Raw genomic sequence first — 286,010 nt, forward strand, 5'->3', positions numbered from 1 at the left:
TTTCCAACTACGTACACTCTTTGCTGAAACTTTCTGGAGCTGGTTGCTACCCAAACATAATGTGTTGGTTTAGTGTGACTAATAATGTTTTCATGTTTGGAAGAATAATTTCCTCCATCTTATGTATGAAATGTATACATGACTATCTTTCTTTGGAATAGGCCCACAGCTGAGACAAGAAAGAAGGAAAACACTACTTCTTTTGGAGAAATATTTTTGCATGTTCTGTGGGAAGTTGTTCTGGGCTCGGATGAGTTAGGGGATTCTGGAGGATCTGTGCATTTTTCTTGTGTTGAGTGTAGGAATGCCTTTGGAGGAGAGAGGAGAAAACAGATCTCTGAAAGACAGACTCCAGCCCTTACACAGAAGAGAGCTTTCATCTTGAATCCAGCCCCCAAATTCCAGTTTATCAATTTAGTCATCTGTTTTCATTTACAAATGTAAAGAGAGCCAAAAACGTTGCATTGACAGCAAATTAATAGAGTCTTACTTAGTAGTGCTTACAGTTGTAATGGCAAACAGCAATGAGAGGGCAAATAACCTTATAATAACCTTATGAATTTTCTATGCATCTTCTTGGCTCTCTCTTACAGTGTATGCTACCTGGGTCATGAGGTAAATTAACGCTGTCCAGAAGTCCACAGACTTTGAGCCCCAAGTACCTTGCAGTGGGGCTATAGCTGAGGAATCCTTGGAAGCACCTGTTAGTGTACCTGTTCAGCAAACCACTTAACCTGGACTCCCTAGGGGTGTCTAAGAGTGCCTGCCCAGGTACTCTGTTTTTAAGTTGAACTGAATAACACCGCTTATTACTTTGCTTATTGCATCTTTATGGGCTGCTCTTTGGAATTTCCTTACACCAGCATGCCTGATATGAGGGAAAGGTTTTGAGCACTGTAGGGAGATCTAAATAAAACTGCTATGAAAAGATGCCTTCCCAGGCAAGCCATCTCAGTAAAGGAGCTGTGTGTGTTGCACCGCTAGTTGCCGATTTGCTGTTTGCTAAAGATAAATAATAGACCTAACAAAAAGCATATTACAGTGTAGAATTACGTACATTCAAGCACACATAGTTCATGCCAGGTTTTCTGATGGAAGCAACAGCCATAGATTTTATAAGGTTAAAAAAAATGTTGGAAGGGAGATTCCCGAGGTGGTTATTCCCAACATTTCTATAGCTAGAACAGAAGTCAAAACTGTATTTAATGTATAGTTATTTGAAATGATAAGCTAACTTACAAGTCTGGAAGAGAAAGAAAACAAAGCCATTTACAATAGCATGTTGTATCAATTAAGGGTATTATTCATAAACCAGTTTCTCCATAAAGCCTCTGAGTTGTCACCGCCCACCCCTTCTCCTCCCCCATCCTCTCCAGTTGCTTTTCCACTCAATTATGATGATACAAAGCCTGCCTCTCGGAAGGCCACATTTCAGTAAAGCCATCCTGTCCTTCCTAGTCTTTCTCAGCCACTACTAATGCTTACTTTTGACAGGTATCTTGGCAGCTGCAAAAGTGACTGGCTAACTCTGAACTGGTGTTATTTTCTTGTGTGACCATTTTTTAAGCCTTTCCTGCAATGCACGTTCATGTTGGCACAGGTAATGTTGCACGTACTTCACTAACAGCGCCAAGTCCAGATTTCAGAGTGTTCAGTTTGCAGCCTGAATGTTTTGTTATGACACAATTTTTTCCATGTGGTATTAAACTTAAAACTGATGATGCCAAGTCATCAGCTGTGTTGCAGCAGAGTCTGGCATTGCAGTGTGAGATTTTGAACCAATGAATCCTAGTGCTAGTTGAAGGGAGTCAGGGTGTGCTTATCCTTAAATATGAGGAGTGTTACAAAACCTATCACATCATATGTTATGGCACCGTAGGTGTCATTTTAAGTCTTGTGGAACATGCTTGGAGGGATTGGAGGGAAAACGAGATGGAATTGGCCCAGCCTGATGGCAGGCTCAGCTCTACCAGGGTAAGGCTTCCTGCCCTTGCCAGTCTCCTGCTTGCTTTGTGTGCAGGCTCAGTTATATAAAATGTCCTTTCCCCGTGAGAATAATTAATCCTCTCACGAGTGAGCCAGCTTGACATCCTGGGAAGGCGGAGTCGGGAAGAAGCTCTTTCAAACTGTCTGTTCTTGCCAAGCCCGGAGCACACACGGTGCCTGGGAGCAGAGGGACAGGCGTGCGGCTGCGTGGATACAGACTGCCACCTGCTGAGCAGGGGCAGGGCAGAGCCTCTGCAGCCCTTGCTGCCTGCCTTCTGCAGTGAAGCAGACACCCTCTGTGATTGTTACTTCCCTTGACCTCCAAACCCAGCCACCACTACCACCCAGGATGGCTGTTTAAAGGAATTTAAGTCTGAAGAGATTTGACTGAGAGGTTAACAAAGTACTGAATTATGTAGTCACCACCATGCTTGGATAAACGAAAGGGCACTGCCTGGCATATAGAGGCTCAGTGGAAAAGGATCTGGAGGTGCTTGTGGATGACTGGCTGAACATGAGCCAGCAGTGTGCCCAGGTGACCAAGAAGGACAACAGCAAGATGGCCTGTGTCAAAACCAGTGTGTCCAGCAGGAGTAGGGAAGTGACTGAGCCCCTGTCTTTGGCTCTGGTGAAGACACAACTTGAGTACTGTGCTCAGTTCTGGATCGTGAGAAAGACACTGAGGTTGTGGAGCATATCCAAAGAAGAGCACTGAGGCTGGTGAGGGGTTTGATGGGCACGGCATTACATGGAGTGGCTGAGAGAGCTGGGGTTGTTCAGTCTGGAGAAAAGAAGGATGAGGCGAGATCTTACAGCTGCTCTCTACAGCTACCTGAAAGGAGGTCGTAGTAAAGATGGTGTTGGTCTCCTCTCCCAAGTAATTAGTGACAGGATAAGAGGAAACGGGCTTAAGTTGTGCCAGGAGAGGTTTAGAGTCGATATTAGGAAAAAAAAAAATCTTAACTGGGGTGTTGGAACAAACTACCCAGGGAGGTGGTGGAGCCATCATCCCTGGAGGTGTTCAAGAAGCATATAGACATATAGTTTAGTGGTCATGGTAGTGGTTTACATTTGGACTCTATGATCTTACAGGCTTTTTCAAACCTTAATGAGTCTATGATTTAACTGCTCCCCTGCTCCCCAAAGTACAGAAATGGGTGTTGTCCTCATGTCTTTGAGGTAGACCTTGAATCTTGATCCAATGAGCTCAGCCAAGATCATGGCCATCCTTCCATGTGAACTGCTGTGACAACTGTGGTCTCCACCCAAACGAGCAGGGTGCCAGGGCAAAGTCAACCTCAGCAGTGACAATGGTTGGCTCACTAGAGGTCTGACTATGAATCAGAGCAATTCAAGGAATGTTGTAAAATGTTTCCTGCAAGTTCAGCTATCCCAGAGATATGTCTGGGGAGGGATCTTCATATAATATGAAGGAAGGACCAGGAAAAAAGCAGGAAAGAGAGAATAGATCTTGGAAAATGTATCACTCCCATTAGTGACTGTAGGATAAACATGCAGGAAAATATACTGGCTATTTTTGCCTCATCATTCCTCGTTCATATTCCAGTGACACACATATGAATATACTTATCCCCTCCTGTCGACAGCCAGTTACATGGCTGCCACTGCAGGAAGATGTATGTGAGATGGGATCTGCAACCTCTGTGAGCTGTATTCCCCTGCAGTATGGGACACCAAGTGCTATTCTTCTAAGGACTGCACCTTTGAGTCTGTCCTGCCATTGCTTTCTATCACCGACTCCTCCCTTGTGTTTGTTCAGGTTCCTCTTTCCAGCATCCCTACGATCACAGACATTTTTTGCTGATTCCTCACTGGGTTGCCTCCTGTGAAAATAGCACTTTGTCACATTGTGCTAGTTTGAAGCAGGCTAAAATGTTTTGGTGAGAAGAACTAGAGTACAGGCTTTGAAAGGAAAACAGTGGTGATGTCTATTTCCCTCATAGGCTTGCTGAGATGTATAAGAACAAAAGCAAAGCATAGATAGCCTACTCTCATTTCTGCTGCTGGTGAGCTCCGGGCTGCATCTTACTCTCTAACCTCACCCTCCATTTTTTGACTAATCCACTTTGCTTCCTAACCCCCTGGCCAAACTAGTTGAGAGCCCCTCCTGGGGACTCAGGTTCCTGGGAGCATTGTTATGTTTCTGTATTACCTTTTACTTTGTATATTTCTGTATATAACTGTATATACTGTAAATATCTGCTAGTATATTGTGCTAAGGTGTATATGATAAGCTTCATTCAATTTCCAGAGCTGGCTGAGTCTAGTCTGGGTGATTTCCAAAGTAGGGGGAGGGTGTTAACACCCAAACCATCACACACAGTTGCTAGCTTTTTTTGGGGAGAGAGACCTCTATATAAAGCTACAAGACAGGGTCCTCTAGCACTCTATCTTCCTTGTGAGTCTTGTTTTCAGTTTGGAAAGGAACTTGAACTAAAACCACAAAAAAAAAAAAAATCCAGAAAACACTGACTATGTTAAATTTTATGACTGTTCCCACATCCCTCATCATTTTCAACCACAGCACCATATTAGAGGCCAGTTACACATTGTGGGCATTTCTCTTGTTGGCAATCGGATAGCAGGAATTTGAGCTTCCCTTTCAAGTCCAGAATCAAAGTATTGATAAACAGTAAAAAAGGAATGTGTGTTTTGAAGCAGCATCTTCCTTCACAACAAGAAAACTGTGTAACTCCAAGGATTTTCCCAATATAATCCTGTTATTCCTCTCACAAATTTGTATTAGTTTTCCTTTCTCTCCTCCACACAGGAAATAAGCCCACAGGTCTCTCACACTTTAACATGCTTGTCATGCGATCTGCACAGAAACATTTCATACTCCCTGGACTCAGCACTTCATTTCTCAGCCATGTTTTCTCCAGTACTGGCAGCCTGTAGGGTGACTTGAAAAATAATTTCATTCATAATGCAGTAATTCTGTGTGCTTGATCTGCCTTGAACCTCTCCCGCTTTCTTCTGGCACCGCCCTGTAACAGTGATCTTGTTCCAGCCTTCTCACAGGTGTTTGGTTTGCTCAGGGGACAGCAGGATTTATTCTATAGTTTGCAGCTGAATGTACACATCAGAACAACCTGTGGAATTTCTAAACTGACCCCTTGCTTCTGTGGTCACTTCTGATATGCAAGGGAATGAAGTAAGATCATCCTTCTGGCCTCTTATTTCCCTGTTCCTGTTCTTCTAGTGTTGGTTTTGGTTTGTTTTTGTTTTCATATAGTGATTGTTCGGTTTTACTATTCCAACAACAAATGTGAGTGTTTTGCAAAGTTTTGGCTTCTTGAAGAGGGAGCTTCCCCTTTGTAAACTGCTTTTCAAAATGTGGCAAGTGATTCCGTGAGCCAGTTTCTATTTCAGTTTCTACTTGCATCTCTGATCCTTTGTTTCTATGAAGCAGTGTACAGTTTCAGTTTTCAAAGTAATTTTGTTGCTTTCGTTTCTTATTTTCCCCTACCAAGAGCTGAGGAAAGAGTTGTTTTATACTGCCTATGACCCAGCTTTATGATTTGTGAGAAAGAGACTGGTCATGGCAAAAGTGCAGTGTGCAGTGCATACCGGAACTGTATTTTGGTGAGTAGCTAAGGTAGTGGCAGTTGCCTTATCAGCATGAAACTGTGTGTGGAGTTTCCTTCTGACGGTGAAAAGTGAGAGCGAAGGGTGAAACAGTGCTTCTATAATCAGCCCGGTACTAGTTCCCTGGGCAGCCTTAGTTTGAAAATGAGACCAGAACCCAGAGGCAATGGAAACCTGTGTTACTGTGGGCTGGCAGAACTAAATTACTTTTGGTCCCTGGTCCAAGTACTTTAAGCTTGATCAGACAGCTCTGTGCTGCGCTGCTGATTGCAGTGTAGACACAGACACATCTTTGGAGAACCAACTGCACAGTAGAATCAGTCCTCCAATTTGATGTACAGTGTTCCAGTTAAGAAAAAAAATATCACTTATGTTAACCACTGCAGTTACTGGCAGTTTGGGTTCAGGTTTGCAGACATCTCCTAAGGAGAATATGACTCATTGCTCAGGGACTTTTCTTTTTTAACCATCTTCATTATACTGAGGTCGGGGAATTCCAGTATGATAAAAGAAAAATATTCTCATCATATTTCAGTGCCACAAATTTATGTGGTTTGGTACTTCTACATAGTTCAGATGAGTTATAATAACTGACCCAAAGAAGCCCTTAAAGGTGGACAACCTTAGTTTATGGTAGCCAGATGCCTCACTCAAATAGATAATGCCAGAAACCAAGAAATGCCAAATTTCAAGCCAAGTACCTGCCAACATACCTTTAAACCACCTTTATGTCCTCCTGGGTGGAATGTGGTACAAGGATGGGTGGAATGTGGTACAAGGAACAGCCTGTCCATGAGAACTTGTAAGAGCATGGAGCTTTCCTTCTTGTCTTGCCTCCACTTCTACATAACTACAGCCTAGGAGAGATGGCACAACCTACATCACTGTTGTGCTGCTTTGCTGAAAGCGGGACACTTCACTCTCCTATATATGCAGAGCCTGCCGAAAGCATGGCTATGAGCAGCACTCTGTTGCAGTATGCCAGATCTGTACACAGGCAGCAGATGCATCTCATTTGTACAATGCCATGCCATAATCATTCTGTAGGTGCACAAGTCTGGTGCAGGGCTACTAAACCATGTAGCTACAGCAGCTCGGGGGTTTTCCTTTGAAAGGAGGCAAAGTGTCGGGATTTTGGCAGTAGTAGTGGCAAGCTGATTGATTAGACACAGGAAATTGCAGAAGGGTTAGTGGTTTTTCTGAGTGTTTAGCATGTATTTAGTGTTTGAGAGCTTGGGAAGAGCTGTACAACCCAAATCAGGTCTCAGCCTTGCAACAAAACAAATTATCTGTCCTTCAGACCTCTGACAGGTCAAGCCTATGAAAGGTGTAAAGTATTTGAAGCTAATCCAAGTCCTGCCTTTCCTTTCAAACTTGTGTGTCATGCACAGATTTATGTCTGATTTCAAGGGCCACACATTACCATCCCAGGAACCTCACTTTTAGCAATGTGACCTTTTGGAGGAACCCCACACAAGTGTGGGCACCTGGCATTGCCCAGGGTTTAATTTGCAGTGCCTAGCACCCTGCTGCCAGGCCTTTCCTGCCCTGTTCACAGCCCTGGGGCCAGGTGGCAGCAATTAGGCCCTACTCCACATAGTATTCCCTGGCTAGCAGGTGGGAGCAAGTCCAGGCAAGTCCTCACTTGTTTTGGCTGAACCTTGACAGTGCCTGGAGGATCTCTCCAAGGAACTGATGGCAGAGTCAAAGAAAAAAGTGATGCTTGCTGCATAACCAGGAAAGATCAAACCTCTCCCTCCAGCTTCTCCCCTTCTGCTGAAATATGTTGCCTGGTAAGAAGACAGAAGCCATGTGCTATGTGGATTGTTATTTAATTACAATGGTGTTTTGATTGTATCAGTTTCTGCATTTGAAAAGCCAGTGTAATCAGTGTTGCATACATGCAGCTTCTGTAGGCTGCTTCCAACTATCATGGTTCTGGTGTGCTGCTTCAGCTCCTGCTTCTTTGAAGGGTTTTAGCATTAAAAAAAGCTTGCAATCGTTTCAGAGAAGAAAGGAAATAATTTTTACTTAACAGTGGGAACTTCTGCAAAGAAAACTTGCACATATACACACACACACAAATATATACACATATACAAAATACATTTACAAGAGGGGAGAACTTAATTACACAGCAACATCTGTATTCAAATTTATCAGGTGTATATTATACAATTATTCAAGTATTCTTCTTGGTATACTTTCTAGACTGCACTCCAGAGTTTTCACTTCCAAAAAGCAATATCCCACAATTTGAATGTAAGCAAAACATGATATTAAGTCAATAAGGATCATATACATCGAGATTAACCCTTTTCTTCAAATGACTGCTACTTCTTTTTGTAATGAATCCTACAGCTGGACTTTTATATTTAACCTTTAAGTAAATAATCTATAAAACTTGACTCAAACAATCTAAAGCATTTTTGAGGATGTTGTTATAAAACATGTAATTATTCCTTGTTTATAGAACTGATAATGAAAATGGTGTTTAAAACCTTTATTTGTATTACTATACAAATATTAATTCAGTCAGAAATATTTTGCAGATGACTGTGCTATGTCTGTTACAAACTACTAGAACAGGTTTTGATAAGGTTAGCACTATCAGTGAAAGAGCTTCTATTTTCCTGAGTGCAGGTTTTGCTTTGCTCAATATTGTCATTAGAAGACTGTCTCCTCTCTTGACAGCTAGAAGCAGCTGCCCTCAGCTTTTGCTCAATTTTGTCAGCTGCAGTACACATTTTCAACTTTCTCAAGCTGCTTATTAGGGTTCCACAGGCTCCTTTTAACCCATGTCTTTGATACCAGGCTTGAAATAGCTTAATTTTCTGCTCAGATGTATCATTACAATAATCCTGAATAGTTTGATCGATGACAGGTTCTGGTACTTTGTGATAACGAACAAATTTTTTGACATCTTGGAGTGTCATCTCCTCCACAATACCAGCAATATGACTGCTCAGGTCAGTATCTAGAAGCATAAAAAGAAATTAATGGTCTTGGCACTTTCACTGTTTGTTTTTTTTTAATCACTTGCACTCAGAGTTGATATTTTTCCTATCCAGTACAGATTAAGTTTCAGGTATTCAAGACCCAGGATGTTCTATATGTGATTTTTTCATAAGATATTGCAGTTCTGTTCCTACTAAATGCTAGGCAAGTCAGATGTTTAGGATTGTGTCCACGTTGCTTTCTACTGCTTGGAATAGAATGTCAGTTCCCTCTGTAACTTAGCCTTCCTCTATCATTAAAATCCCCTCATGTATCTGTTTTGCTCAGAATATTACTGGGAAAGGTCCCGGAAGAAGTTAGGTCTTTTGTTATGATATGTTTCTGGAGGTTATGTTGTTTTCCAACGGTGTATTACCAGTGTAGATTTGCCCTTGAACATAAATTAGGTTTGTGTTTCCATGATCCCACTGCTGGGTGCGGGACCACAGCACTGTCATCGTTATGTGTGATGCTAGAAATCTAGATGCTGCCTCCTAGTGTCTGCACCACAAGCAGAACAGAAATTCACTGGCTGTCAAGTAGTAATTGCTTCCTGTACAACAGAAATTCCTCCTTAGGCAAAACTTTAATGATACCAGTAAAGGCCTTAACAAGCACAATACAAACTGGCACTCCTTTAAAAAGTGTTCACGGTGTGCTAGAATGACAGCTCCAGGCAGTGGCAAAGTCGACAGAAAAGTATCCTTTCCTTAGCATAGGATTGACATGTCTGCCTGTTTGGGTTTTTGCCTTTTAATCAACTTTGAGAAATAACTTGTCTCTTACCTGCGCACATGAGGGCTATGCTCTCCTGAAAAAAAAGAAGCAAGAGAGAAATTAGTAGAAACAAGTTTTGCAAAGCAACCACCTTGTGTAAGAGGATAAACGGATTCCATGACACTTGGGTAATTCTCATTTAGCTTTCTCCACCATTCCCCTGATCAGATGGAAAGGCCTCTTTTGACTTGAGTGAGCTTGAGGAATCACATCACTATGGCAGTTGCTTAAAAGTATACATGGACACAAGTGCCCTGTGGTCAGTGGAGGCCTCATGACTGTCATAGTAGGCCTGAATAGGCCAAAAGAGGCTTATACATGTCCTAACTTACCCAGACATGTTTTTCTGCTCTCCCTCCTTCTGTTTTGGGGAGAAGAAACCACTGGAAAGAGGACAAAGAACCTGAAGCCACTGAGTTTAAGGACTCTGGCTTGCTCAGATTTGTTTTGCTCCTCTTCACATCCTGTGGTAAACAAGGTACATACACTTGGCTTGTGCCTGCCTCGTGCAGTTTTTCCCAAATTTGGATAAAGCAAGCTGATGGCTTAGCCTAATAAGGTCAAGCTTGGCAAACTGCCATTGTGATTGGCTATTCTGTCTCCAAAGGCCCATTAGTCTCAGGTTGTATTGATAAAAGAGATTAGCAGGTAACACAATGTGCTCAGCCATTGTATTCGTGCTTGCTACTGTCATTGCTCTCTGCTTCTGGCAGTGACTCTGCTATTGCCTTCTGCAGCATTATGTTTTGCTAAGCTATGTTAGCTCTGTTGAATAATAGTCCCTGTACTCTGGACTAGTTTCTCTGGAAACTGATTGCTTCAAGTTTACCAGGAACAGGCTTTAAATGCCGCAATGTAATAGATCTGCATAGCCACATCTGTGCCAGAAATGCACATTGCGAGGCAGCCTGCCTACACACAGATTGTCCAGACAAACCAGGATAAGGTCAGAGATTGTCTGCCTCCTTTCCCCAGCACCCTGTGAAGTCTGGGAAGAATCAGAAGCCTCAGAGGCTAACAAGACATCAACAGAATTCCCTGAAAGCATTTGGGTGCTGTCTGAAGCTGTAGCTAGCCCCATGAGTTGGGAGATAATTTTTGTGAGTAAATACTTAAAGCCTCTTGTAATTCACCAATTGCCTTCTGCCATAAGCAGAAAGGAGCAACCTGAGTCCATCTAGTGGGCAAGTGGTATATTGACGACAAGAACTTCTTCCAGTTCAATTATGTTTACATTTTTGCTAGTTATTTCTTAAACGTTCTAGGTCCTATATTATTTTTCTGCATAATTTTTCCATGAGCATGCAAAGAACCAATTATTACTAAAATTAGTGGCTGTGGAGGCAAGATTCCTGAATATCAAAATTAATAACCAATATTAATTTTGGAAAATTATCATCTCACATTAATTAATTACCCTACCATCACAATGACTTGAGAAGTTTTGATCTCGGACATGTAACTTAGGAAGAATGTCCACAAATCCTGAGGAAATAATGCAGACTTTCCCTTACTTTTCCCAAAAGAGTCATCAGAGTGAAATTTACTTCACTGATGTCATAGGAGAGAGGTAAGCACATACTTGGGAGTTTTAGCATAATTTAAATGGAACAAAGTTCCTTGCAAGAAGCTGAAGATTTTGTGACCTATACTCACATAAGAAACCTCTTGTTTGAGGACTCCATCTATGTTCTCTTTGCTGGTACAACACTTCTGTTTTCTCTTGTCTGAAACAGAAAAATATAGGATAGAGTATATTTCTCCTCTGAACTCCAAGAATTCAAAATTACTTATGACTAAGCAACAGAAGATCCTAGTCACAATATCACAGGAATAAGGAACTACTTACACAAGAATATTGCTCCAGCCACTGCAAGTAGCAATAACACAATTATCAAAGCAGTGCCCCACCATGGCACTCCTGTTTCTGTTGAAACATTGGAAATGTTACACAGAAGTCAATAAACACAGTGCAGCAGCACATTCTAAATTTTAAACAAGACTGCATTAGATTATAAAAGCCTTTCTGTGATTTCATGATGTCAAAAGCCTCATCTTTGTTGAAGTCTTACCAATCATGAGTGTCACTTCTAAGAAGGAGTCATAGCTCCAACATCTGCACAGTGATGGTGGTGGGAGGGGAAGCAATCATGCTCTGCAGGTCAGTGCAGAGCCCAGCAGACAAGCTGTCCTTAACTCCCAGGAATCACTATGGGCCATTGAGTAGAACACTACAATTTCAATAGCCTCTCAAAATACAGTGGATGCTGGACCATGCCGAGTCTTAAAATGGTACCTTTCATTTTGCACACAGTGTCTGAAGTTGAAGTACATTCTTGTTCAATTGTACCACTTTCACATCTGCAGAAAACATGAACAAAAATTGTCACGGAATTTGCTGTTCTCTCTATAAACTCTGTTAAGAAATCAAATCCAAATCTTATCATCATCTTATTAGCTAAATACTTCATACATGAGTAGGTTAGAGTTTGAAATTTGATAATTATGGGAAGGCACAGGAGAGAAAAAAGGCATGGAAACAGTATTCTAGATGTAACAGCAGATCACACAAACAGGAAAGATCAAAAACTTCATTACATCTTTTTGAAAAGCAGATAGGGACTTAGTGGACGTGTACCAACTTTTCTACGTGCCTTTACAAAGGCTGCATGGATGCTCAATCAACTGCCTGAGCTAAGTCAGATCAACAAGCTGTGTGCAAAGGAAGACTAGTAGTATGTTTTCCTCCAGGTTATACATTACTTTAGCTTTTTGTCTTGAAACTGGCTGGAAAAATGTGTTAACTTTGAATTTTAACCATTTCACATTTAACAATGAAGGCACAAACTTACATGGTACATGGATCACAATGGCTAGTACATGGTGCAGAACTACAAAAATGGTTCTTTGCGCAGGTGCATTCTGTGTTTTGTGTTTGGGTACAGTTCCTTGCAACCACCAAACCTACAACAAATACCTTGAAGTTTGTTAGTTTGAAAAAGTAAGCCTTAAGGCCAGGCCTCTGCTCACAAGCTCTTGTCCTCAAATAAGTGCTTTTCTACTGCTGGCACTGGTGAGGCTTAGCTATGAGAACATTTGTTTTATAAGGAGCCCTGCTGCTGGAAATATGGCAATGGCAAAGACACTTCTGCTGGTCAAGAGCTCAAAAAAATGAGCACACAATAAACTACTCACTAAAAGAAGATTCATTTGCTCAGCACTGCCAAAGGTTGTCAGCTTCTTTTTCCCATTCAGAAGTGTAAAGCCAAAAGGAAACCTGGAATATCCTACAGCCATCTCCCAACCTGTTTGCTGTCAGGGGGAGTAAAGAACTTCCCTCAACAACACATTTTATCTTGAGTATCTCCGATGGTGAGGAATTCCACTCTTTTCAGCAAACACACATATTGCCTGTTTTAAGAATCAAATCAAGTGAATTAATTTTCTTCTCTCCTTAGTGTATATGATGAAGCTATCTCTATGTGTGAAAAAATAATTTCTGCATTAAAAACTACTGCAAGTATCTATGTACTATGAAAGCTATTTTCATAAGCATGTAAGAATGTAAGTGATTTTTTTACTTATTACATTCAGCTCCCTGCTGTAATGGGAGGCCATGTTATCATTCAAAATCTGATGAGGCTCTGCTCTGAAACCAGTGCTGAAGCCATTCATGGAAATACAAAACATAAATAGTCCTAAGAATGGTTCTCATGGAACTTCAGTGCTAGCTTTCTAATGTTTTCAATGGAATTCTCCTCAACTACATTATTGCTCACAAGATAATGTGACTGGTCATGCCCCAGGGAAGTGATTGAGTCACCATCCCTGGAGGTGCTCAAGAAAAGACTGGATGAGGCACTTAGTGCCATGATCTAGTTGACTGGATAGGGCTGGGGGATAGGTTTGACTGGATGATCTTGGAGGTTCTCTTCCAACCTGGCTGATTCTATGATTGATCACACTTTTCCCTTCAGTTTAATAGTTTCCTTTCTAGCACTACAAAAAATACAGAATTGTTTTGCTGTACTCAACTTTACCAAGCCAAAAGTGCTTCCTAATGACAGGATACTTTTCTAAGCATATGGAGGTGATACAGAAAAGTGAAAGCACTGAATCATAGACCACATTGGAGTTAAGAGCTGTCTCTCCCCTTGCTAAACTTGATTTTGGATATGAGTAATGTAGAACTATCATTCCATAAGTTCAAGTACCTTAAAACTACAGGACACCTGGTGGAACTGATAGTAATTCAGTTTAATGAATGTAAAAAAACCCCTATTATGAGTATTTATGCAACAGATATTTAATTTCTAGAACCCAGTGTTTCCCAGCTTGCTCACACACAAAGGACTCATAAACAGACACTAAAATGGTTAGGTAGGGACAGACTTCCAACCATCCCTTTCCACAGCTGAGGATGCTGGTAGGCTTCATAGGGAAAAGACCACAGAAAGTAAACAGGTTTGTTTGTTTTCTCTGAGCAGCAGTGCTTGCCTCCATTGCCAACTACAGAATAGCAGGGTAGGTGGACCACTGGTCTGACCCAGTAGGGAATGCTGTCATAATTTGACCCTACATTGGCACAGCATCTTGAATGTATAACAGACATCACTCCATCACCCCCAGCAATTTAATATTATTAATGACATGAAACAGTATGAAAGAAACCACTGGGAACTCTACCATCTCTGCTTCTCACAACATCTCTCTTCCTTTAAATAGAGGGCAAAAGAGAGAGCTTTTCTTCCTAAGAGTTTCTATAGGGTCTGCTTTGCCAAGACTGCTTTGGTGGATGATGTTAGATATAAGGAGAAATGATTGACCAGTTAGCCTGTTCTTCTTTCAGTTTTGTGCTTGACAAAAGGGAACTGCATGTGCTACAGCTAAAACATTTCAATCTGCTCGTTACCCACCATTCAGGGCTGGCTGAGACTTTTTAGTCAACTCCTGTAACAAAGTAAAAGAATTGCTGGAGTTGTTATTTCTATAGACATACCGAATATGCTGTCACATAAGGAGCATCTCAAACACTTGTCCACATTATTGGCATGATCCATGTACTCCATTCCATTTTTACAGGGAACACAGTGTTTGCTAATATCTTTTGGGCAGTCAATATTTTTAACAAAACCTGTGAAGACACAAAAACAAGAATTATGATTTACAATACCATTGGGCAGCAGCCATCATCTTTAAAACTTGGATCAGACTTTTCTTTTTAATCCCTAATTCTTTCATATTTACAAATATAGACAGAAGCTCATTTCTTTAGGTTTACATATGTGTGTTTTTCAGGGAAGTTGCACATATGGAAGATCTGATTATCCCCCCACCCCCATCTTCCTCCAGTTTAGAACTGAGCAAACAAAAGAGACCATGTGAAACTGGGAAGCAAAATAAATATATTGTGTCTTGCAGGACAAAATTGTGTGCTTGCATTTTTTAACCTCTTTCTAGGGTGTGTAGGTAATTTCTGGTAATTCTTGACAAGCACATTATGTAAGAACTACTACTGTCTGTAGTGAAAAGATATTGGTACACCGAGCGCAAGAAATACTTCTGAGTGTCCAACATTCTGTAACAGAGAAAGATACAGATAAAATGAAGCATTCCATCCACAAAACCAAAGCATGCCTCTTGGATATCTCACCAGAAAGCAACTGCCCAAGTTGTAGTTTCCACTCTTACTGAATTCATGTCATGACACTCACCGGGATTACATTTTCTGCAACACCCGGCGTTAGAATTGTATTCATCCTGGTTACAAGTAACTTCTCTCTCAACAATAATCCTCCTGATAGTTGAGTTTTTGTATACTCTGGGTATTAGAGCATCAGTATTATTTTTGCATTCTATTCCAGTAATTATGACAACCACCTAGGATAGAAAAATAGAAAGGTTTTATATATACATAAAATCTGTCAAGGACTGAAGGTTACTGAGGCTGTGTTTTACTACTACCACAGAATTATGTCAGTACGGTTTCACTATTGCTAAACATATTGATGTCCACCCCTTCATTAAAAGTCATCCATTACTTCAGAACTAATGGACAATGACTGCACAGATTCAATGCTACCAAGCCTATCACCACAGGTACTGGTCATTTGAACATTGTGTTGTAACAGCTGTCTACATATGTCTAATTATAGTGCAAAGCAAAGGAAATTCCGGTATTTCTTGGAATCAGCCTGGCAACCAGCAATAGAACAAGGGGACACAGTCTCAAGTTGTGCTGGGGAATGTATAGGCTGAATGTTTGGAGGAAATTCTTCACAGAGAGAGTGATTGGCATTGGAATGGGCTGCCCAGGGAGGTGGTGGAGGCACCATCCCTGGAGGTCTTCAAGAAGAGACTGGATGGGGCACTTGGTGCCATGGTCTAGTGGACTGGATAGGGCTAGGTGCTAGGTTGGACTGGATGATCTTGGAGGTCTCTTCCAACCTGGTTGATTCTATGATTCTATGATTGCCTCAGTTCACTGTGCATTTCTTAATAATAATTAATCTTCCACAGAGAACATCCTTAATTCAAATGATATCTTTCTTAATTTCTTGCCAGCCTACTGTTGCTTGTAAATGAAATAGTTTTACTGTATCTTTGAAAAGAGAAAAAAAATGATTTTTTAATTGCAGCCCAAAATACCTGATCTTATTCTCACATTGGTTTCCAATTATTTTCCTGTTTAATAGATGATGCCTACATATTCCTCAAAGAAGTATCACTCTTCTTTCAGTTTTGCACTCTGATCAATCTGTTTGAATGCTCTGTTAAATTACATATTGCTTTATTTATTTTCCTGTTATTAATCAGTATTAACTTTATTACTTGTCACTGTCCTGCCTCTTCTCATCATAATAAAGAAAACCCACATTTTTTTTTTTTGGGGGGGGGGGAAGGAAGGGGGACTATTTGGGAGTAAGGTAGGAAAGTGAGAAGAACAGATCTGTTATAATTTGGCAATAGCTCATAAGGAATTCTGTACATGCTTTGCATACTTTAAGTATGAGATGTCTATAAAATGGCATTATGCAATGCTTGCTTCCTGGGTAGCTGAAATTCTTCCTAGAGATGTTCTGTAGGACAGCCTGCCTTTACTTAACCCAGTCTCTGCTAATAATTTGGAGTGATTTGAACATTTTCATAATTTATTTTTAGTTGTTGCGTGTTGCTAACTATCTGTGTGGAGCTGTAACAGAAAAAAATGAAGACAATTCTTGTTTTCAAGAGTTTGAAGCCTTAATATTTAATGTGAACTCTGCATTCACTGTTCTTGCTCCTCTTAAAAAACATACCAGTTTGCATTTTATGGAAGATTTGGGAATACAGTGTGAAGGATGCTGAGGATGGGGGAAATGGTGCCTGGGAAGAACTAGAGCAATGCTGTTGTCCTTTGCAAAACGAAAGAACTAGCCAAGTTGTGAAGGAGAGGAGGGCTGGCAGGGTGCCTTTTTTGGACAGGAGATTAGTGGGGAATGAGGTACAAGACAACACAACTACCAAATCTTCGTATTGATGGCACACCGCATGCAGTCCTACCAATCACAGAATCAGTCACATTTTAAATCAGCATGCAAGACACCTTGACTACAATGATTTCTTTTTGTCTTGGATACTTTAAAGGCACTAATTCTGAATGGCTGGCCATCTTTGAACACTTTTGAATGGCAGCTTAATATAAATTTGACTGTATCTGTTAATGCTAACAACAAGGCACACAGATATTTAAGGTATTGGTATAATATAAGGATTGGTTATTTTTATTATATTTTACTGTCTTGCCAGAGGATGATAATTAATGGCTGATTTAATTAATTCTCCTCGTGTGAAATCACTTGGATTCTTAAATATTAATTTACTGAAAAATGGGACTGCCTCTAAAGTGAAGGAAGTACTATCTGTGGCTAGTTAATTCAAGTAATGGATGTGACCACTGTTTGCTGAATTCTACAAGTAGCCACTTCTTTTGATTCTCTAGTCTATTCAGAGATGAGAAAATGCAATGCATTTTCTTTCCTTAGCAGCCATCTGCTTTAAAATTTATGTAATATTAGTTGCTACATTGAAATTAAGAAGGCTTTTCTTTGCAACCAAAGGAGAAGCTTCAGCTGCTAAAAAAAACCAAACAGTTTAGCACTTAAGAAACCGTGGGTATCAATGCTCAGCCCATCACTTCCTCTGTTCAAGTGCTCTGACTCTTCCTTTGCTGCCAAAGCTTGAAGAGTGCTCTTCTCCAAACCTCAGTATAATGATATTAAAAGGCTAGAGTTAACACAAGGCTTTAACAGAAACTGTTCAATGCATGTACCAAATTAGAGTTACTTGTTTTCCTTTTGGCTCGGAGAATTGTCTTACTAAATACTGGCACCTGGTTGAAAAATCATGACATCTGAGTCAAAAATAATTACTCAAATGTAGTCAGGGACATAGATACTCAGCCTGGTTTGGCTTTCCCCAAAGGAGAGTGAAACCTTGCCACTTCCACTGCTTGCTCCTCTGCCACACCTCAGACTAGGCCAAGGGAGAGGATGGTCCCAAGGTAACACTGGAGGGGACACGCACTGCCTGGATGAAACCAAAGAGCGCTGGGAAAGCACAGAGCACATGCGAAAAAACAAAATGCCCATGCAAAAAAATGGGATCTAATGAAGGAGGGAAGCATCTTTCTAAATGACTAGTACCAGTGAAACTTGGCTGATTTTTTTTTTACAATGCATGCGTTTACTGAACACCTAAAATTAGTGTCTGCACAGACACAGCTTTCCCTCAAACAAACAAACCAACCTCTTGGAGCCCTGTTTAATGCTTTTATACGGATGAGCTATGCTGACACTGTGAGGGAGAGATAGAAATATTAACAGGTTTTGACGAAAGCCCTCTGCTGCCATTTGCAGAGAAGAACTTCCTGGTAAACTTAACAAGAAGTGGGGATCGCTTCTCAGAACTTGATGTTTAAGCAGCCCCGAACACCTACATCAGCTCTGCTCGCAGAGACAATGTGCACTGCTTTACTGTACCAGGGACAATGGGAAAACTCCAGACTTTTCATAGCAATGCCCTAAGCTTTTCAACCTTTTTTTTCTTGACTTGGATTTGGATCTTGTTAAAACCAATCCATTTGTCATATAAAGATTTTGGTGTCTTATAGTCAAAAAGAAGTCAGTAGTCATTTAGCTTCCTACACATACCTTAACTGCTTTCCTTGTTGTCACAGAGCAACAAGTGCTAGTAATGGAAAGGAAGCACTTTTGGGGCTTTTACATAGCCAGGGGTGATAGGTACTTTTTTATGATGTGTGCATTCAAACAACTGCTGTATGTTTTCAGCCTAAAATGACTCACTGAGGGAAGCGCTCTTCTACTTTTGTCATCTTAACCTACAAAACAGCTGTCATATCTAAAGACTTAGATTGAACTAAGCAGTCAGTGGAGAAAAAAAATTATTTGAAACCATTAATAGGAGCAGAACTAATCCAAATTATCACATGAGCTCAAATTGTTTAATTTCTCTCCTTAAATGCACAGGCATTTAAGAGAACTTTCTACCTCCTCCCTCTCTTTCACTCCTAAAGAGTCCTTCAAAATGCTTTCACCAACAGGCATCTGCTAAGGAGACTTCTAAAACATATTTTCCCTCTGTATTCCCAGAGCAGAGTGACAGGAATTTTACTTTCTTTAAAAACGTGTGTCATTTTGGGGATTCTTAGGTCTCTGATCCTTCCTGTATTAGAGTATTTATAATACTATGTTTTGTTTTGCTTGTTTGTAGAAGGTAGAAGTTGATAGTTAACACCAAGATAATTCCTGAAAATAGCATTTCATGTTCTAAAATATCTTATGAGAAGGTTGAAAAGAACCAGTTCCAATTTCTGAAGTCCAGCAATAGGAGTTGGTATTTCCCTACAAGAAGAAGCACTCCGAGCTTCTTAAATTTCAAGTGAGATGCATTTAAAGTGAGATGCATTTCAAGTGAGATTCAACTCTCAATACCTGTGACAGTTAGAAGCCTCAGTTACTGCCCCGTGTCTTAAAACAATCCCTGTCCAAATTCAACCTGTTACTATTTCACATCTCAGCCAACTCATGTGAAATACAGCAACATGATGGGGGGTGGGTGCGGGTGCATCACTGTGTTTGCATTTTTTTAAGCATACAGTACTAGTGAATGCCTCTTAAGTATTACACAATTTTGGAGAATTGGAACAGTATTAACAGATCCCACCTCACTTTTGGTGTTGTAGCTAAGACTGAGCAAGAGCTTGATGGCACAGAAATTTAGCAGCTCTTCCCCATTTTCCTTTTGTGACACAGTCCAGTTTTCTCGTTGACACTTTGTTCGGTAAGTTGCTTCAAAGATAAGAGCAGATACTTGGAAAGGTGAGTAGACAAACGTTTCCAGAATTCGGCCCTTACACTTTTCACTTGCATTTTGGGTCATCACACGACTTTGGGACTGTTGCATATACATTTAAATGCATGGACAATAAGAAGGCTCAGCACAGCAACGCAGGAGTCCTTTTGCAAAAGACCTATCACTGAAATTTTCAGACAACTGTCTGCTTTGTAGTCACATCAGGTCATTACAAAGCATTTAGGTAGTATTTCATTCTCTTCAGATGCCCTATTCCTTTAGAGTGTGTCTGTGAGCAGTACGTGGTCTTGCAGCTTGTTTTACAGGGTAAAGATAAATCTTTTCTAAGTAAGGCCATCGCTGTTTTGCATGGCTATGCCTGCAGCTGCTTCTACTTCAGCGCAACATGGAACTCCTTGCAAAATTGAGGTCACATTCAACAAACAACTTTCATGTTCTGGTTTAAACACATTACCATGTCAAATAGTCCTCAGGTTTACTGATTTATAAGCAGTGGAACGACATGCTAATAAAAAAACCCCCAATATCATTAAAAAAAAAAGAATGTGGGGGTGCTGCAGTCATCCTAAGGGGTACTGAAATTTGGAAACGAAGCAAATAAGAAGAGAAATTATATTTATTCTCAGCAAGGTGTGATAATGAAGTATTTATTAATGTATATTGTGAAAAAAAAATTAGATTTATATTCTGTATAGTTCCAAGATACGTAGCTAGACAGACACTTCTGCCAGCTGTTTGCTGCTCCTGCCTAGGACTAAGTTGATACACTCTTCCGTCAGCAGGTGAAAATCCTTCTTTGCTCTGGTGCTTTGTGCAGAAGCATGGATATAATCCTCTGCATCAATTTAAAGATTCTCCTTCCTGTTATACAGTGAATCAAATCAGAACCCGAGACACTTTTAACACTTGATTTTTAACCTGCCAGCCCCCAAGAGCAAACTGCATTCGTTAGCAATGTAACCGCACAGTAAAGATTTTGAATGTGAACTTCAGTGAGTTCCCGCTCAAACAGGTGAGAATTTAGGTTGGGGAAGCAATGTGTACTGCATCCACACTTCCAGGCATGTCTCAGCCCTGCTGTGCAGTGGGGCTAGCTGCCACCTGCATGAGGCCTGCTATCCCACCTCTGGGCTCTCTGAGCAGAGCTGCTCGGGTTCAGACATCTGCACTTGCCTGTTTCTAGATTTCCTGCCCAGAAGCCTGCTGCCACAACAGCCATTTGGCCTAAAGCACTTTTCCACCAGTGGAGATCCCTGCATTGCCAGCACTGCTGAGCTGACAGTTTGACTGCTGTCCTTGTTGACAGTAGCCCTTCCAAATGAGTGTTTGCAAACGTATCTGTTGACAGACAGACATGTGACATAACCTCTGAAGCTGTATGGACTCATGCTCTGTGATGGTGTGCTAGTTTGAGACCAATTGGAATATTTCAATAAGAAAAATTAGATTACAGGCTGTGAAAAGGACACAAACATAAATAAGATAGCGTCTCTCTATCTGTCAGAGTTGGTGTCTGTGTTTTCCTCCCAGGGCTTTTGCTGCTCTGCCTGGATCTTTATAACCCAACTAATCATTCTGCTTCTATCCTCCCTTGCCGATCCTTCCAGCTCACCTTGCATGTAAGGCAGACTCTGGGATAAGGTAAAGGGTTGGAAAGAAGGTGGAAGGGTGATTTGGAGCCTCTCCCAGAGACTCTGATTTCTGGGAGGGGTGTTGTGTTTCTGTATTAAACTTGTTATTTCTATATATAGCTATATATATTTGTAATATATTGTAAATATCTGCTTGTATATTGTGCTATGCTGTAAATACAGCTTCCAGCCGACTGAGTCTAGTCTGGGTGAATTGTGTGTGTGTGTGGGTAACTCCCAAACCAGGACAGCTGAGATGTCCTATCACTTCCAGTAAATGCTACACCTCAGCCCAGTGGGCTGGGCCTGTTCCACTAACTTTTCCTGCAACTCTGCCAGCCAGCAGTGGTTCAAAACTCCTCTGCCAAAGGTCTTCACTTTTATGTTGCTTTACCAGATCACTTGGTCACAGATCCTGGAGGTGTGGCGCAAGTCAGCTTTCACTATCGTGGTCTTTGCCCAGGCAGCTGCTCAGCCCACTCCAAGGGTGCTCTGCACGAATGCGCCACCCGCCTGGCTAGCGTCCCCGGCTAGCCCTGGATTGTTGCGGGCTGATGCCACTGGGTACCCTACAGCTACGGCACACGAGCCAGTGTGTCTGACAGCCACCTGTATCCATGCCCTTTTTCTTTCTTTCCCTCTGCTCTTCAGTACCGTCCCTTTCCTTTCACCGGGCATTCTAAGAAGTGACTGTAAAATCATAAAGCGTCTGAACTTAAAGGTGTTGGTTTTTGTAAAGAGGTGAAAACCCAAGATTCGCCTAAATTAATTAACTGAAATCTTGAAGAAAAGTTAGCTGCGGCCAAAGGCGACCACAAGCTAACCAGCGCTTCCCGACCGCCTGCCGCGCCACCCCGCGCCCCGCACGGCCGGGGCTGGCCCCACCGCCCACCCCGCCCGGCTCTCGGCAGTCTGTCCCGCTCACCCGCTCGGGCAGACACTTACGAGGAGCAGAGAGAGGAGTCCCCAGGCCATGCCGCCGGCCCTCAGCAGAGTCCCGCATCGCCGCCAAGCCGGAAGCGGGGCGGCGTGGACGGCTCCTCCCATGTTAGCAAACACGGCGGGGGCCCGCCCCAAGCCGGCCCGGAGCGCATCTGCGGGGTGGTGAGGGGTCAGCGGCAGGTAGCGAGGGGGACTGCTGTACCTCTCCCGCAGGTGCCTGCAGCGTCGGGAGCCAGCTCCGGGCAGAGACTTCTGCCCCCGCACGACTCCGCAGGTGCGGGACGGACACTTCTGCCCGCGGGCAGCCTCTGCTTCCCGCATGCATTGAGCTCCCTTTTGTAGGATGGAGGCAAGGGGACGCTGTCTCCTTTCGGGTGTCAGCGGCACCACGCTCTTCACGGGGATCTTAAGTGTTCGGGCTGTGCGGGGTCGGGTGTACCCACCTGGCAGCCGGCGAGTACCAGGCATGGCCCTGACGTCATGAAGCAAACAGGCTTTGGGCTGGGCATGGCACGAGGCATTTACTTGATGTTTTTTGACTGCTGGACTGAGCAATCGCCTCCCAACCGGGGCAAATTCTCCAGTTGTTTAGTACTGCTAAGAACAGGCTTGAGGCAGGGAGTCCTGAGTCTGTAGGAGTGGAGCAGTCGTTAAGAACCGGCGATTTTCGCTGCACCAGGAGGAGATGCTGCCCCTTGCCATTCTCTCAGAAGGATTGCTCAAGCCTGTGACTTCTCTTTTGTAGCTATTTCCAGTCAGTCCTTCAGTTTTCCCTGCATGCTTTTTGTGGTTTTGAAATGCTACTATGTCTGGCCTCCTTCATAGGTAATGTGATGGTGTCAGTTACTGGTATGCATTCTGATGATCACGTTTTGACTTGATGTTGCTGCTTTGTGAAGACCATGGTTGTAGCTAGCATCTACATTTTAAACACCGTTTTTTCAGTGGTTTATGACTCAGATTTGCAGAAACCTACAGGTTTGCTGCTGGTCTGACTTTTAGCTGCCATACAGATAAGCTAAGTTCATATCACCATTCAAAACACAAAAAGCTGCTGGTTTAAATACTTCAGGTGCTTTAAGCACTTCCGGACAGAATGGAGTGTACTGTTGACACGTTTTTAGAGATGCTGTCTCTGGACTATCTTTTAACAATCATCTTTTTGCTTTTTGGTTGCAAGTACAGAGTATGAGGAGTGAGGCACCACTCTTAGGTGCAGTGGCTGTGTTACACGTCTGTAGTTCCTACTGGCCAAACTCAAACCAAGGCTGCTAATTTTAGCGGAAATTTGCGTGTGGGTAGGTGTGTAGCAGGGACTGTGAGCAACGTTGTCTGGATCTGGATGGCTGCTGCAGCACACAGCTCAGTAGAATTGTTTCCAAATTCATCACCGTGAGGACTGTGGTTTGTCCTAAACCCAAAATCTAGCCATGACCAGGCACTCAGCAGGCATCACTTAGCATTCAGTAACGCCTTGTGCTGCCTCTTACCCTAATTATCTGGTATCTTCTGTTGATGCAGCTAACACCTATTATTGCATGTGTGGTTTACGCTCCTCCCTGCACCCCCACCGGAGGTGTGGTGACTGCATGTATACATCTATTTTGCGGTGGAGTATTTTTGTGTTGGTGGGGAGGTTTGAAAACATTTGAGAGGACACCAGATTGTTATCTAAACGATAGTGTCTGTATTTGACTTGGAGTCATACCTCATGTAGTTAGTAACTGTAGCTGTTTGGGTTTTGCACTGTTCCTTTGGATTACAGCAGCTCTTTCAGGCCGGTGAAAGTGACTTAATCTAAAACTTAATTTGGGTGTCAACTGCTGAGTTCTGATCAGGACTACAAGGCGTAGCACCGTTTTTCTTGCCAGCAGATGGCCTTGCACATTTCCTAACATGCAAAGAGGGTCTGACGGTGGTGGGATCAAACTCCAGGAACATGTAACAAACAGAGAGTCTGGCTGTTTTTTAGTTCTTCTGCAGTTCCACCCTTAAAAATGTAAGATTTTGTAATTACAGTGAAGTTTTTTTAAAATTTATTTATTGTGCTGTTTTGATCTGTTTGCTTGCTTGCTGGTTTTGTTACAGTTGTTCTGTATGCACTGTATCCATTAGTCATAGGAAGTTCTGTTCTAGATAGCTGCAAAAACACACAAGGAATAATTCTGGACACACATGCGTGTTCTGGCTCTGAGTGTTGTTGAGTTGGAATCTGTATTCATGCCTTAACTGGCATCGAATTTTTTCTTCTCTTTGCAGAAGCCTACTTACAGCTGGAGAAACTGACTCCATAAGGATAGCATAAGTTTATGAATTGCTAAGATTTTAAGAAGGCTAACTAATCTCTCTAGGTGAAGAAAAAAAATTGTTGAGGTGAAATAAAGCATGATTGAGAGCCCAGAGGCTTGTACATTGTGTTGGGCTCATCTCACAATACTGAATTCATATTTGTATTCCAGAGGAAAAAATTACAGGAAAGGTAAAAGCATAAGCTCTGACTTGCTTCCCACCACTTTTTTTCATTGTTAAAGTGATAGAGGTGTTTGTTTTTTTTTTTTTTAATTATCAATATACTCAAAATACCTGGTTTAGATTTGTTTTGGCATACTGGAGTTCTTTTGTACTAACATTGGGCAATTAGATTAATGCAGTGTAACTTAGCCAAAGCAGTTTCATCTCCTTTGGCTTGCAATACACTTTACAAAAACAATAGCTGCATGGAAGACTTACACTGGGATACCTTAATATAACAGATATAGGAGCTGTTCATTTTGAAAAGAATTATGAACTCCTCATTACAGTTGCTTTCCCATCAACTTTGCATTGTATATGTTGACTGACTTTGTCTTTTAGTAGGTAAGTTTGCCTTAAAATGTAAATTACGGGACATAAATGTTATATTTGGACACCTTGGTTTGGCTATGAAGAGAGAGGAAAATAGCAGAGAATACAGAATATATATTTTGCAGATATTTAAATGGAAACATTTAATGTGGCTCATGTTTTGTAAATAACCTGAAGTTTGAAGGGAAGAGTGGCAAAGCTCAAACGCTTAATCTTATCAGGCCCAAAGTAGAGTAATTTTGCTTCACTTTGTCTACAGTTTGATTTAAAAACAGAAAAACCTTTTCTGTTTTTCTTCTCTCTTCCCTCAATGTTGTCATGGAGGGGTATTCTGCCTCCTATGCTGGATTTGGTGGAGGGGAGAAATCAATTGAGGCAAGATAATATTATATAAAAATATATATTTATTAAACTCAATGTTCTGGACTCTTGCCACTCCCAACTGCTGTATATTAATATTGAAGGATTCTTTACATGGTTATGAAAACATTCTAGGATAAAATATCTACAGACACTTATTAATAACTAGCAAACAGTTCAAACTATAAACAGAGAGAGGAGTTTTCCTCCATGGTAAATACCGCTTGGGGTCTATATGCTATCTGCCCAGCTGAAACTGATTCTGCTCTATGGCAGAGGCAACAGATATTTACAGAGGTATTAAAGCATTTACTCATAACTCTTATTAATCAATAATCACCCTCTGGGCTATGTCACAGCCTGTGCCAGTGTCCAATTCTTCAGGGTCTCTGCCTGTGGACTTCGAGGCTGGAATCCTCTGGTTTCAGGGGAAGTGAGTCTCTGACCTTGCTGCTGGCTCCTTCTGGATGCTCTGTCCAGGGAATTCATAGGCAGGATCTCCAGGTGCAGAGGCAGGATTCTGTGCAGTCTGAGCATGGGTCTAATGCTGGCTACTCAGGCCGACTGTGTGCAGACAAGTGGGTCTGCTCCTGGCAACCTGTGGCAATGGCACACACCAGGCAATCATATAAAGGCAGGCATAAAGCTGCAAGGAAGTACCCAGGCAGGGAGCTGCGAGTGAGTCGGAGCATGAGGGTCTGAGCCTCTGAGCATCGGAGCTGTGCAATGGAGTCCAAATGTGGGCGTCTGAGCCATGCAGGGTCTGAGCTGCAAGTGAGGCTCCGAGTGTGAGCAGTGGCATCCGAGCAGGGGTCTGAGCAGCTGATCACTGCAGTGGGGTCCAAGCTGCAAGGAAGTGAGGGTCAGAGCACTTTGTTTACCTGTGCACCCCTATTTATTGAATGTGGGCCGAGATTAATGGCTCCTTGGCCACTAGAATGACCAATCAGGTTGGCAGTCAGCCAAATCTTACCACAATAGGCAAAAGCACTTGCCTGGACTTTCCCAAATATGGGAAGCACATGGGCTTACACCAGGGAGACATGAGCTGGGTGTGTGGGGCTTACACAACCTGTTTACAACCAGGGGTCCTGGCAGAAAAACATGTCCAGACAAGGCATAAATAAGCCTCTTTTCAGGCCTACAGGCCCTCCACGACAAATGGAGGTTTGGAACAACCTAATTTTGACTTGTAGTTTTAGTATTTGACTGAATAATACACACCTCATGCAGCATTGCATCTTCTTCCTTGATTCTAACCTATTCTAGTCTGTGACTCTTGTAACAAGCATTGGATAATGCTTTTGGGGTATCAGTCCTGAAATCAGCAGCTCTTACTGAGTACAGTTTTATAGTTCAGTGCTTTGGCTTTTTTTTTTTTTTTTTTTTTTTTTTTTTTTTTTTTTTTGGTGATACTTTTGTGAACTGGCTGGATGGCTTGGCCCAGAGAGTGGTAGTGAGTGGTGCCACATCCACACTTGGCAGCCAGTCAACAGTGATCACCCAGGGATCAGTGTTGGGCCTAATGCTGTTATTATCTTGATGATCTAGATGAGGGGATTGAGTCCAGCATCAGTAAGTTTGCAGCTGACACCAAGCTAGGAGCAGGTGTTGATCTGTTGGAAGGTAGGAGAGCCCTGCAGAGGGACCTTGACAGGCTGGATGGGTGGGCACAGTCCAATGCCATGAGTTTTAACAAGTCCAAGTGCCGGATTCTGCACTTTGGCCACAACAACCCCATGCAGCACTACAGGCTGAGGACAGAGTGACTGGAGAGCAGCCAGGCAGAGAGGGACCTAGGGGCACTGGTTGACAGCCGACTGAACGTGAGCCAGCAGTGTGCCCAGGTGGCCAAGAAGATCAGTGGCATCCTGGCCTGTATCAGGAACAGTGTGGCCAGCAAGACCAGGGAGGTTGCTCTTCCACTGTACTTAGCACTGGTTAGGCCACACCTTAAGTACTGGGTCCAGTTCTGGACACCTCAATTTAAGAAAATGTTGAGGTGCTTGAATGTGCCCAGAGAAGGGCAACAAAGCTGGTGAGGGGGCTGGACCAGAAGCCTTATGAAGACCATCTGAGTGAGCTGGGGTTGTTCAGCCTGGAGAAGAGGAGACTCAGGGGATATCTTATTGCTACAACTACCTGAAAGGAGATTGTAGCAAGGTGGGGAGGTTGATCTCTTCTCCCAGGCATCCAGTGACAGAACAAGAGGACACAGTCTCAAACTGCGCCAGGGCAGGTTCAAGCTGGATGTTAGGAAGAAGTTCTTCACAGAAAGAGTGATTGTTGTTGGAATGGGATGGTGGAGTTACTATCCCTGGAGGTGTTTAAGAGGAGGCTGGATGAGGCACTTAGTGCCAGGGTTTAGTTAATTAGAAGGGTCAGATGATAGGTTGGACTCAAGGATCTTAGAAGTCTTTTCCAACCTGGTTAATTCTGTGATTCTGTGTGAAAGTGGTGACCTTGCTCCACCCACTATGGGTGGCACTCTTTGCCTTGTGTTTTAAGGACCAGAAATAGTCTTTAATCACTGTAACTAATGGCTATTTTATTGCAGTGTGATATGGCCAGATTCTGACAACTTGAGGTTAGTCTTCTTTTCTGAGATACTAATAATTGCCTCAGTGGTATAGTGAAAGCTCTTGGACAAATTATGTGGTAGCAAAATACTGTATTTGCCCAAGCACCTCCTTCTGTGAGTGGAAAAGCTGGTAGGATGGCACAGAAGTGGGAAAGCAGTGCACGACTGGAGAAGTTTATGAGCACCCCGCGGGTTGCTTTGTTTTGTTTTATTGTAAGAGTGCTGTGTGGCGTTACATCAAATCAGACAGTGGGTTCTGGCATATAGCATGTTCCCTTTGGAAGTAGTAGTGATCTTGTACACAGGCCTGTGGAGCCATAGGTGCTAGTGCTTTTCTGAAGAACCTTGCTAGTGACAAATCCGAGTGGAAACCTGACAAAACAGAGTGGAATAAAAGAGAGTGGAAACTGAAACTCATAGCAAATCATTTTGTCCCCTCTAGCAATTCTCTGGAAAAGATGCTAAAGGAGAACTGAGAATAGCTCCTGTCACTCTAAAAGAAAGCTGAAACAGATGTGTGTCCTTCCTCTTGTAATTCAACTTCTTGAACCCTGGATTTGTGATTTTGTGCAGCAGACTCAGTTTGATGACGTCAATGCATTCTTCACAGCAGGAAAAAAAGCAACCAACACAAAACGTTTTTCAAACAAACCGAGCATTTCCTTAGGCTGGAAAAGCAAATTGGCTGGATGCCTGGTGGCTCCTGCAGCCAATCACTATAACCTTACCATAAATGTAGATGTGTTTCTGTCTTAGGGTTGATTATTGACTTTATTTTAGCCATGGGACCATCCTGTCCCTGTCCTCCGTGTGTGCACTCTACTATTGATTTCTGAGATCTTGAATGCTGCATTATTTAGCAAATGTTTTGCACATCACATGACCTCATTTAAAATCTGACTTTTGGACTTGGAATATTGTAAATGAATCTCTTTTAAATGTTTTGCAGAGCTCTGTTTCCATCCAGAATTTGCAGCAGGCAGCTTAGCTTCAGAGGTTGGCTGGTGCACTTTCCCCCTTTTTTTCTAACTAATTGCTTTTAGTTGTTTCTCATTTTGTTTTAATTGTAATATTAAACTTGGACTGTCAGATGTGTAACAGTTGAACTGTAAAAGCTCTTGCAATAATGTGCAGGGGAGGCTCAGTTTTCCCCAGAGTCGAGGAAGTGTTCAAACCTTCAGGCACTGCCGGGACAGAGCATGACTGATTTAGTCTATGAGTAGTATTAGTTTTCTGCATTTATCAGTTAAATCCATGGATAAATCCTCATCCTGAAGATGAGAGAGGCAAGTTCTGTAAAAGAATGTCTGAAATTAAAAGGTAATTATGAGTAAAAGGAAGCCTTCAGTTCTGCTTTTAGCCTTTGAGCTGAAGATGGCAGTATCAGGCAGACCAGACGGCTTTATTTTTGATGTTGAGTAATACTCAGGAAAAAAAGTTTTCACCATAGTTTTGAAGTTAACTAAGACAATTTTATTGAAGGTGGTGGTGGAGAGGAGAAGCTAAAGGAAACATTTAAAAAGACCTTAGCGTACTGTAGGTGATCAGAATTTCTGACACTGTAAGAGATACTGTGTCTTTTGGGATTTAGTTCCACCAGTTTGCTTTGCTCTGCCACACTTCTCTTTCTAGTATGCCATCCAACAAGCGAGTCTGGCATGCTTAGGTAAAGCATTGCCTTCTGACTGAGATTACAAGGTCTCTTGGTGGTTTAGAATGTCACCTATGCTTTGAAATACTTGTGGGGGAAGGGCAGAGAGACAGCGATGTGAAAAGTTTTATCCCTCCCCTTAACATCTGAGATGCGGTTGGGCATCCTCTGCAACATCAAATACTCTTCAGAGCAAGGACTCTGAATGTTTGTCTCCAGAGCATTGCTGTCTTCTTTTAATTAGGGCTTTTGCTTTAGACAGAAAGTTAAGAGCTAATTCTGGTAGAGAGGGGCTGTTGTGGTAGGAGCAAGGTTTGGAGGCAGTTGGGCTTTTTCTTTCCCTGCCTCCTTCTACTCACCCACTTCTACCACGTCTGCACAAACAGACAAAACCAAGAGGCCTGTGTAGCTCATGCAGCTACAGGAGTGAGTCATACCTTCTCTGTTCAGCTGCACAGCCTGCTACATAGTCAAGCTTGTATGAGCATGAAGCAATCGAAATGAGTACAGAGTACAGAGTGATTTGTATTGCTTTCAAAGCACTGTTGATTTTTTTTTTTCTGTTGGTGACTCTCATCAGCAACTAAATGATAGGCTTAGAATGCTGTGTGCCTCCAGGGGTGGTCATAACAAGAAGGGATCCACTGATCTTTGCTGCCTGAAGCAGTCTGTGAAGTTCCCGGAGAAGATGTTAGTGATATTTTTCTGCTGAATCATTTCTCAAATACTTCTTGGAAGCCAAGGATTTCACAAGAAGCATCCTCTCCACACTGCACAGTGGCTGGCCATCCTGCTGTCAGCCAGCTCACACACAGAAATGGGAGACCAGATAGGGGACTGCAGAATGAGAATGGCAGAATATGTGTTTCTGGCTCCCTGGGATAGACAGGAGAGTCTGGTGCCAGTGCAGGCCACAGCACTATCAGTCATAGGTTTCCCATGCATTCCTCCCAGCTCTTGGAATGCTCAAAAACTCTCTGTCTGGAGGTAGCTTGCTGAGAGGAGAGCAAATTTCTCAGTTTCATGTAAGAAATGCTGAGGGGCTCACATGCCTTTGCTGTAACAGTGTAAGGAAATTGTCTCACCTTCTTGAAGAGGAGGTTTTGGACCAGTTGTTATTAAATCATTTCAGTGAGCCATGATTTTACTTGAAATGAGTGGTAGCTTAGATGTTGTCTCAAGTGAAGCTAAGATTTCATTACATGTGCATAAAACAGATGTAAAGCAATGTTGCATCAGTAACTGGGGACTTCCCTCTCTCTGGGAGGCAGGGCTGGGTGCTAGCCACTTCTTCTCCACCAGCCCCCTGGTCTGCCCTGTTATGTGGCCGAGCCTGGAGCATCTTGGCTTGGTGCAGTGAAGGGCTGTTGCTAATGGAGCTTGTTCATTGCTTTCCCAGCTACTGTTACATTATTCCTAAATGAGCTAGTAAAAAGGTCACATGTTTTCTTTTCAGGGAGCCCACCTGAAAAACATTATTTGATAGAAACAAGCCTAGAGATGAGTAACTATAAATCATGATAGTTAAGGTAATAGGGAAGGTTTAGCCCTCACGAAAACAGTAGCTTGAGTTGTACAAAAGGCAAAAAAAGAAAATAGATGTTAGCTGCTTTTTTTCCCCCCAAATGTAGTTGTCCCCTGTCTGCCCCACCCCATTTTGCTGAGAAGGCCTGGCTGTTTGCAGTGCACTGAGGTTTTGATGCTATAAAGTACTATAAGAATGAGGGTTTATTTAAATACAATTCAGAAAGGAGGACATGTTTATGAGGAAGACCTGCTGGATGCATCGTTTTATCCTTTTCTTAAACAGTGTGTTCATGCTGTGTAACACAGACTAATTATAGTGCAGATTAATGATTTATATTACACTGAAGAGGTCTGAGCATTTGACCTTGTAAATGAATTCTCAGAGACAACTAAATACAATGCAGTAACAGGCTCTAATTAGGAAGCTGAAATAGCTGCATGTGGTTCCAGAACCCTGATGTGGAAACTATCCAGGCATGTTCAAGATCCTTGGGCAAAAGTGTTTTGCAGCAGTGAAAGGAATGACTACATCGTCTATTCAAGTAGTTACTAGCAAGGAACTGAAAGAAAGGGAAACTCAGGAAGTGCTTACAGGACTGACAACGTGGTAGAAACTGTAATTCTAAGACAGAGATATTCAAACCCTTTTATTTTCATCTTTAGGATTTAGCATTTTATGCCTACAGGTGTTTAGGATATTTCTGAGGTCCTAAAAACTGCAGTGAAATCAGGCAGATGTTACCCTTCTATGGGATGGAGAGCTGTGTGCAGTGGGTTACCTCAGCAGCAGTGGCAGGCTTACCAGGCAGTGATAGGCAGCAGGCATGCAGGATGTGCGTGACTGCTGGGAGTCTGAGCTCCGTACGTAAAGGCAGGCAATGCAGGATCTGGTCCTGATAACACGGTGGCATGCAGATGTGCACAGCTGGCTGGAGACTATAGGCTTCTCAGATATATATATATATATATATATAGGCAGGCTTACATGAGCTCTGCAGGAAAGGTACGCAGGCAGGTGAGCTGCGAGTGAGGCTCTGAGTGTGAGCAACGGCGTCCGAGCCAGGGTCTGCGCGGCTGAGCTATCAGGGTAGCGTCTGAACGGCTGAGCACTTTGTTTACCTGTGCACCCCTATTTATCGACTGTGAGCCGAGATTAATGGCCCTTTGGCCACTAGAATGACCAATCAGGTTGGCAGTCAGCCAAACCTTACCATAATAGGCAAAAGCTACTTGCCTGGACTATATGGGAATCACATGAGCTTACCCCAGGGAGACCCGAGCTGGGTGTGGGGGGGCTTACACAACCTGTTTACAACCAGTGGTCCTGGCAGAAAAACATGTCCAGGCAAGGCAAGGCATAAGCAAGCCTCTTTTCAGGCCTACAGGCCCTCCACAACACTGTCTACAACTACCTGAAGGGACACTGTGGGGAGATTGGCGCTGGTCTCTTCTCACAGGTAGTCGGAGAAAGAACAGTAGGGAATGGCCTCAAGCTGAGGCTGGGTAGGTTTAGACTGGAGATTAAGAAATCCATGGAGAGAGTGGTCAGGCACTGGAATGAGCTGCCTGGGGAGGTGGTTGAGTCACCAACTCTGAATGTGTTTAAGGGTCGCTTGGATGTGGTGCTTAGGGATATGGTTTAAGATGAATCTTGTAGAGTAGGGTTATAAGTTGGACCTGGTGATCCTGAAGGGCTTTTCCAACCTGGATGTTTCTGTGAGAGCTGTATCTGTACTGGTCCCTGTGAGCATTCTGTATGTGTGTGTGCGATGCAGGACAGTCAATGTCTGCGAGCTTACTCTGGTTAAGAACTGGACCAAAAAGCAGTTGAGGTTGGAGAAAACTTCATCTGGGCTATAGATAGGTTAGACCCAAGTCCTGATAGTTTTCATCCTCTGCAATGACAGTGATACAAACATTGGTCTTGAAATGGGCTGGAATGAGTAAAAACTGTGCAGAGTTTTATGCTTCTACTTATTTTTGAAGGATAGTTACACTTGTTTCAGAAAGGTATCAACGTTTCTTTTACAATCATAAAAGTTAAAAACCAAACCAAGGCTCTTTGATCTCATAGGGAATTTGAATAAACACTTAAAGGTAGGCATGTAAAAGACATTTAATGGAAGGGGGAAAACTCTGCATTTGACCACAGAAAGCTGGTATACTTTCAGAAAACCAATTAAATTATTAAACAAAAATAGCTTGTTCTCTGTAGTTTTCTATAGTTCTTAGGACTGTGAGAAAGAGGAAGAACAGGCTGCCTTATATAACTAAGACGCATCTGCAAAGGTGAAAAACCCACCTGCTTCTATCTTCTTCTGAGGTCTGAAGATTGTTTAGGGAGAGTTTTATAAACTGAGTGTGTTAAAGCATGAGTAACAGCTGTGTGCAAGTTCTTCCTAAGTTCCTCTTCTGGAGCACCACAGGGAGGGCCTTCCAGGCCCAAGCAGCCATGCTGTGTGCAGAAAGGTGTGACAGAAGCATGCTGATGCTGTACACAGGGCAGAGAGGAGCACCGGTGGAGTCCTGTCCTTCCTGCAACCCACGGTGAGTTAGGCACTGTTTTGCCAGGCGCGCTTGTCTGCACCTTGACTTCATCAACCAAAATGACATTCAGCAACAGTGCAAAGGTTGGGGGGGTGTGAACCTTTTGCAAAGGCTGGAGATGCAGACTTTTCTCAAGGCTTCATATTATAAACAGGATTCTGCTGGGGAGGACTTTATCCTAGATCTGTAATGTAGATCGTGGCAAGTTCTAAAAGAACACACAAACTCTATCCATAAGGTTTGTCTGTAACATGTTATTGTTCAGATCGCTGATAAAGGCAGTAAGGTGCATAGAGAGCGATGGGTAGAGAAGGTCCCACAGAGTCACAGCCACACAGCAGTGATTGTCCTGCCCTTTTGTGCTGTGAGGCTTCAGCTAGCCAGTTCTCCTGCTACGGTGCATATGCATTCTGTGTTCACCTTCTTTGTAACCATTTGATGTTTTAGAAGTTAAAGGCTTTTGCAACCACGTTTGTAAAATTTCTCCAGAAGAGTTTGACAAGAGGTAATTTTTATAAAGGCTTATTTGTCGGCATTAATTATATGATCCTTTATTTTTCATGATTTGGATTCTCTATTGACTGCTGTGGTAGCTTGCTTTAGAGTGGTGTGTTCGTCTGGCAAGTTTGTAATTAGCTACTTCTTGCCATTACGTGCTTGAATTTTTTGTTAAACTGCCTTTCTGTCTCAGGAAAACCCCTTAGGCGTTTTTAAGGGCTAATGAAACACCGTGGCTGGAACACCTGGATGGATGCTGGCTATCCAAACCTGCTGCGCTGTGCGTGCCCAAATTTACTGCTGGCTCCTTTAGCACCCTTCTGCAGTAGAGGTTTTGCAGTCCTTTGCATTGACATCTGACCTTTTTTTTTCCCTGGCACAGAAAGTGCACGTGTATTAAATATGTTTGCATTTGCCACAATGCCAGTTTCTTATAGCAGTGTATGCTTCCCTATAATGGCATGCCAGTTTCCAAAGTGAGTTTCCTTTTTATCCTAAGGTTTTTTAAAAGGTTGTGTTCGCTTTAGTCACGCAGGTTGTGGATTTCTGCTTGTGTTTTTCGTGTGTTCTTCGGTTTATTGCCACCTAATGCTCCTTCGTTCACAGCGGTTCTTATGTAAATTGAAAAACGAGAGTTCAGCTGTGCTCACAGAAGTGTTTTATTGATGGGTTGTGCAGAGTGGCTGACAGGGAAGAGAAGGGAGCCGCAGCAGGGCCGTGTCCTCTTGCCCTGCGCAGCAGCGACCCCTAACTGCTCCGAGTGCACCGAGCCCAGGTGTCCGGAGAACGGGGCTGGAGACCTGGGCTGGGCAGTCTGGAGTGGCAGGTACGTGCTTGTTGGTATCTGTGGTGAGAGTAACTCCTCAGTTTGTCATCATCCAGAGCCCATGGGGCAAACAAGCTCTGTCTCACTGTTTGCTGGAGAGCCGGGCAGTTTGGCCAATGCAGACTACTTAAGCTCTTGAAGCTGTTGTGATCTGACTAGGTGTGCAGAGCCTACATGATTAATCTGTGTAAGCTGTAGCCTTATGAATCCTGCTTCCAGCAAATTTCTCTGATGGAAGTGATCTTGTGTATCATAACTTGCAGGCTTACCCTGAAATCGTTGTTTTGGTGGGATAATAACACAATAACCACTTCCACAAACGTGATGGGAACTTGGTCTCCTTGTCACTGTCAGTCTGGAAACACATTGGTCGGGGAGATAAGAAGTTATTGTGGAGGAAGGACCCCTGTGCTCTGACTTCTCCATGCTAATGCTGTGGTAGGTCTGATTTCCCTAGGAGAACAGATCTTGTTCACAGTGATGTGGTGGGAAGATTTCATTTACATGCTGACAAATTTAGGTAGGGTGATACTGGAGAGGTTGTGATAATCATCTGGGGGAATCTGTTCTCTCTTTGCTCTTAGGAGATGTGCCAATGGAACATTATTGTGAAGCCTTGTCTACAATATTATTTAGGACAGATAGGTCTGCATGAACTGTGAGTAAGCTTCTGAGGTGCTGGTTTACACGCTGTGAAACAGAGCTCAGCCTTGGCGATTGGTCTGAAGGCTTATCCAGGATTTCTGGTGGATTTGCAGACCTTAGTCAAAGGAACACTCTTTTTATACCATGATTCTGATATATTTGATGTTTTCTTTCTAACATTAGACATGTCTGCACCAGCTTGAGTGTCAGCTACGTGTGCTGTCCTGCAGATAACATGTAGAGCTTATTTCCACCAAGAATCATGGAGGGCACTCTATCTCCAAAATTACATTTAAATTAGGCAAATTTATGGAGGAAAAAAAAAATCTCTGCATCTGTTACACTTGAAGACATAGGTACAAATGCCTATCTCACTAAATCCTTATGCACATAAGGAAGCAGAAAGGATATAGGTCAAAAATTGTCACTTTAGGTGCTCCACTTCTTTCCTAAACGTCTGCTGTCAGGAAATCTCTGAGACAGGATACTGAGCTAGATGGATATCAGCCTGACCCAGCAAGGCACATTCTTAAGTTCTGTTTATTTATCTAGGATGAGGAGGGAACCATTAGTTCATTTTTACCTTAGATATGCTTCTTTAATTTTGAATGAGGGATAACTTTACCACATTACCATGGAGGAAGATACTTTGTCAGGAAGGTGAAGGAAGGCTGTGAATCAACATGCATCATTGCTCAAGAAGCTCAGGAGGCAAATGAATGCTGTATCCTCTAGCTGTTGAATAGCACTGGAAAAGCTGTTTTCCAAGCTTTGTATGTTGAAAATTGTCATGTTTGAGAATGATTAGAGCCCTTTTGTCTTACTTGTTAGAGAGAAAGACCAGTGTGAGAGCCTGACAATCACAGAGAAAGCTAGTCTATGGGTCTGACAGCTTATGGTTGATTTGACACTTTACAGATGCATTCTATGTGACAGCTGCAATGAATCAGATTATTAGAGGGACTTTCTGCTCCCTCAAAGCTTATTTATTCCTGTCTTTCTCAAAACAGGGGGTAGGGAAGTGTAAAGCCTATCAATGAGATAGAGGAGAGGGTCTGAAGCCAGACAAACCAAAACTTTTAGAGATTCTGCTAATGCTGTGAAGATGAAAGGAATCCCCAAATAAAAAGGAGCCACAGACATATTTAGCAAAGCCTCATTCCTGAAGAGCCAATTGGATGCAGACAGGAAGGTCTCCATGCACGCCTCAGAAGCTGTTTTGCCTTATAAAGTAATAGCTTGTAATGTTACGAGCAGAGGGGTTACTTTATTCCCAGTTTCCTATAGCAGTTGAGATAAGACTGCAGCTTCTGCACTCCTTTGCCAAAAAAATATGCCATCCATTAACTGCTGTGTGCCTTCTGAACTAGCATTCTTCAGGCCATCTGAAGCCCATTTTCTAAGGGTGATTGTCTTACAGCTCCTGCTGCTGTGGACTCCAAATCACATTTTGTGTCCATATCACAATCTGCACAAGTTGCTAAAAACCAAAGAATGTATGGAACATACAGATAAGAATTCCCACTGATACCCTTCTTGAAAGATGCCTGAAGTCAATAGGGAAGTTCCTAATGTGCGCAGGAGCTTTGCTAGTATCAGGGAAAGGGGTGTTAAAGAAAGAGACAAAATGATTTTTTTTCTGTTTATTTTCCTTTCTCTGATCATACTCTGGACACTCTTCTATGATGGAAACAAACAGAAGTTCTCAGGGAAGGCCAAATAAACCTCATAGATTTTGGCTAGAACCTCAAGTGTGTACACACATGAGGAAAACTGCTGTGGTGGATTCTATCCAAATGAGTGGGAGGATTACTGCAAAATAGGCAGCAGAAAGTGGTGATGGAAGTGGCCTCCAGAGAGGAAGCTAACCTACTTTCAGGAATGGTGTGGTCTTCTTTTTTCTTGTGAGGGGGTGGGGGGGTGGAGAAAGGGCTAAGATAGCCATAAAGGAGGGTTCAGAGATGTAATCCCCAGTTTTCAGGCTTGATTCTCAGAAGACATGTTCTTTTCATTTCTTTTTAGGTTCTTGTCCCTGACTCATGCCAAGTACTTTTTCCCCTTCCCACTACCCTTCTGGCAATGACCATGCTGCTGAGACTAAAGCTGTAAACTACCAATGTAATTTTTTCCCATGTGTTTTTATCTATAGTAATATCTGTGTACTGAAACCAGAACAGATAATAGGCATGGAATCACTAAAAAGAAAAGAAATACCTATATTCTGTAAGGTCACTCAAGCCAGGCTGACCTAATTTCCTTGTATAGTTCACCTGTTTGTCTGCCTTCCTTCCTGCTGCCCTAGGACCTTCCATAACGTAACACCCCAGAGACAAGCTGGCTGCTCAGCACTGGTTTTCCATTGTGTGCTGGAGGCATGATTCTGCAACATCTCTACATTTTTCCTATGCTGTTCCTGTGTATCCATCACTACTGCTCAGCCAGACTCTGGCCTTACTTCTCTTTTCTAGTCTGCATAGCCCTGTCTCTGGCATCTATCCTTCATATGCAAGGATCCTCCAAACAACTGGTGTCTCCTCTTAATCAGCATATCAACAACTGCCTGCTCTGAATGAGATTGTCAGATGTATCTTTCTCAAGAGCACCCTGAAAGCTAGGATTCCCACACCTTTGCTTGTCTCCACTCAAATAATCATTCCTTACAGCAGCCAAGGGGCTGCTGTTGTCATCAGTGCTACCACTGGTGATTGCAGTGTGCACCAGTCTAAGTTTTTAGCAATTGTGATGACACTGAACAGAGGTACAAAGGTGTCTGCATGGTCACTGCCTGCTATAATATCCATAGAGGACTCTTGTAGAAAACTGTTGCCTGTATTTCTAGCTATGCTGAGATGCAGTGTGAATCATGCACCAGTTCTACAGAAGCACTGCTTATTTGTTCAGCAATCTCATATGTAACTGCTTATAGCATCATCATCAGTAAGCCTTTTTGTGAGTATGAACCTTCTTCTGTGAAGGTGAATAGTTTGAATTATTTTGGATCTTTGTCTCAGCCTTGACATTTCCAAGGCGTAGTATTACACAAAAAACATGTTTTTAAAGTAGTATTACATAAAAACCGTTTCCTCCAGCCCAGGAGGCAACTGATGTTTGTGTCAAAATCAGACACGATACTGTAGTGAGGGGTTCTGCTGTGTGAAATATTCCTTCCCCTTGATCTGAGTTTCCTGATCTAATACCATACATTCTATAGGAGGCACATAATTTTCTTCAGCTATGAGTGTTGTTTGAAAGCAAAAATAAATAGTCTTAACTGCCCTTTGCCAGTGGGAGAAATGCAGAAAAAGAGCTCTCTTTATATCATTTATATCCCCTGTTTTGGCTTGCTGTGATGGGTTGGGTGTTCCCCGCCCCCCCCCCCCCCCCCCCCCCCCCCACACACACACACTTTAGAAATCACCCAGACTAGGCTCAGCCAGCTCTGGAAATATGAATGAAGCTATTTATTTACAGCTAGCACAATATACAAGCAGATATTTACAGTATATACAGAAATATACAAGGTAGAAAAAGTAATACAAAACCACAACTCCCCTCCCAGAAACCTGAGCCCCCAGGAGGGGCTCTCAACTACCCCTTCACCTTCCCCCTACCCCTCTCCACCTTACCCCAGTCCCAAGGAAGAATGGAGGTTGGGCCAGGGTGTTAGGAAGCAAAGTGGATTAGTTCAAAATGGAGGGTGAGGTTAGAGAGTAAGATGCAGCTCAGCCAGCAGCCCCAGTGAGAGTGGTTATCTAATGCTTTTATTTCTTGTTCCTATACATCTCAGCAAGCCTATGAGCAAAGTAGACATCACCATTGTCTTCTTTCCACAGCCTGTAATCTAGTTCTTCTCACCAAAGCATTCTAGCCTGCTTCAAACTAGCACACTTGCTTACCTTGTTGGTTTTTTTTGTTGTTGTTGTTGTTTTGGGGATTTTTGTTTGTTTATTGTTTGGGTTACATTTTCTTCAAAATATCTCTTCTCTTTTTCCCTAGTTCAGGAAGAGAACTGGATACCTTTTGCATGGCTCATGTTCCAACACTTGTTAGCTTCTGAATCTGACCCTCAAAGGCAGCTACATTCCTTAAAAGTTGAATTCTTTTTGCTCTTCAGTCCGTAATTCTGCCTATCTGCTGCCTCTGCTAGTGGCTTAATCCTTAAATCTCCACATCAGAAAAACTCCCACTGTGGTTTTATGGGAGATTTTCTTGCATTAAGGCTACTCCATTGGGCAGCAACACTCTGCAGGCAAACCTGTGATGCTCCTGCTGTTGTAACAAGACTCACAAAGCAAAAATCTCACTTGGATTCTCACATCTTTCTTGACTTGTATGCATAGAGTGTGCGAGTTTGATCACAGTATCACCAAGGTTGGAAGAGACCTCACAGATCATCAAGTCCAACCCTTTACCACAGAGTTCAAGGCTAGACCATGGCATCAAGTGCCACGTCCAATCTTCCCTTGAACAGCCCCAGGGATGGCGACTCCACCACCTCCCCGGGCAGCCCATTCCAGTGTCCAATGACTCTCTCAGGGAAGAACTTTCTCCTCACCTCCAGCCTAAATCTCCCCTGGTGTAGCCTGAGGCTGTGTCCTCTCGTTCTGGTGCTGGCCACCTGAGAGAAGAGAGCAACCTCCTCCTGGCCACAACCACCCCTCAGGTAGTTGTAGACAGCAATAAGGTCTCCCCTGAGCCTCCTCTTCTCCAGGCTAAACAATCCCAGCTCCCTCAGCCTCTCCTCGTAGGGCTTGTGCTCAAGGCCTCTCACCAGCCTCATTACCCTTCTCTGGACATGCTCAAGCATCTCAATGTCCCTCCTAAACTGGGGGGCCCAGAACTGAACACAGTACTCAAGGTGTGGTCTAACCAGTGCAGAGTACAGGGGCAGAATGACCTCCCTGCTCCTGCTGGCCACACCATTCCTGATGCAGGCCAGGATGCCATTGTCTCTCTTGGCCACCTGGGCACACTGTTGGCTAGAATGTTTTGGAGAGAAGAACTAGATTACAGGCTGTAAAAAAGGAAAACAATGGTGATGCCTACTTCGCTCACAGGCTTGCTGAGATGTATAGGAAGAAGAAATAAAAACATTAGATAACACACTGGGCACCACTCTCGCTTGGGCTGCTGGCTGGGCTGCATCTTGCATCTCTCTAACCTCACCCTCCATTTTTGGGACTAATCCACTTTGCTTCCTAACCTCCTGGCTGAACCTCTATTCTTCCTTGGGACTGGGCTAAAGTTGAGAGAGGTAGGGGGAAGGTGAAGAGGTGGTAGAGAGCCCCTCCTGGGGACTCAGGTTTCTGGGAGGGGAGTTGTGTTTCTGTATTACCTTTCACCTTGTATATTTCTGTATATAACTGTGTATATTGTAAATATCTGCTTGTATATTGTGCCAGCTTCATTCGTACTTCCAGAGCTGGCTGAGTCTAGTCTGGGTGATTTCTAAAGTGTGGGGGCACGGGGAACACCCAAACCATCACATAGAGCAGTTGTGAATTTGTAGTGGTTTGGTACCAAAGATTAGAGATGTTGATTGCTGGACTTTAGTACAAACTTTGTGACAAAGTATTGTTGCCTATGAAAGGACTGCTTTGTTACAATCAGCCTGTCTAGAGAAAAGCTGGCTGCAGCTGTAAAACTCCATTCCTGTGCTGAAAATAACTTGTACAGTGAGAACCCTTGCTTTATTGGTTAAAAATATGTTCAACGGAAAAGCTAGCTGGAGGTTATAAAATTCAGCAACTTTGTTATGAACACTGAGATGTGAGTTTATGACAATCCAGATTTGTGACCATCTCTGGTGTAGCACTAGGGTGAAGTTGGCCCATGGATCCTAGGATGTTGAAAATGAGCTGACAAGAGAAGCAGAATGGATCCTAACCCATCTCAGTCCAAAAGGGATCATGGAAATCTTTTGTCAGAACATTTTCACAGTCTTTGAAACACTTTGCTGTGAAGCCTGTACAACAGCAGGTATTTTCTAAACTATCCTTGGGCCTGTGAGCAATATTTAGCAGACAAGCAAAATGCCAAGCTTTTGAAAGAGACTTTCTAGAAAAAATCCACAGCTCTTTAGCTTGCCAGGAATATTTTCATTGTTTTGGTAAAAATCTTTAATGAAAGCAAAATGCTTCTTTAAAAATCCCTGTTATAAATCACTGCTCTTCCAATTTCTCATTCTGCCTCTTGGACGTTACTGTGGAGGCCTGGACCTGTCTTGTTTGAACACAAGCTCGTTCTGCCAGAGGGTGTCTATTGTGGGCTCACTGTCTCTCTGTATTTTAGCAACTCCTCTGATGTTTTAAAGTGTTTATCTTACACAGCTGAAAGTCTCCTCCTGTTTCATGAGCTCTACACTGGAATGCAGTGGAAGAGACCCAGGGCCTGTGGCCACCCAGATTAGAGGTTTTTGTAATAAGGTCCCTATATGGTTTTGTTAGAGGCTTCAGCTCTATCTCTGCCTGTCTCTGCTCCTTGTTTGGGAGACTAGTGGGAGGAGAAGAGCTGAAGGGGCTATATAACCCTAGAGCTTTCAGATACAGAGAGCACCATCGTAGAGCAGCTATCCCCAGCCAAGCGCTGTCAGGGTAAGTGGCACTGAACCAATATCATGATTTACAGTTTGCTGGAGGACTTCAATTAAATAATGTCAAATGGAAGCTATTCAGAAGGATGTACTGCTGTGCTGTAGTTTCCTTGAGCAACATTACTTACCTTACATTAGAATTTAATTGATTAAATCAATTCTAGTTACATTAGAATTAAATTGATAAAACATTTTCAATATCTAAACTCAGTTGTATTTATTTTATAGCATTTCTGAAAGTGTTACCTGATGATTTTGTTGATTCCGCTAGCACTCAGCTATGCTATAAAGACACAGTCTGTGTACTGCCACAGCTGGAATTACAGCTATGTGCATGTTTTAACGAACCTGTGTGACCTGGAGTGTTAGTGTTCCTGAAGGAATATGAAGTAGCATCTCTCAGCAATGTTGCTTCGGTGCTATTAACTCAGCTTTAGGTGACATGAGTGTTCTGGGGACTGTGATTGTAAGAACTGTATGTAGATTAGCAGTGCCTAAGAGGGTACAATGAGGATGCCTATTTATTCATCCTTATCTCTATGTATATGAAACCATATTTCTGTTAAATGCCAAACATTCCATTACAGAACAATATACACACAGTATTTCTTGAGAGACTCGAATCCTCTTAATAGCTTCTGAAGATTGGTGTAGGTGATTGCTTACCTTCAGATGTAAAGCAGGTAGAAGACAGAGATTAAATACTGTACTAATTACTTTGGAGAAAAAAAAAAAAATCCTTTCTTCTACAATACTGAGTGACATTTGTTGTCTTAAGATGTTGCTAATGCATGCCATGGCAGTCCTGAGCTGTAACTCGCTGGTTGGCAGCAGGGCACTCGGTCTGAAATCCTTCTGCTTTGATTTTTCAGCTTTTTGTGCTTTATTACTAAATATGGTTTTAATTTAGAGTCCACTAAGCTCAGAAATGTAGCCTTCCCTGCCCCCTTCTTTCCCCTCCCCCAAGTGATTTTTGGCATTGCATTAGCTGCACTGGTTTGAGTAAACCCCCTGACCTCGAACTCTGTTCCAAAAACAGATGGTTGAAAAGCCTATTTCCTAATTAGGAAATGGTTTGTCCAAACCCCTCTGTTCATTCACTTTAGGTAACAATTGCACTCCATTCAGCAAATGCTTGAATATAAAGAGCCTGGCTCCCCAGAGGTTTGATTAATGCAAAAATTGCAACCTGCTTTCTTCTCCCAATAATAGTGGTAAAATGTTTGGAGTGCCTCAAATTAGGATTTCCCTGTTCTTGTTGCCTCTGGAAACTATGCCCATGCAGTGTGCAGGAGCAGGCTGCAGCAGTGTCTCATGGCTGCCTGACTGGGGAGACACAGGATCTCAAACTAAGGATTTGGGAGAACTGTCCATGCTCGTTCCTTCCATCGTAGAGGCTAAATGGATGGTGGGATCCCTTGCTCGTTGGCCATGGCTCTTGCTGAAGCCATTCCTATTGTGTCCTGCACTTCCAGTATTCCAGTGGCAAAAGGTTTTGGAGGCTGGTCTGTGGGTGACAGCTGTCTCCTTTAGCTGTTCACACATTGCAATTTGTTGAACTCTGCATGAAAGCCCAGGCTCAGAGCTAGCCAAATGATTCCCTGGCACACTATAAATTGTGACCTGATTGTTCTTCTTGAGTCCTGGTATTCAGTGCTTGTTTCTGTAACTGACTTTAGTACAAATCCTTCAAAGTATTTTTATTGCCCATGTTATCTCCCTGTTGCCAGAGAAGTGTGATCGGTTAGGAACTTTCCCTCCTCCCCACTATTGAGATTTAGCAGACTAGCTCAGACAGCTTGGAAGTAAGATAAAGCTATATTTACAGCAAAGCAAAATTTACAAGCATATATACACAATATATTTACAACTGTATACAAATTAGAAGTAATACAGAAATCCAAACTCCCTCCCAGACAAAGAAAACTGCCCAGAAGGGGTTCAAAGCTACCCTCTCTTTCTCCCACTGCTTTCCCATATAGGCAAACAAAAACAACTAGCGAAGCTTATGCTGTTATTTGTTAACGGTGAGATTAGGGCAGAGTGAAGAGGAAGCAAATAGGAGCAGCATTGCAGAACAGAGTGGGACAAATTATTTACATTTTGGCTTTTTATCCCTTTCAGTGAACCAATGAATGATATAGACTTCATAAATGTTTTATTTTCACAACCCATGATCTAATTTATCTCATTAAAATATTCCAATTAGCCTCAAACCAGCACAAGGAGGAAAATAGTTGCGTTTTACTGAGACAAGGAGGCAACATAAAGTACTCCACTACTCTACAAATGCAGTTCATTAGCTGCTTTAAAATGATAATGGAGTACATGCTATAGCCTCTTTCTAAAGCAGGCATTATTATTGTTTTTCGAGTGACTAAGAGAGCGCTGCAAAATGTGGGGTTTTAATTTGTTTTCCCTTTCCTTTCTAATTTGGAACATTTCTTCTCTTTTGAAAGGTAACATGTAAACTTAATTGGCTGTCTTCACCCAGTGGGTTAATACTTGTGTCAGGAAAACCCCTGTGGTACATGTATGTGTAACGTGGTTAGTTTTTAGGAAGTCCAAGACTGAATGGGGAAGATGGAAATGCTCTTACCTTTGACAGCTTTCCACGTGTCAGGATTTTGTCAGGGTGATAGAAAAGCAGGGAAAGTTCTGCTGAAACCAATGCAAAGAGGTCTTTGCTTTTTCAGCTGTCAGTCCAGCATTCTTTTATCTCCCACCCACTCCCAGACATGAATTTCTGCGAGCAAATTTAGATAAACTTTTACTTCTCTTTCATCTGTCTGCCTCTACCACAGGACTGGAAGTCTCCTCTGGGACTCCCTGGACAACCGTGTACAGACCTCTGGCAGATGTGACTGAAACCTCTCACACTTTTTAAAAGAAGCCTGTTTCCTTCTATGGCCCTGGAGGCTTTGTGATTGCCAAACAGGTGCCATACCTCTCTTTGCTGATGCTGGTTGTTTCCATACAGCCATCTCTGTATTCAAGAGTGGGTCTGCTACCTGAGCATGTTTTTGGGTTTGTTATTTTTCTTTAAATTCTTCCCTTCTGTTTTCATAGGGTTGTTTTCTGTCTGGAGTGCATAAGGACACTGACATAGAAGAATGTGTGAGGAAGAGGACAGCACTGCCCTTGTTTGTGACAATGGGTCAGGGCTCTGCAAAGCTGGCTTTGCTGGGGATGATGCTCCAAGAGCAGTTTTCCCTTCCATTGTGGGTCGTCCCAGGCACCAGGTAATGAACTGCATTGGTTATTCCATACTGGGCTTCTGCTGCTCTGTCCCCAGCTTTCCAGCCCAGGGCCACCTTCTCCTGTGTTTGGGGCTAGCCCAGCCTTGAGCCATCTCTGTATTTTCAGGCAAAATGCACCCAGCATTGCACTCACCTGAATCAAAGCAGGTGTCTTGCCTTGTGAGAGGTCTAAAAGGTTTAACTCCCTTCTGTGCCCTCTTTTCCCTACCCCTTGATTTTGAATCACCTAGAGAACTTGGTGAGTAAAGCTAGTTTGATAAAATAAAGGAAGAAAAAAGCCCAACATACAATTATCTGGAAATTTTATCTCTCATAAAAGCTGCTGATAGGTGATGTGTGGAAAACTAAAGGAGGAAGGAGAAGTTTTCAGTCAGCTTCCAGTTAAACTTCTTGACTTTATTCATTTAGCTGTATCACAGATAGACACCTGTCCAGGGTAGAGTTTCTTTAGTATCAGGGTCTATATCTGAATGTAGGATCATAGAATCAGTCTGGGTTGGAAGGGACCACAAGGATCATCTAGTTCCAGCCCCACTGCCATGGGCAGGGACACCCTACCCTAGATCAGGCTTGCCAGAGCCTCATCTAGCCTGGGCTTTAAACACCTCCAGGGATGGGGCCTCAACCACTGTAACTTGATTCTAACAGTTTGGAAAGTACATTTACTAGCTGAGCTATTAAATAGAGAGGGTTTCTGGGACAGATTGTCATTAGCAGGAATTATAGCAGCTTGGCTAGGCCACAACAAACTAATCCACCTACTCAGCAGATCCATCCAATTGCTTCTATGCTGCCATCAAAAGCCCTGCTGAAGGGGAAAGAGGTAAACTTGTGGTAAAGTGTGGCATTTTATATCCCCAGCAAACACGTTTTAAGTTCTTCAAAGCTGGAGAAATGCCTGCCTTTCAGTGCAGCAGCAAGGGCTGGAGGTCTAATTGAGGCCTCTGGGCATTACCATAATTAAAGCAGAAGTATTCACATGTCCCTTTCTGTAGTTAGTGTGCATGGCATTAATTACTCAAAAGCAAGCCATATAGTTGCAGAGGAAACTAATACAATTCTTAGACTCTTTCTTTCCTGATGACATAGAGACTAGCATATATCCAGAGTAATTTCCACCTTAGAGTCCATGCACCATTTCACAGGCTCCATGAAAACACCTGCAAAGATTCACCAGTAGATTTAAATTGTCTGTCTCTAATGACAAGATTATAGTGTTGAAAAAGATGATTAAAAACTGTTAAAATGTAAGCCTTGGGAAAGGCAAAGTGTGTATTGCTCTGCTTTGACCCTTAGATGGCACTTTTTGCTTTTATTCCACTTACTACAGTTCAGCAGACAGTTGATCATCCCTACGTGATGATGAATGTTAAATCAGCCTTATTTTTCCACTTTATCTTGATTCATATAACTTTACACTTGTTCTGTTTATTTAAACTGCAGTGGCAGCAAGAACAGGGATTGAAGTCAACTAAGCATTTAATTTTGGTGATTGTAGGGCAATGAGTAACTCTCCATTCATTAGTATTTGTAAAACTATTCTGTAATCAGTATAACTGGCCACTGCATTTATTTCATGACTAATGTTGTGTTTACTTTGTGACACCTCTCCTCAAGAGACTAACTTCATCTGTGTTATTTTACAGGGTGTAATGGTTGGAATGGGTCAAAAAGACAGCTACGTAGGTGATGAGGCTCAAAGCAAGAGAGGAATCCTAACCTTGAAATATCCCATAGAACACGGCATCATTACGAACTGGGATGACATGGAGAAGGTATTTCAGCTTTGAAAAGTTGGTAAACAACTACTTGAACCACAGGCTTACAGAGTAATCTGAGATGAAAGCATCCTGCTGGCAAGTATGGTTTAACTGAAAGGCTTGTTAGCAGGAAAGGTTAACTTGCTTCTAAAGCTGAAGTATCACGAGGAGTACACCAAAATAGTTATTGGGAGTTCTTTTACTCCAGTCTCAGCTATAAATCTTTGCTCATTACTGGAGGTGGGAGGGTGGAAGGAAAGAAAAGTAATATCCTCAATTTGCTAGTAAGGAAAATTTAAGGTATTTCTACAGAAATACAAAACATGTGTGGAAAGTTGATGGCAAGGGCACTGTTTACACATCTACTTTTTAATGCTTGAAAGATTAGCAATGCTGCAGTGTAATGCATCCATTTTAGAGCTACATTTGGATGAAAGGCTTCCAGAATCATGGTTATAGTCATAGTCTGTATGCTTGGTATAATTTCTAGGATGGTATCTCTGTTTAGTGTTGTGCTGTGGACGCAGGGCTATTTGGAGCAGTTGGGACATTGCAACAACTGCAAGTGTGTGGAGTCACACAGAACTTACTGATTCTCAGAGCACTGTAGATCTTACTTGGAAGCAAAACATTTCAGATGCCTAATATACCAACCAGTCTCTAATCACCACCAGCTTGAAAATAAACTTAGAAATAACTTCTTGGCCTTTAGAAGGTCTCTGGTGTTTTTGCTTCTTCTTAGCATATTAACATTGTTATCCACTTGGCCTTCGATTTTCATACCTGGTAGGAACAAGTTGTGTGGAGGTGATAAATGCAAGTTGACTTTTAGCCTCATGAAGCATTTGCCTTTATTTCTTTTGATGAATCCTTGGGATGGCCTCACAAACCAAAAGATGAGGCTGTCTTCAAGAGACTCCTTATCTATTGAGTCCTTAGGTACGCTGATGTTCTACAGTTGTTCTGGAACTGTTCCACTTTCAGTCTTTGCTGAAATAGTGTTGGTGGAACCAAGTCTGTCCTGTTTGGTCTCTTCTACTATAAGATTTACTTTCATTAACTTTTGGGTCCTTAAAATAAACCATATATTACTAGGAGTAAAACCTGAGGACAGTGCTTTTCCTTCTACAGTTACTTTTGTAACTTCTGTGAAGGCAATAACTGCATGAGAAATATTACCAGCCTTTCTCAAGGCTTGTAAGCAGAGTGCTGGAGCACAGTACCTGCCTGGAAGTGATTCCGAGCTGCTAGCTGATGGTGTTTCTTTCCTCTGGATTCTTCCATTGTCCTCAGATCTGGCATCATTCTTTCTATAACGAGCTCCGTGTTGCACCTGAAGAACACCCAACTCTGCTGACTGAAGCACCGCTGAATCCCAAAGCCAACCGAGAGAAAATGACCCAGGTAAGGTCACACTGAAGCTATGGATTAATTCCAACTTTGTGAATCCAGCAGGATGTGAACTTTCATCATTTTAGTTAGTCATGCTGTCCAGTAGTCTTTCCTTCTGTGTTATGGAAGATGGAAAGTGCACAGTGACCACCTGCCAGATCTGTATATTATTACATTTACTCCATAAAATCACTGTGTTTGCTGTGACTGTGAGAACTTCAGTCTGTCCAAGCTTTTATGTCATCTTAATGTGTTTTTATGTCCAGGCCTATTATACAATTATCTCTAATATGTGACTGTGTCTGTATTCATACTTTGAAGGTATAGGCCATATGTAGGGAGATGCCTTACAGGACAAATATTCTAGGATTTAGATGTATTTTCTTTCTTTGTTATTATCAACTATCAAGAAATATGAAAACGTTGACTTCTCCTTCTTAGTAAATTGCTCAGCTAAGTGCAAACCACTAGTGTTAAGGCAATCATTTTAACTGCATTTCAGATTATGTTTGAGACCTTCAACGTGCCAGCCATGTATGTAGCTATTCAAGCTGTTCTGTCCCTCTATGCTTCTGGACGTACTACAGGTGAGCCTCAGGGGAGAATTCCTTAGACTTCTGAAATATGGGAATGTTGATGTGTACCTGGGAATGAATTGTGTGTTGTCTTCTCAAAGGGATTGTGCTTGACTCTGGGGATGGTGTCACCCACAATGTACCAATCTACGAAGGCTACGCCCTGCCGCACGCTATCATGCGTCTGGACCTGGCTGGCCGTGACCTGACAGACTACCTCATGAAAATCCTGACAGAACGTGGCTACTCCTTTGTGACCACTGGTAAGGACATGCTGCTGGCTGAGAAGGAGAGTTCTTTAATGTTCCATGTTTCTAGTGGCCTTAGAAGGATTAGCAGTGGTTTTGCAGTTGAACTGACACAAGAAGAAATCCAGCAGAAAAAGTTCCCTGCAAGACTAGTTGAGTGTGGGAATGCAGAATGCAGGAGAGCTGTGGGAACAGAGTGAAAAGAAATGACAACAGGCAGATTCTTACAATAAGAGACCTTGGTTCTCACAAGCAACTGGACACCTTATCTCAGAAGGAATAGATAATGGGGACTTCGCTAAGGAGAATAACAAGGCATGTATGTATGTAGATGTGGTGGGTTGTCCCTGACTAATTATGGTAATGTGTAGGTGTGTGCTCTACTGGCTGAGTGTATATATTCAGGCTGTTACATGAATAAAATTGGCTTCTGTGTAGTTCACATTGAATCGTCTGGAGACCCTCACGGCTAGCCCACCACCACACTGGTCTATGGGCTTGCTTACCGCGGTCCTGCAGCAAGCCGAGATAGCAGGCAGCACAGCCTGCAACAGTTGAGGATTTGTTGCAAATGTGGGGAGAGTGCTGGAGGGTGAAAAGGAATAACCTGTCGATGTGCCTGGGCCTTTCCTGAGCGCCTTTCTAAAGACTGAATCTTTTTGACAGCGGAGCGTGAGATTGTCCGTGACATCAAAGAGAAGCTGTGTTATGTGGCCCTGGACTTTGAAAATGAGATGGCCACTGCTGCCTCTTCCTCCTCTCTGGAAAAGAGCTATGAGCTTCCCGATGGTCAGGTGATCACCATTGGAAACGAACGCTTCCGCTGCCCAGAGACACTCTTCCAGCCATCTTTCATTGGTAGGATGAATGATTGTTCTGCCTTGACAAACTGCACCTAAATGCCAAACCCCTATTAACCTTTTGATTGTGTCCCACTGCCAACTCACTCAGACACAAATATGTCCTAGAACACATTATGAAATAACATTTGAGAACAGGACTAATAATGTAGTAGTAGGAATGTTATGTCAAACAATGAGGCAAAATGCTCTCCCAAAATAAGCCCTGAATGCTCATTCCTGGCCTCTGTCACTGGGCCTGTGCCATTTGGCACGTTATGCAGTTGGCTACTAGTAGAAGTGTGGCTGCAAAATTGCTGCTTTAAATAGTGTGAGGACCATAGTTTGACCAGGCTTGTAGGGGATGGAGGGGGCAGGAAGCACTACTTTTATTCTTCAAAAAGACTGATCCTGATTCTATGGTTCACCACATTTGCAGAGCAAAGTCAAGACAATGCTATGTGAATCAACATCCATGAAGGCAGACTTGCAACAAAGTCACACAGAAATCTAGTGCTGGTTCTGCTAACAGGCAGAATTTTAGCTCAGAAATAAGTAGTTGCATACTTGAAAGAATCAGGACATATTTTGATTGTTCTGCCTCTGAGCTGGTTAAAAAAAGAAAAAAAAACCCACCAAGAAAACAAGTGATTCCAAGACCATATAAGGAATTCTTAAGACATTGGAGATTGCCTGCAAAAGCCTAGTGGAAACTTTACTATTCCACACCCCCAGCACTTTTTTACGGAAGAGTTGAGTATGTAAGGGGGAGAGGAAAGCTGTACACAAAGGAACTCCTAAGCAAATACTTGACGCATCTGCAAAGTGGCCTTCCAGATTTCCACATCTCTAAAGACTGATGTCTTCCAAAGAGACACTAAAGTTCATGTTGTGAATTCTGTCTTGACATTTTCAGTCTCTGCAGGAAGTTGCTTCCTCAGTGTTTCTCTCTAACTTCCCTAGGCATGGAGTCTGCTGGCATTCATGAAACCACTTACAACAGCATCATGAAGTGTGACATAGACATTAGAAAGGATCTTTATGCCAACAATGTGCTGTCTGGTGGCACTACAATGTACCCAGGTATTGCAGACCGGATGCAGAAGGAAATAACTGCTCTGGCTCCCAGCACTATGAAGATCAAGGTATGGTGCAATCACTTCGTAGAGTGTTTGAGTTGGTATGTACTAAGTCCTCAAAAATCTAGTGAAACATAATACTTTACAAAGTGCTTTGTACATATTTTGAATCACGTCTGTACCTTCTAGCAAGTAATCACCACTTGTGGCTGGAAGAAGAGAGCCTTTTCATATCTCGTTTCCTTGTTCAGGGTGAATTCTGCTAACTACTCTAAGAAGAATAGCAAGGTCACAGCAGCATAAATTTTCATCTGAGGCTATATGTAGGCTTCTTCAGCCTTTTTGGCTGGTTGAGATGGGAGGGAAGAAATGCTGGCTTTGTCCTCAGCCTACAGATTCATAAAAGCTAGATGTCCTTCTGCTGCTTCATCTCTTTGATCCTTGCTTTACAAGCATTTTATCAACTGTGCCATAAAGAATACTCCACAGTTCACTCATGGTCCAAACCCTCATGGGCTATCATTATATGTCGCCAGAGCAATTACTTCCCCTTTTCTCATGTGCAGCTGTGAATACACAAATGCACTACTCTTACTGAGCAGAATGACTCAGGCAGAGGAACTGAGAATTTAGACTCAGACTTAAATGGCAACTTTTTAACTTCCCTGCTTGCAGCAGTGGCTAACTGTAATGCTGGGGCTGACACTAGCACATAAATACAGTGGGATTCTTAATATCAAATGTCACTGCTTTCATATTTTTGTACAACAAATGCATTTCACTCGTAAGCCAGCTGTACTTAATGCTTCTATCTCTTAAACAGATCATTGCTCCCCCTGAGCGTAAGTACTCTGTCTGGATTGGAGGCTCCATCCTTGCCTCCCTGTCTACTTTCCAGCAGATGTGGATCAGCAAACAGGAATACGATGAAGCTGGCCCATCCATTGTTCATCGCAAATGCTTTTAAATTGCTTTATCTTTATACGTCTCCTTAGTCTATTACTGTGAATGTATTCGGGAAAATACATTCTCATCATTTTGCTCCATAAACCTTTCATCACAATTTCTCTAATGAGTTGGATACTGTGTATTTTATAATAAATCTTAACTATGCTATGAAATTGCTGCTCCTATTTAAAACACCCACAAGCGGCGCTTCTGCGGAGGTACAATTACCGCTGCCTCGAAGCTCCATCTTGTGACACGGACTTGTTACTACATCATATTGGGCCTAACACGTAAAGGACTTTTTGCTCAATGATGGAAGTGTTAGAAAATGCTCAGTTAGCATGCTGCATGTTGTCACAGTTTAGCCTCAAAAGACACTTTAGTCTGCTAGCAGAACCAGTCTGGATATTTCCAAGGTTCTGGGCAGTACTAAGGGAGCATAGGATCTGCTTGAGATCAGGATGAGCACTCTACTTTGCAGCTGCACTATCGAGCAGTATCATCTATCCCTATCTCTGCATTACTTCACACCTGTCAGCTTGGAAAAGCTGATTTATGACAGCATGTGGCCTACAGGTACACAATGCCTACTAGCAAAATTCCATGCATTTCTTTAAAGAAATAAACCGTGTTCCTTTGGGAGCACATCGAAACACTGACGTCAGATTGATCACATGGGCTTCCTAGCCTGTGATCATCAGACTGTTCTTTTTGTGATCTGTGGCAAGGTCTAAAGGGTAATTAAGCTGGCTTAATACACTTTCTCTTCAGAACTGTTTCCTTTTTGGAGTGATGTAATGTAATCAAAGTAGATCATGTAGACAGTTTTCTTTTTCTGTGATTTTTCTCATTCCAGTTATAGTTCTAAATATATCAAGACTGATATTCAACTAGAAGTATATGCATAGAAGCTGAAGTCAGTAATACTGTCTTAAAAGTATATATATGAATATAGATTTTATTGAGACAGACCTGGAAAAGGTCTGTTCTAAGGAACTTGCTGCAAGCTGTATTCATTAGTGTTCAAGATAAAGGATTCTATTTATTTTTGTTACCCATTTTCTTGTCTAAACTCAATAGTTTACCTCACTGTTACTTATTATATTTCAAATGGTAAGCTTTTTGCAACAGCACCTACTATTTACCATGTCTGCCTAACCCCTGGGTTCCAGATCTTGTTCAGCTCTGACTGTTAGCACATGTTCTCAACTTTTTTGTACTAATCTTATTATTTAAGGTATTGGTCCATCTAGCTTCTTGGAACAGATACTAAATAAACTCTTGTAAGAGCAAATAATTTTGTATGGTTCTTCCTTCTAACTCTATCTAGACTTTTTTAAGCTAACTCTAGACAGCCCTCTTTTCAGGATACAAACTTGATTTCAAATAAAAGTTTCTCCTGAAGGGTTGCTGGAGAAGATACATTTTTCCAAAGGACACTGAGTCACCTCTGCTGTTTCAAGAGGGGCAGCTCTCAGGTAAAGAAACGCCTTGTATTTTTCCAAGTGTTATCTGCTTAACAATTTAGCCAAAACTTGACCTGTACAAGGATGAAATAAGGAAAAGGAGTAAAAATACTGTAGAGTATTTTGTCCAGTTTTGGGCTCCCCAGTTCAAGAGAGACAGGGACCTGCTGGAGAGAGTCCAGTGGAGAGCCATGAGGATGACTGGGGGACTTGAACACCTCCCCCACAAAGAGAAACCTGGGGCTGTTTAGTCTGGAGAAGACTAAGAGGAGATCTGATCAATGTATACAAATATCTGAGGGGTGGGTGTCAAGTGGATAGGGCTAATTTCTTTTTGTTGTCAGTAGCAATAGGACAAGGAGCAATGGCTACAATTGGAACACAGAAGGTTTCACGTCAACGTGAGGAGAAACTTCTTTACAGTGAGGGTGACAAAGCACTGGAAACAGGCTGCCTAGAGAAGTTGTGGAGTCTCCTTCTGTGGAGACTTTCAAAATCTGCCTGTGCGAACTACCTTAGGGGAACCTGCCTTGGCAGGGAGGTTGGACTCCATGATCTCTGGAGGTCCCTCCAACCTCTAAAGTTCTGTGATTCTGTGGAAAAAAAAAAATCTACTCCCTATAATGTCCATTCACTGTAGCAGTAAAGAGATGTACACTGACAGAAGTCACAAGAAGCCAATTTTCAGAAAGCAATTAACATTTTATTGTTGTGTTTTATAGGTGAGATTTGTTTATAGATTCAGAGGTTATGCCACTGAACTCCATCTTGACAGAGCATCAAAGTAACTCCAAAACAGGCTAGAGCAATAAATATCAAACCATTCAATTTAAAATGTATAAATATAAAAGTAATTTCTGAAAATGTAGTAAAACCAGGAATCCATTTTTCTGTTTTGGCTATTTGTAGAGTAACATCATCCATCCGTATCACCTCAGGTCCAGCACAATTATCTTTATGTCTCTCCCGACCACATGGGTACATGGCTGCAGAAGAAGTCAACCCATTACTCAGAGAAACCAGTTTGAGTAAAATAGCAAATGAGAGTTTCCTTTTAATTTTCTGAGCCTGTTTCATACTATGCCCATCTATACAACTTTGACTGTATTCTCTACTGTGCCTTACTCACAGGCAAACCTGACTCAGGTATATAACGCTGAATAAAGCAAGGACTACAACATCTGATCAGAAATACATTTCTAGAGAGGATATTCTTTAGTGCTTAGCCTGTGAAACAGCTCCTAGTTCTGTGATATCCTTTATGTATCACAGCATAAGACACCTGAAAAGAGAAGGGAAGGTGTTGTGTGCTGCATTAGAAGAGCTAGCTGCATGGGCAACAACAGCAAGGAAAGCATGAACTCTGTTCTCTATCTGCAGTGGCTGCAGCTGTGTCTGGCCACATGACGGATTTTTAAAACCATACTCGTGACTGTGCATACATAACAACTTGTGCTGGAGTTGGGGAAAAGCTTTTACCTGAGAATAGATGCAGATTAGGATTACTTTAGTCAAGTTTAATAAAGCTTCCTGTATTATCACCCCTGATATTTTTTTCTCCAGCAAATGAGGCTGTGATCTTAGTGGTTTTGATGGAAGATCAATGTGTTTTGGGGATTATACTTGAAAAGGTACTTGTGTTTGGTGTGTGATACCAGCAGCATATCTAATGATTATAAATGAGCTCATGGCCAGTAATGTCACTGAAAAAAAGTCTGTAAAGGACCACTGAAAAGAGTTCATCACCTGGAAAAAAAGTTTTAAGCTTCTTCACAGTTGGACTACCTTCTCATTATCCCTCTAGTCCATGACAAAAGAACAGAACAAAACAAAACAACCCCAACCTCTCCTCCTATTGAGTAATACTGACATTGAGTAACAAGTAATTTCCAATGTCTCACATCGTTACTTCTCTGCATTCAGTCATTTTACTTTGAGCTATTTGAGGCGCTCTGTACTTGAAGTGAGTGCCATTAAAAAAAAATAATTAAAAGACAAAAATCATTGTCTTAGAGACAGCAGTGACACTTCTGATAAATCTGATTCTTCAGCCACGTTATGCTATTAAAACATCAAAAGATAGGTTACTGAGAAAGGCTTATGAAAAGCCTGGGGAAAAAATATAGGCAATGAAGGAAATGAGGCCTAATCTACTCATAGCTGCACTTCTTTAGTAACTGGTGTGTTCTCTTGGAGACACTACAGTTGGGGAGATAATCCAAATTCCTTGTTTGGAAAGTGAAGAGCTCAAGTATAGCTCCCTATTAAAACAGCAGCTTTTGCTTCTACTGAAAACAGGTAACTGCCTCTGGTTAGCCACTGAACAGTAGTGTAATAGTCATGTCATGAGTACTCATGCTATTGACTGCTTAAGTAGACTGCAGGTGTCTACCTTGGTAAGCAAAATGCATTATTAAAATGGGGGGGAAATGATAAAGAAATTTAATCTGAAGCACAGATTAAGAATGATAAAGAAATCTAATCTGAAATCTAATTCTTCCAGCAGAACCATGGGCAAGAATCTGAATAAGCAAACCCATGCTGGATTATATACTTACATTAAATAACCTAGGGTCCTTTGTATGTGGATGGAATCCCTTCTTTTTACAAGCAGAAACTTCTAGCATGCCAGCACTAGTAAGTCTGAAGATGCCAGTGCTGGAAAGCAAAAAATGAAACTTCTGTTACATACTCTTCCCATAATACATGTCCAAGATTTCACACACAAATTGCTTAGCTTAACAGGACTACAGAATGGTAATCAGTGAACTCTTATGCACAGGAGACAAGGTTGAGTTGGATTCTTACAGGTATTTGAAACCAAAGGGAGTTCTATTTCTATAAAGGAAGAGATGATGAGGAAAAGGAGGTTGAAAAAAAAAATCATGGTAGTAGTGCTTTTCCCAATATGCAGGTTAGCCTATTAAGGGTAGGAGTAGGTACAACCCAGAAACTTGGGTGTTACAAATTGTATTTCACTCACTGAACTCTAGAGGGGCAACTTATGTGAACTGCCTTAAACCTAGCTGTGTACATGGTCACCGAGAGTACACATACTCCCTTTTTAGGCACTAGAGTAACAGAAATCACAAGAAAATGCACTGCTGCACATGTCTGTTCTAACACCAAGTACTGGACAAAATATTAGAAACACCACCTTTCTATAAAGAACATTAATACCTAATAAAGGACAGGGCAGCATCATCTGATTAATACATGTTACAGATAGAACTAAGAGGTTAGAGGTGGTTACAGGGTATCAGCATAAACCATGAATGCAGTTCAGAAGATCAGAGATTTGAAGGAGGTTTCTAGATGTGCTCTAGTTTACAAAGCCTACTGCTTGTGCGCTCGTCATTCATTTTGTATTTACAGTTCTGCTACCTGAAGAGTCCATAAAGGAAGCTAGGCAACCAGAATGGGATTCACAGAAGTCATCTATGTCAAGAGAGGCAGAAGGCCAGGAAGAAAGAGAGTCTAAACAATGGAGTTAGCTTCGAAATGCCCAGCACATCAAAACAGAATCACAAAATTGGTGAGAGGCTGGAAGGAAACTCTGAAGATTATCTTGTCTAACCCCTGCCCTGCTTCAGCAGAAATCACTTTGAACACATTGACTGGGACCATGGGTCAGGTTTTTAGTATCTTCAAAGATGTAGACTTCACATCTTTACTGGGCAACTTGTTCCATTATAAACCTTCACATTAATACTTAGAATCACAGAATCAACCAGGTTGGAAGAGACCTCCAAGATTATCCAGTCCAACCTAGCACCCAGCCCTACCTGGTCATCTAGACCATGGCACTAAATGCCTCAGCCAGTCTTTTCTTGAACACCTCCAGGGACGGTGCCTCCACCACCTCCCTGGGCAGCCCATTCCAATGGGAAATCACTCTCTCTGGGAAGAACTTCCTCCTAACATCCAGCCTATACTTCCTCCAGCACAACTTGAGACTGTGTCCCCTTGTTCTGTTGCTGGTTGCCTGGGAGAAGAGACCAACCCCCACCTGGCTACATCCTCCCTTCAGGTAGTTGTAGACAGCAGTGAGGTCAGCCCTGAGCCTCCTGCAGGCTAAACAACCCCAGCTCTCTCAGCCTCTCCTCATAGGGTTTGTGTTCCAGGCCCCTCACCAGCTTTGTTGCCCTTCTCTGGACATGTTCCAGCACCTCAACATCTCTCTGGAATTGAGGGGCCCAGAACTGACACAGTACTACTCAAGGTGTGGCCTGACCAGTGTTGAGTACAGGGGAAGAATAACCTCCCTCGTCCTACTGGCCACACTGTTCCTGATCCAGGCCAGGATGCCATTGGCTCTCTTGGCCACCTGGGCACACTGCTGGCTCACCTCCAGCCCACTATCTACCAGTACTCCCAGGTCCCTTTCTTCCTGGCTGTTCTCCAGCCACTCTGTCCCCAACCTGTAGTGCTGCTTGGGGTTGTTGTGGCCAAAGTGCAGAACCCTGCACGTGGCCTTATTAAATCTCATCCCATTGGCCTCTGCCCACCCATCGAGACATATTGTTTGCATTTTATGAAGTACAAACATTGGGCCTTATTATAAAAAGAAAAGTTCTATTATCCCTCCACTCCCTAAACTGCAATTTACATGTCAACCTAGAAAAATATATCAATCCCTCCATTTGCTTCATCAGCTGCAATGAAAATAGGTCTGTGGTAGAGCACTGACAACGACATCTGCAGAAGAAGAGTTCCTGTCATTACTCAACTGAACAAAGTATAAATTTGATCAAATTTAAAGTCTTGTGTAGGGAGGAAGGAGAGAGAAGCCAGAAAAAGTACCATGCACAGAGACTGGCTGGAATGCAAGTCTAAACATCTTACAGAAAATCTCACAGTACAGTATTCCCTCCTTATGTCCCAGCTGACCCGTGCTGTTTGCATATGATCAAGTTTTATGGTAAGGAGGAGGGGGAAGTATGTAAACATTATTTAGAAAAATCAGAACTCACTCATTATGCTTTGGTGAACAGACAATTGCAATGGCCTCTGGCAACATTAGCTGATAAGAACAATGAGTATGAAGATCAACACTGGATAAGAATGCGGTTTGTGTTGGATGTGTCTACAAAAAGAAAAGGAAAACTCAACATTGTGAAATATTTCTTACAAATCAAGGTTGACATACATTCAAGAAAGAACAACAATTTGTAACAAGTGAAAGTGTCAACTTCCCCAGGTTTGTTTCTTAAGTTCCTATTACGTTCTAGTTTCTACATTGTTAGGGTGGCTTTTCCGTACAACTTTTATGGATGCACATTCACAACCAGATGGTACAAGCAAGTTTTCTGATCATGAGGGTATGAAGAAGCACAAGACACAGGGAAATAACTTGATTGCCCAAAAAATCCCTATGAGCAATGAAATGTCAAGAGAATGCCTCAACTGCATTTAGAAATACTCATACGTAGAGAACCTTAGTGCACATTTACATCACCACAGTTAGAACTGAGCAAATTATTTTTGATTATTCCAGTTATTTCTTTTTCTTATTTCAAGGTTTATTTTTCACATAGTATGAAGATCTGACACAGGGAAGTCAGTAGCTACGAATCATACATACATGGATCCACCCCAAAGTGAGGAGACTATACTGATCTTGAATACCAAATAATTCTTCCACATTCTCCATGTCACAGTAGTCTGGTCCTGCAGTTTGCTTTGGCACTATTACGTGGGTAATAGTAAATTCATTATGTGTCTGCAAAACAAACATTGACTTAGAGTGGAACAAATGAACCAATGAATGAAATGTCTGCTGGTTCCAGTGTTGCTATATTGACTTACACTGAAAACATACAGATTAGTATTAGTAACAACATGAGGTTGCTGTATTCAGTGACTCTCACTGTGAAAATGATGTCCTTTAAAACCATTTAAAACATGGAAAAAGAGGTGGAGAATATTCTAATAATTTTCTGTGAAACTTGGAACAAACCTACTCTTGCAATTCTTTTCTTTATGCAATTTAAATTCACTTGAACATCATCTTAAAAAATCTTTGTATGCCAGCATCAGCCATGACATCTTTGCCTGCCCTTGAAAGGACACCGTTATCTAGATCAAAGGACAAAAAAAACCAACCATCCAAAAAAACTCAGCCTGAAAATCAGATGTTCTACAGCTCCATGCAGGGATTTTCTTCTTCTTTTTTGTTGTGCTGTCATGAATTTGATGACTCCAGTAGATTCTAGCAGTCTTTATAGTTCATTGCTCTGTAGCTAAATCTCACTCACCTTACATGAATGCCAGAGAATGTACTCGAAAAAGCCTGTGTTGTACAGCATGCTGAAAAAACTGCTACATTTAATAAAGACAGCAGTATACTTTGATCAGATGTTTCCCCAGTAAGGCAAGTCCACATTGCTGAAGTGACCACTCAGGTTTTAATAGTAAGTTAATTACATAAAAGACTTATAATTTAAATCTGCACTTGCTCTGAAATTGATACTTTACAGGAAAATGCAACAATTATCAAATTAGTCTTCTTCATACAAATGTGAGGGTTAAACTTTACCAGTTTTCCACAGAGAATTCCACATGTCTCTATTCCTCTTATAGTATTTGCCTCTGCTAGTAACAGAAATTTGCGACAGAGATCCCTGGGCAAAATGACGCCTCTGAGAGCTTCAGCCAATTGAGCTAATGGAAAAAAAACAACAAACAAACAGAAGAAGAGATAAAAAGCCATTTTCAGCTTGTACAGTGAAGTTCCCTAAAATAAGGACATATATACAGTTGCAGAAAATTATGAAGAGTGAAAGAATTATACTTACCACATCACAGATTTCAAATGAGAATAAATCTACAGCACGAGCAAGCACTGCACCCTCAACTGAGGTTGCCAGCCTGTAAAATATGCTCACTACCCTGCCCCTGTGATAACAGTGAGCTGACACCATCTCCCAGGCCATGAATTTCCAGAGTGAATGACTGCAGCTTCTGCCACTATTACCTTGAAGGCCATGGCAAGATTCAGATAGGACCACCAAGGCTCAGTCTCTAGATCCACCTATTGGTACTCAAGTGGAAAATGTGGAACTGTGCAACTAGGCTCCCCTCTTAAAATGAAGAAACTTTGTGAGGCTACCATGTAGACACAAACCTGTTCATGCTTATTTCACTGTGGACATTTACAGTGAATAAATACACATGCATATGCAATATGTGGACTGCTTAAGCAGCAAAGAGGTAGATGAAAAAAACAACAACAAAAAAGAAAATTAAAAAAAACCCTCTGCACTTACTCTGAACAGCACTTAAAGTAGCTGCTGGCTTTAAGACTCGGTTTACTGGAGATGAATGTCCAGTGCAGCCAGATGTGCCACTCCTCTCTGTTTTCTCAAGGAGTGCAGTAGATAAGGAATTGTTCTCTGGTACAGAAATACAGGATAGCATACTTCCATCTATCTGTTCAGACATAACCATGCTCTCTTTGGTTTTCTGATCTCGAGCTAGTTCTTGCTTCTTAAGCTGATCCTCAAAGAATTGAAACTGCTCTGATTCGAGCTGCTGCTGCCGCATATGTGCAATTCGTTTCTTCTCTGCCTCTATTAGCTTTTGATGCTCTAGCTTCTTCAGAAATTCAGTTTTACATTTGTTCTGAAACATATGCAAAATAGTGACATTCTCAGAACACTAAAAAAGGCAACAAAAAATGAAGGGAAAGAAGCAATCTAACTGTTCAATAAACCAAAGGAATCCTGTTAATAAAAATTATGGTTTGGAAACTATTTTCTGAACTAGCAAATACAACTATATCCCCAAAGGTAGCATAACATGGAAAGAGATACAGTAAGTAGGGAATTCCCAGCACAAAGCTTCCAATCTGCATACCCGTGATGCTTTGTGTTTTACCTTCAGCAGTGATAGCACTTGCCTCATTTATCCATTATAATAAGTTCATTAGAAAAAAGACTTCTAAGAACAGTGATGGTAAAGAGGCTAGACAGAAGTATAAGGCCTTACAATTTTCAATGCAACAAGAGACCCATAAGCACAAGATTTTTCTAGGTAGACTTCAGAATTCATGTTATATGGTTTTGCTGCTGCTGTTTTGATAGGTTGGTTGAATGTCTCCTACCTGCTTTCCTCATCTTGCCCTGGATTGTTTAACCTGGCTTTTGTGTACAGCCTCCCTAGACTCTGATGCATCAAGTGCCTCCTTCACTCTGGTCTGTGCCCTCTTGTCCCCAAGCCACCTGTTGTTTCATGAACTGCAAGGGAAGCTTTAGGTTTCAACAGCCCTTCCTACCTCCTGGTAAAGAAGAGGATTGACCATCTTCAAACAGAGCAAATTAATTTATTCTATATCATGAACAAAATAGATCAGGAAATCAAGCCTCAAATCAGTTGTTGACAGGGATATGAGGTGTGGGGAGTTTTTGTTTTTGGTGGGGGTTTTTTTTGTTGTTGTAGGTTTTGATTGTTTGTTTTCATTGTTCCTTCTGTAATTTCCAAGGTCAATTTTAAGAGGAAGAAATAAAAAGATGCTTTTCTCCCAGATGTTCTTTCCAAGGCAAGTTTTTAAAACTACAGAGCCTTTTTTTTAGTGATTTCGGCACAAGATGCAAATATTTACAGTTAATTAATGCCTCAAAGAGGATCAGTTCAGACTTGAGCACATTTGGAGCCAAGAGATTTTGTACACATATTCATGTCTCTGAACAGCATCCTCTTTATAGAACAAAATCACAGTGTACCCAAGACTATTCAGATATTCATAGACTGTTATTATGTAACTATCACAACACATTTATTTCTAAACTCACACTTGCATTGCTTATTTAAAATGCCCAACTGATTAGATTCTGAGAAAAGTCATTTTGAGCAGCCTGTGACATGGTTAAGTTCTTACAGAACTCTCAGAACTGTCATTTTACTGCTTAATTTTTAATGTTTATATGACAGAAAAAAAACCACATACTGAAGATCTAATAACATATAAAACTTACTTTGTTTTGTATGTATTCTTGATATTCTAAGTTATATTTTTTTAAAAGATCTCTCTTCAATTCGTCTGTCCTTGGAAATGCAACCTCCTTCAATTTCTTTGGGATGAGGGAAAAAGATAAGATAGGTTTATTTTTCACTTTTTAAAAGAACCACCTGGAAAACAAACTCAGCTATAACATGGACTTCAAAAATTACAAAATTAATGAAAAATAAATACTGCTTTTCTCCCAGGAAAGAAAGGAATATGCACTAAATCATCAGCTTCAGAAATTTCTATAGCACACTGATTTCAATAAAGCTATATTATGTTTTATAGGTGAAAACTGTAATGTGACTACTACTTATCTCAAGGAAAAATCTGTCCTTTTTCTAGCACTCTGCTTCCTCAGTTTTGTTTAGTATTTTTGCTGTATGTGTAATTTATTTAAAACAAACTAAGTCCAACTTTCAGTGCTTCAGGTAGGACCAGCACATTTTTCTTTGTGATGCCCTGGACAGGCACCGAATATGCACATTTCTAGGTGGGAAAAACATATTAAAGAATTTATTTGCAGATACAGCTACAGCCATGGCATTCTTGTGATAGCCCTGGCAGACAAAAATCCAAAACCAATGCCCAATGTAATCTTTTGATGCAGAAGCTACTACAAATAATTCAGAGGCTGAAGGCAAGGGATGGATAGAGACAATATGTCTAATCCTACCAAGCACAACAGGAGGGTGCATAATGTTAGATGCCCTTTGTCAACAGACATGTTTTCCTAGATTGTAGGGCACTGTCACATATTCTGCATGAAGCATTTTGGCTTTGAATATAACATTATTCAGCTTGAGCAATAAGGAAAGCATGACAATATGGCATCATGAAGCAAGAAACACTTGCTTCACTTATTTTCTAATAATTCTCACTGGGCAATAGCAGGTGATTTAAGCTCAATATAATGCTGCATTTGAAATGTTTGTTTCACAAAAAAAAAAAAAGTAAAGCTATTTTGCATACAAATGGCAGAAAAATAACTGACAAAAAATGAAGTAAATATATATTTGATAAGAAATAAAAAAAAAAAAAGCTGAGTAAATAAATACTGCAGGCCAGTAATGCCACTTCGCTCTTTGTTTGCAAGTGCCAGTTCAGACCACTATCCACTCACATGACTGGGACCTGAATCCAACTCCGAGTACTCTTAAATTACTGTATTTTTAATATGCAAGCATTCAGAAGCAGATGTACTTGAGTTCAATCTACTAATTTACTCAGCCATAGAACCATAGAATTGTCAGGACTGGAAGGGACCTCAAGGATCACCTAGTTCCAATCCCCCTGCCATGGGCAGAGACACTTCACACTAGATCAGATTGCTAGATCAGAGTCCCAATCAATCTGGCCTTAATGACCACCAGAAATGGGGCTTCCACCATCTCCCTGGGCAACCTGTTCCAGCGTCTCAACACCCTCATGATGAAGAACTTTTTCCTAACATCCAACCTGAATCTACCCACTTCTAGTTTTGCTCCATTCCCCCCAGTCCTATCACTACCTGACATGCTAGAAATTTCCTCCCCAGCTTTCTTGTAGCCCCCTTCAGATACTGGAAGGCCACAATAAGGTCTCCTCAGAGTCTTCTCTTCTCCAGACTGAGCAGCCCCAACTCTCTCAGTCTGTCTTCATAGGAGAGATGCTACAGCCTGATCACACTCATGGCCCTTCTCTGGACATGTTCAAGCATCTAGAGATCACTGTTGTTTACCTTCTAAAACAATAATTTCTACCAATGATGAAGCAATTGAGCCAAAAAAAAAACAACCCATGAATGACTTGTGGAGAAAGGTATTAGAAATTCAAGCCATAGTGGCTGCTGTGGGCTATGTGTGCACTTGGGGAAAAAAAAAATACAACTGCTGAGAAAGGATGGGCAGATTTTGAGAGAAATATTTTTTAAAGGAAACCATCCATCATCCTACCTTAATAATAACTTGCTTCTCTGGTACTGCACATTGGTGATAGTCTCGATGATTGGGCAGCTTTTCTACAAACAACCTAGAAAATTAAACATGTGTGTGTTCACCTCAGGAGCCAGACTGATAACCACAGTAGCCTTTATGTTGCAGAAAAATCAGTTTCACATAACTGTTAAACACTGAATTCCAGATGACTTGGAGCAGGTTTCTACACATTTGTTTAAACTAACACTTTAATTCTTGTATAGACTTGTACAGGACACATAGGGTAATAATATATCATTTTCTACCTCTGAATATGTTTTAGTTTTTATTAGTAGTGGGTTGGGTTAAAAAAGAAGGAGTAACTAGAAGCAGTAAATGGCTAGAGTAGCACTCTCTACCCTACCCAGTCTTAATAAAATACTTCTTCTAATATCTGTATCTGTCCATGGACAAAATGCTGAATCTGAATGCTGTCCATAATACAGAACTGACTACCATTAAAGCAGTTATTTTTACTATATCAAGCTGCAGAGCTAACTGCAGTATTATTAATGTACCCAGACATCTAAATTACAGTGGCACACAGCTGCTGCCATTCTCTCAGCAATTTGCACAATGTTCACATCCAGACCTTCTTTTTATAGAGAAACATACATTCAAAATTAAGTAAAATAAGGAAGATTTGGTCTAATTTTTAGAGTACAAGGAAAATAAGGGAAGAGGAAGGAGATCTCCTATTATAAAAATTGTAAAACATACATAATAAAAAAAAACAAACCACAAAACCAATCCTATCAGAAGTAAAAAAAACAAAACAAGACAATCAATCCTGCAGCAAAACTAGGTACTTAAAAAGTTTAAATCTGCCATTGGTATATTTTTTCAGCTGGCTCTTTTGAGAGCTGCAATGAAGGCTGCCCAGTTTGAGTGAGGGGATTAATCATACAATAAATATAGACTGTAGATTTTGCATTTACTCCTGTGAGAATCAGTAACTTACACTTACTTGCTTTGTAAAGGAAAATTACTAAGAGGCAAAAGATCAGTAGAAGCTCACAGGCACTAAATAATAAAAGGCTCAGAAATTTTATCTAAGCATTGCTTTTTAAGCCATGTGCTGTATTTAGCTAACACACAGATACAGAATAATCTGTGGAAGCAATGCTCATAGTGTAGCTTAGCAGAGAAAAAGAAACCTCTGCATAGTAAGTTAGTTCACATCTGTCAGTTAATAGATGGATAGGATTACCATATTAACAGTTGAGATGAAACTAAGAAAGCCTGTGCTTAGAACAAAGATCTCCAGAGAATCACAGAATCAACCAGGTTGGAAGAGACCTCCAAGATCATCCAGTCCAACCTATCACCCAGCCCTATCCAGTCAACTAGACCATGGCACCGAGTGCCTTATCCAGTCTTTTCTTGCTATTCTGCAAGAACACGCCATTTTTCTTCGTTTCACTGCAAGTCTTTGTCTCAGTTTACTCAGAATTATATGCTGTAATAACCACAAATGGTTTCTTACGTTATCAATTTATTATAAATCACAAAAGCATTCTCCAGGTTTCCCTCCTCCATATACACTGATGCCATTCGCTCCATTTCTATTCCAGATCTGAAGTAACGACGTGGAGTGATATCTTCATTGATTGTGATACTGCTGCCCAGTTTGCTTAAGGCACGAACTCTCTCTTCTGGGGTCACAGACATGTCTGTATGGTCAGGAATAGCTACTAGCTTTCTCTATAAAAGAACAGAGAGATTAGTAAAGAAAACCAGATATTAAGTTTCCATGTCAGTAGGTCATCTGGTTCCAGAAACTCAGTTTTTTTCCCTGAATTGCACTATTTTGCCCACTGCTAGCCCCAGCTGAACCACGTTTCCCAATTGTGAACAAACTGTGATTGCAATTACAAATAAAAGAGATCTTATGCCCTCCCCAAAACTATAAAAATCAAGATAAAGTTAGGTAAACATCTGTTGAAATGATGAAAAGAAACACAAAAATTTTAATCTGTAGAATCATCCACACATGAAATTCTATGAAGTTCTCCTTTAATTTATGGAAATAGTTTGATGGTGGGCCTGAGTACTCAGACTTCTATTACATTATGAGGTATGACTGCTGGGTGTAGTTCAACTAACAAAGAGCAATAGTACTGCTGGTCAGTCAACAGTTGACTTCAAATGTTCATTTGCAGTTTCAAACAAGGCAGCTGAAACCCAAGAATCTAGAACTGACGAAGCAGTGTAGCTGCTTGTTATAATCATTACCTTCCTGTTAAGTTGCTAAACAATTGGCTATCTCAAGTTGCTTCCTCTGATGAAAATTCTTACTCATTATCCTTATTCAAAACCTTCAACTTGTTAAAAACCTGATCACTGTAACAAGTTAAAGTCCATAAACTACATATGTAGAAATAAAATTAATTCCAACAAATTAATCAGGGAGAAGGTGAGAGGAACTGGCAGCATGCAGCAGAAGACCCTTGTAGCAGATGACCAAAACTGCTGCAGATCTTTCTTGAATTGTTCGCTATCTGAATGAGAGAGTGCTCAGCCAGTAAAACATTTCTTTCTCAGACATACCAAAGAGTTGACAGTGAATGGTTGTTCCATACTGTTGTCTGTCTGCAAACCAAGATCACTCTTTTCCTCCAAAGTCTCCATTGGACTGCACAGTGCAGTATCAATCCAGTGCTCGCTATTTGCAGGCAGGTGTCTCAGGGCTTATTAGCCCAAGGGAAACTTGAACATAGATACGTTGACTGTGGTCATGTGCTGGAAAATGTGTGACAAGTCATTCAGGTTAGAAATACATTCAAATGGGATGTAAATTCATGTGCCTGCACCCACTTATTACTTTGGTTTCTCAGTACTTATTTATTTAATCATCTAAAATTCATCAAGCATCCAGAATTTAAAATGGGTATGCATGGGGTTTGACATAACAGTTGGGGATTAGCTGACCTGTTCTAATGTTATTACAGTGAATTAGAACAGAATATAACAAATTATTTTTACTAGAACTTCAAAAACCCAAACTCAGGCACTCAAAGGTCAAAGACTAATCACAGGATCATTATTTCCTTGAGCATATGTTTTGACAAACAGATTTATAAACAGTGTGAATCTGGTATCTTTTTTCCTGCTAAGCCTGTAGTTAAAAATAAAACAGCACACAAACTCATACTACTGATTTAAAGCAGAGAAAATATTTCAAGCACCATGTGTTCCACCTGCACAACTTGCTGGTTTCTACAGCAGCCAAAATACAAGAAACTCAATGTATCAGCTGACAGTAATTGCTCCTTGCACAGCTCTGAAAAAGACCAATATTTAGACATGCTGTGCCCATCAGTGAAAAACCCCCAAACAACCCCTGAAAGGGAAATTAATTATTTAAATTGCACTGGAAGAAGCTACCAATGTGGTTTTTCACTTCTGTACATTCAATCTAAACAGATTTAATTCTGAATGTCAAAGGAATTTCATATATTGCAATAAATATGCTCTATGCTTTTGTAACAGTACAAAGAATGGGTTCAGCAAAGATTTTCTTAGCACTTTTCTCTCTAGAGGCAAGAGGACTCTGGGTCAGAGAAAAACCTCCCTAATGCGTTTTTACCTGGCTGCATTTCTCATGTACTGATTTCTGTATTTCAGTCTTCCTCATTTTTTCCTAAACCAAACACTGTTACATCTGTCTTTAATTTCAACCATTAGTGTAACTATTACAGGAACTACTAAATTAAGTGACATACTTTCTTTAAAATAATCAGAATCTTCCTATTTCACTTTTAAAAGCCCTTACTGGTATACTCATTCCAGCTTATTAAATCAATCTTGTTCCAGTACAACCTCCCAGTTTCAATAATATATTCTTGCTGGAGTTTATACCTTTGTTTTGCATTTTCAAGATTTTTATTCTAGTCATCAGGTATGCTGCAGGTCTGAGAATTCAATTTCAAGAATCTTTTTTTTTTTTTAAATGAAGTTTTTCAAAATGCTTGCAAAATTGGGGGAGAGGCAGGGGGAGTGGGAGGATGAGGGGGTAAACCCATCAGTAGTGTAGTTGCAGTGCTACTGGAAATAGTTCTCTGAACAATTTAATTTTACATACACAGGGATCAGTTTGGCAGCACAGTCTATTCACTGCTTATTTACAGACTACAGAAAGATCCCATTGAGACTACAGTTATTAAATATTTTTCCTTTAGCCTGCACTAAGAAACACACTGCCTTACAGCTAGTTCCACCCAAAACCTTTCTTCAGCTGGACCATAGTAGATGCAGTAGACTGTGAAAGGGTAGAGCTAAAAGCTTGGCCAGCAAAGAGCTCATTTTAGTCTTCTGCCCTTGCAGCTCAGATTTTAGGCTGGAAAAAACCCTCAGAGATAAAAATTAAAAAATATCTGAGAGCTAAAATGTATATATTTTTGTACCATCTATTCATTCATCTATCATTTGTGGATTTATTTATTTATTTCATTTCCCCTAGAAGCAACTGGCTGATTGATGAAGCTTGGTTTTAGTCAAAAGTATGCATCCAAGCACAACAAATCACAAAATATTCTAGTCATTCCATTCACCAAAAAAAATAAATTGTTCAAAAGTAAAGGGTGCAGAAACATCTCTGTCTGATTCTCTACTTCAATTATCAGCTTTTGAGTAAGAGAATTGCCCTTCAAGCATTTTTCCCTCACAAACTTACTTTAAAATCTAGTGAGGAAATCGACTTAAGAGAATGCTTTTGAATGCTTCCCTATGGAGGACATGGGATAGGGATCATATGCTTCTTTCAGCTATTACCGTACTGTGATTACTTTTCAGCCTAGCCGGCAGGCAAGTGAAAAATAGTAGTGCAGCTAGCTGGAAACAAAAAAAAGGCACTAATTGATATTTTGTTTGTTTTATTGAAGAGTCAGTATATGCAAAGAGGTCTCTGTTAAAGAAGTTTACGGTATGCCCAAGGCAAAATCTCTTTAGAACTGACACAAGAAGACATCAAACACTTCCGATCTTGGTTGCTTCTAAGAATATGAATGTTATAATTTTGAGTGATTAATTATTTTTTTTTAAACCTAAAGGAGCATTAAAAATAAGGAGGAGGAAAACCCCAAAGTGTAATGCTAGGTATTTTAAAGAAGAGCCATCTGGTAAGAGCAGAAACTCATACTTCCTCAAAATTGTGTCAGAGCTTTGAAAGGATAGAGAAGCTCTGCAGAGACCACAAGTCAAGCCACAGAGCAAAACCTTAGCAAAATAACTGCTGCAAATAAAAGAGGAAACTAAGGTTTTAAATTTGACTTTAGGAGCACATTAAAAACAGACACTGTAAAGACTGGGATGAATTTGTATGACTTTTATAAAAATGTCAAAAAATACTCAAATATATTGGCTACCACAGGGGGCAGTTTAATAATAATAATAATGTAGGCTGGCCTACAGCTGCACTCCAATATATTATCCTTAACATATGGACACACTGGCCAGAATTATAAATGATTAAAATACAGAAAGTTAAGCTTCACTAAAAACACCACCATAACCATGTCTGCCAGTTCTCTGGAAAGCCTCTGTGCATAATGCTCCTCATGGTTCAGCTTCACAATCACCTTCAGCTGGTTGAAGGCCATGATGCTGCCAAAGAGCTACCCTGACCATACTTCTTTGTACTTAGACTTTGTTGACACCAGTGACTTCAAGGCAAGTTAAAATCAAATGGAATTTTAAAATTAATTACTTCCTTCTCAAATTCAGAATGCAAGAGAGGAGGCAGAAACATGAAGCCAGCAAAACAGCTTTCAAGGCAGTTCTGTCCCAGATTGATGAGCTGGCTTTGAAAATGCAGCTTAAGAGCTTGTGCAGTGCCTGTAAGAATTGCTCAGTCCTAATAAGTGAGCCTTCATCTTCTGGAAATACATTCATATTTCACTCTACAAGAGCAAAGAGAAATTCCCTCTGTGTAGCTGTAACTAATTATATTCAAATATACAAAATATTTATGTAATATAGTGAACTATGCTCCAACAACCACCACAGGGGTAAGCAGCAATGCTAGCCTGGAGCTGCCTTACTTAGGCTATTAGAATGCAAATACTCTAAACTCTAAGAATAAAAAGGCATTTTTTTCTGCTTTACAATTTCAGGCACTCTAACTAGCTTAGATGGACTTTGATAACAGTTGAGTAAGGAGAAATGTCTGGACATTTAGCATGCAAATCAAGCTATTTCTAATAAATGTTTTGAAAGTAATTATCAGAATATAAGAGTTCAACAACCATTCAACAGTTAAGAAGCTATTCTTGATTAACTTGGTAATGGCATACCTCAACAAATCTCATTTCATCCTCCAAAACCACTTGTTTTCCAGTATGATCCAGCTTAATATACTACATATTAATCCTTTGTAAAATTCATCTTTATTAAATCAAAGGCTTTCAGCCACAGGAAACAGAGCAGAGTGAGAAAAATCAGCATTCCAAACGGCATTGAAACTCATTCTTTCTGTTCAGGCTAACAAGTGTGATATCAACTACCAGGGAACCAGAAAGCACAGAGAGCAATTTTAATTTAAAATTATATGCAAATAGTAGTACATGAAGACAGAGTAAGCGTATCAAGACATATCAAGCCCTCTCACTGTTTTCTGAGAGGCATAATATAACTCATTGCAAATTCGCCAATGCCCTCAAAGTGCATTTCAAACAGTTGTCAGGACAGATGAATGCAGGCAAGCAAGAGGCCCTCTGCCTGTGCTCAAAGCCTGAGGTGCATGACCCAGCTAAGTCTGCAAGCTACATAACTGTGCCTTGTGATAATGAAAGGTGGCACACATGGCTGCACAGCAAGGCTTATTAGCTCAAGTGCAGTGGGAACTATTCAAGTTGCAGTTTGTTTGCAGTACCTTGTACGGAGCCAGATCACAGTCCGGGCACAAAGAGATCATATCAGTCGTCGTGCATTCCTATGAGAGGCTCTGAAATGTCTGCGTAGTGTGATACGTCTTTCACCAATATAACCTGACTATGTGAGATAACTGTACCAGCAAAGACAAAGAAGCCAAGCAGGACCAAAATCTGCCAAATGATGTAAACAGTGATTGGCAGTACCCCAACAGCAATTTCATGCTCAAACTTTCTGGAGAGGACACAAAGAAGAGCTCACGGTACCCGTACCTCACAGAAACTAACTGACTGATTAGCATGAGGCCTGAATTTCAACTCCTTATCATCATCTTAAGGCTGCTATTTCCTCTTCAGAAGATTTTTAAATTCAATGACCTTTTTTAGTTTCACAAACAAGAAACTGCCCAACTTCAGTATTAGTTTAATCATTAATTCCCACTTTGCAACATATTTTTAAATGTCAAAGGAATTAGTCGTACCAGGCTGGCTTCACTATTGTCAACAACCTTTGTCAATATTTTGGCTACTGGTCTCACGAAAATGTTGCACTAAGGAGATCATTGGCAAAATTTTCCAAAGCATTTCTTTCATTCAAAGTTTAGGTTCTGTTATCAGTTGCAGGGAGTTGAGGCGCCAGCAGTGATTTATTCTTTGCATTTTTTAAATAGTGGATTATGTTAGAGCTAGTACTTTTTTTGTTGTTGTTTGTTTAATATTTTGGTGGAGTGTAAAGCCCAAATGTGATTCCCATCAAAATAATTCACTTCATTTCATTGGGATCAAGACTCTTACACTGTATCTAGAAAGATTTGCTAATACAGGAGCTAAAATGTGGTATAGTTCCACTTTTTGCAAAGTCCTGTGGAAAGTACTGTTCTGCACTCCTCCCACAGTATGGGGAAAAAACTTACTTTAATATTGTCATGAGAATCATAAGATTCTGTTTTACTGTATCAAGAAGTGTGACGATGGCATAATCCCAGAATAAAGATGTCTAAAACCATAAAAGGGGTCAGTTCTCATTAAAATAGCTTAATTAGCAAGTGCATAAACCACCCTTTAATTGCACATAATGGAACTAAATTATCTCAGCAAACTTGAAATAGGGTGCATCCACTGATTGACAGATGAAGATAAAGGACTGTTTCGTGCCAGCAAGTTACCCGTGATGCAGATACCTGTACTTCTGTGCTTTGAAATGGGTTTTCAAATGAGTTTAGTGAAAAATAGATGAGAGATACATGCACCTAAATCATTCCACTCTTTTTGAAACACCAGAGCACATATTGGTACAGCACATAATAATTTATACACACAGTTGGTTTTGTTATAAAATGAGATAAAAACTAGTCTAAACAGCAAACTGCCTTCTGCTGGTTCTCTCCAAAAAGAAACAGCACGTTTGTCTGTCAACATGTTTTCTGAAACAACATTCACCATTACAGCAAGTGATTCAGCTAGTATAGTAAGTAATCTCTTCTGGGAAAAACAAACAAAATTCACACTAACCAACTAAAACTTTGACACTAAACAACCAAAACAAACAAACAAAACAAACCCCAACAAACAATGGAACATTGAATGTCATTACAAGATCATTCTCTCGTGGAAAGGAAAAAATTCCATCAACCAAAACCAACAGAACGGTATTGGAATGAAAAGAAGCACTGCAAGGAGCCCCTGGCTGAGAACCCCATGTCTTTCAGTGGAGAAGCTCTTCCATTTCTCTAGAGGAGCAATGGAGGTTTGCTCTAGAAAAGCCTTTCTCAATAAAGCACTACCCCTTAGCTCCATGGCTTCATTTAAACAGTGTTGTCAAGACCTCCTGCCAAGCTTCACTAGGTCCCTGAGGCAGCTGCTGAGCTATACAATCACCTTTCCAAGAAATGGGTCAAGGTTATATCCCCTTTTTCACCAGCTGTGAAAGAACAGTTTTACCCATCTCTCATCACACTGCCTGGAGGCCTCTCAGCAGACTCTGTCAGTGTTGTAAGCACAAAACAATGGTAGGGGAAAAAATATTATAAACACATACTAACTGAGGGACAAACAAGGACTAGGTGGAGGATCCGTGCAGCAATGTTACTGGAGAGGAAAGCAGAATAGGTAGACCTATTCTTCCACTGAGTGGGCCTGAGGGCTTATTTCTTCACTGATCACCTGTGAAAACACTTAAGTGCTTATGGAGAACTGATAAGGGAACAATGGATCAACCACAGTCACACCCTCTGCATTCTATACAACAGTAGATAAGATGTATAAATATTGCCCCAGTTTTGTATCTCTAGTAGGGACGAGAATTTGGACACCAAACAGCAAGGACAGTTAGTCCATTTTGTCTCCTACAGAAGGGACGCTGTTTGGGTAAGAGCTGTGACCTCGGCGACACCCAAGTTACTTCCCAGGAGATTTTATTCCTGTAATTACAATTGTATCTTAGAGTTGTACAGCTAGTCTGCCGTTTAGTGTGCTTATCACCAGCAACCGTAAAGAATCTGCGTGCGCTGCAAGTAAATAAACTGTACTATTTGTGCACTGTACTGCTTTTCGACGCAGCCAGACCTACAGCAGACAGGCTGTCCACACATCTGGTGTTGGGCCTATAGTCATGCTATTAAATATTAAACTGGCATGTCTATAAGAGAAAGGTCCAGCTGCCTCTAGCCTCTCTAGTGTCTGAGGGCTCACTAAAATACAAGGGGATTCATCTCTTACTAAGTTTTATCCTTTGCTAAATGCAAGTCAGTTGTGTGCAAACAGTAGTATCCTCACCTGCTTCGAAGAGGGAGAAATCACATGCAGGTTCTCCTTGCACACATCTACCAAATGAAAGTTTTGCCTATGTGGTTACATCACTCAGTGCTGCATCTTACATAAAAAAGAAGAGAGCTTTCTTTTCATCTAAAGAAATATATGCAGCACAGGGTTTGTTTTCCCACAGCTAAAAAAGTTAGAACAACAATTAAAGGCTTTTAATTTTTTCCTGCAAATATTTGGATGATTGCAGGTAGCTAATGCATCTGCTTGAATATCACTGATTGGCTCTTTTCTAGGAGCAGTTTTCCTCTTGGAACAGATACAAACACTACTGAATTAAGAAACTACATCAATAACGTTAGATTGCTTCTGTGTCTGCTATGACTCTGATAAACCACCACAATATGCAGATAAATAACATCCAACATAACCCATGCAAAAAACTGCATCTTATTCCTTATGGAAAATACAAATATAAACCCTGCAGGCTTTTCCTATTGCTTCAGAGCACAGACATGCACTCTGACCTTCTCCTATTTTCTCATTCATTTTTATACAGACTATTTTAATGTCGAGATTTAGTATGCCCATACTACTACAACATAACCCTATGCATTTGAGCTATATTACATAGGTGATGTCTTGTTGACAGATTTATTATGCTCTGTCTACATAGATATTAGGCCACTTTAAAGAGCATGTGCTAAAAAACAGACTGGAAACACTGAACATTGAAACAGGCATCTGTGAACTGCTGACAATTCTTTGTCCTGTGCTATTCTGTGTCAAAACAAAACACGATCCCTCCTTCTCTCTTTTGGTGACACCATTCAGTTTCAGCAGAGAAGTATTTTTAACATAATGCATAAAGTATCACCAATGTTCGAATGTCTTGCATTAAAAGCAAAAACCTTCTTAGGCAGTCACTGAAACAGACTTATGCAAGATTGAACAACATCTTTCCAGTGACCCACTAAAAGGATGTTCTAGACATGGTGTAGGAAAACAGTGTCATTGCCTTTGTTTAGGAAACCCACAACAATCTTCCACAGAAATGTGTGTGTCAGGACACGATAGGACAGAAATAAAAGCAATACCTGTTGCTGCATGATTTGTTCTTTGATGATTCAGCTGAAATACTGAAAACAAACAAACAAACATACACCTGCTACACATAACGTCACTGATAAAACTAACTTCCAACACAAGGACGAGAAGCTGCGTTGCTAAGGGAAACGAATGAGAGGCTAAAATCAGCACAAAGCTCTGCAACATTTCATAGATTTCCAAGAAATAAAGAATGATTCCTTGCAAATCCTCAGATTTCACAGATTTTTCTGCCTGTGGCCCTATTTCTCTTAGGGGTAATGTCCCACCAGGATAGAAGGGTTAACAACCTTCCTGTTCTCCCTATAAAAGGTAAGGATTTTTCTGACATTATTTGCTACTTAATTTCGTAACACTTTCAGACTTCACAATTGCTGAGATGGACATCTGTTAACTGGGTGAATTTACTGGTTGAAAGAACCAATTTCTGTTCCCATCAAATAACAAAGTCATTTTTTGTCTTCATTTTTGTGGTTCATAATGCAGGTGACGAAAAAATGGTGAATTAAATTTAATTGACATTTCTGACATACAAATTCACAGTTCACCTGAAGTCTAAATTGCCTGCAAAGAATGAAGCTTGCTTTGTGACCTCAAATCTACAAAAAACAAATTATTAGTCCTACTATTCTGACTATTTTACTGTACACTGATGTTTAAGTAAGCAAAGTGCAAGTAAAACACAACACTGGCAGTGCCATCACTATAAATGTTTTATATATATATATAAATACTATGACAGGATGGAGTGTGGTCAATCAGAACAAATAATTACCAGTTAATCTGGCATGCTTCTGCAGTACAATGATTACATTAAGATAATACAGTTAGTTAATTTAATAATGAAGTCTTTGACCTCTTGCCCTATCCTAGATGATTCAGGATGTCTCATGCTGTGAGCAGTTGGGAAAAAAAACACAGGAATGTTTGGCTCCACAAGAAGAAACCAGCATGCCTCAGAGAAATGTATTAATGTACTTAATTTATCTTTTGTAAATGTTAAGATCCACAATGGCAAACACACGTTTTATAGCAGCACTGACTGTAATACAGTCAGCTTACCATACTTGCTGAAAGTCAGATGAATTGTCCAGAACATCAAAGCAGAGCACAGTGATTTGTGGCTAACCCTTTACAAACTTGCAGGCCAACAGGCTATTCGTTCCAGTGAAGCTATGCACAGACTACCTTTGCGCCTATTTCCAAATTATTTGCTTTTGCCTTCAGGATGAGTCCGGATCAATCTGTGCAAGCTATCCAAGCTCCTTTCCATATCAATGGAGAGAGACTGACATCTTGGAAGGCTTTCTGACAATGGTTAAGACATGCTAAACGAGGAAGAGACTTTCTACATCGATTATGTAGTGAGCTCACAGCTCCTCTAATGCTGTGTGATGGACTGCGAGTTATCTACAGCTGCCAGCAGGAAGTGGTAGGCAACAGGTTGTGTCTGAGCAGATGCCTGACTCACAGCATTACCATAAGGTATCATCATCCATGTAAGACTGAAAATGCTGTGTTTCTTTACAAGGGATGCCTATACAACAACAGTACTAAGCCACTACACAGGGATCATTCATCAGCTGCACAAGCAAGATTGTGTTTTCATGGACTGATACTTCTATTTATAGTGGAAACTATGACCAGAAAATATGTTTTCCAGCACGGCAACCTAAACATTAGCACTTTATTAAAATTACATAAAGACTTCCAACACATAGCAAACTAAATTTCGGAACACGAAAACTGAAACTGTAACCTTTGATACAGAAGTAAAATCTTAGGAGTCAGGGAAAAAAAAATCCCACTCCGCATAGAATTCCATCACACAAAGACCAAATATTTATGTTTTATACAGCATTTGCTTAATGTCTTCATGCATGTCACCTTGCCACTGTCTCAGTAGTTGCTAAATTCGTGACACCTCTCACCTTGAGCTATACTTCCTTAGCTTTGGTGATTTAACTTCCAGGAAATGCTTAAAGGCCTGACCTTGAGCATACTTCACACATGTAATGAAAACCACACCAGAAATGCCTTTTCAGTGTGCCCACAGCAGTATCAATAAAACAGAATTGACCAGGACTCTGAACTCTTTTTAAAAATACAGTGTTACAAAAAACAACTCCCACATACTTAGAACCATTTAAAATTCATTTTAAAAAGTTAACCATGAAATTTGCATCTACAGTTATACAGGATTTGGGAGGAACGTTTCCTGCACTCTCCTGTGGTCTACAAAACACTGAACATGTCAACATTGGCCCTTAGACCCTAGACACACAATATACCAAGCAGAAAGGCATTTAGCAAGTCAGAAAATATAGCTATCACGGAGCAACACAACATATTGCTGGAACGATACCCACAACAACAAACCTGGACTCCATTTTCTTAGGAATATTTCATGAAGTTTTGAGTCTGTATCCTTAGGACTTGATGGTCTATGGCAATTTATCAAATATATAGTAACTACAGCTTTGGACAGTCAACCACTACGGCCTGTAACAAGGAGAAAACCCACTTGAATTAAGATAGAAGTGTCTTTGCCTGACGAATTAACTTCCTGGGAACTACAGTCTATCCAAGACCTCATGATCTCACTGCTTTCCATTCTCAGCAGAAGGTGATTTTTTTTCCCCTTCCCACTTCTCAGAAACTTCAGAACCATGTGCATATTACACAGAAATAATTCCAAATCAAGAGGAATTCCCCCAGAGGACAGTTTTTGCCACCTTTCTGAAACAGGGCAGTGCACCCCTGTGTGAATGAAGTGAAATACGTTCCTCCATGCACTTCAAGGGGACACCTTAGATGTCAGAATGAGGTGGGTACAAAAGGTGCATGAGCAGAAAAGGCTGAAGAGAGAGTTACAGATGTCCAGTAAAGGCCATTTCTCCTTTTTTAAGGATTTTTTCTCTCTCTCCGTTACAATGATAATCTTTCATAGGATAAAATAGCGTTTGACTCCTCTCTGAAACACCGTAACGTTCTGAACTCTGCTCTCCACTATACTTTAATCACCCATTTTTGCAGACGCAGTGAAATCAGGAGCTTTACCCGGCCCAGGCTCGCTGCTCTCCGCCTCCCCGCGCACCAGTGGCAAGCCAATGCCCACGCTGCACCCACGCACCAAGAGCCGTTGCCTCTCTCCTCCTTGCACCAAGGCGCAGCCTGCCTGGGGCAGCTCATACGTCAAATTCCGCCGTGCCTGGAAGAAGGCGATTTCCGACAGGCCTCCTGGGACCGCGGCACCTGACACCGGCCCGGACCCATCGCGCTCCCGGGACACGCGCTAGGGCAACGGAGCTGATGGAGCTCGTACCGGCCGCGGCTCCAGCCGCTCCACGGCGCCAGAAGGGGCGGCGCAGCGCACAGCATAGCACAGTACGATGCGGGCCCCTCCTCCCTTTGCCCGCAGGGACCACTGGCACAAAGCAGCGGGATGGAGGCGGCGAGGCAGCGTCCCGCCAGCACCCTGCCCCACGCTCCCCGGACCGAAGGCGGCAACGGCTGCTTACCGGATTTCGCATCCGTGTGACGGGCCCAGCGGCCGGTGCTCCTGGAGTCAAAGCGAGAGACGTCCGCCCTGCCGCGGGCACGGGAGGGGCAGGAGCGATGGGGGCGGCCTGGGCCCTCTACCGCCCAGCCTCGCCCCGCCGGGATTCGGTGCCCCGGGCGCCCCGCGTAAGAGAGCGGGCGGGGCAAGAGGCAGGTGCCGGCGGCGCCGAGCCGAGCGCCTTACGCCGCCGTAGCCGGCCCAGGTTACGGTGCGGGGCGAAGGGAGGAGCCTGCGCACGCCGGGGAGAGCGGCGTGGCCGCGGCCCTGGCCCCGGCCCCAGCCCTCTCTGCGTGCGCCGTGGGGTCTGCCGCTGTGGCAGCCTAACGGCCGCGGGCGCCGCCGCGCGCTCGGGGCTGCCGCTGCAACCCGAGGGCTGCCTGGCAGCAGTTTGGGAGGGAATGGGGTGACCCCCTTCGCGAGGGTGCCGAGGGGTCTCTCTGCTCCGGCGTGTGCCCCTCCTCGTGTCCCGCCTTCCGAGCGCCAGTCCGACCATCGCTTAAGCCGTACCGGCTTGGGTAGCGTCGAGCAAACGCGCCTCCGCTGGGTGGGCTCAGCGCTGCCGCTGAGGAATGTGTCGGTGGGTAAGGAGGAAGGTTTAAATGAAGACGCGGTGGTCAGTGTGGGAGTGTGGTACCTAGGAAGAGGACCTGTTGGAAAGGAGGAGGCTTTCTTCCCTGAGACATAGGAGGGAGGGGGTTGCAGTAGGAAGAGAGGCTTCTGTTCGGCATGGCGTTCCGAGGAAGCTGTGCTGTGCAGCGCTCCGCGCTGCTGTGCGCTGGTCCACATCGCTGGGGAATGTCTAGCCAACACAACAGCTGCTCCGCTGGGAGTTTGGATGACCTTCGTGGTGGCCTGACACAAATCTAGATGTGGTCCAAGATATTGCATTTAGCTCATGCTTCACCCGAAGGCATGGAAAGGGCCATTCTCCCAGTGTGTGCCATTCAGGCAGGTTACCAACCCAGACTTGAAGTACTACTTTTGGTGCTGGTGGCAGTAATGGGGGGCAATGGGCTCCGGTCTTGGCTTTAAGATCAGGACGGACTGATATGGGCAAGTGAATAAAAAAAAAGCCTTTCTTCAAACACGTACTTTATTATCTTGGAGTTTTTGTGTTACTGAGTTTGTCTGAAAATGTTAAAGTACAGGCTCCTGTAGATGCCATGGAGGGTTTTCTCTGTGCCCAGGAAAGGGTGTAGAGTTAATCTCATCCTGAAGCAGAGGTGCAGGGAGCTCTTAACAGTGTCGCAAAGCTGATATCTGAGCAGCTAACAATTTTCCAAGGGGAAGTGAAGGGAGTGGGTATTCCTGTTGTCCAGGACTGCATTCCCAATGGATGACAATAAGAAGATAACATTTGGTTGAGGAGACTGGCAAGTGGAGAGCCTGCTTCATATTCATTTGGAAATTGTTGTCTTCCATTAGACAACTTGGCAATAATTTGTACGACTCTGTTCAGAGGCAAGCATTAGGCTGATTGAGGAATGGAAGACACTGCGCGTTGTGTACTTTTGCAAGCAGTGTTGCTCGCTAACTTAAATACTTCCCAGTCTTTTCCTAAGGTGGAAGTATTGGTTCTGCTCCCCTTCCCTTGAGACCTAGAGCTCATGTTTGTACTGAGTGTAATGTTTGATATGCCTGTTCCAGCTCTGCCTTGCTGCATTGTGGAGGTGGGCGGGATTTGTTCTGAGTTCTCCGGGGCAGTCAGGGCGCTGGTGCTTGTAACTAACGTGATGTGAGAATAGCCGCTTCACAGTCTGTGTGCCTTGGACTGCAAAGCTCTCCAGAAGTTGAGAGCAGTACCACAAGCTGCTAGAGAAGGTATGTCATCTCATTAGCATGTGTTTTCTATACCTCATGAGACAAACATATTTTCTTTATGTATTGATACCAATCTCCCACAAACAGAAACACCCACACTGCCTGAGCTACCTGTCTTGGCCTGTAATAACCCTTTAATGTGAACTTTCACCTTCTGGAATAATCTCATAGGTGAGTGAGTAGGGCACACTAGCAAAGTGGCCTGGGAAGCTAGAGAACTTGAAACAACTTCTTTACTGACAGTGCCAGGAATACTTCTAGAGATAGAAGCAGCCTGCACACAAAGGACAACAGCATCCATGTCCTCAACCCTCAGGTGCCAAGTTATCAGCATGATGACCATTGCATTCTTTGTAGTGAGGGGTTTAACAATTAGTGATATCTGTGAAATAATCAAAGGATTTCTCACTGACGTAAGTTTTCTGATGTTGGATAGATGGACATTTGGCCATTAAGGCCCAGGTCTGCTTAGATGCCAGGATATTCATACAAGTGAAGGTATTTTGGGGCTGCCTGGCTTCTGTAGGTAATGTGAGGAAAAGAGGCAAAACACTCTGTCAAGAGCATAGATTATTTAAATTAAACAAAGATCAGTAATACCTCAACAAAGAAATTAATATCTCCTATTTTGTGGTTTTCAGGAGGTAATACCTCTGTCTCAGATGGAATATATGGTAGTGATTTACGAGGGAAAAGAAAAGGCAATCTTAGTTGTAGCAAAATCAATCCTAGAAAACCTAAAATACTCCAAAAGAAGCGATCCCTGGAGTGTTCCATCTAATATATTTGCATGAGTAGCAGTCACCCGCATGTACCTTCACTTCGCCAGAGAGACTCCAGACACCAAAAGAGTATAACATTGTGGAAAGCAACATTGTAGAAGCATTTCAAATCTATTGACAATGATTTGTAGACTCCCATACCAATCTCTGTATTTGTATTCTACTGCTGAACAGAAATCTTTGGGAGTTTTACTGGGTGAATGAATCTCCTATGCAAAGATTTATGGGTGTTTTGCTATTAGTTCAACAATTTTCCTATACATTGTCTTGGCTGCATCAAGGCCCCAGACAAAATCAAGATGTCCCCATCCAGGGAAATGCTCATGGTAAATAAGATTAGAAATCCTGGGAAGTAGCTTTGCCATGTCTTTTGGGTCTGCGAGTTTGTCACGTCCAGCACTCCAAACAGCAGTTGGTATGCTTATCTTCTCTATCTTGTACTCAGGAGGAGTAGACTGTAAGAAAAGGAGAGCTGAGTGAATAGTGTTGTCTCAGAAGTAGTATTTAGAGGAAGGATTCTGTGCAGGCACTTCTGATTTCCTTCTGCACTGGCTACAGTAAAACACTAAGGATGAAAGTGACGCTCTTAGTGTCTATGTCCTTAACCCTGTTGATGAAAGGGAAGGATCCACCCTATTCCTGTGTCTTTTCATAATGCCAGCCTATGACTTGTTCTGCAAATTGGCACCTGCTCATGCCCTTTGGAGTGGGTATGTGGAATGGGAAAGCAGTGTCTGTTCTCAAGCAAGAACTGAATTTGTTCAGATGTGTCCCATTTCTGGTTTATGGAGGGTCCTCTTCATGCTTTTATGGGGCTTGGGGTGAAAGACTTTTAGTTGTATTGTTCCAGACTTCACTTGATACTCTCTCTAAATCACAGTGTTGCTACTGATGGACTAATTAGCCTATCTGCACACTTGCCTTGCCTATCATCACAGGGAAAATCCAAAGACTTGTGGAAGAGTAGAATGAGGATCTTCTAAGACCAGAGCCAAATATAAGTCATTTGGTTGGCTGGTTGGTTGTTTACAGGGTGGTAAGGGACCATGCACAAGATGCATTTAAATTAACCTCTATTATCTAAGGCTGATTCTGGTATTTCACTTGTTGACTGGTTGTTTTTTTTGGGGGGCAGTTCCCTAAACTGAAAAAAATATTGAAAATAGCACACTGCTTATTCCCAGATTTAAACTTCAGTACTTAAAAACTGTATGGGTGGGTGGAAATTGTCAGAGAAATCTATGGAATCTTTCTGCACCTGTGAGCTGGTGTGCCACACATAAACCAAATACTGTGACTCAGGAAAGCTCACTGCAAGTGAAATGATCTGATTATATGTCAAAAACATCAGGGAAGGTAACTGTGTTGCAGGAGGAGCACAGCATTTCAGAGAGTTGACTAGGCAGGAACCAAAGCTCTTAGTGACCAAGTTTTCCATTTCTTTTTTTTCTGTATGGGGTATATTAGTTCAGCACAGCAGTCTCAACTGAGCTCTACTGAATCATCCCTTCTGTTTGATTTTTCTGGTAAGCAGCTTCTCAAAACCAGTGTATCCATTTCCAGTTGTTTCCTGGTGTTTAACTGCTAGTCAGATCTTGAGAATTTTTGAGTAAATTAAGATCTCTGTGATCATTCAGTCCTAACTGTCTGCAAGGAACTGTCTATGCCTTGTCTATGAATGGAACTTAGATGTATAAATATTGGACTAATTAGTGAAACATTACCTCATGCCATTCTCCTCCTCTTTAGCACTCATATATGCTAACATCCAAATTTTTCTGTTCATAGTTTTGCCAGGACCCCAGAAGTGTTCTTTGGGAAAGCATATTGCCTCACCTGATTGTATTTCTTCATGTTCTCCTTAGAGCCGTAGTCGTAAGCTTGAAATTTTTCTGCATGTGCTAGCTATTGATATTGTAACAAGGACAGACAAAATTTAAGTGTTAAGAGACAAAGTACATTGTGGGTGTTTTGCTTATGATTGAAGCCAAGGCTTAGACAGTGGATAGGCTTCCAGGGTTACTGAAGATGGATCATAGGGTGAGTGACTGTCATCTGTCCCCTTGCTCACATTCTCTTCTGATCCTCAGCCACCACCGTTGGTATGTTTTGACATTAAAGTTTTGCTTTACTGTCTTAGCTGAAGTTGGGATCCCTCTTTGTGACATGTAGGTCTCAGAGCTATTACTAGTCTAGTTAGTGTAATGTATGACCTCACAGCTTCTCTGTGTTAGCTTTTTCTGCTTACATTAGTGACAGCATTTCCAGAGACTACATACTTCTTTCAAGAGTTTGGCTACTGGGAGAAGAGTGTGATTAGCTTAACCCTGTACTGTTATCTTTTTGAATGTGTTTTGTCTAGAATTAAAAAAATAGCAATAGAAGATTAATCTGTCATCCCAAAAATGAGTGTGTTGTTTTATACAGACTGTAACTGAGGATATACTAGATATCTGCTAGCTTGTCTCTCTGTTTTCTGGCTCTGCATACTGGTAGTCAGTATCCTGGGAATTTTAGTCACAGCTGTGTGGAGGAGCAGAAGTGGCCACAATTCCACGCACATGCAGTGATGTGTTTCTGAGAGGTGCTCTCTTGCCCTATCTGATTTGGGGCGTAGGTGAAACAAGCTTAGGTCTGACAGTGGCCTAAGATGCCAGCAAAAGAGGCATCTCCCCACTTTGCCATTGTGCCAGCAGAAGCCCTTGTGTGATTAACTGTCTCTGGGAGGTGATCCAGGCTGCAGTTAACCCTCTGGGAGAAAACCTGCATTATTTCTTTCCTGTTTCATCTCTTGGCTGCTCAGGTTTCCACTATTCTGCTCCCTGCCAAGTGCCTGGGTGCTGCTTGTGTTCCCTTTGGCAGCTTTCAAGGCAGATGTCTTAAAAAGCAAAGGCTGGAAGCCATTAGAGCTCAACACCCAGAGAGGCCTGAAGTGCCCTGGGGAAATCTCAGCGTCTGGTACCAAAGGGGCAATTCAGTTAATGGTGTGGTGAGCCAGAGGAAGCAGTGCTCTCTCAGTGGCAGGTGCTCACAGCAGCCTGGGATAAGATGTGATGGGCAGTTTCCCAGATCCCCTGCCTCTGGACTTCCCTGTAGGCCGATGGGTGCATAAAATTCAGCAGTGAATGCTGTAAATCAGTGGGCATTTGTACCTGATTCCAATGAATAAAGTTCTGTACTGACGTTCCAGCAGGTGAATGTCCTATGTATGTATCCATTCGACTCTGGGGAGAAAACAGAAGCATTATGATGGCAGTGATCCAGTGCTGTGACAGCATGAAGTTGTGAAGAACCTAAACAACATACTGCTGTGCTAAAATCCTCTTTTAATAGAACAGTATTCAAATATCAGAAAGAAAGATCAGGGATCTGCCAAAGTATCATGGGATGAAACCCTAGAGGAAAGAGGGGTTCAGGACAGCTGGTCAGTATTCAAGGATCACCTCTTCTGTGTTCAGGAACAATGTACACCAACAAAAAGCAAAGCATGGCAGAATACTAGGGGGGCTGCCTGGCTAAGCAAGTTGCTCCTGGACATGCTGTCACACAAAAAGAAACTCTACAAGGAGTGGAAGAAAGGACAGCTAGAATGGGGGTATATAAGGAAGCTGCCCAAGCAGCTAGAGATCTGGTTAGGAAAGCCAAAGCACAGTTTGAATTGAACCTAGTCAGGGGGGTTGAAGGGAACATCAAGAATGTCTACAGGTATATTAATGGTAAAAAGAAGACTAGAAAGGTGTGGCCCCCCTCAGAAAGGAAGCAGGTGAAATGGTCACAAGTGACATGGAAAAGGCTGAGGTTCTCAATGACTTCTTTACTTCAGTCTTCACTGCAAAGGCCTCCAGCCACACTCTTGGAGCCATGGAAGATAATGGCAGGGACTGGAAGGGCCCATCATAAGTGAAGATCAGGTTTGTGATCACCTGAAGAACCTGAAAGTGTTCAAGTCCATGGGACCAAATGGGATACACCCACGGGTACTGAGAGAACTGGCAGATGAGGTTGATAAACCCCTCTCTATTCTATTCCAACAGTCATGGCAGTCAGGTGAAGTCCCCATTGACTGGAAAAGGGGAAACATAATTCCCATTTTCAGAAAGAGTAGGAAGGAGGAGCCAGGGAACTACAGGCCAGTCAGTCTCACCTCTGTGCCCAATAAGATCCTCCTGGAGGCACTATTGAGACAGGAGAATAGTGAAAAGGTGATTGGGTACATTCAACATGGCTTCACCAAGGGCAAATGTTGCCTGACAAACTTGGTGGCCTTCTATGAATGGGTCACAACATTAATAGATGAGGGGCGAGCAACTGATGTCATTTACCTGGACCTGAGTAACGCCTTTGACACTGTCCCACACCACATGTCTCCAACCTGGTGAAACATGGGTTTGATGGGTGGACCACTAGAGGGATAAAGAACTGGCTTGATGGCCACACCCAAAAAATGTGGCTGTCAATGGGTCCATGTCCATGTGGAGGCCAGCAACAAGTGGAATCCCTCAGGGATCAGTCCGGAGACCAGTCTTGTTTAACATCTTTGTCAGTGACATGGACAGAGGCATTGAGTGCACCCTCAGCAAGTTTGCTGATGACACCAAGCTGTGTGGTGCAGCAGACATGCTGGAGGGAAGGGATCCATCCAGAGAGACATGGACAGGCTGGAGAGGTGGGCACAAGCCAACCTCATGAGGTTCAACATGACGAAGTGCAAGGTCCTGCATGTGAGTTGAGGAAATTCCAAGCACAAATCCAGACTGGGTGATGACTGGCTGGAGAGCAGCCCTGAGGAGCAAGACTTAGGGGTGCTGCTGGATGAGAAGCTCAACATGAGCCAGCAGTGTGCATTTGCATCCCAGAGGGCCAAACAGAGCCTGGACTGCATCAGGAGAACTGTGGCCAGCAGGGCGAGGAAGGTGATTCTCCCCCTCTACTCTGCTCTGGTGAGATCCCACCTGGAGTACTGCATCCAGTTCTGGAGCCCCCATTACAAGAAGGATGTGGGTGTGCTGGAGCAGGTCCAGAGAAGGGCCACAAGGATGATCAGAGGGCTGGAGCAGCTCTGCTATCAGGACAGATTGAAAGAGTTGGGGCTGTTCAGTCTGGAGGAGGCTCTGAGGTGATCTTCTTGTGGCCTTCCAGTATCTGAAGGGGGCCTACAAAAAAGCTGGGGAAGGACTTTTCAGGATATCAGGTAGTGACAGGACTAGGAGGAGTGGAGCAAAGCTGGAGATGGGTAGGTTCAGACTGGATGTGAGGAGGAAGTTCTTCACCATGAGAGTGGTGAGAGCCTGGACTGGGTTGCCCAGGGAGGTGGTTGAGGCCCTGTCTCTGGAGGTGTTTAAGGCCAGGCTGGATGGGGCTCTGGCCAGCCTGATCTAGGGTAGGGTGTCCCTGCCCACAGCAGGGGGTTTGGAACAAGATGTTCCTTGTGGTCTCTTCCAACCCTTACTGATTCTATGGTTCTATGATTCTAAATTGTACTTTTTCCTTCAAAATTACTTTAGCTTTACTGATATTAAGGAGTTATGGAACATGCTTACCGTGTTCAGAGTTTCTATCCTGTCCCCAGATACGATGCTGAAGATACTGGCACAAAATTTTCCCAGAGATCTGCATATCCATGTTAGGGTCCCTTTTGTCAGTTCATTCTGTTGAAGAACTCCTTTACAGCCAAACAGTAACTGAATGGAGAAAAAGTGCAAAATCTGAGGATTTTCCCTTGTTGCAAGATTATTTCATGCAGAAAAATGTCACTGTCTCTTAAGTAAGTCTTGCCTCTTAAAGTAAGATTGCTGAAACCTTTTGCCACCCCAGTACCCTTTAAAGCATGTCCTTTTAAAATGTGAATCCATTAAATGCAATTTCATTAAATCTGATTATCATTTCAACCTGCAAGTTGCCTCTCCTTTTCCTGATCTCCCTTCTTTGCCTGAGAGGAGTCATCAGGTGATAGGGCAACTGCTGTAGACCTAAACAGTGTCTAACAAAATTAATATGTGAAATACCTTTTTCGTAGTTTTCTACTACTTCTTAAGGCTAGATGTGGTAGACTATGTTAGATTCTTCTTACTCTGGTATTTGTGAACTTGACACAAATATATCTTTTAAACAAATTTCTGGTGAAAATATGCCTGTTATCTTAAAGAAGCTGCAAAGGAGATACTGCATCAAGCCTTGCAGCTTAGCTCTGTGGAATGTCCTATGTCTACCAGTGCAGTCAACAGTCTGATGCACTGAATTAATTCTTAACTCATTGCACACTTAGCATCAGTTCCAGGTTAAATGAATCCAGTCGAGACAAAGCAGAGGAACAGTGTGGCCAGTAGGACAAGGGAGGTTATTCTTCCCCTGTACTCAGCACTGGTCAGGCCACACCTTGAGTACTGTGTCCAGTTCTGGGCCCCTCAATTCCAGAGAGATGTTGAGGTGCCGGAACGTGTCCAGAGAAGGGCGACAAAGCTGGTGAAAGGCCTGGAACACAAACCCTATGAGGAGAGGCTGAGGGAGCTGGGGTTGTTTAGCCTGGAGAAGAGGAGGCTCAGGGGGGATCTCATTGCTGTCTACAACTACCTGAAGGGACATTGTAGCCAGGTGGGGGTTGGCCTCTTCTCCCAGGCAACCAGCAACAGAACAAGGGGACACAGACTCAAGTTGTGCCAGGGAAAGTATAGGCTGGATGTTAGGAGGAAGTTCTTCCCAGAGAGAGTGATTGGCATTGGAATGGGCTGCCCAGGGAGGTGGTGGAGGCACCGTCCCTGGAGGTGTTCAAGAAAAGCCTGGATGAGGCACTTAGTGCCATGGTCTAGTTGACTGGCTGGGGCTGGGTGCTAGGTTGGACTGGATGATCTTGGAGGTCTCTTCCAACCTGGTTGATTCTATGATTCTATGAAATGACGTACCCTGAACAGTGGTTGGGGAAGACGTGCAAGTGTTACCAGAGGACTGGTAGCATAAGTGATTGTGGCTACTGGTCCCAAAGCAAAGAACACTTTAACCCTTTGAGCCAGCTCTGGATAAGTAGAAAATGCGATGAAGCCTGCAAACACACAAGACACAGGTCAAATTAGTGATTTCCACAGACCAAGTAAGTAAAAATAGCAGTAAGCAGCAAAGAAGTGAGACTAGATTAGCAACCCGTTGTCTGGTGTATGCTTTTGTGCTGCAGACACAAGGAAAGTATTTGAGTCTCGAAACTTTTATTTGGAAGACAGAGTTCATTCTCAGAATAAAAGTTCATTAAAGCACATCCAAGTACTGATTTTCTCAGAAGTCACAATTTTGTGTTAAGGCCGTTTTTTGGCCATCTACTCATGGATTTTAGATGTAAATCATAAACAGTAACATTAACCGTAGTTGTAACATTACCTGCAGTTGAAGCCTCTGAGTGACCAACATAGTATACATCCTTCTGCCCAGTTTTATTCATGATGAAGTATATCTCTGCAGGAACATCGTATTTGCCTATCTCATCGAAGCTATAGGGGAGAAACACAAAACACTAGCAAAACTGGCTGTCATGATGGAAGTTACTTGCTGGCAGTTTTGTTCATTGCACCAAGCAGGGCCCATTGAAAGACAAGCTTGCACACTTTTTCTGCATTCTTGCTTGAGTCAGGCAAGTGGGTGGAGTGATGCAGCTGTACTGCCAGTCTGCTGGATGCCTTGGGCTCTGCAAAGAAGGTGCCAGTTTTGTCCATTAGCTGAGGCTCTCAAAGAAGTCATCTCAATCATTGATCTCACCAGCGTGGGCTAAAAATGTGTTTCTCTCAGTTAGTATCAGTTGTGATAGAACAAATTTCTACACTGAGCTGATCAGTTTTCACTCCTGTGTCACTTGAAATGCAGTATCTGGTGAGAGACTTCAAAGTTGCAGATGCCTTCCAGTTTTGGAAGTCTTTTACTCAGAGAAACCAGCACTGTGTATGGACAAATGTGACCTGTTTACTTTCAGTCTTGCTTCTGTATATGCTGATTTCAGAGGGGCCTCTCCAGGTCACATAGCTAAGCCTTTCTTATGACCCACCCTTGACAAGCCCAGAAATGGCTTCATTTGAGGAAGAGAGTTGGCTAGCCTCCTTAGATGTTGGATATGCCACTTGAAGTAAGCTATATGAAAACCACTAGGGCTTTCATATAGTCCAGGAGATCTTTTCATATAACCTGAAGGGAAAAGGTTCTGCAATCTGATATTAACTGCCCAATCTTGCTAGACCCCTTAAAGTTACTTTCTTCAGTAATTTTTTTCTCCACAGAGTACCTGAACTGCCAGAACTCTTTCTGGCAGGGCTTAAGGGTCTTGTGTTTTAAAGACCAGGTGTCTCCTCGGCTGTTTCCCATCCAGACGTCATAGCCAGCATCTGCGAGGATGAAGCCTAGGCTGTTGTTGGGCAGGTTAGAAATCCACTGAATAGAATCTCCTAAAACACCATGATGTAGCAAGACTGCAGGCTTTTTCCCTGAAAAAGCAGATTGTTTTCTTATGCTGCAGTAGGATGAAGCAATGTGTAGTTATAACTGGAGTGCAGAGTGTGGTTTTGAAGGAATTATTTAATCTATGTACACGATACAGGCCACATTTCTGGCTAGGTGTTCTTGCTGAGGCAAAAAGATGTGGAACATGCCATTGCATGAATAAAAGGGAAAGATAGGGGACTCATGCAGCAGATGAGTCTTAGTACTTCCTTATGTCCTATCACTATGTCACACCTGTATTTTGGCTGTTCCTTCCAGCAGGAATTCTGAAAACACCAAGAATGTATCCATCCTCTGTGATAACTCCATATTCCTCACTGGGGTATCCATGATATCTGATAATTTCACTCTGAGGGAAAGGGGAAAAGAAGAGCTTGTTAACATGTGTCTACAGTGTAGAAATGGGTGGAGAAGGTGTCTAATGGCTGCTTCTGTCCAGGAGTGTGAAACGAGCCATAGAGAAGCTGTGAAGTGTCACGGATTAAGTTTAACTTGTTACAGAAGATGGTTGTAATAACATATAAAAAAAATATCTGCTGTTCTGTCTTGTACTGGTAGTAAAGGATCTAAAAGATCCTACAGGATAACAAAACCCATGTCCTCTTTTGGGGATGATCAGATATATGCTATAACATAGCCATGGAGGTTGGAGCTTGCAAACAGTGGTGAGAACAGCTAAGCTGTGTTTGCATGAGGTAGTTTGTGTATGCTTTTTAATGCTGTATCTCTCAAATTGAAATACCAAAAGTTGCATTTGCTCAGGTTGGAAGCATCTAGTTACATTTGGAGTTTTCCTGACATACCCCACATTGCCTAAGTTTTGACTAGGTAGTAATTGCTGTAGCAGTGGTACTTAAGGGCTGCACAGGCAGGGTGACAGAGTTCACCTCTATGGTAAATTGGACCTGAGTAAATTAGACTGAGCCCTGCAGTTTGGATGTATGGGCTGGCACGTGTTAGGACTGTGCTGGAAGTAGCTTTTCTCCAAGCATCCCTGTACTCTCTATCACTTTTCCTGGACACAGCTTTATTCTTTTAGACTTTTAAAGGCTATTAAACAGATCAGATAAAGCCATCCTGAGCTGAGCAGCGTAGATGTGGGCTGTTCTGCGATTGTAGTGCAAGCCTCCTGACGACAGGGATCATGGCTGAGAATAAATATTAGAAGTCTTGTAAAAAGGTGCATCAAAGCCTTCATATCTGCTCAGATGGTAGTTATCTGGCGTTTGACCTTGTATGGTGGGGCAAAGCAGAGTCGTACTGAGTGACTAACCTTTTGGGAGATCATTTGTCATGTTTTGCAAGGCCAATAAAGATCATACCTTTCTAGAGAGTAAACATCCAGCAGTAAACATGCAATGGTGCCAGAAGATGTGGGTTTGGGGCCATAATGAACCCCTTCTTGCCAAAGTGCGGTTAGGCAAGCCAAGTAGGGTGGATCTCCTATTACAGACTCCCTCCCATCACCACCTATTACACTGTTGTGGAGAAATCTTTGATGTTTCAGAACAAGGGGTCTTGAAGTACTTTGTGTCATGATAATCTGCAGTTTGAAGAAGGGATTCATCCCCTTGCCACTGTACAGAACAAAGAGTTTGTTGCATAAGCAGAGGACTTTGTTTTCCTTGAGACTAGAAAAGAGGACTTACCTCCACTGTGGATGAAGTACTTTCTCTGGCAGCACAGACTGTTTGGATAGGAGCATCAAGTTTTCTTCTAGTTTGATGCTCTCTTTTGCTGGAGGGACCCTACTTTTAACCTCCTGACAGGAACGGTTAGTGATGATGTAGTGGGAGTGGTACTGTGAGAGACAATTTACTAAGAAAAGTAGAGAAGGTGACGCAACTTACAACGTTCATAAAGCATTCAGGGTTGCGAGTCTTCCTGCAGTGGCTTGTGTCTGAATTCAGAGTGGAGGACATAGTGAATCCTGCTGAAAAAGCAATTCCGTGGGAGCAGAGCAGCATGAGGAGGCACCACATTTTTGAGCTGTGTGAAAGAGCACATACAGGGTTGTTTGTGTTGGGAAGAGAGAGGCATGGAACTCCATAGGAAGACCCAAGTGGGGAGTAGTCTGAAGGCTGCTCAAGGTCTGCCAGAATAAGTACATGTGGGACTGCTTGCAGCTTGTGCTGTTTAGCAGGGTGCAGGAGTCAAAGGCTCCAGAAGAATGTGAAGCCAACCTGAGGGCAATATGCCTTTATGATACTGGTGCTAGTTTGCGTCCTGAGTTCTTTCCTTTCTCTCTCGTACGATGCTGCCTATTGTAAATCTGTTCTGTGGCTACCTGTGGAAAGACACCATTTTCAGTGCTTTTAGGGGCTGACTGATCATCACAGGGAAGCTTTTCTGAGTAGAAATTGTAGAGTGCAGTCTACCTAGTTAGCACTCTGTGCTTTGGCCGTAGCCACCTTTGCAATCAGGATAGAGGAAAGTGACAGGTTGTAAAAGTGGAGTGCATTATTTGACATATCATGGACAAGACTTTTAAGATTTTGAGAGCCTGGAAAAGCTAGCCAAAACATTTCTTTTTTTCCCACCTGAACTCCCTAATGAGGATGGGGGTTCTCAATTATTTTAATTTCTTAATTAAAGCTCTCATAGCTCTTGAGAGATTAGAATATTTGGATTAAACTAAAACTAGGATACCCTTAATTTTAATATTGACATCCAGACACACTGTATTCCACCCACTTTGTAGGAGAATACTTCTATTCTGCCAACAGCACAGAAATCCTCCTACCTGCGTACTCTGGAAGAGCGGCTTTGTAGTAAGTGCTCTGCTGCATTCAGCTGGTTTACTCAGTTCAAACAGAAATAAAACCTGTTCCTCTGTTTCTCCATGTGGAATGTTGTTTGGGAATGAAACAGAGAACTTCAGCCTAAGTCATAGTCTGGTTTTGTAGTAAAGGTGAAGCAATGGGGTAGCTGAATTGTCACCCTTTTTAGGGTTATCTTTTTTCTATATATTGTCACCTGGCTTAGCTGGCAAGTTTTAAGGCTGATGAATGCTTTCAGATCAGATGGAATGTGCCAGTTAACTCCGAGGCTTGGCACACACTGTCTCATTAATTTCAGTGGGAAACCTTTGACTGTAGGAAGCTTGAACAGCAAGCTACTCTTCATGTAATGAAACAATATCAAAGAGCGGCATTTGCCATGGCAAACTAGAATTAACTGAAATAATTAATTCTAAAAAATAGAGGAAGAGTCCTGAAAGATACATCCAAAAGGCCATTTCTGGAGGTTGTTGATATTTAACGAAAATAAACTTTGAACTTTCTCAAGATTCATCTTGACTGTACTCTTGAAAGAGCCACAATAATTTTTTCACCTATTCAATAAATGAAATATGAAGGCACCAGGACAGTTAATATGGCTAGTGGAAGTTGGAATCTCCTGGTTAACTAACAAGGAAAGTTTAAAATAATGAAAGCAAAATGTCCAGTTTGAGCACACACTTTCAGAACTGAGATTTTCATGCATCCAGAGAGACATCCATAGTAAAAAACCCCAGCAATGAGGACAAAATGGAACCATCAGTTAATCCTTTTCCCCATTTGTGCAGGTCAAATGCTTCTTCCTCTCATATTCAGCAAGTGTGCATTTTGCTGTATAGTGTGAGGCTTCCAGATCAGAAAGGATGCAGGCTGTCTACTCAGTCTGTGCACAAAAGCTAGGCTGCACATCTCTATGAGGACAGGCAACAGAGAAAGAGACCACGAACACATAATTTGCAGGCAACTCACCTCTGCTTTGTAACTGTCTGGCTCGTCTTCTGCTGCAGTTCTTGTCTGTTTCTACTACCAGATTGCTTCACTAGCAGAAACCTGGCCAATAAAAGGAGCAGCAGTAGAGAGCTGTGTGCTGTCTACATATATGGGAGGGTATGTTTGAGTGCTGATTTAGCAGTATTTGAGAAGTGGAGCTATTTTATGATAAATAGCACCATTGCGTGACATTCTGAAAGAATAAATTGCACCATGGGACAGGAAAGATATTGAGGTGTCTAACCTGTGGTTAGGTTATTTAGCAGGGACCTTGGGGATTTTGATCAGTACTGCTAGCTGTCTCAGGAGGAGTTCTGTGGCCACATGAAGCTTTGCCAAGTGCTTTCTACCTACGAATGTGATCTGTGCTGTGGTGGTTTGTACAGAAGCTGGCATGGTCACTGGCTCCACACCTGTCACCTGTTTTCTGAACTGCTCTTTGCAAAGTGGTTTGGGACAATTCTCTGGTAGGTAATCCTTGAATAAAATACAAGTTATTTAAAAGGCAGGTGTTTAGCATCACACACACATTCCCAAATCTGTTGTTGAGTGAACACTGCAAGAAAAGACCAATTTGCCAGTCAGCCAGCTTCTGTAGAGATTCTCATGTATTGAATTAAGTCTGAAAATATTATGTAAACTTTGACAGAGAGAGGATGCTAACAGAAGTTTCTGCTGCTTCTGAGCCATTTCCATGAACCCTGTGAAAACACAGTATGTGTGGAGACCTTTGCCTAACCACCAAATTAGTTTTAGCCAGCCTTGGTGCTCAGTCCACACTGAAAGTGGCCTGATGCCCTGGTGCAAATTCTCTGGAAAGTAGGTGTTATTCATCTGCTGTCTTGTGTGGGAAAACAGTGAAGTAAGTCTTTGCAAGTAAACAGAATCTGGTGAGAGTCACTACAAATCAATTCTGCTTTATGAAGTAGAGTGCAATCTGGAAAAGCTGAAGAAGATATTTCTCAATGAAAGACTTTATAGCTCAGCAAGTATGATATCCCTGCTTTGTGAGAGATGCAGAAGCATTTTCTCTGCTGTATTCTCAGCAAACACCATGCTGCTTTTTTTGTTTGTTTGTTTGTTTCATAGACTTGTCTGCCTGGAATGACCTGCAGCATTGTACCTAGTTTCACCTCATGCTGGCATATGGGATGTACAATATTGTTTTTGATATTATTAGTAGGAATTGAGTGAATAGCAAAAGACTGTGAAGATTTGGGTGTTACCTGCCCCACCCCTTATGAATCATCCAGACTATACTCAGCTGAGATGGATATTAAGAATGAAGCTTTATATTTACAGCTTAGCACAATACACAATCAGATATTTACAATATATGCAGCTATTTACAGAAATATTCAAGTTTTAAAAAGTAATAAAAAAACACAACACTCCCAGAAACCAGAGTCCTCAGGAGGGGCTCCAAACCACCCTTCCACCACCTTTCCACCCCTCTACCTTATCCCAGACTTCGCCTTATGTTGATGGTGAGTTTGGAGGATTGGCGAGGGGAGTTAGAAAGCAGAAGGATTAATTAGACAGCAGAAGGGACAGGGAGAAAAGTGCAGGCAGCTAGAGACACACAGCAACTGTGTTTGTGTTCTTGTTTTTATACACCTCAGCAAACGTATGAGTGAAGTAGACAACACCATTGTTTCCTTTTCATAGCCTATAATCTAATTTCTCTCACTAAAATACCTTCGCCTCAAACTAGCACACCAGCTGAACAGGGGAAAGAGACAATGAAAATAATGCTTACAGAAAAAGCACAGGAGACACAAAACTTAAAAGGTACAGAAACTTCTTAGAATGTGCTGTCCTTACATAGAGAACAATGACAGCTAAAATGGTCAATATTCTGTTTTGAAAATACTGGAGTAAAACTTAGATGCCCAAGTGGTCTGGCATGCAGCTACACGTGGCATGAGGTGCCTGAATACGTCTTGAGGCATTGAAGATCAGACTTGATGTAGCCCTGGGTAGCCTGTTCTTGTTGGAAGTGTTCCTGCTTACCACAGGAGGGTTGGACAAGATGACCTTTGAGGGTCCCTCTCAACCCAGTACGATCTGTGAATCTGCCTTAACTCCCAGTGTTTGCCATCTTTCCCTCTTAGAGGCATCCTATGCCTCTAAACATATCCCTGATGATCTGCGGGCTTGGAGGAAGGGGACAAAGGGGAATGTGTGCATTCCTTTCTCCTTTACAAGCCCTGTAAAATACAAAAGTAACATTTATTTACAGAAATGCTCTTCCTTTTGTCTTGGAGACCTATTTCTCTTCCCAGGTATTTTAGTGGTTTTCATCAATTTTCTCCCCATATATTTGCCAGATGATTACTCATTTGGGCAGGCATATATGGGAAAGAACATAGCTGTTTATCAAATGCTTCCATATGCTGATCTGTATCTATTCAATTTTACATTTAATTATTCTATACAATAGCACTGATTAGGAAAACACATACATGTGTCAGCAGATTTGTGCAGCTGTACAGCCTACTGGCTTATATAGCACTGCTGTGTTCCATCTTGTACGATACTGCCCATGAGCAGATTATGGGGAACAGAACCCTGGGAAGGCCAGGATAAGTCTGTATGAATGAGCTGCTGGAGCTTAGCCACAGGATGAGCTCTAACAGAAGTAACCCAGTAATGATCATACAAGCATTAGGAGGCAAGGGGAGGGCTGAGTAGTCCTGTGTTGTTCATATGATGTCAGCAGCTCTGGTTTGTGCCATGGAGGGGCTTCTTTGTCCTCAGTGGGACTCTTGAGTTAATCCTGTCCTGAAGCAGTGGTGTAAGGGAACCTAACAGTTTTCTGAGGGGAAGTGTAAGAGATGAGTATTCTTGTCCAGAAACTGGCAATTCCAGGAGAGTGTTTCTTAAGAATACACATTTCCGAGGACAAATCTGTGAATGCAGCTCCTGTAGGCTGGAGATTGCTTTCCACAGTAGTGTAACTCATGCCATTTGGAGCAATATCTTTTACAGTGCTTGCAATTAAAGAGACAAATTATCTTCTATGTCTTTTATTGAATGTGCTGTTCTGAAGTTTAATTGATATTTAGTTTAAAAACTGACTTGTCCTTATTGTTTTCCTCTTTTCCTTATGACAAACCATTAGTTCACTTTTAAGAACTTAGGGAAGTAAGACTTATGTTTCCTACACAGACTGAGTAGGGTGCAGTTTGCACATCCATTGAGCCCTGGCACTTTTTGGAATCAGAAGATTTATTCAACAACAACAAAGAAAATCTCAAAAAGTCCAGGATTCAAATCTTCACTAAAGAGATTTTGTGAAGCAGAATTAAATCTGTGACTAGATAAATGTGCATGAGTCTCATACTTCACCATGTGTCAGCTGCTTATCTGTTCTTGTGTTGGAGCTCTGACCAAAGTAATCATTTAAGTGATTTTTAAGAGAGCCTGAGATGTGATGCTGGATTAAAAAGTAATTTACATTGTCTTTAGAAAGGTGTTGCCTGAAGCTATTGCTGTGTTGTGGAGGAGGGTGTTTTGTTTGCTCGGTTTTGGTTTTGTTTGGTTTTGTTTGGGATTTTTGTTCGTTTTATCTTTTATATGTTACCATGCATTTGTACACTGATGTTAGGAGAGATTTATGTAAGCTACTAAACTGTTATATGTAACATAGAATTACATATGGAGTTACATTGAGTACTTTGAAATTTCAACAAGTTGTAGTTTACAATTCCAACAGCCTGGCCGGTTGATGTGGGAGGATGTTCATTCCTTAGCAGCTGGATGTGAAGAAATACCGGTAGGGAACACCTTTTTGTTTTTGAGATGTTACTCACTCTTGTCTTTAGTCCAACAGAATACTCACTGCAAGCTGAATAATCTATCTGTTGGGAGGATCCTTATGAGGGTTATCACAAGTAGGTGTAGTGTATTTTTCTATTACACTTCAACCTAATTTTCTTCTGGTAAACAACTACTGTCAGAGTTAGAGTTTGTTTTTAAATAGGCTTGAAATACAGGAAAGGTGAATTTAAACTATAAAAGGAAAGTATATTTTGGGGTGCAGTGATTTGGGTGTTACCTGCCCCCCCCTCCCTACTTTGTAAATCTCCCAGACTAGACTCAGCCGGCTCTGGAAATTGAACGAAGCTTATTATTTACAGTTTAGCACAGCACACAAGCAGATATTTACACTGTATATAGTTATATACAGAAATATACAAGGTGAAAGGTAATATAGAAACACAACAGCCCTCCCAGAAACCTGAGTCCCCAGGAGGGGATCCCAACTACTCTTCCACCTTCTCCCTACCCCCTCTACCTTACCCCAGACATTGCCTTGTGCCCCAAGGAAGAATGGAGGGTTGGCCAGGGGGAATCAGGAAGCAAGTGGATTAATTGGAGAGATGGAGGGTGAGGTTAGAGAGAAATGCAGCTCAAAGCCCAGGCAGTGCTTGAACTGCCTTATCTATGTTTATACTCTTGTTCATATAAATCTCAGCAAGCCTATGAGTGAAGTAGACATCACCCTTGTTTCTTTTTCACAGCCTGTAATCTAGTTCTTCTCACCTAAACATTCTAGCTAGCTTCAAACCAGCACATGGGGTGTCTGGAGACACTTGAGATAAGCATGCCCTAATCAAAAAAATGCTGAGTTTAGTACACAGATACTATTAGCCTCATATCCTGAGAGCCACAAACAGGCAAAAGGCATGAAGACATCACCAGTAGTTCTCTTCCCAGGAAAACTCTAATGCAATTAACATACAAAATCAGCAGGGTAAACATAAATCATATTAATTTGGGTGGGAGGGGGTGGAGGGTGAGGGCTGGGCTGGGAAGACTGCTTCCCTTTTCCTAGTAGAGTGCCTTGAGGTGTTCTTTCAGAAAGCTTGGAAAGAATTTTAGTCAGAAGTGTCTTGGTGTCAAGCTACCTACTATTCAGTTAGTTAAGTTTCCTGCCCCACCTTCCCACTTTTATGTTTTTTCCTTCTTATTCACCCTCCTTTTTTTTCTATTGTGAAACCTTCTCTCCTGTTCCCTCCTCCCCTCCTCAGCCTGTTTTGCTACTTTCCTTTTTAGGCAACCGGAGGCTGTTACGGCAGAAGTGACAAAGGAAAATGCTTCTTTGTTGTAACTTGTTCTGTCAGTCTTCCCTAACCTGCTGTTCTCACATTTGCCTTCCTGGGTTGGGTTTCCAAAGACAATTGTTTCGTGCTACCAAGTAGAAAGCGCTTAAAAGAAATGTAGCTTAAGAAAGACAGATACTTTTAAGTTAAATATTAATCAGAATCAAACAAGCTCAAGAACATTTAAAGTGAGGCTAACTTGTTGGGCTGGTGAACAAGAACGAACTCAAGCAGTGAAGAATAGGCATGGGGATACTTTATTCAGAGGTATGTGACCATTTTCTGCAGAGTAACTGAAGCTACTGAAGATAGAGATCTCACTGGGTTTGGTTTCCCATCGCAGCCTCCCATACACAGATTTGTACAGATTCATGGTGGGATTTTTTGGTGGTTTTTTGTTTGTTTGTTTCCTTTGGAATTGTGTCCTTTGGCTGTTACAATTTGATAGAAGTACTGTTTGTGGGAGCAGAGTAATGCGTGATGATGACTTCACAGCAGGAAGGTGTTCAACATTATTTTGGTAGTCTGCATTGAGATCAGAACGGTTCTGAGCATGGTACAAACAGTGGACAACTTTGCAAACTGCAGACAACTCTTTGTCTTATGCTGAATGCAGATAATACAGCTAGTGCCTAACGAAACATTGCCCCCGTGCCCACTCCCCAGTTATTTTAAGAATGTGATCTCTTACTAGCTCATAACTGTATGGATTTGTTCCCAAACCATCTTCCATTTTGCATACCCCTGGATTTTATAAGTGTTACCTGAACTTATCCATTATTTCATAACATTTCCATTTGTACACTGAGCCCTTTTTAACTGCGAATACAGCTCATTGCACTGCTGCTGCTTTCTTCCAGAGACAGCATTACATAGCTGGTCCTTTAAAATTTTACTTTTCTTTGTGCTGAAAGCCACCTTTTTGTTTTTGAAAGGGTATTCCATGAAATCAAGTATCTTCTCTGCTTTCCATATGATAGAGGGCTTGAATCTTCATAAGAGAGCTTAAGATGATGGGCCAAGTAGACTGCAGTCTTTTATTCTGAAGGGATTTGTTGCCTCTCTCCACATCTGCTACTCTGAAATGGTATTGTACAAGGAAACAGTGTCATCTAACTTAATTAAAGTGATGTTTAGAGAATGATCAAATGCTGTCCATACCTTCTGTGCTGTTTAGCTAATATTTTCACATATGTTAGCTCTCCTCCTTTAAATTTTTTGAGTGAGATATATTGGGGTTTTTTGGCAAATGTGGTTCACTTATACAGGATAGAAATCCAGAGAGGTGCAAATAAGAAAGTAAAGACTGCCTTTTCTGTGGAGAATGGCTTGGATACTGGCATGTTCCTCAGCATCACAAATATGAGTTGGACTTTCTTGTTTAGATGGTAGCATGCCTTTGGATTAATTCAGTTACACAGGAAGAGACAATGGATTGGATCAGGATACCTGGACATTATGAAATTACTCCTTTTTGACTAAACAGCTGCAAAGCACTGATGCAATTTAGGCAATACCCTGTAGTACTAGGAGGAGGAAGCAATTATAATCTGGAATTGCTCTCCCAGTTACAAGACCAGCTTTACCTTAGCCTCCTCTCTGTTGGCTGAATGCTTTGCCCTTTGTGCTGTGCCTTTAACCTTTATTTCACAAGTGGTAGAACTTGCTAAATAATTTGTGGTTTATTGCTGCTTAGGGAGGTGCAGGAAGCTCTGAAAACAAGTAGACCGAGTCAGATGTGGTATCTCTGAGGTCTTAATTTCAGTCACATGTGCCACCCCTGATTAATAAATAAATAAATAAAACCCCCAAACAGTTGTGTAGAAGCATTGTCCTTCTTTCTGACAGTGCAAGATTTTTACTTCTCTTGCACCCTTTATCAGGTAGCCTTGTACTGAGTGATCTCAGCCATGAAAACCCTTGCTTGTCCTAGGACTAATTCTCACCTTTCCTGAAGCCTCAGATGCTAAACAGTGAAATCCTCTCCTGAAGGTCTTGAAGTATTGTGGAAAGAGACATTCTAATCTAACTAGAGAGGTTTTGCTTTAAAAATGCTTAGTAAATTTTCTGTTGCACACATGAATTGCAAGATCGTCAGTCAGTCATTGGGTTATCTAGTCTTGAAACTCTCTTTCCCAGTTCCCAGAATCTGCTCTTTGCTTCTCTTAGTTGGACAGAATCGTGTACCAGGTCTGCCTTGACACATTGTGGAGATGGGCTGGATCAGCTGTAATTTCTCTGAGGCAGCCAGGACACTGGGGTTTATGAATAAAGGGCATGTAGGTGAGAGTAGCCACTCTGTGTCCTGGGTTGCCATCACCCTCAGAAATATAGGGTTGCTTCCCACTAATGCTTTCTTCAGTGTTTTCTGTTGTGGGAGCACCAGACTTTGTTTCTTACACATGCCTAAAAGAGAAACCATAGATTTGATGTCTGTACTCCAGTTGTCAGTGCATCTTTAACAAAGGAAACTGTACAGTTTCTCCTGTCTGTCCTACATTGCCAGGAGAATTTGGCACAGTTAGAAGGAATGGAAGAAACCTATTCTCATTTTGACTGGAGAACTTACAATGGTACCAGTCTGCTACACTTTCCAGTGTTCTTTTCTGCCTGTATTAGACCGTTAGAAATTTACAGTACTCCTGTGATTCTCAGCCTCTTCTTAGTCTGAGTTCTTACTGGAGAGAGAAGGACTTGCAACTTAGGTCAAGAGTGTGTGGAAATACTGAGGAGGTCTTCAGCAGCAAGCAGTTCTCAAAAGCCAAGTAGGATCTGAGCTGTATTTTTCAGGTATGCATTATTTTGGTGGCATGCACCTGCAAGTGCTGAAGGAGCTGGTGGAGGTCATTGCCAGACCACTCTCCATCATCTTTGGTAAGTCATGGTGGACAGGAGAGGTGCCTGGGGATTGGAGGAGGGCAAATGTCACTCCAATCTCCAAAAAGGGTAAGAAGGAGGACCCAGGTAACTATAGACCCATCAGCCTCACATCTGTCCCTGGAAAGATAATGGAGCAGCTTATCCTCAGCACTGTGCTTAGCCATATCAAGGACAAGAAGGTTGTTGGGAGCAGTCAGCATGGTTTTACAAAGGGGAAGTCATGTTTGACCAACCTGATAACCTTCTATGAGGATGTAACTAGGTGGATAGATGATGGAAGAGCAGTGGACATGCTTTACCTTGATTTCAGTAAAGCATTTGACTCTGTCTCCCACAGCATCCTCATAGCTAAACCGAGGAGGCGTGGTCTGGATGATCGAGTGCTGAGGTGGATTGGGAATTGATTAAAGGGAAGAAGTCAGAGAGTTGTGGTCAGTGGGACAGAGTTTAGCTGGAGGCCTGTAACTAGTGGACTCCCTCAGGGGTCAGTACTGGGACCAGTATTATTCAACGTATTCATCAGTGACCTAGATGAGGGCATGGAGTGCACGGTCAGTAAGTTTGCTAATGACACCAAGCTGGGTGGAGTGGCTGACACACCACAGAGTTGTGCTGCCATTCAGAGAGACTTAGACAGGCAGGAGATCTGGGCAGGGAGAAATTTGATGAAGTTCCACAGGGGCAAGTGTGGAGTTGTGCACCTGGAAAAGAAAAATCCCACATATCAGTATAGGCTGGGGACTGACCTGCTGGAGAGCAGTGAAGGGGAGAAGCATTTGGGAGTCCTGGTGGATGGAAGGATGGCCATGAGCTCTGGTGGCCAGGAAGGCAAATGCCATTCTGGGGTGTATTAGGAGGGGTGTGGTTTAGTAGGTTGAGAGAGGTTCTCCTTCCCCTATACTCTGCTCTGGTGAAGCCTCATCTGGAGTATCATGTCCAGTTCTGGGCCCCCCAGTTCAAGAAGGACAGGGAGCTGCTCGAGAGAGTCCAGCACAGAGCCATAAAAATGATTAAGGGAGTTGAACATCTTCCTTATGAGGAGAGACTGAGGGAGCTGAGGCATTTTAGCTTGGAGAGGAAGAGACTAAGGGATGACCTCATTAATGCTTATAAATACGTGCAGGGTGAGCGCCAGGAGGATGGAGCCAGCCTCTTCTCAGTGGTGCCCAGTGACAGGACAAGGGGCAATGGGTGGAAGCTGAGGCATAGGAAGTTCCATGTGAACCTGAGGAAGAATTTCTTCACTGTGAGGGTGACAGAGCACTGGAACAGGCTGCCCTGGGAGGTTGTGGAGTCTCTCTCTCTGGAGATATTCAAGAACCATCTGGATGCATTCCAGTGTGATCTACTTTAGGTGGCCCTGCTCTGGCACGAGGGCTGGACCGGATGACTGTTCAAGGTCTCTTCCAGCCCCTGACATTCAATGATCCTATGATTTTTCACACACGAAGTTAAACTTCAAACTCTAGAAAAGAAACGTTGTGGGGGGCTGTTTTTTTCAACTTTCTCCTAAAGTACGTTTCTGCTCTGGGAACTAATGAGGCAGATGTACTTCTTATGTATCGGTGCTCAGCCAAAGGTAAAGCCTGTTGTAAACTTAGAGAGGCGCAGGCTTGTCAGCACTTGCTGCTTAACACAGCGGCCAGCTCCTACCAGATCAGAAGCTGCTTTTGAATGGTTGCAGATGAAGCAGATTTTTTTTTCTTGGATTATAGATGCATTATCCAAAATTCACAGAAAGTTCATTCCATTATGCAAGAGCTGTGACTCAGGCTGATAGCTGCCGTTTGGCAGCTGCCAGAGTATCTCTTACCACCACCTGCTGGAAGTCACCAAGAGCTGCAACGTCTGTCAGAAGCGCTTGGTACCGTCTTTAGGTTGTGCAAGTAGTGAATCAGAATGGGAAGCACGGATGTCCTAGTGAAATATGTACTGATAAATTTTATCTTCTCCCATCAGCCCATTTGTCAGGCGGCTTATAATAACGATTTCAATGAAGTTCAGATACTTTTGGAGGGCAACAGCAACTATCTGAACATCCAGGACAGCTTTGGTGGAGACACTCCCTTGATTTGTGCATGTAAGCAGGGAAACAACAGGATAGTTAGCTATCTTCTAAAAAGAAATGCTGATGTCAACATCAGAAACAAGGTAAGTGGCCACCAACTCCTCCTTTGCAGCAACTTGTTCTTTCAGTGCGTTGGATTCTTTCAGGTTGTTGGAATGTGTGTCTAGGGACTCTGCCAAGAACAGCTAAACCTGAGGCATAAATATAACCCCCAATCACAGTTCAGAATGTGTATGTGTTTCTCTTTATCTCCCCATTTAGTTTCCTAACTTGCCATACACACAAGTTAATAAACTCTGCCAACCTGAATTTCTCTCTGTTCATGTGCCCCCTTAAGTGGTACTACATTCCATCCCTTGGCCCTCACTGGGTTCTGTCTGCTTACCAACACACCACACTGCATTCACCTTTCTCTCCAGCCTCAATCTGTCCTTTCTCTAACCTTTCTTTCGCTCTGCCTTTTTCTTCACCCTGGGTAAAAGGAAGGTCTTAAGGAGAGCCTGTCTAGCTCTAAAAATGCATCCCTGAGGACAGACTGACTCTGAAAACCTGCCTTATTTCCTCTGCAGATCTGTTTTTGTCGTGCTACAGAATACTGTCGTAGCAGTATATACACAATAGCACAGTGGGTGGCAAGAGGGGAAACTTTTCATTTGTTCTTCCTCAGTCCTCTATTTTAAAAAACCTACCTGCCTTGCACAGCAGGATGTGTTCCCTAAGGTGATGAGGAAGTGTGGTTTTGTGTTAGATTTGCATGCCTAGCTTTCTTAAACGCTTCTCTGCTTCACCTTCACAGATGGAATCATGCTTTTGAGCACAGAGCTCGACTGTGGTGCTAAGGAGTGAGAATGGGGAGCAGAGGATGTCACAGAGAGGCCTTTTTGCATATTTTGGGCTCCAGTTTAATACTGTAACCTAGATCATCAAGCTCCACTTTGACAATGCGTAGGAGGTTTAGCACAAGTGTTATTTAGCATGTAGGAGTACATCTCTGCCCTGTGATTGCGTTGGTACACTCAGCATTCAAGCATTTTTAAAAACTTTCTCCTCACTAGGACCTGCTGGCAGTGTTTCTACTCCCTATGTTTCTCACATGTACCAGAAGAGGTGCCATAAATTCTTGTATGTCTTTGCCCCATCTATAAGAAGAGCTGGGGGGGGGGGAGGGGGGGGGGCAGGGAGGGGATTCTTCCTGCTGACTTAACACACTGGGCAGCAGTAGTGGCCACATGAGACATCTGCTATGCCCTCTTGCTCTCTGCAGCCATGTCCAAGTTTGCAGGCATACACATGAAATCCTTTGAATCCCACATCCTTTATGTATGTGTAGCCCGATTCCCATGAGTCTGTATATGTTAAATGTGCTCCTACTTGAAGGAAACAAAATGTGTGTGTCTGTTTCTGCTTGAGAATCAGAGAAATATTTCTATTAGGTAAAAGAAAGCTTGTGAAATATAAAGTGGTCTCAGTAGTGTCAACATTAACCAAATGCAATCAGCTCACTGAATGTGGTACTAAGCAGAGTTTTGTGTTTAGAAGGACCGCACCTGTCTGCATTATGCTGTAAGAAAACGGTTTACTTTCCTTGACTATGTGCTCATCATAATCCTCATGCCAGTTATGCTTATTGGATATCTTCTCATGGTGAGTCTGGATGAAAGCTGGAAAGACCCTACACCTGTCTGTTTCCCCTTATCACCTTTCTCGGGGCAGTATTTCAGGCCATGAACCTGTACAGAATATGGACTGTTTTTTCTTTAGAGCAAGGAGCATTGGAGAATAACAAGGGAAACAGGGACTTCCACTGTGACTACAGCTACTGCATCAGCCTGACATTTACAGAAGCCAGGCTTCCCTTTCAGAAAACAAACAAACAAACAGTATTTAGCCAAAATCTACTTAGTACTATATGCAAATGATCTGTCTTACTGTGTTACTCTTTCCCATGCACCAAACAGGTCTCAAAGACTAAACAGAATGAAAATCTGATCAAGATGTTGCTTAGAGCCGGGGTGGATGTTAATGCTGCAGACTTTGTAAGTGGGTTTATACCAATACCAATGTGGTTTGCATGTGTGCAACTATGCCAAAACCAGACTTTGAAACCTTCTACAGGAAACATAGTTCTGCTGTCAGAGCAGGATTGAACACTGGAGTGACTGTGATATACCAGGAGGATTCAGTGTTTCCCCTTGGTGCTTAGGCAATAGTTTTGTGACTAATGGGTGGAGATACAATTCTCCACTCATCAGCTAATTGTCCCTTTCTAACTGATGCCTATTAAGAAACATCAGGCCAGCTGGGCTGGGATACTTTAATATTAAATATATGATTCTATAAAGAGTGTAGTGATGTATAATATCTGAGTTTATCATAATTTATGAGTTCTCAGAATTGAGCAGATTTGTGGGCAAAAAAGGGTACTAGACCCTGTGTCTTCTCTTGGTCTTCAGAATGTGCTGATCTGTAGAATTCTGTATCTATGCAAGGTTGCAGTTGTGCTTGCCTAAAGTCTACTAAAGAAGTAATAGAGCTAAATCTGACCTGCTTCTCATTCCCTTCAGTCTGGTAGCACAGCCCTCCACTATGCTTGTGAAATGAAAAACCAGACAATCATTCCTCTACTGCTTGAAGCTCATGCAGACTCCTCTGTAAAGAATCAGGTAAGAGGTTGAGATGGATAACTGTATTTTTTTATCATGATGGTGAACTAGAATGTTGTGTGTGCAGCAGTTAGGTGGTGTGCAGCAGTCTAGCAAAAATAAGGGTGCACAGCTTCCTGGCAGCAGTCTTGTGTGCTGTGGGGTGTAAAGCAACTTCTGCTTTGTTGTCTTTCTTGGCAAGAGCAACTTGAAAGTCCTTCAGTGCTGAATTTCTACCACAGTCCACTGCATTGATAGATCTCTTAGCTATCTGTATGGTACCTCTTCTTAGTTCATAGCTATGTTACAGTTGTTTCCAAGATGCAGCTTGCAGGGGAGCGACAAGAGCCTTCCTTGTTTTGTGCCACTGGACACCCTTCTTCTGAGAGATGCTAAGTCTGTCATCAAAAAAACTCAAGTGTCCAAATAAATACTGACTCATGAATGTCTGCATTACTGAGTTGAGATAAATGATATATGCCCAAGTTGCTCTTGAAATCATCTCATAGCTTAGGTCTGCACTGACTTTGGATCTTAGCCCTGGGAAACAATAGAATGGTTGTCACTGCTGGAGGGTAGGAATCTATTTCTGGCTTCAGTATTAGAGCAAGGCTGTGATAGTGAAACTTAGCCAGGAAAACACTGCATCCGTGTCTATCATATTGTAATATATTTCATCTGTTTATTTCAGGATGGGGAGACTCCCTTAGATATAGCAAGAAGACTGCAATTCCACAACATTGAAGACATGCTAAGGAAAAATTCCTAGTCATCAAAGACTCTTGAGCATGCAAAAAGTAACCTCATCAGACAATCCATCTTACACAGCAGCAAGAGTCCTGCAGAAGGTTGAGGACTGTGATTTGATAAACACTTGGTTTAAATCTAGCCATTCCTTGCTGCAGACTTGACTATTGTAAAGGGTTAACTCTCTTGGGGGGTGGTCTTGAACCTTACCCCAGGTCCTCCTGACTCCTGTCTGGGGGTGGGTCTGAACCTGACCCCAGGTGTAATGGTTAGCCCACTCCCATTTCCTGTCTACCCCCCTATAAAAACAGAGAAACTCTTTCTTTCTTTCTTTCTTTCTTTCTTTCTTTCTTTCTTTCTTTCTTTCTTTCTTTCTTTCTTTCTTTCTTTCTTTCTTTCTTTCTTTCTTTCTTTCTTTCCTTCTTTCCTTCTTTCCTTCTTTCCTTCTTTCCTTCTTTCCTTCTTTCCTTCTTTCCTTCTTTCCTTCTTTCCTTCTTTCCTTCTTTCCTTCTTTCCTTCTTTCCTTCTTTCCTTCTTTCCTTCTTTCCTTCTTTCCTTCTTTCCTTCTTTCCTTCTTTCCTTCTTTCCTTCTTTCCTTCTTTCCTTCTTTCCTTCTTTCCTTCTTTCCTTCTTTCTTTCTTTCTTTCTTTCTTTCTTTCTTTCTCTCTCTCTCTCTCTCCCTCTCTCTCTCTCTCTCTTTTGTCCCCTTGCCTGGTTGCACCACCTTGGTTCCTGCTGCTCCTGTCTTACCATGTGGTCATCCTTCCACATGGTGCAAAAAATCCTTCTTCATTCTACCTCCGTCCATTGCCCTCAATCTGGTTAACCTTTTACATTTATTTTATGTGAGACTCATCAGTAGCCCCAGGGCCATGAGGGCTGAAAGGAGTTTGTCTGGTTTTGCTAAGCTGTGAGTGATTATGATAGCATTCAAAGTATTGCCCTTCTCATCTGCTTCCCCAGTTTTATCGCTTGACTTGCACAAACAGTGGATTTTGAAAGTTAACTAGACTGTTTCTGGAAGTCTGAATGGTTCCTGTGATGATTGGCAGTCAATGGAAAAATAAAGTATTCTTTAGAGTGTGTGTTACTTGTTCTGTACAGGGTACATTTGACAGATGCAGAATATGCCACATTTAATTTATGCAAAGTCTGGTACTCTTCCTCTGGGTACTTCTCTTCTCTTCCTACGGTGGGAGTGACTGGGAAAATGGGTCTCAGTTTAGCATTTCCTCCTTCCATCCATGCCACAAGTTTCACACATTTCTCACTATGTGACTACAAATAAAACATTATCTTCATATAAGAAACAGCAAAAAGAGATCCCTTGAGTTACAGAATCATAGAATCACAGAATGGTTTGGGTTAGGTATCTCAAAGATCACACAGTTCCAACCCCTCGCCATGAGGAGGGACACCTCCCTCTAGAACAGGTTACTCAAGGCCTCATCCAACCTAGCCTTAAATATCTCAATACCTCTAGGGAGTTGTTAGAGATCACAAAAAAAAAAAAAAAAAAAAAACCAACAAAAAAAACAAAAACCAACAACTCCTGTGTTGCTTTAATGGATTGAGGAAAAAAAAATCTTTTGGGCAAGGTAGAAAAAAAAGTCTCTTGACTACTTTTCTAGTATAAACAGTGCAGTAAAGGAAAAAAAAAGAGTACATGAAATGCTGGTGATGAGACCCAGACGTACCCTTGCCGTGGGGCTGCACAGGGTGGCATGCTTTTCAAAGTGGTGCATGCAGCAGAGGACCCACATACCAAAGCTGAAATAAATTCATGAGTCTTCTCTTGTTTGGGCAAAGGCAGAAGAAAACCTGCAGTGGTAAGCAGTATATTAATGTGGCCTGGTGCTTTGTTATTTAATAATGCTGCAATAAAGAGTGATCTCCCTTCAAATGCTGCTGCATCTTGCTTTCCTGTTGACAGTTTTGGTTATATCATGTAAGCTAAGTTCAAAAGCTAGATACTGTGATCAGCACTGCCAATGGCTGCACAGACAGGTCACTGTTTTTCCAGAGCTGCAGAACACAGATATATTTTCCAGTGTAATTGTTCTGCTGAATGCTAATTCCAACTACAAAGGCTTTTAGATGGTCAGTGTGAGCTGAGGCTCCACACAGAAACAAAGCTGCTCTGTCTGAGCTTGTAATAAAGAATATTTTGTGTGCAACCTGTGGACAGACATTTACCTAGCATATCAGCTGGTAGGTGAGGTGTGAGGCACTTGCATGGACAATTAACCTGCTATCTCTTTGGGCTAATGGCCAGGAAGAGAAAACAGCTGACTGCTTTCCCATGCTTTAGAAATTGCATAAATGTCAAGTTTATGATTTATGATATCTCAGAGTGCTTGCAACAAGTTAATTGCCAATCTCAAGAATAATTCACAGGGTGGAATCTGTATTGCTTAGTGTGCTAGTTTGAAGCAGGCTAGAATGTTTTGGTGAGAAGAACTAGATTACAGGCTGTGAAAGGAAAACAATGGTGATGTCTACTTTGCTCTTAGGCTTGCTGAGATGTTAAAAACAAAAAGCAAAACATAGATAAGGGAGTCTCTCATTTCTGCTGCTGTTGAGCTCTGAACTGTATCTTACTCTCTAACCTCACCCTCCATTTTTTTTTTTTTTTTGACTAATCCACTTTGCTTCCTAACCCCTCTGGCCAAACCTCCATTCTTCCTTGGGACTGGGATAAGGTTGAGAGGGGCAGGGGGAAGGTGCAGGGGTGGTTGAGAGCCCCTCCTAGGGACTCAGGTTTCTGGGAGGGCTGTTGTGTTTCTGTATTACCTTTTAGCTTGTATATTTCTGTCTATAACTGTATATACTGTAACTATCTGCTTGTATATTCTGCTAAGCTGTAAATATAAGCTTCATTCATATTTCCAGAGCTGGCTGAGTCTAGTCTGGGTGATTTCCAAAAGTGGGGGGGGGGGGGGGGGGGGCAGGGAACGCCCAAACCATCACATCCTTTCATTTTGGCACTCCAACTTGGGGCAAATTGATTTTGAGTGATTGATGATTAACTCTGGGAATCAGAATAAAGCTATTTTACTTAGTGGGGGCTACTGTGTGGCCTGTCTTCTCTTTTCTTGTTTATAATTGGATCAAGGCACAAATTGGTTACCTTTTGTTTAATCTCATTTTGAAAAAGATCAAAGCTAAACTTACATCCATTTTTTTGAAGTTGAGGGGATTTCAGCCTTGGCTAGATTGGTTTTAATGTCACTGAGTCTTTTACCAGTAATATTATTCATCCTATGCTAACATCTTGGCTAGCAGGTTTTTATCAAGGAGTGATAATGGAAGGTCTTTCACTGTTGGTGAATTCACTGTTGGTGAATATCAGCTTGGGCAGATAGAGGACAGCTTGTCACATTCTGGCCTAGTCTCTGCCATAAAAACTCTAGGTGCAGAGATGAAAGACAGCATTGACAATGTCATTAACAATAGCATTAGGAATGGCATGAAAGAACTGAAAGAAGATCTCAGAAACGTTTCCAATCTGGTAAAGGATACCATTCCTGCATCATCTGAATGGGTGCATGTTTCTGCCGTCAGGAACAGACGCCCACCTCCTGCAAGGCAATTTCAGCCCAGGAGGAGACAAATTCCACCCAAACAGCAGCAATCACGTGCGTCACTGTGGATACTTCTGCGTGACACATAAGGTGAGAACATGAACAAGTGGGATGGTAAACCTACTTCAGCTCTTTCAAAGAGAGTCAGGGAACTGCAGAGTGGCAGAAACAGAGGCAACAATGCCAGGAAAGTAGCTGTCACTTCTTCAGCTCCCGAGAGCAACTGCAATTGTTCCAACAGTTGCAGTTCCTCTCACAACAACACCAATCATTGTGTACACCCTACATGCCATGTTCAGCATTAGGGGTGCCCTGCCTCCAGCCAGGAGGAGGAAAGGGATAGTGGAGAGAACTGAATCTATTGGAATGTATTCATTAGGTGGCCTGGCAGTTCAAGAGTTTGGAAATACAGGGCTTTAGTTGACACAGGTGCTCAATGTACTTTATTGCCATCCAATTGCAACGGGTCGGTGTCTTCTGCTGCTGGTGAGCTCTGAACTGCATCTTACTCACTAACCTCACCCTCCAGTTTTTTGACTAATCCACTTTGCTTCCTAACCCCCTGGCCAAACCTCTATTCTTCCCTGGGACTGGGGTAAGGTTGAGAGGAGTAGGGGGAAGGTGAAAGGGTGGTTGGGAGTCCCTCCTGGGGACTCAGGTTTCTAGGAGGGGAGTTGTGTTTCTGTATTACCTTTTACATTTCTGTATATAACTGTATATACTGTAAATATCTGCTTGTATATTGTGCTAAGCTGTAAATATAAGCTTCATTCAATTTCCAGAGCTGGCTGAGTCTAGTCTGGGTGATTTCTAAAGTGTGTGTGTGGGGGGGTGGGGGGTGGGGAGGGAGAGGTGGGGAACACCAAACCATCACACTTAGCTTGTCTGATGGATCTGCATTTCCTCATTCCTCAGCTGCCATCTACGTTCTTCGATGATGGGCATTTTAGCGTGCATCAACAAACCTCTGGGTGATGTGTAGACATGGTAGGGCAGGAGAATATTTCTATGTTTTTCTTCTGAGGTTGGATTCATTGATGTTTGGAAGTCATCTATTACCTATTCAGTTTCTTCTATCTGAAGATCTCTTGGTTGTGTTGACAGAGTTGGTAAATGAGTGAAAAAGAGAAAAAACTCAGAAGCCAAGTACTCTGTCAAGTGGATAAATGGTTTAATGTAAACAGAGGTCAGTCTTACTTCAACAGAGAAATGAGCAAATTCCACTCTTGAGTCTTCTTGTGAAGACAAATTTGGCATAGGAATGCCTCTGTGGGGTACGTGAGACAAACACGGGAACGACAGAGTTGTTACACACTTCAGATTTCTCAGGAAGACAGCAGTCACACCACAGAAAACCTTGATCTTGTGAGGAACCAAGGAACAAGTGCAGATAAGTACCTGTACTGCTATCCATTACGTGTATTTGTGTGTTTACCTCTCCCCACTTACTGCCAAACAGAAATGCTGGAAATTTTTACCAGGTGATTGAACACTTTCCATGTGGTTTCACAAGTATTTTTTCATTAGTTCAAAGATTTTGCTATACATTTTCTCTGTTGCATCAAGGCCCCAGATGAAATCAAGATGTCCCCATCCAGGAAAATGATCATGGTAAATAAGATTAGAAATCCTGGGAAGTAGCTTTGCCATGTCTTTTGGGTCTGCAAATTTGTCATCTCCACCACTCCAAACAGCAGTTGGTATGATTATCTTCTCTATCTTGTACTCAGGAGGAGTAGACTGTAAGAAAAAGAAGAGAGCTGAGTGAATGTTGCTGTCTCAGAAACTGTGTTTAGAGAAAGGGTTCTCTGCAAGCACCTCTCATTCCCCTTTGCACAGTAAAACAGTAAGGATGGAGCTCACCATTTTAGGATCTGTTTCCTTAACCCAGTTCTCTGTTGGTGGTAAAAGGGAAGGATCTGTTCTGTTCCTGTGCCTTTCTCTAATGCCATCCTAAGAGTTGTTCTGCAGTTTGGCACTTGCTTGTGCCCTTTGGAGGTTTGTATATGGAAAGAACAGTGTCTGTGCTTATCACATAAGGATTGTGGAGCTCATTAATGTGTATATTTAAGATGGAAAGATCTTTAAATGTTCTTGCAGCACAGAGTGCAATTACTGGTCTTAGTTGTTAAGGGGACTCAAGTGGTAAGAAACGACTTTGATTCTTTGTAATTTGACTCCAGAAAGTTTTTGAGACAGTGTTTGTGGGTAGAAACAAATTATTCTATCTCTGGAGCTTTGCTGTCTCCAAAGAAAAGCACAGGATGCTAACTGAAATGTGCTGGCTAAAAATGAAATGATTGTCAGCCAGTTGGAGATATCACTGTAGCTGTGAAATTTGTTTCTTCCCTTAACTGCTGGGTGGACTGTAGGGATTTTTGGGGAAGTGAAGAGCTCTATAATCATCATCCTAGAACCTTGATATGGTTCTTAGCTTTTAGGGAATGGTAGTAAACTGACATGTCTTTGGCCAAGTCCCTGTGTCAGTAAGGGAAGCAAGCCACGTTTCTGTTAGCTGTCTGCAAGGAATCTGTCTATGCCTTGTCTGTGAATGGATTTTATACATCTGAGCCTCAGACTCAGGTGAAACATCTCAGGCCACTCCCTCGCTCTAGCTCTCAAGGTGCTATGATGTATTTTTCTTCTGTTCTTAGTTTTGCCAGAACCCAAGGATGGGGAAATCATATTTACTTACCTGGTTGTATTTCTTCATGTTTTCCTTAGAGCCATAGTCATAAGCACGAAATTGGTCTGTATACGCTAGCTGTTAAAAGAACAGATAGAATGTAGGGGTTGAGAAACCAAGAAGCCCAGTGCAGATGGCTCTTTCTGGCCTGCAGTTGAAGTAAAGGTGGATTGTGAGTTACTCCTGCCTCATCCTCAGGGCTACTGAGGATGGATTATAGGGGGAGGGGTGGCTCCATCACCTTTCCTCCCACTAACTTTCTCTCCTGATCCTCAGCCACCACCCTTGGTATGTTTTACTGTTAAAATTTTGCTTGACTATCCGAGTTAGCTGAATTTGATGTTCCCTACTCGTGAGAGACAGTTGAGTTCAGTTGCCACATGGAACAATGACCTGAATGCCTATAATATCAGCTATTACTTGTCTAATGTAATACAATATCTCTTCTTACACATCATGTCTTTCGCATGTCAATTTTGTGTGGGCTGCATACAGTAGTGGTGACATTTCCAGATGCTCTCTATTTGAAAGAGTTTGGCTATAGATAAATTGTGCTCTGACAGTAGTTTTTGAGTAGAACATTAGACATAAGGCATTAACCTTCTTCAGTCTGTCGTCTAGAAGACGAGGTATATAACTTGCAGGACTGGTCAGTGAAGAGTTAATGCACATTGGGATTTTGTTATTGTTGTTGTTTGGTTAGTGTTTGGGGATTTTTGCCATTTTATTTTAGGTTTTGCACAAACCTGACAAGTGATTTCACTTGTGAGTGGTTGTATGTAATACAAAGTGTGAGAAAACTAGTGTTTGTTAGTTTGGCTGCAAGTCTTCTGCTATCTGGGAATATGCTGGACATCTGCTTGTTGTATTGCATTTGTTTTCTTCTGTCCTGCTTGTTTTGTAGCCACCTGACTGTTAGTCAAAGCCTGTCAAAACAGGCTGTAAAGCCAGTTATTGTCAATGGTTTGTTCCCATTTCCAGGCTCTGGGAAGGTACATCTGGTGGGAATGACTGCAGAGAATTACTGTCAGGGGAGTCTGCAGGGACACACCTATATTCTAGACCATATTAACTGTTTACAGAAATTGAGACTCTGCCTCTAGGATGTATGTAGATCAGCAGCTGTGCCTGGACAGTGATGTGTTTCTTGGCTGGAGCTGTCTTGCCCTGGTCTAATTCAGACCATAGGCAGAAGATCAGGTTTGCCAGTTTGCTAGTAGAAACCAACCTTCAGAGAATTGGAATCCAGGATCTGGACAGTGGCAAGAGTGACTGAAAGGGGTTTGGAAAAGAAAGGCTATTGGGGACATCCCCCTACAGCAGTGTTGCTTGGCTCATACTATAACAGTGTAAGGCAGTTCCCCACTTTGCCATTGTGCCAGCAGAAGCCCTTGTGTGATTAACTGGCTTTGGGAGGTGATCCAGGCTGCAATTAACCCTCTGGGAGAAAAGCTTTAACCTGCATCATTTCTTGCCTGTTTCATCTCTTGGCTGCTCAGGTTTCCACTATTCTACTCCCTGCCAAGTGCCTGGGTGCTGCTTGTGTTCCCTTTGGCAGCTTTCAAGGCAGATGTCTTAAAAAGCAAAGGCTGGAAGCCATTAGAGCTCAACACCCAGAGAGGCCTGAAGTGCCCTGGGGAAATCTCAGCGTCTGGTACCAAAGGGGCAATTCAGTTAATGGTGTGGTGAGCCAGAGGAAGCAGTGCTCTCTCAGTGGCAGGTGCTCACAGCAGCCTGGGATAAGATGTGATGGGCAGTTTCCCAGACCCCCTGCCTCTGGACTTCCCTGTAGGCAGATGGGTGCATAAAATTCAGCAGTAAATGCCATACATCAGTGGGCATTTGTACCTGATGCCAATGAATAACGTTTTGTACTGACGTTCCAGCAGGTGAATGTCCTACGTATGTATCTATTCGGCTCTGGAGAGAAAGCAGAAGCATTATGATGGCAGTGATCCAGTGCTGTGACAGCATGAAGTTGTGAAGAACCTAAACAACATACTGCTGTGCTAAACCCTTATTTGAATAGGATGAATACCAGACAGAAAACTGAGAAGCAAAGTTAGGAATAGCTCATTAATAGTAAACATCTGCATACTTTCTCCATGAAAGTGAGTCTGATACATGAAGATAGTACTGCTGTGGGATCCTGTGGTTCAGCAACAGTAGGAAACAACCTTCCTGTCCTTTGAAAGCAGATTCCTCACCTCCCACCAAGCTCGTAGGCATGTATATGTTTTTTGAATGTTTGTTTTTTGCTCCACTTTACTCCTGGTGCTAAAGATGCTAGCTTACAGAGCCAATGGCCTTTTCTTCTGGTTGCATTTTTGTAGTCCTTGCTTCCTGGATTTGTGCCTTGCTGTTGGTCCCATCCATCATCAGCTCTAGTCTTGTTTGGCACTGTTTGCACCACACAGTGTTCTGGCATCCCTTTGGTCTGCTGAGAACTACATCATGGTTTATGTACACTTAAAGGCATGCCATTTTCTAGGTAAGGGTAGAATGCACAAGTGTAACTGCCCAGATCCCTTTAGTTCTGCTTTGAGTCAGCATTCTTGCACAAACTTACCGTATTCAGGTTTTTTATATTGCCTCCAGCTATGTAATTGAGAATATAGCCACACAGCTTATCCAGGCTTGTACATAACTGTGTCACAGGTCCTTTCAGAAATCCAATCTGGTGAAAGGCTCCTTTGCAGCCAAGTGTTAACTGAGAGAAGAGAAAAGGGTAATATTTTTTTTTCTTGCCACAGGAGCACTATATGCAAGGAACTGTTACTAACAGCCTAGCCCCCTAACTCAGCATTCAGAGATAGCTGAAACAGCTTGCCCCCCCAACCCCTCAAAGCACCTTCCCCATAATGCATCACATACTCTTCCTTCTTATTACTGGCATCAATTCTGGAGGCAGTCATCCTTCCATTTCTATGCTTCCATTTCTAATGCAGAGACCTCAGTGCTCACTCATTTCTGACGTCTCAGAGATCGTCATGGCTGTTATCACAGCTCTGGTTTAATTCCTACTGCATGACGTCAGCAGAATGCTAGTCAACAGCAAGGCAAAACTGAGTTTCACAAGTCTCCTGCTTTACTGGGGCCTGCTGCTACAAGCCTTATATCTCCAGTATTTTCCTCATAGTGTTTGGAAGAGATTTTTCAAGAGAATTTGATTCATTTCAAGCTCTGTAGAGTTTCATTCTCTGGAGACTCTCAAGGCCTGTCTGGATGTGTTCCTCTGTGATCTGTGTTAGATAGTATTGTCCTGCTCTGGCAGGGGGGTTGGACTTGATGATTTCTTTGGGTCCCTTCCAACCCCTAATGTCCTATGATCCTGTGATATTACCTGTCAGGAAACATTTCATCTCAGATTGAGAGTACTCTACAAAATCAGAGATTGGGCTTCTTAGTGGGAAAATTGACATACCCTGATCAGTGGTTCAGGAACTTTTGCTATCTTAACCAAAGGGCTTGTAGCATGTGAGCATACCATTACTGGCCCCAGAGCAAGGAACAGTTTCACCCGTTTAGCTAACTCAGGGTACGTAGAAAATGCTATGAAGCCTGCAAACACAGAAGAGACAGCATGAGTTAGCAAGCAAATCTTCCACCAAACAAACAACCAAATAAATAAGCAGTAGGTAGCAAACAAGAAGTCAGGCTAGCTTTGCAGCCCATTGTCTGTTGTCCATGCCTGGCTGTGTGCAGCATGTTTTACCTATGGCAAATGTTGAAGATAATTTTGGAAATGAAATTTATTTGGGAGGCAAAGTTCATTCTGAGATCGTCTGGGTCTTGTCTTTATCAGAACAGTTTTAGCAGGCAATGTGTCAAAGGGGTTTTTGTGATAAAATCAATTCTCTCTAAAGATCAGAAACTTCTCATAAAAAATGAGTTTTTCAGATTATAATCTTTAAATGTCTGTGCATGTTTATGCTTCCATGAAACTGGAGAATAATAACCTGGATACTGGGAGCTTTGAGTGTTTTCATGTGATGGTTTGCATCACAGACAGCTGAAGAAAGCCTAGATGGTTAATTTGCTTTGCCATGTGGGTCTTTAAATGCTCTTTTGAGAGAAAAAGAAAGCAAAGGTCTGGAGCTGTGACAACCCAGGATTTTTGCACATCTCCTTCTCTTTTTCTTTCTTGGTTGCTTACATCAATGAGCTGGTGGTTGCTCATTTCTAATGTATGTGTATTCACGAACCTTAAACATAATCTGTAAACATCAGGAACTTCCAACTGATGCAAAAAAAAAAAAAAATCAGTTAATTGCATTTAAAGGCCATGAAATGAATTAATGCTAAATGCTAGCACTCAGAGAAAATAAATTATTCATATTTTTTTCTTTCCTGATTTTCTGTCTCTGGCAATAAGCTTTTAAATGATAATGTGGCTGTTGTAACTACTTATGGACAATGTTTTAAATCATAAGATTGCTGCTGTCACTTAGTAACATTGAAATTGTTTATCCTTCTTTTATTTGCAATTATGTATTATGTGTGCTGGTTTATCTTTTTAGGTTTTCTTGCCTGTTCATAAGGAAAATAATTGTATGTCTCAGTGCAAAAGATGAGCTTAATTAAAATTCCTGATGCTGGCACTTTAGGAAAGATAGCCAGTGCTGGTACTTGAAGTACCCAGTAACAATCACTTTCATGTTCAAGCATATCTGGATCTGCTATAAGGTTTCTTTGCTTATTAAGATAATTAAAGCTTTTTTAGAAGACTTTTCCATGTTTTTCAAATCTCTACTCAAGAGGCACTTCTAAGTTTTCTGGCTCTCCACAAGGAAGAAGAACAACTGATTCAATGAGGAGTCCCAGCTACTGACCAGGGAGGAGCATGAATGGTTGTGAACTGTGAGTGTCTTTGGCATTGTTACCTGCTGTTGTGCCTTCCGAGTGACCAATGTAGTATACATCCTTTTGTCCAGTTTTATTCATGATGAAATACAGCTCTGCTGGGATATCGTATTTACCCATTTCATCAAAGCTACAGAGGAGAAACATAAAGAGCTAGCAACAGATAATTTGGCTTTCACAATGCGAGTTACTGAATGTCAGTCTTGTTTGTCACATTAGGCAGGACCCATTGCACGCTTTGATTGCAGGACAGCATTGCTGCTTGTGTTGAGGAAGGGGGTAGAGGGACACAGCTGTACTGCCAGGCTGCCAGATGCCTTGGGCTGTCTGTGGAGGAGGTGCCGGTTTCACCTGTTAGCTGCAGCCTTTGGGAACCCGAATTTAATCAGTGCTTTCACTAGCCTGGGTTACAAAACACGTTTCTCTCTTGGTTGAGTTCAACTGTGAGAGATCATAGATTTCTCGGTGAGGCTGCTCAGCCTGTTCCAGCTGAATTTCTTGCTCTCCCTCGCACATTATTATCTCCCCTTTACTCAGCATCCCGTTTTATTCCTAGTATCTGAAATCTCTTCCCCAGCCAATGTTCCTGACTGTGAGTAGTAGTGAGGATTTTAATTTGTTTAGTTCTTTACTCCTCTTGATTGGTATAGACCTGTTATCGTAGAATCATAGAATCATAGAATCAACCAGGTTGGAAGAGACCTCCAAGATCATTATGATGCTGGTTTAGGTAAAAACCATCAGGCTGAAGCTATCTAGTCCCCTCAGAGTTTCTGTCTTGAGTAATTCTTCCCCCTACACACAGTACCTGAACTGCCAGAACTCTTTCTGGCAGGGTTTAAGGGTCTTGTGTTTTGTAGACCAAGTGTTCCCTCGGCTATTTCCGATCCAGACATCATAACCAGCATCTGCAAGGAGGAAGCCCAAGCTGTTGTTGGGCAAGTTAGAAATCCAGTGGGTAGCATCTCCAAGAAAAGCGTGCTGTAGGAAGACTACAGGCTTTTGACCTGGAAAAGATGAAAGTAGTCTTATGTTGGAGTAGTAGTTAAGGTGTATTTGAGAATGGAGTACAGAGTTAAGACTGTGACAGATATTAAATCTTTCCTTCTTCAAGAAGTTCTTAGTAGATTATATATTCTAAATATATAGAATATAAAATAGTCACTGCAGAGATTAGTCTGAGAAACCTGAAGGATTTTTTTTCCATGCAATCAGGAGCCACTTTCTGACATTTCAAAGGCTTTTCATGACAGGATTGACAAATAAAGAATTTAATGAGGAGGGCTGTCCCCACCTCCTCTTGCACTAGAAAGCCAAGCTACCGGTCCCTATACTGAAACCATCTACCCACAGCTGAAAAATGCTGAAGGCATAAATGTGCATGGAAAACAAAGCCTAATTAATCCAAATAAGCATATCTACACTTAGGTCTATTCACTAACCAACTGAATAGGGCTGAGAGGGTCATTTTCATAGAATCATAGAATCAGTCAGGGTGGAAGGGAGCACAAGGATTATCTAGTTCAAACCCCCCTGCCTTGAGCAGTCACACCCTACCCTAGATCAGGCTGGCCAGAGCCCCATCCAGCCTGGTCTCAACCACCTCCCTGGGCAACCTATTCCAGCCTCTCACCACTCTCATGCTGAAGAACTTCCTCTTCACATCCAGTCTGTATCTCCCCACCTCCAGCTTTGCTCCATTCCTCCTAGTCCTGTCACTACCTGATACCCTAGAAAGTCCCTCTCCAGCATTTTTGTAGGCCCCCTTCAGATACTGGAAGGCCACAAGAAGATCACCTCAGAGCCTCCTCTTCTCCAGACTGAACAGCCCCAACTCTTTCAGTCTATTCTCACAGAAGTGCTCCAGCCCTTTATGATTCTTCTCTGGACACGCTCCAGCATGTTCACATCCCTCTTGTAATAGGGGCTCCAGAACTGGATGCAACACTCCAGGTGAGGTCTCACCAGAGTGGTTTTGGTTAACCTTACTTTAAGAGTGCATCTGGTCTGGATGATCTCCAAAGGAGAAGATCCAAATAGGAAGAGGCATCAAAAATCAATTATTCTGTAGTTCTAACAGTGAGTAATAAAGAAGGTAACAGTATCCAAAGTACCTCAAGTTCCAGGTAGAAATTTTAACTCCATTCAGAAAATGCAATGAAACAGAAGAGGTTAATTTGCTTTTCACTGGTGACCTGATTACTTGGCACCTTTCTCAAGGATATCTTTGTCCTTCAGAAGACTGGGAATTAGTATTAACATGCCCAACTTGAGAAGCTTTGTTGTCAGGCTTCTGTTTTAAATGTGTATTACTAATGGTGTAAATGCCAACCCCCCAGATACACTCTACCAAAACCTCCCACAGACCACGTGAGGGAAAAAATCTGAGCTATGACAAAATTTTTAGGAAAGTGTGGAATAAGGACAGAGACACTGAATGTGTGGACTTTGGGTGGGTTCAGAATTCAGGCCAAAATCTTGGCCGAGTTGAAAAGGTGTGGATGTGTAAAGTGGAAAGATCAGGGAGTCATGTGTGTGGCCGTTTGAGCTGATCCTCTAGCCGTGCTCTTTGGCCCAAGATTGCATGAGATTGTTTTTAAAGTGGGTACCATTATCTGATTCAATTCTTTCTGGAGTGCCATGTCACCACAGGATTTGTCTTTCCAAGCCCAAAATGGTGTTACGTGCAGTGGCACGGGAAACTGGATAGGTTTCCAGCCATCCGGTGCTTGCTTCCACCATGGTCAGCACATATTGCTTTCCAGTCCAAGAACGAGGTAGAGAGATGTAATCGATCTGCCACGCTTCACCGTATTTGTACTTTGCCCATCGCTCACCATACCACAAGGGCTTCAGACGCTTGGCTTGTTTAATAGCAGCACAGATATCACAGTCATGTATAACTTGTGTTATAGCGTCCATGGAGATGTTGATTGCTCTGTCCCCTGCCCATTGGAAGGTAGCATCTCTGCCTTGATGTCCTGAGGAATCATGGGCTCACCAGGCTAAGAACAGCTCACCTCGGTGTTCCCAATCTAAATCCAAATCACAATTTACATCGGTTTGAAGCACCTTGGCAGCTAAATCTGCCTGATGGTTGTGCTGATGTTCCTCAGTATCTTTACTTTTGGGTATGTGAGCGTCTATGTGTCGTACTCTTACAGGGATTTTCTCTAGACGGGTAGCAATGTCCTGCCATAAGTCAGCAGCCCAAATTGGCTTTCCTTTCCGTTGCCAATTATTTCTTTTCCAGTCCTTTAGCCAACTCCATAAGGCATTAGCCACCATCCATGAATCAGTATAGAGGTAAAGCATGGGCCAGTTCTCATGTTCAGCCACGTCAAGGGCAAGTTGGATAGCTTTTACCTCTGCAAACTGGCTCAACTCACCTTCTCCCGCTGGCTTCTAAGGGAGATGGGGGAGGGGTCAAGAGGCGGCGAAGCAGCAGAAGCAGCAGTAGCCAAAACAGCAGCCGGGGAAGATAGGCGAAGCTGCAGCAGCAGAAGCCAGCGGGAGAAGGGGTAGAACAAGCTGTGCTTCTAGACATTAAGTTCTTGATGCTCCAATGAAATTATATTAATTTATCTATTGTTGCCATTTATGTGGCCTATCCCTGGAATGTTCATCTCTCCACTATGTCTGAGCTAGAGGATCAGCTCAAACGGCCACAGTGTGAGAGTTGAATCTCAGTGCTTTCTTATGCCCTATAACTGTGTCACACCTGTATTTTGGCTGTTTCTCCCAGCAGGAATTCTGAAAACAGCAAGAATGTATCCATCCTCTGTGGTAACTTCATATTCCTCACTGGGGAATCCATGATATCTGATAATTTCACTCTGTGGGAAAGGAGAAAAGGAGAGCTGGTTAACATCGAGTTGTCCTGTTCTGGAGGGAAACCAAACTAAGCAGTGTGGACATGAGCTGTTCTGTGATGGTAATGCAAAGACTCTATCCCCAGGATTTATGGCCTGGAATAAATATTACAGGTCTTGTAAAATGAAGTATCAGAAGTCTTCATACCTACTTAGGTAGTAGTTGTGTGGTATGCGACCCCATATTAAGGAAGGAAGTCAAACTTTATGGAGTGACTTTTTGGGAGATGACTTGTCATGTTTTGCAAGGGCAGCAGAGATCATGCCTTTCTACGGATTAAAATGAGCAGCATTATCTGTATAAGACCATGGGGACTGACCTGTTGGAAGGCAGCATAGGGGAAAAGGATCTGGGGGTCCTAGTTGATGGAAGGTTGACCATGAGCCAGCAGTGTGCTCTTGTGGCCAGGAGGGCTAATGCTGTTCTGGGATGTATTAATAGGGATGTGACTAACAGGTAAAGAGAGGTTCTCCTGCCCAACTACTCTGTCCTGGTGAGGCTGCTTCTGAAGTACTGTGCCCAGTTCTGGGCCCCCCAGTTCAAGAGGGACATGGAGCTGCTTGAGAGAGTCCAGCATCTCACCACAAAGATGATTAAGGGAATGGAACACCTCTTATGAGGAGGGACTGAGGGAGATGGGGCTCTTTAGCTTGGAGAAGAGGAGACTGAGAGGTGACCTCATTAATGTTTATAAATATGTGAAGTGTGAGTGCCAGGAGAATGGATCCAGACTCTGCTCAGTGGCAATGGGTGGAAGCTGAGGCATAGGAAGTTTCATGTAAACATAAGGAAGAATTTTGTCATTGTGAGGGTGACAGAGCACTGGAACAGGCTGCCCAGGGCTGGTTGTGGAGTCTCCCTCTCTGGAGATATTAAAAACCTGCCTGGACACATTCCTATGTGATCTAGTACAGGAGATCCTGCTCTGGCATGGGGGCTGGACTAGATGATCTTTCAAAGTCCCTTCCATCCCCTGACATTCTGTGATTCTGTGAAAAGCTGTGAATTTTGTGCTGTAATGAATCCTTCCTTGCCAAAGCGTTATTAGGCAAGCCAGGTAGGCAAGGCAAACAGGGGTGGGGCTCTTGTGACTGAGGAACTCAGAAGACCACCTACACCTAATTCTTCACGTATTGTGAGGAAATCCTTGGTGATTCAATCCAAGCCTTGGATTACTTTGTGTTGTAAGAATCTACATTTTGAAGAAGGTATTCGTCCTCCCTTGCTACTGCACTGAGCAAGCAGGTTTCTACAGAGGGAGAGGACTTTGCTTCTGTTGACACTAGAAGCCAGCCTGTGTCTCCACTGCAAAGGAATTCTTCCCTCTGAAGAGGAATACTCAGATTTCTTCTAGGCCTGTTCTCTCACTGTGCTGGAGTGATCTCTGCCCTCTCACCAGGTTCGGACTGTTCCCTTCTTTGTTCAGCAGCCTGAAATACCTTAGGTGAGAAAGGTGGTGCTCGCAAACATCGTCAGGAGGCATGGCTCAACCTCGTGTTCATCATTTATCTATTGGAATTTACTCTACACACAGGCAGTGAAGGGCTTTCATTCAGTTTGGTATAGACTGGAGCATGTATTCTGTGCTCTGGCCACAGTCCAGGGCTGTCTACTGTTGCTGGGGTCAAAATTCAGGAGGTTCCAAGGAGTTGTCCTGCTTTGGAGCCAAAAGTAGCAGCCGGCACTCTCCTTTGCAGTGTTAAGTGTCTGTCCTTATGCAGTGTGACTCGTGTGAGTGTTGTCTGTCCCTGACAGTCAGGGTTTGCCTTTGTTGCAGTGGTGACTCTAGTGTAAGTACTTCTGGTACAGACAAGTTGGGGAAATGCGGAATGTGGAAGGGACCTTTCTTAAGATCCTTTCTTAGTCCTGACAGGAACAGTTAGTGATGGTGTAGTGGTAGTGGTACTATGAGAGACAATTAACAAAGAAAGGTAGAGAAGGTGACGCAACTTACAACGTTCATGAAGCATTCAGGGTTGCGAGTCTTCCTGCGGTTGCTTGTGTCTGAATTCAGAGTGGAGGGTGTAGTGAATCCTGCTGAAAAAGCAATTCCTTGGGAGCACAGCAGCATGAGGAGGCACCACATCTTTGGGCTGTGTGAAGGAGCACATACAGGGTTGTTTGTGTTGGGAAGAGAGAGGCATGGAACTCCACAGGAAGACCCAGTTGGGGAGTCTTCTGAAGGCTGCCCAAGGTCTGCCTGCACGAGAAGGGGCTGTCCACAGCTCATGCTGTGTAACAGGGATGGTTGCAGAACTGGCGAGGAGAACATTTGGGGATGACCTGTGACATTATGCCTGATCACTCTGCAGATGACAAGGGAGACATGGTTGGTAGATAGGGCTAGCTCTTGGCATGAAGCAGAAACAGAAGCTTGACAAAGAAGAATGAATATTTGAGGTGACCACCCCCTAGACTGTCTGCCTTTATTTACCTCCACTCATCTGCCAGCAGGAGAGGTGAAAGGAAGAGAAAGTACAGTTTGCTTCCTGCCTCCTCAAGAATGAGGTGAGAGAAATTTGCAGCAGGCACTCTTTCCATCTGCTCTCTCCACCTTTAGGATCAAATGCCAATATTAGTGTTGTCCAGTGGTGTGTTGGGACGGGGATCAGTTGATTACGCTTGTGAAGGGTTGTGTAAGGGCTAGGAGTGATTCAAGGACTGTGGAAGAAGATGTAGTAGACTCAGGGAAACACTTGCACTAGATCAGTGCCAGTTTGTGCTTTCACCATGTCCCTCAGATGAGATTCAAGCTTGATTTGAAATTAAGTCCTCTGAGGCTATGGTGACAATGTATGGCTTCCCGAAAGTCCTATGAGTCGATTCCCAGTTAGCCTTGCCTTTCACACTGAAACCAAGTCATCTAGGTTTCCATTTAGCACCCCTTTGCCAGCCCCTTGCTGATCACTTCAAAGGACCCAGATGACTGTGAGTTTTGTACTGCTACTTCTGTGCACAAAGTTTCTGTCTCTCAAAATGCATGGCTGCCAACAGCCAAAAAAACCCCATGGGATGATTTGGGTTTAGAGCAGTAAATAATAGATCCTGAGACTGCCTTCATGTTGTCAAGGGTCTGTCTCCTTTACCTCTTAGTAATGTTTGCTCATATTGCAAATCTTGTCTTGGTCATCAGGAGGGGAGGTCTTGCCCTTTCCTGGCTTGACTGAAGGAACAGATTAGCTTTTCTGAATAGAAGCTGAAGAGTACAGTCTATGCAGCAGCAGTTTGTGTCAACTCCACCTGCAGAAGCTATACTTCTATGCTTCTATCTTTTTGTCTGTTCTTTCTAGAACCCAGTCAGTGAGTGCAGGAGCACTGCTCCCTGTGAGCTTCTCAAACCTTTCTTCCAACATGCAAATTTTCACTCATGCACTCTAGAAAAGGGAAGAGCTATTTTTGTGTAATAGAAAGTTGTTGGGTTAGGACTTTGAGTTAAGAGTGTTTATGGAGAGCAAGAGTGTGGATATGTTCAGTACTCTCTGCCTACAAGACAGCTGCAAGTAGGTAGAATAGGATTTTTCTTTCCAGTCTGAAGAACTGCACAAAAAAGGAGTCACCTGTGAAGCTCAGGACTGTGCTGGAAAAGCCTTTATCCATCTAATGCTTGTTGTGTGCTGTGCTTGTATGTGTGAGGAGAGAATATGGGCTGTGAAAAGTACCAACCACTCTGCATGTGACCATAGAGATCAGGCAAACTACCTAAATATTAAACAACAGAATCCATCTGCCAGAAGGGGCACATAATACAATGTAAGGAACCAGCTCATCAGGGTGTCTTGCAAAACAGCTTCACCAATAATGACTGGGGACATTACTGTTCCTGTAGGCTTGTTTTCTATGGGCAAGTTTCTATAACTATGGTATATTCATGTTAGTTCACCTTTCTGTTCATCCTGTAATTAACTTTTGATGTAATTAGTAAGTATTTGCCAAGTTGATCACTGAGATGCCAATCTGTAAGGTGGTGGGGTTTGGAGATGCTGCTGAGGGCTCTTTGCTGGGGAAAGGACTATTCAGTGGGGTTAGTACCTTGCTGGGGGGTGGAGGCAGGCTAGAGGTAGCTGTTGTATGTTCTGTGACCAGCTGAGTACTCAACAAGAGTGGACCAGCCAACTAGTCAGTGTCTATGCAGAATCAAAGCAGCCACAGCATGCCTGGCTGAGCATCAAGGCTTGTGAGAGAATTTCGTAGGATATCTGCCTATATTCCAGCTTGTATTAGGAAGTTTAACAGACCTGGGAAGCAAATCTTTCTGAAACCAGGCTTTGGTAGGTCCACTAGACGTGAAGAATGTAATTTTCAATGAAGAACAGAGGTTCTCATATAGCCACATGTTTTTTGTCGGAGTCCAGAGGCTGGTGAGAGGCGAGATCCAGGTACTGATGAGTCGACTCAGCAGCTTCTATGCACCAGTACAGCTTTATTAGGGTAGTGAAGCCTCTTATATAGTGCTCAGAGGAGGTGTATACAATCAGCCTGGGGCTGGCACAAGTGGACAGCACAGATTGGCCCAGAGCCACGTGCAAAGTGCAGATAGGTTGCCCTGTGCCAAAACAACCTGTGGTTCCCACCCCAGGGGGCTGGCAGGCTCAGCCCCCTGGAGCAGTGTCCGCCCCAGGGGCCGGCAGGTCCAGCCCCCTGCAGGTGTGCGTGGGTTGCTCACTGTAGCTTCCAGCTCAAGGGCATTCTCCCATCACAAGTTCTCATGTTTACAGCTCATGTCCTGCTGCAGGAGAATTCTCCCACAGTTTTTGCAGGCTGTTTCTTGTGTAAGACATCTACTATGATGAGACATTCTATTCTATGAAGTTTGTTTGGACTTGGAAATTTAGCTAGAGATCAAGAGGGAAAAAAGAGTATTCTTTGGTAAGTGATAGGGATGGCAAGCAATAGGGAAGATGAGTAGGATTTGTGGGAGTGAGGGGGAGATAGCCAAGACATTGTTGCACTCTCTAAGTATCTTTATAAGAGAAAGAGTTTTGACCTTTTCTGATCTTCTATTTAACCTTCAAATTTGACTGAAGAAATTTAAAGTCAAGCCTCATGAGTCATAAGACTGTTGGAATGAAGCAGCATTTGGAAACACCCAAAACTTCAAACTTGGCATCAAAACATTTATTCCCTTTGTGTGTCAAATACTTGTCAAAACAGGAAGCTTCACAACTACAGACTCAGTCAGCACAACACTAGTTTGTTTTTCTGTTTTCTCTTTCTGCTGTTTGACTCTATTGCAATGGGAGTAAAGTATGTTTCTCTCTCCCTGCATGGGGAATCTTATTTGTGAAGAAAAAAGTTCTGATAATGTTTGAGCTTGTTTTCAAGTTACTACCAAGACTAATTAAGGGAATGTAGAGGCTAAATTATTCCTCTTGCTAGGGCAATTTTTCTCAATGCACTCTATAATCACCTGGCTTAGCTGGCATGGCTCATGGACTTCCAGGTATTTGCCTTTTAAATCAGATACAGCAGACAAAGTACTATCAATCTTGGCGGGCTGCTGCTCCTTTAAGCTCCAGGAATACAGTTAAGAGACATGAACAGCTGTTTTTATCTAGTGAGATGAAGTCATAAGGAAATGTTGCTGTTTGTCATAAAAGGAACAGATACAAGCCCGTCATAAATCCATTCACCTACCCTTATGCTTTGAGCAGTCTAAAATTCATTTCATGCAGGTTGTAAGTCATACCCACACCAACCAGAGAAGCAGCTGTGACTAAGTGCATATGGGAATCTGCTGCCTTACTCACTAACAAAGCATATGTGTGCATTCCACCACAAGGGCAGGAGATCCAGTTTACACTGTTAACACTGGTGCAGTACTGAGACTTTCGTTCCCGTGTTCTCAGACTGAGGTAAACAAGCAGAGGAACATGAAACAGTTGCTCTTTTTCTTCCTTTTATACAAGTCTAAATTCTTCTAACCTGAGCATACAAGCACTTCTGTACGTAGGAGTAGGTTTACAGATCAGAGAGGCCAAAAGCTATCTGTTCGTACAAGCAACTGCATAAAGCCAAGCTGAGCCGTCCTTATGGAAACCAGCGACAGAGAAAGAGACCGTGAACATGTATGAGCAAGCAACTTACCTCTGCTTTGGCTGCCTCGCTGGTGTCTTCTGCCACAGCTCCTGGTCTGTCTCCACTAGCAGACTGATTCACTGGCAGAAACCTGCGCAGATAAAAGGAAGTCAAAACACCATGAGCACTTCAGGGTAGCAGCCGTGTCCGTCACGAGTTGGCAACACGTATTGTAGAGCACGTTTTAGTGCTGATCTGGCAGTCTTTCAGAAGTGAGGAAATATTTCTGATGGAAAAGATCTGGTTCAATTTACAAACCCAAAATGCACCATGAAGCAAGAGAGTTTAAGAAGTACCTGTAAAACAGTGGTTAGAATGTTTAGCTCACACCTGGGTGTTCCAGTTCCCTGAGGCTGTGGTAGACCTCGACTTGTACGGTTGCCCAACTGAGGGTCTGCTCCAAATGTAATCTTTTAGGATGAAGAGGAGAAAATGTACAGCTTCTCTCAGCTTACCCTCTTAACAGCACTGCCTCTGCTAATTCTTTTAATTTTGTTTATGTTAACATAAAGTTTAACATTACAGACAGTTCTGTTTTCCAGTGAGCAGCACAGCTCATAAAAATCACTTTGTTCTACATTAGTCACTTAGTGTTGACGTGGCTTCTGTAGGGACTTTTTGGTGCCAAAGAAGGTTTGGATACATGTGATGGTTTGGGGGTTACCCCGCCCCCCCCACACTTTTGTATTTGCCCCAGCTAACTCAGACGGACCCTGGGAATATAGATGAAGCAATTTATTTACAGCTAGCAGAATTTACAAGCAGCTATTTACAATATATACAGTTATATACAATTATATACAGAAATATACAAAGGATAAACAATACAAAAGCACAACTCCCCTCCCAGAAACCTGAGTCCCCAGGAGGGGCTCTCAAACCACCCCAACACCTCCCCCCGTCCCTCTCAACCTTACCCCAGTTCTCAGGAAGAAAAGAGGTGCAGCCAAGAGGTTAGGGAGCAGGGTTAGTAGGAGCAGGGTTAATGAGATGTGACCAGGTCTAAGGCAAAAGCAAGAGTGAGAGACAAAATGGAGAATGTTTTTTTTCTTCTTCCCAGAGTTCTCAGCGTGACTGTGAGAGAAGTAGACACAATTGTTTTTCATTTCACTGCCCGTTATCTAGTTCTTTTACCAAAACATTCCAGCTTGCTTCAAACTAGCACAATCCACCCCTTGTCTACTTCGCTCAGAGTATCGCTGAGAATTATCTAATCTAATCTAAACCAATATTTACACTAAAACAATATATACAAGTTCAGTTCACACTTCAATCAGATGTAGGTGATTCAAAAGCTCAGAACAGGGACTCCCAGGTGATGTTGGGTTCGTGCTCACGTACTGTAGATTCTATCGTAGATTCTCTCAGTGTTGGGCGCCGATGTTACCTAGAACAGAAAACTCCTAACAGCTTGAATTTAAACTCTCTCAGCTAAGGTTAGATTTCTCTGTGGAATACACTGGATTTCACCATTTTCCTGCATTACCCAGTATGTATGACCAGGACCTTCAGCAGAAACCACCCCTCGGACAGGTTTCCCTTCGCCCGAAGGAGAAAATACCCAAACAGTTTTCCCTAACAGATTTTTCTCATGTACAACAGGAACTTTATCACCGTCTACTGTTTGGACCAAATCTGATTGTGCAGGTCCTGCTCTGTTTACTGAACCTCTACTATTTACCAACCAGGTAGCTTCTGCTAAATGTTTGTCCCAGTTTTTTAGAGTTCCACCCCCCATGGCTTTTAGGGTGGTTTTCAGCAAACCATTGTAGCGTTCAATCTTCCCTGAAGCTGGTGCATAGTAGGGTATGTGATAGATCCATTCAATACCATGCTCTTTGGCCCAGTTTTTCACAAGATTGTTCTTGAAATGAGTACCATTGTCTGACTCGATTCTCTCTGGAGTTCCATGTCTCCACAAGATTTGTCTCTCCAAACCAACAATGGTGTTACGTGCAGTAGCATGCGGAACTGGATAGGTTTCCAACCATCCAGTGCTGGCTTCTACCATCGTTAGCACATACTGCTTGCCAGAACGAGATCGAGGTAAAGTGATGTAGTCAATCTGCCAAGCTTCACCATACTTGTACTTTGACCATCTATCACCATACCATAAGGGCTTGATTCGCTTAGCCTGCTTAATAGCAGCACAAATGTCACAGTCATAGATGACTTGGGTGATAGCGTCCATGGACAAGTCAATTGACCTATCACGAGCCCATCGGTATGTTCCATCTCTGCCTTGATGTCCAGATGAATCATGGGCCCACCGAGCTAAGAACAGTTCACCTCGGTGTTTCCAATCAAGGTCAATGTCAAGTGCAGAGTTGGTATCAACTTGAGCAATCTTAGCAGCTTGGTCTGCCTTCTGGTTATGTTGATGTTCTTCAGTGGCTCTGCTCTTAGGCATGTGTGCATCTACGTGCCGCACCTTCACTGGAGTTTTCTCCAGCCGTGCATCAATGTCCTGCCATAGATCAGCACACCAAATAGGCTTTCCTTTCCTCTGCCAACCATTCTTCTTCCAGTCCTTTAGCCAACCCCATAGAGCATTGGCTACCATCCACGAGTCGGTGTAGAGGTAAAGGATAGGCCAATTCTCACGTTCAGCCACATCAAGAGCAAGTTGAACAGCTTTTACCTCAGCGAACTGACTGGATTCTCCTTCTCCATCTTTCGTTTCGGTAACTCTCCTGGTTGGACTCCAAACCGCTGACTTCCATCTTCGCTTGTTCCCAACAAGACGACAGGAACCATCTGTGAACAAAGCATAGTTCTTTTCCTGATCAGAGAGATCACCATAGGGAGGAGCTTCCTCAGCACGAGTTATTTTCTCCTCTGGAGGTTTGGAACAGTCTGTGCCTTCCGGCCAGTTGGTGATCACCTCCACCAGACCAGGTCGGTCAAGATTACCCATTCGTGCTCGTTGGGTTATCAAAGCCATCCATTTAGACCAGGTTGCATCTGTGGCATGATGTGGTGATGAACCTTTGCCCTTGAACATCCAGTTCAGAACTGGCAGTCTAGGAGCTAAAAGCAATTGTGACTCAGTTCCAATCACTTCAGAAGCTGCTTTCACTCCCTCATAGGCTGCTAGAATCTCTTTCTCAGTTGCAGTGTAATTTGTCTCTGAACCTCTGTAACAACGTCCCCAGAAACCAAGTGGACGACCACGTGTCTCATTTGGAGCTCTCTGCCAAAGACTCCAAGTTGGACCATTGTCACTGGCAGCCGTGTACAGAATGTTTTTGATGTCCGGACCAGATCTCACAGGACCCAAGCCCACTGCATGGACTACTTCTCGCTTGATCTGATCAAAGGCTGCTTGTTGTTCAGGTCCCCACTCGAAATTGTTTCTCTTACGAGTCACATCATGCAGAGGTTTGACAATCTGACTGAAACCAGGAATGTGTAGTCTCCAAAATCCCACCACACCAAGAAAAGAAAGTGTGTCCTTCTTACTGGTGGGAACTGCCATGGTAGAGACTTTGTTGATCACATCCTGTGGAATGTAACGGCGACCATCCTGCCACCGCACTCCCAGAAACTGAATTTCTTTGGCAGGTCCTTTGACCTTGTCTCTTTTAATGGCAAAACCTGCTTGCAGCAGAATGTCAATGATTTTGTTACCTTTCTCGAAGACTTCCTCAGCAGTTTGGCCCCACACAATGATGTCGTCGATGTACTGGATGTGCTCTGGAGCTTTACCTTTCTCCAGTGCATTGTGGATGACTGAGTGACAGATGGTTGAGCTGTGTTTCCACCCCTGAGGCAAACGGTTGAACTGGTACTGGATTCCTCTCCAGGTGAATGCAAACTGAGGCCTGCACTCCTTTGCTATGGGAATAGAGAAGAAAGCATTAGCAATGTCTATGGTTGCATACCACTTAGCCTCCTTCGATTCCAGCTCGTACTGGAGTTCCAGCATGTCCGGCACAGCTGCACTCATGGGTGGCGTCACCTCGTTGAGGGCACGGAAGTCAACTGTCAGTCTCCAGTCGCCCGTAGGTTTGCGCACAGGCCAGATGGGACTGTTGAAAGGTGAATGAGCTTTCTCGATGACAGCCTGACTCTCCAGCTGACGAATCAGCTGATGAATGGGCAACAAAGAGTCACGGTTAGTTCTGTACTGTCTATGATGAACAGTTTGCGTTGCAATTGGCACTTCCAGGTCCTCTATGTCATGATGTCCCACAACTGCAGATTCATCAGAAAGTTCAGGTCTAATAGACAATTTCAATTTATCATCCTCAATCTCTACAGATGCTATTCCAAAAGCCCATTTATGACCTTTAGGATCTTTGAAACAACCTTGTCTCAAAAAGTCAATTCCCAGAATGCAAGGCGCATCAGGACCAGTTACAATAGTATGTGTCTTCCACTCTTTACCAGTTAAACTGATCTCAGCTTGTATCTTAGTTAACTCTTGAGATCCACCTGTGATTCCAAAGATAGAAATGGACTCTGTCCCCTTACAATTAGATGGCAATAAAGTACACTGAGCACCTGTGTCAACTAAAGCCCTGTATTTCCGAACTCTTGAACTGCCAGGCCACCTAATGAATACATTCCAATAGATTCGGTTCTCTCCACTATCCCTTTCCTCCTCCTGGCTGGAGGCAGGGCACCCCTAATGCTGAACATGGCATGTAGGGTGTACACAATGATTGGTGTTGTTGCGAGAGAAATTGCAACTGTTGGAACAATTGCAGTTGCCCTCGGGAGCTGAAGAAGTGACAGCTACTTTTCTGGCATTACTGCCTCTGTTTCTGCCACTCTGCAGATCCCTGACCCTCTTTGAAAGAGCTGAAGTAGGTTTACCATCCCATTTGTTCATGTTCTCACCGTATGTGTCACGCAGAAGTATCCACAGTGACGCACGTGATTGCTGCTGTCTGGGTGGAATTTGTCTCCTCCTGGGCTGGAATTGCCTTGCAGGAGGTGGGCGTCTGTTCCTGATTGCAGAAACATTCACCCATTCAGATGATGCAGGAACGGTATCCTTTGCCAGATTTTTGAGATCCTCCTTCAGTTCTTTCATACTCTCCTTAATGCCATCTCTAATACCATCTTTAAGCTCTGTAGTCATAGTCTTTATGGCACAGATTATACCAGAATGTGACAAGCTATCCTCAATCTGCCTGAGCTGGTCAGTGAATTCACCAACAGTGAAAGATCTTCCATTGTCACTCCTTGCTAGAAACTTACTGGCCAAGATGTTAGCATAGGATGAAGGAGCAAGCTTAATCAGCTTCTTCATGAGACCTGTTCCCAAAGGAATATCATCAGGCTCATGAGTGCCATGATCTCCATAAAGCACTTCCTTCACAGCAAACTCCTTCAGAAGCTTAATTCCCTGCTCAACGGTGTTCCACTTCTTGGCGGCCCATGGCAAATCATCTCGGGAAGGATATCTCATAGCCACAGCCAACAGAAGGCGTGTCCACAAGCTAACCCTACCAAGAGGACTTGCTAGGTGTTTGTCCACTCCACTCTCCTTAGTGAGTGGTCCCAGCTGCTTGGCAGACTTGTCTCCTACCTGCAGAGCATTAGCACCAATGCCACGGCATCTCACTAGCCAGCTTAGGATTGGCTCACCTGATTCCCTTGTGTATTCCTTCCTAACTTCCCTGACCTCTCTGAGTGGATCCTTGGAGCCTTGGATGTCATCTTCCTCCTCCTCTTCCAGTTGTTCTGGTGGTGCCGGGCCTAACACAATCTTCCTCATAGCATTCCTAAACTCATGGGAACCATCCTCTCTCTTGGCAGCTAACCTCACAGCACTCCTCTCACTTGAGTATTGTTGTCTCAGCACATCTACAAGGTCTCGCAGACTAACTGCCTCCTCCTCCTCTTGCTGCTGATCACCAGATGTCCCATCTCTTACATCCTCCTGCGAACCACTCTTTGTCTTAGCTTTTGCCTTAGCAGGTGCCAGAAAGGCCTGAGCAGCAACAGACTTGGATGTGTCTGCTGGAGGATTTGAATCTTTAGGAGTCTGACCTGGAGGGTTTGAATTATTGGAGGTCTGACTTGGAGCATTTGTATCCTTAGGGGTCTGACCTGGAGCTTGTGAGTTCAAATCTGCCTTGCTTTTAACAGGAGGATTTTGGTTCTGGTCTGCTGGCTGGGGGTTTGAATTGGCTGAGCTGGTGTCATTAGGATTTGGACTGACTGGGCTAGCGTTACCAGCACTAGTAGTATTATTAGCATTAGTGGGATTGTTTGCCTGTCCTCCTGGGATGCCTGCCAACCCTGACGTGTTTTGATTGTTGCTAGGAACATTCTGATTTTGGGTACTTGCCTGTGCTCCTGAGGCTCCTGCTAAACTCTGCGGCTTGTTTTGGTTATCCTTATCATTGTTTACGTTAGTGGCGGGAACGCTGGCTGTGTTCCCAGAACCTACAGAGGAGGGTGGAGAGGCTGGCAAGGGGGAAGCCGATAACTGTGTTCCCTTGTTTTGCTGTGAAAGAGACTGCTTCTGAGACACAGAAATTTTCCTAGCTCTTACAGAAGCTGGTTTTGAATTTTTCACCAATAATGCCAAAATTAATATGAATATTAAAATCATGAGGCAAATATTAAAAACTGTGAGAAGAAAAACAGTTTTACACGAGCATGTACCTAGGCAAACAGTTGGAATTCCTGTCTTAGGCTGAATAACTCTCATTAGAGCCATATTTAAAGCAGAATTTCCATTGATTGTCACATTATTGACCAGAGCTCCTGTAATGTCCTTGGTAATATTCTCAGAGATATTAAAACCAGCATAACCAAGAATAAAATCACCCCAGCTCCAGAACATATCTGAAACCTTAGCTTTAGCCTTATTATAAGCCAGATCAATGAAATAAGCAACAATTTGAGCTTTTAACCAACTAAATACCAAGAAAACAAAACCAGACCAGAGCAATGCACCAACCAAATACAATAGCTGCTTGATTAGCTTCATCTTAATTCCCAGAGCTAATTTCCACTCACTGAAATATCTAGCCCCACGTTGGGCGCCAATTAAAAATGTGATGGTTTGGGGGTTACCCCGCCCCCCCCACACTTTTGTATTTGCCCCAGCTAACTCAGACGGACCCTGGGAATATAGATGAAGCAATTTATTTACAGCTAGCAGAATTTACAAGCAGCTATTTACAATATATACAGTTATATACAATTATATACAGAAATATACAAAGGATAAACAATACAAAAGCACAACTCCCCTCCCAGAAACCTGAGTCCCCAGGAGGGGCTCTCAAACCACCCCAACACCTCCCCCCGTCCCTCTCAACCTTACCCCAGTTCTCAGGAAGAAAAGAGGTGCAGCCAAGAGGTTAGGGAGCAGGGTTAGTAGGAGCAGGGTTAATGAGATGTGACCAGGTCTAAGGCAAAAGCAAGAGTGAGAGACAAAATGGAGAATGTTTTTTTTCTTCTTCCCAGAGTTCTCAGCGTGACTGTGAGAGAAGTAGACACAATTGTTTTTCATTTCACTGCCCGTTATCTAGTTCTTTTACCAAAACATTCCAGCTTGCTTCAAACTAGCACAATACACCATATTTTCTTTCTCACAATGAGGGAACAAACAATGGTTCTTGTTTCTCCAAACCATTTTCATCAGCTCTGAAAACATACTGTCTTTGAAGATCTTTAACTGCTGAATTAATTATAGTCAGCCTAGAGGCTCAGTCCTCACTGAAACTGGCTTGATGACCATGAGCAGAAAGACACGTTCTGTGTCCTTGGGCAGCTGGGCTACAAGCAAAGTGAACCTTCCTACACGAGGACCAGTCTTTTCAGCCAATTAACTTGTAAGTGTCTTCAGAAGAGCTTGTGCTTCATGGCCTGATGAACATTTAGAACATCAGATGAAAGGTAAGTGATCCTGGAAACACAGTTGTAAATAAAATGCTTCCTTTGGATGGTGGGGGAAGGAAAGGATTGAAATAAGAACGGGATGCCTATGATGCTGTAACATAGCTCTATTTTACATACAAAGGGGGTTTGGTAACTTCTTAGTGAAAAGCATTGTGACTTGGAAGCTTAGATGTCTCTAAGTGACAATAACTTTCATCAAACCAAAACTGAATTACTCAAAAGAGCTTCTGCAAGATGATGTATAGTCCCTCCTCATGTCCCAGTGACATTTCCAATTCAGTTTGTTTTTACTGATTTTCCAGAAAATTCAACACCCTGCTTCCTCTATGTTCTCCTAGGTTGCAAGGCAGCTGCACAACTCAATCTGTATCTTTCAGCTATATTGTTATCTAATTTCCCATTTTAAGTATTAAAAACTCATGAAGTATGTCTCAAGTCCACACGTGAGTTCCCTGCAAATCATGGATTAGTTGACAGGCTGACTCTCTGTTTGCCCCAGGAATTCATATTGAGTGTAAGGAACATCTTTGTCTGGAGGGGAGTCATTCTTTTTCAGTCAAGCTCTACTTACATTCATGAAGCACAAGGAAAGAAGGGCAAGCTTCAGCAGTGGGGTCAGGAGGAAAAACAGGCCTGTTGTTTGTCTTGGGAGGGAAAGGGACAGAAATAGCACCAGCCATCCAGTCAAGGTTCATTTATTTGAACCATTTCACAAAGTGAGACACATATGATACCAGTGAACTGCCTCAGCTGTACCTGCCCTGGTAGTATGCCGGACTTGGCCCACAGTAATGTTTGATTCAAATTGAGAATGAAGGTGTCACACTGAAAGGAAACCCCTAAATGCACTGTGTGTCTTTCTACAGTGAGGCTAATGGCATTTCATTGTGGAGGGACAGTGACTCATAATGCAGTAACCTAAGAACCATGGAGGCTACCCTTCAATCCGGTGTCTTTGTGCAAAACTACCTATTTGAAACAAGACTGATACAGCCAGAGCTCTCTCAACAGATTACGTAGGATGATCTGGACCAGGGGATTGAGTCCAGCATCAGTAAGTTTGCAGATGACACCAAGCTAGGAGTAGATGTGGATCCGTTGGAGGGTAGGAGAGCCCTGCAGAGGGACCTGGACAGGCTGGATGGGTGGGCAGAGGCCAATGGGATGAGATTTAACAAGGCCAAGTGCAGGGTTCTGCACTTTGGCCACAACAACCCCAAGTAGTGTTACAGGCTGGGGAAAGAGTGGCTGGAGAGCAGCCAGGAAGAAAGGAACTTGGGAGTACTGGTGATGGCCGAAGATGAGGCAGCAGTGTGCCCAGGTGGCCAAGAGAGCCAATGGCATCCTAGCCTGTATCAGGAACAGTGTGGCCAGTAGGACGAGGGAGGTTATTCTTCCCCTGTACTCAGCACTGGTCAGGCCACACCTTGAGGACTGTGTCCTGTGGGATTAACAATTCAAGAGAGATGCTGAGGTGCTGGAACGTGTCCAGAGAAGGGTGATAAAGCTAGTGAGGGGCCTGGAATACAAACCCTATGAGGAGAGGCTGAGAGAGATGGGGTTGTTTACCCTGGAGAAGAGGAGGCTCAGGGGTGACCTCATTGCTGTCTACAACTACCTGAAAGGGGCCTGTTGCCAGGTGGTGACTGGCATCTTCTGCCAGGCAACCAGCAACAGAACAAGAGGACACAGTCTGAAGCTGCACCAGGGGAGGTACAGGCTGGATGTTAGGAGGAAGTTCTTCACAGAGAGGGTGATTTCCCATTGGAATGGGCTGCCCAGGGAGGTGGTGGAGTTGCTGTCCCTAGAGGTGTTCAAGAAAAGGCTGGAAGAGGCACTTAGTGCCATGGTCTAGTTGACTGGATAGGGCTGGGTGCTAGGTTGGACTGAATGATCTTGGAGGTCTCTTCCAACCTGGTTGATTCTATGATTCTATGATAGTTTCTTCAGAACTATTTTCAAAGCAACCCTTTCCACTAATGGGCAAAGTTCTCTAAATACCCATGGGCTGGAGATAATGGATTCTTTCTAGCAATGTGTGAGTACTTTTCATTTTAGTGTTTAAACCCCAAAGAGGCATCTCAGAGCCATGATAAAGGTTAGAGGAACTTTGCTCTGTGGTATCCACCAACTTTTATGTGAAATAGCAGATGTGAGATGGCTGCTGGCTTCAGAGAATGAAGAATGAGAATGAGTAACTTTGAGTCAGTGTCCCGTTGAAGTATTGTCATTGCCAAGATGAAATCAGCTCCTTTCTCCCGTCCTGAATAGTTTACATACACAGATCCCCAAAGTGCTGGCAGCAGAGATTGACTCTGCCGATATCTCTCTATCCTTGCGGGGTATGGATGGACTTGAACCCAATTTTCCCATCTTCAGATGTGTCCTTGAACCACAAGACTGGCTACGGTACTCTGCTGTGTCTACCTTCACTGTGTCCCTTGACCCTTGTCCTTTTTCCCTCACGAAAAAAAGTGAGCAGCCCCATTTCAAATGAAGATAAACCATCTGTTTTCAGGAGTGCCTTTCTTCTGTGAACTCCGATTTTATTTTCTAGTCATCTTCCCACCCAATAATAAAATGAATCAAAACCATAACTGCTAGAATTAGTTTCGGCTAACACTACCATCAGCCCAATAAACTAAGAAATAATAAGATGAATTAAAAGCATCTTGGGATCATTTGCTGTGGTCAGAGAAATTAAATGCTTGCATTACTATTAGTCTTTAAAGAAGAGCGCAGGCTGCATGAAAGCCCTATCTTCTGTTAGCCAGGTATGGTTATTTCAGAATCTGGGCTGCATCAATTGAAAAATGGTTTCTGACCCACAAGGATGCCAGAAAATGAAAGGTGCACCATCAGGATGCAAAGCACATTGCAGTGGTACATGCTGTGACAAAATGCATCAGGAGAAAGCCTTTCTCTGACTCCAGGAGCTACCATCTGATGCAAAAGAGGTTTTTGTACATATCCAGTGAAGCAAGTGTCATTGAATGAGTTGGGTGTGACTACTCATTCTGAGTTAAGGATACTTCTGCATCAGATCAATTATCTCATTGTACAGGTGCAAAGGTGCATCCAACCCCCAGATGAAATCCAAGTGTGCCCATTCAGGAATCCTCTTGTGATAGATGAGACTCTTAATTTGAGACAGTAAAATGGCTGCATCCTTGGGATCTGCAAGCAAATCTTGCCCCCCAGTCCATACTGCAGTTGGTACAGTCATCTCTTCTACGTTGTAGAGAGGAGGAGTAGCCTGCAAAACATGAAGTATTTGAGGAGTGAATGTCCAGGAAGGTACAGCAAACTTTAAACATTTGGGGCTTTCTTTTGTCACTGTTCAAAGTAGAGGTAGCTTAAGACAAACTGGAAGGAAGTGTCCCTGCTTCTTTTTCTGACTATGCTTTCAGGGATGATAGGACATGTGAAGGAAAAATGCCTCCTGAGAGGTTTTCTCAGCTAGGAATTCATAGGACAAGAATCCGTAACAAGATAGAAAATCATAGAATGCTAGTGCCAGGATGCCTCTGGATAAACTGCTGTCTTGGTCCTTTTGGAGTCCTGGTCAGCTACAGAAGACATGCATGGCTTAGAAAACATAACACATGACAAGGATGATGAGAAGCACTGAGTGGTGTTACAAATCAAAAGCACAGGAAGTAATTATCCCATTACTTCTCATAACACCAAACCTAGAAGGCATCCAGTGACTTTCCAGGGGCAAGCCAATTCAAAACAAACCCGAGGAAGCTACACTTCATGCAAGTCATCATTAAAATATGTAACTTGTAATGATAGACTATTGTGGAGATCTAAAGGGTATAAGAGTTGAGAATGGGATTAAAGTAGTGGATGGAGGACTCCCTCAGGGACTGCTTGAAGAAAAGGCCCTTTTGTCTATTTTTGCCAGAATCTAGGGGTATCTACTAATTCTCCACTTGTTCTCTTCCTAATATTATTTCCCTGAGCTCACACACATTGGTATTTGTTTCAGTCATGGTAGTAGGCAAGACACTCCTTTTGTCTTATTCTACAACTCATTTTCTATGTTTGCTGCCCTTATTTCCTCTTATTCCTATTGATAATTTATTTGAAATTTTTTTGTCTTCTCCTACTTCTTTTTCTCCTTTCTGTTAAAAATGTATTATTTCCATTAGTTCTTGCATGCTTTGTACATTTACTTCCAAACTGGAAAGTATTAACGCTTTCATCTACTTGTGTTCTGAAAATGTGTATCCAACTATATCCTTGCTCTTCTCCTGTGTGCTTGTGTATTGGTCAAAGGTGGTAAAGTTGCTTCACCAAAACATACCTGTTGGTATTTCCCCATGTTCTTCTCTGAACTGCCCCAGTCATAAGCTTGGAACTTCCCTGAGCGGGCCTCCTAAGAGGATAACAAGATAAGACTAGTTACAAAGCCATTGTGCAGCAAGTTTGTGAGGTTTTTCCCTGTTGAGCCTCTGACTCCAATCTAAAACCTCAGCAGCAGTTTTTCTAAGAATTATGAAAGAGCCAAGAGTGATTTAATTGTCTCAATCAGTGACAAAGACTCAGATGTTTTTGCCAAGACAAAAAAATAAATAAGCCACAGCTTCTACAGAAAGACTTAGGCTTGGAAATTGGTCCTAGTTTGTAATATTGCTGTGAGGAACTGCCTCCAGCAAGTTCTCCTTGGTACTGCTGCTGTATCATCTTCTGAAGGTTGTGTTACCATCACTCAGCTCTCTGAATGGCCCCTTTTTATGCTTTGCTTTCCCTCTCTGGTTTGAAGAGAGAAATCACCATTTCTAGTTCTTCCCCTGTGCTCGTTGGCTTTGTCTACAGCACAGGTTGTCACTACTATGAAAGGCAACATCAAATGGGACCTTAATATGGAAGGTAAGATGTCTGCTAACTTCTTTAATAGTAGCAACAGCAAAGCCAGTGAAGGCTTAGAAGCATTACTGACTCATGTTTGTGCCTGCCAGTCTGTGGGTAGATCCTGAATTAAAACCTGAGCCAATTTTCAGAGCTCCCCCGTTGTGCCTTTGTAATGCTTTTTCTTTAGAGGTCTATGCCATGGTTACAAAAGAACTTAAACAAGTCTAATATTTTGTGTAAATTCACAGCCAGAAGTTTAGCTTTTGAGTAAAAGTCTGTGCAGATATCACTCTAACATATCCACGTGGTTGCTGTTTTGAAAAGTGCATTAACATTTTTGCAGGCTCACTGTACTTGTAACTGCTTCCCCTCTGCTCCAGAGCCTGCAATGCATCCAGGAAGCCTGCACTACATGCAGTAGCTTCTTTGGCTGGAGCCCAGACTTACTGAATCCTGGGTGTGACCCCAGAGGCAGAATGCAGCTTCCTTCATCGCTGCTTTATATAGATCTATGGACATAGTTTGTAAAAGGTATTGGATGTACAAAGTGAAGAGTGATATGTACATCTGGACACATGTTTTCACACAAATCCAAATGTACCTCTGTCACACAGGGTATTGCTATCCCCCTGGTAAAAGAAGGATCCATGAAAAACAGTGTTTTGAATTGGGATATCAGAATTAAAACACAAATGGCACGTGTTTCCAAGAAGTTAGCCATGGCTTCACAGCAGGATATCAGTGGTACCCATGACAATATCTACTGTGTCTTCCAGGAGTTTGCTAGTACCTGACTCCAGTGGAGTATGTTCTGCACAGAAGTTCCACCGGAGGTTTGTGCAATGTACACATCGATTAGCTTCTGGAAGAAAACATTTAGTAAGTGGTCTTTTTCTCCTTTCTGTTCAGCTGTACATCAAAATGTCTGCCACAGTGGTGTCATGTATCAATGAAAACAACAGAAACTGGAATGGCACAACTGGAGTCTCACTCTAAGTTACTCTATCTGTAGTGATGTGTGAGGGTCGAAGTGGCACCAAAAGAACAACTTTCAACCAGAACATTTTCCAGGATGACTAAGAATCTAAAAGAATTTACTGGTGGAAAGGACATATTAGAAAGTCAGCAATTTATACCCCAAACCACATTGTGTTTTTTTCAGGAGCCTGTAACAGGTCCTGTGTGAGAGGAAGTGGTTGTTGGACAGAACAGCAAAAGCAACTGCAACTGCAACTGCCTGAGGAATGAATGCATGGCTGTTTGAAATAAAGTGCATCTGAGTCCTGCAGGGCTTTCTTAACTGTCTGCTGTGTGATCATTCCCCAGAGAACATACTCTGAGATATGTTTGGAGAACAGGTCTTATGAAGAGCAGCTGAGGGAAGTGGGGTTGTTTAGCCTGAAGAAAATGAGACTGAGAGGAGACTCTCTTATTCTCTACACTGCCTGAAAAGGGGTCGTGGCAAAGTGGGTGTTGGTGTCTTCTCACAAGTAACAAATGATAGGATGAGAAGAAATAACCTCTAGTTACACCAGGAGAGGGGTAAATTTGATATTGGAAGAAACTGCTTTACTGTCAAATACTGTAACTGATTTCCCAGGGAGGTGGTTGAATCACCATCCTTGGAGGTATTTAAAAGACACAGTTTAGAACCAGACTTGGTAGAGTTAGATAATGGTTGGGCTTAATGATCATAAAGGTCTTTTCTAACTGAAATGATTTTATGATTCTAAAATTTTCATACCCAGGTGTTCTGGCCTACAGCTGTACATAGCATGAACTTCCCAAATATATCTTAAATCTCAGTGTCTGATAACTCTTTCTTAGGTGCCCACTATATATCCTATGTCTTTGAGCACATCCCTGATGGTTTAAGACTTGGAGGAAGCAGACAAAGGGGAATATATATGTTCCTCTCTCCATTGCAAAGAGCTCACTAAATCACAGAATCACAAAATGGTAGGGGTTGGAAGAGATCATTAAATCCAACACCCTTGCCAAGACAAGTTCACCTAGAGAAGGTCACACAGAAAACCATCCAGGTGGATTTAACCTGTCTCCAGAGATGTAGATGTCACTATATCTCTGGGCAGCCTGTTCCAGTGCTCTATCACTTTTAAAATAAAGAAATTCTTCCTCATGTTTAGATGGAATTCCTTGTTCACTTTTGTGCCTGTTACCCCTTGTCCTGTCACTGGGCACCACTGACAAAAGACTGGTCCCATCCTCCTAACACCTACCCTTTAAGCATTTTTAAGTGTTTATGAGATCCCCCCGAGTCTTTTCTTATACAGACTAAAAAGACCCAATTGTTTCAGTCTCTCCTCATAAAAGAGATGTTCTAGTGCTCTAATCACCTTTGTAGCCCTTTTCTGTACCCTCTCCAGAAGTTTCTGTCCTTCTTGAACCAGAAAGCCCATAACGGGACACAGTGTTCCAGATGTGGCCTCACCACTGCAGAGCAGAGAGGGAGGAGAGCCTCTCTTGATCTGCTTGCCACATTCTTCTTGATGCACCCTGGGATACCAATTGCCTTGAAAACATGAAGCAGGTAGGAGTTTTATTTCTTCTTCCCTGGTGTGCTAGCACACTGAAGATCTGCAGTGAGACCAGTAGTCACAGTATGAGCCAAGAGCAGTACTGCTGGTGAGGTGTGGCAGAAAGCTGACAGCAGTTTTGAGAAGCTTTGATGAGCTGTTTATTGTAAGGCTTATGCCACATGCTGCTCTGAGGAGTGGGCAGTGTTGGGGCACCTAGCAGATATTGCTGTCCAACAGTGGGAACTGTTCCTGGTAATGTGACACTGAACAGTAGAAATTCACAGTATAGAAAGTAAACGTTGGGAGTAGAAGCTTAAACAGTAGAGCTGGCAAGAACTACATATACCTTGTCAATATTTTTCAGGTTACAGCCACCCAGACTGAAGAAGACACTTCTACACAGCTTGGCAAAAGCTCGGTGGCTACAAACAGGGGCTATGATCTTTCTTAGATGTTCAGTCTGGTGAAGGAATTCTCTTTTGCCAAGCAAACTCTGTGAAATGCAGAGGTAACATCCATTAAAAAATGCACATTTGTACATTGTGCTGTTGTTTTTCTAAAGGCGTTTGTGTCCTGTTTCTCTTCCCCAGCACTTTCAGTGGTTCTCACTTGCCTTTTTTAACCCTCATTTGCCAGATGATCCCATTTCATCAGTCTGCTCAGCCTGATGTGTTACATGACTTTTAACAAACAGATATGCTAAATATTATCTCTGATTCATATTTTATCTCTAATCTTGCACATTGCATGTGGTTTCATCTATAGGAATTCTGGAAGCTTTTGAGGATCTACATCTCTGTACCTCTCTAGATGACCTACCCCAGTGTTGCACTATTGCCCTAAGTTTTTCTTCTGAACTTCCAAAGGCTTCAATCATAAGGTAAACCTACCCACATGCAAATGAGTAGATTACATAAAGCTGTCTACTTTCTGTTTATCCCTTTCAAAAGCTGAACAAACAAGTACGTGGCTAAACAGTTGAAACCAAGATATCACATACCCACAGGATTTTTTCAGGAAGGTGGAGGAGTTTCGTTACTGGGCTGCTAGCATACTTAATAGCAGTGACAGGTGCCAATGCAAAATAGAGCTTGATTTTTTGAGCCAGCTCTGGCATTGTTGAAAATGCAACAAAAGCTGAGAAAATACAAAAGGTTTTAGAAAGCCATCACGTGTACATTAGATTGTTTTCAGTGTTTATGTTACTCTGCAGTTTCAAACCTACAAGCAATTCTGTTACTTGTTTGGAGACTATGGTTCAGCTTAGATTTGTGTGAGATCTCTCCTCTCCATGTGTTACCAGCTTGTATCTCCCTCTTAAGAAAGAAAATTCTTTCTACATTTTGTCTTTGCAGCTTTCTCCCAAACCCACTTAAACATAAAACCACACTTTTGCCATACATTCGTGCCATGCATTTCATATGCTATTGGGAGCAGCAGTTATTTTTCTTCTGCTCAACTGAATTTCTTCTGTGTGTGTGTGTGTGTGTGTGTATCCTGTCCATACTGCCCAGCATCTCTTTCTCTACTCTCAACTTCCTATTTTGTTTGTTGAGATCAACTGACCATCTGCTGTAGGGCACACCCATGCATCTTGAAAAGAAACAATTTGTGTGACCCACAATAACTTCTAGTCAATGGATTTACAGCAGCAGTGCATTTGGCTCTTTATGTTTTATTGTCTATATAATAAATTAAGATTGCCTGCATGCTGAAAACAGCTTATCCTGTATTTTTCAGACCTGAAAAGAGTTAGTGAATACCTCAGGTACATTCATTATCTCAAACAACATTTTATCCCTGTTTTCCTGAAATGTTAGTCTGTTGTCTGTAACTTACCAATGGTTGTACCCTGTGAATAACCAATGTAGTACAACTTTTCCTGTCCTGTTTTCTCCACAATGAAATTTATTGCTGCTGGAAGATCATACTTTGCCATCTCATCAAAACTGTTGACAGAAGATTGAAAGAGATGCATGCAGAAATTAAAAATTCACTTGAATTTACAATTTTGTTATAGACTTAGCAAAGAAACAACACAAACCATTTATTGAATCATTCAGATCTTCTGGCATCTGTGTCTTTCTGGTAGTGGGTATGGAGTATACTACTCAAGATATTTTGGGCTGTTTTCTCCCTTGATATCAACAGGAGGACTATAACTTCAAGAAGTATCAGATTGAATTATAATGTTCTACACAGGAGGAACAAGTGGTGATATAGGAATGGAGCTCCTTCCATGGAACCACACATTTTATACACTTAGGCTCTAAACCAAAGGCAAATTTTGAGATGTTCATTAAAATTGGTGCAAAAATGATTTATGTTTTCTCCTTTTGTGGTTTTAGTCTTACTGTAATATACAGACTAGTGCCTCTAAATAGCCTATGAAACTGCCTCCAGAGCTGAGAAGTGGCCTGTTCAGATGTGACCTGTTCACGTTCCTGTGAGTTACTTTGCTGCTATATCTCTAATTTGCAGAAACTTTTCTAGCAGTAATTAGAGGAAGTAGTTTGCTCCCCTGATAAATTTCACATGTGTGTTTAGGGGTACTGCAGCAAAACTGGATGTGAAGAATGCTTTTTAAAAGGTAGCATATGTCAATCCCAGCTACCTTAAATAAATATGTAAGGATGAGAAATGGAGCTAACCTTCAATGGTTCAATTTACCTGAAAGCCCAGAATTCATCTTGGTCAATGGAATAATTTTGATGTTTTCTGGACCAGCGATTCCCTCTGCTATTTCCCATCCAAACATCAAAGCCAGCGTCAGCTAGAAGGAAGCCCAAGCTGTTGTTGGGTAGGTTTGTGACCCAGTTACTAGCATCTCCCAATAATCCATGTTGGAGAAATACAGCAGGTCTCAGAGCTGAAAAGCAAATCAGAAACAAACAAATTTAGAACATTTCTTGATTTTCTGGTAGTTCAGAGACTTTTTTGTCCCATGTATTGTTCCTGCACCAACTTATAGGGAGACAAATAGTAACAAAACCAAAACATCCCTTTCCATAAAGAGATAACAACTTCTAAGCTCCTGTAAGGATTTGTGGAAAGATCTGTCTGAGACTAGCAGAGACCAGCTTGGCACCCTCTGATCGTTATTTGTATAGCTCTACTACTTTATCTTGAGACTCTCAACACTGATATTTAGAATGAAAGTCCGAGCTTGCACACAGAGGTTTCCTTTACTCAAAATATGAATTGCTCCCTGATACTAACCAAGTGTAAGCAAAACCAAAGCAAAATGAGAAGCTGGAACATCTTTCTCAGAAGAGGATAAGTGGGGAGTTTACAACCTTGTTGTTTTTTTTTAAATAAACCAGTTTTACTCATCTACTCTTTTTATGAGAATCACATTCTGTATGAGGCTTCAAATTATAGCAGATTTTTATTACAAATAGGCTTACTTGACACAAGTCATGTTGATCTTGCAGGCCATTTATGGCAGATGGAATTGTCTACTAACATTTTGCTCATCTATACAAGCTTTGATGGAAGTTTTACAAGCATAAAGTATCTTGTCCCAGAAAGTGCATTATCTAGACTGAGTTTATGTCATATTAAAGACGCATACCTGGGTTTTCCTGATTCTGTGTACCATAAGGGATTCTGTTAATGGTAATGATATAACCATCCTCTGTTGCCACTTCATACTCCTCACTAGGATACCCTTTGTAAGCAATGAGATCATTCTATAAGAGAAAGTGTAAAAGTGTTTGCTTGCAAAAGTGGATTTAATGTACTATATCTGTAAGTTATTCACAGTGAAGAAATTCCAGAGATCAGATAGAACTGGGTATTTAGTTTACATATATACTGAGTATCTACGTAAAGCAGTAGCAGATTGGATATGGTAACCCTAAAATGACAACAGATTTCCTTCTTTCTTTGTGTTACATCCAGCATTTGACTATTCAGTTATATTAGCATCATGGTAGAAGAAGCCCTTGCATTCTGATGGCAAAAGAATCACTGTAAGATCATAGCAGGAGCTTATGGTGCCCGTGGATGAGATGAGGAGTCTCCTGGGTGTGTGCTCCTAATCTGCTGTAATGCAGTGTGAAACCAGCTTATTTGTATCACCTTCAGAAAGATTCAGAGTTTCACAACTGCACTTCTGTGAATGGTAGCTATGCCAATGAGTAACTACAAGAAGTGACTGCATTGTGGGAAAAAAACAGGATCAGCCACTTGCATTGTCACAAGTGGCATCACTAGCAGAGTCAGTTTAAGCTCTGAGTGAAGTATTACCTTTGACCTGCAACGTTCAACTATTGTGTTGAAGAGAGTTGTTTGTTTTTTATAACTTCTACTCAGGCAATTAGTCAATATAATTGCTCACACAGGACAGAATAATCCAGATTTTAATAGGTGACTAAAACCTAAACTAGCCTGGCAAGAGGTGATTTTCCAAAAAGCTGGCTATTTCTGATCCATGCTGGCCATTCAAAAAAGGAGGGAGCAAGCCAAATATTATTTAGATTCCTCTTTGATGAAGAAATGCTAACTTTCTGGATGGTTGTTCTTCTAGACTGGGGATACTGCCAGCAATAACAAACTGGTAGCTGGCATTTAAAAGCGTATTAACGCTGGAGATTTACTAAGGAAAAGTGTTTGCCTTCATTGCTGTTAAACATAAGTTGTGCTGTTGCACATGGAAAAAAGAAGAGGAAGCAATAGTATATAGATTGATTAGAGAGGGTGAGTTAAAGACAGCTTCTCAGTTTTAACACCCAGAAGCCCCTCTTCTGTGAGACATGCACCAAGCAACTTACAATATTCATAAACGCTTCAGGGTCCACAGCTCTTTTAATTTTTCTAAGTTCTTCTGAATAAGTAATCCCCCCAAACAAACATGTCACAGCAACAAACAGCCATATCTTCTCTCTGGATAAAACAGGATAGTCATCTGTTAGTAGCTACTCTGCACTTGTAGTCCAGACATGTTCTGTGTTTTTCTAATGAGGGAAGTAGTGCCTAGTTTTGAATGGAACTAGCCTGGTGCTCCCCACTTGTTGATTAAGTGCCACAAAGCTGACTTTCAGCACCTATCTGGGAGAATCTGGAAGGAAGATGGATTTTCTGCTGAGGTCTGTGCCAAGGCATTGCTCTCAATGCAAATAAAAGTATCAGTGAATCCAAGGAAAGGGGCTAAGGGTTTGGAGACGTGGATTTTATTCATTCTTCTGAGAAGCAAGTCAGTTGCATTAGCATGCCATGCATTTGTTCTGTACATTAGTTAGGAAACATCTCTGGCTGGCTCTAGAGAATACTGCAGTTACTGAGTATGTAATAACCACGTCAGTCATTGCCACAGTGGAGTTTACAAAGCAGAGAAAAGCAATTTGTTTGGTAGTTAGCTGGAAAAACAATTGAAAGTAAACAATGCAAAATATTTATTAAGAAGATAAGAATCTAAATAAAACACTTATTTCCAGCTGCCTAGCATCATTTACACAAACCTACCTAACGGCAAAAGGTATCCACTCCATAGGACGAATAGGCAGAAAGGAGAAGAAAGCTTTGCTAAATGCAGTGCTAGGTAGGGGCTGAGTGTAGGGGCATCCAGTTCTATTCAGGAGATAAGGAATTAAACAAACAAAACCAAAACCTAAAAAAACTGAAAAGAAACTACCCTGCTTAGATGCACACACAGCAGCTTTGCAGTCTGTGGACAACTACATACTCTTACTTGAAAGAGTGTTTGAGTTATCATTCTCTGTCTACAGCACATAGACCCTTAGAGGCCATGTCTAAACCTCTGCTGCTCCAATGATGGATCTCTAAGATAGACTGAATCAGCAAAAAAAAATCCATTGCATTTATTGTTTTACCAGTCAAGACAGAGCATCAATTTGTACTTTTTCTAATACAACATTCTGATATAGTTGTATCTTTTAAATACTTGGCTCCTTTTGTATAAAAAGGAACAGATAATATAAAAACTTTATTTTACAGAGCCATCCTCCTTTCCTTTGGTTGGAAGACTCTGCTTTCTTACTGCCACACTTGCTCCTTTTGGTTGGAAGACTCTGCTTTCTTACTGCCACACTTGCTCCTTTTGGTTGGAAGACTCTGCTTTCTTACTGCCACACTTGCTCCTTTTGGTTGGAAGACTCTGCTTTCTTACTGCCACACTTGCTCCTTTCTCATGCTTCTCCAGGTATCTCAGAGTTACTTAAATTCAGGCTGAGTCATGCTATTGCTCTTTAACTAAAAGGAACTTTTCAAGAAATAGCCACCTTTTAACCTACATGACTTGCTAATAATATAACACATTGAAATGTATTTGGTCTCAAGTAATAAAGCAACTTCTCAAGCCCAGTCTTGATACCGCCTTTTACAAATCCCACAGTCTTCATTAGTTTTAGGTCACAGAAAGCTTAACTGACCTTATGCCAGAAATCATGTGTTCAGCTGAGCGACTGAGATGACAGAAGAATGGAAACTCAGTTTCTGGCTGCTTGGAAGCAGTGCAGGGTGAAGACAGCTCCAAAATAATGGTCATGCACCTCTCTTCCCCCAGTTATGCAGCACGTTGGCAATAAACATATGCTTCTTTCCCAGTAGTCATTTCTTCTATGATTACTTCAGCTTTCCTCTAGGGTAGCACCAGAGAAATGTGACTCCTTTTATTCTCAGTCCTCATGCTTGTCATGTCCTTAGGCACCGCAGTTTTAACAAGGCTCTTCTTACTATCACAGGTTGCTGGAGTTTTAAGGAGAATACCAGCCTCTGTAGAGTGGCAGAGCAGGATCAGGAATTTTGAAAACAAATATGTTCATAGATATACCTTATCATACCTAATGAAATTGTCAATAAACCTGCAACTACTTTCTCTTTTCCTAACAACCAGCTTGTTCTCATGTTATGTGTAAAGGACTCTGATACTTCTATAGAAGTTATTGCATGTATTTATTCATTTTTTTATTCTTCACAGAATTACAAGATGTTAGAGATTGGAGGGATCCTCCAGAGATCATTGAGTCCAATCCTCCCCGCTGAAAGCTTTTCATGCTTGTGTTGCTGTTCTGTAATTCTGCATTGGTGCAAGTAGCGTTTCAGATTTTCCTTTGTTCATATTTCACCCTAGAATGGCCATAGAACATTTCCTAAATGAATAGTCGTGAAAGTAGAACACTTTTCAACATTCTGTATGGACTCAGAACATTACCCCTATGGAGAGAGACTGAGAGACCTGGAGCTGTTTCGTCTGGAGAAGTCTGAGAGAGATCTCATGCATGTGTACAAATCTGAGGGGTGGGTGTCAAGTGGATGGGGCCAATCCCTTTTTGGTGGTCTGCAGTAAAAGATGAGGAGCAATGGGTACAAACTTGAACACAGAAGATTTCACTTCAACACGAGGAGAAACTTCTTTACAGTGAGAGTGATGGAACACTGGAACAGGCTGTGCATAGAGGTTGTGGGGTCTCCTTCTCTGGAGACTTTCAAAACCTTTCTGAATGCATTCTTGTGTGGCCTACCCTAGGGGACCCTGCTTCGGCATTGTAGCTGGATTTGATGATCTCTGAAGGTCCCTTCCAGCCTCTAGTGTTCTGTGGTTCTGTTATTACCGCGTGATGGTCACTTGTCTCACTGGTCTCAAGCGTTCTGCAAGTGTGTCTATACTGACCAGCAGGAGAAATGAGTCACTTTTCAGATCTTCAGGATGGTGACCATTGTGAGACTCCTTGTGTGGAGTACAATCATGATGCAGCCACGTTCCCACTCTGGTGTCCTAGCTATTACTAAGATACAAACTTCACAGAAGTGTGACATAGGTGTTTTTGCTAATGGACTTTTTGTTCTGCCTGATACAGCTTGATACTTTTAAACATTAAACTCATTATTCTTTCTTACTCACTTCCATACTCTTTTCCCCCAAAATATTCTGTCTGCCTCATAGATACTGTTCACCCAACACTTAGATAAACCTACTAAAGTTTTGAACAAGAAATAAAGATTTCTATTTATATTACATCTTGCATTCTTTTTCCTTGCCATGCTGGCTCTGGTTAGCAGCAAACTAGTGGATGAAGTCACCACTGTAGCATAGTGACAGCCTGTGTCTGAAGTGGCTCAGCTAGAGAAATGAGATGAACAAGGGTGAGTGTTAGGCTGACTTTTCTTAAACATGCACACTGTTAGAAGTTGACAGCTTTCAGGGGAAGTTACACTGTAACAGGTGGAGAATTTAGTGCAAATGCTTCAAGGTTGAAATGTTGCTGTCAGAGCTGTGGCTGCAGCTTCATGAATGTATATGAACACTAAACTGGTCAGTCTAGGTGCCCTTATATAACTAAGTGCCTTTGCATAAATTGTTGACTACCTATGTGGTTTATGAAACCTCAGATCCTTCCAGTGCTCTGTCTGGATTCAAACAAACAAACAAACAAATGAAAAACAAACCAACATCCCAAACCCCCAACCAACCAGCCCAAAAAAAGCCCAGCAACGCACAGGATGTTACCCTTAGCATTTTGGTATTTTCTGCAAGCTCTTGGCTCTCCTTATTCCCTCCTGCCTCAGGAATTAAACTTGGCTGTGAGAGCGACTTAAGAATGGAAGGTATTTGCTAGCAGCTGAATATAGCAGTTCTTCACGGATCAAATATGTCCTTCTGGCGTCTTCATCCAGCTGGTGTAATGGTTATCAGAAACATTTAGTTATTTTGAGTGCATTAAGGAGGACCTCTAAAGGAGGCTTTATTGAGAGACAGACTTGTTTTTGTGCAAATTGCCAGCCAGGAGTCTCCAAGGGAACACATGGAAGCAAAAACAGAAGGAACCTCTCCATACATTCATATGACTTAAAAACATGTCATGCCATAATGGTGAAGCAGTTGTTTCTAGACAGCGAGTCTAACACTAAGAACATAGTCTGTTCTTCACATCATCTCTGCAACAATACCTGGTTTCTGACATCTGCTCTCAACCACATCAGCCTTGGCTCTGCTGCTGTTGGTTTTCAGCACAGACACATCTGGAGTGTGTAAGCAAAGCACCCCTGTCCAGCTATGGCTCCTATACCTCCTAAAAGGGAAGGGAGGCCATCCAGTGGATTCCACACATAAAGAGACACAAGTACAAAACCAGGAAGCGCTAGTAAGAACAGATGCTGCTTGAGGGAGAGATTCTCCTCAACTCTGTCAGGCCTGAAAAAAATATTCCTGGTGCTCATCATCAGGACAAATGATATGGACTAGCCTGAATGATTCCCAGCAACTGGGCTGAGTATCACAATATTCTTACGTGTTGAGTGAGGTAGCTCTGAGCTGGCACTTACATTATTATGAGTCTTTCATGTGACAAAGGTAAAGTAGGAAGTGTCAAAAGGAAGGGCTCAGGAGAGCTGCATGCTTGTCTCTTCTGCTCACACTGCTGACACCTTGTCTGAGAATGTTCCAGGCAGTGCTGCCTTTCCCTGGCCGAGCCTCGGTCACCCAACAGCAGGGGTAGCTTGCAAACAAAATGCTCAGCACCAGCCCCTCCGTGGACTTACTCAAAAGGAAGCACAACTTCTGAAAACAAGAAGCATTTCCATTTTGACTGATGCTGAAGTTTGTGAAATGCATGCAAGCCAGGGTTTCTTCACCTCTGTTGCAATTCATGAGCTTTGCATAACCGTTAGAAATGTTTTACCTTACACTCAGTACATAATTCCTTTTACCCTTCTGCTCATTCTGTAGCAGTACAGCAGTATCTCCTCATCCCCGTATGTATCCAGTGTGATTAGAAGAAAAGAGAAAGAATTGACAGATCTGCATACACCTGTGTAGAAAGCTAAATTAAATAGGATTTATTTCTCATGCACTTTTTACTTAATTAATGGGAATGTGAGACTTGGACAGATTGGAGAGCTGGACAAAGAGGATCCAAATGATGCTTAACAAGGATAAGTGCAGAGTCCTCCACCTAGGGAGGAATGAAAAACTGCATCAGTGCAGGTTGGGAGGTGAACTGCTGGAGAGCAGCCCTATGGAGAGAGACCTGGGAGTCCTGGTGGATAACAAGTTAACCATGGGACAGCAATGTGACCTTGTGGCCAAGAAGGCCAATGGAACCCTGGGGTGTATTAAGAAGTGTGTCTAGTGGATCAAGGGAGGTTCTCCTGCCCTCTACTCTGCCCTGGTGAGACCTCATCTTGAATACTGTGTTCAGTTTTGGGCTTCTTAGTTTAAGAGGGGCAGAGATCTGCTGGAGACTGTTCAGCGGAGGGCTATCTGGATGACTGGGGGACTGGAGCACTACCTCATGAGGAGAGACTGAGTGACCTGGGGATTTTTAGCCTGGAGATAAGAAGACTGAGAGGGGATTTAATAAATGTTTATAAATATCTGAGAGCTGGGTGTCTGGACAGGAGGGACAGGCTCTGCTCACTTGCTTCCTGTGATAGGACAAGGAGCAATGGATGTAAGCTGCAGCACAAGAGGTTCCACCTCAACACAAGAGAGAACTTTACTGTAAGGGTCACAGAACACTGGAACAGGTTCCCCAGAGAGTCTGTGGAGTCTCCTTCTCTGGAAACTTTCAAGACCTGTCTGGATGTGTTCCTCTGTGACTTGAGCTAGCTTGTATGGTCCTGCTCTGGTAGGGGGGTTGGACTCAATGATCTCTTTGGGTCCTTTCCAGCCCCTGAAATCCTGTGATCCTGTGACTAGGCTGCCCAGGGTGGGTTGTGGAGTCTCCCTCTCTGGAGATATTCAAGACCTTCATGGATGCATTCCTGTGTGATCTGGTCTAGGTGATCCTGCTCTGGCAGGGAGGGTTGGACTGGATGATCTTGTAAGGTCCCTTTCAGCCCCTAACATTATGTGTAATTCAAATCTTCTGGACACTCTAGGAGTATCAAGCAGGAGTTAACAATGTGCAGCAGTGAGCACTAGCCACTGTGCCCCAGACAGTCCTTGTGAACATGTGCCATTAAGCACTAGTAAGCATAGACTAATGAATGAGACCGGGGTTGGGTGAAGCAGCTTGCTCTGGTCAGTTTTGCTTTGACATCAGCAGGAGCTACAGTTATTTTTAAGGCTGAGTCAGAGGGTTTGTGGGAGGGTGAGTTGAATTATTTTTTAAGAGCTAGGAATCAAGGTAGTGGATTTGCTCTGACACAGAAGGAAGCTTAGAGATAGCATGACAAAACGTCCATCCTTCATTCAGACTGGTGCTTTTCTGTACCAGTAGATGGGTTTGGACTAGGGTTAAGTTGGCACCTGAGACCTCTGACTCTTTTCCCATGAGCACTTTTTCATTACCTGCTTTCTATTGAAAAAAACTTTTCAAATATGAATTCCATTACTATTTAACTCAGTCTTGTCTTGTTTAATTTTTTTTTTGGGCATAGAAAGAACTTCCCACTAACTTCTGCTAGGTCAATAGCTTAGGTAATTGTAGCTCTGTCTTTCCAGATTGTAAAACACATATTTTGGTTGCTTGGTTGTTTGTTTTTTTTACTTCCTACACAGTATTTCTTTTGAAGCAGTGAAGGTCCTTTTTCTTTTTTTCTTTAAAAACCAAAGGTAGTTACTTCTACAAATTGCTGCTCTGCTCTTGGCATCAACATTAATTTTCCCACAATAAATAGTCTGTCATAAAATAATTAAAAACTAAATGTTGTGGAGGCAGGGAAATTAATGTGGCCGAGGCAGGAATTTTTATACAAAAATATAGTTATTTATTTTCCCCAAAACCCACCCCCAAATCTATATATACAAAGATTAATTTAGTTTAATTAGCAGATTCAGTTGCTTGAGAATATCTACAGGGATGCCATCGATAATCTGACTGTTTTGGAAGCCAGAAGTTGGAAAAGGCTTTAGCTATTAATTGATAGCGTTTTCTTACTAATAAAGTTGAGCCAAAATAACTCACTATCAGGCTGACTTCCTCCTGCGGTCTGTCTCTCTCTCTCCTTCCCTTTCAGCAGCTGTAGGTGGACCATTAAGGGTCGTTAGGCTTACAAAGGATGTCAATAGGTGAAGCAGTCTTTGAAGATCTCTCTGCATCCAGGCCAGGTGAGTTGGGGGGGGGAAGAACTCTCAGGCAAGCACGAAGGTTCAGGCAGGAATGAACTCCAAGCGGGAACAAACTCCAAGGAGGGGACCCCCAAAGGCGGGAAGCCCCCCAATATTTATACCCTCTCTAGACAAAGAGCAAAGTTACCACTTCCTTAGGCGCGAAAGGGCACAGCCAATCCCAGCCCGATTCCAGCGCGGGCACTGCACTGGGCACTCCTTGTGCGGGCAGGATCCCTTTGCTCATCCCCTTCACACCTGCAGGGCAGGCGAGGGGGCGGGGGGGGAACCAGGCAGCTTTCCCTCTTCCATTTCAAGCGACTGAGGGAGAGCAATTTAGGGGTATACCAGACTCCAGGACACTAAATCAAAGCTAAATTAAAATAATAATGAAATTAAGATGATTACTTGCACATAGCACTTAGAATGTTGTTTTGATCTTTTGTAACCAAAACTGAACATGATAAAAGTGTTTTAACCTTAGCTATAAAAATGCACTTTAAATAGAAAAGCTGTTTCTTAGTGTATCCTATGTTTCTCAATGAAAGCTTTCCCTTATGAAGAAAGAATTTGTCTGCTGACCCCAAAGTGATACATTCTATTTTACTCATCAACAATACTTCATTCTGTTGCTAGGTGAGGAAAGTTTACTTCTAAAATATTAGTGTGAACATGTAGTTTCACAACTCTGCATGGAAACAGGACAAATTAAATTTATGGGCCACTTCCAAGCTCTGCTCCATTTGATGTTGCACTAGACATTCAAAGGTTCCAGGAGACAAGGGAATGTTCTTTCCTTAAGACAATACCAAACAAGGTCATAGTTCTCACCATCATAAAGGGAACTTGTGTCCTTTTTTATGATCAGGATGACCACTTCAGAAGCAATTTTTGTAGTGTCTTGAGACAGGAAGATCATTTTACAGAGTAAGTTGCTGACTTGATGGGTGGACCACTTGCTGGATAAGGAATTGGCTACATGGTTGCATGCAGAGAGTGATTATGCCACTTCAGGTGGCATAATCCACCTGAAGACCAGTGACAAGTGGCATCCCTCAGGGGTCTGTACTGGGACCAGTGCTGTTTAACATGTTTGTCAGTGATATGGACAGAGGAATTGAGTACATCCTGAGCAAGTCTGGCACAGTCAACTTGCTAGAGGGCAGGGATGCCATCCAGAGGGGCAGGTTGGAGAGGTGAAAATGAAATTCATGAAATTCAACAATGCAAACTGTAAGGTCCTGCACCTGGGTCAGCACAATCCCATGCACAAATCCAGGCTGGGTGGCAAATGGGTGGAGAGTGGCCCTGGGGAAAAGGACCTGGGGGCCAGGGTTGATGAAAAGCTCAACATGAGCTGGCAGTGTGCATGTGCAGCCCAGACAGCAGCTGTGTAATGGGCTGCATGAAAAGAAGAGTGGCAAGCAGGGCAAGGGAGGTGATTCTGCCCCTTCACTCTGCTCTTGTCAGATCCCACCTGGAATACTGTGTGCAGTTCTGGAGCCCCCAATACAAGAAGGGCATTGAAGGGAGTCATGCACTTGTCATGAGTTATATGCTGGTGAGGGACACTGAGGTGTGCCATCAGGATGATCTGTGGAAGGAGCCAGCCTTTCCTTCCCTACTGTAGGATTGCCTAATTCAGCAGATTTCCCACATGATGCCTTCCCCATGCATGATGATTTTCCCATGTTCAGTGTTGTCTCCATGCTGTTTGCTGCCACTGGCGCCAGGGATGGGGAGCAGGATCAGAGGCAGGTCAGCTCTGAGATAGCTTTGGTGACCACTGGTCTGCAATTTTCTTTGGCAATTGCAGAGAATTACAGCCTTGGAGTTTATTTATTAGAAATTAAAACCAAAGGCAGACCTAGATAATTGCCTATGGTAAACCAACTTCTCTACAAGGTGGACCAGCTGTGTAGTGGGTAAAATCATAAATCGAATAGTTATGCACATGCTACGGATACTTTTTTGCTTGTATGGCAATTCACTTCAGAGGGATTTTGGGGGAAATTTTCTATGCACACTTGCAGAATTTCAATCACACACCTATCTACTCATTTCTTATCTTTGGCCACTGCTACCTCTGGGACACTGGACAAAGAAAAGGTGTGTAGTAAGGCAAGAGGCTACTCACCTTCTAGAACATCAAAAAGAAGTAACCAAGCATGAGTATTAGTATTATTTCAGGTGTCCTTGGGAATCCTGCCTGACTCTGAGATTTGTCCTAGACTTTGTACATATTAATTTTAGCTCAACCAGTTTCTTGCTGAATCATGTCTGAAGGGTGTGAGGAGTTTTACCCTTATCTGTTAAAGACTGCTTTGTTTACAGAAATATTTGTCAGTAATGCAGACTGGAATTGCAGGTATCCTTCCCTTGGTCATATGCAAAACAGCAGCCAGATTCTCAGATGTAGAAGAAGCTTACTCTGGTGACTGACACGTACAAGCTGGTTGAGCTTGTGAAACCCCTGTTGTCTGTGAAATGTTCAATATTAGTGGCTGAAGATCATTGAAAAAAATAAGGGTGAATGAAAAGTGAGAGGGCATTTATGAGGAAGAATTCTAACCAGTTTTACCCTTCGTGAGTAATGTGGACTAGGCAGCTCTCTGCATTCAAAGACATGGATGAGCTCTCCAGGACCACCAAGAGCTCCCAGGTTTCAAGATTTTTCTTTGTGACAGTAGCTGAGTGTCTGACATTCTCACACGACTCCAGAAGCAGCAGTTTTAATAGAAAAGCCAAATACCCTTTCAATAAAATCTTAGTAAATGCATTAATTCATAGCTCCATTATAATTTGAAGTGCAGCTTTTCATAGCTACTGCAATCATGGCAAATATTAGCACTTGGGGTTTGCTATTGTCCCTGGAGTTCAGAATATTTGATAGGTAATTTTGTAGGACTTTATCTAGTTCTTTGATGTCGTGAAGGTTAAAGGGCTGTGTAGGACTTCTTTTGGATTGGTTTGAGTTTGTTTTTTGTTTGTTTGTTTGATTGATTGTTGTTGTTTTTTTCTCCCATTAGAGATATATCTGGGTTTGGTATTAACTTCGGGGGTGAGGCTACTTTGCCTTTCAGGTCATTATATGTTTCATTGCACACAACAAGCCACTGTGCTTGCATAGAGCAGTACCTCACACGTAGTGAGCGTGTGTGTAACTGAAAAGTCTGTGCTGCAGAGCTTAGCTCTCTTAGCATGCTAATCCCAGAGGGTTCACTGTCTTCAAAGCATCAGATGCACCATGCATCAGTCACTTACCAGGCTCACAGGCATTTCTGTCTGGAAAAAACACAGCCAGAAATACTGTAACTGCAACTACTTGGAGAAAATCATCCTGATTTCTGCCATCAAAGTGATGTGGGCTTACCAGAGTGACCCAAAGTGAAATAGCAGGCTCTTATTATGCAATGCACATTTTTATTTGTCATAGCTAGGGAAAGTAATTTCTTCCCCTTTGCTCTGATCTTGTGAGACCTCACCTGGAATACTGTATACATTTCTGGAGCCCCTAACACAAGAAAGACATCAAACTGTTGCAGTGAGTCCAGAGGAGGGCCATGAAGGTGATCATAGGGCTGGAGCACCTCTCCTGTGAGGACAGGATATGAGAGTTCTTCAGCCTGGAGAAGAGGAGGCCTTGTAGTGTCCTTCCAGTATCTGCAGGGGGACTAGAGGAAGGCTGGGGAGGGACTATTTACAAGGTCTTGTAATGACAGGACGAGGAGTAATGGGTTTAAACTGGCAGAGGGAAGATTTAGACTAGATGTTAGGAAGAATTTCTTTAAAGTGAGGATGGTGAAACGCTGGAACATGTTGCCCAGGGAGGTTGTGGCTGCTCCCTACCTGGAGGTGTTCAAGGCCAGGTTGGATGAGGTCTTGAGTGACCTGTTCTAGTGGGAGGTGTCCCTGCCTATGGCAGGGGGTTGGAACTGGATGATCTTTGAGGTCTCTTCCAACTTAAACCATTCTATGATTCTATGATTCCAGAACGAACCTGGTTTGCTAAATGCAGTTGTAGCAGGAAGACAGGTGGTGTCTCCTGTATGAGCTGAGGAAAAGCTCTTTAGCTGCAATCATGGCGCTACAAGCACGTGAAATTTCCATATGCACCCTGATGCACCATGTCTCAGGCCCATCCACTCATCTCCATCTGCACTGTGAGGTTGTACACATTGTCCCACTGCTCCTCCCACACAACCACACAGCTATGCTGCAAGAAAAATAATATTGCACAACATGTTCAAACCATCTCACAATTAAAGTGCTGGTGGAAAAGTTGCACAGGGCAATTAATTATCATCTATCCCCATATTTGCTTATGTTTGTGATACCTTTACTTTCTTCAATCTACCTTCTGGTCTTTAAAGAAGGAACCACTCCTAATACACATGGCAATTTCATCTCCAAACTCAAGTTTGTGTTGCCACACTTCTACTTCAGATGAGTGAAATTAGTGTTTATTTACCCTCTGCTTTGTCATGAGATGAGGCCCACTCCTAACCTAGACAGTGTCCTGTCTCTAGCTTATTCTTCTGTGCTTCAGTCTTCTTTGCAGTCCTGTCAATGTTCTCTACTTCTACTGTCTCCTTGCTTGGCTCTTAGCAAATCCTGTCCCTCATGTTTGCATTTCATTTCAGTACCTTGTCCTTTTTTCTTGCCTATCTCTTATTTTTTCAGCTCTTCAGCCTTTCATAAATTCCTCATACCCCTTTTCTATTCTGCCTTTATGATCCTCATATGTATTTCTTTGCCTCTCAAGCTATTTCCTTTCCACCACTATGTACTTTTCCATCCATCAAGTGCTCAGGCATATCGATACCCCAAATGAAATCCCAGGGCTTCTTGTCATGGAATTTCTTCTACTAAACCAGCTTACTGATCTGAGGTAGCAACATTTCAGTGTTGTATCATTGATTTCTTTGTCCAGACAATACAGCAGATGGCACGGCCTTTTTAGTTTACAAAGAGGAGAAGCAGATGTGAGGAAAATGTACATTTGAGAAATCATAAAAAATTTGAAACTGAAACACAATTTACCTTTGTCCTTAAGCCCTGGGCCATCAATGAGCAGTCCTCAGCACTTCCACTTCTCTAGCAGTGGCAGCTGGAAATTATTACTACATCAGAATTACTCTTGTATTAGCTGAAGCTATTCCTTTCTTTACCTCCCCTTCCCCTTCCCCTTCCCCTTCCCCTTCCCCTTCCCCTTCCCCTTCCCCTTCCCCTTCCCCTTCCCCTTCCCCTTCCCCTTCCCCTTCCCTTCCCTCTGTATTTCTGTACTGTATCCTCAGACCCATGCATTCTCCTGAAACTCAGTGTATTCATTCTTACAGGAAAGACCATAATGCAACCTCCTATCTCAAGTCTTCATCTGAATATCAAGCATGTATAGTATTCCTGACTACTTTCTGTACACATCCGTTTGTGAGTGATTCATCTGAGGCAGAGTAAAAACTTACGGACTTGTGATCTCAGAGCTCTGTTAGAATTTCTTAAGAATATCTTTAATAAATGTTAAACATTATTAGACAGATCAAATTAAATATAAACCACAGGAAAGCAGAAATTCTATTTGACTTCAGTGCCATATTGATGTGCAACTGCTTCTTGGCAGCTGTCCTGTGCAGGTAACAAGCCATACACACACCCCTACTCAGCTGCAGAAGGAAACTTTTCAAAGATGCCAGACTTTTTCCTAAAAGGCTAGAGCAAAAGTAAAATGTTATTAATAAAAATCTCCTTCATCCTAGTAAAAAAAGTATCAAATAACATGGGGACTGCCAAAAGCAATTAGTTTTCAGAAATAGGATTTATCTTGCAATTACCAATTATTTTTACACGTAAGCCCTTCAAAACTTGATTATGAATCATCATTACTAATTTTCTGCTGGAGACTGGCTTTAATTGCATCCCCTTTGACTTGTAATTTTCACTGTGCTTGCCTGAGACTTACAATCTTTTTCATCGTGGGAAAAAAATACTGCCTGAACGGCTCATCTGAATGCCAATAGCATTGGGACTTACAGTCTTATAAAAAAAAGGTTTAAGACATTGCCTAAGCTGTTTCATTTTTTTTTTTTCTTACACTTTTAAAGTTGCTTTACTGATTTAACTGCATATGGGGAAATGACTTGAATAATTACTTATTTCCAATAAAACTACTGAGTAAGGAAACAAAGCTTTTGCATGGTAGCTCCATGCAGCCCTGGGTAGCTATGTGAATGTTTTACAGGTGTTAGTCACACCAGAGGGGAAAGAACAGAAAATGCAAGGGTGAGGAGGCAGCTGAAGCTGAACTCTGAGTATTTCTCTGCTGCCATTTTCATCTCTCTAATCACATAAAAAGAAAGGACAAAATCTGTCCAGCTGTAATCTGTGTCTTGCTTAGGCCAGTGTCAGAGATACCTGCTCTGGACACAAGGCTGGGTGTCTAGTGTGAGAAAAGAGGTTGCAGTGAGGTGGAGGTTGGTCTCTTCTCCTTAGTATCAGGTGATAGAATGAGAACAAATGGCCCAAAATCGTGCCAGGGGAGGTGGAGATTGGATATAAGGAAAAGTTTCTTTCCCACAAGAGTGGTCAGGCATTGGAACAGGCTGCCCAGGGAGGTAGTGCACTCGCCACCCCTGGAGATGTTCGAGAGATGTGTGAACACTGCAGTGTGGGACACAGTTTAATGGTTATAGTGGTGTTAAGCTGGTGGTTGGATTCAATGGATCTTAGAGGTCTCTTCTATCCAAAACACTTCTATGATTCTATGATTATTTGACATTGTTTCAGGGAAGAAGCAGCACAGTGGCTGTAATAACCTTTCCACGGAACTATAAATGTATGGTATGCTTTCTTTGCCTTATCTTACAGTTCCTATCTTGTGATGTCATGGCACCTATTATAAAAGTGCACATCTCACTCTTGATGGAGTGATTCACACATGTTTTAGGAAAGAGCAGTGCTGTAAGCAACAGCCTTGGGCCATTCTTCATCGTAGCTGCAGTACACAAACAGAAAAATATTTTTCCAGTTTGTGCCAGGTATTCCATGCTTAAAAGACTCAGGTAAGTGGGAAACAAAGACATAGGATAACAGCAGCCTTATGGATAACATCAGGAGATGAAAACCAATGATAATTCATCTTTGTAACTATTCAATAAATACATGGGAAGAGAGACTATGTTGAGCTTTCATTCTGAATTTTGATTTGGAAGGAGCTGGCTTGAAAGAAGGAATATTTGTGCCTGTGAACACCAGTTATAAGTGAAATAATCATAAAACAAGTTGGTTTGAGTTTGATAAAACAATTATAAACATAAATGTAATAGTTTAGCCTGAGAGATAAGAGCCAAGAGAAGTAATGGCAACAGCCTTCTCCATCTCCAAAATAGTTAGCAAGAATTTGCTTGCAATTTCCATGTTATGGCACTTCCACATGAAAGATATTGAATCACAGAATCAGATTCACAGAACATTAGGGGTTGGAAGAGACCTGCAGAGATCATTGAGTCCAACCTTCCTTCCAGAGCAGGATCACCTAGGATATTCTACACAGGAATGCATCCAGGTGGGTTTTGAAATTTAGAGAGAAGGAGACTCCACAATCTCGCTGGGCAACTTGTTCCAGTGCTCTGTCACCCTCTCTGTGAAGAAGTTTCAAAACAAGATTCTGTAAGTCACATGCTGAGTGAATAGCTTCCTAGAATTAGTTTCCTGAAGGTACCTTAATCTTTCACTAGGATATAACCCAAGTGTAGTAGTTTCATGAGTGTAATGCAAGCTTGACAAAGCCAGATTTCTTCTTCTGGCCTTACTGTACTGAGAAGATAAGGGAAATAACAGCTCCAAGGAATCCCAGGCAGGTTTGGGACATGGTTTCTGGCTCCTTTAACTTCCTGCACAACACAAAATATAGGAGTCTAGCCAAAACAGAATCTGCACTTCTGCCTCAGCACATAGGAGATTCTCCTGAATGGGATGGGAAAAGTTGCAAGGCGGAGAAGTGGAAGGGTTGCAGGTGTGTAAGCAAGCAGCATGTGGAATCAAGTGGAGACAGGTCCTTTCCTGCATTTCCTGTTACTCAATGCTGTATTACAAGCCACTCGTGACACTGCTGCCAACACCAGCCTTTGAACGTTGCACATCCAGATATGTGCAGGGAATTTCCAATTTCAAATACTGACACTGAAGAAACTACATTCTTTTTCCTCTCCAAATGTACTATATTTTCCTAACACTGCTGTTGTACCGGTAAAACATTCACAACCATGCTTCAAGCAGGGAGTAGTGCTTGGAGAAACTGAATGTTTGAAGTGTGACCCCTGAAATACCCATTATGAGGTGAGAGGACTGTGGTAGGGCAGGTAGTGTGACTGCCCATGAAGCTGTGCAACAGCTCTTCATACTAGTGTGCAACAGCTCCTCACACTAGCGTGCACTGGAGGTGGAGAGAAATTGTAATCAGACCCTGCACTGAAATCTGTATTCACCTTCACATAAAACTTTAAATGGAGTAATTCTTTGCAACATGCTAGCTCACTAAACTGTGATGAGGGTTGTGTTTCTCTGCACATGTGCACGGCAAATTTCTCCTCATGATGAGAAATCTTAGGAGGAAATTTTGAAGGAAATAATTTCTGCCAAGATTACCTCACAGAGTTTTATATTACATAGGTACTTTTTATGGATGACTCATCTTGTTTCCTTTCAGTATGTGAATCCATAGGAGTTTATAGCTTTATACAGTCTTACTGTATACTAAAGTATAATCATGAATTAACTGTAACCAGGAAAAAAAATTATATAGTAGCATTTGTGTAGTGCTTTGTGGGTTTACAGTTCAGGCAGCTCAAAATCAAATAGCATTGCACAATTAATATCTTTCTTTTCCTAAAATTCACCTGTATATATGAGAGTTTCTCATACACAGATACCTATAAATGCTCTCTACAGCATCTCTGGTGATTTTAATAGTCCCTTAGAGAGTCACTCACAGTTAGGTGTAGGGAGAGGAGATAACAGAGCCATGTACACTCAAGAAAATAATCTCTGAGCTCTCTGCAAAGTCATGTGACATTCCCTGAGGTTGAACATTTTCTCTGCGCTGGGGTTTTAAAGAAAGCCTGAGGCTGCAGTTCTTTAAGCATTTGAGCTGCTCTAAAAGTGCGTTGCCTCTGAAAAGGGTGCTTTTATCCTCCTCTACTGGCCTTATTTTGTGGCTGGCCCTTCCTTTCATTGATTTATTTTGCTCATTACCCAAGAAGGTAGCTGTCCACTTTCTTATTCCTAACTAGTTTTCCTCTGGGCTAACAATCTCTGTATGCTGATGGAGCTGGAAGATAGTACCAAGGGTGGGATGAGTGATGAGGAGCAGAGTGGGGGATACACAAATCTACTCCTTGGCAGAGGCAGCCACTACATCATCTCAGCCCTTGTGGTGAGATTGTACCTGTTTGGTGCTGTTCAAGGCACAGCTTAGCTGCCTTCGGAGAAGCATCTACTTCCCTCCACCAGGCTCCAGGGTGAGCCAGCCATGGACCTTAACAAACCTTGAGCAGCCTTTTTTTTTTAGCCCTCACCTTTTAAGATAGCTAACTGTGAGGCTAGAGAGGAGCCAGGCCAACACAAAGAAGTGTTCAAAAAGAGTAAGCAGGTCTAGTACTGTCTTTGGGAATGCTGAGCAATCATTTCACCTGTAGCTTCTCCTAGTCTTGCTTCTTATGAGAAACCTACAACACCCTTTCAAAAGACAGTCCTAAAAACTACAATACCTAATTCTGCAGATGGTTAACTACTGCAAACTTGGTTTATGCATTGTACAGAGCAACAAAATTTGTTCTCCAAACACTACACTGCTCAAGAGGTGCTTTCATCACATTCCTTTGCCAGCTGGTAGGGGTGTGAAACTGATTAACGGATGAAAGATGAAATCTGTTGTGAAACAGCTGTCCCCACCCATGTTAACCTAAGGCTTTGCTCAGTGTTAGAGAGGAGGCTGCAGACACGCGATCTTTCTGTCATTGGCAGGTTGCTTGATGTGTTGGAACCAGTGCCTTTCCAACAAACCTTATCTCTATGTGTGTAATTAGTTAGGCAATGTTCAAAGGAGAGCCTTAGACGATGCAGAAAGTCAATTTTGCTAATAGGAGCAGGTCTACCTGCAGAGCAGATGTGTGATAAAGCTGGGAAGCCAGCTCCAAGTGTAGCCTTTTAGGGCAGAATTGACAAGAGTGGGTACCCTGTTATGGCTGAGTCAGGACCTTTGTTGTTAAGAGTGTGCTGTTTGGTCACCAGCTGTAGAGGGAAAAGAGCTTTAGTTTTATTTATTAATGTGATGAATCCCCTAGCTCGAGGGTGGGGCTGTGGCTGGATCCTGGGCTTGCTGCTATCAGTTGTGCATTAGGCTGTAAACAAACACATTTTTTCTGGAGACAGTTTTGCAGCTGTAAAACCTCCCTAGAGGCAGATGTGTACGTGACTCTTCCCCAGCATGCAATTATGGGGTGGAGGATTAATTTGTGGAGCCAGAAAAAAGAGGTCTCTAATCTATGACTTGTGTCTAGAACCTATTGATACCAGCTATTAACTTAAGTGTTGGTGATGCAATAATAAGCTTTTTGTATATGTTTGATTGTAGGAATGACAGGTGTGTGCAACCCTTTGTAAGATGACCTTGTGGAAAGTGTTTCATTATCAAACACAGGCAATCAAATACTGTAACTCTGTATCTTGCACCTTCTTCCTCATCCATCTCCCAGATTAGGAGTCACTTAAAAACAGTTTATTAAAAAGTAGCACTAGGTTCTTATCTCAATTGCCTTCTGATTTTTTTATGTCTTGTACTTTACATTTTCACACTTCACTCCAAATTAAACTTCTTTCCTAAAGGGACATGGTGACTGTGACTCAGAGAGCTGAGATTTTAAAAAGAAGAGATAATGTATTTCCAAGAAAAACAGCCAGCCCCACTGGCTCTTACCTCATAACCAGCAGGTATCAGGGATCTTCTCTCCTTACCATCACCTCACCCTAATGCTGTGTGTCTTAGAGCAGTTAAAACCCTTCATCTCAACAGTGGTGACAGTGCAGCCTCATGTCCTGTTTCTAAGGAAACCCAGCCACCTGAGTTCTTTCCCATGTGCAGCCTGAAGTGTTGCCTAAAGCTGGGAAAAAGGGCCTTGGTGATGGTATCTGCAGGCACAGATGGTATCTGCCACCAGGAAGCAGAAAGTCTAAGACCTCGGGTAGGGAAGAGCCAAGAAAATGAGTTGAACAGGAAAGAAATGTTTGATTGTACATGAGCATTCCTCAAAGGGCAGGAAATGTGATAGGATTAAACCACAGGTGAAGGGTTCAGGGACAAAGTGGCATGGAGGGCACTAGCGGGACAGCACTGTAACTTTATTATTGCCTCTGCCCTCTGGGGGCTATAGTTAACACACCTTGGGAGCTACACACAGCCTGCTGTGCCAGCACAGTGCTGAATCTCATGGCCGAGTGGCCACATCATTCCAAAGCTCTTCTAACTCAAGAGGGCTGCCTATGCAGTGGACACTAGGAAGTCCCAAGGTCCTCTGCTTCTTTGTAGGTGTCCCCAAGGCCAGAGATGATTTCCCTGCTGGGCTCAGAGTGTGCCCTGGGCAAGTGCACTTATCACTCAATGTGTGCTAGATCTCAGCCCATCTATGAAATACTGTTTTGGATGCCTTAGGCCTGTTACAGATAATTCAAGTGCTGTGAGGGAATTTGCAGGCTAAGGTGCCCTGAAGGTGTCTCAGCCCTGAGCTCTTCAATGTACAAGGGCAGAAGGGAGACAACAGCCTCCAGCAGAGGCTGCTCTGGAGACATGGCAGTCTCACCTCCTCCTGTTTGCTGCTGCCACATGGAAGGTACACACCATGGCTGTGATGTTAGGCAGGAGCAACCATTGTGCTGTGTATGCTGTAACAGAGGGATGGCCCACACAGGAGGCCATAGGAGCAGAAACCTTAGTCTCCTAGCAGCTACCCTGGCTAAACAACAACCTGTCCCCTGGGCATGGTGCTGCAGAGGCTGGGGAACACATTTGCCCTGTCAAAAAGTGTGAGACTATGTAGTCTGGGCAGACCCTCGAAGAGGCAGTGACCCAGTTGTCACTCTGGAGGCACGGAGGGTGAGGAAGGCTCTCAGGGCCCTTTCGCTGCCAGAGTGACAGGGAGAGATGCCAGTGCTGGGGTTAGCAGGCTTGTACCATCCTCAGTTCTGCTTAGGGCTCAAAAGAGACCTGTGGAGCTGAGGGGAGTGAGGATTACAGGAGCATCAGGTGGGGTGAGGATGGGTGTTGTGTCCGATGTGGTCTCTTCAGCCTCACTCTCCACATCCTCCAAGCTCTCGCTGACAGAAGGGATGATCTGCACCACTTTTTCCTGGAAGTGCACTTGCTTGCGTGGGGCTGTTGGGGCTGCTTCTTGGACAGGAGCTACTGGGGCCAGGCTTCTGTCCTTGCTGCCCTTCAGGATGCTCTTCATATGGCCCAGCAACGAGTGATGCTGCTCCCTCTGGGACGCGTGGAAGGTGTAGGTCTGCTCAGTGTCACCAGCGATGGTTGGGGCTGCCACAGTGGCTGAAGGGTCAACATATTGGCCTGCCTGAGGATGCATCTCTTTGTGCCCTGGGCTCTTCCTCCTCTTGCTCAACAGGAAATAGGCCAGGGCAGTGAGCACCAGCATAGACCCTGGGGAGAAGGCCATGTTGGCTGAGGTTTGGGGCAAGGCGAATGTCCCACCAAGCAGTGCTTGATCTAGCTATCTCAGCACCATCTGCAACCAGCCTGGCACCCCATGGGGCCCCACCCTCTCTGGCCCGTGGAAAACCGTGCTCCTCTTCCATTTGCACTACTCCCCACCCCAGCACAGGCTCCTCACCAGGGATGGTGACATGCCAGACGAGGACAGGATGCAGGAAGCAAGCCACTGAGAGCAGCGCGTACCCCAGGAATTTCTGGAAGCTCCCTGGGCGTTTAGCTCGCTTCCAGCAGATCTGTGCCAGGGAGTCAGGGTCATATCTGGGGAGAGAAACAGAAGCCCTTGTGGAACGGGGAACCGAGCATGTGGCAAGAAGATTTGGGTCTGACTGCCACGCATCTAGACATGCAGATTCTCACTCTGGTTTTCCAGGAAACCAGTGTGTTGGTCAGGGAAGGTAAGCAAAGCCTGTGTCTCTTCCATGGGAAGAGTTGTCCAGGGGTTACCTCTGCCAGAGGTCAACATCTCAGGCCATCTCTCCTTAGTGTATTTGTCCACTTAACCACTAGTTGAGTGTCTGCTAGCTGGAGTAAGGTGCTGCCACTAAACTGGCAGAGCTTTGTGCTAGAAGACAGCAGAAGTGCTCATTCTCTGAGAAGCACATAAGGATTTTTTAGATTTTAGCTTAAATTTCTATGCTTAAATTTCAGTGATGCAGCTGCAGCTCACCCTGGGGATTCAGACCTTCCTTCAGCACTGGTTCCGTGTGGGGCTTCGCACTGTTTTAAGCAGATGCTGCAGGCCATACTGATGTCATACTGATGGTCAGCAAATTGCACCGCAAGCTTGGGTTAAAATACAGGTTCGATTGGTTAGGGACATTGCCCCACTTACCTCCCCACTGCCTGAGTGCACTTGCCAGACCTTTGGCCTGGCATTTGCAGGTTAGCTAGGTTTTGTGCTCCTTGTAAGGGGCAAGTTGCCTTAGGAACATCCCACCAAGGCCAGAGAAGACAGAATAGGGTCTACTCACGTGAAGCACATCTCCAGGAACAAAATGACAAAGAAGGAACCTTCACAGACAGCAACTGCAACCCCTGAAAAACTGAAAGGTGGAGTTGTCAGGAGGGCAGGGCTTGGCTTGAGTATGCTCTCCAGGTGGCAGAACAGGCATAGACAGACAGGATTTACTATCCAATTCAAAAGAGTCTGTGTGCTGGGGTCTGAATATCCCCTACTTTGCTGCTTTGTGGAGGAGAGCTCAAAGTCCTTCTGCCCCTAGAGGGTCAACTTGCAGCCAGTGTGACCTCTGGCCTGCCTAAGTCTACAGTGACATGAATAACCTTAGAATGCACTATGTTGGACTGGGACCTTTAACTATCTTCTAGTCCACTCCCTGCCCCCCCCAAAAAAAAAAAAAAAAAAAAAATCAAAAGAAAAAACAAAAGAAAAAGTCCAGTTTTGAGAGTTCTAAAGTTTGCAGGCAGAAATTTCTCCTGTATCTTTAGATTTCAATATTATCACTAGATTTGTGGTGACCTTGAAAATTTGAATCCACCTGTTCTGTTCGACCTGTATACACTGCTGCATTTTTGTACTTGTTATTCCAAGACTTCTAAATGCTGCCATATATTCTTCACAAATATCTGGTTTTGTTTCTGGGTTAACCAGCTTCAATGAATCTTGAAGGCAGCATGATAAAAGTACAAGGTCTTCTAGTATCAAAGGCATTACTGATGATTGTCTTCGACCAAAAATGTCTATTGGATCACCAAAGAATTTACCATGAATAGAAGTAAGTAAATGACTAAACAAAGAACTAAAATAGGTAGAAGAAAAGGATAATTTGACTATACTCTCCTAAAAACATTGGACAGCCTTTTTAAATCAAGTGTCACCACAGACCCTGTAATCATTCATGTAGTCATTGAAAATATGAAATGCTAAAGATGCAGCAGCATCACTTTTACTAACAGAAATAGCTTACTTTTCTGAAACCTGAGTGTGGAGACCTGAATTCCCCAAAGCCTTGGACACTGCTCCCTGATGCTGTTGAAGTCTAGTCTGAAGCTGTGTATGGTGGAGGGGGTGAACACGTTGCCTCCATCAGCTTTGGCTTTAAGGGCAAAAATACTCACAGCAGATAGAACGCCAGGCTTTTGAACTGTCCTCGTTGCAGAGTTTCTACGCCCACACCAATCAGCACTAGAAAAACAATGTAGGAAAGATGCGGACTGCAAGGTTGGTTGCCAACTCTCTGGTGCCCTACCAGCTCCCAGGATCAATGCTCTGGTTTCCCCAGGGGCTGGTGAAACTCTTCCTACCCTGCTGAGAAGCATACTAACACTGCCAGCAGCAGTGATTCATGCTGACACACCAACTCAGAGGGGTCAGAGCTGAATGCTTGTCTTGACATGCAGCCCAGAAACCCATCCCCGCTGTGTCCCTATCATGGCAGCCTTGCCACTGCGTGGGCTGGGGAGAGATGCTGTAGGGATACCAGCTGGCTTTGGACACCTGGGGAAGATGAGCAGCAGTGTTCTGTGCCACTTCCACCCCCTGCCGCACCACTCCATCACAACTGGTACAGGAACTCCCACTCCCACCCCCTGCCGCACCACTCCATCCACCTCTGCCCCCTCCCATTGTGGGAACCTCTCTGTCTAGGTCCCCTCCCATTGTGGGAACCTCTCTGTCTAGGTCCCCTACCCGCTCAGTGTCTGCTAGACTCACTCTCCTGCCCTCCCTGCTTGCCCAGGCCTGCTGCACCCAACATGTGGCTGCAGGTCCACAGCAGGGTGGGGAACTGTGCCAGCTGCCTTCTTAAAAAGGGCTGTAGCCATGGCATCAAGATCCTTTGCTAGCCAAACAGAAAAACATGTAATGGAAGCATGCAGATTAAAACCAGGGAATGAACGTCCCCTCAGTGCACCAGCTAGCACAGCACAGTGGGGAGTCAGTTTTAGGGGGATTAAGAGTATTAGCAAGGCTAAAATCCTCCCTGGACTGGCCACTGGGGGCCAATAGCTTCAGGGGATGGAACATTTCCTTCAGTTACCCACAAAGCTATTTCAAAAATGGAGCAGAAGCAGTGTCTGCAATCAGCAGCTGTCTGGTCACAGTGCGTTAAGTGACAGTGTGTATGGAGCTGAGAGGAGCCCAGCTCTCATGCTTAGGGTATTGCTTTAGGCAGTTATTGCACTCCTATCCATGCCTGACACGTCCATGTCACTGAGCAGTCCCTACTCATCCACTGGTGCTCAGGACGTTCATCACTACTCCTGCTCCATGCATGCTTGCAAAAGGCCTGAGGTGCAGACTGGCTTCATTACTTTGAACTGTGGGTTTGCCCAGCTGAAGAGTATCAGGCTCCCAAACAGGGATGCAAAACAGTGTCTGTCCAGCTTATGAGGTGGGGCAGTGCTAAAGTTCTGTCTGTGCCTGAGCACGCAGCTTTCCAGCTCTGGTGAGCTACGGTTTGCCAGGCTTCTGTGACATTTGTTCTCTGTGTCACCTGAGCTACTGGCTCCTGTTTGCTAGGAAAATGCCTGGCACCCTTCATGGACGCTGCCTCTGCAGCCCTCAGTAGAAGCATAGGGAAATCAGCCTTATTAAAGGGCTGTGAAGACGTGTGAGCTGTGTAATCCTATATGCAAAGTATTGTCCTTTTCTATCTCATGACTAAGAACTCTTCTTTATTATCTTCTCTACAAATGGGAAGTTCATTCATTCTCTGGAAATACATGTAGAGTTCAACAGCTCAGCTGTTACTCTCAAGTCTCTGCTCTGCTTGGGGAGGTTTCCTTGTTTTGCACAGCTTCTACTTTTTCCAGAAAGCAGTTTGTATGAAGAATCTTCAAGAAGCAAAGGGCTGCTTCTGAGGTGTTTGTTTGGATTAGTTGTAGCTTTGATTTGGATCTTTTCCAAACCATGTGGCTAAAGGCACATGATTAGGAATTAAATGTTCGAAAGCATGAGAATTAAGAAATAAGTAAGGACTCTCCTCTAAATGCAGAAATCACAAGGCCTAAAATCTCTGCACTACAGAGATGCCCCAAATACTGCAGTGTATTGCAGAGCTCTCTCTTCACTAACTCACCATGAGTCCCTGTAGTAGTGCTGTCTGATTTCTCTCACACAAGAAACTCTGTAGCCCCACCACTGCAGTCAGCCATTGCAATTCAAGGTCTTGGAGGAAGGAGAGTTTTATGTTATGTGGGTAACTTATGTTTGCAAGCAGCTTATGGAGCTGGCTGGGCTTTCTGAGAATCAATTAGTGGGGCTGATACACTCTCCTCTCTCTTTATTTTTGTTTCAAACAGCACCCTTGGGATTCTCTTCTGCATGGCTTCCATTTCATGCAAAAACCTCACACACCTCATCAGGCACTGAACACTGCATCAAGCTGTTCTCTTACTCCATTGGGACACATAGAAGTATAAAGTACAGGGACCTCCCATTCTTTGCTGGCCTCTTGGGAAAATCAGGTGGTACTGGGAACGTATCAGAGCTATGAAAAAGCACAGAGATCTGTAGTACAGCTTTAAGCAAGATACTTTATACTTTCCAGAAAACAGGCTGTGGTCTTCAGCAGAGACACAACTGCACTGCTCATTTCTGGAAGAACTACAGAAAGAGTTGTAGGTGATGCAAAATGATGAAAATAAAGCAAGCATTAAAGAGAGAGAGTGTGTATTCCACTAAAAGATTCCCAGATTATAAAATACTTCCAATTTTGCTCTTCCAACTTTAGTTTTCTATTGGCAACAAGCTCACATTTTCTCTCAGCAAGATCTCTATGAGTGTTCTTTGGAGCTTTAAGAGAGAATGTGAGGGGGGTCGTGTGGGCCTGAGGGTAATAGCGATAGGGAAAGAAAGAGGTTTGCATTTGCTAGCTAAAGCTGTGTCCCAGCTCTTCTGTATTGCAGTCTCATCATGGTGTGCACTTATCTACTGGGAGTTTCTGTAAACTCGGGGACTCAAGTCTCTGCCCTATGTCTGGAGGCTAAAGCACATTCCAGGGCACTGCTTCCAGTGTCCCAGCTGGGCTTTCAGTGTCCTTGGGGACCTGTAATCTCTAACCTGTGTGCTTTCTACTTTGCCCCTGACCTGAGCAAAGTGTCTGTCATGGGTGTGCAGTTGATAAAGGAGATGCAAAGGTAGGAAGGCCTGCTGTGACCTACTCTGCAATATCTGAATCTGAAATCCCTGTAGGTCTGACACAGGAACCACAGGCACTGCCTCAAGTCACCTCTCACCAGGAACCTCTGATTCATACCTCCAGCCTTTAGGCAAATCAGGCTCTTTGATCTCTGTTTTACTGACAGGCAGAGATCACTGTCTGTCCTGTCCCATAACAGTGAGTCAGCAGCAGTGCCAGAGTGAACTCCTGAGGCCTCTGCATTAGCTGTTATCCCAAGTCTTATTCAGAGTTTCCTCATGAGAAGGTTTACCACAGTTCAGCCCTTCTGGGTGAGACAGAAGGCTGTGCTTGAGACATCTGGCTCAAATCACCTGTATTCACCTGAAACAGAAGTGTCACCAAACCCAGAGGACACTGGTCCCCAGCAGCCCCTGGCAGTAGGTGAAAAGATGCAACTAGCCAGGTGGGTGAATTTGTGATATTTGTGCTGCAGCTATAAGCTGAGCTGCTTACTGAGCCTGCTCCCTGGTGTGTTACTGGAGTGGCAGAGCGATGCTTTGGCATTAAGTGTTCCGTGATGGCTGCACCTTCTCCATCCTGCCTCACACAGGACAGCTCATGCACAGCACAGGGAGATCCTTCTTCATACTTACATCCCACAGAGCATCCTGGCAGTTTTGCACAGCCATAAGTATTTTTCTTTTCAGTTTCATCTTGCCCAGTCCCCTGCCTGTTTTACAAGGATATTATCTAGTTTTGTTTTGCATTTCTGCTTTAGCTTGTCCTCTGCCATACTGACTGCTGGATCTGCCTTTCTGATGTCTCACTATGCCTCGCACAGCATTTGGGAAGAACCTGGCCAGACACCAAGTGCTCTCCCTCCCTGCGTCCCAAAGTGAAATTGAGCAAGGTTCCTTGCCCCCTTTATAGGATGGGGCAGTGCCTACATCTGGCCAAAGGCAGGGAGACAGCTCAGGGGTTCTGACACTTCTCAGTGCATTGTAGTGCCAAGGAAGAAGAGAGCTCATTCTTACCTGCTGCAGTGGTGACGCCCAGTAGTCGGCAGGTGTATTCCAGAGTACTCCAAAACGCCTTGTACTGCATGGTGAAGAGATGAATACTGCCGAGCCCACCGGGCAGCAGTCCTCGCCACAACTCCTGCCTCACATGTAGCCCAGCAGCTCCTAGCCACAGGCAAAGCTTCCTGCAACCAGGACCAAGTGACCTTCCTGAAGGAAAGGGCAGCACACGCAGGACTGGCTACTTCCACCAGGTCCTCCCACGGAGGGTGGTCAGAGAGGGAGCTGCCACCACGGAGAACCAGTCAGCACTGCTTCCAGCTGCTCCCGGCGGGGCTGTGCAGCCCTGGCCTCTCCCTGCTCGCCGCTGGCTCGCGTTGCTGGCCTAGCAGTGATTAATGATTGGTAAGGGGGGGTGCGGCTTTGGGAGCATTTGCGCCCGGGGTGCGTGGCCTTTCCTGCTCCCGAGGAGGAGACTCTGGAAGCCCAAGCTGATTAAATGCATGCGAAGTCATTAGTGCTGCGCAGATCCTGGCAGGTTAACTATTTGTGAGGATGGCAGTGTTTGCTATTGGCAAGAGAGCAGCACATTCTGGCAAGCTGCAAGGCTGCCGGGGCACTTCAGCACTGCTGCCTCCCGCATCTCAACCACAGCTGCTGCTCACTGTGCAGGCTCAGGCAGTGTCCAAGCTGATGTGCAACCAGAGGAAAAGAAAATCAGATCTGTTCCCAAGGGTTCCACAGACCCAGGCTCACCATAGCAGGGAGAGGTCTATTTCTTTTCTTGGGAAATGCATTTCTGTGTTACAGTCACCAGGGCCAATTGAATGGCACCAGGGTCACACAAGTGTCTGGACATGTGGAATGGGGTGCATAGGTTCCCTAACCTCTTCATTTGGTAGACAACATGAAGGGCCTTGGCTTATCTTTACAGGACATACTACCTCTGGAGATAAGCAGCCTTAGGCATGTCTGAAGCCATGCACTGTCCCCCTCTAGACCACTGCCCCACATTCATCTGTGCTTGAACTCAGTGCATCTCACTGGGAGTCCCACCTGCTGCTGCCTGGGGAAGAGGCAGTGCCAACAGCAGCATCTGGTTGTTGCAGCGCTGTTGGGAGGGGTGTATGAGCAACAGCACAGTCCTGGCAGGCAGCAAGGCTGCTTGGTGTCTGCAAGGCTGTGGGTTCACAGGTAAGTGAACTCACCTTGTGCTGCATCTGGCATTGGGTGAGTCCCTGTAGCTCCCACCTGTCTCCGTGCTTGCTGTGAAGTCACCAGTGGTGTGAGCAAAGGACTGGGTGAATCACATTCAGCTCATACACAGGCAGCCCTGTGGGAAGGCAGCAACCAGCTGAGCCTGTCTCCTATGATTCCTCATCTCAAAGCTGAACCTGGCCAGTATGTGCTGTTGTAATGTGTCCCAGGGGTAGAGATGACTTTACCCAAGAGCACAGTAACAGCTTTTCTTCCACAGGATCTTGAGCTGCATTTCAGACTGGAATTTCCCCAGGATAGCCAAATGCCTGAGTTCATGAAATGGCTACCTAATTCCTGTAAATAACCACAGATAGTGTTTTGCTGAACGTGTACAAATTAGTAGATGGCAGGAATTTTGCAGCAGGCAATGCTGACAGGGTGTGGGGACAAAGCACATTTTCTGTGTGAAAAATGGAAAAGCTGGAAAAATGGAAAATGTGAAACATGGAGAAGGGCTTCCAGAGCATCCTGAAGGGCAGTGCTGAATGGTGCAGACTCAAGATGTGTCTTTGCTTTGCAGCACTGATACTGCCTTTGGATGTTCCCGTTTCCTCTTGTCCTCTCTCACTTCTGTGGGTGTTTGAAGAAGCTACGAGTTTTCCACAACTGATGACTCAGCTGTGTGCCAAAGCTTCCTTTTCAAGAGAGATGCAAAGAGGGAAACACCAGAGACGCAAAGAGGCACCCCAGTGGGGAAGGCCCCACAAAGACTGAGGAAGAGCTCAGGAAGGGCACCTCACTGCCCTGCTTGCTGCTTCTGGGCACAGCCTGGCCTCTCATGGTGCATCGCTGCGGGCTCCAGGGGTACCTTCCACTTCCTGAAATCATCAAACCAGCTTAAGAGCCCTGAGGTTGTGCAAAAAGTCAGGGTGCTTTTTTCCCTTACTCTTTTGTTTGTTTCAACATTGCTGTATTGGATTTCAGGTGTTTACTTACAAGCATGAAAGCTAGAAAACTGCTTAAAAAGCAAACCGAAGAAAGGAAGATATTTCTTCAGAGCCACTTAGAGCCATGAACTTAGGCTTCAAGAGAGTCAGCAAAGACCACAGTGGAATCCTGAAAGCTGTAAGCAGCCACACTTCAGCAGCACCCAACACCTCTTAATGCAGAAGGCTGCTGCTTCCTCCCGTGGTGGGGGTCCCACTTGGCAACATGGGCAATGCAGGATGCTGTGCTGTTACTCAGGAGCTTTTATTAAACTACACTGAGCTCTTGTCCAGAAACTAAATGACTTTGCCTAAGTGCCCTTGATAGTAGTGTTTCCTTTCTGGAGAGCAGCAAGCCCCAGGGTTTAAAATAAACATACATTTATGGGTGGCGGTGGCAGCAGCAGGGAACAGAATCTATTTGGGAAAGGCAGCTTAGTATGTTAATAATTTAAACCTCCTGTCTCCCTTTACAGGTTCCCTTAGCTATTGCCTGACCTCCATCCTCTGAATGGGTCTATGTCAGCCTTCCTGAGGGTCCTTGTCCCCTGCCTGGGGAGACCTTTAGTTTGGGGTAACCTAGGGTCTTCTTGACTTGCTGCCCATCAGTGCCCTAGTGCTTCTCTCACACCCAGGAGGGGAGCTTGGGACAGCTATCCTCAGACTTGGTTTGTACCAACAGTGCTTTATCGACTTCTTCCTTCAATATAGAATTTTTGGGTTAGTGTTCTTGCAAAGTAACCTCACATGAACCCCATTCTTGGTAGAGGAGGCTCTTCTCATTCTGCCTCTGTTCAAGTGGTGAGATGATACCCTCAATGAAACTGTGAACTGTTTGAGTGTGTTTTGGTGAGGTTTTTAGGAATGAGTTTATGCAGTTGGAAGAGAACTGGAAACTTACAACCTTAGAGGGGTTTAATAGCCTGTAACCAACGCGGCAAAACCTATGCACCAGCACAGCCTGTTCTGGGACATGAAGTAGCTGTGGACCTCACTGCACATTAAGCCATTTCTCTTGCACAGAGGCTTCCCATTTGCATTTTGGCTGCCTGCCAGGATTCACATTTACACGCTGCTTCCAGTGATATATGGCCTGACTTGAGATGATTTCACTTCAGGTTAAGGTTTTATGGTGATGTTACTCCTCATCTTCCTCTCCCCCTCCTCATACTCTGCTCAAGTTCATTTTACTGTGTCATGGCCACCATATCTGTTCTTCTGTGACCAAGGCCACAGTGTGGCATCTGTCCTGGCTGACTGCACTTGGAAGGCTGCAAGGGAGCAGCACAGATCTGTGCCTTGCCTCAGCAAAATTGATGCTGCAGGAATGCTGCAGTGAGCAGAGGTTCCCATTGCAGGGTATAGGGCACCACAAGCCATACTCCAGCAGAAACCTATGGGAATATTCTGGGCTTAGCTATTCTCACTTTATGTCCATCCTGTAAAAACAGTTCCCAAACTGCCTTGCACAATGCTTAGGAAAATCGCATCTGCTTTTTTCACTCCTCCTTTCTTTTAGCCTTCAGCTGTAGCCACCATGTTAATCAGCCTTGCTTGACAGTCTTGGTCCTCCCTTTGAGCTGTAGCAGTGAAGGTGAGATCTCCTTCCATCAATGTGTCCATCTGAGACAAACTGGCACCAACCTTCTCCCTTGGTTGACAAAGGACAGAAAACCATCAGAAAGCTGCCCACAACCTTTGCAGTGGGTCCATGTGCTGCCTCCTGGTGCTGTCCTTCCACCAAGTCACCTGTCATGGAGAGAAACTGGATTTTCATGACAGCTAGTTGATATATGGTGAATGGACCAAGCTGACTGGAGGCATCAATGAATTACAGCTGTGGGGTCACTGGGTACAAACATCTCCTTGCACTCAGTGGGAATTTCACTATGCTTTCTATCACCAGTGACCCACAGCTTTCCAAACCAGTCTGACTGAAATGAAAGCACTTTGAGGTGAGCTTGGCAAACCTCCTGCCCCTCCTGAGGCACAGAGTAAACAGCACTAGGGAGCATGAAGCTGTGCCAACAGTAGAGCTGGACTAAAATTCATAACTGTGTCCCATCTTTCTTTTCTGTAGTCCCTAAATCATGTTCTCCGGAGTCTTTAAACCCAGATCAGTGCTGCAAGCCATGATGGGAAAGCCCGGCAGGGGACAGCAAGACCCCACCACTGTACTGCAAACCTGGCTGCTCCCTGTCAAAGGCAAGCTGTAGCCAGCCCTCTGCGAGGCGGTGCTGAAAGGGTACCATAAAATCCTGCTGTCTGAAGAAGAGCTGGTTTAGATTCACCACGTGAATCTGAAGGGGCTGGGAGGAGCCCAGAGCTTCAGTGAACATGAATCAATGACTTGCCTGTTTTGCTTTATAGTCTGTGATCAAAGGATGACCAAGATGCTGTTGAACACTCACCCACTCCTCTGTGAATTTCCCACTCTGACAGGGATGGGGTCAAGGCTCAGCAGTATACTGCCCTGATTGTCCCTCTGCAGTACAGCCAATCTCAGAGGTTGAGGCAGTGGAGGTGAACTGGAGGGGCTGATTAAGAGTCTTTGTGCTTATAGCCTCTCTTTTGGACCTTCTCATTGCTGGCACAGAGGAGGAAGAGGCTCTGTATTATGCTTAGCAATGAACAAGGATGTGCTCTCCTCCAAGTGTACACAAAGTAAAGCTCATAACACTGGGATGCTTGCAGGGTGCAGGACAGAAGTTGCCACCTCTGTGGCAAAGGCAATCACAGATAGAAACTACATGTAGGAACACAGTTGTCATACTTGTGGTGATCTCACAGACTTCTAAAGAGCCAGTTGGATGAGGTCCCCTTCTAGCATGAGGGGCTCCTGACTGGCCATTTACCGGGGCTCTGATTTGCATCAGGATGACTGGGATCAATCCACATTCTGATACCACCTCATTCAAATTGTGTGGGCTGAATATAGTGTGCTGAACTAGCAGGTATTTTACTCAGTGCTTGGCAGAGAAGTGTGTGATTGTGCAATTCAGAGATCAGGATGTTCAGCTAGGTGTGCCTCTATATGCAAGAAAACCCATCCTTGTGTCTTAAACCAAGCTGTACTAAGAAGAACTATCAATTCCAGATTTCTTTATTTACTATGCATACAATTTCCAGTTCAATAGGACCAATCCCAGAGGTTGGTGCCCAATTCCCAGAACTATGTGATTATGGAAGACTCTCTGAGAAAACACATTTCTAGCTCTCAAAATTACAGAGAAAAGCTGCAAAAAGAGACTCAAAATGCAGAGAGAAAAAGAATGTTTTCAAGTGATGAATATTTGTTTGCTATTATTAGTAGTATTTGCTGCTATTAGTAGTATTACTGACAACTGTATGATTTAAACTCACAATCTCTTAATAGTAAAATTAAACCAGAAATGCTGCAGTAGTAGAAAGGAGAAGAGACATCAGGAGAGCTGAGATTAAGTTCAAGGCACTAAGATCAATGCTAAGCCTCAAGGAAATGAATGCCTCTGATCTTGTCACTTCTCAGCTGCATGTGAAGCTTCTTTGCTGACATCAGAGCATGAGTGCCTAGGAGGGTTGAAACAGGAATGGGACTAGGAGATGCAAAGCGTTGTGGAGGCAGCAAAGCCCTAACAGTGGTGCTCCTCTAAGTAAACGAGGGGGAGGGGACGTCAGCAGGATACACAAGCTGCTTGTTTAGCGAGCTCCCAGGGACCTGGCTGCTCCTGCCACCAGGGATAAGCCTGCAAGTTGCAGGCATAAGCCCACTCCAGTGGGACTGTCTCCACTGTTCTGAGGTGTAACAACAAAGGAGCTCGTCACCAGGGTCTGCTCAGTCCTTGCCAGTGTTAAGCAGGAGTAGGGCAAAGAAGAAATCTATAATGGGGCTGCTGAGGCATGCAGAAGAAATCTATAATGGGGCTGAGGGAAGAGTGAGCAGAGCTCAATGTTTGGCTGGGGGGTGGGGAGGGGGATTTAGGGCCTCGTCCTTTTTCTTTAGAAATCTCTGGTCTTTAGGACCCTTATCTTGGCTCTGAAGTGGATGACAGGAGATTACAAGTTGGCATGTAAAGAGGGAAGTGAGACATGAAGAGAGCTGCATGTGTGATCTTGAGCTATGGCTATGCCCTGTGCAAGCCATTACCTAACCTCTAGTGGCCCTTAGTTCCCATTCTTTCTTGCAGGAGTGTGGGACCGGTCAGACTCCCTGGCTGCAGGGACTCCAAACATGTTCAAAGGTGAGCTGACATGTCACACAGACCACCCATGTTGCCTGCCCACACGTGCAGGAACCCCCCACCATGAGGCAGTCAGCCTGCTGCAGGAATTGGAGAGACTCATCATGCTGAAGCTGACACTGGTGACTCTCAGTGATCTGCCACAATAAAAATAGATCCATTTCCTCCTCCACAGAGTAGCATATCTGTATTGAAGTCTAAAACAATCTCAGGGCATAATGAGTTTTTGTGCCATCCTAGCAGGAGAGTACATTGGTTAGTATTGTCTAAGAGTCAGCCAGAAGTGATTGGTAAAACAGACATGGGTAGGCAGAGGAGATGGAAAAAGCTATGCTTAGGATCATAGTATAGACATAGCTTGTTACCTGGATGGATTTCAGCCCCTTAGAATGAAGTGATCTGTGTGAGCACACATCCACTTTTCCCACTGGCACTAAGAAACTCCTCACTCCACAGTAAGTCCCATGGGACTGGAGTGACCAAACAGGGAGGTGAATAAAAGACTTGAAAGACTCATCCTCACCTTTGATAATAGAACTGTCTTTCTAGCAGTGGGTTGTGGCAAAAGAAATCCAGCCTCACACTACATGTCACAAGAAAACGCAGAGCCCAGGGGGTACCAAAGAAAACTACACTGCAGTACAGTAGTGCAGAGACAGAAAAATTCCCCATGAGATACGCCAGAGAAGCCTCAGCCTGTTTGTATGTGGCTGAAAAAAGGCTGAAATCAATCACATGTTCTCTCTGTCAGCAGTTCAGCTGATGTTCAGAACTCTCACAGCAGGATTGCAGCTCACTCCCAAGGCAGGCCAATTTCTTTCTCAGTAGCTGCTAGTGGATACAAGCTCTGAGCTGTCACACCAGGAGGTGTTTGAATTGCTGCCCAACCTGTCTAAGGCTCCATCTTCCAACTTCTTCACCCCTTCAAGCCCTTCCCCTACAAAAACAGACAGTACGAGCTCCCACCTTGGAAGACAGCAACTTGTAGCAGAGGTGCAGGAGCCATAGACAGGGGCAAGAGGACATTCCCAAGGGGTTGCTTTCCCTGAGAAGTGTGACATGTTATAGTGTACTGCATGCACAGGCTGACTCTCAGCTTCGAGACCGGGCCACATTGTCAACAGGAATACTGTGTGTCAACACAAAGTAAATGCTCTTAGTTTCCCTATTGCATGGACTCATTTCTGGTTTGGAAAGGGAAACTGAAGCAGAATGATGCCTTAATCCAGACAGTATCACAAAGCATGTCAGCAGTTCACTTGAGAGCGATGAGTCTTGTCTGCTCATCGGTGAATCTACACATGCCCTGTGAAATTCAGTGGTAGCTCTCAATCAAGGAAGTCAGCAAAACTCTAACCTAAATGGACATAATTCTTTCACAAGACTCAGAATAAATGTTAAAAGTTGTGCTGTGATGATGAAGAGTGAGATCCACCTCTGTGTGGTGTAGTTTGTAGTAAGACTGATGTACTTTAACAGTGTAGGAAAAGGCTGAGGTTTTACTTATTTCTGTACAGAGAGGAATTGTCACCACAGAAGTAAATGCAGCAGTATAAAAAGAGCTCTTAAAAGGATCAAATATTTATATGCAGGCTCTTGGTCAGGAGCATATATCATAAGAATGGAGGAGGAGTTTATCAGCTAGTGGGAGGAGGGAGTGCTAGTAACTCTCAATATAAACCATCTCTGTGCTTGTGGTTCAGCCCACAGACATTTATCCATTCATCAAAACCATTTGACCTCATGCCCTCTTTTCTGGTAACTTCTCCCTGCGTGGGAGCAAAGGTGTGCACAGCAGTGATTGATTCACTTGGTAGTTGAAACATATATCAGAAAGCCTGCTTGTTGTGTTTAAAGACCCAGTGCACAATTTAGAAATGAGTTTATGCAGATAAATAACCAGAGAGATTTCTGTGGAACAACACAAAACACATGGTTTTGGCTGCAGAGATGCAGAAATCCTCAAGTACTTGCAAGCTGGGTAGAAGAGGTTATTTATGAAAGCATTCCTTTTCAGTAGGATTTATTCTGGGGCTTTATTGTACTTGGTGTAAAGGCCACAAAGCAAATGAGGACAGCAGAGTTCAATACCTCTTTTGCTGTGTAATCTAAAAAGATTTCAAGTGTACATACTTAAAAACCAGGAATTTTGTCAGATCACTTCCTAGGAAGAGGCTGAAAGCAAAGAGAAGCAGCAGTAAAGGATACAGACCTTCTAGAGACAAGGTTAGGTGAGTCCTTTGGAGGGACCCCAAACACCAGCTCTCTGCCCCAGCCTAAGCACTAGGCATTCAGTCTGAAAAGAGGAGGCATTCCCTGCAAACCCTTTCACTGCTATGGCTAGTGAGATTTGGAGGGAAAGGAGAAGCTGTCCTGGCCTCACCTGGAAATCTAGGCTGTAAACCTGAGCTTATCCAGCGCATCTGATCTCCAGGTTTGAGTATGTGATAATGGGCAGAAGTTTGTGGCCATGTGTTTTGTTTGTCTGGCTCGGCCATCCCCTGTGATTCTGGGGATCACTGGCAGTGTTGTAACTCACTTTGCACTTAGATCCATTTCCCGTATTTGGCACAGGCTCTTTCTTCTGCCTGCAGTACTCGACGCTGTCTTAGTGTGACAGAAAGCCAGAGCCCATGACATCAGCTTCTATCTCCAGAGCTCAGGTGAGCTCCTACCGCTGTCCCACCCTGTGAGCTCACCTTCTTGAGTGGCCACATGTCCTGCACTGCCTTTCCCCTGCTCTTTTTCACCTGTGGGGAAGCACAGAGGACTGTGTCAGAGCAAGCAGCTAAATGAGGTCTCTTCAGTCAAAAGAGGAGGCTCACCATGGAGTGGGTAGTGCATCGCCCTGCAACCTAGCAGAGGGTATGCACCAGTGAGAGCTCTCAGTTCACACCCTCAGTACCAACATATTACATGATCACCTGGCACAGGATTAGATCTCCTTTTACTATGGAATGCTGTGCAGGAAATGGTAAGGAGTCTTCTAAACTTCTCCCCTGATGCATTTTTTTCCACTCTGAGCTGCTTCTCTTTGAAGAAGGAATAAGAAGGGAGTTGCTCAAACAAATGATTCCAACAGACCATGTTCAACACTGATGTACGCATGTATCATCAACAAAAAGACTGGAGAAATCCTTCCCCTTCTGGTTACATACCACTTAGCCATTAAAATTCCTGCCTACACAGTCTCTGTCCCTTTAACTCTCTTTCCTCCAGATCTTCATCTTCTGGTGCTGGGGGCAGGTTTTAACACTGCAGGTAGCTGGCATTTCTCACCCTGGCTAGAGAAAAAGGTCAGCTGCTTTAAGGACTGTTGTGTCCATTCCTAACTCTTAAGCTTCCTTTTTCTGTGCAGGACTGCAGGGCTTGGGATTTGCTTGGCAAACAGACTTCCCACCCGTGGGAAAGACCCTCTGCCCTCCTGCATGCTTACCACACAGGCCACTTTATTTACATAGCTGGGTCCACACATTTATATTTAGCATGTTTGAGAGGCCACCACAGACCTAATAAGCTAAAAAAAAAAGGATGGAAGAAACTGTATGAGGGTTAGGGAAGGGGGATATAAGTGAAAATTGAAGAGGCTGGAGGTAACTCCAGGGTTTGCTTGGATATGTGGCCTTGAATGCTGACGTCTCCTGCCATGAGAAAAAGGGACACAAGTTGAGGTCACCTTTGGATGTGAACTCAGGTCTGATTCAGGCCCTTCTTTAAACATTTTCTCAGAAGAAGACACACTTGAATACCACTTGGCTTTGCCCTGCCTAGTAATTGCAAAAGCCAGCTCAGGTTCATCCACTTAGTTTGATGACTTTGAGATGTCTCTCTGTGTGTCTATATACAGTTTTATACTGATTTGATAATATTTGTTCATCATGCAAATCTGACAAGCCTCAGGCCTGATGATTCCTCATGCAGTACTTTAAGTCAGGCTGCTTCTCATGTGAGCCCCCAGGAAACTTGCTGCTCTTTCCTCAGTACAAGCCCTCATAGAAAGAAAAGCCATCTAGTGATAGCTGGGAGCTGATTATGCCTTCCTCTTTCTCCCATGCCCCTTGTGTCTTGCATGCATTTATCTTCTTTGGTTTGCTAGACACACACTGTGGGGCAGCCTTTGCTTTTCAGCTGGGGATACTTATTAAAAAGAGAACATTATACAGGACTTTTGCTCAATTGTTGTGGGCTAGATGCAGCTTCTGGGTTGCCCTTTACCCTTGCCAGCATTACCCATTGAGGGCATCAGGGGTAATGATGATTCACTGATGGGCCACAGAGTTGAGTTTGAGGAATGACTTCAGACCAGATTTTGTGCCAAATAGGATGTAACTTGTCCCACATTTGCCTTTGTCTTCTTCACAGGAAATGTTTGTGTTATGGTAGTCAAAACCAGCATTGAAAACACTATTTATTATTCAGAAATTCTCAGCTAAGATCAGGTGGGAGGTAAACAGACTTCAGCAGAGGACCTTCTGTGAACTTGGCCCTGCTGGTCTTGTGCTACAGCTCATAATGCATTTTCAAATCAAAATTGCAGCAAAACTAAGAACAAAACCTCCAAAGATGTGTATGTTTTTCTTACCTCTTTCTCCAACTCTACATCACGATTTCCTAAGTCTACAAAGCCTTAAAAAAAATGAGATGGCTTTCAGCCTGTGAACTGTTAAGAAGCTATTTGCTTGAACTGTCTCCTCTCTGCTCTTGACTGTTTAGGAGATGTCATGAGCTAACTAACATTGCCTTCCTTCTGGATAGCAACTATTTAGAAGGGAGAAGCATTGGTATTAATTTAAAGCATAAAGTTATACCTTGCTTTGAGGTACAGACCCTTTGACAAATTGTTCCCATTAAAAAGAAAGGAACATTTCAGGCATGTTGTTAGGCAAGCAGGCCATGTGCCTGTGTACCATGTATTTGATTGTGAACTTTGCTTTATACTCTGCACTGCTGCAGCTTGCCCAAGCACAGTTTGCCATCATGCCCTCCAGAAATGTTCTCAGCATGTTGTTATGGGATTATCCCAATGCTTAAAGATATGATCTGCAGCTAGCAATAGATACTGTCATTTTTCTGCTGGCTGGCATCCATGTGTTTGCTTCTTCCCCAGTCTTGTTCCTGAATCCCAGACTACACTTGGCAAAATTGTAGTTGGGGTTTTAAAAACCAAGGTCAGCTACCTGTGGGAGAGCCAAGGAGAAGGTTATCTCTAGGTGAAGGATAGGTGTGGCTGGTTGTGGTGGCCTATGGGAGCACAGCAGGATCTTACATATCAAAGGCAGCAGCTAGGTAAATTTTGTTGGAAGAGGTTTGGGGGCAGCTACTGTGGTTTAGGAAGTGGGCTTTGAAGTATTGAGAAATGAACTCTGCCCTTCTGTTGCTGCTCTCACTTGATGCCTGGGTTTGGAGGGATGGGTGCTTGTGACCAGGGTGGCTATGCTGCCTCCTGGATTGCTGGATTTTTACCTTTGGAGGTTCCAACCAAAGCGACCACCCCACGCTCAGTGTAATTCATTCTTTCCTTAAGCAACTACAGCTGCACCTCATCAGTTGACCTGTCCCAGTTCAAATGGACTTTAGAGCTACAAGACCAGAGTCTCTCAGACTGGATGATCTTGGAGGTCTTTCCCAACTTGACTGACTCTATGATTCTTGCTATCCCAGTGATCTTGGTTGTGATTGAGTGGTTTGTTGCTGAAGCTATAGTCTTGATAGTTGAAAGATCTGTGTTTGCTTTCCAATCCTGCCTTTGTGAGCAGGCGAGCTGGCCCTGGAATGGTCAGTGCAAGTCTGTTCCTCAATTTCCACAAGAGTATAAGGACTATTGCTTCAAACTGCTGTGAGGTGGTTCAGTGTAGCCACATGAGAAATTGTGTTGGAGTGCATCAGACCAAGCGCCAAAACCTGTTACACTGCCACTCACCAACTGTGAATGCACAGAGTCGCTTGGCAGAGGTTTGTCAGTGCTAGGACTCTGCGGGATGCACCACTGAGGAGAAACTGCTTGAGGAACACATATTGTTAACCTGGGCTTTATTTGACTATCCCAAGAAGAGGTCTGTGTCTTTAGGAAGCAATGTGTTGACTGAGATTTGCCAAAAAGAGAATAAAAATAGTTTTCTTTCGTGAAGAAAATGACTAAGGTTAGAGATCCAGAAGACTGACTGCAGGGATAGCACTTAGGCCTTTGACACTGTCCCCCACAGCAAACTGCTGGCTAAGCTGTCAGCCCATGGCTTGGATGGCAACACTCTGTGCTGGGTTAGGAACTGGCTGGAGGGCCGGACCCAGAGAGTGGTGGTGAATGGTGCCACATCCAGCTGGCAGCTGTCACTAGTGGTGTCCCTCAGGGATCTGTGCTGGGCCCCATCTTCTTTAACATCTTCATAGATGATCTGGATGAGGGCATGGAGTCAATCATCAGCAAGTTTGCAGATGACACTAAGCTGAGGGCAGATGTGACTGAGTTGGAGAGCAGAAGGGCTCTGCAGCGGGACCTTGACTGCCTGGACAGATGGGCAGAGTCCAATGGGATGGGGTTCAATAGCTCCAAGTGCAGGGTGCTGCACTTTGGCCACAACAACCCCATGGAGAGATACAGGCTAGGGTCGGAGTGGCTGGAGAGCAGCCAGACAGAGAGGGATCTGGGGGTGCTGATTGATACCCACCTGAACATGAGGCAGCAGTGTGCCCAGGTGGCCAAGAGAGCCAGTGGCATCCTGGCCTGCATCAGGAATGGTGTGGTCAGCAGGAGCAGGGAGGTCATTCTGCCCCTGTACTCTGCACTGGTTAGACCACACCTTGAGTACTGTGTTCAGTTCTGGGCCCCCCAGTTTAGGAGGGACATTGAGATGCTTGAGCGTGTCCAGAGAAGGGCAACGAGGCTGGTGAGAGGCCTTGAGCACAGCCCTACGAGGAGAGGCTGAGGGAGCTGGGATTGTTTAGCCTGGAGAAGAGGAGGCTCAGGGGTGACCTTATTGCTGTCTACAACTACCTGAGGGGTGGTTGTGGCCAGGAGGAGGTTGCTCTCTTCTCTCAGGTGGCCAGCGCCAGAACGAGAGGACACAGCCTCAGGCTGCACCAGGGGAAATTTAGGCTTGAGGTGAGGAGAAAGTTCTTCACTGAGAGAGTCATTGGACACTGGAATGGGCTGCCTGGGGAGGTGGTGGAGTCGCCGTCCCTGGGGCTGTTCAAGGCAAGATTGGACGTGGCACTTGGTGCCATGGTCTAGCCTTGAGCTCTGTGGTAAACGGTTGGACTTGATCTGTGAGGTCTCTTCCAACCCTGATGATACTGTGATACTGTGATACTGAGCATGCAAAGTACTACTTCCAAGTGTCTTTTGTTGTGTTAATTGACTGCTCGAGTATTTTTCTCCTCACTATGATTTTGAGGAGTGCCCTAGCCAGATGCAAAACACTGTTTCTAGATGAAGGGACAGCTGTGTACTATCTGAGTTTGCTTGGTTTTCAGTGCCAGAGTAAGGGGAATTTGAGTGCTCAGGTGTTCCCAAAACGTTGCTGGTGAAGAAAACAAACTAACAGACACAGAAGGGATTTTGAAGTAGGCAGATGTGGAACTGAGAGCTCTTCTTTCAATTTGCTCGGCACCTGCGTGCTCACAGCCTGCAGGCAGTGGGCTCTGCTGCAGGGATTGTGCTCTAACCAGCCAGAGGCACCTGCATCCTTCCTTGGTCAAAGCCCACCAGGGAAAGAGGCTGAGTGGGCAGTTGGCACCCAGCAGCCTAGGGACAGAGGCTAGAGTGGAAGGTTGAAGAGAGCTGAGTTTAGCCAGGACTGCAAGGGGTGCTGTCTTACTACTGAAGTTAGGCTTACTGTTCATATAATTCAGGAGCAGAAATGAAGACTTTTTAACCTGCAATGACTGTGCAGGCTAAATGAGAGCCCATCTTACCTTGGCTCATGTCACAGCACAGTGTCTTGTTCCACACCAGAGCAGTGAAATATCAGACTGATGCTGTTGATGGCAAAAGATGGGGGAAAAGGCACATGATGTCTGGTCACTTTAGTGTTGAAAAATTGCCTGTCTTCCATCATAGCCTAGTATCCCTTGGGGACCAGTAATGCCAGTTTCTGCAGTTGCTTAAGTCTGCCCTAGCTTCATCAGGCTGGAGCTCACAACAATATTGCTCTGTCACATTTAGCTGAGGGAGAGCAGAAGTGGGTGAGGTGATGTTCCCCAGACCCTCTGTTTTGAGAATTGCCCAGCGATGCAGGCAGCTCCCTGTGCTTAAATGAAACTCTTGGTAGCAGACTGATTATATCAAACACTGAGTGCCCTGGCAGCACTTCTGAAAGCCAAACCCTAAGTGAATGACAAAGTGTTTTTCCGTCCCTTGGAAAGTACATGCTCCCAAATTGCTTTCCATTTTGCTGCCCCACCATTCACTGCACATGGAGGGTTTGTTTATGTTTGGCTGTGTAAAAAAAACCTACATGTTATCTCAGAGCTGAGCAGATTAATCCAGAGGAAGATTTACTTGAGTGTAAATCAAAGACTTTGCTTTCTTGAATAGTTCTTCAGTGTCTTAAATGTAAATGCATCATCTTATCCCTGCCACACTTCAGTATTTCAAAAGAATTTGTAAACTTTGCTCTTTATCACAGTTTGTAACCAGACTGGAAGTGCTGGCTGTGTTGCTGTCTCTTCTTCCTACTCTTGAGGCTTCTGCTCTGCTATCTCTTATCTAATTTATTCTTATGTTAATAATATTGAAGAGCTTTGAAAACCAAATGATAAAAACTACACTCTAGTTCTGTGTACATGGCTTCTGAGCTGATCATGTGTAACTGCATGAAACTGATGTGCTCAGGGTTGTGCTTAACTGAACTCTCTGCCCAGATGTAGGAAAATATTCCCATGGTTTCTATACTTTCCTAGTTTTGCAAAGTGTTTTAGGCAGGAGTTAAAAAGATTGTTTTATTTAAATGGCAAAAAATATATCAGTCCCCTTTTATTCCTTGCTTCAGGTGTTAGGTTATTTCCTTCATTGTATTTTCAGGCTGCTGGTGTCCTGCAGATATCAGTTCTGGAATAGAAAGTTGCCAGGAGTCTATCCTGAGTTAACACAGCCTGCTCTCACAAGGAAGCCATCCATCCCCCACACAGACAGGCAGGAAAGTAACAGAAAAAAGCTCTGGGTTGAGATAAAGGATTAATGAGCTATGCTATACAGTTACCTTAGCAAAAGCAGAAGCAGCAGCAGAAGCCAGCAATAAAACAGTTACCCCCACTCAAGCACACAGCAGCCAGCACAGCAGAGAAGATCAACACCCAAAACCTGGAACCCAAAAGCAGCAATCAGAACAGGAAATCTGTCGTGTTCCAGTCTGAACCTCCAGCCCTAAGACACCTGGCTCCTGCCAGCACTTTTGTCTGAAGCTGGCATGGTGGCAGCATGGTACTGAATATATATCAGCAGATTCAACTCAATCCATGACAGACCCACAAGCTCTCCTATGCTCCACCGGTTTCTTACCCATGTAATGAGAATGATAGTGAGCTGCTGCTTGTTCTGACATCTTGTTGGGTACCTCTGTGAAAAGAAGACTTTAGAAGCAGGCAACACTTGCATTGCCAGCTTGTGCCTTTGAAATAGGAATGTATGCAGAATATGGATCTCGATATATTGACAGCTGAAGATGGACAGTCCTAGAAATGTTGGCAGAGCTCTAGAGATTCAGCAGAACAACACGGTGGGTCTGGGCTATTTGGAAATCTGAGCAGGATCAGTTCTAGATGTTGGCATATATTTTTTTTTGTTTGTGTGCAGCAGTTTGGCTTTCTGGACTGATTCTTGTGTCTGGTGTGAAGTGTAGGCATTCTTGTTAGTAAATTTAGGCCTGGGTCCTCTCTTGCATCCTCAGGGCAAGCTGGAGACTGCTCTTTTTTTGGAGCTGTGAACACTTCTCAGTTGATCACGTGTATGCAAGACACATTACTAGAAAAGATGTAACCAAATAGTTGTCAGTTGCTGGTGCATTTCTTTGGTCTTACTGAAAAGTTAAGTAGCCCAGAGGCTGGGCTCCACATCTGTCAGACTGCAGTGAAGCCCGGTGAATGAGACTGGCCTGCAGGAGATGGGAATTCAGAGTCAGCCAAAGGCACTGGGATCACAGTAAAGGATGGAAAGCCAGGTGTGGAGGAAGAGTGGCATTTTCATGGTGTGATTCCAGCAAAACGCAGGGAGCTTAAGAGATAAGAGGTTAATTAGCTAGAGATCTGGGTGTTGCTTGGTATGTGTTTTTCAGGGTTAGGAAACTAGCATCTTTAACAAAGCCTCTTCCTCTTGGAATTTAAATGATAGGTTCAAATGGCAGTCAGGACAAGGAGAGGTTTTGTTTCCGATATTGAATCAAACTGGAAATGGCAAGATATCCAAACCAGCTGGCAGCTTGCAGGAGGTGTGTAGAAGTCTGAGAACTGCCAGCCAATACTCTTCTGGGTTGTTCCTTTAATTTCTTCAAATTGCTAGTGAGTAAAGTTGCTGTCTTCATCACTGTTGCTCTAAGTCCCTAAGGATCAGCTTCTTCTTTTGGCTTGAGTATCACCAAAGCAGAGTGACAAGACATTCTGTACAGCAACTTTGAAACAAGGCAACTTTCTCCTCCACACTTTGTACAACTGCAGGCAGTCATGCACAGTCGTCATCCTCCCCCCCCTCCTTTTTTTTTTTTTCATTCATTCTTTATTCTATCCATGTTTCTGGCTCAGCACCATAACTGAGAGTTGGATGGAGGATTGTTCCTGTGATGCTGATCGAGATTGCTATCTCAGTGCTGACACTAACACGGTTATATTTCCATGCTGGCTTGAGACCCCAGAAATCTGCACTTGCCTTTGCCTCACAGAATATGCCTTTGATGCATTTCCAGTGTTAATAAAAGGTGTTTTCCACAACAGTGAGCTCACAAGCAGTTTGGAAGTTATCTTTCTCTGTGATGGGATTGCTTATGGATTTAATATCTTCTAAAACTTTCATCAATAAACTGATGGCTCTGCTGCTGTATTTGCTGCATCATTCCACATAAGTATATCTGGGAGACAGACTAGTAGTGTCTTCAAAACCATTAGGCAGTTCTACTAGTGATTTTGTTTTTTTTCCATGGTACAAGTCTGCCCTGGTGAAGTTGATAGTTCAAACAATTAATGTGAACAAGATCAAATCAGTTAATCTTTGCTCAGAGATTAAAACTTTTTTGGCAACTTTCTGGAAAGCCTCTGTGAATAAGACATGTAAAATCACTTACAGAGGCACTGTCTACCTTGTTAAATGTTTCCTGGAAGCAAGTTATCTTGGGACAAGAGGCAACTCTGAGCTATTAAATTTTTGATCAGCAATGTTGAATGGGGTGAAAATGTCGCTCGTGCCAGAAAGAGCAGATTAATTGATTCTACTCATAATTTGCTGTCAGGTCCACTGGTGATGTGGGTAGCTACCATGATCCTATGCCCATGGCAGGTTTTTAGATATCATAGAATCATAGAATCAACCAGGTTGGAAGAGACCTCCAAGATCATCCAGTCCAACCTAGCACCCAGCCCTAGTCAGTCAACTAGACCATGGCACTAAATGCCTCATCCAGGCTTTTCTTGAACACCTCAAGGGACGGTGATACCACCACCTCCCTGGTCAGCCCATTCCAATGCCAATCACTCTCTCTGGCAAGAACTTCCTCCTAACATCCAGCCTAGACCTCCCCCAACACAACTTGAGACTGTGTCCCCTTGTTCTGTTGCTGGTTGCCTGGGAGAAGAGACCAACCCCCACCTGGCTACAACCTCCTTTCAGGTAGTTGTAGACAGCAATGAGGTCACCCCTGAGCCTCCTCTTTTCTAGGCTAAACAGCCTCATCTCCCTCAGCCTCTCCTCATAGGGTTTGTGTTCCAGGCCCTTCACCAGCCTTGTTGCCCTCCTTTGGACACGTTCCAGCACCTCAACATCTCTCTTGAATTGAGGGGCCCAGAACTGGACACAGCACTCAAGGTGTGGCCTGACCAGTGTTGAGTGCAGGGGAAGAATAACCTCCCTCGTCCTACTGGCCACACTGCTCCTGATAATAACATGCCAGTTTTCCTGTTTGATTTTTTTTCAGAGTTTGCTCCTTGCCTCTGACATCTGGGACTGGTAAATTCAGTCTTGGATTCTGTTTCTCACGTTATTTTCCAAGTCCACTTTATCTCTGCCCAGATCTTCTGGGCACAGTTCTCGATGACCACTTTTTTTTTCCACCTTGCCCTAGGGAATCTTTATTTAGTGGACTTTAAATGAATAGCAATTATTTCTGCAAAGTATTCCTTGTTTGGAAAGGCAATCTTATTCCAGACCAATGTAAAATTCACTGCTTTCACGACTGACTTAGCCTTGCCTTCCACAGGCTATGCCTTCTATTTCTGGAGTATGCTGCACAGAGATGCTGCTCCACTGGACTGCCTCCTGCATAGTTGCTGTAAGGTTATTTGCACTTAAAATTGGATGACACGTCATGGTTGGCTGACATGAACACTTGTCTGACCTTGTAGCTGGCTCAGATTCAAAACCAGATTCCTATTTGTAGCTGCCAAAACCTTAATAGGGTAGATAATATTCCAGTTGATAGTAGAGACACTTTCAAAGGGGGCTGGAATGGAGAGCTTGCTCCTATCTGCAGTTCTTGTGATTAGCCACATTTGTGGACATGTGTGAACATTTGCAAGTCCCATGCAATGAGCCAGACCCAGGATGTCATTAAGTCTGTAATCTGCCTGCATATCTACAACCGAGTAAAAGCAGCTGCACAGAATTTGCAGGTAGTCCAAATTCTTGGAAGAATTTACTCCCAGGGTAAAATGTACTTGAAGAAAAATTTGTTTCCTATTGTCTAATGTGTTGGAATTCTGGTAAGGCCACTTGTCTAAACCCTAACAAACTACTGTGTGCTGGGTCACCTACAGTATGGTCCCAGCCCCCAGCCCCATGCCCCCATATAGCTGATCTCAGCTTTCCCTTTCCTTTCCTTTCCTTTCCTTTCCTTTCCTTTCCTTTCCTTTCCTTTCCTTTCCTTTCCTTTCCTTTCCTTTCCTTTCCTTTCCTTTCCTTTCCTTTCCTTTCCTTTCCTTTCCTTTCCTTTCCTTTCCTTTCCTCTCCTCTCCTCTCCTCTCCTCTCCTCTCCTCTCCTCTCCTCTCCTCTCCTCTCCTCTCCTCTCCTCTCCTCTCCTCTCCTCTCCTCTCCTCTCCTCTCCTCTCCTCTCCTCTCCTCTCCTCTCCTCTCCTCTCCTCTCCTCTCCTCTCCTCTCCTCTCCTCTCCTCTCCTCTCCTCTCCTCTCCTCTCCTCTCCTCTCCTCTCCTCTCCTCTCCTCTCCTCTCCTCTCCTCTCCTCTCCTCTCCTCTCCTCTCCTCTCCTCTCCTCTCCTCTCCTCTCCTCTCCTCTCCTCTCCTCTCCTCTCCTCTCCTCTCCTCTCCTCTCCTCTCCTCTCCTCTCCTCTCCTCTCCTCTCCTCTCCTCTCCTCTCCTCTCCTCTCCTCTCCTCTCCTCTCCTCTCCTCTCCTCTCCTCTCCTCTCCTCTCCTCTCCTCTCCTCTCCTCTCCTCTCCTCTCCTCTCCTCTCCTCTCCTCTCCTCTCCTCTCCTCTCCTCTCCTCTCCTCTCCTCTCCTCCCCTCCTCTCCCCTCCCCTCCCCTCCTCTCCTTCTCTTCTTCTCTTCTCTTCTCTTCTCTTCTCTTCTCTTCTCTTCTCTTCTCTTCTCTTCTCTTCTCTTCTCTTCTCTTCTCTTCTCTTCTCTTCTCTTCTCTTCTCTTCTCTTCTCTTCTCTTCTCTTCTCTTCTCTTCTCTTCTCTTCTCTTCTCTTCTCTTCTCTTCTCTTCTCTTCTCTTCTCTTCTCTTCTCTTCTCTTCTCTTCTCTCCTCTTCTCTTCTCCTCTTCTCTTCTCTTCTCTTCTCTTCTCTTCTCTTCTCTTCTCTTCTCTTCTCTTCTCTTCTCTTCTCTTCTCTTCTCTTCTCTTCTCTTCTCTTCTCTTCTCTTCTCTTCTCTTCTCTTCTCTTCTCTTCTCTTCTTTTCTTTTCTTTTCTTTTCTTTTCTTTTCTTTTCTGCTCATCTTCTGTTCAGCCTCCAACTTTGTATACTTTCATCTCATTTTAGTCTATCTGTTGACTTTTGAAGTTAAGGACTGTCCCACAGCTTTTGAGCACATTGAAATTCCCAGGGAATTTTAGAGCTCAAACAGGCTATGCTGTTCTGATGTTCCCTTTTGAATGCTGTGCCGACTATCTGTTGTCCGAGTTAGTACTTCATCAAATTCTCTTCCAGATGTTTCCTCAGGCTTTGTCCCCTAGGAGGTGCTCTGAGATAATTTCCCACTGTTGATGGCTATTCTGTTTTCTGTGTTTGCTCCTTTGCTTAAACTACATCAGGATGGTGTGCCAGCTTTGTTTTTTTTCCTATAATCTAAAACTCAACAGCTGAGAAACTCTCACTCTATGAAGGAGAACTGCTTCAGCTAGTTATTTTGTAATCAAAGCTGAGGAAGGAAAAAAGCTTGCTGGAAAGAGTGGAATTTGCAGCCTGAACCTGCTAAAACAAAGGAGTGTATAATACATTGTTTAAATTGTAAATCCAGGCAAATATCCTTTCAGAGTTTGCTCTGGGATTGATGTTTGGCAGAGAATCATGGCTGAAGACAGGGATATTTTTGGCCCCGTTTAGGGTTTCCCTTCATTTTGTAGCCAAGTCCAAAACCACCATCCAGCTGCTTTGCTAGATACAGCACTGACCTTTTTACCTTATAGGACCACAGTTTGACTCTTAATTGAAATTGCACTATAATTACACCTTGTGTCCCAGTGGACACTTGTGTGTCTCATAAAACCAACACAACACATTGGAACAATCTTTTCTCATGTAATACAGAACAGATTCTCAGAAACAACTGCCTGTTATCTCTGATGGTGGTGGTGGCTCCTCCAGGACAGCATAGCTAGGGCTGCTTTTGAAGGAGCTGCACACCTGGTTTTAGAGAGGTCAGTGAGGTTGAGGCTGGTTTCTGGGGAGCTTTTAGCTGACCATCCAAAACATTTCCATGAAATAGAAACAAACTCCCAGAGTCATTGCAAAAAACCCAACCCCCAAACTTCCTTGAGATCTTACAGCAAGAGGAGCTTGTACCTGGGGAGGTTGTGTGTGCCTCTAGGTTTGCTGTCAAGTTAGCACAGATCTGTAGAACAGTGTGCACTGATTCTGTTAGTATGCCCTTATACTGGCTTTGGGACTGGCACTGTTGTCCTGACTGTTTCAACCCTGTAATAGGAAAAGCACCAGATTCCATCAGCTCTACTGCAAAAGCATCCTGGAGGACAGAAGAAGGCTGCTACATGTTTGGCTGAGTTGCTGATCTTGGCAATTACAACACCAGGAGCATAAGGACATAAGTGTGTTGTTTGGTTTAACATGTTTACTTGTTTCCTGTAGTTGTAATGCTTTCATGATTGGAAGAAAGTGCAATTTACACCAAAAATCTCAGTGAACTCATGTGCCAAGGAATAGAGTAATACTTATACAGAGGCTGATTTGCATTTGCACTCTGTGACTTAATACTCTGCCTAGGAAGAGGGACGTGGAACACTGTCAGCAGGGAGCAAAAAAGGCTCGGTTGATTTTGAAGGTTGGGTGTGAGTAGGATACTACTTTCTACCACTTGATAAGATTGAGTGAAAAAAAAAATAGCCTCTCTGTGAAGCTGAAATATCTGCAAAACTATGACACAGAAAACAAAAGCTGTAGCATCAAGCAATTTCTGCAGCATACTGCTAAAATTAAGTTGTTTGGCATGTGATGCTTGTGGAAGCTAAGAGAGATTATCCCTTCCTGAATGCTGTCCAAAGTACATTTAATGGTCTTAAATAATAAGAAATGTGTCACTTTCCTGGACTCCTCTTTGGTCTAGGAACCATTTCTTCCTATCAGTTTTCATTTGCTTTGTTCTAATCACATTGCTGTAGTTGTACCACCTCTGGGCCTTTTTTAATCTTGCAGATCCTCCTCTTTGTTTTATATGTGCCTGTGAGGGCTGCACAAACAGTTTGCAGTTCTAGGAAAGTTACCTGTCCCAGAAGGAATTTCCCAGTGCTGAAAATGGGTTATTCATCATGATAAAAATGTCTTATGGAGACAAAGTAAAGTGTGGAGTCTTGGGGACTTGCCTGAAAAGTTGGGTAATTGTTTGCATGTGAGGCTGGTTAATCACTGTCATGGACTGGTATGTTGAGTGTATAGAAGGAGGGTTGTGTGATGGCTTGGGGTTGTCTGGAGGGGATGTGTAGTGTTGCAGAACAGTTGGGAAGATGCTGTTACAGTATCAGCATGCCTAAATGGTTAATGTTGATCAGATCCTAGAAACACATTGTAAAGGCTTCCTGCGAATCATGTTCCTAAGTATGTGTAAGCACTCCAGTTGGCATAGGACTGATAGAAGTAGGTAGATGTCTGATGTTAGTGTTACTCTAGGGAGAGTTTAAAGGATCTACAATGATCCCACTTCAAATGGATGCCTAAAATCAAGCAAAAGAACTAGAGCCTTGATTTCTCAGTGTAACTCCTTCTGGCCTTTTGTTCTGTGCCTTGCTCTTTTATCTGTAAAATTTGGCTAGTTCTGCCCTATCCTCACAGGAGCTTGTGAGATTAGTGTTTGTGAGGTACTGAGGCCCAGCAGTGGTGAGTGGCATAGATTAAGGGAGGTGAAAGTAATAGCATTGTGCCAACAGTGGAGGTGAGAACACCATCCTGAGCAATGGAGGTAGAGGAAAACAATGAGTCTTGCCCCTCCTGTCTGATGGCATGTCGTAGAGCAAGAGTCCATGACCTCTATCTTAACACTGGCTATGCTGGAAGTTTTTCTCTGCTGTCATGATTGTTCTCTCATTCAATATAGCTCAGGTGGGGATAGGTGTATAAGTGCTGTGTGATGAACAATCCAAGGGGAACGCTGGGGAGATGTGAGACAGCTGACTGCTCAAGGCTTCTTTCCTCTTCAGCTGGGCTGCAATGAGTCAAACTAGCTGGGTGAACATCAAAGCAAAGATATCAAGAGTAAATCACTTTCTAAGAAATTGCAAGCCCAGGATGATAGACCTTATCTTTTCCCAGTGAACTTGTGGAGCCTACTGTCAAACTGCTGTTGTGACAGCTGATGGAACTAATTTCCCTAAAACTATTTGCATTTACTTAGTAATCAGCCTCCCTCAGCTCATGTCATCACACCTGGAAGTGCCCAAAACCTGGCTATTAACTGGATTTTCAACCCAGCAGGAAGAATTTGGTCTCCCAATTTGCCAATCAGATAATCAGCAATTGTTGCTACTGAAGTCTGGGTTTACAGTGTGAAATACAGCATGCTTACAGCTGAGGAAGAAATTACTGTGTGCAGCACTCCAGATCCTAGATTAATTCTGTCCATCCTCCTGTCCAAGAAGAGCAGTCTGCATACACCCCTCAAATGAAACCAGCAGGGGTTGGTTTCTCCTTGCCTCCAGACTGGGGACTATTTATGTTTGGGATTGTCCAAGGAGCTTGGGCAATGCAGCACTCCATTCCCAAAGCAAGCTGGTACTGAACTCTACTGCACACATCTGGAAAGATCCAGACAAAGCTTTCCCTTCCAGAGGATTAACTTTTTCTTGCATTTTCTTCCTTACAGAGCAGAAAAGGGAGCTCAGTGTTTTCAGCAGTTAAAACTTGTGGGAGATAATTGCAGAGTCACTGCTGGCTTATGTGCCTCTTTGCCAGGGAGTTCCCTGCAAAGAAAAACAAATAAAAACCGTGAGCTTCCTAAAGCAAGATATGTGTAAGCTTTGCTTTCCCAAGGAAAGCAAGGATGGCTTTTCCAAATGTGAGTGATTTGAATGTTTTCTCTGATTAGCCACAAACTTCCGCTACAAAAGAATTTAGCAGGAGACCACACAGGATAAACTGCAGGCAGAAATCACCCACGTGGAGGAAGCAGTCTCAAAAAGAGCCTTCTGGTGGGAAAAAAAAAGAGTTAAAATTTTAGCAGGACAGCAACTCTCTTCCAGTGCAAGCTCTCCATAACATAACTGGTTGATTGAATCTCCTGTGCCTTGTTCACTGCATGGGGCAAAGGTGCCAAAGTCTGAACAATGTGTAGAGCTACAGCCACACAGAAATCCCTTTTGTCTGAACTGACAGCACCTACAGACTGGTTTCCTTCAAGGATGTTCAGGTGATGTTGAAGACCATAGGAACAGGAAAGCAACACATGTTAAAAAAAAACCTGTAACTGGTTTGGGTGTGAAACCAGACATTTTTGCCTTTGACAGAAGTGCTGCAAGTGTTTCATTGACAGATTTGCTCAATTTGGCTCTCATTTAATGCAATCTGTTTAGTTCAACAGCCAGTGTCTGTTGCAGACTATAAGGAAGATGAGAAATAAACCTCCTTTGCTCCTGGCTAACACCTACATTTTCAAAGGGAAATTAACACTTCTAATCCTGCACCTTTGCTAGTAAGTCAGCAATCTCAAGCTCCCTTTTGTTGTCAAAATCAGTTTCAAAACAACCTCAACCAAGCAAAAATGTCACAGTTGCTGCCTTATCTTTTCTCTTTCTACATTGTCCCAGGTTGAGGCTATAGGGTTAAAAAAAAATCTGGGTACTAGAAGATTGTTATTCCATTCCATAATTCTGCTATCTCTTTATAGACTCTCAACAAGGTCATCTCGTTCTCCTTTCCTCCTCCTCCTGCCACTTTATGGGGGAGAACATGTAAGCAGCAGGCCTCTTTGGATGGTGGAGGCATTGGGAGGGGGAGGATTGGAGCACTGGGGAGTGTAGATTTAGGGTTATTTTGGGGATGGGGAAAATTCAAGGGGGTTTGCTAGATATGTGGTAATTGCTTTATAATGTCTAGCTCTGTATTTTCTCTCTCTAAATATAATTCTGTATTTTCTCTCCAATTTTGATTTGAGAGTTTAATTTCTGTTGGTTCTCTTTAAAAAATCCTCAATATGCATATTGAGCAGTTTTGTCTGGGACACACTTTCTAGTGTTTTTTTTTTTATCATAAAATCATAGAATCAACCAGGTTGGAAGAGACCTCCAAGATCATCCAGTCCAACCTAGCACCCAGCCCTATCCAGTCAACTAGACCATGGCACTAAGTGCCTCGTCCAGGCTTTTCTTGAACACCTCCAGGGATGGTGACTCCACCACCTCCCTGGGCAGCCTGTATTGAGCAGAATGGCTGGAAACAGGTGATAAATCTTAATTCTCTGTAATATGACAAGCATCCAGGTTGTTGTTCAGTGCCCACAACCATGTCCACAACAGCATCCTGGTTCTGGTTTGCACTGATACAAACCCATTTCATCTTTTCCCTCTGCAGTATCTTTGCTGCTTGGCTGCCCCTGTGCTTCTGCAGTCTGTGGAGAGGCAGCAGGTAAAGAGATTGTGTTGGAACCGCTCAGGTGATTTCAGATGGTTTCCCTTCAGTAAGCAGTGAGGTTAAAATCAGAATCCAGGATTACCATTTCTTTTTCTTAACACTCACTTTGGATGAAAAGTCCTGCATGATGAAGAGGTAGGATGAAAATCACAGGACTTGGCAGCATCAAGGTAATTTTGTCTCAGATTTTGCCTATGCTTCAGGTTTTTGAAGAATAGCTTTTATCAGTCTTCCCAAGAGAGCACTTCCAAACAAATAAATGTTTGGGGTTTTTTTTTCCCCACTAATGTTTACTATCAGAAGAGGCAGCCAGAAAATTTGCAACTAGCGGAAAAAATAAACTGGTCAGCCAATATCTTTGCCAACAGGGAAGTGGAAGAAAATAAACAGCATCTGTTATGGAAATATCTTTTATTTGAAAGGTGTTGTGCAGTCCAGACTCTCAAAGACTTAACACCAGTGATGAGGACTCCTGGCTTCACTTTGATTTGTGTTTCAACTTGTTGTCATGCATCTGAGCATTGAGAAATGGCCAGTTTCACAAACAAAACCCTTTATTCAGAGCTATACAGGGTTCCTATTGCAGTTTTGTGTACACATAATTACTTTGTGTATATTGACATTATCGTTTTTCATGTGTGTTAATAGTTGCTTTTGTTTGCCAACAGTGTCTTTCTGGAGCCTTTACCTTTACTGCAGGCTATTGTTTTCTCTGTAATCACCATCGACTCAGCAAAACACTTATGATCTAATTTTGAGCATAGGAGACCAGTTATTGACTCCAGGGGTCTGCCTTAAAGTGAGTAGGCTGGTGCAGTTTTCCTGGACCATGGCCTAATCAGGAAGTGATCTCCATCACAAGCAGTTCTGAATAATATGTCATCTGCAGATTTCAAAGGAAAGTGTGAATTAGCCCAGTTAGATCTTTGGGACTGCAGTTCAGCAGTCTGGTGCCTATAGCAGAGAAAAGATATCAAGCTCCCTGCAGGATCAGCTCTGCATATGAATGTTTACTGGTCATGCAGTTTGTTTCAGATATGGACATGAGAATTCCTCTTTAGACTCAAAGCCTGCCTGAGAAAGATTCATGAGGCATTTATGCTACTGCACAAAGCTGGTCTGGTAAAACCAGGTCAGGCTCCTGGTTAGCTTCTCTGTTCAGTGCTCTGCCTTATGGCATTCAACATATGCAACTACAACTCTTGATTCAAGCATTCATTTGAGTTGTAATAAGTGCCACTTAATTTCAAAGTGCCTTGCAAATGTTGCTAGCTCACAATATATTTGAGGTATATACAACTCGATTTTGCAGGCTGTAATTTTATTTCTCTTTTCATGCTTCAGGACAGGAAAGATCCTTTTAGCCATGTTGAAATAGAGAAGGGTCAATTTTGCATTGTTTGCAGCTGATTATTGTTTTCAGCTTAGAATCGTAGAATCACATTTGTATAGGTTGGAAAAGACATTTAAGATTGAGTCCTTCCATTAGTCCATTGCCTCTAAGTTGTTTTATTTGGATGAAACTTAACAAGACACAGTGGAAAATCCAGGTGTCATGACTGCTAAGCCAAGAGTCTACAGTAAGTACATTTCAAGATATGCATTTAATGTCCCTCATGTTGTATGAGGTAAAATCCCTTCTCATGACAGTCAACTTATAGGTTGTCACATATTTAAATCTTGGCTTGTGGATGCTGTGTAGCTCTTGTTATTTCCTTCTGGTGCCCTAAGGTACCCTGGTAGGTAGTGGTAACCTCAGAAAGGAAGGTTGCAAATGAACCATGGTATGCTCAAGTGTCAGAGACTTCTTCCCAAGAGGAGTAGCTTTTGGTCAGTGTGCAAGAACTGGCCACAAGCTCCTGGGTTGTTTATTGACATGGTATCAGTTCAGGTGGATGACAGGATACTTACACCACTGATGTAAATCACATCTCTTTCCCTACCAGTTTCCTGCAGAAATTAGCTGCAGGGCCAATGTTCTGTATGGTGGAAAAGGCAGCTGGTAAGCCAGGACAGGCTCCCTTGTGGTCAGGGGTTTCCAGAGACAACTAGAGCACCTAGCTGGACCTCTCCTCAGGCAGTGCACAGGATGAGTGAATCCTGTGTGACTGTGGTGCTGAAAGCAGATGGTAAATCCTTCAGAGCAGAGCAGTGTGGTCTAGAAATACATACAAAAAATCTTCCTAGCTTATTATATGCACTTCATATGTTACCAGAGAGCAGCCCATTTGGTTTAAAAGCAGCAGGCAAATGTTCAAAGAATCCCCTGATCCAAAGAGTTTCCATCACTGTATTCAGTGCTGTCCACTTCCTTTCTATAGAAAAGGACAGTGAGATGAGGAGACTGCTGGGATCTTTTCTGACTGTTTCTTGCAAGTGCAGTGCTGCAATATGGGGAGAAGGATAATTCTAGAGGTAGAGCAATCCATCTGTCAGAAGCTTGTCAGAAGCTTTCTACCGAAACTCCTCCAGTTTCCCCATCAGCCTGTAAGAGGGTCTGGCAGATGGGTAAAAAAAGAATGATTCTTAGCTCTAAGATCAGAACGTTGCCAAACAGGAATTCTGAAGTTAACCAGAGCATCTTAAGTTTATGACCCAACCATGGACTTAAGATGCATGGAAAAATTAAAAAATATAAGCCACTCCTTATCTGCTGACAATGATTCCTCAACTACTTTGGAAGTGTCTCTTCTCAGTGCACTTATCTGCTGGATCTGGAATAAGATTTTTATCACCTTGCCTTACATGGTGTGCATGCAGGAGAGCTACATTGTTGGGAAAGAACTATTATTTGTCCTTCTAAAGGCATGGGAGCCATTTCAATGCATGTTTCTCTGGTGGCTGAGCACTCAGTCTGATTAAGCACTTAATTAGGTGCTTAGCTTTCATTGCAAAGCAGTACATGCATGGCTGGCTGGCGTGATGTGCTAGTTTGAGCCTAGCTAGAATGTTTTGGTGAGAAGAACTAGATTACAGGCTGTGGAAGAAAACCAAGACTGATGTCTACCTCACTCATCGGCTTGCTGAGAGATACAAGAACAAGAATCCAAACATAGATAAGGGAGTTGCACTTCTCCTGGGGGAACTGGCTGAGCTGCATTTCTCTCTCTCTAGTCTCTCTGCCGTTTCTCTGATTAATCCACTTTGCTTCCTAACTCCCTGGCTGAACCTCCATTCTTCCTTGGGACTGGGGTAAGGTTGAGGGGTAGGGGGAAGGTGAAGGGGTGGTTGAGAGCCCCTCCTGGGAACTCAGGTTTCAGGGAGGGCTGTTGTGTTTCTCTATTACCTTTTACCTTGTATATTTCTGTATATAACTGTATATACTGTAAATATCTGCTTGTGTATTGTGTTAGCTGTAAATATAAGCTTCATTCGTATTTCCAGAGCTGGCTGAGTCTAGTCTGGGTGGTTTCCAAAGTGTGGGGGGGGAGGGGGGCAGGGAACACCCAAACCATCACACTTGATAGAAGTGGTTTCATTTATTTTATAAACCTGAGCTCCTTGGATTATTGTAGATTGTGTGTGGCAGTGTTAAATGTCCTATACAGAACAGTTACCTAAGCTTTCTGTGTAAGGAGACTATTTGGACAGCACTAAATACAGTGTAATCTGTCTGTGCTCACTGTGCTGTAAACAGATTGGGCATGTTCATCAACTAATCACCACTTCAAAAGCATCACTGCAAATGAAGTGACTTTTGCATAACTCTGAAAGATAATAATTTGGTAACAGCGTAGCCACTGAATGTGCAGCTCTTCCCCTGTTTCTGCGTGATTCTGTCATGCTGTGCTGTTCATGTCTGCAGACCAACCTGCAGAATGACAATTAGCTATTGAAGAAGGGTGTATAAGAAGCTGCTTCCAAATACTGTGTTTGTTCTTCATAGACAAAAAGTTTGTGAGTGGTCTCACAAACTTCTCCTAGAAGAGTGCTCCACAGAACTCATATGAAGCTCTCCTACTGATGACCAGTTGGAGATCATTCTGTAGATCCAAAAGTGGGTTGCTGACAACCTTAACTAGTACAGGTTTATTGGACTAGCCATACAACAATACTCTGGAAATTGCTTTCAACAAGAACAACATTTTGTGGTGTATATTTTATTGCTGACAGAATATTCAGAGCTTTGGGCCAGTTGGGAAATGATTAAGATTTTTTTATAGGTGTTTTTTTGTATTGATTGCTCATAAATGAAATACAGATGCAAGACTGCCTGAGCTATAAATCTGGCCTCAATCGTTCCTTACATTTCAACATCATATTGTGCAAACCCAGCTTTCACTTAAGTAATTTCCAAATGACTGAACTTCACGTTTTTACTCTGTTATTGTCATCAGCCTTACCAGATGTCATAATCAAGGAGGAGCCACTAATGAGAAGCTGCTGGTAGATTGGGCATGTCTCAATCACTTCCATGTGAAAACCTGGAGAACAGATTGAGCAGGGAACATCTACAGTTGCCAATGTGGAGCGAAACCAAAACTAAGAGGATGGATGTTAGATGCTCTTTCAAACTTCTCTCTATATAATCAAAATAAATAGCCCTGTCAGTGTATGGAAAGGCAACAACCTGACTCAAGAACAAGGAGAACATTTCCCATCTTGTGGTTCTACAATTACATACTACAGCTAGAGACAGTTGTTGTTTCCACCCAACTGAGTGTGCTAAGCAGTGGCTATTTTATAACCAACATCAGTTTGTTATTTTAAGGTGTCATTTGTAAAACTCAGGTGCATCATTGATATAAAGTTACAAATATCTTGCTGCCCCATTAGGTCTCATTTTAGATGATTTGTATTTATATGGAAAGGAATCACCAATTGAGATTGTTCTCTTGCTGCAGATGGTGCAGTCAGTCGCCAGCTGTGTCTTTCCATCATGAACTCTTTCTTTGTATATAGAGTAGGTATTTTCCAGATATTTGTGTGGGCTAACATGTTTTTACATATCTCCTCACCCAGATAGATTTTTCTCACTGATTGAAACTGAGGAAAACAAAACCCAGGATGAAAATGGAGAAGGAAATATGCAACATATTCTCTTGATGTATGTTTTCATTCTAGCTGATCTTGTAGTAGAGATGACGCCTGAGAGTGCTTCAGATACTATGAACTGTGACCTTCACTTATAATGGTCCATCCCCAATACACAGAGCTAAACTTTCCCAAACCAAGGACTGTCCTCAGCCTCCTACCAATGTGCAAGTTATATCTTCATAGTACATCAAGCCAAGACCCAGATCTGAACACCCAAATATCTTGGACAAAAATATAACCCTAGCACTCTTTGTGGATGCTCCTTACAATTGTATGGAGAAGTGGTTGAAAAGCTGAAACCTCTTTGCAAACACTTTGGTGAACCAGAAGCAGAATTACTATCTGGTCCTCTTGTGCAGCTTTGGCTTTTTGCTGTTTTGCAAGTTCTTGCATCTGGGAAGATTTACATTATTGATGGGTAATGATTCAGTGATTTTTTTCTTAATATATATACTATTTTTTTGACTCTGAGGCAAATATGCATTTAGCCAAGAAACAGATTTTGGTTTGCTGCTTAACTTTGAAACAAAGGTAATATGCTCAAGCCAAGTAAGGCCAGTGTCAGCAATCATGCCATGTGCTCCAAATGACCAGGCACAAAGCCTAAGAAATAGATTGTTTGCACTGGGTAGATGTGTGTTAAGAACAGGTTGGGAATCATCTGGTGCTTTGGTCCCTTGGGAAAAGCTATGTCTGGCTCTATTAAACGAAGAGAGGAATAAATCCCTGCAGCCTGTGAAGGGGAAATGTGTAAGCAAAGACTGGGAAAAAAATGTTGGAAAACTGTTTACCAGTTCTAATTATTTAACTGATAAGGTATGGATACTTCAGTAGCAGGGAGGATGATGGGACATGTGTTAGAGAAGGCTGGATTCAATCCAGACCTCAAGGATGATTTTCTGTGACAGTTTGGCTAATTGTAAGAACTACATGAAAAAGGGACATAAACCTCACCCTGCTCTGTTTTAAAACTTTCCCCAGAGCACAACTCCTCCTTTAAAGGTTACCTTCTGATATGTAACACATCTTGTGTTGTTTTACTAAGCTATGACTCTGTAACAAGTGTTTGAAATTTACAGCTTCAGTTAGTCATAGACTTGAGAAGTGTTTATTTTTTCTCAGTTGTTCTTGCTATGTAATGAATGTAACTCACTGAGAACTCTCAGACTCTAGTCCTGGGCTGTGGCAGCCTTGCTCTTTCCAAGAAATAGCACAGTGGCTACAGCACACCAGTAATACAAATGAGGTCCTTCTGCCTATTACAGAATAATAATTTGCAGACTGAGGAGAGACTGAAACCAAAGTCACATAAGGTCGTTTCTAGCTGAACTGAAAATAAAGCCCATGTTTTAAAGGCAGCTTAGGAACATTGCAGCCACTTATCCAGATTGGTTTACAGATAGGGTCTGTCTGCTTGTCTGGATGTGGCAGTTGCAAAAATGGTGAGTTCCTTTTCCATAAGTAACTCATTTGTTTCATTGAGTTGAAATTCCCTATTTGGATAAAGCCCTGTGACTGCTGGCAGTGACTGTGATTAATACCATGTTTCAAACAGCTCAAGGTTTCTTGCAGGCATAATGGGAGCTGCTGTGCATGAAGGATTCTGGATCTTCAGAAGACTTTAGAAGCATTTGTTTGTCTTTTGAGAAATACTGAATGTGCTGTGTGGGAAAAAACAACATTAATGCAAGATGTATGTTCAGTAGATGACTAATACACTAATTAAATTCCAATTTAAATGATACTTCTGTTCATCAAGACTGATTAACAAATGTTTACTGTAGAAGCACGTGAATTCAGTGCTTCCATCATGTTTTACATCATGGCTGCCTAGCACACACGTAAGGATTTATTTCAAAAAGCTCTTGCTAGCCTTTCGCTGTGTAAAAAAAATATAGAGTTAAGTCTCTGTGTCTTTGCCTTTTGCTGCCCCCAGTAAGTACCCAGTTTGTGCATGCTAGTCTTATGATGGGCTCCCTCAGTTGCTGCTCAAACCAGGAGTAGTTGCTTCTATACAGTTGTGATTGTCTCAGGGCAGGTCAGCAAAGTGAATCAGGATGGCTGCACTGTGCTGTGGGTTGCAGATCACAGGGTCACAGGATATTAGGGGTTGGAAGTGACCCAAGGAGATCATCGAGACCAACCCCCTTGCCAGAGCAGGACAATACTATCTAACACAGATCACAGAGGAACACATCCAGACAGGCCTTGAAAGGCTCCAGAGAAGGAGACTCCACGACCTCTCTGGGGAGCCTGTTCCAGTGCTCTGTGACCCTTACAGTAAAGAAGTTCCCCCTTGTGTTGAGGCAGAATCTCTTTTGCTGCAACTTACACCCATTGCTTCTTGTCCTATCACAGGGAGCAAGTGAGCAGAGCCTGTCCCCCCTCTCCTGGCCAGCCTTCAGATACTTATAAACATTGATCAAATCCCCTCTAAGTCTTCTTTTCTCCAGACTAAAAAGCCCCAGGTCCCTCAGCCTCTCCTCATAAGCCATGCCCTCCTGTCCCCTGATGATCATTGTTTCCCTCCACTGGACCCTCTCCAGCAGATCCCTGTCCCTCTTAAACTGGGGAGCCCAAAACTGAACACAGTATTCAAGATGGGGTCTCACCAGGGCAGAGAAGAGGGGGGAGGAGAACCTCCCTTGATCTGCTGGACACACTCCTCCTAATACACCCCAGGATCCCATAGGCCTTCTTGGCCACAAGGACACATTGCTGTGCCATGGTTAACTTGTTATCCAGCAAGATGCAGCAGTCTTGGCTGCAGACTGCACAGCTTCTGCTGTAAGATGTTTTCCAGTTGTTAGTGCCTTTGCCAGTCTCTTGCTGTTTGAGCTACAGAGTTTTGCTGGTGTCTGCTTCAGCCCAAAGTATACATTCTTCTTAATTGAATAAAAATACTGTGTGTTTGACTTTACTTTTTTGGTAGTTAGGGGAAGCTTGTAGCTCTGACAGTGGCCAAATGTGGCAGGATTTGCCTTTGATATTCTCATTCTAGGCTGGATTTTGTCATTGGTGAGTCAGCCTCTTTTCTGTCTGCCTCCCTGTACCATTAGCTTAACAGGCTTCCTTTGCAGCCCCTGGAGGCTGGCAGAGCTGTCAAACAGTGTGAAGGGCTGAGACAGGAGTGTTTGAGTTCCCCTGTCAGTCTAAATTGCCCTCACCAGGGAAGCTGGGATCAGATGAAGGGCTCTGTTTTTAATGTATGCCTCGTGCATGAGCACCGCTCAGAGACGACCACAGTCACAGTCGTCAGGTGCCACAGCCACTGATGGTGTGGACAAGGCCCTTGAGAGTGTTTTCAGCCTCTGCCATGGACGGGACCAGATTTGGCAGTTTGTGTCACTGTGGCTTCTCAAGGCATCAGGATGGAAATGCATCTGGCCTTTTTTTCCAGCCTGTATAATGCTGTGGAAGAGCTGTTCTGACCCTGTGTGCTAGTTAGAAGCAAGCTGGAATGTTTTGGTAAAAGAACTTGATAACAGGCAATGGAATGAAAACATGGTGTCTCCTTCTCTCACAGTCACACTGAGAACTCTGGGAAGAAGAAAGATTTTTTCTCCATTTTGTTTTTTTCTTCTGCCTTTGCCTTCAGACCTGGTCACATCTCATTAACCTTGCTCCTACTAACCTTGCTCCCTAACCTCTTGTCCGCACCTCTCTTCTTCCTGAGAACTGGGGTAAGGTTGAGAGGGGCTGGGGGAGGTGTTGGGGTGGTTTGGAAGCCCCTCCTGGGGACTCAGGTTTCTGGGAGGGGAGTTGTGCTTTTGTATTGTTTATCCTTTGTATATTTCTGTATATAATTGTATATAACTGTATATATTGTAAATAGCTGCTTGTAAATTCTGCTAGCTGTAAATAAATTGCTTCATCTATATTCCCAGGGTCTGTCTGAGTTAGCTGGGGCAAATACAAAGTGTGGGGGGGCGGGTAAGAGCCCAAACCATCACACCCTGCCAAGGCAGTAGTTACTGTGCTTGTCAGGACGACTCAAAAGAGGCACCAGGTCCACTGCTGATGCCATTTCCTGCTGCTAAGCTGACACAAAGCACCATGCACAGGTGGATCCTCTCCAGGAACTCCATCTGATAGCTTCCTACATTGGCACCATACAGGTTTTCATGAGGGCTAAAGCAAATCTTAGGTAGCCTTCAGTGAAGTACTTTCAGAAATGGATTGAATGGGATGTGAGCCTGGGTTCCTGAAAGTGTCAGGGAAGCTTCATGTATTGACTGTGTCCAGACCCTCTGTTCTATACTGATCCAAGACCTGATCTGCCTTTGTAGTGGTGGCAGTCAGAAAAAATGACCAGGGCATTTTTGCTGCTGTGGCTCCACCACATTTCCAGTAAGAGGCTTGAAACTGCCTGCCTGGGGCTTGGCAGAAGCATGATTTGGCAACTACTGGCTACACAGACTATGGGATGTAGAGATCTGGGTCATAGGATCTTCCAGAAATTCAGGGCTCTGGGAGCATTCTTACAGGCTATGTTTCAGCATAAATTATTTCTCTCTGAAAGTACTGTTTTTTCAAGACATTACTGAGCCAGAACATGAGAACATGTGGCCTTTAGGAGGTGGAGGCCACATCAAGCTTGCCTCTTGGGTTAAAATAGAAAGCTTTTCTATTTCCCCAAATCACTTGGTACTCACCTGGAGGTGCTGCAGAGATGATGCACTCTGCTTACCAGGGAGCTGAATAGGTTTTCTGTTTATCCAGCAGAGTGGAAAAGAAAAATAGAGACTTATGTGTCAGTGACTTCTATGCTGTTGTGAAAACAATTGCTTGGCATCTCAGCAAAGCCAGCTAACCCCACCAGTGTTCATTCACAAACAGCCTGCAAGCAGGAGTGTCAGGTACATTACAAGGGGATTAGGCTCAAGTGCAGGCTACAAACCAGCCTGGAGATGTCAAGGAAGATTGAAGGTAATGTAATCAGCTCTGAGTGTAGAAGTTACAATCTGTTAGAAGAGAGAGCTCATAATATCCTACGATGTGTGAAGTGAGACTAAAGCTGAAGTAAGAGGAAATCAGGGGTGGAGTATTTTCTGGCTCTTGAGGTTTTATGAACCTTGCAAACTGTTTTATGGCTCACAAAGCTAGTTGAGTCTGTGACCTCTTCTTTTTCTTTTCTTTTTTTTTTTCCCTCTGTAATTTAAACTTTTTTTTTTTCCTTTCCAGGGCCATCCAGATTAACAATAAAATCAATATTTAGCAATGAATTAAAGCTAAGCCTGTTATGCAAAGAGTAGAACAGCCCACCAGAATTAGCTAAGCCACAGAAAACACACATCTTTACATCTTTATATCTTCTTTATATCTTTATATCATCTTAGTATCTATATCTGTCTTTATTCATTGGATGATGTGTTGGTCACTCATCGCTCATGTTGGCTGTGATTTGTTTCTAGTATCACATTTTTCTTTTGTCAGCTTTCCTCTGATTTTATTTGATTTTTTTTTTCTTAGTTTGAGTTTCTTTGTGATTTTGTTTCTGGTTTTGGGATTGGTTTGTTTGTTTGTTTTTTAAGCTGGTCTTGTTTAGGTTTTTGTGTGTGCATGTGGATTTTTTTCCCCCACTCCAGTTTCCTGAGCAAACAAAGATGATGGAATTCATTTATTTGTACGTGTAGGTGTTTCTTTCAACCTCTCCCAACCAGTACTTTTACTGTGGCAACTACTTCCATCTGAATTTACCAGAAAGGTACACTTCTCCAAGATAATTGTGTTTCAGTGTTTCTTCTGGCAACAAGTGCCTGAAGAGAGGAGCAAGACCTTGTTATGTTTTGAGCAAGGGGTAAAACTTCAGGGAGCTGAAGTCAGTAGGCATTATAAACTTACCTACCACCAAGAAGGAAAAAAAAGGAAGAGGGAGAGGGCTTAAGAGAAACAATATTATGCTGCAACTCACAGTATCACAGTATCACAGTATCATCAGGGTTGGAAGAGACCTCACAGATCATCAAGTCCAACCCTTTACCACAGAGCTCAAGGCTAGACCATGGCACCAAGTGCCACGTCCAACCTTGCCTTGAACAGCCCCAGGGATGGCAACTCCACCACCTCCCCGGGCAGCCCATTCCAGTGTCCAATGACTCTCCAGGCAAAACTTGCAACTACCATGAGACAGAAATTCTTAGGAAATTGTCATTAGCTCCTGGAGCTCTCTGAGGTTTCTGCTTTGCTGAATGCCTGTGTAAAGCAGTATGCAACCTACAACAGCCTAGAACAAATCAAACTGACAATCCAAACAGCAATGAAACTAGATCAGGCTGTTTGTTATTCCATGATTAGTCATGAGAGAAATGTGGAGCTTGTTTCACAAATTGAAACATCCCAAAATACCAGAAAGTCTGTGACCATTCAGCGTTCTTGGGTTTTATTGGTAGTTGCTGAAGCCAAACAGAACCAGACGAAGTTGGTTACTTCATCTCTCCTTGTCTAGAAATGCTGCTCTGCTCCTAGAAATTGTACTCCTAGAAATATCAGACTTGGATTTGCATAGGACAATATGCAATGGAGGCAACATTTTGTGATCCTGACAAGTGGGATGAATGAACTCTGAAGACCACTGCTTCCTGAGGACTCTAAAAGACAGGTGTATGTGAAAGGAACTGTGATGTGAATGGTTTGAAGTTATTTCTGAATAATGTTAATTTCATGCCCAAATTTTCCTGCGATTTCAGTTGTAAATTTAGGAAGGAGATAAAAGTAGATGATGTTAACAATTTTTAAAGGGGTGAGGTGTGGTTCCCTTCTTGCCAACATCTGCTCTGCAAAAACTGTGATGCGGTACAAGTGTGTTCTTTCTTCAATCCCTAAAACTCATCTTTGCTTCCTAACAAGGCAGTACAGCAGCTGGGATGTGCCATTAAATGGTGGATTTTCCCTATCTCTTTTTGAATGACCATCCTGAGTTTTTGCTTCCTTTAACTCTTTCATGCTTGGCAAATGATCTCTCATAGTCATACACCAATACTGTTACTAGGAAAGTACTTCAGCGACCAAAACCCAGGTGCTTAAATGTGTGACCTGGAACCAGTTCCCCAGCATGTGCCTAGCCAAAAATTTGGCTCAGGAGAAACTGTGGTTCAGTGTCAAGGCTTTTTAGTCTCACTGGAGACAGGAATGGAGCTCCCTGCTTTCCAAAGTCACCATGTGCAGTGTTTTAGAAATGGGAAAGGGCCGAGTCTACTGTTAAAACATTTATGGCAACCACGAGATCTGTCTTTAGGCATCCCTTTTTGCAAATAGTCCTTGGTAGCCTGCAGCCTTCCTGGCTGGTGTTGGGCCAGGGGTGCTATGTCCTGGTGCCCTCAGAGTCTTCTTTGTGCTCTAGGCTGTGATGTATTGTGGTTACATGGCTTTTGTCTTATAACAGAAGCCAATTCTAGCCCTGAAATCATACCAGGGAAAATATCATGTGATTTGGTGTGAGTTTATTCCTAAGTGGTTCTTCCAGACCCTGAGTAGAGGAGTATCTCATGGTGCTTGGTTTCCCATCTGAGTAAGGAACTGTGGTAGGTAGGCAGTGTTGCAAGCATATGTCTTGGCTGTGTGCTGTTCTAGCCAAAATCACAAGAACCAGCTGTCAAATAAGTAAGACTAGCAAGGGAGGATTTTGCTGCTTCATTACTTGGGTTGTTTTAAGGGAGAGAGTAAGGAATGAAGAAGTCAGGCTTGATCTATTGCAGGCTACCTGCACTCCTTCTCCAGGGTGAGTGCTTCCCAGTACAATTCCCTTGTGCCTCCCTTATCAGTAATGGAAAGGTGTTTTATTACTGGGTTACTGCTGGCTGCTCACCAAGCACTTCTGAGACAGGAATTGTCATTCAAGCTATATTAAAGAGCACTCGAGTACATACAGGGAAAGGAAAACAGTCAGAAACTAAATCCAGAGCTCCTGATGCCCAGAGCTGCCTGAATGACATCAGGCTTTTCCCTGACCTGTATTCAAGTGCCTCCCTTGCAGTTGAAACCTGGGTTTTCAGAGCTGCCTGAAGGAATAAGATACCTACCTTCTTTAGACTGAGACACCAAATATCAGAATTCAGGATTTCTGGGACTTCCTTTTCATGTGCCACTAATTCTTTACATGCTTATCAGCTAAATTGCAGTAAGCATCCTGCTCCATGGAGTAATCCCTACTTGCAGCTCAGTGACATGATAAACTCTGTAAAGCAGAGCAGTGCTATTACTGCAGGCATTCAGGTATCCTCTGATGTGGCAAGGCCATGGGAGCCCTGTTTCTGCCCCCACCATCAGGCCAAGGGGTTGTGCTAGCACAGTGGTGGTACACAAGTTCTACCGTGTTTGTCATGTGAGGTCTCCAAAGACAGCTCCAGAGAGCTGCTGGGGGATTGGGGAGCACCCCAGGTTCCCCATATCACCAGCAGACCAGCCCCATAGCTTACAGCAGGGCATGAGCTGCCTTATCTCAAGTATTGTTTTTTGAAGCACTCCCTAATGCAAATATAACACAGAGACATTGTTCTGTGGGAATTGTCATCTACAAATTCCACTGTCCTTCAGGATGAGAATGTATAGACCTGGCAAGGAAGTGGCTTATTTGGCAGCTCAGCAAGCTTGGCTGTGAATGGAAACAGATTGCTTGGTGTGCATTGAGGTTTGGGCTTTGAAAGGATGGGGTCAGACTGCACCAGGGGTTTGGAAGTGTGGCGAGGTGAATATATGCATTAAGGTACAAGATGTGTGTAGTACTGTAGAGACTCAGATACCTTACATTCTGCCTATCATAACCCCAGCAGAGATTACATTTATCCTCTTACGGGAAGGGATTCCAAGTAGAGTTCTCTCGAGGCATCATTTTGTCTCCTCTGATTCTGTGTGATGTGAAGCTGATACCTGCCAGAAGCAGGTCTGGATGTACCCTGAAAGAAGCATTTTCCTAAGGGGGAAGAAAAATTAAAGCTTGCTCTGTTTTCCCACAGTTTTAAATGTTAGGATAATTGGACAATGTATATTTATATAATTATGTCAACAAACATTAATATTTTTGCAGCAAACAGCACCATGTGCCAAAAAATTAGATCAAATGTATTCTACTTACCTCTGTGTTTGTTAGAATCAGTGCCCTGAACAATAACTGCCTGGGCTGAAGAACAGGGAGAACTGCATGTAGAAAAAGGAGATGTGGATAGTCTATTGAGGGAATTCGTTAGCACCTTTGGTGAGGAGGCTGTATGGATCCTTGCTGAATTCTGTCTTCAGAGCCTCTGTGGCACACAAAGAAATCTCACTGCCCACCCAAAGATGTCCTGTTGTCTCCAGGTGTTTTCTGCCTCAAGATTTAGAGGCAGTTCTTTACATACTTGTGGCTTTGAGATGCTGATTCTCAGTAACCCCCAATGTACTTCTTTGGTAAACCAGCCCTGACTTTGATCCATATCCTTGAACCACGAGAAACATCAGCTGATGTCTGTTTGCAGCAAGCAAGTAACCTAAAAAAGGGACACTGCTGGGGCTGTGAACAGCTTCTCTTCTGATTTTCCCTCCTGGAGACACAAGACCTCTCTGCAAGAGAGGCCCTGTAGCTGTGGTGTCTGAAGGGTGATGTGTTGCTGGAGCACAAATGGGAATTTTGTGAATGTTGCCTATTAAGCTTTCTGTGCATTTTGTGAGCAGTTAAACAACAGAGGGTAAATATCTAGGGACAACATCTATCATCACAACAAACCCTCTCTGAACTCCCCCAGACTCATGCTTTCTGTGAGCAGCACTGGGCTCCTACTATGACTGAAGTCCATGTACAGTGCTAGATCTGTTTTTAATTTGCTGATAATGAAGTAGTTTATTTCTTGGTTTGGGTGTAATTGCAAATCAAGCTGGTCCCGTGCCATCATGTTGCTTTGTCTCTTCCTTCAGTGACACGCTCCTCTGAGCAACATTCGCTCTCACTTGCGTACATTCATGTACAGTGAAAGAGTGCCATGGACCAGGAGGGATGGCTTTGGTCTCTTTCAGGACAGCTTCCCAATTCCTCACTAGTATGGTTGATTATGGTGCTTGCAACATGCCAGGTCTGGATTCTGAGCAGAGGCCAGACAGCACTGGGATTGAAAGGCCTTTGGAAGGGAGGTTGGAAAAGGCTGCTGGAACAATTAAGGCCAGAGTGAAGCAAAGGACAGGGTTGGGCAGGTTTTCTTCAGGCGTGCAGCAGCTGAATGAATTCAGGAATTGATTTCAGAGACTGGGGCTAGAGACTGTGTCTACACTCAACTCTTCCCACCCCAGCTGCAGCAGAGAGGTGCTGTGCCCTCTGGGATTTGGCAGATACAGTGAGTGTCTGATATTCTTGCTCCAAGAATGCTGGTGGTGAGGATGGGTTTAGCGTTGGTACTGGACCTGCGAGGCATGCCAGGAGGGAGGGAGAAATCATTATCTTCTGCCAGAGACAAACATTCAGACAGCTTGTTGTTGAGCTGTGCATGGAGAAATCTCCCAAGAAAGGGAACTGAGCTCTCTGATTCTTGCTTGTTATATAGTAAAATAACTCTGATATTTCTCTACTAACAGGATGTGCTCTTTTCCTCAGATTAATAGTACCTTGCAACTCATGCTGTCTTCAAACAGGCACAATTTGCTGCTTGCTGCCATTCCTTCATTGATACTATGTCTTTCAGCTCCTGCTTGCCTAAAGCTAGCTCTTTGCTTCAGGTGATTTCCCCCAAATTGCTTCACTTGCTCTTTCCATAGTCTGGCCCTTTGCTTGTATTATTATGCCCAAAGTGTTTTAAAATATCTTAAATTCCACTTGTGTTTTCTGTGTCCCCCTACTATTGGTAACACCTCTCAACTAAGTTTGATCTGTGAGTTTATTTGCTATTGTTTTTCTTCCCCAAAGGATGCAATGATTTTATGGCGTCAGAATAAATTTACAAAGTCAGATTCCAGGAGCATAGTGGAGTCTAACAAATTTTGTACAGTGCTTTGGAGCATCTCCAGGGCTGGGCAAGAAATCTGGATAGCTAATGGGCCTGAATGCTCCAGGGGCAGGAGATGTCCAAACATTTGAAGACACTCAGATTCTTGTCAGTTTGTTCTAACACATCAAAATAACTTTTTTGGAGCAAGATATTTTAGTAAAGATCTTTATTATTGAACCAAGAATTGAGCTTCAGTAATGTAAACATAACTCATCATAATAAAATATTGCACAATAAGTATTTTTTCACTCTGCATGTAACAGTGGGAGTCCAACAGCTCTACAAAGCTTGGTGTTCAGGGCCAAACTATGGTATCTTATGAGCATAGAGGAAAATGTGCATTCAGATTCACTTGTATGCTTATTATGTACTTACCAGTTTTCATTTGACAAACCCACACTAATAAGATTTGAGCTCAAAAGCAAAGAAAGGTGCAGGTGACCAAAGGATGGAATTTTGTCCCTTGTTAAAGTCAGTTTAGCCTAAGGGTGAAGCAGGCAGAGGTGTTGAGGTTTTTCCTAAGGCCAATGTTAAAATGAAAATTCATAGATTTGTTATAGTCTGTGGTCCTGAAATGGGCTGCAAGGACCTCCTTCATCACTCTTCACCTAGGCAGGAGGATTATTTCTAGACAATGCTTATGGCTATTTGCCTGATGGATAAAGCCCCTTCCTACATAATTTGCTGCAATATTTAACAATGCTGATAGTCAGAAAGCTTTAATATCCTCTTTAAATCTACCTTGCCTTGAGTAAAACTGATTTTTCTTCCTTTACTCTTAGTGAACATGGAGAGCAATCAATCATCATCTTCCTGACCTTTTAAATGTGAGAGGATTGCTATTACATCTCTCCTTAGTCTTCTCTTTTGTAGACTAAACAAATCTACTTCCTTCATCTATTCTTCCTGGGCCATATTTTCTACACCTTGATCATTTGTATTACTGTCCTTTGGACTTTTTCCAGTTCTCCACATCTCTCTTTAATTATGGTGCACCAAAATTAATACAGTATTGCAGAAGAATGAAATCATTGCTCTTGTGTTATATACACATAACACTTGTGATAATACATCTTAGAAATGTGTCTTATTTGCAATGGCATCACATTGTCAACTCACTGACTTCATGACTTTATAATTTTATGCTGTGCTCTTCTTGTTCAGTCAGTGCATAGCTATTCACTCCTGTTTCCATGCTTGATTTCTCCTTAGGATGGTTTTGTATTTGAAATAGCACATTTCACATTGGTTAGGACTATCTCTGGAATTATCAAGGATGAGCATTCTATTTTGATCCTGCCTTTCCAAAGAGTGGCAGCTTCTTTCAATTTATGCTCCATTGCAATATTTATAAATTAGTTCTGGCTGATTTTCAGAAAGGTAGGACAGAACCATTTGTTCAGCAGGGTCTAGGAAAATAGTTGAGATCCATAATGGGAAAAAAAATGCACACATTTTTCTCCCCACTCTCCTGCATGTGACCATTTAAGCAGCTTCTGGTTATGATGTCCTCCTATTCCTGAATTATTAAAAATACTGTGTTTTTTTCATCTGTAAAAGATATGAATGCTTATATCTGATTGTTCTTTCTTTTCTAGTCTCCTTTGTAGTAGAGATGTGTTGACTTTTCAGGTCCAAAATGAGATCAGTTTTCCATACTATTTTTTTTAGGGAAAAGTCTTATTCTTTATTAGAGAAGTTACTACAGAGGCATTCTCTGAACCATAAGAGAAGAGACATAGCTCCTGTGGTCTGCATTAAGAGCTCTACCTAGATTTGCAAGTTGCTGAGTTTTGTTTCTCTTGCCCAGTGAAAGTTCATAGGGAGTATCTGTCCAAGGAAAAATCCAGGTCTCTGAAATTTACCCTCCTGTACATCCCTGATTTCTTTATGCACAACCTCCTAGTATCACTTCTTCTCTTTCACTTTATTTTGGTTCCATACTAAGAATGCTTCTTCCCAGGCTGTGGATTTATTTAGCAGATCACAGAATCAGAAAATGTTAGGGGTTGGAAGTGACCTTGACAGATCATCTAGTCCAACACTCCTGATGGAGCAAGATCATCTATACCAGATCACACAGGAATGCATCCAGATGGAAACGGAATTAACAGAAACGGAGAAGTGAGAACATAGTTAATGCTGTCAAGTGAAGGAAAAGGGATTCCCTTGTTCTTGTCTGTACAAACCACTCATTATAAGCAAAGCTGCTCCAGCAGACTGTAAGTGTTTCATGTGCAGCAGACCCCATTGCTGCAGTGTATTTCCCTGGCAGTACGCTGCGGGACACTGTTCTGACCTGCACTTCTAACAATGTCCTTGTCTGTCCAGCTGTCAGAGGGCTGCTTGAGGGTTCTTTTCAGTAAATGAGCTTGAGTCTCACCGTCTCATCTGCATAAGACTGTTAGTCCCCAGGTAACTGTTGAGACAAACTGTAATCACTTTCTGATTGCTGCATCATAAATCCTTGTTTTTATTCATGCTAGTCTGCAGCTTTCCGGTGATCTGGTGAACAACTGCTGGATTGGATCATGTGGGGAACACTGTCAGCTCTCCAGTGCTTCTCAGAAAAAATGTCGTTTTGAAGTCTCCACCCTTCTGCCTGGACACAGGAGTTGCTGGGAAAAGCCCTCTAACTGAGATGTCAGTATGGTGTGAGGAACAGAACAAACCCTGATGGCTTTACTCTCTGTGGATCCATTGCTCTTTGACTTGACTCTCTATTTAGCATCTGTGAAGCTCAGCTTGCTGGCATGAAGATCTGGTTTCCTAGCTTTCTACCATGCCATGACAGGTGGTGAATGGCAGCTCAGGGTGATGGGGCCGACTGGTTGGGATGTTTCCAGGGTAGTGTGGAGCTGTGCTGAGGCAGAGGTGGTTTTCTGAGATCTCTGCTTGCACAGCAATAAAACTACAGCCTATCAGGAAAGTATGATAGAGATTGTTAGCCCCTGGGCTGGGCAACCAGCTGTGAAGGGACATGTAAGCTGCTGTATTTAAGAGGATGGAGGATGCTCTGGTTTTTTAAAGGCAGAGAGGCTGCCCTGTGTATCCAGGAGAGCTGTATGCTATCAAAGACCCGATGCATTGCTCTTCTCTATTGTTTCCCCCTGCAGTTTTGGAATTCCCAAACACAGGAGTAACAAGGGCCTGCTCCTCTACTGTAGTATAGCAAAAGGGAGTTTCTTGTCTCATCTCCATGGCAGACCTGAGTTCTTACTCTTTGGCAGATCTTTATTTGTCTCCCTGTTCTGTGCTTACATGCTGCCTATATCCAGCCGTGTACTCTTGCTTCTCCATTTAGGAGAAGGGATGCTAATTCCTGCTGGTTGTCTTGCACTTAACACACAGAATTTCCAGTCTGAAATAATGCCCATAAATCATTAAAGTGGCTCCAGATTTTCTACTAAGCTAATGAGATTTCTCTTCCCTATAAAATTACTCATCCTACCCATGTAGTAGGATATGGCCATTTGGGATAAGGTTCTAGGGGAACAGAGGTGATCCTTCTGCTCAGATCAAGAGGGTGCAAAGCTGGTTGCATCAGTTCCTGCCTGTCTGCTTTGGATCACTCGATGGTCCCGCCTGGCCTTTCCCCAGAAACATTGATGTGTGCTCTCTGCTTCACCCCAGCTAAACCAAATCATGTCAGGGGACTTGCACAGTGACAAGGGTTTTTCTCTTAATAATTTGAAGGGTTTTTTCCTCTTAATGATTTGCACAAGTACTTGAAAAGCCATGATGGCATGGGTTGAATGGAGGCCAGATGGTTTGGATCCTTGGAGAGCAGTTCCACTCTGCATAGCCCTGCCCTGGGAAACCCTAGAAGTGGCATGGGCAAGGATAGAAGAAGGTCAATCATATTTCCCTCCTCCTAGGGTCCTCCTTGCTTTGAAACCTTCCTTCATCTCTCAAGAACATACTTGGAGCATTCTCAGGTAATTTTCTCTCCCTTGGATCATTGCCTGCAAGTTTTTTTCTCCAGATTGTGTGTCCTGGAGAGAACCCCTTTGTCCCTGCAGTGAGAGCTGAGGGAGGAAGGAAGCTGAATGAGATGTTCTACCAGAGGTTTTGTTTGTGACACACCATGGATAAAGCTGACATATTTAATAGGGCAACTCTAAAGTCTTGGAACACACTTTAATTTGTTGGCTGGATATCAGGTCTTAGATTTGATTGTAGTCATTTTTATATTAAAAATCTAAACAGTTCCTGGAGCACAGATGGGTTCTCCTGCCAACCCCAAAACTTCCCTTCCTCTTTCTGGTCAAGTAGATCTTGATTTTTTTTATGCTCTGTGGCAGCCTTCAACTGAAATGACAAATGTTCAACTCATTCTCTGGATGCATTCACACTTGTCAGCCTAAGAAGAGTAAAGTCAAGTTGTGTGACAAGGAACGTAGCCCACCGCTTGTCCCAGCAGGAACCACCTACTCACAGGAGAAGCAGAATAGACTTTAGCCTCCTAATGTATGAAAGTAGGGCACCCGCTAGGATGAAGATCTATTAAACAGGAAGCACAATTGCTTTCCAAACAGTCCTTTCAGACAGTCCTCTGTCAGAGAGGTCAGAGACAGGAACACCTGCCTCGGCTGCCTTGCTGGTCACAGCTGCTCTCAGTACTCTCCCTGTGCAAGTGCAAACAAGGCACCTCCCTCATGTGTTCCTGTGTGATGTATTTGGCTGGCTACCTTGGCTGGTTTTGCCTTCTCAAGCAGCAATAGGGGACTCGACTGACAAGTGAAGGGAAGACAGTGCAAGATAGCGCTACCTTTGTAACTCATGTCCAAGGATGAGTGACTGATATGCAGCTGAGAAATCCTGTGTTGATGCAGTGACTGAGCTACTCCCTATTGGCTCATTCTCTTCTTTCAAGGCTAGAGCAATGGAGGCAGCTCTCTTTCCCTGCCAAAGAACATCCGTACTGGGAATTGTATGAGAAGCAATGGTTATCTGCCCTGCCTAATCATTGGAAACCACATGCATTTGGAGGCACCTAAGGCTGGGGGAGTCTGTTGTACGAGTCAAGATGAATTAGGATGATGTCAGGATGAACTCCGTGTGTAATAAGGAGAAAGATACATGCTGGAAAGCACTGGACAAATGAAATGGAGCAATCAAGAAGAAAAGCTAGTTCTGGGCAGAGATACTTGGCTTGGCTTCCTTCCCTGTAGGCTTGTTCCATTAACATTTGGACATTCAGCAAAAGCTGTCTTTGCAAGGGTAGGGAGATAAGCAGAAATACACTGATGTTTAGTTTAAAAGTAGCAGTGCTCAGGGTTTCAAGTGCTCTCTGGCTGCCTTCCTTTCCCCCTCTCAATGAAATACTCTGACTTTTCTGTACCAAAATATGTGAGTGAGCCTGGGACACGCTTGGGTTCCCTGTGCACATGTGGTTCTCCTCCTCATTTAATTTCATCCAGATGTCTTTTATTATTATTATTAAACTATGCTGCTATTAATAACTTGAAAATAGGCTTGCCCCTCTGAATAGCAACGGGATGCAAAACCATTGCTCCCTTTAGTTTGCAGTGCTGACTTGCTTCTTCACCCATTTACCATCCTACTGTTAAAAGATGCGTTCTCAAAACCAGGTTTATATCAACCATTCTTTGCCTCTCTGAGTGGACACCTTAAGGTTGTTGTTAAAATAATAGTTATACTGAGTCCTCTGTATTATTATGATATTGATTGTCACTAAGAGCAGTCTTTACAGGTGCATTGGCTGGCTGGTGGGGCCAGGCATGTGAAAACAATGTGTTGATTTTCACAGTACCACAGTATCACACAGTATCACAGTATCATCAGGGTTGGAAGAGACCTCATAGATCATCAAGTCCAACCCTTTACCACAGAGCTCAAGGCTAGACCATGGCACCAAGTGCCACGTCCAACCTTGCCTTGAAGTGCCCCAGGGACGGCAACTCCACCACCTCCCCGGGCAGCCCATTCCAGTGTCCAATGACTCTCTCAGTGAAGAACTTTCTCCTCACCTCCAGCCTAAATCTCCCCTGGCGCAGCTTGAGGCTGTGTCCTCTCGTTCTGGTGCTGGCCACCTGAGAGAAGAGAGCAACCTCCTCCTGGCCACAACCACCCCTCAGGTAGTTGTAGACAGCAATAAGGTCACCCCTGAGCCTCCTCTTCTCCAGGCTAAACAATCCCAGCTCCCTCAGCCTCTCCTCGTAGGGCTGTGCTCAAGGCCTCTCCCCAGCCTCGTCGACCTTCTCTGGACATGCTCAAGCATCTCAAAGTCCCTTTTAAACTGGGGGGCCCAGAACTGAACACAGTACTCAAGGTGTGGTCTAACCAGTGCAGAGTACAGGGGCAGAATGACCTCCCTGCTCCTGCTGACCACACCATTCCTGATGCAGGCCAGGATGCCATTGGCTCTCTTGGCCACCTGGGCACACTGCTGCCTCATGTTCAGGAGGGTATCAATCAGCACCCCCAGATCCCTCTCTGTCTGGCTGCTCTCCAGCCACTCCGACCCCAGCCTGTATCTCTCCATGGGGTTGTTGTAGCCAAAGTGCAGCACCCTGCACTTGGAGCTATTGAACCCCATCCCATTGGACTCTGCCCATCTGTCCAGGTGGTCAGGGTCCCACTGCAGAGCCCTTCTGCCTTCCAACTCAGTCACATCTGCCCCCAGCTTGGTGTCATCTGCAAACTTGCTGATGACTGACTCCATGCCCTCATCCAGATCATCTATGAAGATGTTAAAGAGGATGAGGCCCAGCACAGATCCCTGAGGGACACCACTAGTGACTGGCCGCCAGCTGGATGTGGCACCATTCACCACCACTCTCTGGGTCCGACCCTCCAGCCAGTTCCTAACCCAGCACAGAGTGTTGCTATCCAAGCCATGGGCTGACAGCTTAGCCAGCAGTTTGCTGTGGGGGACAGTGTCAAAGGCCTTGCTGAAGTCCAGATAGACCACATCCACAGGCCTCCCCACATCCACCAAGCAGGTCACCTGATCATAGAAGGAGATCAGGTTGGAGAGGCAGGATCTGCCCTTCCTAAACCCATGCTGGCTGGACCTGAGCCCTTTGCCATCCCTTAGGTGTGCTCTTATCACCCCCAAGATAACCTGCTCCATCAGTTTCCCTGGCACTGAGGTCAGGCTGACAGGTCTGTAGTTCCCAGGTTCCTCCATCCGACCCTTCTTGTGGATGGGGACCACGTTGGCCATTTTCCAGTCTTCTGGGACCTCTCCGGTGAGCCAGAACTGCTGGAAAATGATGGAGAGCGGCTTGGCCAGCTCAGCTGCCAGCTCTCTCAGCACCCTGGGATGGATCCCATTTGGTCCCATGGACTTGTGGGTGTCCAGATGGCTCAGCAGGTCCTGAACTAATTCTTCATGAATTTCCAGGGGAACACACCGCTCCCCGACCCCATCCCCCAGTTCAAGAGGCCATTCTTCTCCTCCTCCTTCCTTACTGTTGAAAACTGAGGTGAAGAAGGCATTCAGGACCTCAGCCTTTTCTACATCATCAGTTATAGTGTTCCCCTCCTGGTCCAGTAAGGAGTGGAGGCTCTTCTTGCCCTTCCTTTTAGCGTGGATAAATTTATAAAAGTGCTCTTTGTTATCTTTCACGGAAGTGGCCAGCCTAAGTTCTAGCTGAGCCTTAGCCTCTCTAATTTTTCTCCTGCATAATCTGGCTATCTCCTTAAACACGTCAGGAGTTGCTGAGTGGAGGCCAGAGTGTTCACAGAAATGAACATTGTCTTTAACCTTCTTGGTTTGTAATATGCTTGCAGGTGTACGATTTCCCTCAGTGTGCACAGGACTGTTGCCTGGTCCTCACAACAAGAAACAAACGTGCTTATATGATGCTGTTGTGGAGGCAGGGAATTAATGCGGCTGAGTCAGGAATATATAGAAAAATGGAGTTGTTTTATTTTCCTGAAAACTCATCCCCAAAACTATATACAGAAATTAATTTAGTTTTAATTAGCAGATTCACTTAGGTTGAGAAGGTCTACAAGGATGCTCAAGGATCAGTGCTGGGCACCATCCTCTTTAACATCTTCATAGATAATCTGGATGAGGGCATGGAGTCAGTCATCAGCAAGTTTGCAGATGACACCAAGCTGGGGGCAGATGTGGCTGGGTTGGAGGGCAGAAGGGCTCTGCAGCAGGACCTTGACCACCTGGACAGATGGGCAGAGTCCAATGGGATGGGGTTCAATAGCTCCAAGTGCAGGGTGCTGCACTTTGGCTACAACAACCCCATGGAGAGATACAGGCTAGGGTCGGAGTGGCTGGAGAGCAGCCAGACAGAGAGGGATCTGGGGGTGCTGATTGATACCCGCCTGAACATGAGGCAGCAGTGTGCCCAGGTGGCCAAGAGAGCCAATGGCATCCTGGCCTGCATCAGGAATGGTGTGGTCAGCAGGAGCAGGGAGGTCATTCTGCCCCTGTACTCTGCACTGGTTAGACCACACCTAGAGTACCGTGTTCAGTTCTGGGCCCCCCAATTTAGGAGGGACATTGAGATGCTTGAGCATGTCCATAGAAGGGCAACAAGGCTGGGGAGAGGCCTTGAGCACAAGCCCTACGAGGAGAGGCTGAGGGAGCTGGGATTGTTTAGCCTGGAGAAGAGGAGGCTCAGGGGTGACCTTATTGCTGTCTACAACTACCTGAGGGGTGGTTGTGGCCAGGAGGAGGTTGCTCTCTTCTCTCAGGTGGCCAGCACCAGAACGAGAGGACACAGCCTCAGGCTGCGCCAGGGGAGATTTAGGCTGGAGGTGAGGAGAAAGTTCTTCACTGAGAGAGTCATTGGACACTGGAATGGGCTGCCCGGGGAGGTGGTGGAGTCGCCGTCCCTGGAGTTGTTCAAGGCAGGATTAGACGTGGCACTTGGTGCCATGGTCTAGCCTTGAGCTCTGTGGTAAAGGGTTGGACTTGATGATCTATGAGGTCTCTTCCAACCTTGGTGATGCTGTGATACTGTGTGATACTGTGATACTGTGATAGGTAATTTGACTATTTTGGAAGTCAGAAGTTGGAAAAAGCTAAGCTATTAAATATAGCATCCCCCACTATTAATCAGGCTGAGCCATTAATATTTACTCACAGGTGAGTCAGGTTGGCTGAAAGGAAGGGCAGTCCAGATGCTTGTCCCCTTGTTTTCTTTCAGAAGCCATCCAAGGATCATTAAGGACTATTGAGCCTGCATGAAAAGTGCTAATCGTGGAAGCCGTCCAAAGCAGAGATGGTCCTGTCCCTCAGGAGCTTGTCCTTCAGAGTGCCAGGGGACTCTTTCTTGTAGAATCTATACAGGCAGGGGAGAACTCTAAGGCAGGAACCCCAAGGCAGAAAGTCCCCCAATATTTATACTCTCCCTAGACAAAGAGCAGAGTAACACTGCCTGGGCACAAAGACCACAGCCAATCCCCAGCCCAATTCCAGCACGGGCACTGCACAGGCACCCCTCATGCCAGAAGGGCCCCTTGCTCCCCCATTTCATGCCTGCAGGGCAGGGGGGGTGGGCAACAGGTCTTTTCACGCCTTTTCCACTCCCATTCAAACCACAGAGGGAGAGGAATTTTGGGGTATACAGGACTCCAGGACAGATGCTTCTTAAACATCACTTTCATGGACTGAAAAAGGCTGCTGCCAAAAGCTGCAAATTTCAGGAGGTAATGGGAGAGATGTCACCTGTTTGAAAGAGATGAGTTGCCCCTGGAAGTCACGAAGAGAGAGAGGGAGAATGTAAGTGGCAGTGTAGTTTTGTGAGATCTCTCCATGTCATAGCTGAGACAGATCTGGTGTTAAGTATTGGCTACAATGTAATTTTCAGACTATGGAGATGTATTTAGACACTTAAATTAGTGACTCTGCCATTCCATTCTATAGAACACCCACAGATCCTCTTGACTATAGACTGGTACCTTGAAGTTTGGGAACATACATGACTGCGACCATCTGCTGCCAGCTTTTATGGAGAAACTGAACATGAGCCAAGCCTCTTAGGGATCATACTGTGTGGTGCTATGAAAAGTGGACATGATGATCTAGCAACCCCTTTCCAGGTCTGCATTCCTCTGGTTTTGAAGCTGGAAACATGAAACAGGGTGATTTCTGAGGGCCCTATTAGTTTTGGCTTTAAATGGTAGCACATATCTCCTGAGAACCATTCATGACATGAAAAACCTTTCTTTTTTTTCTTAATGATAAAACTTAAACACTTTACTCAACAGTGATTTAATGAGCAGAATATTCCTGTTGTCACGGTCTGATACTAATAATAGACAGATGTCTGGCCGTTTGAAAAGCGATCAACACAGTATTGGCTACATAAAACCCAAACCATTTTAACTTAAAAATTGGAACTACTTATTCCAGGGTCACATTGTAAAGGAACTGGCAGTAAATACAACCTACTGACAAGATGTGTTTATGCTGCAGAAGTCTTGGAAACACATACAGTATAAAAGGATGCATTTGATTTTTAAGTGAATTACAGAGGAAAAAAAAGAGGTGGAGAGTGGGAGTTTGATGGGCAATTGTCTTGGGTTCAAATGCAGGTTCCCAGAGACTCTAATACTTTTAGTAGACCCAATGACAATTTATAGAATTTATAGAGTGCCCTCCCCTCTTTCCTCCTCCCTTCTCAGAGATAGGGAATTAGATGTAGAGAGGGAGAGGTGAGCACACCCAAATAAATCAATCTCACTCGATTTGGAAGTTAAAAAGGAAAAGTTTAACAATAACTTAGAAAAGGTATTGGAGGTAGGGAAGTTTACAAAGGATAAGGAAGGGAAAACAGCAAAATACAACAAGGGATGGATACAATCCGAGTAGTGTGATGGTGTCTCTGCCTCGTGGCTGCCACGTGGTGTGCTGGTATGCAGTATGAGTGTGTGTGGTCAAGGGAGCGAAGGAAAAGAGGATGAGACAGGAAACTCCTGTCTCTTTTATACCACAGGAAGTGGGGGGAGTGGGCTAACCATCACCTGGAGTGTGGCCCACCCCTGGGGAGGGGCCAAGACCCCTAGGGTCAGGTTCAGGGTCACTCCCCCAGGAGTGTTAACCCTATACAGCAATAAGAACAAACCAGTGATGAGAACCATCAAAATCAACACAGAGAGATGAAGATGAAATTTTCTGGCTTGTTTCTAAGAGGAGGCTCTGCCAAATTCAGAGTACATAATAGTTAAGCTTAGTACTCTGCATTGTTCTGAAGGTCAGTAAGAGCAAATTCCTTACAAATGGGTCCGCTGGCTGGTAGAACTTGGTGCACAACTGCATAGTGCTAGATGCCACTGGTGTCCCTACTGCTTCTTTTATTGGAATAACCTCTTCAGCCAGATGGTTAACAGTAATCTTCTATAATCTGTGTTCTGAGAGAGCTGGGGAAGAAATTGCATCTTGAGGTTTCTCTAAATTACGTTTGGTTTGAGTCATTTATTATACCAGACCTTTCTCATGGCTAGTTCTCAGTCCTCAAATAGTTCCTGTCCATCTCAAGTCTTGAATGTCTTTCCATTCTGTTACCTTTAGCCTGAACTCTGAGGCTCTGAGATGTAAGAGTGCAGTCTCAGTAGGGAGCCCAGTGACGCCACTGCTTAAGAGCTAGACAGCAGGAAGTTGCCTCGCTACTTGCTGCCTGAAATAGTGTGTGAAAAACATGCAAGGTACACTTTATAGACATCTTCTGAGATGTGTCTCACTGTCTAACATTCATGACAAAGCAGCCTCCTGTGAGAGTAGTTTCATTAAACCATTCTCCTAATAAGCAATCGAGAAAAGGCTCAGCTATTTGAAGATCTGTTCTTGCATATGGGAAAAAGACAGGAACTCTTCTTTGCCACAGAAAGCTCAAGGTGTAAACTGTAATATGCTACAACTTCAGAGCTGCTCTTGGTAATAAGACCTGTTGACTGGCCCCCCCATTAGGGAAGAAGAACATATTTGAAAATGCCATTTGAGGCAGAGCAAGAGATATTGTTAGCGAATTTATTAAACAGTAAAGGTCTGTGAAATAGCACTGACTTGCTTGCAGCCACATGAAGGGATGATAAAGAACCAGAAAGAAGATTTAGGAAGACACAAAGTACCCTATGGAACACCTGCAAGGAGTCTCTAACAAAGAGCATTTTTCCAGTAGAATATTATTTGTCAGCTTTGTGAAGATAAACATTCCACTCTGACAATACTAGAAATGATTCATCCTTAAAGGGCTCAGATGTAGTCAATGGGGAGAAAAAATGCAGTGATTCTTTATTCTAGAAAAGATGGGAAGAATCTGTGAGCTTAGTTGCAATGCCAGAGATCAAGAACTGCAAAATTACAGCCTGCTATACTTGCTAAAAAATTCAATTTTAAATTAACTTGAGTGTGATGAAGGCATGAGATAAATCTACTGAGACCCTTTCAGAAGAGTCACTGTAATTGTAGCATAGTTTGGAGGAAGACAAGCAGTCTCTGGCCAAGCAAAATAGATACTGCTTAGCTTACAATGAAGACCGCCAGTTTAATGAGAGCTATGATTATTTCTGTTATAACCTAGTAATGCAGATAAAAAAAAAACAACAGGCAGACAGGCTTATGTGCTTAGATCTGGTGCTTTAGGGGTAGCTAGAGACTCTGCAGGCAATCACATTGCCTGTTACAGAGACATCTGGTAAAGTCTACATGTGGCTTTCCATGTTGAGCAGATACTAAAGGGAGAGTTAGAAAATTTCCGTGTTGTCTTGATCCACATATCTATTTACATCTACTCTTTGAGTTGTAGATCAGTTTTGGCAAGTTTTTTTGAGCTCCAAATGTTCCCATCCTTTTTTTTTCCCCTTACACCCTCCCTCCCCAAATTTGCAGCATGAAATATTGAGACTAACCTATAAAAGTATGCTCCAATGCAGGTTGTGGAGTAACATAATGCATCCACAAGGCTTGCCTCTGTCTATTTGGATTTCTGGAGTCATAATGCTGCACTGACCATGACTGAGACTGGGCTTTATCTTAGCTGCTGTACCCTCACATTTCCAGAGTTTAGTCATACAGTTTGGAAGTAAAACATAAATTATAGCACAGGCAGAGAGCCATTGACAGGTATGTGGGAAAAAGGGAGAAAGGACCTATTGTGTGAGAAGCAGACAGCTCTGCTGACCTGAAAATATATTATTCTATGGACGCACAAACCAGAGGGGCTGTGGAATTTGTTCTCAATTCACCATGAACATCCTGGGCTGGGGCAACCATCCATTTGATGTGGGTGGTCCTAAATGCATGTCATAATTTACACTTAAGGCATATATGATCCCTTGAAATTCCATCTTGGGAGGACCATAAAAAACAGCATTGCGTGTGAAGCTCACTGGAGGTTTCTGTAAAGCTCCCCCATTGTCAGACATAAACACATCCTATTATTCTAGCTTAGGTCAAAGTTCAATGAGTCCCCAAAGCTTATTTCAGTCCTAAGTTGATCCCGTCGCACTCCGGGTGGGCAAAATAGAAGTGTTTCCAGCACAGCTACTTTCTTCTGGCTGCTCCACTCGGCAGTCAGAAGCAAACCTGACTCCTCAGGCTTTAGGTTAATGTACAGCTTATCAGTAGAATCACTCTTGCTCATCCTCAGGCTGTTTCCTGAAGGATTTTGCAAGCATCAGTAGAGTTTCCTTTTCTCTGTCTTAGGAGACCCTGGGAGACTATCATTAGCCTCATCTTCGAGAATAGGAATCGGAAGCGAAAGGACTCCATGCAGGGAAGCCTTATTAGCACAAGAAACAGATCACAGGTGTGCTTTTGCCTCTCTGCAGTGAAGGCAGAGCCCAGCCCTTTGCTGCCCTTCATGGGACTTGGCCCTCAGCTCAGAAGCAGATGTCAGCACCGTGCTGCTGCACCGGGCACTACCCTGATCCTGTGCAGCCACTGCCAGAGGGGCTTGCTGTGGGATTGGGTGGACCTGTCCCCTTTTCCTGAGGCACAGACCCTGATCTCATTTCTGTCAGGGCAACAGCAAGCAGTTGGCATAAACAGCAATGCAGCCTGGCCTTGTGACAGGATGGTTCCCTAGTCTGAGGCCAGTGCTTACTCCCCAAGTAACAAATGCACTTTCTGGGGCCCTTTTCCTTTTTATCTGTGAGCATGGGAGGCACTCAGCTTGGGGACCTCCCCAGAGTGATTCCTTCAAAACAGATCCCACCGCTTTTGGGGCCAGTAATGCAATGGACATTGGTGCTCCGGACAGGGCTTCATCAGTGGAGGAGTGTGAGGAGACCTTTCCTTTTCTGAAAGAAAAGAGATGGAGCAGCAGAAGGATTTGCACTTGGAGCTATACAAGCTGGGAAGAAGGTGCTATATCCTGCCCGAGGAAATTAATGATAGAAGTTTTACTTTGTACCTCATCTCAGCTGACAGGAGGTAATGCTATCTCTTTGGACTGCTTCGCTCTGTGGTATGAAGAATAGCCCCATAAGAGCAGGTGAGAAACATTTTGGCCATAGCTGCAGTTCAGAAACTTCAGAGCCAAATAAAGCAACGAAGGAAAAAATAGAGAGAAAAAATTGACCCTGTAATGTAAACAGAATAAAAAAGGCATCTTATAATAACAAGACTGGGTGCCTGGGGAGAAAACTGAGCTATTTGGCTTAAAATGGTAATGTGTGTCAGTATTCATTTCTCTTTTTTATTGTTCTGTCTTCCAGATTCAGGCTGCTTGTATCCTTAGATGCAGTCAGCAAAAGCTCAGAATGGCAAATCAGATGGAGAGATCGGATAGGTAGACCTGATCCTCTGTGGTATTTTATCTCAGAGAGAAAGTTACTGGGTCAAAGAATGCATATACGCAGCCTCTTTCCATCCTGTGACCTTCCCAGAGGGGCTCTCCCCTCTAAACTCATAACCAACAGGCTGTTTCCCCACTCTGAAGTATTGTCTGTTCCCTTCACCAGAAGTTTCCTGTGCTGACTGAAATATTAAAAGGCCAAAACAACGTGGGGGATGTTTGTTTATTTGTAGGGTCACATATTCATGCCTGGTTCAGGCCTGTCCTGATGAGGAATTTCAGCTATTTTGCTGGAAAGCTGGAGAGAATGTTATGGCCCTGGTGGGAAGTTTGGGCTTGTGGTGATGCTTGAGATGGCAGTAGGGCCCAGCTGGTTGGTAAAGGTACCCATAATATGAATGGGGCTCTGTGGGGAAGAGAAACTGTGACCTCCCTTAACCATAGAATCACAGAATCAACCAGGTTGGAAGAGACCTCCAAGATCATCCAGTCCGACCTAGCACCCAGCCCTATCCAGTCAACTAGACCATGGCACTAAGTGCCTCATCCAGGCTTTTCTTGAACACCTCCAGGGCCGGTGCCTCCACCACCTCCCTGGGCAGCCCATTCCAATGGCAAATCACTCTCTCTGGGAAGAACTTCCTCCTAACATCCAGCCTAGACCTCCCCTGGCACAGCTTGAGACTGTCCTCTTGTTCTGTTGCTGATTGCCTGGAAGAGACCAACCCCCACCTGGCTATAACCTCCTTTCAGGTAGTTGTAGACAGCAATGAGGTCACCTCTAAGCCTCCTCTTCTCCAGGCTAAACAACCCCAGCTCCCTGAGCCTCTCCTCATAGGGTTTGTGTTCCAGGCCTTTCACCAGCTTTGTCGCCCTTCCCTGGACACATTCCAGCACCTCAACATCTTTCTTGAATTGAGGACCCACCCTGAGGGCCTTCAGCCACAGGCATCAAGGAGTTAATGGAGGAGAAGGAAAAGCAAGTGAGACACTTGCATCCTGGGGCAATTATTTCTACAGTCAGCACAGCAGTAACATGCTCAGCCCAGCAGCTGGACCTCTCTGTGGAAGTCTGGCTGGTGCAGGATCCTGGGGGGCACCTTCTTGTGCCCTTCCCTTGTGGTGAGGAGCAGTGGAATGCACATGGTGGCAGCTACAGTATGACCATCATTCACAGTGTGGGGGGCAACAGTAGCAGAGGCTGCCCTTGTGCCTGCTGTTAGGAAGTCTCCCTCTAGAGCTTGGGAAACATCTGTGTTTCCTGCCACTCTGGGGCATCAGTGCAGCTGTGCTGGGCAGCAGAGCTATGAGTTCAATACCCACCAGGACCAGAGAAGTGAAGATCATCATGGACTAAGTGTTGATTTGAAAAGCCCTTGGGAACATGGGGTGGCTCAGTCAGCTGTTTGTCTCTCAGTGAACTGTTGGCACAGCAAGATGTATCAACCCATTTCAAAGAACAGTTCTCCAGATTCAGAGGAAATAAAGGTTTAAAGCATTGTTTTAAAATAGACTAGTTAAATCAAAATTATGGCAACAGAAAACTGCAGTGTGCAATAAAACTGTGACAACCAAACCAAAGCAAAGGACCTGGCAAAGTTTGTTGTCTTCTCATGGAAAAGGCTGTAGGGGTCCTAATAAACTTCTAGCTGCTTTCTCCTGAAGCCACAGAGAGAACAGTGTAGCTAACCACCCATTATAGGTTTTTATTGCCTGAGTTTTAATCAAAAAACATACTAGGGTGATGGCTTGTTCTGTTTGGTGCTATGAGTTCATAGCCTTACTACAGACTGCACTAGGTGTGCCCTGAGAAGAGTGGCTCACCATGTTCAAGACAGTTCATTCGACTTGTGAGGCTGAGGTCCCTTTGTCTGTGTGCCGGCAATAGTCATGAGCTTTGAGGGTATTTGCTCTGCACATTCTTTGCCATTAATTTTTTTGTGTTGTTTTGTTTTGTTAGCAATTTCTGAAAAAAAAAACCCATGCTTTGTATTGGATGGCATTTGAGTTTGTGTCTGCTTTGCAATCAAAACTTTAAATGGTTCTTAAAAACAAACTAAAGCCAAACCAAACAAAAAAGCCCCAGCAGCCCCCCCCAATAAACAAAACAAAACCCATCAAAACAAACAAACCCAAACCCACAAGCCAAAACCTTCTGATAACTTCTAATTTGAGAGGGAGTGGGTGTTTTCAAAAGAAACATTAGCTGTTGCTTGTGAAAATTGATTTTCTGGAAAATTATTATGTGACAGCTGTTTCTAAATGAAAAATAATCTGCTGACCAGCTGTAGAACATTCATATTTTGAGAGAAAGAGGGAAACCTCCATGTGCTGCAGTTGGCCTTGGACAGTTAGAAAGTGGGAGGGCAAGCAGTAGTCCAGAGGTCTCCCCTAGCGCAGATACACTCAGTGCATGGGGTGGTAGGCAGATTGAACACCTGGACGTCTTGCTGGGCTGACTCTGTGTGTGGCCTCACACTGTGCCACTGCATCTACCTTTGGCACCCTGACACAACTTTCTGCACCTGGAAGGCTGTAGAGATGCAAATCTCATAGCTTGCAGATGTAGGACAGAGGTGCCTGTCTGGTCTGCCAGGCTGAAGTCAGGATGTCTGTCTCTACAGGGGGTGGAAATCTGGTGAAGAGGTTAAAGAGCACTAATCCACAGAGAAGGAAAGTGTAAGTGCAGTTCATGAGCCCTCCATTGCCTCTCTGGAAATCACCACGACCATGCACAGGCCTGAAACTGTGGCATAGTCTGAAGACTTATGAATGTGACTTTACAGGTGACTTTCGATGCACTGCAACGTGAAAACAACTTCTGGCTGAGTGTTCAGAGGGCAGCAGCACAGCTGCCTCAGAAATGTCTGCTCCACAAATGATGCTTGAACACTAAAAAGCAGCTACAGTTCCCACAGCGTGCTGTCAAGGCTGAACACTGCAGAAAGTCCCACGAGACTGATGAGGCTGGAGACTCATCAGGGCAGGGTCAGTGTTACAACTGTGGGGCTGCATAATTAGTAGCTTAGTTTTGTTAAACGTTGTTGCTTTATGTTTGGTTTCCTTTTTTAGAGCTCTCTGCTCAAATGAAAGTCAGCAGATGTAGTTAAGGATGCTGCTCCACTAAGTATCCCAGAACCCAGTGGGTACTCTGTGCATCCAATTTTCCTGTGCAGGAATTGTCCTTATTGCCTGTAGTGGGATTTTACCAAACACCATGAGTATCCTGGGATCTTTGTGCTTGTGAGAGGCAACATGGTTACAGAAACGGACAATCGTGACCACTGCAGGTTTTTTCCTGATCGCTTGGAAGCCAAGCCCCAGTTCCTCTCTGTGCCTTTGTAAGCTAATTTGTGTTTGCTCAGCACGTGTTATAATTAATTGCTGTGTTAACAGGCTCCTGAGGTCACAAAGTCAGTGATTAGGTAGCCATTAGAAAGGACGGTGAAGGAGCCTCTTTTTTGGTATAGTTTCTTAGAAGTTAGAAGGTGTTTCTTCTTCTTGTGATTTTGCACAGGAAAGCAATGGACATAAGTGGCCTTCCATGGGCATGGAGCTCGTCTTGCCTTGGTCACCATCTACTAAACTTTGGCAAGGAGCAGGTATAAGAGTGCTGGCATTAAGCCAGACCTCAGGCTTGCAATGAACAGCAAAACATGCCAAGACTTTAGGCCCACTGTGCTAGTTTGAAGCAAGCTAGAATGTTTTGGTGAGAAGAACTAGATTACAGGCTGTGGAAAGAAAACAATGGTGATGTCTACTTCCCTCATAGGCTTGCTGAGATGTATGAAAACTTAAGTCAAAACATAGATAAGACACTTGGCACCACTCTCGCTTGGGCTGCTGGCTGAGCTGCATCTCTCTAACCTCACCCTCCATTTTGGGCTAATCCACTTTGCTTCCTAACCTCTGGCCAAACCTCCATCCTTCCTTGGGACTGGGGTAAGGTTGAGAGGGGCAGGGGGGAGGTGAAGGGGTGGTTGAGAGCCCCTCCTGGGGACTCAGGTTTCTGGGAGGGGAGTTGTGTTTCTGTATTACCTTTTACCTTGTATATTTCTGAATATAACTGTATATACTGTAAATATCTGCTTGTATATTGTGCCAGCTGTAAATATAAGCTTCTTTCATATTTCCAGAGCTGGCTGAGTCTAGTCTGGGTGATTTCTAAAATGTTGGGGGGTGGGGAACACCCAAACCATCACACCCACATTCTTATTTGGACTCAGCTTGCACCTTCGGTGTGTGCAAAGAGCCAGGGTCTGATAATGAGGAAGTGTTGGCTGCTGCTAACCTGCTGTAGAAGACACGGTGTAATTCCAGTGTTACAACAGAGTGTAACAACAGTAATGGTAGCAACACAATACAAACAACCTGCTGAATTGTATTTTGCAACTGGGAAAATGTTCCACCATTACTCCATACTCTACTTATCAGATTGGTGAACCTACCAAGGGAAGGAAATATTGAAGCACAAGTGTGTTAAAAAAATGGGAAACCATGCTGGTGCAGTTCTTCACACTTAGTTGTTCTCCGTGAATATGCCTGCAAATAAAACTGAGACCACAAAAATGCTTCTAGAAAGCTCAGAGCTTCCTGTCAGCACTCCCAGGAGCTTGTATTGTGGCCAGTTGTCTCCTGTGCTGCTCACTTTGTTGGAAGCAGATGGGCACAAGCACAGCTGAATCCAGCAGTGTCACAGTATGAACCAGTTTGCTTTTCATATGTTATAATGCTCCAGCAATCTTCTTTGTGTCGTTGGTGGTGCATGCTGAGCAAATACATGCCCTCTGGCTGTACAAGTCAGTTGAGTGTTGGCACTGGACTACCAGAATGAAATCAGGTGTTGACCTGCAGCCCACCTCCTCCTATGGAGGTGCTCTGCCAGCAATCCTTGCTGGATTACATGAAGTGTGGGCTTGCTGCCAGAAGTTTCCTGTCACAGCTTTAGCTGGGAGGTGCTTGGCAGATTTCCAAGACAGAAACAAAATCCTTGTGTACTGCCCAAACTTCATCTGGAAGAGGGGGAGAGCTCATAGACTAGGCAGTTGCTGTGGTTGGCCAGCCCCTCTCCTCTCACCATTCTCAGTGCATGTCCCATGAGCTGCCAAGTCAGCACCAGAGCTTGCTATCTGCTCCCCTGCTAGCACTAGGTGCATTTAAAATTTGGCCAAATCAAACATGATGCAAGTCAGTCAGTTCATCTGCAACTTGCTGTGCCCTTTACCTGCATGTGTGAGAGGAAGAAATGCTTCTTTCTGGAAGGTGGCAGTGTCCCAGAGGAATCTGGTCTCATTTGTGTTTGCTGTCATAAGCTGACAAGGCAGTGTCTTTCTCTTCCAGTATCACAGTATCACAGTATCACAGTATCACAGTATCACAGTATCACCAAGGCTGGAAGAGACCTCACAGATCATCAAGTCCAACCCTTTACCACAGAGCTCAAGGCTAGACCATGGCACCAAGTGCCACGTCCAACCTTGCCTTGAACAGCCCCAGGGACGGCGACTCCACCACCTCCCCGGGCAGCCCATTCCAGTGTCCAATGACTCTCTCAGTGAAGAACTTTCTCCTCACCTCCAGCCTAAATTTCCCCTGGCGCAGCCTGAGGCTGTGTCCTCTCGTTCTGGTGCTGGCCACCTGAGAGAAGAGAGCAACCTCCTCCTGGCCACAACCACCCCTCAGGTAGTTGTAGACAGCAATAAGGTCACCCCTGAGCCTCCTCTTCTCCAGGCTAACCAATCCCAGCTCCCTCAGCCTCTCCTTGTAGGGCTTGTGCTCGAGGTCTCTCACCAGCCTCGTCGCCCTTCTCTGGACATGCTCAAGCATCTCAATGTCCCTCCTAAACTGGGGGGCCCAGAACTGAGCACAGTACTCAAGGTGAGGTCTAACCAGTGCAGAGTACAGGGGCAGAATGACCTCCCTGCTCCTGCTGACCACACCATTCCTGATGCAGGCCAGGATGCCACTGGCTCTCTTGGCCACCTGGGCACACTGCTGGCTCATGTTCAGGTGGGTATCAGTCAGCACCCCCAGATCCCTCTCTGTCTGGCTGCTCTCCAGCCACTCCGACCCCAGCCTGTATCTCTGCATGGGGTTGTTGTGGCCACCAAGCACAACACCAAGCACAACACCAAGCACAGAAAGTGTCCCAGCCTGAAGGTGGTGTGCCTGTGTGCCATGATGCAAATAGTAACCACAGAAGAGAAGTATGTGATATCTGTCAGGGAAAAGCACAATAATGTAATCTGATTTTTTTGCATTTGGCTATATACATCACTGGAAATTTTGTAAAAAACAAACCTAGCCAAAGGAGTTGTTTAAACTGTCATAAACATAAACCAGATATTGTCAGTTTATGGCATTTCTAGTGGTGCTGTAAACTGAGCCAGAAATACTGAGCTGTGAGGCCGGGAGACAGCCAAAATGCAGCCAAAAAACTTTTCCCTGTGTTTAATTTAATACAAGTGTGACTGGAAAGGTACCAAGCCATGGTCCTGGTCATGCTCTGCATAAAGAAACCTTAGGGGAAAGTGACTGGAGACTCTGAGTGTGAAGTCACTGACCTTCAATCGAGTTTTATGATGAGATAACCATAGTGGGCAAGGCAGTACCTGGAAAATCTACCCTGAGGGCTCATTTGTTATGTTCATTTAAGAATATGCCTATCAAGTAGAACTGAGTTCAATCTGCAGTGCCCAAGCAGACTGGAAACCATAAAAACACATAGTGGGTGACCCTATGCCTGTCACTATGACCTTCAGCTTGGTGCCTCCAAACCTTTGCGGGGTGAAGCTGGAAAGCTGTGTCATGCAAAGGGTCACTCTTGATCTCCCTATATTTTATTTCAATATCTGTGGCTGGCTTTTACTGTCTGAGGGGAGTGACCTATGGGTCTGTCTTATGCATCTGCTTTTTTTTCCTCATTGGCTCAGTACGAGTGGCTGTGTGGGGTTAAGCTTTGCAGATACACTTCAAACAAAGCTTTAAAGGTGAGCAGATCCTGCTTTGTATGAGTCAACAAGAGTTGGATTCTATAGCATGTCTTTTGGAGGTGTGGCTCAAGCAGATCCAGGGAATTGGGAGCCTAAGCCAGACCACTTCAGCATGGAAATATGGTGCACATTTTTTCACATTGAAAAGAATTAACTACTAAAATAATTGCCATGGGGCTGTAAAAGGTTCTCTGTCTTGTGTAGTCTTTAAATGAAGACCAGGTGTCCCTCTAAAATACCAATTTCTTTAGTAGCACGATGGGATTGCCTCACTGCAGAGAATGATGCTCTCCAGCCAGTGTTATGCCAGACACCAGGTTGTTTGACTGTAGCATTTCCTTCTGGAATTAATCTGTGGATCCTGCAGACAAAAATAATGGTGGCATCTACTTCAAGTATCTGGGAAAGTCTGATTGGTTTATGAAGAAAAGGAACCGGAGTTGCCTCTTGCAGTTTATGGGAGAACATATCCCTGCATGTAAAAGCTCAGGGGCTGGATAGCAGCTGGACAGAGCTGCTGCTTGCTGGGAATATGACTCTGATGATAGTCTAAAAGAAGAGCTGAGGAGTACTGATGTACCCTGCCTGCTTGCTGCTCCAGCAGTGGATGGAATTGAGAGAGAGCTGATAGATTTTATGGATGTGCTTCTGAATGGGCACTTTTTTTCCAGGAACTGCCATGGTGCTGCAAGGTGATAGGATAGGGACCAAGGTGCCTTATTCGCTCCAGGTGAAGTCTGACAAAATGTGTAAGTGTGGGGGTGGGGAAAAGAGAAGAAAAAGCAAGCACATCTCAGAAGTGTACTGGGAGCAGGACCGAGTTTAGATGTAGGGTTTCACTTTCATCGGTGGCATCCAAAGCAGACTGGGAGGTAAGCACTCAGGGAAGTAAGTATATCTGTGTCTCTCTAGGTCAGATGAATGCCTGGCTGCTACAGGAACTTTATTAAATTCAGAATAAGAGAAGCTGTTCTGGAGAGAAAATAAAGATAATCAAGAAAGAAAAAGTCTGTCTCCTAGCCAGAAGTTGTGGATTTTCAAAGCAATCTCACATGAGCTGCAAAATCCATGCAGTCAGCAGTCCTGGTTCCAGCTGCTCTGATGCCTGGAGAGGTGATGCTGTGCAACCAGAACTGCAAATGAGGTGAGAGTTGTGGGGGGCACAACATGAGTTGCACTTGCCAGGCATTGGCAAACCCCTTTATAACATATGCTGTGGTGTCACCAATGTAGCTGTGGTGCTTGTGTTGTGTCCTTATGAAATGTGCATCTCTTTCCCAGCTGATTGTTGCTTCCTTGGCTGGCTGAGAATGTCCATAAAATACAGGATAAATAATTTTTATTCAATGGGAAATGCCTCTCCTGACTACTTCTTCCAATCACAGTGATCACATTGGCACGTTTTGATGACAGATGATGACAGAAATTCTTGTCATTTACAGCTTCTGCTTTGGTTCCACTAATAACAGCCTGTATGGCAACATGATCTGACCCCACCAGGTTCCTGGCTCAGTTCATCATCATCATCATCATCATCATCATCAGCAGCAGCAGCAGCAGCAGCAGCAGCTATTTTTAAAGGCAAGCTCTAAAAATCTCGGTGCTTCCCCTCTCAGCACCTCTCAGGGCAAATGCTGCAGCATGTTTGCAGATGGGGAAAATAAGCCACAGCATAAAGTAGGCTCATTCAGGGATGCTTCTTCACAGTCACTGCTCACATTAAGTGTCCACAAGGTGCGTCTGAAGCTGGGGTGAGGCCACATGTCACCACAAATTTCAGCACACTTCAGCATTCCTTCCACGAAGCAAACAAACTGCTTCACCGGCTTGCTGAGCTGGCTCAGGGCCAGCAGGCACAGTACTGCTGAGTATCTGCTAATCCCTTGCTGGCAGCGCTGTGGTTCCCCTCTCCCTCTGGGTAGTGACTGTCTACTGCTCACTACAGCTGGCAGCTAATCCCCCTTCAGCACTCCAGCACCTCTGCTCCGCCCGGGAATCCGTTGCTGGACTCAGACACATTGGCTGGCCCGACCCGACCTCCTGCCAGGCTGCTGCCCTAGGGATGGAGGAAATCAAGATACACCGCCTCTTACTTTGATGCTGCCTCATTCAGTTAAAGGAGTTTCCTGGTCCTGGGTCACTTTTTAAAGCCTGACAGAACAGTATCAGATTTCCCAAGATATTTAAGGGCTCCTACTGGGATGCTCAAACATTCCCAAACTACCTCAAAACTGATGTAGCTTTTCTGCCTTTCCAAGGAGGGGTTGGTTTCAAAGGAACCAGGTAGTTCCACAGTAATGTAAAGTGATGAGCAACGGTTGAGAGCTGATTCTCGGTTCTGTCTTTTGACTCACATGTGCACTCTATGGCCAAGGCTATCACGTTGCTACAGTGTGTTTCTTCTAGATGCCTTGATTCTGCACCTTGGTCTGCTCAGCACCTGACATTGAAATAATGACTACAAAGAAAAATGTGCATTTGAAGAGCACCTTCAGGCAACCTGCCAGAGCATTTTGTGACTGTGGACCCCAAGGCTCCCAGACCAACGGTGTCCTTTAAGCTGCATAATTTATCTTGCTTTGTTTGTTTGTTTTGTTTTCTTTTTTCATTGTTGTTTTAGTTTGGGTGGGTTTTTTTTTTGGTTGCCTTTTTTTCCCATTAAATTGCTTGCCTGATTTTTAAATCCCATATTAAATAAGCAGTCCATTCATAGAATTATAGAATCATAGAATCAACCAGGTTGGAAGAGATCTCCAACATCATCCAGTCCAACCTAGCACCCAGCCCTATCCAGTCATCTAGACCATGGCACTAAATGCCTCATCCAGGCTTTTCTTGAACACCTCCAGGGATGGTGTCTCCACCACCTCCCTGGGCAGCCCATTCCAATGGCAAATCACTCTCTCTGTGAAAAACTTCCTCCTAACATCCATCCTGTGCCTCCCCTGGCACATTTTCCGTTGTTGCTTTTGAGCTTTTCTGAGAAGCACAATTTTAATTTCCATAGGCTTTCTTTGCTTCTCATAGTCTCGCAGCTACTGCCCTACGGGGATGGCTGAGTGGAGCAAATTTGTGTGTTGCATGCATTTTCAGAAAGAATACTGGGCCATTTGGAGGTTAAGTGAATTCTTTGTGCTCTGATGTTTGATCCTTGAGGAAAATCATAGAATCATAGAACAGTTTAGGTTGGAAGTGATCTCAACGATCATCCAGTTCCAACCCCCTGCCATAGGCAGAGACACCTCCCACTAGAACAGGTCACTCAAGCCCTCATCCAACCTGGATGATGACCTGAGTAACAATTACCTGCCTTCTGCTGAACCAGTTGTCCCTCTTCTTTGCTTCTCATGTCTTTCCTAGCTGAAGCGTCCCTTTGGAAGGCAGCAGATCAGAAGGAGTGCTTATGTAAAAATAACAGAGTAGGAAGTCCCAGATTGCTTACCTGCCTTTTCTTTTTGAACCAGCTATGCCCAGAAATATGGCTGACAACAAAGAGGTTTTTTTTTCTCCTCTCCAAATCTCTCTTGAATAAAAAATTATCAGTTTACATAGAAATAATTATATTTTTTCCCCTTTGATCTACTGAAAACTGTCACCTCAGTGGAGACTTTAAGTACAAGTGAAATTTCTATCTCTACTGCAAGAATTTTGCTATTCTGTCTTCTGGTCATGTTTAACTCTGCTCTGATGTTTGAAAGTGTTTGTTGAATTTGCTTAGGCATATCCAAAGGAGTGGTTTCTGTGCCCATGTCCAAATACACAGTTGGTGCCCAAGTGCCTATCTTCTCTCTGAGGAAAGGGATGCTTCTCTGGCTGTCCTTGAGCTGCTTACTGGTCCCCTATGCAGCAGTCTGGTGGACTGTTTTGTTTCTCTTCCTGAGGCTTTGACGTTTGCATAGGTATTTTTATTATTCTTGGGATCTTTCCAGCCCTCTTCATGTCCTCTGGCAGTACTATCCTTGCACATTCCTGCATTTACACCTTCTCCTCCATTTGCATCCCGACTCTCTGCATACCAAAAAGTTTTCTACAAAGGAAACAAACTAGTGTGCCCTGGAAGCTGGAAAGTCACAGACCCATCAGGGAACACTGTAGGATGAATAACCCTGCACAGCATTTTCTACAGCATACAGACCAAAACCAATTGACTGGAGAATGGCTTTTTTATATGACTTGTCTCAAGAGCAGGACTAATAACGGTTTTACATGGCAGATGTGTTATAGTGCTTTCATTCTGTTTACACGGCTGGGAAAGTGACCCAGCTAAGTTTTCACAACTGCCATCTGTTGGTCAAATTCATTCCAATGCAATCAACCAAGTCACGGTTTGTTTTGGATTTTTTTTCCCCTCATTTGTTTTGTTCTGGTTTTAATTATTATAGCCACTGGGAATTTAATTCTGGGCTTTTGAATCAGTGAGTAGGACGACCTTTCCTCCTGGTCTCACAATGGCTGTTTGAAAGGGCTTACTGATGGTTAAAAAAAAAAAATCTTTCTGCTTACTTGCAAGTTTCTCAAAAAAATAAACCAACCAAAACCAAACCTTTGAACAGGTGAGGACTCAGTTAAAGCAGTGGAGTGATTGATTTGAAACCTTCTCACAATGCTTTGTCCAGCTTAACAGAGGACAATAATTAAAAGATCCATATCAACATGACTCAGGTTTCAAGCAAATTAAGAGCCAAAGAATGCCAAGAGTCTCTTTCTCTTGAAAACCAGAAAGGTTGCATATTCTCTAAAGTAAAGCTTCTTTCACAGGTTTCGCTGTACTGAGATCGTATCCAGTCTGCTCTTATTAGGTAATATTTTGTTTTTATCAATAGTCCTTGATTTTGCCTTGGAAAAATGCTTTGCAGTAGCAAGGAAACAGAAATGGAGAAGCTTTGCTGCGTGGCCAGCAGACAGGTGAACTGTGCTTCTCCTGCCTAGAGAGGGGATGGAGATGAACAGAATCCCAACACAGAGGGGAAACTCCTGCTTTTTTCAAACAGCTCATTGACAGTGTTCTGTCTCCACGTGTGGTGGGGATACTGACTCCCAGACAGGAAATGGGTGTCACTATCTTCCCACGAGTGTCTCCCCTCTGTAGCTGCTGGGACTCCAGACACCACCAACAACCCTTTCCCGCTATTCATTCTCGCCTGTGGCAAGTGATGGAGGCTACTAAGGGTACCTACTGGAGGTCCAAAGAGCTGACGTTTGAAAGCCTAGTTGAACTCACAGCCACATGTAACCTTTGCATATGCTACACTGAATGCAAACCCAGCTTAGGTGAAATACCTCTGCTGCCCTTGTGGGCTGCCATGCATTGACAGTGATGATAGTGGTCTGAGACCACCTCTGTAAGAGGGTGAAAGAAACTCCCAGGCTGCATAGTACCCAGAGAGTGCCTCAGCAGCATACAGCTTGCTTGTCTCTGAAGAGAAATCTGTACACATTCATAGCCACATCTTCAGGAATCAGGACGAGAGTATGGTGGGAACAATCTGTTAACAATGCACCCTCTGGGAGGATGACATCAAAGTGGTTCAAACCCTTGTAGAGACTCCGTGAACTTCTACAGTAGAGTGAATGACACTATTAAAAAAAAATAAAAAAGAGTTTGTCTCACTCTTTGGTGATAAAAATTCTGGAGTAATTCTACTGCAGACAGCAGATCTATTCTGATACAGGCAAGAGGCAAATCATATCTTCTCTTCTCTATGTGGGCAACAAGAATGTGCTTTCTGTCCCATGTGACGCTGAAGAAGGCCATGGAGTGAATTGGTCTTCATTTTGAAAGCACTGTAAATCATAGACTTTCAAAGCATTTGCAGGGAAATGCTATAATTTAAAAAGATTGTAGGAGAGTTTTGGTTAATGTAACTATTAAATTACCTACAGAAAATGGAATTCACCACAAAGAAAAAAAAAATGGTTGAAGGATTAAAAAAACCCAAACAATTCTTCTTAAAAGAAGGCGAAGATGGCATCAGTCTGGTTTCAGAGTGATCTTATTTTTAACTTCTGCTGAGAAATTTGGACTCTCTGTGTATTTGCATGGTGTCCTTAGGGATCTGTTACAAATTTATTGCTGTTTTTGGGAGGGAATGTGGGTTTTAATATTTTTTTCTTTTAGCTAGAAACTAGTCATATACTACTTATAAGTTTTCAACTTGTATTTATACTTCCATCAAAGTTCTGATAATAACTGCAGTAAGGGTTGTGTGATTGTGTTTTTCCTAGAAAAAAGAAATACATATATATATATATATAACCACAAAAAAAAACAGCCAACCAAAAAAAACCCCAAGCCCTAATTTTTGAAACTGTTTAACTCTTTAGATCAGGTCCAGAAAAAGAATTCAAATTTTAAAAGGGCAGTTAAGAATAAAAGTAACAACCTCAACATTGCTACACATGTGGGTGATGGTTCTGCTTTTTCTGTGTAAGTACAAATAACTTATAAGATTTCCTATCTTTATGGTCTTTGTTAAGGTGGATCAGCTTGTCAGCAGAAACTTGCCCAAAATACCTAAGCACTACTCTTCCACCTCAAAGTAAGTGTTTAGTGAAGTGAAGCTGAATTTCACACGGCTAGGTAAAGACCAATGGAGACTTCACACTGCAGAGAGAGAGGTCAGGTTAAACAAGGCTCTGTCTCACATTTCACCTAGCAACTCTGTAGCTTGGCAGAGGTGGGCACTAGATGAAAGGGGAGATGAGATGGTGAAAGGGGTGATGACAGATGGGTACCACCCATACATTCCTCCACAGATGCATATTCACATCTGTTTGGCATTTCAAGGGTTGGTTTCCTCTGAGCATCACTCAGAGACATCCAAGCAGGTGAGATCTTTGAAAGGCCAGGAAGCAGAAGAGTTTACCAGGGAGGTATATTGAACACATGTGGTAAAGGGTTGAATAAGTCTCCAAAGAAACATCAGTGGGGTCTCTGAGTTTTTCTTTTCCTCTTAGGGAGAAGGTATTTTTGCAATGATCTGAACTCCTGATTCAGACTTTTGCAGATCTCTAAGTGGATGTATTTTGTTACTCCCTAGATGTTACTATTTCAAAGATCTGAATCATTTATAGAAAATAAGACTCAGGTGCTTAAAAGTATTTGTAGGAATCCTGCATGGGGCAGTAAACCTTCTATCTTTTAATATCTTCTTGTACTCTGTGGGTGTTTTTCAGCTGTAGCTTCACAAATAAAGCCATAACCCTACATATGCTTCCACTGCTTTCCACTGCAGTACAGTACATAAAGACTCCAGCCCTAGAAATACCAGTGGATACCAAGTGTACTACAGGGTTCTTCCTCTGAAATCCTGAGGAGGAAAGCACAACTACCCTGTCTCTTTCTCCATCTGCTGTCATCTGTAATTTGGAGGAAATAGGGGTGGAGGTGTTCAGTTGGAAACTGAGCCTTTAAAGTGCCTTTAATCACCTTATTTTAAAATATTTGGCCTCTGATTTACTAGTCCTGGTGTGTGTGCAAAAAGCAAGATCTTCTTATGAGAGTTTTCAATGGATTTTGTTGTATGGAATAAATGTACATGCGTAAAATTGAGCAAATGCAACTCTGAAACTACTGCTGTAGCAGTGTTAAGATAGTACAACAGTCTTAACTGAAGCTAAGACAATGAGCTCAAGCAGCAGGTGTCCATTTCCAACTAAGAAATAGGTGTACAGGTGCCCAAGGGAGATGTTTTCCTTCAAAAAAGTCTCTCCAATGCAGTTCTGCTCTTCATGGGCATGGGAAAAGACTGATTTTAGTTGTTCTTAGATTTTCACTCAGGAAGGCAGCCCACTAGGTGAAAACCAGGTCAGTTTTGGCTAGGGCATTAGACAAGACAATGACAGTCTGATCTGACAAGAATGAAACCTCCCTTCTGGCTCCTTTGCTCATCCAGTAGAGCAGGACCTTCTTCTACTCTGACTCATATTAAAAGGAACCAGTTTTTTAATCTTAGGAAAGTATCTTTAAGCTTTGGAATCAATTATATGGTTATTGCTTATGGCAACAGATTCGATCTATTCAGCTCACAGTAGGAATATGGGGGGTGGGGCCTTTGGAAACCCCAATCACTCCTGAACAGTTTCCTTGCAGAATCTGCTATTGATGTGTCATGGGCAATATTTCTTCTGCATCACAAATGCTGAATGTAAGTTTAGTACCTGGGAAAAATGAAGAAGACATCCACCTGGAACTCCATGTAAGTTTTTTTTTTAACCTATTAAAGGATTTTCTGTCATTATTTCATTAACTCTTGAAAAATATTGTCTGGTGGGAGATTTGGGAAGCAGCTAAAGTTTAGAATTTTCCCCATAGTATTTAACCAGCAGACAGGGCTACCTTTTCATTTTTTTCAGGATAGGAAGCACTTATGATAAAGAAATTCAAGAGTGCTGTACAACGGACACAGGTCATATTTGGGTAACTTTTCTCATGATAATCAAGTACAATTTTCAGCCTAAATCTTCAAGACTGTGGCATGGATCTGGTCTATCTAAATGATTGCTTATAGCTCTGGAATGAGGACAGTGAAGGAAAGCCCTTTCCCAAACCACAATGGGACTTTCTGACATCCAAATATAATTTTTCTGTGTGGTGATGTTTCCTTGGGCACGGATGGTCATGTTCTTCATGGCAGTAAAGCCTCAAAAACTGTAGCATTGCTGCTAGGTACCAATTGGGCTTTAAAAAGTTGCCGTCAAGCACTACAGTCTTTTGTTTCTCTTTACATAGGAAACAACTCCCGTAGGTTGCTCTGTCAGGATGCTGAGTGGATGCAGTTGTACAAGGATGCAGCCATTCAGTCAAGCAATGAGACCTTTGCATCTTTTCTCAAGCAAAATTTTGCTTTCTGCACTCTTTATCTATTAGCCAAGCTTCTCCCAGAGTGTTGGGAATAGTAATATTAAACGTAGTGATTCCATAGAATTGTCTGAATATTATACACTGGAACATAAGCCATGGACAGGTGAGAATGCACGAGCTTGGAAGTACTGAGTGAAGATAAAACAGAAGGTTGGAATGACCTTAGAGAATGGTGCAACAAATATAAGTAATTGTAAGGCTGGAGTCTGTGGTTTTGGACTATCTCTGCTGACTTAGATTGCTTAGACACAATCATAGAATCATAGAATCATAGAATCATAGAATCATAGAATCATAGAATCAACCACGCTGGAAGAGACCTCCAAGATCATCCAGTCCAACCTAGCACACAGCCCTATCCAATCAACTAGACCATGGCACTAAGTGCCTCATCCAGGCTTTTCTTGAAGACCCCCAGGGACGGTGCCTCCACCACCTCCCTGGGCAGCCCATTCCAATGGCAAATCACTCTCTCTGTGAAGAACTTCTTCCTAATATCCAGCCTATACCTACCCTGGCACAACTTGAGACTGTGTCCCCTTGTTCTATTGCTGGTTACCTGGGAGAAGAGGCCAACCCCCACCTGGCTACAATGCCCCTTCAGGTAGTTGTAGACAGTAATAAGATCACCCCTGAGCCTCCTCTTCTCCAGGCTAAACAGGCCCAGCTCCCTCAACCTCTCCTCATAGGATTTGTGTTCCAGGCCCCTCACCAGCTTCGTTGCCCTTCTCTGGACATGTTCCAGCACCTCAACATCCTTCTTGAATTGAGGGGCCCAGAACTGGACACAGTACTCAAGGTGTGGTCTGACCAGTGCTGAGTACAGGGGAAGAATAACCTCCCTTGACCTACTGGCCACACTGTTCCTGATACAGGCCAGGATGCCATTGGCTCTCTTGGCCACCTGGGCACACTGCTGGCTCATCTTCAGCTTACTGTCTATCAGTACCCCCAGGTCTCTTTCCTCCTGACTGCTCTCCAGCCACTCAGTCCCCAGCCTATAGCGCTGCTTGGGGTTGTTGTGGCCAAAGTGCAGAACCCTGCCCTTGGCCTTGTTAAATCTCATCCCATTGGCCTCTGCCCACCCATCCAGCCTGTCCAGGTCCCTCTGCAGGGCTCTCCTACCTTCCAACAGATCAACACCTGCTCCTAGCTTGGTGTCATCTGCAAACTTACTGATGCTGGACTCAATTCCCTCGTCCAGGTCATCAATAAAGATATTGAACAGGACTGGGCCCAGCAATGTACGTGTTGTTGAGAGAATATGATGAATGTCTATGCCAATTAGTATGTAATTTCTAAAGCAAGTACATGTAACCAATTACAGTTTAATACAATTTGTAGGCTTCTGATAAAAGGTATATAAACACATGTTTGGAATGCAATAAAGGGATTGGAATTTGCTTTGTATGAGGTGTCACGGAGGGGTATTCTGCCACCTACATCGATTGTGGCAGAGGAGAAAATTAATTGATGTGAGAGGTTATTTTATTAAAGTATATATATATATATATATATATATATATTTATTTATTTATTTATTTATTTATTTATTTATTTTCTTCAATATTTTGAACTCTCGCCACCCCCAACCACTGAACTTTAACATTAATATTTGTTCTACACGGTTATGAAGACATTATGGGAATATATCAAACTGTAACTATTATAGTAACTGGCATACATTCAAACTATTAAACAGAGAGAGGATTTTTCCCCACAGCTTAATGCTGCTTGGGGTCTATATGCTATTTGCCCAGCAAAGTGGACTGAAAGCTGACAGGAGGTGATAGAGATTACAGAGGCCTTAAAGTATTTACTCACAATTCTGATTAAGTATGAATCACCCTCCAGGGCTATGTCACAGCCTATACCAGTGTCCAATTCTTCAAGGTCTCTGCCTGTGGACTTTGAGGCTGGAATCCTCTGGCTTCAGGGGAAATGAGTCTCTGACCTTGTGCTGCTGGCTCCTTCTGGATGCTCCGTCCAGGGAATTCACAGGCAGGATCTCCAGGTGCAGAGCCATGCTGTGCAGTCTGAGCACAGGTCTAACGCTGGCTGCTCAGGCCGATCGAATGCAGACAAGTGGGTCTGCTCCTGGCAACTTGTGGCAGTGGCACACACCAGGCAATCATATAAAGGCAGGCATAAGTGAGCTCTGCAAGTATGTATGCAGGCAGGCAAGCAAGCAATGTGGGGGAGCCAGCACGTGAGCCTGTGTACCCCTATTAATTAAATGTGGGCCGAGAATTAATACCCACTGGCCACTAGAATGACCAATCAGGTTGGCAGTCAGCCAAACTTTTACCACAATAGGTGAAAGCACTTGCCTGGACTTTCCTAATATGGGAATCACATGGGCCTAGCACTAGGCAGGCACAAGCTGGGTGCGTGGGGGTTACACAATGAGGGGTCCTGGGCAGGCCAGACTTTATGGCACCAGGTCTCTTGTGCCCCTTTGCGCTCATTTAATGTGTTTACCTCTGGTGCAGGCAGAGAGACATGCCCAGGCAGGGCAAGGCATCAATAAGCCTGCTTTCGGGCCTACAGGCCCTCCCCAACATCAGGCTTCTCCCCGTCTCTCCTGATGCCTGTGGCATTCAGCCCGTGGCACAGAGGGCAATAGAGAGCCTGAAGGGAAGCAGTGGGACTAGCAGCTGCACTAGATGGCTACCTCTTTGACCAGCGTTATGACCATAGACAAGTCTGTTTTGAAGAAGCTTATTGCATGTGATTTTCTTTTTTTCAATGCAATTGCTCCTTTACTCAGGTGGTCTCTGCTAGGTGGTAGTAGTGGCCTGAGTGTCCAGAAGAGAAGAAAGGCAGAAGCCCATAGGGAAAGCATTGGCTAAAGTGCGTCACTGTTTGAAGAAAGTGGCACTGGACTCTTGGGCAGTGAGGTCTAGGCAGTCTTTTACCAAGAAGCCTGGAATTGTCTTAAGGGTTTTAGTTCAGTCAATTGATGAGTAACATAAACTCTGGTCTCAGAAAATAACAGGCATTGAAGGTGATCAGGGTTTTACAGTCTGCATTCCTAAAACTCGAGAGGGCAAGGTATTAGGTAGAGGCTAGAACCATTTATTTTAGTTTTATTAAATGGAAACTCTAGACACTGTCTGACTCTGCCCCTTCCTTCTGCTAACACCACCTGGCAGAAAGGTTGTATTATTGATATCTGTTGTTTACCTTTCTCCTTTTAAAAATCTTTCAGCCTCCTGATCAGAAATGGGCACAGTGCCACGAGCTCTAAGAGGCCATGCTCAAATGAGGAAAAGCAATCAGATATGGAAAGTGATTGCAAACATTTTTCATCCAGCTATCTGGCCAAACCTCAGGAGTGCCAGAAGTATCCAGATGAAAACTACTGTCTGTAAAAAGGGATGACAAGTCATATTTTTTTTCACGAAGATACAAAGCAGTTATATTAATGAATCTGTAGTTCAGGTTAAAACTTGCTCTCTCACTACTCCAACAGAGCCAGCAGTTAGCAAGGACCATGGGAAGGATCATTTCTTGGGTGGTGGGTACCAGCCCTGCATGGCCCTTCTAGAAGGTCTGTAAACTCCCCCAGAGCACCAAGCTCTCTGCCTGACTTTGCTACTTTGTGGTATAGTTTGGGTAGTTGGCTGTTCCCGGGTACAATGCAATTACACCCAGTGAGAACAGCAAGAGTTTGGTAGGGCTTTCTCTAGGGTTGTAGGAAATAGGTGATAGCAGCAGGAGTAAAGATCTGCTCTGAAACATTTCCTAGGGTCTCAAAGCTTCACTGGTTCTTTGCACTTCTCTCCCAGGACCACCTCACTTCATGTGTAAAATGCAGATGAAAGGGAAAATTTCCCTGTAGTACTGAAAAGACTTGAGCCACGCTCAGCACCTCGGGAGAAAAGTTCCTTGTAGATAATTGAATCTCTTCATTTGCTGCAATATAAAGTGAAAAATCTTGGTTTAGGAGAATTTATGCTCCTTTTTGGAGTCAGGGGTGGTAGGTCATGCCCCATGCATCAGTGCAGAGGACTGCAATGTTTTCAGGCCCTGCTGCTCTGTCTGCACAAGGTAGATCCAAGTTGCTGACCTCCACCCCACTCAGTAAACCAGAGGAACTAAATCCATTTTTCTCCCTGGCTTCTCCCATAAGAATATGACACTCACAATGGCTCTTTCAGTATGACGACTGCACCAAACACACCAGGAAGAATAACTTAATCCTTAAAAATAAACAGCTGGCCATAAAAGAGCCCAGGAAAACCCTGGGTTCTGTTCTTCTGATAGCCTAGGGGTCTCAACGACAAATCACCCTTGCTACCTACCCCCCAGTGAATATTACTCCCTGCTTGTCAAGCCAGCTAATTGTTTTGGAGTGGATGTAATACATCTCCTGCCAGGAGAGGTTTGTGAGGCAGATGATGCTGTAAACGATCTTCTGTTTATCTAATCTCTTCTCTTGCTGCTATCATTGCCCACATATACAAATTCTCTTTATAGCTTCCCTCCATCCACTTCTCTGATTACAAGCTTAAACAAGTCCTTGCTCATTTTAGAGCTACAGGCTTTTTAAAGGAAATTAATGCAATAGCACTAGGCTGTTATTATCTCCTAGCAGGTAAGGTGGAGTGCTGTCCATACTCAGCCTGCTTTCCATAGTATAGTTTGAAATCAGCAAAAAATTGTCTCCATTTAATATCTCTCTGTTGGGACAAAGGTCTGCTGTTTTTTACTCATCTCAAATTAGAAGAGAATTGATTCAACATATGGAAATAAGCCAGGAAAACAGTTCAGTCAAAGTACAAGAAGTATGTAACCCAGGAGCTGGATCCTGATTTCTGCTGATGAGATGGCAATAGGAGCTTGTTAGATCAATGTCTTCACTCCCAGGCAAAGCTGAAAAAAATGGGACATGAACACACCATCCAGCACCCAAAGCAAAGCACATTCCTGAAGCAAGTGTTTAAGCCACCAAACTGCAGTAAGTGTGGTTTAATGTGCTGGCCAGTACTAGAATGGAACTGCACTCTCTGTTGCTAGAGAGAAACGTGAGACCAGCGAAAGTTTTATGATAGCTTATAATCTCCACTACCACCACTCTGCACAGAGTGAGCAGGCAGATGATTAAGTTTTAATTGAAAAATTGGATGTAATGGGGGGAAATATCAGCAAAAATAAACATTCAAGTCAGCAAGTCCACTAGTGACAGCAGATAATATTTCTCACGTGAGCTTTAAATCCTTAGCCTCCCTCCAAAACAAACATATTCTGCATTGTTCGTAACACTTTAAATTGGAAATATTTAGCCATCCAAGTAGTAGAAGTACATTCATTTATTTGCTCAGAGCCTGAATCAACATTAATGGGTCATCTTAGGGGACATGTATTTAAGTTTCATTCTGGAGATCATCTGTACAAAATAGTTTGAGTTTGTAAGCTAGGCACCTTGGTTTCCTGAAACCAATCTCTTGAAAACAAGAAGCTGGCTGAAGGCATTAAGCCTTCTGATGTTGAGGAAAGGGCTTTCCTGACAGAGAAAGCACTGCTGTGAGGATCTGTCTTAAGCCATCTAAGACCTGGTCTCAGGAGGGCTGGCGCCTGCTGAAGTGAAGGGATTTGCTCTCTCATGCTGTACGAACAGTGCAATGGTCGGCAGTCTCTTCCTCAGGTCACAAACTGCAGCTATACACACTTATCCCTGGCTGTGGCTGTGTCCTTTACTTCAGCAGCACCTTCACTGCACCTGTCTTATGTGTAATCCCAGAGGCAGTGCCTAGAGCTTCTTGGTTGCTAGGAAACTCCTTCAATGGCCTTGATCTGCTACCTGGTTGTGTTTACCCATTTACTATAAGCAACAATTAACTGGGGAGAGATTGTGGAGGACAGAGAGATGTACAAGAGGGGTAAGGCTCTCTTTAAAGTATTAATAAGAACTGTTGGCAGTGGCAACAATAGGAAATTACATTTTCTGAGTAAAAGGAGAATTATGCATTCAGGCATTCTAGTCCCTGGGAGGAGGGAGGCTAGTTAATGAGTGCATGTCGAAACATATCCACTGCCAGTGAAGACACGTTTGAACAAAATCCAAATACAATAACTAAGAGGCTCAAATTTTTATTTCTAGGAACCATCCCAAATCCAGCTCATGCTGGAGATCATTCGCCATCTGAGAGCAAGCTGTGTGAGATCCAACCCCCTATCCCACCACCAGGTGTTGGCAGCACAGAGCTCCAGGCCATGGTCCCTGCATTCATGGTTTCAGACCCCAGAGAAGAGTACGCTGTGCAGGAAGTTTTTTTCTCTGCATAGTTCATGTATGATGAGCCTTGTGGGGGCTATGGCCAGGGGCTAAGAAGTAAAATCACTGAGCTTGTCAGAGGCTGCAGCCTCCTGATAGTCAAGAAGTTAATGTATTTTCAGTGATTTTGTATTGGGTGACTGCTACATTATGAAATTCCTAAGGAATCTAGCAAGAAGGCTGGTTTTGCACCGAAAGCATACATGAGGAAATCTTGTCTTTTTAGCTCAGCACTACAAGTTCATTTTTAACTCCAAATGGCCTTTTTTCCCCCATTCATTCATTCATTCATTCATTCAATAAATATACCACTCTGCTCCTTGCCACACAACTCTGCTCTGGCGAGACCTCACCTTGAGTACTGTGTCCAACTCTGGGGCCCCCACAAAAGTGACATGGACCTGATGGAGTAGGTCCAGAGGAGGACCACAGAAATGATCAGAGGGCTGGAGCATCTCTTCTGCAAAGACAGGCTGGGAGAGCTGTGGATATTCAGCCTGGAGAAGAGAAGGCTCCAGAGATCTTACAGCAGCCTTCCAGTACCTGAAGGGGTTCTACAAGAAATCTGGGGAGGGACAGTTTACAAAGGCATATTGGTTTTAAATTACAGCAGGGTAGATTTAGATTGGACATTAGGAAGAAGTTCGTTACTATGAGAGTAGTGGAACACTGTAACAGATTGCTCAGGGAGGCAGTGGAGGCCCCATCCCTGGGTACTCAAGGTAAGGCTTGGCTGAGCTCTGAGCAAGCTGATCTAGCAGGGGATGATTCTGCTTACTGCAGTAGGGGGTGGATCAGATGACCTTTAAAGGTCACTTCCAGCACAATGCATCCTACAAAATACAGATATTTTTGCCACTGTCCTGGAAAAGTGAACAAAAAAGAAATGGATATTCCTATGTTTGCAAATAAAAGAATAGGACAAATGCAATTTTAAGATATTTCATTCTTTACTGTGAATATTTTCATGCTGTCCCTCTGGGCATCCCAGATCCAAGTGGGGTTTGCATACTGCTGTGGGGTAGTATTGTATTGTCCTTATTCTGAGCAACACAACACCCAGAGTTAGGAGATGTGTTTGCCATTGCAGCAGTTCTCCTGGGCAGAGAGTGGCCTGCAATTCTCTGATGATAAGTAAACATCTCTGTTTCCCTTTTGCACCATGCAACTTAATGGTAAAGGTTTCAAAGAAAAGTTGAGCTGACATAAAAAAAAGAAGTACTCTCCAAGTCAAATAAAAGAAGATTTATTTTCTTATTCAGGTTTCTGAAAGACTCCTTCTCTTTGCCATTTCTGTACACAATGGTTTTCACTATTCAAGAGTGCTTTCATTTAGTGTTTGAAATAGTTTTTTCATCTCTCTCTTTAACCATAAAATAAGCATTCTTTCCTTAACATGTCTAAGGATGTGGGTTTTACAGCACCATATAAATTATTGATTCAGAATATATATGTATATATATATTACTCGTTGTACTATCAGACTTTGTTTTTCACTAGGCCACTCTCTGTGTCCTGGTCTTATAAAAAATTGGTCAGTATGGTGTTGCAAAGATGTACCTTTGTGTCTGAGCCAAAATAGTTACATCAGCTCACCTTTTGTCTTGAGAATATGATGCCTTTTGACATGGTACAGCGGTACAGCTTACTTTCCTTGCTATGCCCAAGCAGCAATGGCAGCTTGCATTCCCCTACACTGCTGTCAGGACAGCTGTGGTGAGCAGGGCAGTACTGATGCACTTCTGCTGAGGTGGGTATGTGTTGGCGAAACGTTCGGTGGAGCGCTATGGGAAAATGACTCTTTGTTCACCAATATGGTTAGATGGTCAAATCCACTTTATTTCCATGATACAGTGACTTATATGCAGTCTAGCAAGAGGCATGCTCCACCAAGATTGGTTGCAGTCAGAGGGTCCAGAGTTACATGTAAGGCGTGCATAGGTTAGCTTATCACAACATTCTAAGGGTCAGCCTCCATCACCACCCCACTCCAGCCCCTTTGGTTATCTAGTCTCTGCCCACTGCAGCTGTGTGTGGGGTGCTCAGCTGTTTACAGCTCGATTTCCTGAGCTAGCTGGGATCCAAGGACGTTCTCAGCACAGGTTGCTCATGTTTAGAAATTTATGTCCTCGACTGGTGAGAAATTCTTCCACAGGTATGGGGCAGGTAGAGAAATCTTTATTAGTGAGTGGTACCACAGAATGACAGTATGTTGGGATTGGAAGGGACCTCTGGAGATCTTTGAGTCCAACCCCCACACAAGAGCAGGACCATGTAATCTAGCATTCCAATTGCCATTGGAATGGGCTGCCCAGGGAGGTGGTGGAACTGCCGTCCCTGGAGGTGTTCAAGATAAGCCTGGATGAGGCACTAAGTGCCATGGTCTAGTTGACTGGACAGGGCTAGGTGCTAGGTTAGACTGGATGATCTTGGAGGTCTCTTCCAACCTGGCTGATTCTATGATAGGTTGCACAGGGCCACATCCAGATGAGTCTTGAAACTCTTCAGAGAAGGAGATTCCACAGTCTCTGTGTTCCAGTGCTCTGGAACTTTACAGTAAAGTTCTTCCTCGTGTTGAGGTGGAACTTCCTGGGTTGTAGTTTACATCCATTGCCCCTTGTCCTGTCACAGGGCACAAGTGAGAAGACCTTCATATATTTATAAATATTTGTTGCATCCCCTCTCAGTCTTCCCCTTTCCAGACCAAAAGGCCCCAGGTCTCTCAGCCTTGGTCTCTCAGCCTTTCTTCATAAGGCAGTGCTCTGGTCTCTTAATCGTCCTTGTAGCTCTCAGTTGGACTCTCTCAAGTGTATCCCCATCCCTCTTGAACTGGGGAGCCCAGAACTGGATGTAGTATTCCAGGTGGGGCCTCACTAGGGCAGAGTAGAGGGGAAGATCTATTCAGCCATAATCTTACAGATGTTTTGCCAGGTCTGTGCTGCTTTTGTGAACAAAACCTGCTGGGCAAAAAGGACCATGGAGTGGATGTACTCCGACCTTCTCTGAAGTCTCTTTTTTTGAGGAGAAGAACAAAGGCAGAACTTGCTGGTGGTGCTGCTGATTTGTTCAACTTTTTTTTTTTTTTTTAAGTAGATAAATAGGATGCAGCTACACTGATGATGTGACCTCAATATACTAAATTGCAGACACCAGCAGGCAGGGATGCCTGTCTGTGGGATGAATTCTTGCACAGTGATAATGGGTTGTAGGGATTTCCTGCGTGGCTGTGTGAATCAGGGCCATCTGTCAGCAGCTTTCTGTGGTGACAAGTCGATGCTGAAAAGATGGATGGAGGGAATCTAAAGCAAGAGACCTTCCCAGCTGTAGGGGAGGCCAAGCTGGATAGATTTACAGTCTGCCTCATTCTCTTTAGGAGTGATGCTTTCCTGAAGTGTCTTTTTCTCAATATGTGATATTTTGACATTAGGTTGCTCCCCAGGTACTGCATTAGCTGCTGGGAAAGAGAACTGCAGGGTCACAGCTCAGGTAACCAATGTACATCCTGGGCAGCTGTATCTCAAAACCTGCTTGTTGGTGGGAGGATATTTTACCCCAGTCCTAACTTTCAAATCATGATGAGAAGAGAAATCAGGAAGAGGCAGAGGGAGCTTACCCATTATCTGTAACCAGACAGAGATTAAAGATGAAGCTAAAAGTATCTGCTTTGTGCTCTGACACCAGCTTATCAAAATACTTACTGTATCTCTCTTATATTAATGTAGGTTTTGGTGATTCTCTGTGCTACCCTACAGAACTAATTTATTGCAATTCAAGTATGTCATTGTTGAGTTTGAAATCAAATTATTTTAGTGATGATTTATGTTTAAGAAATAAGAGCTGCCTAGTACTGGTGAACTACCCTACATCAAAGAACCAGCCCAGGCAATGCAGTCCTCATAATAATGCTGATTTGTGGCAGCACAAATTACATGTCCAGCCTTTCTAAGATTTTTATGCTTTCTTTGTGGTATCAGAATTGCTGAAGATAAGGTGGCTTAAGCCTATAAGCAAGGCAGAGATGTGGAGAAAAGTAGTATTTCTCATTAGGGAAAAGTCTTCTTTAACTGAAAGTGTGTCTAGTTTTACCAGTTACACGATTTAGTCTGATAAAAGACACTGTCTCCCCTTCCAAACCTTTTTTGCAGACATTTTTAAATGGACCTTACTTTTAAGGAAACTGAAAAATTAGAGAGGGTGCAGTGGAAAGCTACACACAAACACTCCAAAAATAATCCAAGAGTTTGTGATTGCTTTGCGGTAGGGGAGCTGGAGAGCTCAGGCTACTTAACACATCAAGAGAAAGAGAAAAAGGGAAAGGGAAAAAAAAAAGAGGAGCCTTGCTCAGAATGGCAAAAAGCTTTTTACTCTTCTGGAGTCACAGCAAAAACCACAGCTGGAGATTAAATGTCAACTAGAAATAATGGTGTGGGGGGGTTTTTTTACAGTGTGTTGTATCTCTATAAGCTTTTTTTCTACAGTCAGCTTGCAGGCTCAATACAACTGTAACACAAGCGAAAATACAGGATTTGTACTTCACTTTGATTGACTGATCTTTTATTTTCTTAGAAAAAGTAACCCTACAAATGAGTTAAAGGAACATAGAATTATCTCCAAAGAGCCTGAAGTCCTGAGGAATCTCTGAGACTAAGGAGGACACAGAGATCCCTGACCCTGTTTGCCACAGTCCTCCAGAACTAATGAAATATAATACAGCCAGGCACATATCATAAATAATGAATGGCCTAAAGGACCACTTGGAGACTGCTAGACACTGGCAGGACTTAATGGCTAGTCTAGGGTTTGAGAGACCTACATCAAAAGATCTGCTCTGTCCAAGCGAGTTAGTAGCAATTCCCCTCCCTCATACTTATCTGTGAAGGTTAAGTACATCAAGGCTTGTAGGAAGCTTGTGTGCTGTAAAGTGAAGGCCAGGTGCGTAAGAACCAAGCAAAGGATGTGGACATACAATAAACAGGTTGGTAGCTGATGGAACAGGCTTTTAAGAGGATCCAAATTCTCTCCCCAAAAAAAAAAAAAAAAAAAAAAAAAAAAAAAAGCGTTTCTCTTGCTGTCTGTTCAACAAATCATAGAATCAACCAGGCTGGAAGAGACCTCCAAGCTCATCCAGTCCAACCTATCACCCAGCCCTATCCAGTCATCTAGACCATGGCACTAAGTGCCTCATCCAGGCTTTTCTTGAACATCTCCAGGGACGGTGCCTCCACCACCTCCCTGGGCAGCCCATTCCAATGCCAATCACTCTCTCTGGGAAGAACTTCCTCCTAACATCCAGCCTAGACCTCCCCCAGCACAACTTGAGACTGTGTCCCCTTGTTCTGTTGCTGGTTGCCTGGGAGAAGAGACCAACCCCCACCTGGCTACAACCTCCCTTCAGGTAGTTGTAGACAGCAGTGAGGTCAGCCCTGAGCTTCCTCTTCTCCAGGCTAAACAACCCCAGCTCCCTCAGCCTCTCCTCATAGGGTTTGTGTTCCAGGCTTTTCGCCAGCTTCATTGCCCTTCTCTGGACACATTCCAGCACCTCAACATCTCTCCTGAACTGAGGAGCCCAGAACTGGACACAGTACTCAAGGTGTGGCCTGACCAGTGCTGAGTACAGGAGAAGAAGAACCTCCCCTACCCTGCTAGCACCACCACTCCTGATACAAACATCCAAACATTTGTGTCACAGCCACCCAACATGCCTGTCCGCCCTGCCACCTGCTCCTGCTTGCTTCTCAGTGCACTTGCTCCAATTGTCCACACCAGTCTGGTCAGAGCACAGAAATCATAGCGAGAAACAGTGCAATAGTGGTCAGTGATTGAACAGCATCAGCCTGTAGCTTTCTATCCAGTTAGCAAAGCTCAATTTAAAGCAAGTTCAAAATTAAGCAAGATCAAGAGTGTGCACTTACAAGTTCTTCCACTCTTCACCTGTTCCAAATCTCTTGTCTTCCTTCATCCCCAGAATTATTTTACATTGAAATCAGTTCAGGTCCCTCAGACCACACACATTAACAGCCTCATTGAGACAACGCTGTTTGCCGCTCAGATGTACTAAAATAAGTGAACCATGTTGTACAAAAAGGTCAGTGGTTCACTTAAGGACCTCTTTCCTTCTGGCTCTGAAGTTGGAAAGATGATATTGTCTCACCTACTTGATTTGCTAAGGACCAGTAGTGCAATGGTATAACTACAAGAGTGTTGGCAGGTCTTTTTCCTCAGGTTAACCTTTTATCTACCCTGGAATTTTGAAGTTCCTGCTGTTTGAAGATATCATATGGGTGAAAGGGTTTGCAAGAGACATCACCCAGGGAAGGAGGCTTTTATAGGCCTTGTTTTATACATTCATAGAGGGCAGAAGTGCCAAGCAGGAGGAGAAAGATAATTAAAGACAGTTGCTCTTGGTTCACTTAGCAGCACAAGATTCTTGGACTGTAGACCAGCTCCTGCTTCTGGCTGCAGCTCAGCCAAAGGCATAGCTCTCCTGGGCTGTTTTTTCCAGCCTGTTCAGGAAAGGTCTGATCCACAGCCTGCTGAAATCAGTGGGAATTCCCAGATGGCTCTGGTGAGCTGCATTTCAGGCTCATGCTCACAGGTGCTGTCTTGGTGAGACTCAGCACAGCCACAGGGAGCTTGGAGAAATAGGGAGTGATAAAGCAAGCCACACAAAACGGCTTCCCACTGGCCTTCCCCTGCCAGGCAGAGGCCCTCTGCTGCTGAACTTCTGTTAAGGAGTGTCAGGTGCCTGCTAATTACAGCTAATGAGGAATTTAATTGCCTTTCAGCACATGGCTGGCTGTTCAGGCTGAAGTGTGGTTGGAGTCGTCTGTGTGTCTCATTACCCTGCTTGAGCCCACACACACAGTAGGAAGGGGCAGGAGGCCTTCTCATGCCCTCTGCACAGGGAGCTCTCTGGGGAGGGGCTGTCCCAGACCCACAGCCTCAAGCACCTTCTGGTCTCTTGCTCGCATCTGGAGGTCTCTGGATGTGGTAACCCTTCCTGCTGGGGTCTGCCTCCTCTGCCCAACCTGAGGACTTATGAAGGCTTCCTGGCAAGGTACATCACTCTGGATGGGGCTTTGGGTTTGTGCAGTAGTTGTTGTTGTAAGCTGTATGAGGATGGCAGAATGCATCCCAGTGCTCTCAAGTGGTGAGGGGCTAGTACACCTCGGCTGGCAATCTGGGTCTCCATCCATTGCTGCGTGCCAGGTTTGAGTTGATCTAAGCTGTTCTGCTTGGCCTGTGTGTTTGGTGGATGGAGCCAGGTGGGAAGAATGTGCTTGTGGAACACTGTATTTACAGACATGGTATCCCTTAACGGTGTAGCAGTGACATCTTAACACTATCTCTGGTGTCAGCGTCTTTCCCTCCTTGGCTCCCCAGCAACATGCTCTGCCCTGTATGCCTCCCCTAGTTTTGGTTATGTGGCACATATAGCCCAGCTTCTCTCACCTATGCATCTGAAGGTAGGTTGTGCACCTACCTTGCAAAACTGAGTCTTGCACAAGAGATGCTGGCTATGTGCAGGTAAAATCCAAGTATGCAAGCAGAGGGATAAATTAATGCATTTTCTTTCTAGAGGGTTGTGTTATACCTCAGTATTGCATCCTCTTTCTAGAGAGTTGTGTTATACCCTAGAAGAAGCTTAACTTCTTTCCTAACCACTTAACAAGCTAAAATTACTGTATTACAATTTATCAGATCATATTTTTATGACCAACACAAAACCACCCTCAAAGAGTGTCAAGACCCAGATTACACTAAAGTTGCCTTTAGACTTAATGCAGCTGATGTGTAACTAGGATTTTATAGAAAGGCTTTTAATGAATGGCCGAGTGGGAGATACTTTGTTTGTGTATGCCAGTTGTTTTGTGGCTCCATAATAACCATGCTGGCTAGAGAGCATGGCTGTGGGTAGGTTAACCTCCAGCAAAACCAATTGGCTCCAGCAAAATGTCCCTGACTGATTTCATACCAACTGAATGGATTCTCAGAAGCTTTTTGAAAACTGATGAGGTTTGAATTTGATAGGACACAGCCAAGGGCACTTAGCAGCTTTTTTTTGACTGTTGGAAACTTATGTGAATCACTTTACCCATCTAGGTGGCTGAATTGTTTAAACAATGACCACCACAACAACAAAAAAACAGAATTAAATAAAATTACTACAACCCCCCTCTCCCCCCAAAACAGAGTATTGGATAATTTCAACTGTACCAGGTGATGGCTTCCGTGAGATCCAAATGTCCCTATGTCAGTCTGATGTCTGTGTCTGTCAGGCAGCTCGGCTAGTTCTGGGTGGGGGGAAAGGATAGAGGCAGAATTGTGATTCTGGCTGTGCCTGTGTGTCCTGGAGTCCTGTACCCCTAAATTCCTCTTCTGCCTGGACTTCGGGGGGAAAGGGGGAAAGCTGCCTGGTTTCCCTCCCCCCTCGCCTGCCCTGCAGCCGTGAAGGGGGGGAGGACTGCCCCGTGAAGGGGGGGAGGACTGCCCCGTGAAGGGGGCGGGGACTGCCCCGTGAAGGGGGCGGGGACTGCCCCGTGAAGGGGGCGGGGACTGCCCCGTGAAGGGGGCGGGGACTGCCCCGTGAGTTCCCGCGCTGGAGCCAGGCTGGGATTGGCCGTGCGCTTTCGCGCCTAAGGTGTGGTAACTCTGCCCTTTGTCTAGCCAAGGTTATAAATATTGGGGGTCTTCCCGCCTTTGGGGTTCCCGCTTTGGAGTTTGCCTGTGCCTGGACGCATGTGTCTGCCTGAGCTCACACACTGCCCTGTGCCTGGACTGCAGAGAGACCTTAAAGGATTTGCTTTCCTATTGACACCTTTGTGTGCCTAACGACCCTTAACGACCTCTTAACGATTCCCCTGCAGCCGCTGGAGGAGGAAGACAGACCGCACGAGTCAGCCTGAGTGAGATATTTGGCTTAGCTTCATTTAGTAAGAAACTGCTATTAATTAATAGCTGAGGCCTTTTCCAACTTCTGACTTCCAAAATAGTCAGATTATTGACGGTGTCCTTGTAGGTTAATTCTCAAGTGACTGAATCTGCTTATTAAACTAAATTAATCGTTGTATATATAGTTGTGGGGGTGGGTTTTTGGGAAAAATAAAAAATAACTATTTTGATAAATTCCCGACTCGGCCATGTATTAATTCCTGCTCTCCGCAACACTGTGTTAGTCTAGAAGAAGCCTTTCAGGTGGGATAAGTTTAGAGAAATAGCTCTGTTCTGAGCAAGTCAGGTGCACTTTTTCAAGAATTCTGCTTTGCAGGCGAAACACTGCAAGTGCTTATCTACAAAGCTTCTATTGAATCTCTGCTTTCCTGTGGAAGTGCCTCGTTCAGTCACATTTTAAAGCCTCTTTTCAGTGGGTAGCAGGCCAGAGCCATCCTGGAGGGCTGTGCAACAGCCCTGTTGTAGTTCTCCTCTGATTGGTGACATGGGCTAACACTGTTGTGACACATGGGCACAGGGGGAGGCATAAGCTTTTATATGCTTTCAATGCAAGACTCTGAGACAGGTCTCAGCTGAGTGCATCTGTTAAATGCAGGGGCAGCTAAGCACCATAGCAAAGGAAGATCTTCCCTACTGTAGAAAACCCCCTTGCTGCAGAATGGGATTGGCTATCCTTGTAGCCCAGTTGGACTTGTACCCCCTGCTTCAGCTCCTTGTGCTGTTCCTACCCCCACTCCAGTAACTCTTTTGCACGTCATCTGCAGGCCAGTCTTGATACCTCACTGCTCTGGGATGGATTCACTTAATTTTTAGCACTTCCATTTCTCCAGGTTAGTTGTGGTTTCTGTTTTTGGTACATACATTAGTGGAGGTAGCAGTGGCAGCTTATAGGGATATGCAGGGCAGGAGTCTGCAAAAGCAGGTGTGTTTTTCTGCTGTCTGGAGGACCTGTAAGTCATCACAGAATTGTGTCATGCCTCAGATTTCTATCTGTGGGACAGAAGTCAAGTGCAAGTATGTTAGAAGACATGCAATTTACAGTTTCCTTCAGGTGACACATATCTGGCAGGACTTGAGGTGGCACCAAGGCTGTCCTGGCTCACTGAAGGCTAACATGCAGCTATGGAACACTTCCACAATACTGCTTTCTCAGGAAGAACTCAGCCCGTGAATGCTTAGGTAAAGTTTGACCCTTGTTTGAGAGTCAGCCCCCCTCTGCCGACATCTGACAACACACTGAAATTGAGAGGGAAAAAGCCAACCTACTGAAGCAAGTTCAGGCACTGCTGTCAAGGCACACAGTAGGGATGGAGGTAGTCAGTGTGTGGCAGGAAAGATTGCACCCCAGCATCTCTGAAGGCTTTTGGGTGCTGAACTGCCATGGTTTCAGTGGTAGAGGGGCCCTGGTCTTATCTGGAAGATGAGGACGCTGTAGCCACTTCCTTCTCCCACAAGGATCATATTGGGCTTAACTCCCTGTATCTGCAGGAAACAAGAACGGCCTCAGCCCCTCTCAGCACAGCCTTCAGTGGTGGAGCTGACTCCCAGCAGCTCATCCATTGTGGCTTGCAGGTAACAGCGTGTGTTTTTTAATGGCTGCCATGTACCAAAGCACTTTCAGGTCTCAAACGCTCTTCAGCATGCCAGCCAGCTCTGAGCACCACATAAACACATTGCTTTGAAAGGGCTTGTGGCCACCCTGGCTCTCTGGCTGTGCTGTCTATTGAAGGAAGAACAAACAATTTAGCAAGATAAGTCAAAACTCCGCAGCAGGCAGAAACTTGACATGTTATTTATACGTCACCCAAGCGACAAGTGAACAGCTGTCTGTGGACAGCTGATCTAAGCAACGTGGGCCTCTCTTTCTATGCTGCCCTGGGGTTTTGCACCCTGTCACTGATAATTATGTCATGTTACATGTAGATCTAGAAGCTGACCCTAGGTAACACAAGCATAAAGCAGTGCAGGGAATATACTGGGACAGCCGGGTGGATCCTAATAAAAAACATATGCCGAATATATTTTCTCTAGTCAAAAGTGTCCTGTCTGGAGACATGCCTATCAAAGGAGAAAGCAGCTCATTACATGCTGAAGTATTGCTGGGTTGGTGAGTCCTGGAGCCTGAGAAATGTAGGACCTGAATTCCCTTGTTCTACAGCTGTGGAAATGGTGCAGAACAAAGAACTGGGATAGAGCTGCAGGGAGAGACTGGCTTTGGGAATCAGACACCAAGACAAATGACCTTTGCATGACTTTGAACTATTGTTTGTATTTGGGAATCCTGGCCATCTAAAGACTTTCTGTTCCTTTTTGCCAGCCAGAGTAGGGGAAACATTTACACTGAAAAGTAATCCTTCTACTGCCCTTACCATGCACGTTGAGGACTTGTAGCACACCCTGGCTAAGATTTGATCATAGAATGGTTTGGTTTGGAAGGGACCTACAGCATCTGTGGGTCTATCTTTTGAAGGACAGGGCTTTTACAAACAGGAAGAAGTGCTTATCGTCATCTGGATTCACATCAGCAATAGTTCCCCTTTTTTCAGGTGATACAGCCTGTGTGAGCTGCTTGGACACATTTCTTCCTCTACTCTTCTGGCAAAGAAGGATGTGGCTTCCTGACTCTCAAGTTCAGGGGATTTTCAGCCAGCATTGTTCCATTAAAGAAACAGTAATTAGCAGCAGAAGCTTTACATCACTGTGCTGTGAAAATGGAGCTTTCTCAGTTGTTCTCATTTCAGCATGACATCTGGAATACATAATATGAAAAGGTATTGTGATGGCAGAGCAGTGCTTAAACCCCCCTATCCCACCAGCCACCTGAGTGCTCTCAAGCAGAGCTAAGACCCAGCATTGCTTTAAAAGAAGGATATCATCTCAGCAAAGGAGATGGGTCTCTCCAGAAGTGTGCCAATGTGGAGTACAGATCCTTTACATACTGGAAACTGCAGAGCAAGCTTTGGGTTAAGATCCTAAAGGTGATTGGTTTTGCTCTGGTGGTGTCCCTCTTCCTTCAAGCCCTCTGTTAGAAGTATGCACTGTTCCTTGATCTCTTAATCACCAAAATGTTGACGCCATCTGCCACAAGTGATTGCTCTATCACTAGCCAGAGGCCTGACTCTGCTCACAAAAAGCTGTTTGAACGTTCACTTCTTTGGGAGCTCAAGCTTCTCCAGTGTCACTCTTGAACTACATGCAAAGTTCTTATTTAGCAAGTCTCAGGAGGAAAAAAAATCTATCTGCAGAAGCCAGTGTTATTTTGTCTATAACCTCACAGCCCTTAGCTAAAGTAGTATCACTATTTTAAGCTCACTTTGTGTAGTGATTTTCTTCATGTGCTTAAAACTTTGGAGATAAGCAGACCTCAGATGCAGAGGAGACAACTTTGGATTATTTCTTGTATGGGGAGAGGCAAATTTTGTTTTAGAAAATACTGTATCTAAAGCCTTTAGGGCTATAGAGCTCTGGGTTGAGTTTTTTTTGTTGGTTTTTCAGTATCTGCTTTCAGAAGTGATTTTTTGAAGGGTACCACAGAACTAAAAATGTATCTGTAGTGCATTATTTAACCCCAGTTCTGGCATTTAAGCTCTTCTTTTGAGTTAGAGTTGCACTTGTGTGAAGTGGAGCTTCTAATGAGCTAATCCACATGGCTGTAAAGAACTGGCTGCGTGGAATAGCCCTATAGGAGACTGTTTGTCGTGGAAGTATGTCTGACCTGACAGTATATCAGATGTCTGCACAGCTTGGGCAGTGTTCACCCCGATAAAGTATCTGACTGGAAAAACAGTCCATTTCCAGGGAAACCCAGGTGTGTGGTGGTCTTAACTGAAATTAGAGGTACCATTTTTATGGAGATTTACAAACTTAAATTAGGGTATTATCTTATTTTAGAATTATTTAAGAATTAAACCCTTTCTAAGGGAGGACACAGAAGTCATTGTGAATTGGTGTCTGACTGTATTTATTCAGGAACCAAAATCCTTTTCTTTGTCTCCAAGGTTTTCTTATTTTGAAGTGAAATCACTTTGCAGTCAATTTTGGGTTTTTTTAGGCCTGGAATTCATTTGCCACTCTTCACAGTCATTGCTTTGTGGTTACTTTGGATTTTTAAAGTCATGGCATTTTTGTTCCCATTCTTAAGAGTTTTATGATCATGCATTTCAGTATACCAGTAGGGCAGAAGAAGAAACTTTAAAACGTAGGTTACTAATGTACTGTTCAATATTATAGAATAGAGTAGTACTTTTTAAAATGACTGATATTACATATGTCTTTCAAGGATGTGACTGTGTCCAGGTGGCCAAGGATGTCAACAGTATCCTGGCCTGCATCAGAAATAGTGTGGTCAACAGGAGTGGGGAAGTCTACAACTACCTGAAGGGAGGTTGTAGCCAGGTGGGGATTGGTGTCTTCTGCCAGGCAACCAGCAATAGAACAAGGGGACACAGTCTCAAGCTGTGCCAGGGGAGGTCTAGGCTGGATGTTAGGAGGAAGTTCTTGCCGGAGAGAGTGATTGGCATTGGAATGGGCTGCCCAGGGAGGTGGTGGAGTTGCCATCCCTAGAGGTGGTCAAAAAAAGACTGGCTGAGGCATTTACTGCCATGGTCTGGTTGACTGGATAGGGCTGGGTGCTGGGATAGACTGGATGATCTTGGAGGTCTCTTCCAGCCTGGTTGATTCTATGATTCTAAGTGATCATGTCCCTGTGCTGGTGAGACTGCACCTGAAATACTGTGTTCAGTTTTGGGGCTCCTCACTGCAAGGACATTGAATTGCTGGAGCACATCCAGAAAAGGGCAATGAAGCTGGTGAAAGATCCAGAGAACAAAATTTCAGGGGAGTTGTTGAGAGAACCAGGGTTGTTTAGCCTGGAAAAGAAGCTGCCTGGGGATACTTTATTGATCTCTACAGGTACCTGAAATGAGATTGTAGCCAGGTGGGTGTCAGTCTCTTCTCCTGGGTAACAAGTGACAGACTGAGATGAAATCACTTCAAGGGAGGTTTAGACTGGATATTAGAAACTTTTCCATTGTAAGAGCGGTTAAGCACTGGAACACACTGCCTAAGGAAGTGGTGAAATCACTGTCTCTCTAAGTGTTCAAGAAATGTGTAGATATGATGCCTAGGGACACGGACTTTACAGTGTTAAATCAACGGTTGGACTCAATCTTGGAGGACTTCTCCAACTTAAATGACACTACAATCTGACTCTGATTCTGTGAATAACCTGTATGCAAACCATGTTTCGTCTCTTTCAAAGGTGGTTAAAGAGCAAATACTGCAATGAAATCGGCTTGTAATGATAGTGTTGAAATATAAATGCAAATATTGGCAACAATAACTCTCAAATGCTACTGAGGTGGAAATGATGGTAGGTTTCAAATCTGGTTTTAGGGTAGTAAGTATGAATTTGCTACTTGACTGTCATCATTAATACTCTGATTTATCCTTAGCTTTTTTGTTTCTTCTTTTCTTACAGATAATAAAAAGAGCAATCTTAACTAATCTAACATTTAATTACACATATTTGTTTGGAGTGTTATAGACCCTCTTGAATGTCTCAGTTGATAACTAAGCCCTATCATCTTGGGTGTGGGACAATTGAGAGAAACTGGTCCATAGGAGCTGTGTAACACATGGTAGGATCTCTTGTTAACTGTGATAAGCCTGTGCTAGAAGTGTGCCAGCATCTCCCTGTATCGCAGGTGTCTGCTGAACATCAAAAGTCAGTGGCTGGAGGGCAGCGCTAGGCTAGGAGGCTTACCCTGCTCCCAGTAGTGCATCTGATTTCTCTGCCCAGGGCAGGCTTGTGGTCTGTAGGAATACCAGAGTCCAGAGTTAGCACAGTGACAGACAATATGCTCCCTGCCCTGCTGTCTAAACAAACTGGGGGATGGGGTAGGGGAGCAGTGTGTTCCCCTGGAAATTCATGAGGAATTAGTTCAGGACCTGCTGAGCCACCTGGACACCCACAAGTCCATGGGACCAGATGGGATCCATCCCAGGGTGCTGAGAGAGCTGGCAGCTGAGCTGGCCAAGCCACTCTCCATCATTTTCCAGCAGTCCTGGCTCACCGGAGAGGTCCCAGGAGACTGGAAAATGGCCAACGTGGTCCCCATCCACAAAAAGGGTCGGATGGAGGAACCTGGGAACTACAGACCCGTCAGCCTGACCTCAGTGCCAGGGAAACTGATGGAGCAGGTTCTCTTGGGGCCAATAACTGCGCACCTGAGGGATGGCAAAGATCTCAGGTCCAGCCAGCATGGGTTTAGGAAGGGCAGATCCTGCCTTTCTAACCTGATCTCCTTCTATGATCAGGTGACCCGCTTGGTGGATGTGGGGAGGCCTGTGGATGTGGTCTATCTGGACTTCAGCAAGGCCTTTGACACTGTCCCCCACAGCAAACTGCTGGCTAAGCTGTCAGCCCGCGGCTTGGATGGTAACACTCTGTGCTGGGTTAGGAACTGGCTGGAGGGCCGGACCCAGAGAGTGGTGGTGAATGGTGCCACATCCAGCTGGCGGCCAGTCACTAGTGGTGTCCCTCAGGGATCAGTGCTGGGCCCCATCCTCTTTAACATCTTCATAGATGATCTGGATGAGGGCATCGAATCAGTCATCAGCAAGTTTGCAGATGACACTAAGCTGGGGGCAGATGTGACTGAGCTGGAGGGCAGAAGGGCTCTGCAGCGGGACCTTGACCGCCTGGACAGATGGGCAGAGGCCAATGGGATGGGGTTCAATAGCTCAAAGTGCAGGGTGCTGCACTTTGGCCACAATAACCCCATGCAGAGATACAGGCTGGGGTCGGAGTGGCTGGAGAGCAGCCAGACAGAGAGGGATCTGGGGGTACTGATTGATACCCGCCTGAACATGAGCCAGCAGTGTGCCCAGGTGGCCAAGAGAGCCAGTGGCATCCTGGCCTGCATCAGGAGTGGTGTGGTCAGCAGGAGCAGGGAGGTCATTCTGCCCCTGTACTCTGCACTGGTCAGACCACACCTCGAGTACTGCGTTCAGTTCTGGGCCCCCCAGTTTAGGAAGGACACTGAGATGCTTGAGCGTGTCCAGAGAAGGGCGACGAGGCTGGTGAGAGGCCTCGAGCACAAGCCCTATGAGGAGAGGCTTAGGGAGCTGGGGTTGTTTAGCCTGGAGAAGAGGAGGCTCAGGGGTGACCTTATTGCTGTCTACAACTACCTGAAGGGTGGTTGTGGCCAGGAGGAGGTTGCTCTCTTCTCTCAGGTGGCCAGCTCCAGAACAAGAGGACACAGCCTCAGGCTGCGCCAGGGGAAATTTCGGCTCGAGGTGAGGAGAAAGTTCTTCACTGAGAGAGTCATTAGGCACTGGAATGGGCTGCCTGGGGAGGTGGTGGAGTCGTCGTCCCTGGGGCAGTTCAAGGCAAGGTTGGATGTGGCACTTGGTGCCATGGTCTAGCCTTGGGCACTGTGGTAAAGGGTTGGACTTGATGATCTGTGAGGTCTCTTCCAACCTTGGTGATACTGTGTGATACTGTGTGTGTTGCTTGTTGACATCTTGAAGATGAGAACCAATACTGAGGGGTTTCTTCAAGAGTGGAACTGAGTGCCAAGTCTGATTTTCTTCACAGCTATACATTTTAAGCCCCAAACCAATTTTCTTGTACCAGAGTCTCCCATCTCATACACTCTTCCTTACCTGTGGCTGGGACACTGCATTACCATCCTGAATAGCCACACATCTTTCCTTCTTGTATTGGAATCAGAGTATTTCCCTAATTCAGGACTTTGAGCCAAACTACTGACCTCTGCAAGCCATCATACATGTGCCACAGAGTTTGTGTGGCTGAACAGCATCCCTTCTTGCTGCTACATCACTGCATACACTGCCTGCCCTGGGCCCCATCTGCCAGATGGGAGGCGATGACTATGTGCAGTGGAGAAAAGTGCGCATCGGTATGCAAAGGGGGTTTGACAGTGGAAGCATGGGTGTGTTTGCTTTAACTGAGTGAATATATGAATCCAGCTTCCTGTGGAGATGCTTACTGTGCATTGGAGGATGGGAGATGAGCATTGCTTAGGAAGGTGCTGGGAGAGCAAAGACACAGCTGATCCAGAGGGGAAGCATCAGGCAGTTGGTGACACATTGCAGGGCAGCTTCAGCAGTGTGTGAAGAGTAAATGAAGCAATTGGAACCACCCCCAGAGCATCAGAGAAGAGAATTTTGGCAGTATTACTAACATGTGGAGGTCTCAGCAGCCTTCCATGTGAGCCTTTCCAGAGTGACTTGAAATGAAGCAATACCCATTCTTAACCATTGACAGATGCATAACATCTTCTGTACACTTTGTAACCTATTTCCTGCCTCTCCTTTCCATAGACTAGTTACTAGTGGACCCCAGATCTTGACCTTCATTATTCTGGTTTTGTCAGTTCTGATACTTTTCATGGTCTTCTCGCCTGCTGCTGTTTGCCTTTCCCCATCTTGCTTCCTTGCAATTCATCCCTCTTTCTGTTAGCACACTGCTGAGCTTCCTACTGCTTGGTGGCTTCTGTCTTTGTGGTAATTCTGCCATTTCAGCTGCCTTGGACTCTAGTGTACCTTTTATCTGCATGCCAATAAGCTTATGGGATGAATTTATACTGATGCAAAAAGTGGAGCCAGGAGCTTGTGGTAACACATACAAGTTAATATTAAACCCTGCTGTGCATAACACCTTGTAGGTGTTAGCTGCTGAGCAAAGTACTTTCTTCATTTCCAAGTCACTTTTCAAACAGAATGTATTTTCTATCCTTGAGGAATAACAAATCCATCATAAAGAGATGGGTTCTTTTACCAAAGAAGATGACCTTGTTATTTGATAACACAGAGGAGGAAACTGAGGCACAAGGAGACTGAATTACCATGAAAATCCTGAAAGCATCAGTCCCTGCACTCTGCTATGTGAACTGCTTTGCCTTGCAGGGCTCTCACACTTCAGTGTTTACATTTCTTTGAGGAGGAACTCTCTTTAAATATCCAGAAGTATAGGGATGTTTTTGCAAAGGGAAAGGCATTGAGCTTGAGGTTTTATGTATCTGCTCTCTCTAGGTGTCCAAACATATTTTTTCCTTCATAAAAATTTAATATGAAAAATTAATGAGGAGCTGGCTAGTGAAATGCTACAGTAACTGTAACCGGGCTAAGAGTGAGTTGTCAGCTCTGGACCTTCTCAGTCCGATAGGTAATTGCAGAACTGTGTGAGTGAGATAAAAAGGGAGGCTCTGAAAGGTTCAGGAAGATTTATGGAATACTTCAGACCACGAAACCACATAAAACAAAGTCCAAAAGGTTCCAAAAACTGGACAAGAGGGACCTGCTGTCAGAAGCAGCTTGTCATATAGTTATGATTTACCGTCCTCTCCCAAATGATCTGTATGATCTCTGTCAGCAACATGGCAAACAAACAGCATTCAGGGGGCTTGAGATGAGTGTTTGGGAGAGAAGGCAGCAGTGACAATGACCACGGCAAACTTAGTGAAGTCTCTGTAGAGCTCTTTCTGAGCAGAAAGCAGAGAATGCTCTTTTCACCTCTTTCTTTTCACTGCAAAAGGACAAACCTGGGTCAAGTAAAGGAAATATCCAAAAAATAACAAGAATTTAACTTTGAAGTTATTCAAAGCCTACTAGGGAATTTAGATAGTCATTAAAATTAATGGGATGGTGCATCTGAATCTCCACCATAACTTTGAGAATCCCAGTCTAAAATTTTCAAAGCCATTCCCCTCTCTATTTTTAAGTGTTTTTTGTTTTTTTTTTACCTCCTTCTTACCAGATGTGGACTTGTGCTAACATGATTTGCATGTGAAATAAAAATCAAGTCTGTTTAGATTGACTACTTTGGGCTAACACTTCTATCTCTGCAGCTTTCAAAACAACAGTTGACAAACTATTTTGCTTATGATCTTACCCTATGCACACTGCAGGCTGCATAGAAGGTTTCAACCAACGCTAATAAGCATGGAGGCTTGAATTTTTGATTTCTTTTTTTTTTCTTGATGTAATTTGAAACAAGGTAAAATATCCAGATGATCTGTCACGTTTTAAAGCAAGCCAAAATCACTGGAGTTTCTTCAGTGGTTTTATTTTGGATGAGTTGGCTGGTTGGTTTGGGGATTTTTATGTCAAATCCAGTTCATAAGGTAGTAACTGAATAGTCTGATAATGAATTCTGAAAGAATCTTTTCAGTACCCACAACGCTGGTGCTAAATGCTTGGCCAGGTGACCTTACGCTTTTCACAATAGCTCCTCTGTCCTATGAACAATTTTTTTTAACTATGACATTGAAAATAATCTAGAAAAGAATCCTCCTTCATTTTGGCTTATCTATATTTCCACTGGTGGGTAGTGCTGGGTCAGGAAAGCCAAGGACGACTCAATATGAGCTAGGTAGCTTGACAAGCTGAGGTTTATTGAGAGCATCAGACTTCAAGTTACAAAGCACATACTTTTCAGTTAGGGTGAGAAAAGTGAGCACACGTAGCATGCAACGTGGTACTGTTCACTAGCATTTGGCTCATCTAAATATTGGAATATGCATGATCCTACCTACTTGTGGTTACTGCAAAAGCATTTAGTGCATCTAAATATTGGAATTTGCATATTCCTCCTATTTCCCTCCTAATCTGGACACAGTCCCTCAGAAGTTGCTTATCAGAAGGCTCAAGAACAAATGCCTTTCGAGCTTCTTCACATACACTGCTGTGGTTTACTGCGGTTCCAATACTCAGACCTCACGTCCAAGGCTTCATTGTACAAGCTTCTAGGGGCTCATGCCCCCTATATTTCAGCCAGTTCTCAACAGGGTAGCTTGACCCAGACCTGTAAGTGTGATTATTTTTTTGTTTTGGTGGGGGTTTTGCTTGCTTTGGGTGTATAGCCTGCCTGACTTTCTGTCTTTCACCTTTAGGAATGAAGGTCATGTTACCAACAGGGTAGTTGTACTCCATGTGTGCTTTTCCACACCCAGTCTCTACAAGCATTACCTCCCTTGTTGACTCTGGTGTAGCTCCTCATGAGTCTCTGCTCTCCCCATGAATCCTCTGTTTCTGTCTTTCCTTCTTACACTCTCCCCATCACACCTATTCTCTACTTTACCTTTCTGTACTTTATTCTTTGCTCAGACATCCTATTCCAAATCCATTTTACTAGGTCCTACATTTCTTGCCTCAGTCTTCTCAGAGATCTGTCATCACTCTGTTCTTCCAAGGAATCCTTTCTTTTCAACCCACTTTCCTTCTGCTCACAGTGAGGTATATTCCCATCTGCATCTATGACTGAGTTGGTATGTCCAAGAGAACTGCTTCAAGCCTGCTGACTGCCTGTGATCCCAGGCAGTTCTGTCAGTCTTGCTCCACATTGAAGGGTAGTGATCATTGACTGTAGGCTTTTATCAGCAGTGATAAACAGCAGCAAGGAGGATGCATCACTAGCATCCCTACTTTCCTGCTGCTGTGAAGCACATTTCCCTTTTACAGCAGGAAACAGGGCTCAGGATCTCCTCTCTCCTTAAACCAGCCTGCTGGCACAGAAAGCTTTTGCTAATTCCTTTTACATGTAGGTGCAGTCTCAGCATTTCTGTCACCAGTTTGAGGCGAGGGCAAGGACCGAGCAGCCGGCAGGACCCACACCAGTTGATTAGCAGCACAGCATGCATGAGATTCCTTGGCACAGTACAAGGTTATTGAGAAGCTGGGCTGCATCCCAAATTTGCCCGTGGCAGAACTGGCAGATCACGTAGCTAGTGTTGCTTTCAAGCACTTGGCCAGGCAAAATCCATCCCTTCTCCATCCCCCAGCTCCCCTGCACATGGCTTTGGACTAGATTGGTTCTGTGGCTTGGCTGCCTCTTTGCCTATGTGCTCACAGTATTTGAGGCTGAGTGGAGTGTGGATCTCTACAGTAATCTAATTCTACCTTTTCCAGAGAGAGGAGACTGATTATCAGAAATTGCAGCTTCCTTTAAATCGATTTCTGGCCAGAGCTTTAGCATCCTGAGGTTTAAATCCAGTAGACGTTAAAGGTAACAAAGAGCTAGAAAAGTTCTGGTGATAATAATTCAAGTGATCATGGAATAATTTGGATTGGACCTCTGTCCTCTCTAATATGCAGCTTCAGCAGAGGATTGACATTACCCTTCTGGGCTGTGTAACTGGGAAGAGAAGATCCTAGGCAGATGTAGCTTAGATCACACCAGTGTTAGGCTAAGGAGGTCTATGCAGCAAAGACCCTGAGCTCCTCTATAATCAAAGATACATTTCTTTCTGCAGAATAGTAGCACTGAGCCTTGCATACCTGAGCATCTCCACAACCTGAGAAGCCTTCAGCAGCCACCTGGAGGACATCCACACCAAACAGTTATCCCTGACAAAGTGTGGGAAGAATCAATCAGGTTGTCTCTTTCACCCCTGTAAGAGAATGCTAGGCAGTGCTGAGCTCTTGTACCAATGACACTGGATGATAATGAGCAACCAGTTTGATCCAACATAGTGTAGTATTTGTATCCCATACCAATCTCCTTTGGACTGAACATATACTGTATAGGGACTCTTGAATGTACACTCTGTAGCTGTGCTGTGTAATACCATCATCATCCTCCTCATCTGTGCAGGCTGTGAGCAAGCTCCAGAGTTGGCCCTGATTTGTGTCAAATGCAAGTGGCTGCTTCCAGTCCTCAGGAAGTCCCATAGTCATCTGTATTACTAGTAGTGAGCAGAAAGCAGAGTTTGCTGATGGGTTTCTGGTTCATCACTAACTTCTTAGGAAATCCTAGAAGGCTCAGCCAAAGGCATTTCATTGGAAATAAGCCTTGAGCTGGCAAAGTGCCACTTCATATCACTGTTTCTCTTGAGCATCACTGATTTCCCTGTCTCCAGGAGAAAGAAGGTCCTTGAGTGTGGGGCTGAGTGAAAAGGATCTGGCTGGTTGGCACTTTTTACAGAGCAGGACCCAAACCTTTCATCTGAATTCTCCTCACATTTTTTTAATGTGAGTCTTGGAGGATGCCACCACTCCTAAATAAGAAAAAAAACCCACAAGTGGCAGCCTGTAGTAACAGACAAAGACTGAAAGGTTTTGGTTTAAGATGAAAAGAGCTTGAAATTGGGTACTTACACTTGCATTTCAGCTACAGAAGTGGAGCAACTCCAGCCTAGCAGTGATTCCTGTGAACCCTGTGATTCAGAGTCACAGTATGCCTATAAAAATCTGTCACCAAGTCTGTCTAAAGAGCTACTCTTGTCAACGCACAGTGTTACTGAGCATACCACCGCCACAGGATAAAAGCAGATGGAGGGCAGAATGTTATCTTTCCAAAAGTGAGATACACGTTTTCCTTTTTAGGAGCAAAATGTTATTGTTTTGGCTCTGTTGTTAGTACTGGACATTTGCTCTACACTTTCCTTTGAAATGCCCAGCTATGTGCAAAGACAAGAGGACAGCTGCAAAGCTTTGTAGTGCACGGGTTTCATGAAACTGATTTGGAGATAGTAAAGATACAAGGAGTGGAAGTGAAGTCTGTTCCATTGACTCCTCCATGCTGAGGTGGTCACCAGCATAGGCATCAACATCTTACCACAAATCTGGTAATGACCACCACTTACTAGGCTGCTGAGTACTAAGGTCTTCTCTTAGAGAAATTATCCATTTAGTTCCCCCTCACCCACATTCCTAAACATGGTCTTGTTTTGATTCTTGGGGTCCCTTGAACATATGGATCTGGCTCATGACTCAGGAGGCTGTTTTTCTGCCATGTCCATTCAAATAGAGTTGTTTAGCACAATTTTTAGCCATTTGTGGCTGTGAGCCCAATTGGAAACACATGTGCTGGTGAAAGGCAGGTGGAGAGATTCTTTTGTTAAACAAGCTTCAAATTCCATTGTGTTCCCAGTAACCAGTGGCTGAGACTCAGACCTCAGTAACACCAGACCAACCCCACTATTGAAGGAATAACCCTGGCTTTGCACTGCTTATAAAGTTTGTGAGTTTGTCTGTTTTGTGAGGGGGTTATTTTTCCCTCACAGAGTTTGCGTGTGGCACTGATTTTTCTGAAAATGCAAGCCTCTACAGGCCTGAAGGGGATAAAGAGAAACTTTCTGGAGCTGGCAGGGCTGTGTGGCCAAGGCTGAGGTGCTAGGATCAAATGAGAAAAGCAAGGGATCCTTTCCCACCAGCATGTTGTCCTCCTTCCCCTAAGGAGCCCATTTCCCTTCTGCCCTACACCCAGTCGCTAATCTGATTTCTGAATCAAGGGACAGCTGTTTTGCACTAAGTTGGGAGCTGCTGTTCACCCCCTGTGGGCTCCACGTGTAATTAGAGTAACACCTTGTATAGTGGTTTAAACAACAACAAATGTCTGTAGCTTCAGCCCACCCCAGATATAACTGAGGTTCATTATCACCTCAAGAGCCCTGACCATAAGTATTGAGGGGTCTGTCTTCTTGGAGAGGAAAGTTATTCTCATAGAGAGTGTGTGTGTCTTCAAAAGATGGCACAGAAGGACACAGGAGTCTTTAAACAAAGATAAACATAAGAGGAGGGTTAGGTTTACTTACTCCTCAGAAGGCTGGGTGAATGCAGCTGCTATGCAGCTATCCTAGTTGTCTCTTGTGGATGGAAGACTTAATTTTTTTAACTCTTCAACTACATTTATTCTCTGCATCACAAGGGGTTTCACTGCGAGGTAAACAGCTTGAATATATTTACCAATTTGGCAGGCAGTGTCATAGTGAAACTGCCAAAGATAAAGGAACAAAACCTAAGAGGTGTTTATGTACTTCAGATGTGCCGATTTTAATGGGCAGCAAGTACTTGATAGACAAATCAGTAAATGTACTTGCCCATTTCCTTCTTAGGTTTCTCCTGAGGACTGCACCTCTGGCATTGGGTGTTAGGTGAGAAATCACTTTTCACATACATGGATGCTTTCCACCATGAGAGCAGTCATCCCCTTGCTCCACTTTCTGACCAAGCTGTAAGGTTATAGAGTTAGCAGCCCACATCACATTTCTAGTGCGTTGTACCCAATACAAGGAGATAGTTGGAAATTTGCCTCAAAAATCCTTTTGTGTGTAAGATTTGGGATGCAAATAGAAGAAAACTTTCCAGGTTGGGGTGGAGGCAAATAGTTTGCTTCCTGTAGAAATCTCCAGTTATATTTCTGAAACGTAGAATGCCTGAAAAATACCCAAAATATCCCAGCTGAAAGACACAACTCCACTGTGAAATGCTCACATGGGAATTACTTTGTCCTGTGCAACTCTGTAGTCTGGGTCCTCTGTTCAGCATTGTGGTGGAGGGGCAGCAGCCCCAAAACTGAGGCTTTTCTATGCCTCTACATGCCCAGACATGTTCTTCTGCCAGGACCCACGAGGCAGCAAACAAATTGTGTAACACACACACACACAGCCTGTGTGTCCCTGAGGTCTGGGCAGGTAATCCCCTATTGGGAGGGTCCAGGCATGTCTCTATTGCCTATTGGGGCAAGGTTTGGCTTACGGCCAGCCTAATTGGTCATGTTAGATGTCCACCGAGCCATGAATCTCGGCCCCAGACCCTATAAAGGGGGGTGCACAGCAGTACCACGTGTTCAGTCTGCTCAGACGGTCCAGACTGTTTGCCAGTTCAGAAGCTTAGAGCATTTAGACTCAGCTCTGATCCACAGCAGCACCCTGCTGCACTGACCTGCTTGCATTGGCCTAGACAAAGGATCAGGCCTCACTCACCTGCAAGCATTACAGAGGCTCAGACCTCATGCATTGATCTCAAGGCACAGTCATGCTACCTGCGAATCCTCTGAGAAGCAGAGCACATTCATGCCTGCACCATACATATATGGGGAGCCAAGAACCCCCTGCCTAAGCTTAGAGCTATCTTGATTCATCTACGGATTTAAATCTCCCTGCAGCACGGCATAGACCCTGCTTGCCCGGCATAAATACTACTTGCCAGCTGTCCTGTAACTCTGGAAAGATCCAGGCTCAGCAGACCCTCAGACTGCAAACCTACGAATGCAGCCTGGTAGCTGCATGACCGTGTCAGAAGCTACATGGACCAAATCCTTCTCCTGCATCGGGAAATTCCTGCCAGCTGATCATCCCTGGACACGCACAGCATCCAGAAGCCACAGCACCGAGGCAGAGATGACCCCAGGAGAGAAGGTTAGAGAAATACTGTTACCCCAGAGACTGGGAACACTTTATCAATCCCCCTTGCAAGCCGGGACAAACTCCAGCTATACCAAGACCCCAAGTACTGGGCACACACTGAGACAGATTCCCGGGAGGGTGATTAATGATTGATACTTAAGAACAGCACACATAAGTAAGCTTTGATTCCTTTGTAATATAAGTTATCTCTATCTGAAGATCACACACAGTTTCAGCCCTTGCTGGGCAAACACTAGAGTTGTTAAGAGGCATTAAGCCTAAGAATCTTTCTCGCTGTCACTAATTGTTAATAATTTGATATTTCCATTTGATAATCAATCCCTGTAAATATATCCCAAAGCTATCTTCATAAACTTGCAAACGAACTTGGATTTCATAGTGGTTGGGGGTGGTGTGAATTTGTAAATATTAATTTTAATAAATAATTTTATAAAAAATCAAAACCACCTCAAATTAATTTCTCACCTGCCCCCTAACAGGGGAGGAATAGAGAAATCCCCTCCACGACAAGCATGCAAACATGTTTGTAGCTATAACAAGAGAGGATACCTTCATCTAATGGGTCATCTAGCCCATCTTGCTGCTCTAAGGCAAGATTGATTGAATCTGTCCTCTTCCTCACATGTATTTATCTATCTGTTTCTGCAAATCTGTGCAATACAAGTTTTAAACTTCCTCAGGCCATCCATTCTGGTGTGTTTTAATTATAGCTATTGGATTTTTTTCTTTTACTGTTTTAAAGCTTTGTGGCCTTCAGGCTTTTATTCCAAAGATTAAATAGTAGGATTAGAATTATTTTCTCCGTGTATGGGCCAGGGGTATTTTAGGGTTTGTTGCTCAGGATGAAGGGAGGTAGGAGTTTTATTTTGGGCTTTTTTTAGTCCTCTGATCATTATCACTATTTTTAGATAAATCTTTCTAATAATTGTTTTGGTGTTTGTTTGGGTTTCTTTGCTTTGCTTTGCTTTGCTTCTTTGTCCTTTTGTTAAATGAAATAAACAAAAGCCTTAGATACAACATCCAACCCTTATTCCCTCTGCTTGATCTCACTACTCTGGTATCATACTCAGGGTTTGTAAGGGTAATCCCTATTCTATTGCAAGAATCATTAACAGAGACGATGAGTAGTGGCGGAGTCAGAACAGACCCTTGAGTAATCCCTCTCAATATATCTTCCTAGGGTGAATCAAAGCAGCTGATAACTGTTCTCCACATTTTTTATAGGTTTTTGGGATCATTTTGGCATAGAGCCTTGATAAGCCTCATTTAGATGGTGTTGCCCTCTCTGTTTATGAAAATATCACACGGGACACTGTTGTAAACCTTACTGAGCTCAAGATTTATGTAATCTATTACATCTTACTTCACCCTGAGAAAAGGAGGAGGGAAGATCACGCATTGCAGGAGATCTAGCCCAAACTAAGACTGTTCCCAGGGGACAAAGGGAGTGTGAAGCACATGAAATACAGCTCCCAGGAGGTCCCACAGGGCTTTAGTGACAGAGCTGTTGTGATTTCCAGCCAAATATTTTCCAGTTTTGAAATGTTACCATTTTTAAGAAGTGCATAAGGCTGAAAAGTAAGTTAGCACTCTCTGATACACTTGGTCCTTGGTATACGGTAAAGTGAAGCGGATTCTGACACAGAAAGCTACACTGAGAGTTCAGCTGCACTGCAGTGGGAAGTGACAGGTATTTTCAGCTATGAAACTGTTAATGTGCATACACTTTCTGGTCATTTCTGGCTATGTTTGGGGCTCAATATTCTGATCTTGTGGTAGACTATCAGTTTGAAATTTATCTGAAAGTCACTCATATCCTTCTTTGATGAATCCAATTGATTCTCAAAGGATGCTGCTCTGTCATTGAAACAGGAGTAGCATATGCTATACCATGCATATGCTATGATAAACAGAAAAGCAAATTCTCCCCAGCAAGCAGTTGGATGGCTTTTCAGAAGTAACAGCAAATAGAATCGTAGGATCAACCAGTTTGGAAGAGACCTCCAAGATCATCCAGTCCAACCTAGCACCCAGCCCTATCCAGTCAACTAGACCATGGCACTAAGTGCCTCAGCCAGGCTTTGCTTGAAGATCTCCAGGGACGGTGCCTCCACCACCTCCCTGGGCAGCCCATTCCAATGGGAAATCTCTCTCTGGGAAGAACATTCTGAACATCAGATGTGTTTCCATTATTCTCGTGCAGTGTCTAGATTGCCTGGCATCTCTGGGACAATGTCAGTCCCTTGATCCTGTGGAGGCACAAAATACCCCAGAAGATTCAGTTTTCCATATTTAGGGCAATGATCTTCTCAGTTTGAATTCTGTATTTCTAGCTTAAAAAAATCAGAGAATCATAGAATCAGTCAGGGTTGGAAGGGCCCACAAGGATCATACAGTTCCAACCCCCCTGCCATGCACAGGGACACCCTACCCTAGATCAGGCTGGGCACAGTCTCATCCTATCTGGCCTTAAACACTTCTAGGGACAGGAACTCAATCACCTCCCTGAGCAACCCATTCCAGGTTCTCACCAGTCTCATTCTGAAGAACTTCCTCCTCACATCCAGCCTGAACTTACCCATCTCCAGCTTCGAAGAATAAATTTAGATGCTCCCTATCAGTGTTACAGCACAACATTATTTCCTATCTTCAGTCTACCTGCCTTATGTAGAGGTCTCACAAAGACCATAAAAAGGAAACAATCTTAACTCCCCACAAAGTCATTTCTTGTCAGTTTTAGACAGACTGGGTTAAAGGATGGGTAGGACTGATATGAACATTTTCATAGATGAAGTCTTGCATTTAGCTAGTGGACTTTTGAAGCAGTTTCTTGTAACACATGAAAATGCAGAAATACAGAGCTCAAAGCTGCTTTTTTTTTTTTTTTTTTTTTTTTTTTTTTTTTTTTTTTTTTTGGACTGTGTGAGGATAAAAGCCCTAGTTGGAAAGGAGTGCTAATAGCTGCATCTTTTAAGAATAGGCAACTGTTCACTGCAAACTGAAGCCTGGAATTTCTTATATTTTCAAATAAACCTGCAAGGGAAATGACCTGCATTGAGAGCACAAGCGGAGGGGATGCTTCCATGTGAGTTTATTTTGCTTAGTGGGTAAGATTAGAAGAGGCCTAAACAGGACTCTTTATTTTCAGCAACACTGAGCATCTGCTTTGAACTAAGATCCAAAGAAAACATACTCCCTTCTCATCCTAATTAAAAAGCAATAAAGGCTATTTTATTTTTTAAAATATTGAAAGTAGGATATCTGCCAAGAAATCCTTATTCTTCATAGAGGGGTAGATGTCAAATCTGGTGAGGCCATATCCTCATTTGGTGTCATCCAGCACCAATCCACTGAAGTCAGTTCAAGTACTTCTGAATTGGGCTGCCTAAGGTCCTGGCTCCTTGTCTGGCAGTGTCATTCAGAGTTGTGATTCTGCAGAGGTCATGTGCAAACATAGTACTTAGAGATAATAGCCCAAACACATTACAGCAGTTCTTATCTAGAAAATTATATCATGTCATGCTTTTTGGTGATCTCCTTTTTCATCTTGAAGGCTCCAGCAGCACAGAAGCCAGAGATTACTTAGCTAACAACAGGTAGGGGCAGTCAACCCCAGGCAGGCTGCTCTAACCTTTTTGGCACAATTGAGAAAAGTAAGATTCTATCTCCAGCTAAAATAGTTCATGGAGCAAAAAAAGCAGATTTTCACACTAGTATCTCAGAGAAATACAAATTAGCATGTGATTTACAGGAATATGATTAGTGACTGAGTTAAAAGCAATAGATCCAACTTACTGCTGTGTTGAAGGCAATTGCTTCTTTCTGTCCTGTAGTGTATCCAGTCATATATGAGTTGATTTCTTTTCCTACTGTATACAATAGGCTCACCAGTGAGGGTATAAAGGAAGGATTAGGAGACACAATCTCAAGTTGTGCTGCGGTAGTATAGGCTGGATGTTAGAAGGAAGTTCTTCACAGAGAGAGTGATTTCCCATTGGAATGGGCTGCCCAGGGAGGTGGTGGAGGCACCATCCCTTGAGGTCTTCAAGAAAATACTGGATGAGGCACTTGGTGCCATGGTCTAGTTGACTGGATAGGGCTGGGTGCTAGGTTGGACTGGATGATCTTGGACGTTTCTTCCAACCTGGTTGATTCTATGATTTCCCTAAATAAAGGAATGGAGAAGTCAATGGACATATGAGACAAGGAAAAAGAGTGATAGAACAATCTACTCTATTGTTGTCAAAGAGAAACATTGCTCAGACTTTATTTTCTTCCTTCTCAGTTCTGTAACTTCATAATTAACCACAGATGGGTATATAGGACAGGCTTTGAGCTAGGAATGAGTCTCAAAGTAAGTTAACCACTTTACCACTGTTTCTTCCTTTGTATCTCCTGCCCTCTCCTTCTGGAGGAAGAGTAACACAGCTGCCCACAGTGGGAGTGATAAGGCTGTTAGCTCAGAGATAAGTCTGTAGGGTGGAAGAGCACAGAAAGGCAGGCAGAACTCTCTTTGTTGTTGTTACAGAGGTCTGTACATGCTCCTCCCACTTATCCTCATGTTTATCAGAAACAATCTCATTAGATTCAATGGACGGGTACTGGGTTAAAGCCAGTGTGGGAGAAGAGGCCAAACAAAAGGGTACTACCCCAGTTTTAAATTAGCTCCTAACAAGAAACAAGATCCACTCTGAACTGTAATCTAAATTCCAACATGGATTTGAATATATTCTGAGCCCCTACAGGGTTTTCATCAGAGAGGCTGTGTTATAATTGTTTGCTGTTTCAGGTGTTCTGAAGTCACTGAAGAATGAAATGCTGCAATAAACATCCTTGACTTCACCTCGCATGCTGAAAAGTCAATGCATACCTAAAGCTTGCCAGGTTCTCGAATCTGGATCAAATTCTGCTTTTCCACTTTGAGCCAGAAACAATGGTTTTCCATGGCATTTTCTGCCTGAGTCAGTAGCTTCAAGCAATGTAAAGGCATAATAGACTCACAGAAAAGTTCAGATCAAAAGGCACCTCTGGTGTTCATCTGTCTGCTCAAAAAAGACACAAATTCAACATTAGGATCAGGTTGCTCAGTCTCATTCAGGGAAGTTCTGAAAAATCAGGAACGAATATTCCAAGCCATCCCAGTTCTTTCAGCCTCTCCTTGTGTTTCACATACTCTAGACTCCTGTCCACCTTAGGGACTCTCTGCAGTTTGACAGTCTCTCTCACATATAGCATGGCACAGAAGTGAACTTCAATGTATTTCAACTATTGATCCAGACCAAAAGATGCCTAAAGTCTGTGAAGTTCACCCATAACTTGTTGCATAAGGAAGTCTGTTGGATTGTTGTCTTCCTTGATTTATTCTACCTTATGTTCTTCTGATAATGCAATGGTGAGGAAACTTAAAAAAGAGATCTATTGGGTTTGGGGTTTTTTTTAAGCTACCAATGACATCTGCACTGATAGCATCACTATCCTGCATATCTCTATTCCGTCTGGATGGGGATGAACTCTCGTGTTGCCCTGAGATAAGCAAGGAGAGTATCAGACCTATAAACTGCATGGGACACCAGGAAGCATTTTGGTCCAGGCATTCCTCTTCCCCCCCAGGCTACTTCTTTCTAGAGGAAGCCATTGATCTTCGGCAGGCAGACACAGTTGGGCATTCAGTCAATCTATCAGTGACAGCCTACATAAAACAGTAGCAAACAGCCTCCAGTGATCCTGGGGAAGGGATCTTTGGCTGGAGAAGCACAGATTCAGCATTCATTCAAGAGGATTTTTTTTTTCTTTTTATTGCAGGAAATAATGATAGTAATAATCTGGGGAATCTCTGTCACAAAAGAACTTTTGGATAATCTCAAAACAAAGACATCCAGGCAGGAAGTCCCACTTGCTTTTGTTCCTTTAACAAGGCATTCCAGGTTCCAGAAATGCCTTTTTATTTTATTCTGAATGGAATTTATGGTAAAATACACAGTAGTAGGCAAATATTATTTAATTCAACTTTGCATAAACTTGAATGAGTACTCCCAAGAGAGCCTGGATTTCAGAGAAACCAGAAGATGATAGATAACAAAGGGACCTCCCTCCCTTCACCCTTGGAAGCTGAGTCTAGTTTGTTTCTTCTATTGAACATATTTTTTAGTATATTTTATCTTCTAGTTTTATGTATTTGAAAGAGAGGAGATTATTCCTCTGAGTAATATCAGCAAATTCCTCCTGACAGCCATGCTGTTGTGTGAATTTCCTTTGTCTATCCCTTCATATCTGTCCTTCTGGCACTGCAGTGAATTTGTCTGTCCTCCACGGTACTTGCATGCAGGCTTTCAATATCTGTAAATAACTGCAGTGTCTTCATACCTTCTCTAGATCACTTTGTGAAGCTAAGTGCCTCCACCCTCAACAGGACACCACTACACATCAACACTGCAGGTTTACCAAAGCCACTCCTGAAGGACTATGAAAAGTAGCTTTACTAGCTGCAATGTGTTGCTTCCATTGAAGTCCAGGTCCATCCTTCAGAGGAAAACATTAGTCAGGCACACTGAGCTGCTTGTGGATATACATTGTCTCCATCTTCCACTACTTTGAACTAACTGCACAGGTAGAGACAATTTAGGGACCTGTGTCTAGTTCTGTGTTGGCAGGGCAAGGTTATGCTTTGTGCCTCCAGGAGACACATGACATGATTCCTACTCCAGGGAAGTGTTGTGGTACAGTGGTTTCAAACCACCTTTGTGCCTTCCCCATCCTCAAGCTGCTCAAGGGGCTGCAGATAACCATGATGCTGCTGAGGCTTAAGTTAAGGCAGCCTGGCTGAATGTGCCATCTAAGCCAAGGTAGCTGAGAAACTCCTCAGCATTGCAGACAGAATTTGCACACAGGAATATATCAGCCATCCCTTACCTGAAGCCCCTATGGCAGATTCTGAGAGGCAGCTGGTCTTCTGGGAATGCTCTCACCATTAGGAACTCTGTTGGCCCAGTCATACTGCCATGATCCTCTGCAGGCTGTAGAATTTAGCACAAAGAAGAAAGATCTCACTCAGTTATTTCTGCACTGGGCAGACACTAGAACGTATCAATACAGAACCCACTACATGGTAACCTGGCTAAAACTGGTGTTATTAAACGTGGTCTGCCCTGTTTGCCAATAGCACTTTTGCTACATTAGTTTACTGAACTCTCCTTGGCTCTTTGGCTTAGGAAAAAAGACCATAGGCACTGTAGAGACAGAATAGGACATCTAAGGAAATATCAGGGCCCAGCATTCACCCCTAACATCATCAAACTCACCTGGGAGCTCTCTGCTGCAGGAACAAAGAATTTTGGGACTTAGCCTGGTGGTATAAGCAAAACCATAATAGAGTTGTGTGTCTGGCAGGACTTACTGGCCTAGAAAGTGGCTGTATTCTTGTGAATAGCTGACAGA

At 43.5% G+C, this 286,010-nt stretch overlaps 8 protein-coding genes and 1 long non-coding RNA gene across 13 annotated transcripts; 3 read left to right on the forward strand and 6 right to left on the reverse strand.

Annotated features, from left to right (window-relative positions):
• Positions 1-7,256: 7,256 nt before the first annotated feature.
• Positions 7,257-53,785, forward strand: ACTA2 (actin alpha 2, smooth muscle). Of its 2 annotated transcripts, none has more exons than XM_064144746.1 (9): positions 7,257-7,388; positions 45,457-45,629; positions 47,294-47,422; positions 48,701-48,811; positions 49,302-49,386; positions 49,476-49,637; positions 50,289-50,480; positions 51,425-51,606; positions 52,364-53,785. In XM_064144746.1, exons 2-9 carry the CDS (start codon positions 45,501-45,503, stop codon positions 52,505-52,507), a joined length of 1,134 nt encoding a protein of 377 aa, XP_064000816.1. In that variant the 5' UTR covers positions 7,257-7,388; positions 45,457-45,500; the 3' UTR covers positions 52,508-53,785. The 2 variants fall into 2 exon arrangements, with proteins under 2 accessions (XP_064000816.1, XP_064000815.1); XM_064144745.1 differs by lacking the exon at positions 7,257-7,388 and adding an exon at positions 35,038-35,150.
• Positions 7,598-22,784, reverse strand: FAS (Fas cell surface death receptor). Its single transcript, XM_064145558.1, has 11 exons — positions 22,300-22,784; positions 20,868-21,081; positions 19,594-19,824; positions 15,084-15,249; positions 14,369-14,503; positions 12,222-12,333; positions 11,666-11,730; positions 11,219-11,296; positions 11,026-11,096; positions 9,379-9,403; positions 7,598-8,572 (listed from the first exon to the last, which is right to left on the reverse strand). The coding sequence occupies exons 1-11, from the start codon at positions 22,782-22,784 to the stop codon at positions 8,166-8,168; spliced, it is 1,989 nt and encodes a 662-aa protein (XP_064001628.1). The 3' UTR covers positions 7,598-8,165.
• Positions 53,786-54,635: 850 nt separating the features above from the next.
• On the reverse strand, positions 54,636-79,364 carry STAMBPL1 (STAM binding protein like 1). Its single transcript, XM_064144747.1, has 11 exons — positions 79,171-79,364; positions 67,464-67,655; positions 66,400-66,617; positions 64,893-64,968; positions 62,930-63,025; positions 61,223-61,577; positions 60,493-60,617; positions 59,539-59,676; positions 58,928-59,040; positions 56,513-56,612; positions 54,636-54,940 (listed from the first exon to the last, which is right to left on the reverse strand). The coding sequence occupies exons 2-11, from the start codon at positions 67,542-67,544 to the stop codon at positions 54,884-54,886; spliced, it is 1,359 nt and encodes a 452-aa protein (XP_064000817.1). The 5' UTR covers positions 67,545-67,655; positions 79,171-79,364; the 3' UTR covers positions 54,636-54,883.
• A 331-nt stretch (positions 79,365-79,695) lies between these two features.
• ANKRD22 (ankyrin repeat domain 22) lies at positions 79,696-107,924 on the forward strand. 2 transcript variants are annotated; one of them, XM_064144750.1, is made up of 6 exons: positions 79,696-79,792; positions 104,004-104,195; positions 105,649-105,756; positions 106,071-106,148; positions 106,677-106,775; positions 107,446-107,924. In XM_064144750.1, the coding sequence occupies exons 1-6, from the start codon at positions 79,781-79,783 to the stop codon at positions 107,521-107,523; spliced, it is 567 nt and encodes a 188-aa protein (XP_064000820.1). In that variant the 5' UTR covers positions 79,696-79,780; the 3' UTR covers positions 107,524-107,924. The 2 variants fall into 2 exon arrangements, with proteins under 2 accessions (XP_064000820.1, XP_064000819.1); XM_064144749.1 differs by lacking the exon at positions 79,696-79,792 and having other exon boundaries at positions 103,305-104,195.
• Positions 82,036-92,268, reverse strand: LOC135176488 (lysosomal acid lipase/cholesteryl ester hydrolase-like). The gene is made up of 9 exons (XM_064145625.1): positions 92,137-92,268; positions 90,521-90,635; positions 90,072-90,270; positions 89,180-89,289; positions 88,714-88,850; positions 87,355-87,495; positions 84,967-85,038; positions 83,651-83,719; positions 82,036-82,269 (listed from the first exon to the last, which is right to left on the reverse strand). The coding sequence occupies exons 1-9, from the start codon at positions 92,266-92,268 to the stop codon at positions 82,036-82,038; spliced, it is 1,209 nt and encodes a 402-aa protein (XP_064001695.1).
• A 4,311-nt stretch (positions 107,925-112,235) lies between the features above and the next one.
• LOC135176489 (lysosomal acid lipase/cholesteryl ester hydrolase-like) lies at positions 112,236-124,593 on the reverse strand. Its single transcript, XM_064145626.1, has 9 exons — positions 124,462-124,593; positions 122,356-122,470; positions 119,443-119,641; positions 118,655-118,764; positions 117,196-117,332; positions 116,341-116,481; positions 115,620-115,691; positions 113,781-113,849; positions 112,236-112,825 (listed from the first exon to the last, which is right to left on the reverse strand). The coding sequence occupies exons 1-9, from the start codon at positions 124,591-124,593 to the stop codon at positions 112,592-112,594; spliced, it is 1,209 nt and encodes a 402-aa protein (XP_064001696.1). The 3' UTR covers positions 112,236-112,591.
• Positions 124,594-138,560: 13,967 nt separating this feature from the next.
• Positions 138,561-156,079, reverse strand: LOC135176104 (lipase member M-like). 3 transcript variants are annotated; one of them, XM_064144753.1, is made up of 11 exons: positions 155,722-156,079; positions 150,244-150,586; positions 148,627-148,738; positions 147,426-147,543; positions 146,522-146,720; positions 145,691-145,800; positions 144,852-144,988; positions 144,198-144,344; positions 142,102-142,170; positions 140,764-140,835; positions 138,561-139,707 (listed from the first exon to the last, which is right to left on the reverse strand). In XM_064144753.1, the coding sequence occupies exons 2-11, from the start codon at positions 150,357-150,359 to the stop codon at positions 139,474-139,476; spliced, it is 1,314 nt and encodes a 437-aa protein (XP_064000823.1). In that variant the 5' UTR covers positions 150,360-150,586; positions 155,722-156,079; the 3' UTR covers positions 138,561-139,473. The 3 variants fall into 3 exon arrangements, with proteins under 3 accessions (XP_064000823.1, XP_064000821.1, XP_064000822.1); XM_064144751.1 differs by having other exon boundaries at positions 142,102-142,173; XM_064144752.1 differs by lacking the exon at positions 155,722-156,079 and adding an exon at positions 151,831-151,884 and having other exon boundaries at positions 142,102-142,173.
• Positions 156,080-167,891: 11,812 nt separating this feature from the next.
• On the reverse strand, positions 167,892-174,884 carry TMEM72 (transmembrane protein 72). The gene is made up of 5 exons (XM_064145627.1): positions 174,758-174,884; positions 170,719-170,785; positions 169,614-169,685; positions 168,761-168,900; positions 167,892-168,570 (listed from the first exon to the last, which is right to left on the reverse strand). Exons 1-5 carry the CDS (start codon positions 174,825-174,827, stop codon positions 168,110-168,112), a joined length of 810 nt encoding a protein of 269 aa, XP_064001697.1. The 5' UTR covers positions 174,828-174,884; the 3' UTR covers positions 167,892-168,109.
• An 89,616-nt stretch (positions 174,885-264,500) lies between these two features.
• LOC135176491 (uncharacterized) lies at positions 264,501-265,604 on the forward strand. The gene is made up of 2 exons (XR_010302677.1): positions 264,501-265,072; positions 265,218-265,604. It is a non-coding gene; the product is annotated as an uncharacterized LOC135176491 (long non-coding RNA).
• The last annotated feature ends 20,406 nt before the right edge of the window (positions 265,605-286,010 follow it).

Source organism: Pogoniulus pusillus, chromosome 6 (assembly GCF_015220805.1).
Source record: "Pogoniulus pusillus isolate bPogPus1 chromosome 6, bPogPus1.pri, whole genome shotgun sequence".
Lineage (NCBI taxonomy): Eukaryota > Metazoa > Chordata > Aves > Piciformes > Lybiidae > Pogoniulus > Pogoniulus pusillus.

Excerpts from the sequence above, each read along its gene's own strand:
- LOC135176489 (XM_064145626.1), bottom strand. The coding sequence starts at position 124,593 with ATGTGGTGCCTCCTCATGCTGCTGTGCTCCCAAGGAATTGCTTTTTCA. Across the intron at positions 119,642-122,355 it reads GAGAAACAGCCAAAATACAG|GTCAAAAGCCTGTAGTCTTC; the intron begins GTGTGACACAGT and ends CATCTTTTCCAG. Across the intron at positions 116,482-117,195 it reads TTCCTGAACCACTGATCAGG|TTAACACTTGGCTGCAAAGG; the intron begins GTATGTCAATTT and ends CTCTTCTCTCAG.
- STAMBPL1 (XM_064144747.1), bottom strand. The coding sequence starts at position 67,544 with ATGGAGACTTTGGAGGAAAAGAGTGATCTTGGTTTGCAGACAGACAAC. Across the intron at positions 63,026-64,892 it reads AGAAGCAAGTTATTATTAAG|AAATTGAAGGAGGTTGCATT; the intron begins GTAGGATGATGG and ends CTCATCCCAAAG. Across the intron at positions 61,578-62,929 it reads AAGAATACATACAAAACAAA|AACAAATGTAAAACTGAATT; the intron begins GTAAGTTTTATA and ends CATATGTTTCAG.
- LOC135176104 (XM_064144751.1), bottom strand. The coding sequence starts at position 150,359 with ATGACCATTATTTTGGAGCTGTCTTCACCCTGCACTGCTTCCAAGCAG. Across the intron at positions 147,544-148,626 it reads CTGAAGCGTTTATGAATATT|AATGATCTCATTGCTTACAA; the intron begins GTAAGTTGCTTG and ends TTTCTCTTATAG. Across the intron at positions 139,708-140,763 it reads ACATGGGGAAATACCAACAG|GCTACTCCTCCTCTCTACAA; the intron begins GTATGTTTTGGT and ends CATGTTTTGCAG.
- ANKRD22 (XM_064144749.1), top strand. The coding sequence starts at position 103,944 with ATGGGAAGCACGGATGTCCTAGTGAAATATGTACTGATAAATTTTATC. Across the intron at positions 104,196-105,648 it reads ATGTCAACATCAGAAACAAG|AAGGACCGCACCTGTCTGCA; the intron begins GTAAGTGGCCAC and ends TTTTGTGTTTAG. Across the intron at positions 106,776-107,445 it reads ACTCCTCTGTAAAGAATCAG|GATGGGGAGACTCCCTTAGA; the intron begins GTAAGAGGTTGA and ends TGTTTATTTCAG.
- FAS (XM_064145558.1), bottom strand. The coding sequence starts at position 22,784 with ATGCCTGGTACTCGCCGGCTGCCAGGTGGGTACACCCGACCCCGCACA. Across the intron at positions 21,082-22,299 it reads GTAAGTGTCTGCCCGAGCGG|ATACGTTTGCAAACACTCAT; the intron begins GTGAGCGGGACA and ends GTCTGTCAACAG. Across the intron at positions 11,731-12,221 it reads CATTGTGATCCATGTACCAT|ATGTGAAAGTGGTACAATTG; the intron begins GTAAGTTTGTGC and ends TGTTTTCTGCAG.
- ACTA2 (XM_064144746.1), top strand. The coding sequence starts at position 45,501 with ATGTGTGAGGAAGAGGACAGCACTGCCCTTGTTTGTGACAATGGGTCA. Across the intron at positions 49,387-49,475 it reads TGCTTCTGGACGTACTACAG|GGATTGTGCTTGACTCTGGG; the intron begins GTGAGCCTCAGG and ends GTCTTCTCAAAG. Across the intron at positions 51,607-52,363 it reads CCAGCACTATGAAGATCAAG|ATCATTGCTCCCCCTGAGCG; the intron begins GTATGGTGCAAT and ends TCTCTTAAACAG.
- TMEM72 (XM_064145627.1), bottom strand. The coding sequence starts at position 174,827 with ATGCAGTACAAGGCGTTTTGGAGTACTCTGGAATACACCTGCCGACTA. Across the intron at positions 169,686-170,718 it reads AGCCTGGCGTTCTATCTGCT|TTTTTCAGGGGTTGCAGTTG; the intron begins GTGAGTATTTTT and ends TCCACCTTTCAG. Across the intron at positions 168,901-169,613 it reads TTCCTGGAGATGTGCTTCAC|ATATGACCCTGACTCCCTGG; the intron begins GTGAGTAGACCC and ends TTCTCTCCCCAG.
- LOC135176488 (XM_064145625.1), bottom strand. The coding sequence starts at position 92,268 with ATGTGGTGCCTCCTCATGCTGCTCTGCTCCCACGGAATTGCTTTTTCA. Across the intron at positions 88,851-89,179 it reads CTCAGAGGCTTCAACTGCAG|GCTTCATCGCATTTTCTACT; the intron begins GTAATGTTACAA and ends GTGTGTTTGCAG. Across the intron at positions 82,270-83,650 it reads ACATGAAGAAATACAATCAG|TCTACTCCTCCTGAGTACAA; the intron begins GTGAGGCAATAT and ends CTTTTCTTACAG.